This window comes from Clarias gariepinus, chromosome 23 (genome assembly GCF_024256425.1).
Source record: "Clarias gariepinus isolate MV-2021 ecotype Netherlands chromosome 23, CGAR_prim_01v2, whole genome shotgun sequence".
NCBI classification, from domain to species: Eukaryota; Metazoa; Chordata; class Actinopteri; order Siluriformes; family Clariidae; genus Clarias; species Clarias gariepinus.
In genome coordinates, this window is record NC_071122.1 from 17342518 (window position 1) to 17630875 (window position 288358).

A 288358-nucleotide genomic window follows, 5' to 3' on the forward strand; every position below is an offset into this window, starting at 1 on the left:
TACAGGCAGGTTGGAATGGGTGGAGAAAAGTGTCAGATGTGTTGTGCGATAAAAGAGTATCAGCGAGAATGAAAGGAAAGGTTTACAGTGGTAAGCCAACCAGCGATGTTCCACGGCTTAGAGACAGTGGCACTGAAGAAAAGACAGGAGGCAGAGTTGGAGGTAAGGGAGCTGAAGATGTTGAGGTTCTCTTTGGGAGTAACAAGGATGGATCATAGGATCAAGAATAAGTTTATCAGAGGGACAACCCATGTTAGATGTTTTGGAGATAAAGTCTGAGAGGCCAGATTGAGGTGGTTTGGACATGTTCAGAGAAGAGATTGTGAATATGTCGGTAGAAGGATGCTGAGGTTGGAACTGCCAGGAAGGAGATCTAGAAAAAGACCAAAGAGGAGATTTATGGATGCAGTGAGAGAGAACATGAAGTTAGTTGGTGTGAGAGAAGAGGATGGAGAGGATAGGGTTAGATGGAGGCAGATGATTCGCTGTGGCGACCCCGGAAAGGGAACAGCCGAAAGACAAAGAAGTTTCTTTTTAGCTGATTAAAATATAAATGCGTATGAATATTTAAAAAAAAAAAAATCAGGAGATAAGAAGCTCACTCCCTCACTCATTGTCTATACCGCTTTATCCTATATTTAGGGTCGCAGGGACCTGGAGCCTATCCCAGGAGCCTTAGGGCACGAGGCAGGGTACACCCTGGACAGGGTGCCAATCCATTGCAGGGCACTCGCACATACACACAGTACGGGCAATTTGGAATGCCAATTAGCCTAACCTGCATATCTTTGGACTGTGGTAGGAAACCCACCAAGCACGGGGAGAACACGCGAACAGGAATCGAGCCTGGCCTATACCCCGGAGGTGCAAAGCGACAGTGCTAACCACTACACCACCGTGCCGCCCAGATAAGAAGCTGTATTATTAAAAAAAAAAAAAAGGTGATCCTATATGAACCGGTGTACAAGGTCGCAGGGGGCCTGGAGCCTATCCCAGAGTGAGGTACGCCCTGGACGGGGTGTCAATCCATCGCAGAGCACACACACTACATGCAATGTGGGCACAGTCAGCCTAATCTGCATGTGTTTGGACTGTGGGAGGAGACCGCAGTACCAGGAGGAAACCCATCAAGCATGGGGAGAACATGCAAACTGCGTGCAGACAGTCCCGAGGTGGGTATCGAACTCGGGATCTAGAGTTGCAAGATGACTGTGCTAAACACTAAACCACTGTGCCACCGAGAAATACAGGAATACAAAGATAAAAAAAATGGGAAGACTTAAAGTATTAGATTTTTATGTGTTTAAGATAAATTGATTTGTTCAAATAAAAAGAGAGTCTTACACACCTACTTCTTTATGTTTTACCATACAACAAACCAACTGTATGTTCTCATAACTGAAAGAAAATGCAGCAAACCATTCATAACCTTAACAAGAACATTTAAAAAATATATATTTTATTGGGCTTCAATGAAACATGCATTAAAAAAACTTATCTTTTATCTCATACAAATATCCAATTCCTAACAAGGTTAAAGTTTAAAACTTAAAATACCTGTATTTACCCCGTGGTGCTTATGATTTAATTTATGTTTTAATTCCATAATTGCAAAGTATGTAAAAAGCAAGCATTGCGGATCTAGGTACAGTACATTCTGCAACCAGGAATGTGTTCATCTTTTTTTTTTTTTTTTTTTTTGCAATATGTTTGGCGGCAACTTGAAAATTGCATTTTTCATTTTATTCATGAATCTTATAATTTCATCTGAAAAAATATAATTATATTATCTATTATTATATATAATATATATTATCGATAAGATAATATATATAATATATATATTATCGATATATATTATATGATAATATATATTATCATTTCCGGCCATAGTAACAAATCATTTGAATATATAGTCAACTTTTATAAAGGGTGGGACACATTATAAATGTGTTATCCAAGTGACACCTGAATCTTGTTTGTAATAATAAAATTTTTAATATTATAATTGTATTTTATATTTTATTAATATAATAATAATGATAAACATCAATGCAATACTCTATTCCATAATTTATGCCAACTTATTTGGAGCTGTTGTAGAAGCTATTTCTCCTCACACACACACACTCACAAATCAGCTGTGGTGTTTAAAAGTTTGACATTTGTATAACACTTTTCCTAGTATTTATTAAATAAAAGGACCACCTAATGTGCCTTATAACTATACATTTAAGACGCTAGTACAACAAATATACATTCATATGAACATATTCATGCAAACACACACTGTAAAATGACATCTAGTTCTCCTGATGGCATATGTGCATACACAGATATGGAGGCCAAAAATTTATCACAAAACTCAATTACAACTCATGTTACTGTTGATTTATCTTTACATATACTAAAATGTGATTTTATTTAATGATGCAATAATGTGAAAATGTTGTCTATGCAGAAGTTATGTAAAACCCTACAGATTTTTATAACTCATGCAGCATTTACCCATGAACGTTGCAATGGATCTGGTTCTGATCAAAGGAACACTGGGTAGCAATATGAGACTTCACCCTGAATGGGACATCAGTTCATCAGAGCACCACACAAACACACACACATACACACTCGCTTATTCACAGTTTGGTGCAATATAGCATCGCTTATCCACCCACAGGAATGTTTTTGGAGGAAAACTCAGAGCCCAAAGAAAACATGGCAATTCTATGGACTCACTGTCCACCAGTGTAAATATAATCATTGAGGTTCCATTAGGGGAAAATAGTGTGAAAAAGTGGAAATTAATGTTTTTTTTTTTAACTATTATTATATGGAAACTCAAGGTTCTGTTATTCTCAACTACCCAGATAGCACACTGCTGAAGAGCCAACACTGTGCATATTGAGCAATGTTGGCATCGGTGGTTGGCCCAATGTCATTTTGTCCATTGGCCCAACATTGGTTCATTGGTAGGGCCAAAAATAAGCTGGCATTAGAGTAGTTCAATCGATAATAGCAAGGTGGGCCAATGTTGGCACAACGTTGGTTCAGTAGATAATCACAACTTGGCACAACGTTGGTTTAGTAGATAATGGCAAGGTTGGCCCAATGTTGTCACAGTGTTGGTTCAGTAGATAATGGCAAAGTTGGAAACTGAAAATTAAATTACACTCTTTTTATCGCCAATAATAAGACAACACATTTATATCTCCAGAAATGTATTTATTAATTTGATGTGATAAAATGATTACAAACTAAGAAAATATATGTAGCAATTATGATGATAAACTACAAAATAAACACCTACTGTAATACAAGCACTTTTTTTCTCAGCAAATTGGGTAAAAATAAATGCGTACAAACAAAGCACCCATTGCGTCAGACTGTCTGGTATATCAGGTGGCTCTGCATCTTCCTCATCATCATTCACCATCAGCTTGGTCACTGTAGCTCATCTGTTCTTTATCATCATCATCTTCATCATCAACATTACAGCATCTTTAGGGAACTGTGACTCTAGTCTGTGTAAATACATCAATAATTTAAGCATTGTACATTAAAATGTACTTCAATAAATATTCTTCAAAATATTTGTTTTCAACCAAAACAATTATTAAAAGAAAAACAAACATTTTCCACATTTGGCTTAACTCAGTTCAACTACAGGTCCAGTATTACAGTATACATATATTTCTCCAGACTAAACAACGTTATTTAAACAGTAAATAACCTAGCAAAATTGTCAAATGATATGTTTCACACGCCAACTACTTTATATATTCAACAACCGCATAAACATACAAAAATGCAGTGCCCTAAAGCAAAACAATATGTACTGTATATTAGCCTTTTACCATTTCTGGTACCTACTATGGCAGCAATCCCTATGGTTCTAACCTTGCTCCGTATGCTAGCGTATTCACTGACAACAGCTCAATTAGCCTAGCATACAGTAATAGTGCATAGCTAAACATATTTCTTACCACATTACAGCAAAACTGCTAACTGCTACAGTAACTGTTTTCATGTTACCACCACATATTTTTTACACTCTTATGTCTTACTCAAGAGTATTTGGAGGAATATTAATCCACCTGTAGTTAGGAGCAAAGAGGCAAAAAAATTTAGCTTGTGTTTAGCTTGGTTGCAGGACTTAATCAGCAGCACCTGGCCTCTGTGGGCTTTTAGTTTCCTCCTTAGCGATAAGCACCGTCTAGTGACCTGTTTGACAGTGTTCACAGTTCAGCAAGTACAATGAATTTAACACTTATCATTTTAGAAAACATAAGAAAAGAAAAAAATTCCTTGAATAACTACATATTATCACCATTGTTTAGCTGACATTATAGCGAATCTATTTAGATATAATTTATAATAATAGGACATATATAACAATATATCTCCAGTAATATTGTTAAAAGTCTTTTGGCAGCATAAAAATGTTTGTGTTCAACCACGCTAGCGTTCATTACAATTTTCAACCTTGCCGTTATCTACTAAATCAATGTTGGGCCAACCTACAGTATCTTTGGCCCCACCAATAGGCCAACAGATTGCCAACAGACAAAATGACGTTGCATAAACGAATGCATTGCCGTTTGCCCAACTTTGGACAGGATTCAGAACACTGACAAAAGGTCACAAAATTTTCTGACGTTGGGCCAACAAAGCAGTGCTATCTGGGTCTCTTTAAGCCCTGCTCCTTAAAACGTACCATTATATTGTATTATTTCACTTGAGACAGCATTTCTTGTTATATACACTTCTCTGTTGCATTTAGCTGACTGAGATTAATATTGGTAGTGATGCATAGATCTACTTACATTTAAGTTTACATTACTTATCCAGGGGAACTTAAAGAAGTGCTATGTATTAAAAACATAGCACAGATAGGAAAAGGTTGAAGAATACCATAAATATTATTATTATTATCATTATCATCAAGTCAGTATAGCGATTTGTTATTACAGAAAAGTTAATTCACCAGTCACCATAATGCACACTGTTATACCATTTTAATCTGTGCAGTATTACCTACAGTAGTGCAATTAGTTTGCATGTGTAAGTACTGTATTATTTGTTTCTTTTCTTTTAGATTTATACACTGTACTGTATGCATATTTGTACTATGTCTGCTTCATTTTTGCACATTTTTCTTTGCCGTTGTAACATAGAAATTTCCCCACTGTGGGATGAATAAACGTATATCTTATCTTATCTCATCTTATCTTATCCCACCTAATTGTCAGGACAGAGAAAAGTCTTCAGGTATGTCTGTTTTGGTAGTGATACAGTAAATGCCTTAGCTCCTAACATGCCATGAGCATCTAATCGTCATTACTTGGAAGCATACTGCTACAGGAAGTCTGTACTGCTGCCTGGGAGTCAGCGAGCACTTTTGCCAGGCTATCCCCTCCTAGTGGTGTGAGTGTAAAACTCATCTCTGAACACCCTTTTATGGATGTCCTGTTGATTGTGATATTGTAGCCTGGACAGGAGAAACAAAACACTATATGTACAGTATATAGCTGTATTATAGCTGTACTGTACTGTACGGTATACACCAGAAAATTACCATGGTTCCTTCTCACTCAAAACCAACATCAAATTCAAGTAAATATTTCAGAGGAAGATGACTGTACAATGGGAGTACTTATTTAAAATATTGCTTCATATGTCAACTTACATGGGCTCTGGGAGGTATCCAAAATATTCTCATCAACAGTGGTCATTGTCTCAGGTTCCCAAAACCAAATACTGTAAATACGCAAAATATGTACAGTAGACATATTGTATATCTTTGCACAAAAAAAAGAAATTGTGGGTTGGAAAGTTTCTATTATTATTGTTTTTTAACCACACATAGACAAAAACATATGTATGTAACAGCAGTGTGTGTGTGTGTGTGTGTGTGTGTGTGTGAGGCAACGATGTATTCTGAAATGGACAAAGGACACCTTAATATTAAAAGAAGTGTCTCATTTTGTCTCCACACGCTCATATACTCACATGGGTTTTGCGCACACACATACACAAATACCCTGTTACAGTATACATGCGAGAAGCTTGTGTGGTACAGTGCTGATCAGCGAATGGTGAAGAATAAGTCATTGTTTGACAGAAGCAGCTGTCCTCTCGAGTCTTCCTCACGACAGGCCCTGCTCAGCCACCTGCCCTTCATTCTCCAACTATGGTAGCAAACTCTTTCTCTCCAGCCCACCTCACATTACTGCCAAAACACCGCCGCGTCTGTGGCCCGTGTGCTGAAAAATCTCCTTATTCTTGTATTTGACAGAAGATTTCATTGATAAAATACAGTATGTTGAGGCAGCTGTTGCTATTTGTCAGAAAAACGAGTTGCTTGAAATAAATCCAATGTCGTTGCCTTATGGACGCTTGCTAGCTAATTAGCTAAGGATAGTGATGAGATAGCATTTAAAATATTCTGGCAAGAGTCAATGTAGCATGTGTGTGTGTGTGTGTTTGTATTTAAGTGTGTGAGTGTGTGTGTATATATGCACAAAATATGGTGGTGCATTAAAAAAATCTTTGGTGAAAAAAAATATATTAGCTTATCACTATTGGTTTTGTTCTCCAAATTAGGAAAATTAATATCCACATAATTCAACTAAAATGTATATACATTTTTGTAACTGCTTCACTATCTACTCAGCAAAGAGTATGTCACATAAGAGTACTAATAAAAGGAAAAGCAATGGTCTAAGTTGTAACATTTAAGGTGTGTTGATTGATTCATTCACAATGTGAACATTCCACCTTAAAACCCGCCGATAGGTTTTCAGCAGGTTATAGGTTATAGGTATTACCTGGTATTTAAACAAATAACACCATACTGCTTAAACTTAATCACCATCTCGGTGGTAAAGCATGGTGGTGCTGAAATGCTGTGGAGCTCCTAGTGTTCGACTGGACCTGGGCCTTTAGTGAGGTTTGAGAGAATCATTTGAAGCTCCAAATACCAGTCTATAGTATTTTGGCTCAAGCCACAGATAAAGAAAGAAATTCCAGTATGATAAGAACTAAGAGCAAAAGTCAATAGAAGAATGTAGTACTGTAGTAAAGTAACGAGGCACTAGAGAGGCAATGTACAGTACACAATAACCTAGGCACTGTATATCAATGTAAACCTAAATGACTCAGTAAATAAAATAAAATAACCTACACCGTAAAATCCTCAGTGTTGATTTAAGACAGTCATAATTTATTTGAGTCCAACCGGACTTATTTAAACACTGCTGGGTGTTAATTCTACACTGGGAAAGTGGTTTTTCTCGATTCAATGTAAATGGCAAGCAAAGGGATATGGTTGCGTCCAACCCATCCTCTGTATGCAGCAATAGCAAGTGCATGCACAAGGAGAAGAGAAAGAGCATAAGACCAGCCTACAGTTTTAACTTGTTCGATGGTCAACAGATAAAATGTATATGTCTTGTTCTCTTTAAATTAATGTAAATTTAAATAATATATATAAATAAATAAACAAACAAACAAACAAAAAACAACTAGCAGCCCCCCTCCCCCCTCCCAATGTTTTTTGCAGCTAGATTTGTGCACCAAAGGTGGTAGAGGAAAAGTACAGTAACCTGAAGGTACAACTCAGATTTTGTGATTTAATAATATATAACAGAGCTACAGCAGGTGAAACATTCTTTACTCAAAGTTTATTGTGTGAGCATGGTTTACAGTATGAAGAGTCCTTACCGAGCTTGAATGAATTTGCCTATGCTTCTTTTTTTGTTCGCTGGTGCATTAAGTGCATGTGTCTGGTATTGTTATATCTGACTGACCCTTGAAAATACAGTCTTAATTACATTAATGTAACTCTAGGTGTTGCATGGGTGTTACAGTATATAGATTCCTCATGGTCAGCATAGTTGGTTATTTAAATCTTAGTCATCCAGGAGAGTGTGGAAAAAGATTTGTAGGCCAATGGTGACGTAGCGGACGCCAGTGCTGGTATGAACAGACATGTTATTACAGCTACAACATGATTGCCATTCTGTGCCACCCCGGCACTCCCAGCATGCCAGCTGCATACCGCTCTCTCAAGAACCCTACAGCTAGAAATATCTACTTTTGCAAGAAATTCTTGTCTCCACATGTTGCATTCTCACTTTGGTATTCCTGTAGGACATGAACTGAGAACTGAGATATGAGTATCCATCATAAAAAGTGTGAACATTCTCAAACAGTGTTGTCAGGTTATTTGGTCTCTCCGGAAACTGGAGCTCTAAATTTGTCTCCTTACTGACATGGGAGAAGGTCAATGAAAGCTAGGCCACATATAAACACAGAAGAGACAAGGAGAAAACCTCGTAGGCAGTATTTTTGTTCTGTTGCTAAAGCCTACTAGGGAGCTCGGCTTTCATCAGCATCCCAATCTAGACAAAATTCAGATCATAGTTTTGGTAAAACAATGAAATGCTATCCCATTTGTCTCACCCTTATAGTAAAAAATATTCCATGCTCGGGAATATGAGCTCAAGCTAAGGATGTATGAATTCATTACTGTTTCTGAAAATATATCTAACTAAGAATTTAGTAACTGCTAGGAATGAGAAAAGTCCCAGATCAAAATAGGGGCATGTCTTCAAAATGTTGATGAGAAATTCCATACGCTCTACTTTGCTACATGATTTCCATTAGTCATAAACCTATTCGTGGTTTGAATAGAAGAAATTGTGTGGCATTCACACTCAAACCTTTGACTTTAGAATATTCCATAGGTACTGCAGCGGTGTATACAGATAAATGATTAAAGGCTGTAGAGAGATGTCTTAGCTGTCCCTCATCACTGGACTTGTACAAATGGATGCCAACCATTAGGCGAATAATGATGGCTAGTTGTCACTTAATATTAGTCTCCACAAATGAAAAGTCACAGTGACACACTGCATAAGTTTAAATCATGATTTAGATAAAAGAATGGGTTAGACAAGTGCTTGGTTACTTGGTTGTTTTATTGGCATAGCCCTCACCCTGTCCTGCTGGATTTATTTTCATGGTCGTTCCCATTCATTTGTGAAAAAATTGCCAGTTTGTTTGTGGTGGCTTGGATTTTTACTGACAGTAAAGTGAATTCCTATGTCGGGTGAGGCAAGCAGGGCACACGGTCATTCTTGTGACTTAACATGACACCACTTGCACTAAGACACAGACAGCTGCATATGCACATGCCTTCCATTCTGTTTGTTGTAGGGGATTATTGACTAATAAAAGGACCCAGTGACTTTAGTATTGTGTACAGTTTTCTGACTTCTGAAGATTTCTGATTCTTTTCTGAGGGAACCTTGTAGATATTGTAACTAAACAGCTGCCTCTGGTGATCATAAAAGAAGGGGTGAATTCAAAATAGGGCACCGATAGCACATCAAGATACCAGAACACATTGATATTGAAATTGGAACTCCATTTTTTCCACTGCTGCTTAAATGCCATAATCTTATCTGAAAAGATATAATAATCATATTGAAATAATATCCATAATTGTATCATATACATCATTTATCCTATTATCCATAAAAGCTAAAAATACCGGAGGATAAAATCGAATTGAATCTGATGTCAGCGAAGTCAAAGTCTAAGAAATACATCCATGCAAAGCATATTGTAGTAAATGGCCAAAGAATCATTAGCGGTCCAGTGCTGACAGACCAGAATGCAAAGTGGCAGATTAGCTCCTACATTAGCGCAGCTTTTTGGGATGCTTATCCAAAGGATAAGTGATTGCATCACTTGTTTGCAGGTATGGTTCAAGTGAACAGGTAAAACTGTAGCGTTAACAGATTTTTTTTTATAAATAACTATAAGAGTAACTAAATAAATTGAATTATTTGATAATAACTTAACTATCTATTATTCATTTTCAAACAAATTCTGAATGTTCATTTATTAAGAAACTAATCGCTAGTGAAGCAGGTGTTGGATACAAAAACAATTATAAAAAGGCCGAATGTACGTTTTAACATGTATGATGAACTAAATTTTAGTTCATTTTAACTAATTTCCAAAACATGAAAAAGCAAAAAAAAAAAAAAAAAAATCAATAATGGGTCACATGGGCCAAAAATCATGATGAATAGTGTTTTTGGTTACTTCTATGACCAAAAAAAGAAAAAAAATCATATTGAGAGTTCTCCATTATTGCAACATCATTCCTATATTCTGGTAGAAGTGAAATTTACATATACAGTAATATATAGTTATACAGCATAGTTATAAAAGTAGTGATAACCTTTGTTCTACCTGACATATCTGAAAACCTAAATACTGAATTCAGTCTGATGTCTGAAGCCCCTCCATTAACACACACAGGCAAGACTTCCATCTAAGAATTTTTTTTTTAATTATCATAGACCTATGCTGAGGTCAGTGTAGTGCTGTATAGTTTTAAAGGTTTTAACCACTCAATTAACCCTTGTAAAGTGCAGACCCTGGTGCATAAGATCTCTTATTTCAGTGCTGTACAATATATTAAATAAAAATTGATTAATAAATTAAATAGCATTGCTGCCTTACTGGCACAGATGTCTCCAAATGGGTTCTGGATCTTCAGTTTCCATCTATCTTCCAAACGCATGCCTGTGGGTTGGCTACCTTAAATTGTGTGAATGGTAAAAAAAAATGTGTGCTTTGGATTCTCCCCAACTATAGGATAAAGTGGTGAATGGATGAAGATAGGAATCAAAAGTGAATCAAATGCCATTAAAGTAAAAAATAAAATAAAATAATAATAATAATAATAATAATAATAATAATAATAATAATAATAATAATAATAATAAATGAGCATTCTTTCTTGACTAAGAAGACACCCTCTTGTCCCCTTTTCTCCATTACATGCAACATCAGTGCAACAAGCCAATTTGTTCATGTCATAACATAGTTATGCAAGTAGCTGAAGCAGATGAGCTTGAAAAAAGTCCCCATCCAATTAGAAAAAAAAAATAGTGAACCAGCAATGGGTCATCCCAAACCTCTCCAAGCATCTGTTGCAGTCACTACAGTCAATTCTCTCGCTGAAGTAATAATGAAGGCCTTAATCTTTTTTCTTCTAGGGACTCATGAGCCAAGCATAAGAGGAGAGCGCACATTCCATGGCTAATGCAGCCACGTTCTGGGCATTTCTTTACAACAGGCTGGTTTGTCCTCTCCTCCCTGTACCAGCTGTCACGCAATGTGCTGCTGCTTGTCACTGAGGAAGAAGTAGAGTACTGTTTCTCAGAGGCACTGAACATCACCTCACACCCAAGACTCAATCGAACAGACTCTCATCAGCTGTCCATTTGAGGAGTGAGTCAGGCCTCCATGTTGAAGTGGTGCATGACCTGAAGAGGGTGTATAAGTGTTATGTAAGTTTATCTTCAGATGACATGGATGACATTGACATTTATTAGTTATTAAGTAATGACAAACAAGATCAAGTACATTAATGATTGAAATTTGAGGAATTGTATGAAATTTTGAATATTAGGAATTTAGAAAGTTTGCCTTAATCTTGATTTAATATTAAATATTCGTACTAATATGAACGATACCAAATACCTGACTAGGAAATTGACATAAGTACCTACAGGAATTCCATATATTATGAAAAAACATACAATATCCAAAATACACAGGTAATCCAAAAGTGCATTACAGTGACTGAAACGCTGACTCTTTTATTCTACACAACATAAATCTGTTTTGATCAGTTGTTTGATGGATGTAAAGGATGTGCACTCACAGACCAGCAGCACACTACACATTCTTTCTCCAAGAGAGAGAGCACACCTGATTCTCAAATTCCACTTTTGCGTGAGTATAAACACGAGAGCCATCTATCATGTGACTGTGATTTTGTCACTATTTTGTACAGAAACAGAAAATGAACAAATAAGAGAAACTGTGGTTGTCGGTTTCTCTTGGTTGGGAGACATGGGTAGCCAGGTCAGTTCTTTAAAAGGAATCTTTGGTAGTTAGTCAGTGCTAAAATCATGGCCTAAAATAATGAAATTTGCAGTAGGCTTTAGGAAAATCATTCTTCAGGATTCTTTTTTTTCTTCTTCTTTTAAAAAAGCAAGTTTCTTGGGAAAATTCTCTTAAAATGGAAATCGTCTATTGATGCCTCATAGAAACAATAAACCTTCCTGGTATATTACTATTACTATTATTATTACTACTACTATTTGGAGTGTATTTGTGGAATGTAACAGTTTCAAACACACGAATAATTGAGCACGATTCTCTGCTCCAGCAGACAAACAACCTCTCCAAAATTCTGGAAAAGTACTATCCTATTTATGTGAAGCCCTTGTGTGCACAAATTTAGTTTGAAAACCTAAAAGATCCAATGTATTAAAGTATTTGCCTCTGGTTACTGTGGCAATTGGTTTTGGAATTGGCATTGCATTAACTAAATTCAGTAATGTCAGTGGAGGGACCTTATTAAGATCGTGTTGAATATGTGTGTGTGTAAGAGAGAGAGAGCACGTGTGTGTTTGGGTGCGTGCGGCTGCCACCCTGCTTATGCTGACAATGAGGTTAAAGGGAGGCCCTGAGTGAGTGATACAGACACAGTGCTCCCTCCAGCCCAGAGAGCCACAGAGGGCCCTTTGTGCTCCTTTAGCCATCAGTGGCCATCCATCACATTCTAACCTGACACATTTTAACTCAACTGCACAGCCTGTTAATCCTTCCAGGCCTGAAAGCTTGGGTTACGGCAACGAGAGGGCAAGTGCTACGCCCGTGATATGCGTGAAGGTGTGGCTTTGCCTTTATTTTTTTAGATCAAAACGACCAACATTTTTTTAATAAAATGGCATAATTTCTTTTTTTTTTTTTTTTTAAAATACAAGTTCGTAACCCAATTTTTAAAAGACTTTTAAGCAAAATTAAAAAAAAACAATTCGAACACAGAAGTTTTTTTTTTTACCATGTCATTCTCTCAATCAATTATTTGCTGTACGTCTTGTGCAAACATGCACATATGAAAAAATTTTGTTGGTCTAAATTGATAAATATTTCACAATCACTGTCTACTGAGCTGAACATATGCTGGGTATTTTAGGAAATATCAGATAAATATATTTCTATACCAATGAATGGAAATACAAAATAATAAGTTAACCATTGATTATGTCTTAACCATTTGCAGTCATACTCTACTCTACTCTATACTACCTGTATTTTTATTTATTTATGTTTTTTTATAAAAACATGAAAAAAATCATCTGATCAAAGTGGGTCTCAGTATAAGGCAAATACAACCTCAGATTGTTGGGTTCGATGCAGGACATTGACTAGGTCATTCCAAACCCTTAATTATTTAATAAATTCCACTCAATGACTACATGAGTGACCAGATCCTATGACTTCCCAATCAGCCCAAATCAACACCCCTCTACGTACTGTCATGCTTTACAGTGGTTAGGAGGTGACCTCTTTTGTAGATAAATTAACCAAGGGCTGATAATTAAACCCTGTGAACCATATTCTTGCTTGCATATTTGTTACAAAACCATTAATACTGGTTATTGCATATTTACAAGTATAGAATTATATGGGGTGTTCAAGTCAAACTAGGACTTTCTGATGAAATTTCTTGTGAATGAAGGTGTAAAATTTATTGACATTTACAAGACCTAAGGTGGTGAAACTCTTAGCCGCAGTTGAATGGTGAAAACAAATGGGGGGGGGGGGGAATCAACAGATAACTTGTCGGCTCATTGGTCCGTAGAAATTGTACACCTGATCATTCACCAACACCACTTAAACATCACAAGGACTTGGTTGGGAGTCACATGTCCCATACAGTCCTGACCTCGCGATCCAAGCCTTTTCCATATGTTTAGGCCATGCTGGAGCCATGATCGGATTGCCTGCTATGTGTCTAAAACACTGGCCTCCTGGGAACTCCATTAAAGAAGCTCCTGGGAGGCCAGTGTTTTAGACATAAAGCAGGCAATCTGATCATGGCTTCAGTATACTGAGAAATCTTTCTACCTCAATGGTATCCAAGCACTAGTGAACTGGTGGGATAAGTGCATTAGTGTGAAAGAGGATTATATAGAGAACTGAAAATATATACGTGGAACTTAGTATTTACTCTCATAACTGTGTTCAGTTATTCTGCACAAGCAGGGTTGATTTGAACACCCCTTGTAGTAATAAACAACTTTATGACACATGCTCAAGGTTGACTAAAAATTTTTCCTTTTTGCAAATATAAATTTTGTGATACCATTCTTTCTTTCCTGAAGATAAGACCTGCAGAAGTTCAATGTTAAAAACTAATGCTTATGAATTGTATCCTCTCATTTATAAAGTACTGTAATTGAAGAATAAGGAAGATTTTGTATATGGATATTATTTGACCAATTAATATTGTTAAGATCAGACCGGACATATATATATATATATATATATATATATATATATATATATATATATATATATATATATATATGGTTTATATAGGTATATATATGGACCATATATATATATACACATATATATATAGGTTTTATATATATAAATTAAAAAATTGGACCTTCTCCATCGAAGACAAAAAACCTACCACTGAACAACAAATAGCCAACATTAATATTATTTAGTAGTATAAATCTTATATTTCATACATCTGATTTAATTTAGATTAAATCTGAGATATGCTTAGAAGTTCAATATATTTTTGCTCCTCTAGCGGAAATAAAACAATAAAGACTCTTAGTCAAACTTAGCTAGGCAGCTAGGCTGCTAGTTAGCTCGCATTGATTTGTTTATTGATGCTAAATATGTTTCTGCTTAAATTGGATTCCTTTCTTCCATTTCATCTTTATCTGATAAGCTGTTCATAATATATGGTAAAAGTTGTATTCCTGAAAATCTCTCTTCTGTTGAAGTTGCTAACACTACTGTAGCAACTAAAACTAGCAAGTGAACATACAGTAGACAGATGGTATAACTTAGTGACAATTTCTTATTGAAATGCCACTCGATCAATCAATTAATGGCCTGGAATTAACTGATGTACTAAGATATGTACATTATAATAAAATATATAATAAAAAACATACAATTTGAAATTATTATGAAGAAAAAGTAAACAGAAAGCTTAAGAATTGTATATGGTCCCGTTGTTGAGGCAAGAACTAACTAAATAAATAAATAAATACACAAGACAGATTTTAAATAAGTCATGACAAAGCTAATTTGTGGAAAATCCCCTTCGATGTGTGACACATAGCTGCTGCTTCATAAGTAACCATAGATACACCAGTGTGTTAAATTAAGAGCCAAAAGAAAGCTCAACAGAATTAGCATTCAGGATATAAGACCACACATAACACATGAGAGATATTTAGACTCAGGAGATGCTAACTCGCTAATTGAGGTCAAGGACACTGAAGGGCTAATTCACTGTGTAGTACGAGATACCAAGATGGAATAGTCTAGATATGTGTGACTGGACTGGTTATTGTTGTGGCTGAGGGTTCCACATTAAGGTTCTCCTGCAAGGGTGCTTCCAGCCTTATCATTCTTGACATGTTTCATCACACAAAAGATTTAAGACACAAAGATTTGTTACCTTTGCAAGAACAACAAAAAGAACATCTTTAAGCATTTATATAAATCAAATTTTAGATCCTGTGAAATTTGAGACAAACTTATTTGGAGTTGTTGGCTAATTAAAATAGTCACTTTGGACTGCTTCTTCAAATCTCCTGTGATTTGTTAGATTTCCTAGGCACCAAGATCATATTTCACAGACTTCAACAGTGCCCTGCCGCCTGTTCTTTAAACAAAAATGAACCCCAAAAACATCCCAGAGAGACTTGGGGGCAATGGACAGAGATGCAAAGTATAGATGTGTGGCAACAGCTTAACATGGGATCGGGTTTCTCAGGGCCCTGGCTATATTTAACCTAGTGATCTAACACCAGGCAGAAGGTTTAAATGCCACCCCTACAGTTGGTGTGGAGCAGTTGTCGCCCACAGATCTTGTTCGGCACAAGCTTGGGGATACACACGTGCAGTGCACACACACCACGCAGGACCTAGTACGTGAAAAGAGCAAGTGAGAAAAGAAGAGAGCCAGTGGAGTGCACACTTCTCCTGTCTTGTCAGCCTAGATGGAGCTTTTCGAGACCAACCCGTACTTCTTCCCTGAGCAGCGCTTTTATGAAACCGGTGAGAACTTCTTCCCTTCCAGGCTTACAGGGGGATTTGATCAAGGAGGATACCAAGACAGGAGCTCTATGGTGGGAATGTGTGGGGATGGAAGACTGCTTTCTGGCACTGTAGGACTGGAAGACAAGCCATCTCCAACCTCCACACTCTCGCTGTCACTCTCACCCAACCAGGAGCAAGAGCACTGCCCAGGTCAGTGCCTGCCATGGGCCTGCAAGGTGTGTAAGCGCAAGTCAGTAAGCATGGACCGACGTCGAGCAGCCACGCTGCGTGAGAAGCGCAGGCTCAAGAAGGTGAATGAGGCTTTTGAAGCACTCAAGCGCAGCACATTGACCAACCCAAACCAGAGGCTACCCAAGGTTGAGATCCTCAGAAGTGCTATCCAATACATTGAGCGGCTACAGGCACTTGTCAGTTCACTTAATCAGCAGGATCACGAGCAGGCTGGCCTGCATTACAGGGCCTCAGCTGCTCAGAGGGTAAGTGTTTTTAGAGAACAAAGTATATTGTGGGAAAAGAAATGCCTGGGGTTTGGTAGACTGTCATGTCAATTATGTCAAATGCAAAGCAAAATATTTAATCAACATGGGGTCTTGTTTTTAGCTATACATCTCCAAAATAATTGACACTATAACATGTTAAGGACACCTGACTTTAACAAAATCTTAATTTACTTTCTAACAAATGGTGTTATAATAGTATATACAATACTTGTATATACTTACTGTACTCAGGCATGTTTGCTCTCGGCCACACCTAAAATGCTGTTCCCCGTCAAGTAGAGTCAGTTTTACATGAGTGCGTCAGTGTTGTGACTGATGGTTGTTTGTGTGTGTAACAGGTGTCGTCCTCCAGTGACCAGGGTTCAGGCAGCACATGCTGTAGCAGCCCAGAGTGGAGCACTGCATCAGACCACTGCACCCCAGTCTACGGCTCCACCCATGAAGGTAAACTTTCACCAAACCAAACATCACTTAGCTGGTTCATAAGCAATACATCAAATCTATAATTTACTTATATCATTAAAAAAAGTGTTACAGGTTACCAAGAAACAAAGTTCTTACCCCCTTATTTAATTCCACAGATCTGCTGAATGAAGATTCTTCGGAACAAGTCAATCTGAGATCTCTGACGTCAATCGTGGACAGCATCACAGGCACAGAGGGAGCGCCGGTCGTTTACTCAGTGGACATTACGAAGTGAGCAACAGCATGATTAAAGGGTGAAGGAGTGGTGCAAGCAAATATCATTCTAACATCCAGTTCCAGAATGCCTATAAATACAGCACTACCTGTTACACCAAAAGCATGAAAACCCAAAGTAATGGATGAAAAGCCCCCGGGGTACAATTTCCAATCACATTTAGTGGTCCATCACAAATATTTCCATTTTTTTATGTTTGGAAGATGTTAAAGCTAGCAAGTCTAGACTGTTTTGTCCTTTGAAACTTTCCTCAGTCATTTTGTTTTTGCATTGTTTTTTTTTTTTTTTTGCATGTGTGTTATGCCTACCAACAAATATTCATTTATGGGGCCAATGTTTTATGACTGTTTTGACCAATATTTGCTTAATTTAATTAGTTCCATAATACCATGTAAATACGTTCCTATTTTCTACTGAGTGAATCTGTTAGTTTATTTTATATATATTTTTTGTTTGAAATAATTTATTTGGACTTTTTTAAAATAAAGATTGTTGTGTATTTCTACATGTGTTTGGTCAAAACTTGCATTCATAAACTCGCTTGCATCCATAAACATGTCAAGAAACCCCCCCAAAGCTGTTACATAGTTAAATATTTATTTCACATATATATTGTACATATATATGCATATAGATTTACAGTGAAAGAAAAAAAAAACTACAGAACATAATCTCCTTCTGAAAATGAGTCAAGGAGAATTATTCACTTTAATAGACTTCACCCACATGCCTCATGTGGAATCTGATATAACTACTGTATACATATTTCTGTACACAAATAGACTATTTACAAACACTGAAACCTAAGCACATGCACACAGATTGAAATATGAAAAAGAGAGGGATAGATAGAGAGAGCGAGAGAGAGAAAGAGAGAGACTCAAACACAGAAATGCATGTGTTTAAGAAAGAGATTGAAAGATGGGGAAACACAGAGAGAGATAGAGAGAAAAAGCAGAGCTAGACGGAGAGATGTGGATAAAAAGGGAGAGAGAGGTGAGAGTTTAAGGAAGAGAGAGACGGGATAGAAAGAGAGAGAGTGCTGCACCTGTCTTACATTTCACATTACTGTCATGAACTAGAGGAACGGCAGGGTAATAAATGCTACCAACAATCACGGGAGAACACAGTGCAAAAGCAGATGGCTTCACTTACTGTCAGTTCAAAATTTACACACGTCATTTATCTGCTGGATTAAGGAGATGTCATCAGCGGGATGACAATCATGCTGGGGATTGGTCCAGGTCAAGATTCAAAAAGGACAATTCAAAATGTCAAATAAGTTACTGTGAGCGTATGGTCTGGTAAAACGGCAGACAGAGAGACAGACAAAGAGTGAGAAAGGGGAGACCAAAAAAGATACAAAAATACATTTGGGTCATGAATCTGTGATTCTGTGAACTGATCAGGCACACTTGGCAGATACAGAAAAAAATACATTGAATTAAATTAATAAAAATGAAAACCAAACCAAAAATAAAAAAACAGCAGCACACAACAGGGTTTCAAGTTTAAGTGTTCAGCTGATGGATTTTCTCAGCTGGATATAGAGAAACAAAGATAATGAGAAAGAATAAAAGAGAGAGAGAGAGAGAGAGAGAGAGAGAGAGAGAGCGATTGTCAGGTTTGTGGCATGCATGCTCCAACATGTCCCTCTCCTGCCAATAGTGCCCCATAGGAACACAGGAAAATCGATATTCCAGTGTTACTTCATATACACATTATAATACTCGCCATCGAGTGGGAATTTGGATTCAGTTATTTCTCTGTATGCTATTTTTTTTTCAGTAAACAGGCAAAAATGGCTTGATTCATTACTTGGCATAAAATACACAATAAAATACATATACAAATACTTACAGACATATACATAAATTAGCAAAATAGCTGCCTGAGTGGCACATGTGTTTGAAATAGAATCACTGTTACAAATAAAAAGAGAAATAAATTAATAAAACAAAAAGACACCAAAAGGACATTATGCACATAATGCAACATTTCAACATTTTGGTTAATTGGTTAATGCAGTAGGAAATGCTAGGAAATAGTTTGCTCTCAAATCATTTGAGACTCTTGGATTTATAAGGTTCTGTGTGACAGTTCTGTGATACAGTAGATGTATTTATCCGACAAATACACTGATACAGCCTTATCCCTTTACATGCATTGCCTAGCTAAATATTCGCACACAGTGTAGTGGCCAGTTTTTTGAAAATTATTCCTCATGCTCCCAAAACCACTCTTTTACAAATTTAGCATCAGCTGACTTCATTTTATTGCCACCCCAGATCATCACACCTCACCCAGAGGCTTGTACAGTGGGCACTATGCATGATGGGTGCATTGTTTATGTACTTTCCTTCTTACTCTGATGCGCTCATTACTCTGCAATAGGGTCAATCTGGACCACACAGGTGTTTAGTCCTGATCCTGGGAGTTCTTATCACACTGTGTGTGTTGCATATGATCTCACTTTCATTATGAAACATACCTATGGTTTTTACTGTCATTTTTTTTTTTTTTTTTTTACCATTCAACTTTACCAAGTGTTAAAGTGATCTCCATTAAATGTGAAGGACTCTTAACCCAGTTCCACCAATAATTTGACCCTTCTGAATGGGTGCCAGTTTTGGACAGGCAGTGTATTTGCATACTTTTACACTAGGGATGCATGGACACGATGCTGGTATTGGGTACTGGTCTGATGTTGCACTTATTTACTCCTACTTATAAATAATTGTCTAATACCAACACTCACTTCCATGTCACACTATGTGACACAAGCCTAGTGTATGCTGTGATTTCAATGAACATATGACACAGAATGACTAACTGTACTCCTTGATAATATTAAGAGGAAGAACCTCAGCACCTAACATCTGACAATTACAAGGAAGAATGAGACGCTATGATAGCAAAAAAATGTCTAGAAATAAAAATGAAAACAGATGAAAAACAGAAGGTATTAGCTGGTACGCGGTCTTCTCCACTGTAATCCTACATGATCCAAGCTAACCAGTGTGGCTAGATAAGTGCCCTTTTTGGCCACTATACAGTATACAGTCACACTTTTGTAGTGAAATCACACATTGCGATTTTTGCTAAGATTTTTGCTGTGTCATTGATGTGAATGCATAAACTCTAAGGAGTTGTGAGTACTCATTCTACAAGATCATGGCTTGCCTGGGTGACCCGTAGTGATACATAGTTTCCCAGCATGTCCTTATTGAGCAGCCTTCAAAAATTCCTAGTAGGAGTTATGACTATTTATGACTAGCAGGTTTGCCGTAGGTCCACCCAATGTTTCGGTATGCTTACTGACACTGATCATGGCCTTCCGTAGTTAGAGGTGGTAACCCTGGCTTCAGAAAGTAAAAGTCCTGCCATTTATTGGTTCCATCCATTTACTAAACCAACTTAATCTAATTAGCGCAATACTTCAGTCAAATAGGCTCAAACTAATTAGTGAAATTGCCTGTTTTGTGCTGGTTTAGTTAATGGACGAAAGAAACATATACTGTATGTGGCAGGACATTTACTTTCTGAAGCCAGGGTTGCCACATGTGTCCGTGTTCAATAACAGGCAGTCATGGCCAGCCAATGGGCCATTAAGACCTAGGGCAAAGCTATGGCGTAATTAGTGTAGCACCTAAGAGGGGCTTTGGCAGGCTACCATAAGTTACTCTAGCACCTATAGCATACGACGATTAGCTATGACAAGATACAGCAAAAGCTACGGCATGCTACGATTCCTACAGCTGTGCTATGAAGAAGGCCCCTTGTCACATGACAACCAAGAACCAGAATTGGTGCTCCGTATAGGGGATCTGTAGACCCTCGTAGCACATCTGAGAGCAATTCATAATTACTCACTGCTAAGTCATAGCTAATGAAATCAAAGCTTGTTGGAGCCACAGAAAGCCAAGAATTTGAAAACATGATAATTTGTAGCAAAATCGTGAAAGTGGGAACTGAGTGTAATAATGTTTTGTTATCAGTAGTCAATTTTCTTTCAAAAGTTTTTGATTCATGTGCTATTTTGTGTAAAATGTGTCATCTTTGTATGTTATTAATATCTAATAAGTATACCATCTATAATAATATAATAAATATAATATCTCTCATTTTTATGTTACTAATATTTAGTAGAAAGTCAGACAGAACCTTATTTATTACCAGGTCTCCAACTGAGTTTTCAAGTATGTATCAAGTATAAAGTCATGGCTGGCTATTGCTTTTGGTGTTGCCCTGCTAACATTATACATCTAGTTATGCACATTTCTGTCTATGATGAAGAGTTGCTATTTCTTTAATGTCTTGGACGTGGGTTGTTTTGTTATTTTGTTTTGTTCTGTTTTTTTTTTTTTTTTTTTTTTGGGGGGGGGATGAACTGACATATAGATGTGCACTGTTCATGTGACTGCAAAAAAAATTAACTTTCTTAAATAACACCACAGATGCTACTGATATAATAAGCCCCTTTCCTCTGACCTGGAATCAGCTTGGCCCCCCTTCTAGATCCCAGTGTTAACCATTTTATAGCCAAAACTGGTCTCAGATCAACAGAAAAAGGGAAGCCTAATCCAAAAGGTACACTGTCCAAAACAGTAGCTACAAGTTTAACACTGGTCAAAGAGTTTCAAACAAACAGAAACAGTCACAATTAAGACATATTGTCAGTATTCATATCATATTGATATAATATTTTTCATATACAATTCCAATATATGTTATTTATATGCATTTTTTATACATATATAAAAGAAAACAATTATAATCAATTGTATATACAGACACACTGATTAATACCTTGCATAACCAGAGAGGGGGAAGCCTAATAATTTGCCATCAACACACCCTGGGGAATAGACTAAAACTGACACACTAGGGCCAAGTACACCAGCTGAAAATTACCATCACAAGGACTAAATAACTTCTGGCTACTAGAAAGTGACTCACACAACAATATATCTCCTCTAAGAGCAGCTACGCAAAAAAATGCGTTCAAAAGTTCACATTTCAGCTTTTTCTTTAGTTTTTTTTTGTTTGTCTGTTTGTTTGTTCATTTGTTTGTTTGTTTCTGCCGCACCCCCTCCCCCCCCCATTCCCACTTCCACTTGCACGGTGTCCATAAAAGCACTGGTTTCATTTGGCAGGAGGACATCTGCCCCAGAAATTTGGCATATCACTCTCGAAAGGCCGCGAGCGTGTGTCCATACAGGTAGTGAGAATGTACTGGCATGACAAAAGAGAAAACAGAGGAATTAGGAAACAGATTTTATTCAAACAAATCTAACATGATGAGACATATCTGAAAGTTAGAAATATGTTAGCGAAATGTCCTTTGGAAAAATAAAATGATAGGGTCAATGAAGTACCTTAAATATTGAGTTTTTCATCTTTTTTGGCTTAAAATTTAAACTCACTTCCCACTGGATGCAAATACAGTAAGCATCCATTTTTAATCATAATGTTTGTATTCATTCAGGGATGGCTACATGATAAATTAATTAGATTGTCTATGACTAGGCCAGTGAAGGTGTAAGTCCAACATGACTGCAAATCTAACCAACTTTACGAAAAACTAATTAGTTAACAATGTAGAATTAAAGGTAGTTAACAGCTCTGACCCCTCAAGGCATGATTCCACTTACACCTGTGTGGGCTGTGGTATCTGGCACCAGGATATTAGTAGTGGATGCTTTACGTGCTATAACCTGCAAGGTGAGGCGTCCATGAATCAGAATTCTGTTTATCTAGCACATTGAATGGATACTCAACCACATTGAGCTATGAGGAATATGAAGAACAGATCAACAACCTTGAAGTCTTTTTTCTAGATTTCTTGAAATAAGGATGCAATTATTTGTCACATGTACCCTGCAACACAATAAAATTACTACTATTAGTATGATTATATATTATTATTTTGATTTTTTGCATATCCAAGTAAGGAAGCCTGGGTTAAAGCAGCCAGGACACACTGACTCTAGAGCAGAGAAAGTTAAGGGTCTTGTTTAAGGGCTCAACAGTGGCAACCTAGCGGTAGAACTCCCAACCTTATGATCAGTAGCCAATGGTGGTGTTTCAGATATTTAAAGCTGTCAATGTCAATGTCGTGCTATCATGAGAGTTATACACCTTTGACATGCACTTTATTTTTTCCATGCCTTTGTCAGCGTTTGTTTAGCATTAGTTTTCTGGACTGAAATGAAGTACTGTGCTGGACAGGTACATTTTGGAAGCAAGAAAGGGTCAGGAACCTGTAGAAGATCCGAACTTCAATGGTCCTGTACAACAAACACTTTTCTTTGAGATAAGCTTCTAAAAGAAGCTAGAACCACTATTCCTTTGGGAAATACAGGCTTATGTCTCCCCTGACAGGAGCACATATGATTGTGGCAAGGCTTCCCAGCGCCGCTTACCTGATAACATGAGAGTTGTTAGTAAAGCAGAGTTAGCAAGAGTAAGTCCTGATGGCAGAAGGATCAAGTCTCTGAGGAGCTTGGGGTCCAGCTATAGTTACAAAGGGACAGAGGGAATACAACATGCAAAAAGCACGCTTATGAGTGGATGTAGCGTTAGTACTTTCACTTAACTACCTAGAAAAAGACTGGTGATAAGATTAGCTTAATGCATGCTATTTCATTTGCACAAAGTTATAAAAATAGGATCAGCAGCCAAGCCATTATCTTAATTATATTTGCAGGAATACATGTTGTTAGTGATGCTAGCATCGTGAGATGAGTGCAGTAAGCCAGTGAGAAAGATGAACTTGTTTACCCCTGAACCTCCTTTTTTTTACCTTCGGGCTGCAGCTGTTTTTTGGGATTGACACTCATGGAGGAGGGAATGGACATGGTGGAGAGGCGAAAGCCAGCGGGGAGTGTCTCAATGGAGCCGGGCATCATGCCCAGGCCTTGGCCATCCCGTGGTCTGAAACGTTTCCTCCATGATGGGGACCGGCGAAAAGACTTATCATCACACTGTTAGCAAGAAATTGTGCGAAAAACAATGGTATTTATATAACAACCAATAGACATGTCATGGTAAAGATAATAAAGATCTATATGCCTCTATTAAAGGTGTGGTCTATCATGTTAATCACAAACTGGTGCAGTATATTAAACATTCCTGCTAGTGACAGTTACACAAACTTTGCTCTAAACATTCACTGGAATTTCAACCTAATGATTATACCTCCTCTAGACGCCTGTCAGTCCCCAAGGCCAAGACATTGTTAAACTCCCGCTCAAGGATCTGCCTGGCCTGAGATCAGGAACAGATACAAGGTGTTAGAAAAGTAATATATCCAAGTTAACCTGTACTTGATCTTTCCATGTTGAGCTATATAACAGTGTTAGTGTTAGTTTTGCATAGTTTTACCTTTTACTATAGATTGTATAATATGAGCAGCCTTCAAGTCAAACCGGGACTTGTCATCTCATCAACAATCTCATACAATTTACTGCTCACCGCACCATTTGCACATTACAGGAACAGCACTGGAGGTTATTGCCACATCTGCCATACAGACCCGACCTCGCTTTAAGTGATTTTCAAATTTGGGCCATTCAAGGAGTTCCCTCAGAGGCCAGTGTTTCAGACGTAAAGTTTGATCATGGCATACTGAGACATCCTTCTACTTTAATGGTATGCAAGCATTAGTAAAATTCTGGGATAACTGAATTAGTGTAGCAGTGTATTGTACAGAGAAATAAAGGAAGGTTTTACTCTCATAACTGTGCTCTGGTATTCCGCACCATCAAAAGCCCCAGTTTGACTTGAATACCCGACATATATTTACTAGAAGGTGCATAAAGGCAGTTTAAATTGACACACATTCTGTCTTGTACAATATGTATTCATAAGCATTATAAAACTGGCAGAACAACTGGATTGATAACAGAGCTTAAAAGAAAGTTCATAAAACCACAACTAATAATCGGCAAACAGGGGTGTCATTAAAGAGGGAAGATAGTGGTCATTAAAAAAAAAAGAGTTGCAGCAAAACCTGGAAGCATCATCAACATGGAGAACAATAAGAAACAAGAGGTGATTGGTCCCGAATGAACTGCATTATAAACATCTCCATTCCTATACACCATGCAAATCAGTTTCTTACAAAAGCAAGGAAAAAATGTATATACTATTGGGAAGAAGGACTTTTAGTTTCTTTTGTGTATCTTTCGTCTGCCCATGTCTCGTTCATATTTTTTTCTTCTCCCATGTTCTATTGGGACTCAGAATCAGCAATCAATACAATGGAGAGACCCTTCCATTTTGACTTTCAGCTACACTTAACTCCACTACATAATCAGGCGTCCTTTTCTCTAAAAAAGAAGGTTCTTCTCTTACCTTCAGGAGGTTTGGAGCTGATTTTACAAATAACTTTCAGTAATACATGAAAGCATTCTGTGAGTTTTGAGTAAATGCGTTTTCCATTTTTCCTCTCTGGAGGAAAATGTGCCAGTTTCAGTAAACTGAATTACTTGCTGTGACGAGAAACCGAAATGGGATGATGCATTTTTTTCTCCTGTTTCTATTTAAAAGCTACTAGCCAGACAGCTAGACAGACATATGGAGGTCAGAACCAGTAATACAGCCTGCTGGAATTTACTGCAAAAGAAAATCAGAAAGAAGATCAGGATTTATAATATGAGGTGTAATTCACACTTACTTTTTCAGTGGAACTCTCTTTACCATACGTTTAGATTTTTTGATCATAGGTTATGCTTTAAATTCTTTAAGAGATATCCAACATGGCTGCTTTTAATACTGCCTAACGTGTAGGTCAATCCCACAGAAGAGTTACTGTAGCTGAAATAGCTGAAAATGATAACGCGGGTTCTGATAGAAAGGGGTCTGAACACAGTGCATTACTGATTTCATGGCAAAATTGGGCAGCGACTCAATATTAGGTGGGTCATAATGTTTCATAATGAAAAAATCTTCCAAAGGTTCAATTAGACTGTGAAGGTAAATAAGTAGTGGTGGCCATAAGTATTAAGACACAGTAAAATCCAATGTTTTTTAGAAATTAAATGTCCTGCCACTTATTTGGTCCATCAATTAAGCAAATTTTAATTAGCTCACCGCTTCGGCCTTAAACTAAGTAATGATCAACTGTTTTGTGCGCAGAAACTATAATTCATGGCATGAAGTTTGTATTCTTTATACTTTTGGCCACCACTGTATAAATGAACTTTAATTTAGATTTTGCCCTATTTTAATGTAAATGACAACATTATGGCTTTTACTGTATATGAATGTTCATCACCTGTGTGTTCTGCATGGGAATTTGTAGGATGAGGGCCAGGCTGCAGAAGTCGAACGTCTCATCCAAGGCGATGAGGGCACCATGTACTCCGCTCTCCAGAAGGTTATTGCTATACTCCTTTAGTCCGATGGTCTGCACCCAGTTCATTACATGCTCATTTGTCCACACCAGAGTGTCTGTGAAGTGTCAGATAAATACTCTGTTAACTTGTATGTCTACTTCTCGTCTGTGTTTAACTCTTTACGCTTAATTTTATGCCTTTAAAACAGCGATATACAGTACAGTAGAAGTTTTTGGCCTAGGAAATAAAGTTTCCTCCTTGTCTAGAGGGACACATCAAATGATCAACATATTTTTACAGTATCTAGTGCTGTACATGGAAACTCTATTGTCCATTGCCTGGACAGAATGAACTCATAGTAACATCATGCCATTATGTCAACAGATGCATTTTTCTGGTGATCCTTCCACACAGCTGGCCGGTCTACTTTAAAGGACAGCACACGTGTTTGCTCGAGTACGTTTACCAAATCTGCACGCGTTAGTGTGTCTTGTGGACGTTGCTAGTAAAGCACATGAAAGGCTGCAGCAGCTGGATCAAGTTCATGTGTCACGCTCGAGTTCAACAAGGCACGGGGCCTTTAAATGGATTTGACACCGAGTCTCAGCTGTTGACTTTTCCACATAAAGCTACCACTAGATGTTGCTGTTTGTCAGGGAAGTTTATTTCTGCACAAACAGAAACAAAATATTTATTTAAAAAAGGAAACCAGAGTACATGGTTCACTCAGGTTTGTTGATGTCGGAGAGTCTGGCTGCTTTATGTCTCAGGGTGTCCTCATGTCTGTGTTGTTACCTCCTGTCTCTTCCTTTTAGATATACTGTCTTAGCTGTAGTCCCTGCTTGCTTTCGGCACACACTGTACATTTGTACATTTTCTTCAACTATATGACAAGAGCATATCCAATAATATGTATTATGATCCCTTATGATGCCCTACGTCTTTACACAGTTCTTGTCAAAATAACAATCAAAATTGAATTAAAATTGCTTATTTAGTTAACAACTTGGTGTTTGTCAAAAACACTGTATTAGTGCTGATTGAATTTTTTTTTAAGTTATACATATAATACAGAAAATGTGTGTGCCAAAGAAGCTACTTCTAAAGTTTATGCAACATGGACCAATCTTGCTTCCCTACAAATTTCAAGTTGCTAACTTAAGCATTTTTTGGAGATGATTTTATATGTGCACAAAAAATAGGCATTTTTTTAGGCATTCCTTTTTTTCTTTTTTTGGTAAAAGCTTTAAAAGCTGGTGTTCGTAACCATGTCAATTTCATCTTACAATATTTTAACAATATTGCATTTTCGAATGTTAGTACTGTCGCCTTGCACCTCAGGGGTCCGTGTTCGATTCCCGTCCATAGTGTGTGTGTATGCCCTGCGATGGATTGGCACCCTGTCCAGGGTGTACCCCGTCTTGTGCCCTAAGTCTCCTGGGATAGGCGCCAGGCCCCCCATGACCCTGAATATAAAATAAAGCGGTATAAATGATGAGTGAGTGCGTAAGTGAGTGTGTGAGCATTTTAGAATAATATTCAGGTTTATGTCTTTTTTTTTTATGTAAAATCTGAATTGGCCAAGTTTCATCTTAATGTCAATTAAGATAATTGAAAAACTAAAGATAGAAAACTAAACTTAAGATAAAAATATAAATGTGTATGCATATTTATAAAAAAAACAAAGCAATTTTAAGTATTATGATGAATAGTGTTATATGATTCTATCTGAAACTTTACTTTTTCACCCAGATAAGATACTTTTTACCACCTATACCATGTTTTGGCTGTATACTGTGCTACTGTTATGCAGTGTCGGGTATAACGCGTTCGAGTACTTGGATGACTTTTTTGACGTAACGAGTAATCTAACGTGTTAGGGGCGCCATTTAAGTACTCAGATATTTAGTAACATTTTCAAAAAATGAAAATCGTCCTACAAGCCCGGTCCCTGCCCCCGATAACCCGCCCCCCTCTGTTATTCCGGCTGTTAGTAGTTAACAGATTATGAGCCAAACTTTGCTGACTGATGATGGCAGAATAATTATAAAGGTCTTGACTAAAGCAACATGCATGAGGAATCACAAACGAGTTTTCATTTTCTGCAGTGGAAAAGTACTCGAACTAGTTACTTTTATCAGAAGGTAATGCTGTAATGTAACTAATTACTTTTTAATGACAGTAATTTAATAATGTAATTAGTTACTTTTAAAAAAGTAACGTCCCCCAAAACTGCTGTTATGTCACGGAGACTTTACCTTTGAGATCATGGTGACACTGCTCTCTTCTTCGATCCAGCTCCTTCCTGTCATAGTTAAGCCTCTTTAAGCACATGATGCCGTACTGTAAACTGGCCCTGTTCCAATTCAAAACAACAAAAAATAATTAAAGTTTTATTTTAATAATAAAAACCTAAATTATTGGCAGTTCTCAGTTATGCACAGTTCTCACTTTAGACCTTTTTTCTTCTGAAAGATATCACTGGAGGTGAGAATTATAACCATAATCGGTTCATTGCCTTACTGCATAGAAACTGGTGAGTGGAATTAGACTTTTGGAACCAGTAGTGTGACCTACCTGTGAAAGCTATCCACCATTTTTAGGTGCGTGCGCAAATCTTTCTTGGTGAGGTGGTCCAGCATGCGAGCATCCACCAAACACTCCATGAAGTAGCTGCGGTACTGAGGCAGACCCAGACTAGGCAGCCACTCATTTCCTATCCATTCGTGGTTCATGTCTCCATATGCCAGGGTCTGCAAACAACATGATTAGAACTTTGATGGACCGATGTAATAAGGGAAGTTCTTCATGACATTTAGAAACACAATAAGTGATAGTTTTTAATAGATTGTGAAATGTTAAAACATTGGTTATACTTTTTATATTAAAAAACTGTCATCCTACTCTTAGAGCACCGCAAACTGCAAACCAAAGAAAACCACACCAATTATTAAGAAGTTTCTTTTTGCTGTACACCCCACAGATTCATGTGACATGTTGAATTTAATGAGTGGAGGCACTGCAAGCCGTTCACAGCTATTGATCTGCCGTGCCATCCTCGGAGGAAAATACACTTCCATCTCTATCGCTCTTTCTCTGTCTGTCTGTCTCACCTGTGCCCAGCTCCCTTCCTCGTTCTCCTGTCAGCCAAATCCCACAGTAGCAGCATGGTAATGCACAGCAGAGAGCGGGTCAGTTCATTTTCAGGGAAAGCTTAATTAGTACAGTCATGAGATAGACAGGAAGGGTGCAGCTGCAGAAGCAAGCAACAATTTAAGCCATATGAACAGATGACTTAGCTTTATGCTTAGGGTTAAAAGACAACACTAGAAAAGATGATTGCATGCTGCTGATGTGAAAAAAAAGCTGAAATTACAGTAGTACACATTATACTAGTAGTCTGTGAAGATTTTCTAGCACATCGCTACAGTATTCTCCATTCTGATCAGTCTGAAAACGTTCAGATTTTCTTCAGCCGCAATGCTGACAGTGTGTGCGACCACAATCGCAAGTTTATACAGCATTAATGCACTTGTGCCTCATTCTAATATGTTATCATTTTTATAATTGGTTACAACAAAGGCATTTGTGGCAGATTGAACATCAACTTATATTTCTGTATGGAGGTTAATTATCCTCTCTTGTTTTACCCATGCACACAGCACTGTAAACAAAAGAAGAAACAAAAACTAAGAACAAATGGCTGGTTTTCAGATGCAGATTAAGTGTAATTTTAAAGTAAAATCATTCTAAACTGCAAGTCATTCTCAGGTTATTATCAGACTTAACCTTTGTCTGAAAACCCAGCCTGAAGGATATGCAAAGGCAGCGTTGTTGCAGGTTTTGGGGTTTAGGGATGGTGTTAAACGGGCAGCAGGGAGAAAAGGAAATGTAGCATATGCTTGGCACTGCAGGAGCAGAGGTGCGACCCAGATGGACTAACTGCTTTGGACGAGGTTGCCATGTTCTCCATCTCTTCGTGCGTCACCCAGACATTTCCGGAGGACTGCACAGAAAAGAAGAAAAATCACTGTACAAAGAGAGAGGAGAAAGTGTGAGAGGTTCTAAATAAGGAACATAGATACAGTATGTTTTTTTTTTTTACTTATTCATTTATTTGTTCACCCTAGTTAGGGCTACGGTGGCCTGGGAAATACATGCCACATGGGACGCGGAATCAACATATCACTATATTTTACCTAGTTTTGTGCTGATTTTGCATTGTGACTTAAAAAAAAAAAGAGGAAAAGAAAAGAAAATGGGAGTGTTTAGATAAAAACAATGCAACTCAAGGGATAACCAAGCTGTGCAATCATCCTACATATTTGGTCAGAAATCGTGTTTGTTCATGGAAAATGCAGTGGAATCCCCTATTCTGAAACACAATATGATTGGTTAAACCTTGGTCTTCAGATCATAAACTTAAAGTAGGAGGGGTTTTATTTTATTTACTGCGTGGGTTTCCTGGCATTTGGTTTTAAAGAACAATACAAAAAAATATATTTTAATCAGAATTTAGATAATTTAGGACTGTATAAATAGTTTAGTGTAGTCCAGGATTAAAACATATTGCTGCCTTTGCTTGGTCTAAGTCAGTTTTGTCCATTTGCTATTTTCATGACCAGAAATAAACATGCGTGGGTGGTGCAGCAGGGGTCAAGCGATTTGTATTCTATATTCTGCCAGAACTCTGCTATATGAGACTACGCTTTGGTCCAAAATTATGTTAACCTTATGGCCTATTGGGACCCACTCTTAGCTTGATTATAAGTTTGATGATTTTATGCACATTCGTATTTGAAGATGGTCCCTTACTATTAACTTTGGTTAATTTGTTTCATTTCAATTGTATGTCATAGCAAGAATGTCATAGTTCTAATCAACCCTTTTTGAAGTTTATTTGAAGTTGACAGTGCAAACATTTCTAGATACATTTATATCTGCCACACCCACATGTGATGTCCTATTTGATCTACTGTATATTATCATAAACACAGGCTTACTGTAGATATAATTTAGAGTAGTAAGTTGGTTTGAATAAAATCGTGAACCAAATGAAGTGTCACTGGTTTCTAAGACAGCATGTAAGCTAACTGGTAATATCAAATCTACTATTTTTATATCATTTACTGTATATACAGTAAATGATATAAAAATAGTAGATTTGATATTTATCTCAGTTGTCATATTTAATACGGGTGTTTTTTTCCTGAGAAGGTGGAGTTACGGGCAGAGCTCTTACGGTGCGTGAAGTGAGTGGGGCGGAGGGACTGGTGAGTGACACCATCTCCTGGATGGCCAGTCTGAGCTTAAGCCTGTGCAATGGGTTGCTTATGCCGATTTCCCTCTGGATCTCTGTATCGGATAGCGCAGACATGATGGCACCGCTCTTCACATTGGCACGGCAAGCCGCTACGTACCACGCTGGCATTCCAACCCACAGCTGTGGGACGGGAGAGAGAAACACTCTTGTGAATGCCATGATCATTATCATCATCATCATCATCATCCTCACCACCATCGTTATCACAGAGCAGTGAAGTGTTTTCATCATGTCTGTCATCCCCCTCAGAGTGATTACTGTAATTATAATCATCACCACGGTGGCTGCATGGTGTGAGCATGTGCTTGTGTGAAATGCTCTACCTCAAGCCAAGAGACCACCGTCGGGCCATCCCAATGAGCGAACGGAAGGCCCTTCCTCCGTGCATCTTCCAAAAGCTCGTGTCTGACAGGGAGAGGAAGAAAAGAACTTGGGATTTCTGGAATATTAAATTCAACATATGAAAGGCCTAATGTCAACATAATACAGTAGATTCCAAAAGTCTGATTTCATCACTAACAACAGTTTTTACGAAATCATTGATAAAATGCTAATTAAAGATTTATACTATATTATCTTTAATATGCACAAAAGATACTTATTCTCTAAAATCAGGTGCAACAAAACCCATAGTGTAAAATCTACTGCATCCAGAACATCCAAGTCATTTGGTCATCTTTCCAATCTGCTTTAGTTTTTTTTTTTTTTATAAAGAAAGCCTTATGGTGTTTCTTAGTTACAGAATGTTTGCTTTGCTTTTCCTAAAAGTCCATAAACGATTAAAAATGTGGATTCCTGTTTCGGTTGCCAGAGCATGTCTCACAATTTGGTAATCCTAAATGCCACTGGGATGTAAGCCAGGGCTGGCCCGGGGTCTGTTGGCACCGTAGGCAAGTTGTTCCATTTGTGCCTGTTTATTTCATGTTTATGGGCCTATGGCAACACCGTACAAATCAATAATCCATCCATGTGGAAAAATAAATTGTTATGCCTGTACTCTCACAGTCTGACAGGACAATAAAAGTAAATTTTAATGATGATTCTCCAATAACAGCTTTCTTTTGCCATTATTATAATAATGAATTAAGATACCTCACTAATGATGATCCTTATATAAATGTACATGTATATATAGTATATAAATATCCCTATGAATAACAAATGACACCAAATTTAAATCCTATGGCTTTGTTTTATTAGTGCTGATTACTTTGCATAAATATTATATATATTAATAATTGATCACAAACATTTAATAATATTTATCAGAGAGAGAATTTGGCACCCTGAGTGACTGCCTACTGGTCCTACTGTAAGCAAGTGTTTATCTGCTGGTAGATATAACTTTTATGTAGAGTGTAATATACAGAGTGTAATATACATGCAATTTCTCTTTGAGATTAATTAAGTACTATAACTATTAATTTCTGTGATTTTTTTTTATTTTTTTATGTCTGACAGAAAGCTTATCAACAGTGTTTGTCGTACAGCTGAGAACTAATATTTGCCATAGCTCTTTTGTACCGTTTGGACTTTCTCTGTATCACTGTCACATTGGGTTGAAACACAGTATGTTGGTGTGATTTGTTCAGGCTCCCTAAATTCTAAACAAATCTATATTATATCTTGGTTCAATTTAACAGCTCATAATGCACACTTAATATGAGTGGTTAAATCGAACCAATACAATACAATATAGATTGATTTATTGATTGATTTATTAATACATAATTAAAATTAGGTCTTATGTATGATATAATTTGTTTTTTATACACATTAAATCACAATTATGCATGTGTAGGGATAAGAAAGAAAATCGGTTTAGTGGTGACAAACATAAAAGAGGAATAATTATGTACTTCTTCTTCATCCTGCGGTCTCTCTCAGCCTGCTTGCCCAGGGTCATAGTATCTCCAATACTCATCTCAAAATCTGCAATCCATTCACAATGTACAAAGATCAGAATCTAATTTATTTAAGCACAGTGCAATCCACCATAAAATAACTTTCTAAGAAACCATTTTAATGTCCTGACCAGGAATTACGGGTGGTGTCATCTGGCCATCTTTGGTCATTGGTTGAGGCTTATCCTTCTTGCCAAACAAGCGGCCGATGGAGGACTTGATTCCCTTCTTTTTGTTGCCACTGAAGAGAAAGAGAAGGAACAATCTAAGATTTCTTACCAGCTAAGGGATATTTATTACAGGTGCTTTATATTTTTGTATCCTTCTGTCATGTCTTAGGAACTGTCTCTGATGAATAAGAGGGGAAAAACACAATGACAGAACAATCACTGGCCAATATATTTGTGAATGCATGAATAAATGTTCTTTTAGTAAGGAACGAAGAACAAAATCAACAGAAAACATAAGTGAGGGCTTGGTTATTTTTTCTAAACCACAATCTCTCATAACCTTTTCATACTATGATATGCATACAGTGGTGATTGAAGGTTTTCAGACCCTTTAAATTTTTCTACTTTTTTTTTTATTTTGTTGCACCCATCTTTAAATCCTTTCAAATCCTTTTTTTCTTGATCATTTTATACAAAATAATCCATAATGGAAAAGTGAAACACAGGTTTTTTTTTTAGTGTTTTGTTAATTTGTTTTAAAAACACTTGTTTTAATCACTTGGTTAAAGCACCTTTGGAAGCAATGACTGCTTCAAGTCTGCTCGTGAATAATCCTACAAGCTTGGTACATCCTTCTTTTGAAAGAAAAAATGGGAGAAGTTTCTCCCATTTTTCTGGGCAGAATTCTTCAACCAGGTTGGATGGTTTCCGCCATATTCAGATCTAGATATATTTGTTTCAGCTTAAAACATTGGCCAGGACTTTCACAGAGTTGAAGCCACTCCTGTGCAAAAGTTTTTTTTTTTTTTTATATATATATATATAATAAATGCATTTAAATTATGTAGTTTCAATTAAAGAAACTGGAACAAATGTTTTACTGTGTAATGTTTTAAGTTTAGTCAAGTTCTTAATTAATCATTTTCATGCATATTTGCATACAGTACACCCTAGTCATTTTTCTTTATTTAGACTAAAATTACCACATTTTTTATATTCTTCTATATTACACAGGATATTTTATTTTTACAAAAATGTTTTTATTTTATTTTACCTAGCTAAATTTTATTTTCTATTGCATTTCTTTTTTTATTTATATTTATTTCTTCTTCTAAATAAGCTTTTACTTTTAAGGTCACTGAGGGTTGAATTATAATTTTATTCAATTCAATTCAATTTTTAAAAAATGTATAGCACTTTTAACAATGGTCATTGTCTCAAAGCAGCTTTACAAAATAAAATAAAAATTTATGGAATTGTGTACGAGTGAGAAAAAATGTGTTTAGATAGTAATAAGACTGTGAGATTGTCTCTGGTAAGCAAGCCAAGGGCGATAGTGGCAAGGACAAACCTCCTGAGATGGCAATAGTATATATAAAATATAAAATATATATAAAATAAAAAATATATATATAATTATTTTTATATATAAAAATATATTGTTAATGTTACAAACAATAGACCCGTCATCTAAATTTCAACTAAATTAATGTTTTAAAGTCCATTTTTGTAAACTTACATTGGTAATAATTTTCCCTCATTTCCCCTCTCATCCGTTCCAACCACTCAGTATTCAGCGTACCCGTTATACTACAGCGGCCTGATCATCACAATTAGATTGTTTAGAGTACCCACCTTTCACTTCCTGTGAAGTAAGCCATTACGTATTAAACAGGGCACAATAATATAATCCTGTTATACTGTATCTTTTGGCACTGTCAGAGTTATGCTGTTATAGATAATTAATCAACACTTTTGTCTAATTAGATTCAATGATCATTTAGCTTTGTAGTATAATACAGTACCCGCTAATGATCAGTTGTCCAGCTGCATTGTCTCTTACTGGGTATAACAGATGTGAATAACTACTACCTGCTGTGATTATACACGAAATTATAATTGATTAGCATTATTTCATTACTTCAGCCAGGAGGCGACAGTGCGTCTAGACTAACACTATCTTCACTAAATAATTCTGCTATAATTAGTTCATAATTAATTACTAAATAACATGACTCTGAATAAATACAGTACCTGAATAACTGAATAACTGTTGGACTGGAGAGGTGAACATTAAAAAACATTAAAAAACAGTTTTTTTGCTTTCCCTTATACTCATCTTATTTGTCATATTTGCATTTTCCACCATTTTATCAATTTAACATATTTTTGCTCCCTTGTTGCCACACTATTTGTTATTCACAAAATAATTTGTTGCTTCAATCAGATTCAATGTCCATTGAAATTAAATCTTTGAAATCATTTCCCCTTCATGAATATTTATAGATCACTGCCTCCCAAAGAGACACTCTGCTTTCAGAGGAGATTAGGGAATAACTTCATTAGCACTGGGAACTGTGTGTGTGTGTGTGTGTGTGTGTGTGTGTGTGTGTGCGTGTGTGTGTGTGTGTGTGTGTGTGTGCGTGCGTGTGTGTGTGTGTGTGTGCGGCCTAAAAAAAGTTAGGGACTAAAAAGGAGACATCTTTGTCCAGCTATTACATCAGAACATTTATAATAATTGCATGCCATTGAAGCATGTGGGCGAAGAGTGTGAGGGGAATGTTAAGGGTGGGTGCAGCTTAAATACTCAGTAAGTGGTGTGTTACATCTGTGAAAGTCACACATAATTAGCCAGAGGGCAGTTTTATGACAGAGAGTGATTTGTATTCAACAGCTCAGGATTCTCTGTCTAGCAAAGACTAAGGAGGTGATAACATAGTGTTTTATAGCAGTCTTATTTATAGCGGTCTTAATGACCTTGGACAAGCAACAAAACATTGAGCAACAGGTCTTATTTTTTTTTGGTACAATGATGTCTAGGTAAAGATAAAATATTGTGTGTGGACTATCACTGAAAAAGTATATGCAGCCTAAATTTTCTTTCATTTTATGCCAATACAGTATAAGGCAGAGTACGTAATTTAAGTGGGTTTTTTTAATCCAAAAACATTCTTTTTGAATTACATTGCGTGTGTGTGTGTGTGTGTGTGTGTGTGTGTGTGTGTGTGTGTTTGTACCCTCGTCCATCTTCAAGGCTTCCAGTCAGCTGAGCGAAGTTTATCTGATCGAGTTTAAGACTACGTGGGGAGGAAGGGGGCGACATTTCACACTTTATAGTGGCCTTATCCTCACGCGCTTCCACTGGAGACTAGAGCAATGAAACAAACAGACACACACACACATTATGAAACTAAACCTGACATCTACATTATTCTAATTTATAATTCTAATTTATTATAATTAAACTCTTTTTCTAAAGTCCATGCTCTTTTTCATGTTCATCAAGTATTTTACTAATGACTAATACATATGAGATAAAAAGCAACTTTTTTGTGTTGTTCCATTCGAAAGAAACTTACAGTGACTTTTCTGCGGTGTTTCCGTAAATCACTAGGCTGACAGCATTAAAAAAAGGAAAGAGAACAAACATGCGAAGAAACAGGTTAAGTTTATTAAACACACAGCAAGATAAAGGGAAATAAATTAGTTTCTGTCCCACTAAGATCCTGTCACACTTTCTGGCCAAAACCTGAGTATGACTTAAGAGTAAGCAAGTAAGTTTAGTAAGTTCAGCCCTTATTTATCAAATACACATTACTGCACAGAAAAATTCAGTTAGGTTTTTATTTAGGTTTTTTGTTAGCAGGCATGAGTTAGAGCATACGGTCAGCTATTTATACAGCACCCCTGTAGCAGACAGGGTTAAGGGCCTTGCTCAAGGGCCCAACTGTGGCAACCAGGGAAAATGTGGGCTCGAACCGTCAACCTTCTGACCAGTAACTCAGACCTTAACTTAGCCTTAACACACTAAGCAAACAAATGAATAATACATCAGTTCTAATTGCAGGTTAAACGTTTACAAAGGTTAGTGGTTGCATCATTTGGATCTAATTATTAATATTTCTGACCATGAGATTATTATCAGTAATTTAGAATCTTAAATAAGGCACAAACATTTTGAAAAGTAGTCCTTGTCTTCAAGTATGCTTAGGTCAAGATATCTTATTTACCTTCAGGAAAATTAATTGTTAAAAAAAGGAATCTCAAGGATATCAACAGCCAGTGGTTCTCAACTCTGAAGGACAACTGCCCTGCACATTTTAGGGCTTCCTCAGGTTTCCAGCACCAATCACATTTAAGTCAAACCAGGACTTGGCAATGAAATTTCGCATAAATGAAGACGTAAAACTGATTTGACTACAAGCACAGTACAGTGATGAGATTCTTAAAAAGGTAAATATTTAAATAGTGCAAATGTTTTAAAGAAAGCTATATGCCTATGACAATCCCAGTGAAACCCTGGGATAAGTGCATTAGTGTAGCAAGGGATTATATACAGTATATAAAGGTAGTTTATAATTCTTATAAATGTGATGTTATTCTGCACAATCAAAAGTCCCAGTGTGACTTGAACGCCCCTCGTATATTAGACTTGTTAAATTCCTATAAATTTTTTGTAGACAAAGTAACCCATACATAAAAAATTTAAGAGCCTATTAAAGTGTGTAGTAAAGCCTTTATTGCACACTAAATGTGCAAGTGTAGTGCTGTGATTTCTCATTTCTCACCAGGGTCATGACACCCAGCTCATGAGCAGTGGAGCGAGATGCCATCTTTGGAGTGGAGCGTCCACTGACAGGAGGTGAAGAGCTGGCGAGGGAGAGGGCAGTAACCGAAGTGGGGATAGTAGACCTTGGGCGCAGTGTCACATTCAGTCCATCCATGCTACCGCTGTTCACACGGCTCTCGATCTCGTCTGCCCGGAGCTCTGCTGATTCCCGCTCGACCTGGATCATCCTGCAGCAAGTGACAATGAAAAAAGCTTCAGTATGTATACTGGAAACACTTACAGATATTTCACGCCAAGCTATGTAAAACATAAGGTACATGAACATGTACTTTGTCACTGAATATGATTTCTACAGACATTGTCACAAAGCATCTTTAGATAAATTATGTGGAGTTTGGTCCAAATGGTGTGTTCTGTCTCATTCCATTAAAGCGAATAAAGTTTTAACACAATTTTATTCACAGACTGTTATAAGAATCTCCCCATAATAACAGTTTTAACAGTTAGAGAATCAATCTGCTAAATACAATCCAGTGAAATAAATCATGCCAAATATCTGCATGTGGGGCGTAATCTTTTTCAGATTTTTTGGTACTATCAATCTCAAATAATCATTTACTTTTCTTTTTTTTTGCCATTTGTGACAGATGACAGATGCCCTTTTGCAAATAGCTGCATTTACTTGAAAAGAGTTCAAAGATTGTTTATCATGTAGAGAAATTAATGGCTCTAACAGGGAAAAAAGAACAATGTTAATGAGAGCCCAACATGCCCAACCCAAAGTTTGTGGATTTAACTCTTATATCTATTCTTTAACCCTCCGTTCAGCTTACCCAAATATTAACTTAAATATTGTATGTGAACTTTTGTAGCCCATCTGTCCCAAATTCCTGTGTTTTGTGTGTTCTGGCATGCTTTTCTGCTCAGCACGGTTGCAAAGAGTGGTTTGTTGTGAACATTACCTCACACTCTTGACCTGTATTTGCATGTTTTAATGATCATCAGCATGAATATGCAGGTATATATGTGTTTTAATAAAAAAATTTGTTGGGTGTAAATAGTGACATGATAACATACATGAAGTAAAACGTGTAAATTAGTTTCCTTAAACATAAAGCCACTACTTTTTATCAGTGAGTGACATGTTGCTATCCAAAGTAAACACAGACTTCTCATTGCTTCTAATCTGACCTGATTTCCTCATTGATGGCATCCAACTGCTCCTGCAACATCAGGGCAAGTGTCTGTGCGTCCGAGTGGCCACTAGGAGACAGCATATCCCCTGAACTGAACACGGTCTCGCGGTCATCGTCGTCCAGCTCCGAGAGCTCTGTGTCGCTGCCCATCAGGTGTGAGCGGCTGCCTCGAAGGCTAGAAGGCTGTAACCTCTCCCAGTCCTGCTCCACCACCGGTAGGATCTGAAACGAAGATTTTCGTCCTGGTTATATGATTCCTTTATTTGCACCTAAACTATATACCAAGATGTCTGGAAATCATGGGATTTTTGTACTGTATGTTTAGTTATGAATAATTTCCCAAAGAACTACCTTCTAAAGATTTTTAAAAACAGAACTTACAGCAATGCAACGTCCAGTGAAGCAGTAAGGGGAAGGGGGGAAAAAATTATGGCATATTATTATTTATGTTATAATTTTTTGTAGACTCTACAGCAATAGTATAGAGGCAAATTACAGTCAGAGCATTTATGCAAAAGAGCTAGTAAACTAATTCTCCTTTAAATTTAAGGGTGCTGCCTTAAAATGTTAGCCATATATCTTGGAAATGAAAAAGCTGTTTAGGTATAAGTGCTGCATATTATTTTTAACAGCACTGTCCTGATGTGTAATAGCATTATTCATGCAGAGCTGTAAGGTTACAGTCATTTTATTACAACATTACCTCTGATCAACAGCCTGGTACGTACAAAAGAAGGTGCAATTCAGTGGCAGTAGTGACTTAATTCTCGGTGCAACAGCACTGAAAATTCGATGCATACAGTACATATAAAATGATCTTAATTCATCAGCGACAGTTATAATGGGTTGCATCCTTCAAATATGCAAAATAACACATATTGTGCATTTCCCTTAATGAGTATGCAAAAGACAGAGCAGCGTCTATGAAACAGATTAATTTAGCAGTCATTACATGATTCACTAAAGTTGAAACTGCTGTGGAAAATGTTGATTGCCTGTTCAAATGAATACATCCAGAAACATTGTATTAAATTCTTCACAATGAGGTCAGACTATTGTATTCCTAAATGATCAGTGATCAGTTTATTAGATGACACTCTAACAATGGCAGATCTTGTTTAATATTATGTATTGATGCATATTTGAGGCTCCAATGCTAAATAATTAAACATGAGTCCCTATTCTGCTGGCGATTTAAACTTGAAATGGATACTTAAAAAAATAAATACAGTAATGAATAATGAAAATCATCTGACCATAGTGGGTCTCAATATTATTCGTCTATAATACAACTTTAGACAAACAACAACATTGTGTTTTTTTTTCAACTTGCAATTATGTGTTTAGCAAAAATGATGCCATAAACAAAAAGGTTTAGTTTCACTTAACCCCCCTCATAATATATTTCTAATATTATTTAATTTATGTTGTCGATCCTATTGCATCATGATATTTCATTGCTTATCTTGCTAGATGATTCCCTCTAGAACTTAACTTGACTTTGGAGAGAAGTGAATGCATTGTTTGAATCTATATACAAAGTACAGTACCTTTGTGGGCTCGTCCCTGAGTGCTACCATTCTTCCTTTTTGTGTCCGCCGAATGACTCCAGTAGAGGAAAAGTGCTCCCCCTGTCCTTCCACCACAGAAAAACGCAGGTCTGTGGCACTACCCAAATGAGACCTGGTAAGAGTTACACAGATCAGACAACAAAAATAGATATAAATGCACACTCACAAAAATCATTTTAATGTTCTAAATAAGTGTTAGCATTATCCAAAAATCAATCAAAGTGCAATAACTCAAAAGAGCCTTCTTCTTTAATTAGGTTTCTATTTTGTCTTGATTTTCATAAAACCAGAACAATTAACAAGGTTATCAGTAAGACTCTGCTTAGCAACCTTAAAATATGTAAATGATATAGTATAGTATGCATTACCGAGGGTGTGTCCCATCACCAAAAGCTCCGCTCCGTCTCTTTAGATGATCAAGCTCTGTGCGAAGCTTGTCAATTTCTCCTATCAGTCTCTCCTACCAAAGCAAGCGTTGTTATTAAAATAACAGTTTCAAGTTGTGCAAAGGGAAAAAAAATCATTAGCAGTATGTAAAAAAGTTAAATATTGTTAACTTGAACAATCTTAATTTGCTTGTATTTTTAAACTGTATTTATTTTTTAACTCTGGTCTTCTTTTGTGGTATTTTATGAGTTTATTGCGCCATTTCTGGAGTCAAGCAACACTCACAAGTTTTAGCATTTTCAATTTTCCCCATTTTCTTTGATAATACTCTCTGTGGTTCGCTGTGGAATGCAGGTGAGCAGAACTACTGTATATAAAAGCAGACGTTTGAGCAGTTTGCTGGTCTGGAGCATTCAGGTGTGTGATAAGACAATACCCAAGAGGAAAAGACAAAAGCAGTCTTAGAGAAGCTATTGTTGCTGCACATCAATCTGAAAGGGTTATAAAACCCAATTCCAAACAATCTGGAGTTAAATCTTCTACAAAGAGAAAGATTACTCACAAATGGAAAACATTTAAGATAATATACCCAGATTCCCACCTTAGGGTTAGAATATTCACGCTAAGGTCAGACTATGAAATAATTAGAGGAATACAAAATCAAAAATTAAAGAGCTACATCTCAAACCCTGCAGACCTCACTGAGCATGTTAAATGTTAAATGTTAATGTTAAAAACCTTAATGACAGCACAATTAAAAGAAGACTGAGCAAGTACAGTTTGCTTGGAAGGGTTGCCGGGAGAAATCAGCGTTTTCTCCTGCAAAACTGCATCTAGTAGTCAGTAATCTGAGGCAGATCAGAAAATCTACATCAGAAATGAGACATCATCTTTTGAAAAATAAAGAATCAAGGTTTTGGAATGGCCTAGTCAAAGTTCTGACCTCAACCCAATTTAAATGCTGTATAACTTTTACACATGACTGCATACTGTATACCTCTGTTGTTTTATAAATAAACCAAAGAACTTTTGGCACGTCAGTATGTAAGTGTGTGCCAGTCTTAATATTTATAGTTATACTTTCTTGTTTATAGAACTGTTGTATAAATGCAATATCATATTCACTATTGTGCAGTTTTACTGGCGCAGTGGAGGCTCAAGCGGTTAAAGCTCTGGGTTGATGGGTTAGCGGCCCCACCATTGCTGCGTCACCATCAGTGTTGGGTGTTCCCAATCCCTTAGTGTGTGTGTGAAAGTCGTCCTACAAGCCCTGTCTCCGATAATCCGTCTCCGTCTGTTCTTCCTGCTGTTATACCCCTATCTCACCTATGCGGTCTGACTATGCGAGGACCGATGCACTGAAGGATGGAAACCTAATCACAGCACCAAAACTCGTGGTGAATCGTGATGAACCATACTAACGGCCACCGCGTGAAACTGCGTAGGTGAGATAGGGATATTAGTAGTATTAGTATTAGTAACTAACAGATTATGGGCCAAACTTCGCTGAGTGATGATGGTAGAAAAATTATAAAGGTCTTGACTAAAACAACATGCATGAGAAATCACAAAGGAGTTTTAATTTTCTGCAATGGAAAAGTACTCTAATTTTTTACTTTTATCAAAAAGTAATGCTGTAATGTAAGTAATTACTTTTTAAAAACAGTAATTTTGTAATTAAATTTGTTACTTTAAAAAGTAACATCTCCCAACACTGGTCACCACTGGTGTGCCCTTTGGCAAGACCCTTAACCTTACAGAACACCCCATACAAAACCTGTGCCAGACCTTGCAGATCAAGCAATCTGATGTGGCGATCCTTAGGATAAAAGTCCAAGATAAAGTTGTACTAAATACGAGCATGGCTGTGAGTATCTATCTCACTCAACCTACTAGGGTAAAAAATGTGAATCATAACCAGTATAACCACATTCTTGCTCAAGCGATATTTCTTAATTTAAAGCTTTTTAGCTTCACTGCTTAATCATTTTTATTGCGGTGTAAAATCTTTAGAAATAAAAAAAAAGGTTCATTTTATATTCCATCAAGAATTCAGAAAAAAAAAATTCTAGAATCACATACTATCAAATTCCAGAAGAAGAAAAAGAAGAAGAAAAAACAAACTCTAATGCATGCATTTATGTTACCTTGGTATGGTGAAACTCTTCTAACTGTTTTTGTGAATTCTCCAGATCCTGGATGAGGGCATTCTATTAAAAAAAGGAAACAAACAAACAAACAAACAAAAAACAGATAGCAGGTGGAGTATAATTCTTAAATCTTGTGCCAACAATATCAAAACTGCATTGTTACAAAAGTAGAAGTCGTAAAAGCCATATTACATCGAATTCTTTCCACTCAATGTATTTCTTCTGTCGACTCAGCTGAACTCTCACATAAAGACAATTACAGGAAGCTAAGCGCTATGGCTAGCGTGTTCATGTTTCTGCTGTGTGGGTCAGGAATCGGTACTAGCATGCTCTTTATGCTCACAGAGAGATAGTAAATCATAAAGAGCTATGATTCGAAACTTTTCAGTTACGCTCAAATTCTACCCCTGGTGACAACCTTTTATGAGCGATAAAAGATTTTATGGATTAAATGGATCGTTTGGTGTCGGTGCAAAAACAAGCTTTTTTTTTTTTTCAATTGACCTAAGATAAGACTGAGCTGAAGACGTCATGCTCATCGACCCAACTATGGCAAGTGGATGAGATTTGACCACAGGACCTTCTGATTTGCAAATCATAGCCAATTTAACTAACCTGCATAAAGTCAACTACTTCTTCCAATAAATTAATCCATATTACAATAATTCAGTGTAGGCTGGTTGAGATAGTTATAATGGCTCAGTGTTTAGAGCTTCAAGTTCAAGATCAGAAGAGTATGGGTTTTAATCTCAGCAAATTCTAATTGCCATGGTTGACTCATTTCCTTCAACTTCAGCTCAATTCCACCCTGCATTGGTTGTCTCCTTTTTTTCTTTTATTAATCCATTAGCCAAGTCAGCAAATATATTGGATCATATGTTATTCTATACTATGGAAGATATCACTCTACTTAATATATGTTTATTATAAAGTGCACCTTGTTGCCAGTAAATGACTGTAAAATTTACAGCCAATGATTTATAGTGTATTAGGAAACAAAATAAATGTTCACTAAGCAATAAACGTTTAATTATCTGATACTTTGAAATCTAACTAGCTCAGTGCTGACTAATTAGATTTAAAAAAATTGCTGTTCTCACATATTTAATTGCACAGTTTGTTGTATATACAGTATGAGTGAACATACTGTATAGTAAACACCTGCCTGTTTCAATATACAGGACAGAAATAGTGTACAGTATAGGGGAGTGTCTCTACCTTATCCTCCAGGGCAGCCATTCGTTCTTTCAAGTGGAGCTGCAGGCGTTCATTAGATTCAGTGAGCAGGCGGTCCACTGTATCCGACAGACGCCTGTTGTGTTCCTCGTTCATTTTCTCCCTTTGACGAGCCTTACAGAAAAATTCAAGCGAATACAGAGAAGGCATGTTATGAGAAGATAATATATATGTATAATTCAACCAGTAGATGGCAGGCCTTTTCACTCACTCATCGTTTATACCTCTTATCCTGTATACAGGCTCAAACGGGCTTGAAGTCTTACCCAGGAGACTTATGGCACGAGGTGGGGTACACCCTTGATGGGGTGCCAATCTATCACAGGGCCCATATGCACACGCTCATTCACACACTACGGGCAATTTGGGAAACACCAATTAGACTAATCTGCATGTCTTTGGGCTGTGGGGGGAAACCTACCAAGCATGGGGAGACCATGCAAACTCCATGCACACAGACCAGAGGCGATAATCAAATCTGGTACCTGGAGGTATAAGTTAACAGTGCTAACCACTAAGCCACTGTGCTGCCTCCAGCCTTTTCATTTAAGCATATACTGTATAAATCGGAACAAAATTTAAGAGGTGTGCTCCCACTTGGTTTTTGTGTAAATGTATAGAAGTTCCTCCGAAATGGAAACCAGTAATTAGAACTTCCCTGCGAGTATCTTTTTGGCATGAAGTGCAGTAAGTACACAGGTATACTGTAAGAGCACATGCCACTTACCCGGCTCAGCTCCTGGTTCTTCTCTTCCAGCTGTGACTCTAATTGCCGAAGGCGCTCTTCAATGTTCCCGTGTCGTTCCTCTGCCTGCAAAATTGAAGATCACTTGTAAAAACAAGCTTTATTAATGCTAGTAATAGTCATGGTGCATTTTTTTTTAATTGATTTCAGATTTGTATGTTAAAATGAAAAGCTCAATTTAGTAGCAACAACATACTTGCTGTTCCAATCCTTAAAATTACTCAGCAACTGGGAAATATGGCCACAAAAATAAAAAATAATGGCCAAGGCTACCTCACTGTGTCCTTATCTTAGCTAGCATTTATATACAAATACTCACTCAGTCACTCATCAATTACAAGTATATCACTTTATCCTGTAATCAGGGTCGCGGGGGAGCCTGGAGCCTATCCCAGGAGACTTAGGGCACAAGGTGGGGTACACCTGGGGTACATGGATGGAGCACCTATCCATCGCAGGGCACACACATACAGTACACACACTTGCGCGCTCATTCACACACTACAGGCAATTTGAGAACACCAATTAGCCTAATTACTTTTACTGTGGGGCGGAAACAGTGCACCCGGTGGAAACCCATCAAACACAGGGAGAACATGCAAACTCCATGCACATAGACCTAAGGCGGGAATCGAACCCAGAACCTGGATGTGCAAGATGACAGGACTAAGTCACTTTACTGACGTATATACAAATACTCTCATTGACTCACTCATCGTCTATACCGCTTTAACCTGTTTTCAAGGTTGCTGGGCCCTGGAGCCTATCCCAGGAGGCTTAGGGGCACAAGGCGAGGTACACCCTGGACAGGGTGTTAATGCATCGCAGGGCACACACACATACATACATTCATTTACACACTACAGGCAATTTGGGAACACCAATAAGCCTAATCTGCAGGTCTTCGAATTGTGGGAGGAAACCAGAGTACCCAGAGGAAACCCACCAAGTACAGGGAGAACATAAACACTCAATGCACACAGAGAGGGGAATCGAGCCTGGCCGGGAATCAAACCAGGACCCTGGAGGTGCAAGGCAACAGTGCTACCCACTACACCACTGTGCATATACAAATACTTTTCATACAAATAAGCTAGAAAAAAAATGCAAATAAGTGGGAAATCTGTACAAATAAATTGACACTGTACAGTGTACAACCGCAAATCAAAGTGTACAACCGCAAATCAAAGTTCTCTGGTATATAAAAAAATAGCAACATTATGTTCCACCTTCAAAACAGAACTATAGCAAGAGATTAATTGCATCATCATCAACAATGTATGATGCCAGCACAATAATGACATGGTGCATGTTGCATATTACACACAACACCGCTCTAGGAACATCTCAATGAAATCATTTGTTTGTGGTGTGGTTCCTTAGAAAAGGTCAGAGAAATGGAGCTCTTGTACACACATACTCTGCAGAGAGAAAATATTACTTTTTTGTTCTCATCTACGCTTAGCTAAGCACTTGGACTGGGTGTTTGATTAAACTGTCAAAGAACCTTTTTTCCTTTAATTGAGGAACTTATTGTAATAGCGAGACTGAGAGCAAGCAGACTGAGTTTTTTTGGTGACATAGTTCTTCACACTGATTTGCTTAGGGCATTAACTCCAGAAGTTACTTAAGGATTATTGAATTAACGCAAATAAAGACTTGACAGGGGTTTAAAAAAAAATTTGAAAAAAGAAAAACTAATTTTCTTTTATTAAATGCAAACACGACTCCAAGTTACTCTCACTCATCGTCTATACCACTTTATCCAGTTTACGGGGTCGCGAGAGGCCTGGAGCCTACAGTATCCCAGGACATGTAGGGCATGAGTCAAGCTACACCCTGGAAGTACACTTACACACTACAGACAATTTGGGAACGTCAGTTAGCCTAACCTGCATGTCATGGATTGTGGGAGGAAACCGGAGAGCCCGGAGGAAACCCACCAATCACTGGGAGAGCAGATTGCAAATTCAATTTCTGTATTGAAATTAAGTGCACACTTTGAACAGAAATAGAAAACATTGAATTTCATATTGTGCTATTTGATTGTTTGAATTCCTTTGGAAAAATATTGACAAATTACAAAAAAAAGAGAGAGAGAGAGAGGGATGGAGGCTCAGTAAATTAGTTTATGAATATCAGAGCCTGTGTACAAAATTTAGTCAGTCTTGAGATGGTATGTAAAGTTGATCTGATTCTATCCTGGAAGCGTGATGTTGAATAGTGATGTGCAAGCCACAGCTCTAAAAGCACTCTTCCTCACGCGCTCCTTCACCATAGTAAACTCAATTCCAGTTTTATTTAGCTTGAATGTGACTTGCCTTGGTGAGAGCAGCCACTCTCTGAGCCAGTTCAGCCTCCACCTCTGGCAGTGTCTCGGCCTTCCTCATCGTCTGCTGTAGCCTCTGTTCAGCCAGCTCCAGCAACTCCTGCAAATGACGCACCTTCTCCTCGCTCTAAAAAAACACGCAGATTCGGTCCAACAATGATTTTACATACTTACATTCTTGTCTTATATCTAAAACCAGAAAGTACAGAAAGTATATACTGTATATTTATGGTATTAATATATCCAAAATTCAGGATTATATGAAAATCTGTTGGACTGGACCTGTCGATGAAGCGAGTCCTTGGTGGCCAGCTCATTCTCCAGCTTGTCATTTAGGTCATGGATGGAGGTTGTTTCACGTTGGGCAGCCAGGTAGCGCTTCTCCAGCGTTGTGATCCTCTCCTCCATGTCCTCCTTCTGTGCCATCGCCTGTTGAATTGGTCATGTAGCCAGAGCAAAACACAGTCTGATTCGTCAGGTGTTGACTTGTTTACTGTAACAGCAGTTCTGACAGCAAGAAATTTTATTATTTTATTCTTGTACTGTAAGAACGTGAAAGACTGAGCAGTTCTTCTACACCATCTAATACAGCCTAATACAGCATAGTTGAATACAGTAGAGGACATTGTGTTTTTATGTCTCTGCTTCTTTTTTATAGCTTTATAGATTCGCGGGAAAGAAAAATGAAACACTGGTAACAGAATGACCGTTTAGAACTGCTATAACATGAGGATATAATATGTGGATCTACCTTGTCTCTCTGATACTCCACAACATAAAATGAAGGCATAAATAAGGAAAAAGTATGAGATGCTGTTTATTAATACAATACATTAATATAATATATACACACTGCATGGGGAAAAAAATGTTGTTTCCAAAGGGTCAAATTATTGGGCTGCATCAAGCAAAGACAACAACTAAGGAGATTTAAAATGATTGGAAATGGGTTAAAAAATTAAGAACTGTTCAATGCATTATTATTAAAACCTGAAGGTATTATCATTATCATAAAAGAAATGTTATAGATCGCTTTTTGAAGTTCTATCACAAAAATGGACAGAAGAAATCACAATTATGTTTAATAGTGATGCAATGGCAGTACAATGTGTTGATTGAAACAACAGGATTGGGACTAAACAGCTGTGCAGATATAAGAAAACCACTTGTTAGTGAGACTTTGAAAAAGACCTCAGTTTGTTAGTGAGCATAACGATTGGACCTTGGAGCAATGGAAAAAGGTCATGCGGTCTGATGAGTTCAGATTGACCCCATTCCAGTGCGATGGGCGTGTCTGGGTAGGAAGATAAGTGCATGAAGCTATAAACCCATCATGCATAGTATCCAATGTACAAGCACCCGTTGGCAGATGTTCGGGGCAATAAAATGATGTCAGCTGATGACCTGCTTGTCAGAATGACCAGATTACCCCATCTACTGGTCAGACAAGCACAGGCATAGTCCAGGACTCAAAACTGTGGGTCTGAGAGCATGAGGAGTTTTACCACATAAACTGGCCCCCACATTGCACACTGTAATCAAAGTTAAAGGCGGTCAAACAAAATGGGAGGACAGTTTTATAACCTTTGGTAAATAGCTGTTTTAGCTGAAGAGGACACACTTTAGATTTATTATTATTGGAAAATATTCAACTTTGGGTTGCTTACAGTAACATTACATACCCCATAAAGATATTAAAGTGAGCCAAGTGGAAATGAAAAAAAATCCTACATTCTAGGGTATCTTACGTTTCCAGAACCTACAGTATGCTATCTGCAATGTGTGTGTTTGGAAACATGAACATAGTGTACCCTTATGATTTATGGTGCTTTAATGCACCTTTAATAATTTTTTTTTTTTTTACAGCTTCAAATTGCCTAGCAGCAACCTACCATTGCCATTAAATCTAAAGTAGGATATTTTGATTAACACAGTCGGGGTGTGTGTGTGTGTGTGTGTGTTTGTTTGAGTGCGTATCTCACACTAACCTCGCGTATGTCTCGCTGGTGTTTGGCACTGAACTCCTCACTTTTCAGCAGGTCCTTGCGCACATTGGCGAGTTCGCTCTCGAGCTCAGCCACGCGGGTATTCAACGTGTTAGCACGCTCACGACTCGTCGACAGATCTTTATTAGCTTTGTCTAGCAGTTCCTGCAGCTCCACAGCCCGAGTGGAATCATCATGGACATCTATGGAGCCATTTGGCAGCCTCTGGATTAAACGAAAACAAGGACAGAGATAGGAAAGTCACTGCACGGCATGCCATACTATAGTCTTTGTGGATTTCTCTTACAACAGAGAAATGTGAGTGAGCTGAGTCAAAGAAGTGGCTAGTTTCAACTTAAAGCCAGGAGTGTGTAATGGAGGTGTGTTGAGGGTACAGTTATACTGTAGGTACATAGTGCAAATGATAATGTGTCTAAAGTGATTTTGTTGATGGAAGTTGGTTAGGAATTACTGTAGCATGAAACCTGCTAGCAAGTTTTTTAACTTGCTAAGTAGTTAGCAAAGTATGTTCATAATGTTTTGTCAGCCACTCTAGAGTCAATGTGTATTTTAAATGGAGATGGGGAAAAATTGATTCAGTTATGAATCGCAGTTGTGTGGCAATTCACTTTGTGTGGCGCTACATTATCAAAAATCTTGTGCATTAAAAGCCTCCAATTTGTCGTTTTCTCCAAACTCTGTGAGAGATTTAGTCTCAAACCCACTCATTACACACACTTGCCCAAGTCTCAAAAAAACTGAGTGCAAATTAGTCGAAAATTGTGTGTGTTAAAAAGGCCAGCAGGTCTGCGTTAGAAGCAACACATACTCGTGCACTCACTGTCAAGACTTTGGAGGCATTTGAGGCGGTTGCAGTTTCTTTATAATCCTACAGGTGGTACACTCTGAACTGTTTACACATTTTCATCCCTCACGGTACTGTAGGAGTGGAGGATTATTTGCTAAGTTTGTTTAGAAATAACAAGTCTGGTGAATGACAGAGATATGTGCCACTCAGTAAAAATTAGACTTTTTTTGCATAAATTAATTCTAGGTTAAATTTTTTATTCTTTGAATTGTAGTTAGTTTGTATTGTTTCAATGCTACTCTGAGAGAACTGATGTTATAGGGAACGCGCTACATTTAACTACTAATTTACCTTTTTTGAAGGTTTACAATTTTTAAAAACAAATCTAGAAAAAATGTAATATGGATTTGAGATATTTATATAATTATGATACAGAATCGCAATATTAATAAAATCCCATGATCCCGTGATTTCCATGTCTACGTTTAAACCTGTCTGCTCACCTTCTTGGTTCACGTTGCTTTTTATAAGCAAAATTTCCACCCGTGATCCATTGACTTCCACCCGTGAAAAATATGTCTGACTACAATCAGCAAATATTCATTTCTACAGTTATAAAAATCAGTTCATTAACAGTGTTTCAAAACAGCATCATGTCAATTAGCAAACATCTTCACAATTAGCAAACAAGCTGCATGAGACATCGTTAAGACATCATTTGAGCATGTGGGTAAATATGTAGAAATATGGCTAATATTTAGTATTTTTTAATTCTCATTAATCAGTCTAGTTTGTCATTTTTCTCTCCTGAAAGTTTGCCATTTTTCTCTACTAAAAAAAAATGAAATAAAAATAAAATATAAGTTAGCTCAAAATGCACTTTTACATTTTTTTTTCATTTATATGTAAAAAAAAAAGAAAGAAAAGAAAAAAGAAATTACCTGCCGGAACAGTACGAGGTTTTAAAGCCTAGAAGACTTTAAAGACTTTTGTTTTCTACTTTTATGTCTCCAATTAAAACATATCGATTGTTTTCACACAATGTTTCAGGTCATTTGTGGGGGAGAATAAGAACCAGCAAGCCATGCAGTTTGCCTTTCACTGTGATTTCTTTTAAGCAGAAGAATGTTTACCTCCCTAGGCACTTTATTCAGCAGTATAGTTTTAATAAACTTGACCTACAGCTTGGGAGTGTCTGTGAATCACAGTTTCAAGCAGAAACTCAATGCAAGTAGGCGGATGTTTCATCTAAAACTAAATTAATTGCTGGAGATTAATTAAAGAAACCTTCAGGGGGGAACACCAGATGTTGAGCAACCCATCGATTCCCATGTTTTCTCTTGTCGTTAGAAACGCTAATGCCTTATTCTCTATTATGCAGCTGTTAGTTCTGATTGAGTAATGTGATTGGAGGCATTTCATGAGTGTTGATACTAGAAGGTAACGGGATGTTTAACTGTATGTATACATTTTATACAGTGCATAAAATACACCACCGTTCAAAAGTTTAGGGTCACTTTCTAACTCCATGATTGTTCCTGATTTTATTTCTTTTTACATTGTAAAAAAAATGCTGAAGGCGTCCTGGAATGGCCTTCATGAGAGCCAGTTCTATTATGGTGCTTGACGGATTTTGCTAATGCACTTGACAATACTGTTCTTGCAAGAACTATTACAGAAAGGCTGACCCCTGTGTCTTAAAATAACAAGTAACTGTTGTTTTTGTTGTTGTTACATAATTACCTAATTCCATATGTGTTATTTTATAGTTATAGTTATAGAAATCCCCAGTATTGCTGCAGAATGTAGAAAATAAATTACTAAACAAAAACAAAGAAATTTGAAAGTGACCCCAAACTTTTGAGTCTGTGTGCATGCAAACTCCATGCACACAGACCCAAGGCGGGAATCGAACCCAGGACCTGGGGGGACAAGGCGACAGTGTTGACCGCTAAGCCACTGTGCCACCTAGCTCATATGCTAATGTGGAATAAGTGGACATATAATGTAAATCTCATAAGCGCCTCATGACTCTCTACCACCTACATGGTTTATTCTTCTCACCTTTTAGCTACCTAGTATTGGTAAGAATTTGAAGCTACTCTCTACTCTCCTCACAATAACTCTCAGTCGCTTACTGTCGGTCACCAGCTTCGCCAGTTGGGGTTAGTTAGTTCTGCGAGTTGCAGAATGATATGTGTTGGCAGAGCAAAACAACTGGTTAAATAAACAACCAAAATATAATCTGTTTATAATAAGTGGTATTTGTGAAACTGTTGTATGAAAGCAATATTACATCCAGGTCAAATATTCTGCTGAATATCAGCACTCCCTCTGGTGTGATATTGCTTTGTACAGTAAAAAATATTACTAATGCTATTGATATTGATATAAATCATGTACACCCATCAGCCACAACATTAGCACCACTGCCAGGGAACTGAATAACATTGATCATCAATTTAATACCAATAAACAAGTAAAAGGATCATGGGCACTCAAGATTCATCTAATGCCGGTAACCACAGCCTGCTATGTTTATGTAGCTTAGCAGAGCAGGCAAAGAGTGCAAGCTCTGGGCTCCAGTTTTCCCAGAACCTGGATGCTTCGACCAAGCATTCAAGGAATATGACTGACAATTCTGATCATTGGAGACCTCACATCGCAACCCATTGCACCAAAGGATCCCCCGCTAATGTCCTGGTGCCGAAAGCACATCCCCAATAGTCCCATGAAGTCATGCCCTATAGGTCCAGAGCATCCCAGGCAGCACCAGGGCAACCTACACGGCTTGGTTTTGAATGTCATGGCTGATCAGAGTATGTTCCATAAAAATTGGATGTTTCTTACAAAAGATACTAAAATTCCACTTTATAACATGATTTAACAACCTTCCAGGCTGGTTTAGAGCTGTCCATTTTGTTCCCATCTGCCTTTCCATCTCTTCCCTGTCGCACCATGGCAAGCTGTGGAGATAAAGCATGAACATTCTTCAATGCAAAACATGTTTTGTTAGCAAAAACACAAAAAATTATATAAAAAAAAGAACATCTTGGAATTGCTCCAGTAAACGTTTTTTTTTTTCAGGTTTATAATAAAAAATAAAATTGGACTAAAACTAGCAAAGGTTAGTGTTTAATGTGGCTCTCTATGTTAAAATTTTTTTTTCATCAACATATGTAAATTAAGGGGAGAATTTCCACTTAAGATCTGTAAGTTGAACAAAAATAAGTAATAATATATAATGGTATGTTTATGTTAAACTATGAGGGGGGTTGAAACCGGGATTTTGCTCCTGAATAGAAGCCATAAAATCGACTGACACTTACAGAAGACTTTAAGCACAGTACAATAATGAGACTCTGAGCCACAATAAAACCTGAATGGGGCCAAGAATAAATTGGAAGAGATGCATCTGTCTGTGGGACGTGTACACACATACATGAACACCACTTGCACATAACAGGAACTCGGTGGGAGTTATTGCCACATCTCCCAGACAGTCATGACCTCTCTCCAAGCTGTTTCCATATGTTTGGGTCAATAAAGGAGTTCATGGGAGGCCAGCATTTTAGATGTCAAGCAGACAGTCTGATTATAGCTCCAGTGTACTGAGAAAACTTTTTACCTTTTTTAGTATAATGAATTAGCTATTTTTATGCTTTCAAATTGATTAACTATCCACAGGGTGGCACCAGTCTGCTTCTTAGTGCTACTGAACACAGCTAAGCTGAACACCATCAACCCTAAACAGCTTATTAACAACCATCAAGAGCGTTAAGTGCAGTGTAATAAAGTGTGGGGCTTATTTTAATGCCGATGTACTGACTGGATCTTAAATAAGAGAGTGTGTGTGTGTGTGAGAGAGAGAGAGAGAGAGAGAGAGAGAGAGAGAACAGAAGACAGAAAGAAAGGATGAGAGAAGAAGAGGAAAAAAGAGAGTGAGATAAGATATTAAACACAAGGGAGGAGGGTGAAGCAGAAAATAATGAAAGGAAGCAAGAGAAGACAATATTGAGGGCAATATAGATTAAGCGGGCATGTGAAAAAAGAAGAAGAAGAAGGGTAAGAGAGAGAATGAGACAAAAAGAAGATAAAACATGAGACAAAGGATGGTGCACAAAGCACGAAAGAAAAAAGATTAAGGAGAGAAGAAGCAAAAAAAAATTAGAGATGGAGTACAGGAAATAAACGAGCAGAGGGCAATGAGTGACAGCAGACAGAGATCAAGAGGTGAGGATGAAAAGAGTAAGAGGAATCACAGGAGAGGGGTAGAAGAAGGAGAAAATAAAAAGGAAAAAGGAAAATGCTAGTAAAGAAGGAAGGAATGAGAGATAGTGACAAGGAAATGAAAATGAAAAAGAAAAATGCATGGGCGAGGGAGAACAAAGGACAGAGACAGTGTGTAAATAAATATACTGTATATATATATATATATATATATATATATATATATATATATACACACACATACATATATACATATACTGTGTGTATAGTGTAAAATCACTATGTTTAGAATTATTCATACCTTTTAAATTATAATGTTTCAATAATCGATAGAAAAGAGCTTTGGTTCTTAATGATGGCCTGCAAATGCTTCTTGTACCGTAGCTCTCCACAAGATTTCTACACGTCTGCTGCGGAATGTTTCCCCTCTTTTCCTTGGCAAAAGCCTCAAGATGTTGGAGATCGGAAGACTTCCTAGCCCTGACCCGGATTGTCAACTCTTTCCACAAATTCTCAATCGGGTTAAGGTCAGAGCTCTGACTTGGCCACTTCAGAACATTTATGTTGTTGTCTCTGAACCATTGCTTGACCGCTTGCGCCGTATGTTTCGGGGCATTATCCTCTGGCAGGTTTCAACTTTTATGCTGACGCCACCAGGTTTTCATCAAGATTCTTGAAATAGCATTCCTTTTTCATGAAACTGTACTATCTATCTTAATAAGGTACCCTGTACCACTCGCAGAGAAGCATCCCCATAGCATGATGTGACCACCACCATATTTGATCGTTGGGATGGTATTCTTAGGATTGAAGACTTCCTCTTTCTTACGCCAAACATACACAACATCCATATGTCCAAAGAGCTCCAGTATAACCAGAAGTTTGGATCTTTATCTAGGTAACACCTCACAAAGGCCATTATTTCTGGGTAGGGAGTGGTGCCTTTCTAGGGCAATGTCCTTGGAGACCACCTCGATGCAGAATTCAGTGAAACAGTAGATCTTGATACCATCTCCCCTGCATGGTTGAGGGTGTCTATTAGAGCTTTGGTGGTGATACGAGGGTTGTTGTTTGCATCACAGCAGATCTTTTTAGGAACTCTAACTCTAGAGGATACTTTGCACTTCCTGCCACGCCAGACGTCTTAAACTTCTTTTTTTTTTAATTAGATTTTCTTTTTTCCAGATTTTCTACCAAATTTTAGTTGTATCCAATTCCTCTCCATCACTAGGGTCTCCACATTAAGGCTACTACGATCACTCAGTTGGGAGGGCCATAAACCATCACACGTTTCCTCGTGATGACGTGACATCACAAACCGCATCTTTTTAAACTGCTCGCTCATACATCGGTATGGCCAGCGTAACACACTTGGAGGACAGCGCTATCTGCTCCTTCTGCTTAAATGAGCTCACAGATGCCCCTGACTGACGTAGAGCTGTAATTAATGTGAGCTAAGCCAATTTGCACTCTATAGCATCACCAGGTCGAACCAGCGATCTTGAAAGATTCTCTGGCCATATCTATTAGTATACAAATAACTTTTTGCCAAAGTAGTTTTTATAAATAAAAAAAAAAAGGGTTGATTTGTCTAATGGGATGAATGGATGAATAATTTTGAGCACAACTGTGTGTTGTATACAGTATACATATATATATATATATATATAGGTAGAGAGATAGATTGTTTTAGGCATTGCAACCAAGTATGTAAGAAACCTCTACTGAGAGACATAATGATTCATTTTGCAGTTAAAAGTGTCCCTACAGCTTATGAGTCCCAGAAGCCTGGAGCATCAAGAATAGGCGAAAGTGTGAGCGAACTGGTGATGAAATGTTACATAAACTCAATCCAGCTCAAAGAGAAGGGGGGTGGGAGGCCCAGATGTTCTGCTCAGAACGAAGACGTTTTATAGATTTCCTTAAAAGTAGCACACTTCTTAAAATAGCTTGTTTTAATTTTAACCTGAAAGTGAAAGTTACTGGAGTTTCCAAAGACAGACACACACACACACACTCACACTGAATGCTTAATGACTCAGCTGAATTGTGACCCAGATACTCAATCACATGCATACCCGAAGCAATGTCATTCAAAAAAGTTTTTGAAAATTACCTTAAATTCTGTAAGTTTGAGTGTCTTAAGCATTTCAATGATTTAAAAGCACAACTGTCAATCTATTAAAAAATGCCATTAAATAAAAAATCTCACAAGATAATTTCGTCAATAAGCATATAGACATAATAACAATGTTTTCTATATTTAATTTCTTGCATTGCAGACTTGTGCAATAGAATTGTACTAAGAGTAAAGAAAAAAAACTTTGCATAATGCAACTGATTAAAATACATAGTTTCTCTGTGTTCCCAGTTAAGTACTTGTAAAGACAATGGTACGGAAATAAAACCACAAATTAGATGGTAGTACAAGAATGCACCTTCTTAGTATGCCATAGGTTCCCATCAAAGACAGACTGTTCTGTTTTCCACGCCACACTTTATTGCACATACTAGCTGCTATACTAAGCTTTGAGACACAAACTGAGCCAAAGGACAGAGCCGGAGAACGTGTTCTAGAAATCTGGTTCAAAGACTGTGTCCTGTAAAACGCCAGATCCTTAAGAACTGACAAATTCCCTGTTGCCAACTTGCAGAAGAGACACATCTGGTCTGTACACATCATCATTCGCAAACACCACTTGCACATTACAGGAACTCTGCTGGGAGTTATTGCCACATCCCCCGTTCAGTCCTGACCTCACTTTAAGTCATTTCCACATGTTTGAGCCATTAAAGGAGTTCCTGGGAGGCCAGCGTTTTAAATGTGAAGCAGACAGCCTAAGCATGGGGTTCTGGGAAAGCTTTCTACCTTGATGGTATTGAAGCACTAGAGAAACTCTGGGAAAAGTCTATTAGTGTAGAAGGGAATAATATAGAGAAATAAAAGGAGTTTTTCTCTTATTCTGCACAATCAAAAAGATTGACCCAACAAGATAGTTGGACTCATAACCCTAAAAAAAAAAATACATATACATATTTATCAAATATATAGACTAAAAATATTTAGACACTATTTTCATCCGGATTGCACCAGGGGATTGCCTCTTGGTAAGATATTAGAAATCATGGTGAAAAAGTTTCCTAAAATACTCAGACATAACATTCAATTGGAAAACATTTTTGAGAGAAGCCACAGCAAGTTGCCATTTCAAAGAACCTAAAGGTACCTGTCAGTACAATTGTGAATAATAAACGTTCTGTCACATTACACAAAAATTCTGCCTAAATGCACTAATTCTTCCTTTCCTTTCTCATACTGACAAATTACCTGCTACAGCTGAATATATAAATCATTATCAGTAAAGGCTGTTTCCGTTGCCTACTTTAGCAAACATTACACATATCCGTACGATTATGTCTCTTAAAAGAAAACCTTTTTCTTTGGTTGGGTGTGTGTGATTTTGTTATATCCTACATGGTGCTTTGCTAAATTCAGTGAGTGCAATAAGCGCTTAAATGGCAAAGTTAAAATACTTTTCATTAATTCTTTAATAAAACAAGCCCTGTTGATATTTATATAAAATATTAATAATAATAAACACTTTGAACATGTCCCTGAAACCACTGGGGAAGTTTCTCTTCGAGAAACTGGCCGACGTAATCGGTGACATCATCACCATCATTGTGTCATTCTCCAATGGAGGTAGGAACAACTGCTGTAAGAACATTAGTAGTACTGCTACTAATATTTTGCATTACATCACACTCATCTTTGTTGTTTGATGTTGTCAAGCTTAAGATGTCCACCTTGAAATAATTCACAATATATATAATCAATAATACATAAATAGTACAGTACATACTGTAGTATCGTACATAGTAGATCACTTTAACTGATGGTCCACCGTGTGCTCTTTAAATGATAATGTTAGCACACGTCCATGTCATGGTCCACCCCGTCATTAATCCTTCCATGACATGGTGGACATTTGTGCATGTTTTATAGCCAGATTTGACAAATCTGATTTTCAGAATGATTTTATTATTATCAGATATCAGACTTTTTTATTGACTAAATACACTGCTGAGAAGAAGACAATACATCTTTGTTTAAATGTACACTTTATAATGAAATGTGTTTATTTATGTGTTTAAGTGCTGGAGCTTAACCAAAATGCATTTAAGTTCTACTTAATCAAATTAATGTGAGAGTAAATGGGAAATCCCTTTTAATTTAATTCCTTTTTAAATTATGCACTTACAGGTCTCAAAGGCACCGTATATTTTTGCAGCACAATGCATAAAAATACAGATCAAGAGCTCCAATTAACATTTACATAGAACAGCATATAAAAAAGAAGTGTGATCTTTAACCATAACTTGAATCATGGCATGCTTGTTGGTACTGGTTTCAGTTTTTCAGAAACTGATGACTTCTTGGAATTTCACATGAAAGCTCACACCGACAACCTGGATTCAATCCTTATTTCAGGTAAGAGTGAAGAGTTCGGTTTTATTAATGGACTAGTGTACAGTAAGTAACCGTTGTTGTTGACTAAAGAGTTTATAGAAATATCACCAAGATATCGTTGCAAGAGTGAGTTGTGACCAATGTACCAACACTTTTCATTTATACAGATGGTCGAGTTGATCATTGTGTATGAAAACCCGCTGTATAACTCAACTCGTTCCAATGGTGTCTGGTGATGACTCTAGATGTTGGATGTTTATATGATGATTTCAGCAAAGATATACAATATTTACATACGTACCTCCTGACTTGTGGCTGTCAGTTGGCCCTCTAGTGTTGTCACTCTCTCCAGAGCCACACGCAGTCGCTCTCGCACCTACAGCAACACAACATGCCAAGATCACCCAATTCAAAATAGACAGGAACAAAAATCAGCCCAGTATCTTAATGTACAATCACACATTTCATCAACATCCCAGAGAACCTAGGGCATCTGAATGGGGTGCCAACACAATCATACACCCAATCACACACCCAATCACACACTATGGGCAATATGGAAGCACTTCCAATATGGAAGCACCAATCTTTCTACACAGCATGTCTTTCAGCTGTGAGATGAAAGCAGAGTACCTGGAGGAGATCCATCAAGCACAGAAAAAAAAACACGCATACAAAGTGGAGGTGAGATTCAAACCCCTAACCCTTGTACTAAAATCAATTACAGATTCCAAAAGTGAAAACGCACAGCAAGGCACAAAACCCCTTCCAGCTAAATGACTGAAGAAGCGTATGATGTCAGAAGTCTTTTAAAGAGAGCCTGGAACAGAATTTTTGAGCTAGCGAGAGTTGATCTGAATCTAAACTAGCTAGAGTGTGCCTGGACTGAAAATGCTCTGTCACAATGGAATTCAGCATGGTCCATTGGGAGGATTTTATTTAAAGTACAACAAAGGTTCACATTGCATATTGTTCACACATTGTTCAATTTATATATATATATAAATTGAACAATGTGTGATGGGCGTATGTCTGAAACGGCTTGCATACGCCCATCGATACTGTACGTCTTTGCTCACGCCATTTGGGATAAAACACTTCATATTTGTGTGACCACTTATTCATTTCAATAAAAGGATGTGATTTTATCAAAAATGTGCTTGGAAGAAAGCCAGACACCGCAATGCTCAGATAAATTACGATCTGACTAATCCCATTTAAGTGGCTTAACAACATATCGGATATACACTATATTGACGAAAATATTTAACCAAACCTGTTTCTTATTGAATTCAGGTGTTTCTATCAGGCCCCTTATTCTCAGTGAAGGGCAATCTTAAATGCTTCAGCGTAAAAAGAAATCTTGGACAATGCTATGCTTCCAAGTTTGTGGCAATAGTTTGGGGAAGACCCTTTTCTATTCCGACATGACTGAGCCCCAGTGCACAAAGCAAGGACTATAAAGACATGATTTGATGAGTTATTAATAACTCCCATTTCTGTGGGCATAAATTCCCACAGAAACACTCCAAAGCTGTTATAGCTACAAAAGGGGGACCAACTCCATATTAAAGCATGTGTATTTGGATACACTGTCATTGCAGGTTTGGCAAAAAAATACTTTTATCCATATAGTGTAGTGTAACCGATCTAAAACCACATACTAAAGTGACTAAAGATTTAATCTGAAAAAATGTGAAATTAGTGCATGAAATCACTAAAACAGTACATTTAGCTTGCTTTCTTTATTGCCTGTGTCTTTTAACTCTCTAACACTTTTCTACTGCCCCAACCAGCTGACAACTCCCTACCGGGGCAACTAGTTAATCACTAGTGTGAATCAGTCTGACACAATGGTCTTTATAGTTTTCCCATGAGGAGAATGAAACCAAAGCTTTCCTTTTTCCCCAGTCTTCCAATTAGCCCTCTTTACGAAGATGAAAATCCTTAACTATTCAAATAATTCACAAGGGAGGGACTGTAGCGATGTCATACCTTTTCATCCAGAGCTTTGTGGTGCTCAAACAGTGATTTGAGAGCCTTGAGCACCTCCACTTCGCTGGAGACTCCTGAGGGTGGAGGAGCCTGTCGCTTCACCACTGTCATCCTCAAAGAGCGCTCGTGACGTGACACCAAACACTCCAAATGCTCCAGGAGGAGCTACACACACACACACACACACACACACACACACAATTCTATTGAACAGCGTTCCGTATTCATGCATTGTGAATTAAGCTCTGGGGAAACTGTTTATTCATTTATCAGTATTGATTTCATTTCAAAAAATTAAAAGCAGAAGTTCTAGTTTATTACTCTAGTCTAGTCTAATTCTAGTTTAACAAACAGTTGGTTGCCAGATCTACAGACTAATTGTGCCTAAGACAGAGTGTTATTCTGAAGTGCGAAAACCACAGGCATATAATTTTATCGACTTAGACACTGACTGACATATGATGGTTTGGTCTGACTGCTACTTCCAACCAAGGCCTTAATCTTGAGCTCAAGTAGATAAATTATACATTTCATTAAATGTTAAACACACACACACACACACACACCCTGGTGTTGTTCCTTTCTGCTTTAAGCTCAGAGATTTCTTCCTCTTTCTCCAGAAGCTGCTCCCGACATCCACTCAGCTCCTTTGTTAGTGATGTAAACTCCTGCACAGGATGAGAGAGAGAGAGAGATTATGCTCATAAACGCCCATAAAGTACTTATGTGTGATAAACTCTTTTTAAATCCCCATCTGATTACTCTGATTCAACACCAGGCAGTGTTGTTTGCTCATTAAACCATTCTTGACTCTGATAAACAATCTTTGATAGTAATGTTATTTATTTAATTCATAATCATAAAATTTTTCCTCATTAAAACATTATTAATTAAAAAACAAAAACAACTCAGGACGATGCAACTAAGATCTCAGTTTCAGTGTCATTAGACGTTACTGGAAAGTTACCAAACAACAGAGAGTACATTTACAAGCAGACAGTGTTACGGTACATTTATTATCGTATAACTAGGAAATTCAGCATAAATATGTGATGAATATTTTACAACAAAATACATCATCTATTCTGTTATATATATATTATAAATATATTTATTTATTTATTTAATTTTTCTTTTACTAGGAATTACCACTGAGATCAAAACTTTATTTTACAAGGGTGATCTGGTACTGTAGCTGCCATACAAATTTATGTTCACAACATATTCAAATTTGTTATACTCAACATTCACCAAATGTACACATTCTGCTCCTAAAAGCCATGTACAGTAAACCAACAAATCACTCTGCTGTGTCCACAGCATCCTGTATCTGTAATATTGACAGAACCACACAGGCCCTACTGTTTATTCTTCAACCCCATTTGAAATAAAAAAAAAATCCTTTTTATCCTTTTTATAAAAACATTTTTATAACATTTTTATCTGCTAAGCAGAAAAGTCCAAAAGTCCTTCTACACTAATAGACTTACAGTGGAATCTTGGATTACGAGCATAATTTGTTCCGGAAGTGGACTCACATTCCAAACACTCATAAACCAAAGCAAATTTCCTCGTAGAAATTAATAAAAAAAATGTATTTATTCATTACACAGCCCAAAAAAAATAAATACATAAAAATAATTAACACAAAATATAAAGTCAAAATAAAACAAATAAACCTGCACTTTACCTTAAAAAAAAAGGTTTAAATAAATAAATCCCGACAAATAAGTGTTTCCGTTTATGCGCACAGACGCTGTGTGTGTGTGGTTTCTCTCTCTCTCTGCTCTCTCTTGCGCTGCAGGGTGTGTGCGTTATGTGTGTGCGCACGTAATTTGACACCGTGCTGGGTCACACTCTCTTTCTCTCGCCTTTAGTGTGTGCGCCTTCTTTAAAACGAGAAGCGCATGCATGATACATGATACTCAGTACTCGTAAACCAAGACTTGCTTGTTTTTCAAGTCAAAATTTATTAAAAATCATTGCTCATCTTGTGGAACACTCGCAAACACCTGCCAGTAGGATACCTGCCTGCTTCAGGTCTGAAACGCCGGTCTATCAAGAACCCTTTTATGAACCAAACTTGTGGAAATGGCTTGGGGCAAAGTCAGGACTGTACAGGGGATGTGTTGATACCTTCCAGCTAAGTTTATGTAATGTGCAAGTGGTGTTTTTAAATGATTGTGTGTACAGTTCCCATAGATAGATGTGTCTATTCTGCAAATTGACAACAAGTTATCTGTCACACGTTCCACTCGCTGAACGTTCACGGGAACGACTGCAGTGGGCTCTGAACCACCTTGACTGGGATCATCATTCATGAACATACAGCCTTCGAGAAAAGTTTGCAGCACTTAAATATTTTACTTGAGCTAAGAGTCGAGTCTTATCGCTGTAATGAGCTTGAAGACTTCTGTAAATGTCAATCAGTTTTTTGTCTGGTCACCTCCATGCCTAAAACCGGATCACAGCCATGCTGATAGCCATGTGATATTGCTTAATTAACAAGAATATTGAAATATGGTTTTATTAGGTGACATTTACACACATACCATTAATTTCATACTGCATTAACATTCACTGTCCCACATAGGGCAATTACTGTTCTCGCAGCTTAGTAATGGATGTTTCAATGACTGGGGTTATCTCGTTACTTATTTAAACCATTACAGTTGTAAATCTACTTTAAAATAGCTAATATATCTTACAGTAACCTAATCTTAATTCTATGTTTTATTAACATATTGATGAAAACAGGCCCATGCTGTAAAATGGTGTCTAATTCTCCTGATGGCATGTTTGCATACACAAATATGGAAGGAAATAGAAAATGATGAAATGCACACAGAAAAAAACACTCAAAAATTAGTCACTTTTTTAATAAACTCAAAATCAATTACGACAAATGTTCCTGTTAATTAATTTTTGCATATGCTAAAATATGATTACATTTATTGATGCAATCATGTGATAATGTTGCAGTGTCGTGCAGTGTTCATGAAAAAACCTTGCAGGTTGTAATAATGAAGAAATTTCATAACAGATTCACACTGAGAACCTTAAACTGGCAGTGATATTTTTAGAAAGTGTTCAGATCAGTTATTGCTGCAAGCTATTATAAAAAAACAACAATAACAACTGTACCTACCTAAAGTAACGGTATTATGAACATTTGACCTCCCGAGGTGAAAGAAAAGGAAGAAACATACAAGGTACGAGTTGCATCCTGTGTAAACTAAAAACTCAGAGGCCTAGGGGTAAACACGCACGAGTACATTTTGTATGCTTTTATGCGCCTGTCTGGTAATTTTCCATGTAGAAGGCACTCTGTTGTGTCAAAATATATCTGTCCCTCTATAATTAAGTCTGAAGCAACAATCTGAGGTCAACGTTTATGCCACATTAGCGATGGTTCAACACACTCCACAGTTAAAGCAGATAAACAGCTGTGGAATGGATTTTACATTGTGTTGTGTTAGATAGCCGACCTGATGATGGGAGGAAAAGTCAGCGAGGAAGGAGAAAAATAGAAAATAGGTTGGCACATTTGTTTATGCCAAGGGAATGGGGCCTGTTTGAGTACAAGAGCAGATGTTGACACTTATTGTCTTGTTCCAAATGTGCTTTAAAAAATCCTACACTGTGTGCTAAGAGCATTTAGAAATAAATTAGAACTTAAGTTGGAACAACCAACCTGCTAAATTTTGACATGCAAGAAACTGATCAGTTATAACACCACCACCACCGGGTGAACTGAATGACATTGATCACAAACCATGCACCTGTAAACTAGTGGCAGAATTATGGGCACCTGAGGGTCACCCATGCCCGCAGGGAACAAAGTCCAGTGCATCCAGTCCGATGCCACAGAAAAGCCAATGCAGCACAAAATGCAGACAAAAGTCAATGCTCCCCACCAGAACACCCAGTGCACCACAGCCCACCGCATACAGGGTCCAACAGGCAAAGAGCCTAGAACCGCCAACCCAGTCTCCAAACTCCCCAGATCTCCATGTGATCGAGCAACCACACAACCAATTTAGATCCTTAGGAGGCCATACCATGTGACCCACAGCAAGCAAAAAATCCACTGTTCTGGTGCCAGACACCACCTCACAACTTGTGTGGCTAGAGCTGCCCAGGAGGCACAATGGGAACCCAAAACTTAGGGTTTTTTTTGATAATGGCTTTAATTTTAGGGTGGATCGGCGTACATTAAAACTATAAATAAGATAGCTAAAATGAACATATATATTATTAAAGTAAACACCTTGTGGGTGTTGTAATGGGAAAATAATCCATGCAATGCAGCCTAATATCACCAAACTGAAAGCACTTATATTCTAATAAGACATGACGTAATGACAATTAAATTATTATTTATTTTATTTGATTTTTTAACATTCATAGCTAAAAGTACTGTTACATAAATAATTGTCATTATAATGTTGTAAAATCCACAAAAACAAGTCAGTTTCTTGTCTATAAATTGTTGTTCCCTCACTAGATGGTTTTATATTAATTTTTAGAAGTTATTACAAAAAATGCAGTTTGTCATGTTCCCGAGAATCCAGAATGTGCAAACTCTTATGTCCTGAGGACTTTCCTGTGAAGGAAACAGCTGGAAAATGCAGACTAAGACATTACACCTGGGAACTGTTCTACACACACACACACACACACACACGTGCGCATGCGCATATAAAGTATACTGTATATACTGTATACATAAAATCTGTTTATTTTTTAGGTTCAGATTATCTGGCATGTCCACCTTAAAGTCCCTGTTAGTGAACTGTTGCTATAGAAACACTTACAATAAATTTAACAGTACAATGAAACATAACTACCTGTAACTTATTAGCATTATAAATATTTTAAAGTATTATGTCAACTATAATTGATAATGATTATTATTAATGATAATGATATTAATGAATGACTTGTTTCTTGTGTAATGCATTTTAGAGAAGTTTTCTGCTGCTGAGAATTACAAAGGCAAAAAAAAGAATAAAGATTGCTGGATAAAGTAGATTGATAGATAAACTATTATTATTATTATTATTATTTTTAACATTACTCCATGCAAAAGGGAGACTAATGAGGAAGTAATGAGTAAACCATCTGAGATTTAAGCTTGGTATCAGGATGTATCAAAGTATCAAAGATGATTTGACTAATAAATAATTGTTTACATTTTGACTTAAACCACGATCATTGTGCTGGATAATCTGTTACCCATTACAGTCAAGAACTAAAAAAGCATTTATACATATTTAAACAAGTAAAAGTAAAAATAATAATAATAATAATAATAATAAAAATATATATATACTTTTTTCTGAAAGTAAGTAGCCTCTAGCGTAATTTATTTCCCATTCTCCACCATCAGGCTCTCTTATGTCTGAAGATAGCAACACTTTCTCCTTCACAAAGAAAAGTTTCAACACTTATAAGCCAGATATTACTTCAAAGCAACTCAGAAGCATTTCCAGTTTGCTGTGGATTTTATATGCAGCACCTCCAAGAGATAACAATTGGTGACGGGAAATTCTGAGGTGGTATTATGCAGCTTTGCGGCTCAGCCTGAGCTTCAACAACTTGAGGGATTTCTCTCTGTGTGTTCTCTAAAAGCTGTGGGATTAAGGAACGAAGGGAGTATAAATTAACGAAAAAGGAGTGCAGGCTAGGGTTAGGAGATTTGGTCACACTCTGTGTATGCAAAGCCACTCGACATAAAAAAAGGAAACATAAATTATTTTTATAAAATGCACAAAATAAGAATTTTATTCTTGTATTGTCAACTCATTTCATACCATAAAATGGTAATTATAAGTAAAATAAAAACAGTTAATATTACAATTACTGCTTTAAAAATAATAAACATATAACCGTTAAACAAAGAAAATAAAAACAGATTTAAATAAAATAATCATTAAGGTCTCAAAATGTCTCGGTAGCTGTCATATTATCATTTTTTTTTTTTTCCCAGATTATTGGGCCTGTCTAAATTTCTTCCTACTACCATCATCATATAAATATTAACCAACAATATACAGTACACTCAGTTCATTACTCTTCATTGGGTACATCTGTTTAAGCTGATAGAAAGGCAACATTAGCTCAAAAAACATCTCGTTAAGCACGAGGTCTGCTGAAGAGAACCTCAGACCCCTTAAGATGTCAAACCAGAAGCAGAAGGACTACAGCAGCAGAAGACCACACTCAGGTGTCTTTCTATTATCTAAGAACAGTAAACCGAAGCTATAATTCGCATGGGCTCACTAAAATTGGACAACAGATTTTCGGAAAAATGTTTATATACATTTAAGTACAGTTAAACTTTAGGTTGCGAGCACAATTTTTTTTCAGAAGCATGCTTGTATTTTAAAATACAAATTGAATTACCCCATAAAAAATAATGGAAACTTCGCTGATTTGTTCCACAACCCAAAAATATTCATATAAAAAAAATAAATAACCTGCGCTTTACCTTTAAAAAGAGCTGGTGTTAGACGAGGGAAGTAGCAGGAGCAGGGGGGCTACTGTGTAGAACGACTTTTATATGCAAACACACACACTAAATAGATTCTGCTACAATTTTTTTTTCTTCACAGGGGCCGCAGTTACTAAAGAACAGTCACTACACTACACAGGACAGACACAAAAGCATGCGCACATGTGCACACACACATGGTAACAATGTTATGGTAAACAGTACATGCGCGCATGGATGTTGACTATACAAATGACGCACACACACACAAAGACGACTACCCACAATCCCACAGCACAGGAGAGAGAGAAGAATCATTGGCTCAGTTGTGATCATGTGTAGCTCAGCAGGCGAAGTGTATACATACTATACTACAGGACTTCCTGTTTCCTGACCATGTCCTTCCCTTTATGACCACAGGATAACGCACCATGCCACAAAGCAAAATCATCACAAGCTGGGTTCTTGAACATAAAAATGAGTGCACTACACTCAAACGTAAAGATCTCAATCATCCAATAGATCACCCTTTTGGGATGTGGTGGAACAGCTTTGCATCATGGATGTGCAGCCAAAAGATCTGCAGCGACCGAGTCATGATGAATCAGGGGCTAAATCCAGTACTAGCAAGGTGTACCTACTGTAGGTGTACATGGTGAGTGTATATTATGTTTAATGTCTCTATTATTAAACAAGAATGAGTCTGATTCACAAAACGATTCCACTTCATTGATAAATAATATGTGCTTTCATTTCCATTAAACTGACAGTTCTTTTCTATTCTAGAGTTTCAGACAGTGAGAAGGAATCATTAGTCAATAATGCGTCTATGATAATGCCGATAATAATAGGTTCACAGTGATGACTTGATGCTGTTAGAACAGACTAGAATACTCTACACGTTTTGAAAACTCAATTAGATCTACTCACAAACCCATGAAGGGAATAAAACAGCCTGGGGGGTATTTTAATTACATATTTTCTATTATATTTTAAGCACTTTCTTTAGAAATGAGGTGCACTTTGATGCTGAGGGCTACACTCTTGTTTTTATAATGAAAATGTATATGTTTATCATGATGACATAGATCATGGAAAATGCTTTAAATGATTACAGAGCATGGTCAGCATTTTGCTAACAAAGGTTTCTTCCATTGTTCATTTTTAAATAAATATGCATAATGTATGCATTTTTTTCTAAGGCAGCTCAATAGTATTGGACTCGGTTCCTGTGACCAGTGACCGTGATAACTCCAAGTACAAAACAATGAAGTCTACTTACTTACCAGTTATGCAGTCAGCCAATACAACGGGGAAAAATCATGCAGATAACTGTCAAGAGCTTTTAATGCACAACATGGGTTAACATATGTGATCTCAGTGGTTTTAATTGCATGGTTGGTGGTGCCAGACGTTTTGGATTGAGTATTTCAGTAACTGCCCATCTCCTGCGTTTTTCACACCAACCATTCTCTACGGTATACACAGGATTGTAAGACGCAAAAAACAAAATAAAAAAATCCATCAGTTCAATGGCTAGAAAAGCCTTCCTGATGAGATGGGTCAGGGACCTGTGGGACTGGTTTAAACTGAAATACCTAGTGTTCCCAATCGTAAATCGTATAATCCCAATTTAATATTTGATAAAGCTTTTTAATTTTCTCCCAAATGACTATTACATTTTGATTGTTATCCAAGGGCTAGACAGTCAGACAACAAAATTAATATTTATCAGATTCTGAAACCTCTGTGATCATTCCAAATAAAGTAAAATTTCTCTCTATTTAAAAGAAACTCTTCAAAGCTCAGTCAGGTCATTTTAACTTCACATCACATGTTGAAATAAAATACAATTATTAGTGGTGTTGGAAGGAAAATAATCAAACAAACAGGTGGTGTGATGGGTTACGATGCAAAGTGGAGTCACTCACTCGTCATCTATACCACTTCATCCTGTATCGCAGGAGGCCAGGAGCCAATGCCAGGAGACGTAGGAGACAAGGCGGCGTACACCCTGGACAGCGTGCCAATCCATCGCAGGGCTCACACTACAGAGTACCCAGAGGAAACCCACCAAGCTCTGAGAAAACATGCAAACTCCATGCACACAGACCCGAGGTGGGAATCGAACCCGGAACATGGAGGTGCAAGGCGACGGTGCTAACCACTAAGTCACTGCGCCGCCTAGTAGAGTCACTTTTATTACCAAAATGTTGATCCCGAAAAACGTATCTCAAAGCATTTTATTCAACTTCTACCACCATGAAGTGCACCATCATCTGTCCTGATGACCCGCCTGTCGTGGAAAAAAAGCCAATTAAACACCTACTTACAAATTTGAGAATTTAACAGCCCTGTAATACATAGAACATTGTCTATTGCAGATTTATACCAGACATAACCAACAGGAGCAGTGGCGGCTCAGTGTGTTAAAGCTCTGAGTTACTGAACGGAAGGTCGGCAGTTCGAGCCCCTGTGCCACTGTTGGGCTCTTGAGCAAGGCCCTTTACCCTGTTGGCTTTAGGGGTCATATAATGGCTGACCCTGTTCTCCAACCCCTGTTCTGATTTAAAAAAAAAAAAAAAAAAAAAAAGGGGTGAGATAGGGTAGAGGAAGAAGAATTTCACTGTGCAGTAATGTACAGTATAAGTGACAAATTAAAGCTGAACTTAACTTAAATGAACATTAAACTTTTTAAGTACTTGTGCACCCCTGCAGTAAATTGGCAGATAATGGATGGGCCTGTCTGGAAGCTTCTCTCTTGGTACCAGAGGGGATTAGAGTCACATGATCAGATGGGCAGAGAAGGGCAAGCCAGTCTAAGAAAGCTGTGCTCACAAAAATGGAGAGACACAAGGGCATCGATGAACAAGCATAAGGCAGAACCAGAGCCAAAGGTTATCTTAACTTAAAAAAATTTTTAAAAAAACTTTTCCTGCTGTGGAAATGTTCCATTAGTCAAGTTAAAATTAGCAGAATCAACCTTGTGCTGCCCTGAGCATTAACTTAAATAAGTGTGAATATTATTATTATAATAATGGAGCAGTTGTACGTTAAAGCTGTCTGTTTTCTGCAATGCAGTTTCCTCTTTATGTGAAAACACACATATGATTTTGCCTTTCTCTTCAAACAAACACCTTTGTGAAGAGACCCAGTAGTAAAGTTGGTCGCAATCTCTGTCTCAAAGCTCTAGGGTATAAGATTTAAGCCCGAGCTCAGATCAAAGTCTGTGTGCAGTGTCTCATTGTCTGTGGATTTGCTATGATAAATTACCCCTAGTGTGTGTGTGTGTGTGTGTGTGGTGCCCTGCTATGGATTGGCATTCCATCCACCCTTTTTGCATATTTATCACACTTACATGATTGATATCATCAAACAAATTCTAATATTACACAAAGAGAACCCAAGTAAATACAAAATGCAGTTTTTAGATAAGGATTTTATTTATTAAGGGAAAAAAGCTCTTCAAACCTACCTGGCTCTATTTAAATAAGTAATGGCCCCCTCACCTGCCTCGGTTAGGGTCAGCGCTCATGATTTAACCATAAGAAAGAAACTGGACAAAAATGGCATGCATGGGAGAATTCAAAGGCGAAGTCCACTGCTGACCAAAAAAAGAACACAAAGGCTCATTTCACATTTGCCAAAAAAACATTTTGGGCAAATATTCTGATGAGACAAAAGTTGAAATCTTTGGAATGTGTATGTCTACATTTAGGCATTTGGCAGACGCTCTTATCTGAGCAGTTGAGGGTTAAGGGCCTTGCTCAAGGGCCCAACAGTGGCAATTTGGTGGTTGTGGGGTTTGAATCTGGGATCATCCGAACCGTTGTCCAATGCCTTGACCACTACACCCCTGACTCATACAGTACGTCCTGTTACATTTGAGTAAAACACAGCATTTCATAAAAAAGAACATCATACCGACAGTTAAACATACGGGTGGTAGTGTGATGGTCTTGGGCTTTGGAGCTCCAGCACCTGGCAAATTGCCATAATTGCTGGAACCATGAATTCTGTGCTGTGCCAGAAATTTCTAAAGGAAAATGTCCAGCCATCAGTTTGTGACCTCAAGCTTAAGCGCACTTAGGTTATGCAGGGTAAAAAAAAAAAACAGTTTTGGAGTGGCAGACTTAAATCCAGTTGAGATGCTGAGCATAACCTTAAGGCCATTCATGCTCGAAAACCCTCCAATGTGGTTCAATAAAAAATTCTGCAAAGAAGAGTGGGCCAATATTCCTCAACAGCAATATAAAAGATTTATTGGCAGTTATTGCAAACGTTTGAGTGGAGTTGTTGCCACCTTGGGTGGCACAACCAGTTATAGGGTTAAGGGACAATTACTTTTTCACATGAGGATAGGCAGGTTTGGATAGCTTTTTTTCCTTTTATAAATAAAATCATCATCTAAAAACTGCATTATGTTTTTGTATTTTGCATTTTGAATCATTTAAGCGTGACAAATATGTAAAAAAAAAAAAACATTGTTTACATACAGTAATAGATGACAATCATTGCATGTCCTTACATGCAGTGTTACTGTTTTTGCCAAATAGGGAATTATAAGTATTGTAAGAAAAATTCTTCTACCCTGTCACATGTAACCCAGTCACATTTTTATTGCAGTAAGGAAAAACTGTAGTGACAGGGTTAAATGTTGGGCACTTTTAAGTAAAGGACTCAATTGTTAACTCAATATTAAGTATCAGAAATAAGAAGTTGTTCTTTGTCAAAGGTAAAACTGTTAAGCAGGCATTTGAGAGAATGCCGTCAAATCTGACAGCAGTCCCAGCAACCAGGAGGTATTTCTTGCATCAGGAGAGCTATTATTTCATCATGTCAGCTGTATGTGTTCAAGCCAGAAGCAGTCACACTGCAAGTGAATAAACACACAGCATTTCAGCGTTGTCAAGAAGGTACCAGCTGCTGTGTCACAGATGCTGACACAATTCATAGAGAAGACACAGCAGTGCTAGTACAGTTGTGTGTGATCACATATGATAAGAATAACACTTGCATTGGATGAAACCCATGTTCAAGTGTTCTTTTTGGCCTGCTCATGAGAAAGTGCTATGGTTTCCATTTGATAATGTGCTCAAGCTTATGACGCCTTCAAAGTTGGACATCACGACACATAGTAGTTCAGAAAGACATGTGAGCTAGGCTTTCTGGGCATTGGTGACTCACCTGCCATGCAGAGGGCCCGGTTTAATTCCCACCCAATGCCCAAAGCCCAGCCACTGGTGCCGGTCCCAAGCCCAGATAAAATGGGATAGTTCTGTCAGGAAGGGCATCCGGTATAAAACCTCTGCCAAGATGCCCACGATGTGAGGATCAGATGGTCCACTATGGTGACATCGTGGCCATTTTTAGAGTTATGTGCTGAATGCTAGTTTTATTCAAAATAAGATTAGAACAAGGTACTTTTCTTCACAGTACCATATGGTGTACACTTTACAAGTGATTGTTTTTTAACTGATGACCATATGGACAAATCTAATTGTGGCATTTAAGCCCTTAGCGTTTAAAGGACTCTTTTATCCCTTAATTCTCTCTCTATTTTTGAATTTGTACCTTTTTGCTGGTGTCATTCATTGAGAAACCTTTCTGAGAGTAAAAGTGAGTTAGCCTGTATCAAGGGGCTTATATTGGTCCCAAGTCTTTCAACCACTAGCAAAGATTTTTTTTTGCTCCATCTCCGAACTGTTCCACTTGGGTCTCAGTGGTTGTGCATGAAAACAGACTTGCTCTTCCCCTTTATGAGCCCCACGATGATGCCACTAGTTTGGGGCTGTCTAACTTCTTTGCTCCTCTGGCTGATTTACCAACTTCACTTTCCATGCTGCTGAGTGGAAGTTGTGCTGAAGGGACAGGTCTCTGTGCAACAACATTATCTCCCAACCAGTTTCTCTTTTTGGCGAGCACCTTAAATGTGTACTTAATCCCTGCAGGGAGCATCGGCATCCCTCATGCTGGTCTTCATTATCTGCCTGGCCGTGAACCCTTTGGCCAGGGAGCTAAATTGCCAGATATACCAGGCACAACTGATGCTGATTCAGCTAGTCTGGTAAGGACATTGGACCAGCTTCACCTAATTTTTCTGCCACCTACTACTGTATAGGGAAATATTGATAATAGGTGATATTGTTAGGGTATTGACACTCCCAGTTAATATAATCTACGTTTATTGAACTCCATCAAACTCTCATTGACTGACATCCCACTGTTACAACTGTTTCAAGTCACAATGGAATGAGTGACATCATAGCTTGAAATTCCAACAAAGTACTACTGTAAGCAAGGACTAAACCTAATTCAACCCTTTGAGGTCACAAAAATTGTTGTATCACCAACAGCACCTTATAGCACATTTGAAAATTACTGTTCCAATGTCGGAGCTTATACACTCCCCAAGTGTCTCAGATGATATCCTTTACAAACTCTGGTGACTCATCAGTCCTGACTTTTGCATAGGAAAATTGGCAATAAGCGAGGATAGCCTCCCCTTGGGTGGGTCTAGACAGATATACCGGGTTTCTCGCCTAAAACCAATAAACCAATCAGCAAAGCAAACAAGGGTGTTTAAAATCTAATCAGAGATTACAGAGGCACACGAACTCCAGCAATGATCATAGGGACTATAATTTGTTATACCAAAAAAATTTAAAGCTAAACTGGAAACAGATGACATTGTCTGTGTTTGCCAAAATACTTAATCAGGTGGTGGATGAGGGTGTTTAATTTTTTTAAAATAATGAAAAAGCCCATTATAATAGAGATGTACTGACACGACTGCTTGATGCCACTGCATATCTAGACTTACATAACAGTTGGCATTCTGGAGGCATAACAATTCCGTCAACTAGAGCAACTATAAAGAGTTGTCATTTACAAGAGTCTGCAATGTTTACTGGTATGTCAAATCCAATCATCCAAAACCAAAACCATCCAAAATAAAACACGTTTAGCTGAATTAGACTTAATTCAAAGAAACGTCAGCAAGACGTAGATGTACTGTAGCTTCTTACCATGGAGACTAATGAAACCACAGACATAAGCTATTACTAAAAACCATGTGTCATGTCGTAATTCAAGACTGTCATGGCATGATTCAGGAATGTTTTCTCGGCTTTTTCAATGTGTCAAGCAGGCAAGATACGCAAATGTTGTTCGAGTTCTTGCAGAAGAAGGTGTCAGTGTATTATTTTACAGAAAAGCTTATTGCCCAAACACATGACGGTGCTGCAGCAATGACTTAAGATCTTTGGGGTTTAATAATCTAAGTGGCTCCTTGCACAACATTTGTGCACGGCTATGCCCATTGCCTAAATTTTGCTCCGGGTCGGGGCGTCTCGCTCGGCCTTCCAATTCCGAGACCTATTTTAATTAAATTTTTTTTGCAGCACTGGATGGCATTTTTAAATCCAACAAAAGAGTAGCAATGCCTGAGGAAATGGGATGTCGTGAAATGTCTGACTAGGAATTTCTCATCTAGGGCAGTGCAAACAGTCGCCTCTAATAAGTGACAGATTGACACTTTCACTCACATCGTCGAACATCTTTCTACAGATGACTAAGGCCTTGTTCACACGGGCATTAAAATCTAGCATTTTTCTTGTGTTCGTAGCGTCCGGTTAGTGCGGATCAAGCGGCGAGTGTTTTCTACACATAGGGGTCAATGAGAGTGTTCACACAGGCTTTGGTGACTTTTTCTTGCCGTTCAAATTCCAACAAACGCAAGGAAACCGCTTCTAGTGCGTTTTCTTCACTGTCATTTTACGCTTCAGAGGACCGGATATATCCCATAATCCTACTTGCTATACATAGAAAAATGCAAAAAAAAAATAAATTGTTGAAAAACATACGCGGAAATTTTTGCGTTTCTCATGAACCACAAAAAAACTTCCTTTAATCCGACGTTGTGCAGTCAGAGAGTGAACCCAGTAGCAGTGGGCTTTCATATCCAGTTCCCAACACTGCCCCCACAGGTTAACACACAAACTACAGTCTGGGCTGCAGGCTGACGTTAGACAGAGACAAACAAACGCCAGTGGAGAAGTCAATCGATCGCCACTACAAAACGCAACATAAACGTCTAGGACGTTCAGAGCACGTCCGTTATTTAAAAAACTTAACGCTGTGTGTTTAACAAAGGTCTGAGGGCAAAATGTTGTGTTTTTACTTTTCATTTTTGAGGAACTTGTTTTACTGATGTTATCTTTGAAATATTGCAGCACAAATCGATGGATGTTACATCATGCAAATATTAGATGAGCTAAAAATAGAAAGTGCCTCCAATAGCATCTACACTAAAGTTGCCACACTAACAGAAGACCCAGAAGCGGGTCTAGAAGGCATGGTCTTTAAAACACTGGCCTTGGTCAGCTTGTCAGAGACATATGGTCATCTCCTTGACCCAGTTAAATTGAAAGCAGATCTGTGGCATTTCTATAGTGATGCAGAGCTCCATGCATCCTGAAAATTGTGTGATGCAGTCAGCAATGCATGAAACAAACTGGGGTAAAGATTTAAACTGTTTAGTTTTAAAGATATCTGGGCTTGCCACCACTACTTCCAGCCTTACGTTTAAATTCAATCACCTTACACCTCCCCTCCAACTTGACAACCACAATTAACCCCTTTGAAACAGTCTATGTGTCGCCACAACATTGATTTTTTTTTTTTCTTTTAATTACTTTTTACATTTATAATAGAGATGAAGCGGTCGATCAACCTGTGACCGGAATTGGTTGATTTTTCAGCATGATCAGCCTTGGATATAACTGATTCCATGCAGTTATAGAGTGCACAAGCTTCTAAGTGGTGCAACAGAAACTAATTTTTGTTGTTACATTCTCCGAAGTCACTCAGGTTTTTATAGCCTCTGATCAGCCTTTTATCTCCATACTCTGCAGCCAAATTAGACTCAAAACCCACTCATTACACACATTTGCATTAGTTTTAAAACACCACGAATCCAAATTAGTCTCGAGGCTCACATGTGTTAAAAGCCGTACATGACCACGTTAGAAGCTGCCACATGCTCATAACTGCTTAACAGACACTCATTTTCAAGTTGAGTTTTGAGACCTTAGAAATAACATGTCTGATACTGTACGTGCTGATACATGACATGCATGCTGCTCAGTAAAACTGTAGCTTTTTTGTTTCATTTAGTTTTACGTTAAATGGTAAACTGCTGTTGTAAATGGTAACCAACTGCTTGGTTTTTAAGCAAGAAAACTAATGTCATAAGGGATGGGCTATATTTACTTACTCATGATTAATTCACTTGTGGAGTTCTTGTATAAAGCAAAGGATAAAACTTTCCAAATTGAATATTTTTAGGTTTAGTTTTAAGGTCTTAAATTGTAACAAAATTGGAAAGAAGTTTAATATTAAATCTGGATATTTATTTTATTTTATTATTTTTTTGGGGGGGTTGGGGGGGTAACTGGCGAGTCCCATATCCATAGTGATAACATGCAGTTACAAAGAAAATAACTTCAGCAGGTTCAGGTGCGATGTATTACACAAAAAATACCAACATAGTACTTGCTGGCTGTGGCATGTTGCTCTAAAATTCAAGTATTCAAATTCAATTATTATCTTTTGAATAAACCAAAAAAAGTTTTGAGAACTTGGGTAACGTTAGCAGCTGTTGTTTTGCTATACATATAGAGTATTTAAATATCAAATAACCCAACTTGCAAAACCTTATTTTAGTAAGATCCCACTGAGGATCCAACCTGAATTCCACATTTCGGCAACCACAAGTGGGGAGCTAGGGAAAAGGAAGGAGAAGATACAGTACTGTATAAGCCACTTCTTTTCTAAACAGCCTAAAAGATGAGTTTCACAGACAGACTGTCAGCACCCTTTAGAGTGATATGAAGATCACACTGCAATGGCAAATAGGGAAACTGTGATAAAGCAGTAAGGCGGTGATAACTAAAATAGTTTAATCAAGTTACGTACAGTATAGTATACAGTAGTATCCCACATACACATTAATGCACCCCAAAAGCCTTTGCATCAAGTTAGTCTGATGGACATCAGCATATTTCTTTAGCCCTTTCTGCCACATTCTCAGCCTTGTGCACCAACACATGGGCTGAATTTGCATGCCAACTCATTTGTAATACAGTGTGATCCTGAAATCTGGGTGAAAATGCAGCAAAACAGAACAAAAATAAATAAATATATAAATTAAATAAGTAAGCAATGTTCAGTCAACCGACACCAGCACCAGATGGTTCAGCTAAGTGACCGATGTGGTGCAAAGTACTAAAGTAATAGAAAACATTCCTGTTTGTGCTGTTATATGCAGTATGTATAGTGTGACCATATCTCATAAATTGTCACATCATGTATAGCAAGCTTACTGTCTTATACAAAAACTTGTTACATTTATATTCAGAATATGTCATTCTACAAAACTGGTGGAAAGTGCTGTCACTTAGCTCGCTGATGCCAAAACCTTTTAAAATTGATATAACAAACACATTACTTGTCTGATGTCAGAATTATTATAGCTGTCAAAAATTTAACGTAAAACTGATTACATCTAATAATTATTAGATTTTGTACGTAATTTAAAACCATGTGGTCTTACACATTGAAGCCATTTTTGTAAAAAAGTTAAAAAAATTTTCTACATTGTCATTAGTTTTACTGCCATTAATGTTACCAGGAAGATAAATAAAACCAGTTATTAAATGTATTTTTAAAAATGCATACTTTTTAAGCTCTATGTTTTGTGGATTCATAAAGTTCGAAGTAAGTTATAGATAAGAAGTTCTAGTTGTAAAAGAAGAAATAAATTGCAGGGGATTTTTATGACCCAAATTCCACCTTTTCTGTAGAATGACCCATGTACAGTATATTCTTTTATTTACCTTAAGTTACTGTTTTATTCAGGTCACGGTCGTGATGGCTCTAAAGTCTATCCTAGGAACACTGGGTGTAGAGGTGAGTTCATATTATTATACTGAGCTCCATAACTGTAGTGTTACCAGCAATACCCTTAAGGTACACTTAAACACACACTATATATATACATATATACATATACATATACACATATATATATATATATATATATATATATATATATATATATATATATATATATGAAAACAAAACTTAAGTTGCTAATTAGATTAGCAAGCGGGGAAAAAATCTTTAGCCATGGTAGACGGAATAAAAAACATAAAATTCCCAGAAAAGACACCCCTGGCCCCAAATACAAAGCATGTTTCAAAAGAACAGCTTCATATTGCGGTGTCTTCTTTGTCTGCCAAAACGGACAGACTTTTCTTTTAACCCAAGGAAACATGTCGTGGCAAGTTTGGCTGTTTAATTAAATGTTGCAATGTTAGCATATATAATATACTTATACTATAATATACAGTCGTGGCCAAAAGTTTTGAGAATGACACAAATATTAGTTTTCTCAAAGGTTACTGCTAAACTGCTTTTAGATCTTTGTTTCAGTTGTTTCTGTGATGTACTGAAATATAATTACAAGCACTTCATACGTTTTAAAGGCTTTTATCGACAATTACATGACATTTATGCACAGAGTCAGTATTTGTAGTGTTGGCCCTTCTTTTTCAGGACCTCTGCAATTCGACCGGGCATGCTCTCAATCAACTTCTGGGCCAAATCCTGACTAATAGCAACCCATTCTTACATAATCACTTCTTGGAGTTTGTCAGAATTAGTGAGTTTTTGTTTGTCCACCCGCCTCTTGAGGATTGACCACAAGTTCTCAATGAGATTAAGATCTGGGGAGTTTCCAGGCCATGGACCCAACATTTCAACATTTTGGTCCCCGAGCCACTTAGTTATCACTTTTGCCTTATGGCACGGTGCTCCATCAGCTGGAAAATGCATTGTTCTTCTTCAAACTGTTGTTGGATTGTTGGAAGAAGTTGCACTTAGAGTGTGTTTTGGTACCATTCTTTATTCATGGCTGTGTTTTTGGGCAAAATTGTGAGTGAGCCCAAGGGAGTATGAGAAGCAACCCCACACATGAATGGTCTCAGGATGCTTTACTGTTGGCATGACACAGAAATGATGGTAGCGCTCACCTTCTCTTCTCAGGACAAGCCTTTTTCCAGTTGCCCCAAACAATCGGAAAGAGGCTTCATCTGAGAATATGACTTTGCCCCAGTCCTCAGCAGTCCATTCACCATACTTTCTGCAGAAAATCAATCTGTCCCTGATGTTTTTTTTGGAGAGAAGTGGCTTCTTTGCTTCCCTTCTTGACACCAGGCCATCTTCCAAAAGTCTTCGCCTCACTGTGCGTGCAGATGCGCTCACACCTGCCTGCTGCCGTTCCTGAGCAAGCTCTGCACTGGTGGCACTCCAATCCCACAGCTGAATCCTCTTTAGGAGACGGTCCTGGCGCTGGCTGGACTTTCTTGGACGCCCTGAAGCCTTCTTAACAAGAATTGAATCCTTGGAGTTCTTGATGATCCTATAAATTGTTGATTTAGGTGCAATCTTAGTAGACACAATATCCTTGCCTGTGAAGCCATTTTTATGCAATGCAATGATGGCTGCACGCGCTTGCAGGTCACCGTGGTTAACAATGGAAGAACAATGATTTCAAGCATCACCCTGCTTTTAACATGTCAAGTCTGCCCTTCTAACCCAATCAGCCTGACATAATGATCTCCAGCCTTGTGCTTATCAACATTCTCACCTGAGTTAACAAGACGATTACTAAAATGATCTCAGCAGGTCCTTTAATGACAGCAATGAAATGCATTGGAAAGGTTTTTTTTCGGATTAAGTTAATTTTCATGGAAAAAAAGAACTAGAGTATGCAATTCATCTGATCACTCTTCATAACATTCTGGAGTATATGCAAATTGCTATTATCTAAACAATTAAGCAGCAACTTATTAAATTAACAAATTTCCAATATTTATGTAATTTTCAAAACTTTTGGCCACGACTGTACATTTGATATCTCACTCATCGTCATAAATTATCGCTTAATCCTGTATTCAGGTTCGTAAGGTACATTTAATATAATATAATATACTGTTTATACAGTATATTCAGTATACATACACACACATACTTGTGTACTTACTTTTTTTTTTTTGGCTACTCTACCCACTTTCGATGATTTTACAGGGAATTTTATAAATTCATGTTGAATTTTTACAAGATTAGCAAATGAGACAATTCTGCATGAATTGGTAACCCTAGCAAAAGGTAGAATTCATCTTACAATACCTAACTAAATAAATAAGATAAAAGTAAAATTAAATATCTCATCGTAAAATGAAAATGCCAAAACTGACCTGGTAAATTAAGGAAATTCCATTTTGAAATCTATCTAGAATTTAATTCGAATAATATTTAAGTAAAGTACGTGAATGTAATTACTCATTTAGTATTACAGTCAGTATTTTAGACCTCCGAGAATATCTATCTGTAAACCTTGGTAAATTTTTCATTAATTATTTTTTCCTATTAAATTCATCATTCATACATCAAACTTGTTATAAACACCATAGGATACCATTCAGTACACAATCTTATGTACATTACCATCAAAATGCCATTGCAGTAATTAACATTAATTGTTAAAAGTAACTTCAAAAATTTCTACTTTAAGTAGGCCATTACAATAATGAAAATGCTGAATCGTAGCTTACAACACAGACTGGAAAGCTATTTTAATGAATAGGTGATAGAATGTATACTCAGCTAAATAGAGTACTTTCCTCAAGAAGAGGTATATGAAGATTTTAAAGAGACACATAATAATTCATTTTTCCTCAGTTTAGTATGGATCGTTTATCTTAGTAATAGGGCCAAGCCGAGGGACGGTTCATTTTAAGACTCTTCTGGGAGACAAAACAACTTCCATGTAAGTATGAAATTTATGCAACACATGCACACACACTGCTTAGCATCATACCAAGCTCTTACCAGAGAAAGCCTTTGCTTTAATCAGCAATAAACCTACACACATGCTGGATATGCTGAAGAACTGGAGCCATGCCATAGAACTAAATAAGGAAAACATACACCAGGCATCCTGACGATGTGTATCAAACTTGTCAAGAAAACACTATTTGCTTATTATTGTCTTTATTGATTATTAAATGTACAAAGCACATGATTTTACAGATGTCATTATTCGATCATAAAATCTGTATGTGTTTTAAAAGATGTCCTTATCTACAGTATACTGTATTTGTGCTTAAACATTCCAGCACTCTCCAGCCAATCAGAAACAAGAATTTAACATGGCCTTGTTTAAAAAGGGTCAATAACTACACGTCAAAAAGATAATGGATAGTTGAATAGTTGCTTTAGGTTTACTCTGAGGGAAAACCTAACAAAAAAAAGGTTTAAATAAAGAACAACATAGTATATAGGTGTGCACTGATGCTGCGGTAGCAATGCCGTGACTGACAGATGGTGCAATGACAGCCAGAGCCGAGATGATTCACTCGTCAGCATTTAATCAGTACGTTTCTGGAGCAACTGCATCTCTTCACACACTGCCTCTACATCCTGCCTCTCACTCTATGTATCATCCTTTTACGTCACATAGCTGAGGAGGAAAAAAAACGCAGCTGAAAACTTTCTTACATTGACTCCAGACTAGGGCTGTATGATGCAGCGAAAATATCATGTTGCAGCTTTATTGCTGACTATTGATCGTGCACTACAGTTTGAAATATGACAAGCCTGCTGGGTGGAGGTGTTTTATTCCTCTCATACTGTAGCAATTTGCAGAATTCCTTATTTTTATTATTTGTTATTAATAATTACAAATTTATGTTGTTACTTATAAGCAAGTTCATGGTATCATGTTTGTTAGATCAGAATACATGCTGATTCTCTTACTAGCCTTTCTCTTTGTTTTTACAGTTTGTGATCTTGCAGAGAAATCTCAAAGTCCTCCATCTTGAAGATCTTTCCCTGCCTGAAAACTTATAGCTTTAAGTTGGCTGGTACAAAATGCTGACAAATCCTTTCAAAAATGCTATGTAATCATCTCACAAAAACTGACCATATCAACAATTGCACCTTTTTTTATGTCTTCCACCAAAGATGTCCTTGTTTGAGTTCTATAAGAAAGGATGCATTAACGTAACCTGCACACGGAACTATAGTCAGGGCTGCTGTTATAGAAAATGAATCAACTCCTTCTGGCCAATGCGAACAAAAAATTTAAGTGTTCTAAACCATTGGTCTTGCCTGGATGTTTTTGCAGTTCTTTTAAGGTGTGATTCTTTTTTTGCATTGACTTGTTTGCTGACTATTGATGGATTGTTTTTCTATTTTGGAGTAATGATGCATACAATTGTATGGGTTACAATTGATATTTTTTCAGCCACCGATATTTCATTAATGGCCCCAAAGAGTGCCGCCTGCTTCTTAATGAGCTGTACAGTACCCCTATTTATAGTTTTTTAATAAGATGTACTGTATCCCTATTTAATTCTGTAAATCCAATGCACAACGCACTGGTTTTCAGTAGAAAAAATAAAATGAAAGTCCAGATCTCAACCCAACTGAAATGCTCTTGTAGGACCTAAAGAGAGCTCTGCATAAGCGAATGACCAAAAACCTCAAGCTGTGTTTGTATCGATGCGGCTCGCGCGAAAGGCAGAGCCGCTCTTAAACTGTTCAGAACGGGCAGATCCGCAGAGTTTAACCATGCGGAGTTCTGAACAGGCAAAGACACGGCCATTTACGCACACGGCTGCCAGGCAACGCCGCTGTCAGGCAATCAGCCTGAATGAGCCGCACCTGGCAGCGCGTCTATATAAGGGCCCTGATACCTCCGCACTTCGTGCGAATATTAGGTAGCACCGGTAAGGTATCAGGGCCGAAAGAAAGAAAGAAAGAAAAAAAGAAAAGAAGAAAAGAAGAAAAGAAAAGAAAAGAGCGCGCGCGCAGAAAGAAACAGAGACAGAGACAAAGCCCCAGCCTCTGCCTCCTTAAGACGCCGGCGAGAGAGAGAGCGTCACGCAGTCGTGTAGCGTGCGCTCTCGGGTTAAGTATTAGTGTGCATAAAACACAACCCCTCTCTCCTCATAAATCCTCGATAAGGGCGAACTCCCCGAGAGGATATAGTTTTTGTTTTGTTTTCCAGAGCCCCGTCCATTCTTACGTAGATGGCGGAGCTCTGTTTATTTTGTGTTATTTGTTTCCTTTTAAGTTCCCTTAATTAATAATCCCACGCTATCTCCAAACGGGAAGGTCTCTTCGTGCGTATCACAAGCACTCTCACAAGGTCCTATTTCACTTATTCCCTCTAAAGCCCTGCGTCAGGGCTCCTAAAACCCTTATAACATCTCGTGGTGCGGCTCTCCATACCGCACCACGTAACAGAATATTCGCACCATCAGTAGAGCCCGCGGGCTTGGAGAGGATGCAGGAAATAGTTGAGGGTCAAGCGAGAGTGCTTGATGGGCACGAGGAAGCACTAACCACGTTAATTTCGGAGATGCGTGGGATTAATAAGCGCCTCGAGTTAATTTTTGGGCAGCTCGAGGCGCGCGCCACTTCCGGGTTTCCATCTGGCCGCGAGTCGATTCCGGAGTCGACTCGCGCCCCCGGATCAGTGGCTCAACTACCCCACCTGGTGGCCGAGACTCGACTACCTTCACAACAGCCGTACGCGGGCAGGTCAGAGAGGTGTAATGCCTTCATCCTGCAGTGCTCACTCACCGCCAGCTCAGGGTGGAATGACGCAGCCCTTATGGCTGCGTATACTCAGGGGCTCTCCTAGCTGCTAAAGGATGAGCTAGCCTTACGTGATCCTCCACAGGATCTGGAGGAATTTTATAGGCTAGCCATCCGGGTAAATAACCGCCTGCGTGAGCGTCAGGCCGGACGTTCCGGCGGCTCCAGGCGGGGAACATCTCCTCCACCTCACGAAAGCCGCTCTAAGCGCCGAACCGGTCGCTCCTCCGGCTATAGGCACAACGCCTCACCTCCGCTCATGGAGACAGAGCCTGAGGCTTCATATCCCGTCCCTGATTTTGAGCCTGAAGAACTAGAGCTGGAAGATATGGGAGAGCCCATGCAGATAGGCGTTGCCAGGCTTGCGCCTCAGCGTAGCAGCCCATGGGGCTCCCAGATGGCAAGTGACGCCCATGGAGCAGCAAGCCACAGATGGGGTCACCCCGGGGGGGGGGGGGGGGGGGGGTTGGTCAGGTAGGACATAAAAGTCAGGACCCCGTCACGCAGGGCTTTTCCTTCCAGCCACGCTCTCAGGGACCGGGATCCGGAAAGCCCGAACAGAGGCGCTCATTGATTCGGGAGCCACGGGAAATTTTATTGACTGGAGGCTAGCCGCAGCATGGGGCATTCCAGTTTGTTCGCTCCCTTCCGCCATCCCGTTGGTCGCCCTGGCTGGCCAGCCAATTAAGTCGGGGTGCGTGACGCAGAGGACCTCCCCAGTCATACTACGGACGTCACTCCGAGCGAATCTCTTTTCTGGGAATCCGAGTGCCAGAACAGAGTAGTGCTGGGCCTCCCCTGGCTTCAATGTCACAACCCTCGCATTGACTGGTCGACCCGCTCTGTTATGAGCTGGGGATGTCGGTGCGCCCGAAGCTGCCTTAAGGGCGCCCAAACCCCAATTCCATCTCCTCCTGCCCCAGTAGCCCTTACTACTGCCCCTCAGGGCTACTGGGATGTTAAACCGCATCGTAGGCCCGTACCAAACCGGCGTACAGCACACACCATATTCCCCCCCATATACCCACCCAAGGTGACCGAGTGGCGGACCTCCAGACTTGGTGTTAAGAGCCTCGGCGATAGGGTGCTCCGCGCTCAGGATACACTGGACCCCAAACCTACTAAAGAGTTTCGTGGGGTCCAGATTGACCCTCGGACATCGGGAGCCATCCGTAGAGGGGGGGTACTGTAACGATGCGGCTCGCGCAAAAGGCAGAGCCGCTCTTAAAAGTGTTCAGAACGGGCAGATCCGCAGGCTGCTACCATGCGGAGTTCTGAACAGGCAAAGACACCTGGCAGCGCGTCTATATAAGGGTCCTGATACCTCCGCACTTCGTGCGAATATTAGGTAGCACCGGTAAGGTATCAGGGCCAAGACAAAGAAAGAAAGAAAGAAAAGAAAAAGTGCGCAGAAAAAGACAGAGACAGCCTCTGCCTTCTTAAGACGCCAGGGAGGGCGAGAGAGAGAGCGTCACGCAGTCGTGTAGCGTTCGCTCTTGGGTTAAGTATTAGTGTGCATAAAACACAACCCCTCTCCTCATAAATCCTTGATAAGGGCGAACGCCCCGAGAGGATATAGTTTTTGTTTTGTTTTCCAGAGCCCCGTCCATTCTTACGTAGACGGCGGAGCTCTGTTTATTTTGTGTTTATTAGTTTTCATTTGTTTCCTTTTAAGTTCCCTTAATTAATAATCCCACGCTATCTCCAAACAGGAAGGTCTTTCCGTGCGTATCACAAGCACTCTCACAACGTCCTATTTCACTGATTCCCTCTAAAGTCCTGCGTCAGGGCTCTTATAACCCTTATAACCCATATAACATCTCAAAACTCCTCCACAGTGATGTGAGGAGGAAACAATAACTTCAAATTATTGCTGCTGAAGTTAGATTTACAATCTTTCGAATCTTAGGGGGTACTTAGTATTGCCCAAGTTTTATTTTTTATTTTTGCCTCTTTTTGTTAAATAAATAATGGCATTATAAAAAAAAAAGTTATTTGTTGTTCATCTGACGTATTTGCCTAATGCTAAGAGCCGCTACAATCAGATGATTTCTAATATGCTTTTACACAAAAAACATAGATTAAAAGGGGGTGCTAACTTTTGCACACGACTGTAGTTCTTGATACAAAGTCTACTGAAGGCAATGACTTAGCTACTTATTAGTGGGGAATAAATACAATAAATTGACAAGTTTCTGGAAGTTCTGGCTGTACACCAAGTACTAACTATGAAAGTAAGCAGTTCTCAGCCATGTTTAATTACAAAATATACCCGACTTGCAAAACAACACTGGTGATAACATTTATATTTTTTAATTATATTGCATTTCTGAATACTAACATAGGCATATTCTGCATTTAGAAATATCCTACAACATAGCCTGCTTGACAAAAAGGACAACCATCCACTGAGAATCTTATACGTGGTCATTTTGAAACTCTTTCCTATGGGAAAGAGTTAGAAACAACCCTATTGACCTCAACTAAACCTATCAAGCTGTTTCTATGTGACCAACAACAAGACAAAACCTAGGCATAGCTACTTTTGTTTCCCTTTAAATATCATGTTCCTACCTGGTACATGTATGGGTTAACGTTTAATCCATTCTGCAGGTGAACCTTCACAAAAGGATGGGTCATGTCGCAAAAAGCATAGCAGAACCTGGGCTGGACCAGCGAGCAATGTGAACCAAGCAAGAGGGAGAGGAGAAGAGAGTGCAGAGTGAAAGAGAAAGCTTCTCTAAATCTCTAATGGATGACAGTAAGCTGAGGAATAAATGAGCTTCTCTGGCCAGCAGAGCAAAACTCAGCTGACCGGGAGTAGGACTGAAGTGCGGAAGAGCGAGAATGCGAGTGAGGGAGATGGGAGGGGAGGGAAGGAGAGAATATGCAGTGAAGAGAAAGACAGTGGAAGATGAAAAGGCAAACTGAGTGAAGACAGATATGAGAAAAGACAAATAAGAATTAGATGAGAAGCGGAGAAATACTAGTAAAGTGAAATCGCTACCTGCCTCTTAAATAAGTCCTTATTTTTCCACACATTAAACTATTTAGTCTGCGATGATGATTATCATCATGCATGGTCATAAAGGGATAAAGCACACGCTCTCACACACACCTATTCATGAACTATATGCAATTTGAAAACACTAGCATGTCTTTGGTTAATGCTGGACTGTGGGAGGTATCCAGAGGAAACCCACCAAGCACAGGAAGAACACGTGCGCAAAGATCACAGCAATGTTCGAACTCCCAACCATGTAAGTCTAAGGGAACACTCTTACCCACTATGTCAATAATGTGCCAGTGTTACTATATCCAAATAACTGCAAAGGAACCACCAAACAATGTACCAGTAATAAAATACAGAATATGCTATATTTAAAAGATGCAGAAAATGTTTTTTTTTTTTATAAGGTGCATGAGGTCACAAGTGCTACTTTCATTCAAATAGATAGATATATCAATATAATGCTTGTTTTATTCTAGTGTAGAATAACTTACATTATCTAAAGTTTTAAAATATGATGAGAAACACCCTCCTTGCGCTTCCTGACTTCTTAGAGCATGTGGTAACACTTGCTACTGTATAGCCCATGTCCAGACGAATTATCATCCAAACAGCTTGTGTCTGCTGGAAGTCTTTTGTTTAACCAGAAAATGCTAATGAATTTCCTATCATCTGTCTGTCTCCTGGTCTCTATATGACTTACATGTTAATTACTGGTTCTTTTGGTTCATTTGGGCTCAGCTGGTAAGTGTATCAAGGTGTGGTATACACGACAAGGAATAATTCTTATTCTTTTTGTTAATTTTAAAACTTAACAATTCAGAAACTTTACTTCTTAAACATAACACACTATGTCTGGTATCCTTCACTATAACTTAGATTAGTGTGGCTTGCACAGTGTACACTGCCAGTGGCATACAAGTGAACCTATGAAATTCACCTGCATGCCTGGACTGCTATCTGTTTCCCATTTAGGCTGCTTTTTAGACTATGGTAAAAAAACAAAAACAAAAAAAACCTCAAAGTAGAATTGTAAAATAGTAAAGTAAAATTATGCATATTAAGGTATAAGGTGTTCTCTGAAGTGTACAAAATCATGAAAACAAATTTCTAGCATACACTATTGTCAGGCCCCTAAACCAAGGAAGAGAATTGGCTATAAGCATTCATCTTGGAAAACAGCATGCACTGGGCCATGGCACCAAGTCAATGGAGCCTGATAACCTTGTTGCAGGAGCACAAGGAGGTATAATTGCCGAACCACTGCCTCTGAAACATCATGGCTTAAGTTCTCACAATTTTTAAACCACAAATGCATTTTTTACTCTTAAATAGAGGTCTAAATCCAGAAGAACTGGAACCAGCAGTCCAGAACAAAGTGTTCTAGTTAATCATTTTTGGCAACCCCTATCTTATTTACTGTAAGATTTAAAAGAATTGAATTGTCACTTTGCACTTTAAATGACACTTATCCTTTATTGTTCAACAGCTTTTTCTATCCCAAGTGAGATTCTACTCACCTAAAGACAAATCACCACTCAGACTGTCCACATATTCAATTTTATCATTTTTTTTTTCTATTGCCCTAATCACTCGCCTGGCATGCCAAGCCATTTGGATCGTGACGAAAATGTCCATACAGCCTTAGTTGGCCAGAGTGACCAGATAAGCCCTTTTGACCAGCTTGCCAGTCAGATCAAGCTGAGAGATAATCTAGACACCAGCTAGACCAGGCTGGGTGACCAGCTGGTCTATTCAACACCAACAAAAACAATAATTTGTTTTAGTAAGTTTCTAAATCAATTCCCCAAACTAGGACGACCTCATATAAAATAGTTCCGATCTTATTTTAAAAGATTGTGTCCACACTTCCACAAAAAAAAACCAAAGCTATCCTATTGCCATAATATCTGCTACGATATTTCTTTTAATCTACGGAAATACTTTGCTGGGTCTGCACGATTTTCCACTTCATAACCCCCGATATAGATGAAGGATTGCCATCTCCTGTCATACTGGCAAGACCATTAACACATCGCTGTAAAATTCGGTTTGTGATCTTTATTACCATTATGATTGATGATGTAGAAGATCAGATGTACACATTGGAGTTTGTGACACTCCTCATCCTACCACGAATAGTCTTTGGTAATGCTGCTGAAGAGCAAACCAGCTTGCAGAAGGTGTATCAGTTTTGTGCCTCACTTGTCAAACAAGTCAAAGCTTCCTAAGCATCTTCCAGAGGTGACAATAATAACTTATTACATCAGCCAAATTCTACTGGAAAGTCCACCTTTGGTTCTTAATGAAATTCTGAAAACAATCCAAAAACCTATTTTTAAAAGATCAAGTTGCAAAGATCAAAGATGCAAGTCAAGAATGCGGCGCATAATTATATATAAAGAATCACAGAGGTCTATTGTAGAGTTACTAATACTAGCTTCCACAGCAAGGGGGTCTATTTTAAGCTTAATATTCAACTCTTGCGCACCTAAATAACTAAAAGCCTCTTTAATGAGATGGTGACACAGACACTCCTTTCGTAGGTTTTTTTTTTCTCACATTAAACAAAGCAAACTGTAGAAAGCTGAGTCAGTGCCATCTGCACCTAGATATCTAAGCAGCATTCATTAGCAGTTGTTTTGATGGGTTTTATTACAGATCATGTTTTAGCAAAATGTTTCCTTTTCTTATTAAAGTCACTTGATTAATTCCATGTCATTATTTTAGTGCAAACACCAAAGCAGTGTTTTTTTCGTTCCTGTCTTGGATGATCACATGCCTGCTGTATGTTTTATAGGGGAAAAAAGGACTGCAGCACTGGGTTTCGTGATGGTTTAATACTTGCTGCAATGCGTTTACTTTTTGAAGTTCTTCATTAGGCACTTTACACTTTAACTCACTTGATCGATTTTATTTCACACAACAGTCAATGACAGCTTTGATGTCCATATTGTAGAGACTGTGTGTCCTTCTTTTATAGTCATATGTTATGTAATGTAAAAATATGACAGGGGAGCTGTTAAAGCAACAATCAATGACAGGGTGGTAATTATTTTCTAAAAACAACATGTCGCGAAATATGTCATTCCTCTTATACAACAGCAATTTGCCACCACTGACATTTCTTATATACACTACTTTGAGCCACCTCTCATTTCTTTATTTTTTTTCTTGTTTAGGCTTTCTTGTCTCAGTTTAGGCTAATTGGCATTGTGTGTGAATGTCCATGTAAATGTTGACCAGAGGTCCTTCCACGGTCATACATAATGGAAATAAATACAATGGTCACAATTAGTCTTCACAGTCCCTGTTTTTTTTAATAGTTTTTATTATAGTGCTGGAAATTGGTAACAATGAAAATATTTTTGGTTGGCTGGAACAGATCACCTGGATTTACAGTATTTCTTATGCGAAAATTTGTATCACAATACAAATCTTTGCCTTAAGAACTTACCTCCAAAACTAATTAAATTCATATACAGAGGTTTTGCTGTATGTGGTATAGGTGTTACCGGTGTAGCAGTTAATGTTCCCGTCTCACAGCTCCAGGGTGCCTGGTTCAATTCTGAGCTTGGTTTGTAGTACACCACTGTCTGAGTGGAGTTTAGCTTGTTCTCCGCATACTGGGTTTCCTACATAATTGTCTAGTTTTCTCTCATCTCCCAAAAACATGCAAATTGGTGGACATGGTTAATGTGTGCCCTAAAACCAACTGGCATGCGTCCAAAATGCATTTACTACAAAGCTACATGAAAAAAGAAGAAATTTAAAGCAAATATAAAATAAAGTACAAAAACTGGTTCCTTCCCCAATGTTTTCTCCTTTTTTTTCTCATTCTTAAAATGAACGAGACAAATAAATACAGCTTGACATGTTCTATACAACATGCAAAGCCTTATATCCTCGACTTTTTCATGTCAGGAAGCTTAGTTCCACTATGGTGACACTGGAGATTTATTTTTTTAATACGTTGCATCTGCCATACAAGTTGTTGCTATAAAACGCATTACAGCAAGGACAGCAATATAAATCACTGCTTGGGGTATCTTAATGAGGAGAATGCATGAGACCTTCTAAAGCATCTAGAAGGCAAACTGTTGTGCATCTAAAGAGGCAAAGAAAATGGATAGCAAAGCACACTGTTTCTCTCAGCAACTTTATCAAACATCTTAAATACTGTACTGTAACATCTGACACTTTCACACAGGATTAGTGGTTTGAAGTGAACCTCAAATATAGGTGCTGAGATACTGAATATATATAAACGGAATATTTATGGGATTCTTTAAAAGCTGTTCGTTTTATGGTCTAGTCAGGGTAGTTTTACTGCCGTTGGTCTTAGCAGGAAGAAAATTAAAACCAGTTAATAAATGTATTTTTAAAAAATGCATATTTTTTGTGCTCTACTTTTTGTGGATTCATAAAGTTTGTAGTAAGTTATTGCTATTAAAGAAGTTCTAGGTGTGAAAGAAGAAATATCTTGCAGGGGATTTTTATGACTTACATTCCACCTTGTCTGTAGAATGACCCATGTATATTCTTTTATTTACCTTAAGTTACTGTTTTATTCAGGCTACGGTCCTGATGGCTCTGAAGTCTATCCTAGGAACACTGGGTGTAGAGGTGAGTTCATATTATTAACTGTAGTGTTACAAGCAATAGTAAACTTATAGCTTAATTGTCATCTTGGTTAATGCCCTCCAGGTGCACTTAGACATACAGGCGAGGAAACAGCAGAGATAAAACTGACATAAAAGCAGGAGTACTGTTTTAAAATTTTACTTAATTAAAAGCATGGATGAGAAAAGCCACTTAAGTGAACATAAATAAGTCTCTACTACATTTTCACTCAAATTCTCAAAAAAAGTAAAAAGCAAATATTTAAAATTAATTAGATGAACTGACCACAAGTTCATGACCCTGCAGGACTAACTAGTTCTCTTAACATATCAGTAATAAGAAAGTTTTGAGTTAAACACATTAGCAATGAAGACCTAACTTGCTAATTAGTTTAACAAGATAGCTCTTAGATAGATCTTCATAAACAAATTCATAAAAACCTAACTAGCTAGCTAATGTACCAAAGACATTTACAAAATTAACTACAGTAACTAGCTATCTAGCTAGCTAATCTTACAAGCTAATTTAACTAGCTGACAAGTTAACTAGCTAAATTACTAATCTAATTAAAATACTCGCTTACTAAACGTCAAAGAACTTTAAAGCTAACCTGGAAAAATACTTTGATTTTACAGGGAATTTGATTAATGTTTCATTATTACATGATTAGCAAATAACACATAATCCCTGCATGAATTGGCAACTCTAGCAAAAAGGTAAATCCATCTCACTATAACTAACTAAATAAATAAGATAAAAGTAAAAAAACTGTTAGTTTTGTGATGTAGTCAGGGATATCAGACATATTTAGATTTTATAGGCAAAAAACTTTAAATAGAGGTGTTCAAGCCAAAATGGAACTTTTGATTGTGCAGAATGAAAGCACATTTATGAGTAAAACACTAATGCACGTACCCCAGTTTTTAACTAGTGTTTGGATACCATCAAGGTTGAATTTTTTTTCAGTTCGCCTAAGCCATGATCGGACGACTTCTTTAAGTCTGAAACACTGGCCTCCCAAGAACTCCTTTAATGGCCCAAACGTGTGGAAATGGCTTGGAGCGAGGTCAGGACTGTATGGTGGATGTGGCAATACCTCTTAGCCAAGTTTCTGTAAAATGCAAGTGGTGTTCATGAGTTATTACAATTCCCACAGACAGATGCATCTCTTTCAAAAGTTGGCGATGAGTTACAGTATCAGTTGATTTTCAAGGATTAGTTGTTCTACTCGCTTGAAGGTTCCTGGAAGCGACTGCTGTGGGCTCTGAGCCACCTCGGCCAGGATCATCATTCACGGACATATGGTTTTCTTTATAACGTTTGCACCATTTAGATGTTTTACTGCGGCTAAGAGTCTCATGACATTTTGTATCTCCAGACACAATAAATGGCCATAGAAAAAGAATAACATAAAATAAAAACAGCCTTTCAAGAGTGTCAGACTCTCGCAATGCACTACACAATAATTACCCAAAAGACTTCGGCTAATTACACCGTACAGCACAGACCAGTCAGAGCAGAAATGCTGATCAGATAACATAAGCGTGTAAAGCTGTGCAGGCTGACTGTGCAAATTGCATGTAATTATAAACTATCATAAGCTGCAGCATTTGTACAGTAAGTATGGCAGCATGTCATGGCTATTAAGTATAAATAAACGTAACACCTGGGGAAAAACACCTTTGACTGGTGAATTAGGTCTGCATAGAGAGATTATTACGCCTTTAAAAATTGTGTGAGTGATTTGTTCAGATCCTTTTGTGAAGCTGCTTTGAGACAATGATCATTATTAAAAGCGCTATATAAATAAAATAAATTTAATTGAAAATTTTAAATAAGGAAGCATAAGAAATGAAACATGACAGAGCGTGCTGTTACTGTACAGTATATGACGAGAGTATGTTGTGATAAAGAGTTACTGTTAGCAGCCTAAAATTGATTATTTTACAATACACTGAATAAAAACATTGTTTTTAATCTTTTCATCTACAGCGATTTGCAATTAATTACATTTTTATTGGTTTTTTTTTTTTGTTTGTTTTTTTTTCATTATTTGTGGTCTATGTTTTTTTTTTTTAAGTAGAATACACTACTACATTGTCACAGGTTGGCTGTCTTAGCCTCTGTCACAGTCCTGCTGCATAAATATGCTATGATCCAAGTTGTCTTTACGCAAATTTTGTGCTAAACAAACGTAAGTACAGCAACAATTCTATTCTAAACAATTCATTCTTCATGCAATGCTACCTAGTCTAAAACAGTGTTTCTCCAAACATGCTCTAAAGTGCACATCAAGTGCACAGGTATCTATGAATAATTTATCAAAAATCTTGGTAAGATATTGATTACTAATAGTAGTTATGAGCTCTAACGTAAACTGAATGGCTTCAATCCAAACCCTAAACATTAAAAAACGAAGTGTAATGTCAGAAAAAGCCCCATGCATTGATCCATGTTAGTGAAGTACATTCATAAAGCAAATGCAAAATGTCAGAAAACCTCTGATGTACCTTTTTAGACTTTCTGGATATAAGACAAGTGACAATACATGGACATTGTCTGCATTCAAATTCTTTCTTTCTGCTTTGTGTAACTGATATTTTTCAGTTTTTATATTTCCACCAATCACACTGGTGGCTCAGTGGTAGGTGTTTCGCCTGCCATGCGATAGGCCCAGGTTCGATTCCCAGCCAGTACCCAAACCCCAGCCACTGGATGTGGTGCCTGTCCCAAGCCTGGTTAAAACGGGAGGGTTGCGTCAGGAAGAGTATCCGGCGTAAAAAACCTGTGTATAGGCGGACTGGATGGTACGCTGTGGCGACCCCTTGTCAGGAGCAGCTAAAAGACCAACAACATTCCTAATTGTGTAAACAGGTAACAGGATCATGGCCACCCGCACCTCTGACATGCTGTACAACTCTCTGAAAAATGTAAATTCTGGTCACAATAGAAAGGCACCAGAACACAGTACATGTAACAGGCAAAGAACCCAAGCCCGTTTAATGGCCTTCTGAAGTCCCCAGATCAAGCATCCATGAGATGCACTAGACAAACAAGTCTGATCCACGGGGGCTCTATCATCATCATCCACTGACAACATCCTGGTGCCATATACCCCAGCACACCCCAGAGGTCGTATGGAATCATTCTGCAAGGGGCCAGACCTGCCCTGATGACACAAGGGAAATCCAGGACCAAAACCTGGGTATTTTATATGTTAATGGTTTTAATGTTATGCCTTCTATTATATTAAAGGTGTATAAATTGGTATTCTGTATGTCTATGTTTGGCAGCATAGTGGCTCAGTGGTTAGTCACCTTGCACCTCCAGTGTCCAGGTTTAATTCATGCTGGGTTTGTGTGCATGTTATAAAAACTTAAATACTGTAGTGTGACTTATCCACCACTAGCATTACATTAATCTATCTAACTAAAATCTTGCCCCTTATACACAATGTATAATACAGCATACTGTATGCTGTATTTTATTGCTCATACATTGTTTGCATTGGTTCCCATTATATACTGTTACACCGGCACATTGGCTTATTGACATAGTGGTTAACACTGTTTCCTTACTGTACACCTCCAGAAATGGAAGTTCAAATCTTGACTCTAATCTGTGTGCATGGAGTTTGCATGTGCTCCCTGTGATTAGTGGGTTTTCTCCAGGTACTCTGGTTTTCTCCCACAGCCGAAGACATGCAGATTAGGTTAATTGATGTTCCCAAATTGCCTGCATATGTGAAAGCTGACCAGAGATCCCACCATGGTCGTAAAATGGGAGTAAATACAGTGGTCACCGTTAATCTCCACAGTCCCTAGTTGGACTACAGACGTTCCTAGATGGATGGATGGATGGATGTCTATATTTGTTTTTTTTAACTGATGTTAATTTTTATTACTTCTAGTCATCTCTCCACATAATCTAAAGACAATACTAATAACAATAAATTCATTAAAACTGTGTTGTTTAAAAAAAGGAAAATTCTCTGTTTTTGATTTGGTAAAGAAAAATGTCTGTTAGTTTTCTGCCATGCCAGACAGAAAAAGAAGACGAGAGAAAGACAACCATGTACAATATGAGTGTTTTATTGCTTTTGTGTATTTTTGACATGTCCTGTACATGTGCCAAGCAGAAAGGTTTGGATTCTGCTTCTGTTACTCATGTGTACAGTAGGTGTTAGAAACCCTCATGCTGCTGTTGTACATAAGGAGGTTGTCTTTGTATGTGTGTGGGTCTTTAAGCAGGTACAAAAACTAAGCAGCTTAACAGTGTGATATTGGCCATGTTTGGATGCTTAAAATTTCCACAAGTCCAGGTTGTTAACAGCTCAACATCTAAACGACTCGCACCATATCCATGCCAGCCCTCTTCAGATGTTTAATAACTGCCCCGTAAGCTCCGTCTGATCTTGTGCTAAACTTACTCACGCCATCATGTAATGCTATAGTCTGCATTCCCTACATGCTGTTTACGTGTTATGGGTGATCATGTGGACAGTGGGAAATCATCCATGTCATGTTTCTCAGACTGAAATAGTTCACCACTAAATTAAGTTTCCTATTTGCCGTTGGACGATTATACAACCGATTATAAATGGACTATTTAGCTTGTGTTTGTGTGGTTTTTTGTTTGTTTGTTTTTTTTAGAGTCACCTATTATTTACCTTTTCTTTTTTAATTTCACACTTTATTTGTAACATTTTAAATGCACAAATGATCCCCTGTAGGATAACAGACATGCATTATCTGTTCTGCTATTTCCATTTTTTACTCTACAGAAGTGAACACATGACCTCGTGCTGGAACTTTTGATTCTGGGGACTGTTGTGAGGAACATAGTGAGCTTTAAACAACTAAATAACAACTTCCAGGAAAGTTTATACACACACATATATATGTATGTATGTATGTATGTATGTATGTATGTATATATGTATGTGTGTGTGTGCGCATCACACATGCAGCATGCTTTTTTCCTGTTACCTCTGCTGCTACAGTATTAAGTACTCAACAGTGCTCACACTTTTTTACTCCATGCTAAAATGAGCTATGCTATCAGTGCTATTTTACTTAATACAGCTGTCATATTATTAATAACAAAAAATATTGAAGTTCCTGGTTTCAACACTTGGTGTCACTACCAAGCAAAATCAAACCAGAAATATCTTCACCTCCTCTTTCCCATCCGTAGAACAGAAATTATGTGAAACTTACAGGCCATTATTGATTCACTTATTGGTAGTTAAGCACTTAGCATCAAAGAAATAGTAATAAATAATAAATACATTTAAGAAATGATATTTTTTTAGTTATTTTTATATCCTTTCTTAGGCTTATCCTGCGTATGGGCACAGGGGGCCTGGAGCTCAGGGCACAGCGGGGAGGAACCGCCCTGGATCAGGTGCCAACTAATTGCAGATGAAAAATAAATATTTTATAATTTTCCATTTGTTAGTTTGTTTACGCATACAGCAGAACTCATATGCTGCTTACGTCTTAGAATCCATGACTGTGATGTTAATTTATCTAAATAAATAAATAAATGAATAAATAAATAAATAATAATTATAAATATCCACCTGGAATTTTTACTGGCTGACTAAAAGTAAACCAAACAGTTGCCTATATTGTATATGGAAAAAAGTTAGATAAAAGTTAGATAAATATGAATTATTTATCCATAGAACTGTTAAATAAAAGCAAAATTGACTTTTACTTGTGGTAAAAGTCTTAAATCCCATCACTGGGACAGAAGAAAATTTGATTTGTACAAATACATTTAAAAAATATTAGTATATGTAAAAAGTGGATTAAGGATTTAGTGTGAATTCAAATTGGAAATTCCTTGGAAGTTAACTACACCACAATAACTGCACTTATTTATTAGTCTGGATACTCACTCACCATCTATACCGCTTCATCCTGTATACAGAGTCGCGGGGGGCCTGGAGCCTATGCCAGGAGACTTGGGGCACGAGGCAGGAACGCAAATTAACCTAATCTGAATGGCTTTGGACTGTGGGAGGAAACCAGAGTACCCGGAAGAAACCCACAAAAGCACATGGAGAACATGCAACATCACGTGCGCAGAGCCGAGAATCAAACTCGGACCCTGGAGGTGCAAGTCGACAGTGCTAACCAGTAAGTTACTGTGCTGCAGCAGTCAGGATAGAAATAGCTTTATTTGTAACTCTTTTATAGGTGTATTTATATGTGAAATCTGGTATTCAGAAAGCAATGTTCATATACTTCAAGTACATGTGCTCTCTGAATAAGTAATTTACACATAAGGACACTGTAAACTTAACTTCGACCCGATTGACTTCAAGTCATAACTTTCATGTATTATTGCACTTTTTATATCTGAATTGTAAGCTTAAGTTTAAATATCTGGCAGATCCTCGACTTACAGAGGCGGCCTATTGTCTCTATCACAAACACATCCTTACTAGGTCAGGGACTAAGAAAATATATATATATATATATATATATATATATATATATATATATATATATATATATATAATTTTATTATTATTATTATTGTATAGCTATAGAATATGAAGGATAACAAATGTAAACCAAACAACTCCACAACTTATATTTCACTAACTGGTGTTAGTGTGTGAATGAGCATGTGAATGCGTGTGTGTGTGTATGTGCCCTGCTATGGATTGGCACCCCATCCAGGGTGTACCCTAAGTCTCCTGGGACAGGCTCCAGGCCCCATGCAACCCTGTATACATGTAGGATAAAGCGATATAGACAGTGAGTGAGTGATCCTTGACTTTAACTTATGAAGTCTCTATATGACATCTAATAAACATTCCAGATCAATCTGTGATTCAGTGTACCCATGATACCATTTACATAATGGTGGTGTGCCTGGGTAGCACATGTACTGTAATAGAACCAGATCATTTTAAATGGCTTTTTCTTTGCTAGTTAAATTATGTTCCATTCTATTTAATAACATATCATATTTTTTATTTGTTTAGACTAGATTTCTTGAACAATTTGATCTAAAACAAATGAAGAAACTTTGTTAACCCTAAAAAATGCCATGTGACATCTTTCAGAATGTGGTCCATGTGGTCCTTTTGGTCTGTCTCATATCCCACATGATCTCCCTTCAAGAAATCTCTCTCGGCTCTTGTGGGTTACTACTATGCAAGTTCAAAGTATTTTCGCAAATACAAGTAAACCAAGCTTGAAATCTATTTACAGGCTTGAAACCATTTCACAAGTTCGAATAAATTTCCATACCACTCGTCCAGAGCTGTGTAAAAAGCAATCAATCATCTGCAATGGTACAAGGCCCTCTTGTGACTCGGCAGTGGAACTACTGTCTGTGCTGTCCTTTAATATGGCGTGAACAGTTTTAGTCCATAGTGCTATCAAAGATAACAGTACACTTCAGTGATGGTTAAAACAACACAATTCCAAATAAGCAATTTTAAATTAATAACAATTATGGTTCCATTCAGAAATAAAATTTATGTGGTGATATGCGGATTATACAGATAAGAAATTATGTCTGCATAGGCAGGATGTTGGCGCAGCGGGTATTATTTCATCCTCCAGGGCCCCGGTTTAATTCTGATCTTGGGTTAGAGTCTGTATGGATTTCACATAATGGCGATGCTAAAATGCCCCTAGGTGTAAATCAGTTGGACAATCCCTCCGGGGTGTACTCCGACCTCACGCTTAGAGTTTTCTGGGATAGGTTCCGGATCCACCGTGACCCTGAACAGAATTAAACACTTACGGAAGATGAGTGATGAATGAATACGGCACTCAGGAACTGCACAAACTGTAGGGAATTAAAGTTTCTTGTTATAAAAGTTTTATGTAGAAATCACAATTGGGTGATTCCCTGTCAGATAGTGTTCCCCTCTAAGATGCTAAGAACACTTAACTATTCAAAGAACCACTGGGGAACCCTTTTTCTGGTAACAGCGCCAAATGAGATGTTGTGCATAGATTTAAGCGAGTAATAAAACAAAACCATTTACCTTCAAGCCCATTATTAGCATTTATTGGATAAATTTTGCTAGCGGCACGAGCCTGCTCTATTCGATTCGGCTTTAATATTATTATACCAGTAGTGCAGAACGAAAAGCTTTCTCATTGTTCTTTTTGTGCGTTTTTTATCACCTGTGGCAGTTATGATGGTTAATGATGTTGATAGTAATCAGCAGTGGCTCATGGCCATAGATTTTGGTGTGGCAGGATGACATTAATAATGACAACGCTTTAAACTAAATTAACCCGAGAGGCTATCACAGTTGACTTACACTGTAGGCTACTATCTAGTGATATTTTAGAGGCAGCAAGAAGAGCAAAAGGGTAATAACTGGGGCTGCCAGGTTTCTGGTAGAAATATGCCCAACCTTGGCATGGGAAACAAACTCACCATGGGGCACATACATTTCACATCTACACATGAAGCCTCAGACAAAATACTAATACAAGCACAACTTGTAATTTCTCCTTACTGTTTCTGTTAGCTACGACTTAATTACTACTGAACTTAATCAGTGTCTTTAAACAAAAAGTAGTTTTATAGAATACATGATACCCAGTAGCCCTAATATTATATGTTTTTGTTAGCCCTAAAACAAGAAAATACACACAATGAAGTTATGGAAACATCTAAGGACATAAAACAAATTTGCTATAAAACAATAGATAGCAACACAATATATATATATATATAATAAACTATATTTAATGGCTATAGAACTCGTATTATCACTAGAGCATTATCCCCCGACACCCAGTTTGCTCTTAATTGCCTACGTTAAAATTGAAAGATTTACTTTCCTATGAAATAAAGTACATAAAACAAAGTACAATTTGCTTCAATATATTTGTATTAGATTTATGGACTTTATTACTAATAATATTGCCATGAAGCTAAATGGGGCAGGAGGCACACTGCCCCATGAATGCACATCTTCCAGAAAAGGAAATAGATCAATGGAACAATGACTTATAAAATAAATTTCTACTCAAAAGAAGTATGGAATAAGTCAATGGAATTTCAAATGTATGGCGATGTTAATGAGGACTTTTTGCCAAAAGGTCCGGGTTCACTTAAATCCAATTTTTTACTCTAATTTGACATAGATCTGTATAGCTATCTAAACACACATTAGATTTTTTGCAGATCAAATCTGAGTCACTTTTGTATGTGGTCTTAGATCGGATATATATCTGATCCGATTTATATATATTATAAATTACCAAAAACTAAGTAGCTGACTAACTAAGAAACCTAAGTAGCTGACTAGCTGAGACAAAATTGCTGCTGAGAATGTGCTCTGATATAAATATGAATTATAATATTAACATGAAAATAACCCACCTATAAAGTATCTTTATTTGCCACATGGTGAGTACCTTAAGATGAAAAGTGTTTCACATATAAGCACAAAAAACTGACACATTTATAGCAGAACACGTTCTCAGCAGAAGTGTCAGGAGTCAGCAGTAGTTTGGTGCACATCAGTCTGTCTGTCTGTCTGTCTGTCATTCTCTCTCTGCATGTCCCACGCAGTTCATCTTCTGTCATGCCTCACAAAGTGCTTCTTCAGATAAGGCGCTCTCAGAGAAAAAAAAAAAAAAAAAAGCACTAACTGTACAAACAGGGCGCCATTTTACCATTACAGATGGAGTCAACAAGAAAACCCCTACTGTGCACCTGAACTACAAATTCAAATACATCCCACCTGATCCTACTAGCTACCTATCTTCAAACACAATTATAATATTACAAATCCGTCAAAGAAAACGGATTTTTTTTCCCTGTTGCTCAATCTGTATAAAGCTACAGTACAGTCCGCAATGCAACACTGAAGCCACCGTTGTACAGTATTACCCTTGCAGATTGGCCAGGGCACACAGCAGTACGTCTGTGTGGAGGCTAATAACCCTGAAGCAAAGGTGTCATACTATATCAGGCCTTGCTGTGAAGCTGGTGTGGAGGGCTTGTGGCTTTATGGTGGCTTTACAAACACCTTTTCCCATCGAGTTGTCAGAATAGTTTAAAATAGTCGAACAAAACTGGATTTGGGGGTCTCGTTAGAAGTACTCATTTCCAAGGACATCCAACATTATCACAGGTGCCAAAAAAGGCACTGAGAAGGATAGCATGCCAAGACCCCACTAGCTTATAAACCACTAACCTTGCCTCAATTACCCCTGTGCAGCTGGCCTGATCTCAAGTATCATGCTAGGAGTGAGCAGAAGGTATACTCCAACAACTATGGTTGTACTGTAGTAGGTAATGTTGTTCCAAAATAACGCCTGCATTATACATCTGAAAGTATCAAAGAGGACTCTAGTAAGTAGCTCACCTAAAACCCCCCACCCATCTCCAGCTGAGTGCGTGATGAGCATGGCTCACACCATAATTGCTTTCATTGATTCAGTTTGAAAAACAATCTTCTCATTATCATTTCACCAACATGATATTGCATTCGACAGGAACGCTGAACTTACTAACAAAGAAGCTGTTGATTGATTACCTCTGTGTTTTTAATAGAAGGGCACCCCAAGGACTCTATTCTATTATTTTTGGAATCCCTTATATAAAAAAAGCACTTGATTGTTGGTACATTCTTTCCTGAAAGGTAAAGTCTTCTTTTAAAAGCTTGACACAGGATCTGTAAGGGTAAAGCATAAATTTAGAGTACTCTTACTTGAATATGACTTAATATATTACCAAAATATAACTGTAAAGGCAACCAAGTAGAACACATATGGTTATTTTACCAGTTACTTTCATTCTCCAACACATATTTTTCTGTGACTGTTTACGACCGACAGTTACTGTTAAGTAATTAACTTACTGAACATAGTCTTAAATTTCTACCTGTACTGTGTAGCCAAAAGGTGAGGATAAACCATGGAGGTGGTGGACAGTCCTTAGAAACTTGCTTGATTTGATCTATATTTCCACTTATTCCACTTTAGAATATCAGCTAACTTTCAGATTTCTGAGTTTAAACCTATAAAATGAAAAGACAGTGCGCTTGGATATACAATCACTTGATCCACACCCCAAGTAGTGCCCTTGATCCGGAGCTAAAGAGGGATTTGGGATTCAGCCTTGTGCTGGAAGGTTCGGAGGCAATTAAGGATGACTTCAGGATGGAGAACACTTATTAGGCAAACAAAATTATGATGTGAGATGTAAAAAAAAAAGATGTGTTCTCTTCCTGAAAGTACTTTCATGAGTGGTTTTGAATGTAGGTCTTGGCAGGCAGCTGCTCTCCCCTCTTTCCAGTGGGCATCTGACAGTTAGTGTACAGTAAATAACAACTGTTAGAACACTTGTTCTATGACACAGCGTGATACATATAGTACATCCCAATGCGGCTAAGCTCTATATCAGGACCCATGGAATGACACTTGTCCATTCAGATCATCAGGTCGGAAATAACTCTTGTATAATATAATGCATTATACATATTATATAACTGTATTCTTCTTTGTGGACGCGTTTTCTGGTTCTTATCTTATCTTCTTTGGATATCCCATGACTCCTGAAACATATTACACTCTTAATTGTATGAATCCAGCAGAGACTTTACTGAAACTCACTTCCGCCAGTCATATTCCCCACTGACCTATCCTGCAGTAGCCCTATTCTGACTAGACAATAACTTGCATAAAATTCCCAGAGGCCTATTCAAGGGTTTTAATAACACGAACCCTCCAGAAAATCCTAACATCATCCTATGATTGTCCCATCAATCTCTAGGTGCACAGAGTTTTACCACTGAGAGGTATTGTGGTCATGTCCCATTATTTAGGATCCATTTCAATGTTGACACAAATTACCCAAACCAGGTGGTAAACCATAGTGAATAGCATTGGCTGACGAACTACACCAATTTTATTTTAAAAGGCTGCCTTTCAGTCCTAGAATACTGTGTTTGTGTAGAGTAGCGTGGACGGCAGCATGGGCCGATGATGAGCGTAGCAGATTGTCTGAGTTTACATTGTTTCGAGAAGCTAATAAAGGCTATAAACAAATTGAAACATTTTATGAGTCTCCCTTAACATTTAATGCTACAATAATGGTGTCTTATATAATAAAATAATCGCACCCAGCATTCCTTAAGTTTCCTTAATATAGCTCATAGCCCGCTAAATTGGTTCTACTTGGAACCTGCTCTAAAACAGAAAATCTCCAGTTCTACTTTTTTAAAGTTCCTTGAAAGTGACATCACAAAGACCTGTTAAATGGGACATCTTTAACACATGTGAGAGTGGGGGGAAATTCACTTTTTGTCATTTTTCCATTTTAGAAATGGCCAGGATTTAAAGACTCCAATTGAATTTTCCCCTATTGTGACATCATATGAGAAGATATCCCTCCCTCATCTTGTTGCTCTGCTCTAATTTTCTCTGATCGGGCGTGGCTCAGTAATAGCTCACATACAGTACATGAAATTTGCATTTGGAGGTAACATTCTTTTTAACTTATTCTTAAAAAAATATACAGGATCTTAAAAGCTTCTAGATTTTATCTTTTTTCAGTCTAATCATGGTCTAAACCTGTGATGTGTGCCACATACTCATAGTGCTAACTTTCCAAATAAGAGGGTTTTTTTTGTTTTGTTTTTTTGTAGGGATTTAACCAGATCCTTTAAGGGTTCCTTAAGCTCCCATTGGGCACAGATAGGACTCTCTTAAGAAAGCTCTGTTACAGAACTCTAAAAGTTGTTAGGAGTTTTACAGATTTTTGCCCTGATTGGAACATTAGAAGGTTTGTTGGCAGTAGTGCAAATTCTTATATTTATTTTCCATGACTTCTTAGTCTTTAATAAAAAAAGAGTTGTTTATGGATATTATCTTTTTTTAAAAGATCTGCACACAATTTTTTCTAGGTAACCCTTTTCTACCTCAAGGAGCTGGAGGAGACTGGAGCAGTGCACTAATTAACACCATAACACCCTTCCACTAGCTCATTCTGTTCACATCATCTGCTGCGTTAGAGATTCCAGCACTACTGCTATTTACATAATGTCTTTTCATTATGCATTAAGCAAAACATTCATGTGAGCGTTTACATTAAACACACACACACACCATGTCCATGTAACAAGTCAAATCAGCTTAGACAAATGTAGTCGAATCATATACTTAATGCTAACCAAGTCTCAGATACATTTACTGTACAGTACCACAGCAATCAAATCCCATTCTGTCCATCCACTAACCTCAAACCTCCTCTTTTCCCTGAAGTGTCTTTTCTGCATTGCCATGACAATCTTGTTTGTTTCCTTTCTATGCTTCTGCCTGTTTCCCTTTTTATCCTTTTACATTTCGTCTCTTAGACATACAGTAGATATCCAGTTCAGTAAATGTGTATGCCATGTTGGACACTAGGGTTGAGCGTCTCCGGTGTGAGGCTGTTACGATATGCATTTCAATACATTGACAGTGATCAGATACAGTACATTAAAGATTTATATGTAGCAACTACCAGAAATGATAGAATACGATTAAGACTCAATCACGATTTGCGATTCAGCATGATCTGATTCTACATGGTGCAATTTGAAGTGACACAGCGTGACTGGATGTGATGCTTTGCAGTTCAATAAATTTAATTTACTCTAAATTTACAAATCAAATCATCCACTACACATCTTTACATCATCCATAATTTATCATTGCACAACCATATATATTCTATATATACTGTATCATACAGACATTTATATTCAAATGTATGTGTATATGACTTGTCTTTTCCACTGCACAATGATTGCCCAGTAATACTGGTTATTCCATCAATCCATCTAGGAACGTCTTTAGTCCAACCACTGGTGACTATTGTACTGTATTTATTCCCATTTTGTAGGACCACTGACCTACAGGCAATCTGGAAACCTCAGTAAGCCTAATCTGCATGTCTTTGGACTGTGGGAGGAAACCGGAGAACGCGGGGGATACCCACCAACCACATGCAAACTCTATGCATATAGACTCAACACGGAATTCAAACCCAGAACCTGGAGGTGCAAGACAACAGTGGTAACCACTAAGCCACCATACACCTACTGCAACTTCTGTGCATTAATCACCCTCAACCCTTCGCATATGGATCACATTTACTGTATTGTTATTTACTATAAATAGACCATTAATGCACTTTTGGTTACCTCTGGATGCATGTTGTTGGCTTTGCACATGTACTTTGCACAATGACAATAAAGTTGAATCTAATCTAATCAAGTGTTCTTGGTCTGTTTCTGTTTTATCAAGTCCAGTAGGCTTTTTAATGCACCTGGCTTAAAACAATTTAGGATTTTCAAGGTTAACCATTCAGTGCAATATTTAACACTTTTTAACATTTAATATTTTAAGCAGCAGTGAGCAACAGAAAGCAATTTCTATAACATGTACAATAAAATGTGGAGGAGGTTGTGAAGCTGTCATTCTCTATCACACTGTAAGGCTGGATGTCTTTAGAAATAAAGAAGGCGTTAGTTACCATCTTTAAACCAGCAGAGCTGTTAGCCAGCGGCACATAGAACAAACTTACTACTTTGCTCCCGACTCTCGGGGGTTGTATCCGGAGATGAATCTGAACTTGAGGCGGGGGATACCAGGGCACCTTCAGATGCCTCCAGGATCACACCGTGTTGCTGCTTCAGGTGTGTTATAAGGTTAGTTGTAGTAAATGTGTACTTTTTACAGCAGCATGGCACATTTTTACAAAATGCATCTGAATTGTCAAGCTTCCCATTTCTCCTGTTGGATTTATACTATTTATTTCTATACCGCTTTATCCTGTATTCAGTGTCGCAGGGGGCCTGGAGCTTATCCCAGGAGACTTAGGGCATGAGGCGGGGTACACCTTGGACAGGGTGTCAATCTATCGCAGGGCACACACACACTCACACACTTATTTGCACTACGAGCAATTCAGGAACGCAAATTAGACTAATCTACATGTCTTTGGACTGTGGGAGGAAACCGGAGTACCTGGAGGAAACCCACCAAGCATGGGGTGAACATGCAAACATCATGCACACAGAGATGGGAATCGAACCTGGCCGGGAATCGAACCCGGACCCTGGAGGTGAAAATCAGAAATGGCTTCGTACTGACTCAATAAATAAACAAAAAAAACTACTCTTCTGTATCTGTTCTAAAAACACAGGTTGTCTAAGACTTTTAACTGTAGGTCTAATTTATGAGGAATGAAAATAATATCAAATTATAAAATATAAAATAAATGCATAAAACATTTAATAATCAAATAGGTCAGATCTTATCTATGCAAACATATAATAAATTTGTTTCAAAATTTGCATTAATTTACAGCTGCTCTACCGCACTCACATCGAGCCAACACATGTAAACTTCCCACCCAACGCTATTGGACATACATACAGACATACACACAGTCACAGTAATGACAACAGGACTTGCATTAGTCTCATCTGTCAGGGGTCTGCCATCAGGCTCATTAGGCATCCACACAGCCAAATCTGTTCAATCTTCAACCTCCATCACATCTCTCCTGTAATTATCCCAGTCTTCACACAGAGACATCAGTACATGATGCATAATGACACATGGCAGATGTATAAAACAGCGTAATCCATTGAAATCAATGATTTACATCATGAACATCAGGAGGGGTCCTTTATGTACTACAGCTGTATTTTGGTAGCTTCATTTTGAGATCTAATGGTGTAAAATCTATAGCAATTAATCAGCTAACTATAAGTTAAATATTTGTATCTTCTAATAGCAAGAGATTTTAGATTCTACTTCTAGGAAATCCTCACCTATGTTGTTCAATATCTATATTACAGTATATACAGTACAGTGCTGTGAACAAGTATCTTCCTGATTTTGTCACATTTAAATGATTCAGATCATAAAACAAATTTTAATATTACACAAAGATACCCTCTGTGAAAAAGTACTGTAATTGCCCCTAAACCCAACAACTGGTCGTGCTACCCTTGGCAGCAACAACTCTAATAAAGCATTTGCAATAACTGAAAAGGAGTTTTGGCCCACTCTACTTTGCAGAATTGTTATAATTCAGCCACATTGGGGGGTTTTCGATCATGATGATTTTTAGGCCATTTAGGGGTGGACTTGCTGGTGTATTTCAGATCATCATCCTGCTGCATAAGCCAAGTGCTCATGAGCTTGAGGTCAGCAACTGATGGCCAGACATTCTCCTTCAGGAATTACTTGTAGAGCGCAGATTTCATGGTTCGATCGATTATGGCCAGTCATCCAGGTCCTGATGCTGTAAATCAGTCCTAGACCATCACACTACCACCACCATATGATGTTCCCTTTATGAAATGCTAATTTTTACGCCAGATGTAACATTTCACTCATCTGTCCACAGAATATTTGCCCAAAGTCTTATGGATAATCAAGATGTTACTGGTAAAAATGAGATGAGCCTTTGTGTTCCTTTTGGTCAGCAGTGGTATTCGCCTTGGAACTCTCCCATGGATGCTATTTTTGCTTAGTCTCTTTGTTATTGTTGAATCATGAACACTGACCTTAACTGAGGCAAGTGAGGCCAGCGATTTTTAAAATGTTTTTCTGGGTTCTTTTATGAGCTCCAAAATGGGTCGATGATGTGCACTTGGGATTCATTTTGGTAAGCTGGTCACTCCTGGGGAGGTTCACCACTCTTTCATTGTGGTTCGCTGGAGTCCCATAGCCTTAGAAATGGCTTTGTAACCCTATCCAGACTCATCCGTGTAATTTCCTTTGTTTCTCATCTGTTCTTGAATTCCTTTAGATTACAGCATGTGTTGTCTGAGGCACTTTGTTAGACAGGTTATATTTAAGTCAGTTCTTGATTTAACAGGTGTGGAGATAATCAGGCCTCGTGTGGCAAGTAAAATTTCATTCTGACTTTCCAAAAAATGTGTTTAATCAAGGAGGGGGCAATTATTTTTTCACATTTTTCCCTGAAAAAATGAATTTGTCATTTTAAAATGGCATTTTGTATTTATTCGAGTTATCTTTGCATACTATAATTTTTTTTCATAATCTGAATCATTTAAGTTTGACCAATATGCAAAAAAATATATAATAAAAAAATAATAATTCACAGAACTCTTTGTACCAAACGTTATGGTCTTTCAAGTCTTTACCTGATTCTGATTAGCAGAAATTATTCCTAACTTCTAAGACATACACATGACATAAGACCAGTCTTTACTTGTGTTAGCAACATTCAACACTGATAACCTTTAATAAATCTAGCAATAAAAGAATATAATAAGATTAATTGTTGTTTTTAGGTGCAGCTGGTCACGAGGTGACGGAGAAATATTCAATTACACAGACAGTCAGATGCATTTGATACACCTCAGAAATCAGGATCTGATCTCTCAAGGTCAAATCCACTCTAACTGTGTCAGAGCTGCCAAACATGTCTCTTAAATTGTCTCTAAAAGAGAATTTACAGTGGAACCTCGGATTGCGGGGAACGTGGTTTGTGAGTGTTCTGCAGGACGAGCAAAGATTCTTAATAAATTTCGACGTGGAAAATGAACAAGTCTTGGTTTGAGTATCATGCATGCGCTTCTTGTTTTGACACCAAGCGTCACATGATCACAACCGAGCCTACGGTTTTTCTCTCTCCTGCGCTGTGGAATTGTGGGTAATCGTCTCCCCTGCTGGGTCTTAGTGCGCGTCTCTTACTGGTATAATCAACACCTGTGCATGCGTGTACTGTTTGCTATAACACTGACATGTGTGTGCGTAAAACTTATTTTATTCTGTGTTTGTATGCATGTGTGTACAGTGCGCGTGTACTGTTTATATAATAAACAATAAATAATTATTCAAAATATTCAATTTTCTTATTTGAAAAGTTATACTTGTATACAGCATTATGCACCGTTACATACTGAATACAATGCATTATATAATTAATATATATATTTATATAAAAATTTATATTTTATTTATATATATATATATATATATATATATATATATATATATATATATATATGTGTATAAAGAATAATCTGTAAATTACATTTACAGGTCTGGGAATAATATCAAGGTGTTAGTACAATGGTTCTGTGTGTGTGTCACTAACATTCACTTGAAAATGCTGTTTTCCCAAAAATCTCAGACCTGCAATAGACTGTTTCAGCGTTTTTAGTTACTCTTACTCGTAACCTTTAAAGCCAAAATGATGCATCAAGGCAAAGAAAGTCTGACAGCCGGATACATTTTTTTTATAAAAAAAAACAGCATAAAAGGCACTGCACTGTAAATACATTAGTAGTTGTAAGGCAATAGCTTTATTGCTTAACTTCAAAAACTAATACTTTTATATAAAGGTCGTTAACACAGATAATGAAGAATTGTCTGTGCCTCTTTATATAAAAAATTATATAATCTGTTTCTTGTAAATGTACAATATAGATTCATTGCAGATATTCATTCATTTTGTATACTTCCTATCCTGTACATGGTCACAGGAAGCCTGAAGCCTCTCCAAAGAGATTTTATGCATGAGTCAGGATTATACAAGTACACACTCACACACTTCATACATTCATACATTTTAATGACAAAATTACTGTCATTAAAAAGTAATCAGTTACATTACAGTGTTACTTTTTGATAAAAGTAACTAGTACTTTTCTATTGCAGAAAATGTAAACTCTTTTGTGGTTCCTCATGCATGTTGTTTTAAAATTATTCTACTATCATCACTCAGCAAAGTTTGGCCCATAATCAGTTAACTACTAATACCTTTGTCTACTACCAAGTTTTGGCGCTGTGATTATTTTCCATCTTTCCGCGTGTCGGTCCTCATATAGTCAAACCACATAGGTGAGATAGGGGTATAACAGCAGGAATAACAGGGGGGGGGCAGGTTATCGGGGGTGGGGCTTGTAGGACGACTTTCACACACATCACACAGACACGTGCGCACACCAACAGATTGGGAATGACTGCTGTCTGGCTCACAGATTATATGAATTGTATGAATAACGGATTACAGTTTTGAAAAAATAACTACATAACTGAGTGTTTAAATGGCAGACCTAAGATGTTAGATTACTCGTTTTATCAAAAAAGTAATCCAAGTACTCGAACGCGTTACACCCAACACTGGTCACCATGCCACCACATTGCAAAAAAAATAAAATATATACTGTGTATATCCTGTATCTATTTTTTAAAACTGTGCATGACTTTCAGGATTTGTATGAAACAAAAGCATTGCTGATTATTCATTTATGCAATTTTTTGCAAATGACAAGTATGTAAAAATCATGCGATCGGCATCTTTCAAACTGCTGTCCTATGCGAGCTCTGCTCTAATTAAAATGTGTCTGGTACCCCTTTTACATCTCTTCTTTCTTTAGCATATCACTTTTAACGCGGAGAAAGCCCAAGATCCATTAACATTAATTATCGCCAGCCAGGGCTGACCTGGCGGCCTCGCCTCTTCTCGCACCTGCAGAAGAAGGGGACGCCTATGAAATGAAGATGCCGACCAAATTTGTTCAAACTGCTGCTCATGCATCACTAGGTAGTGGTGTAACACACTCGGGGGAGAAAGTGCTGTCTGCTCTTTCCGCTTGCATGAGCTTACAAACGGCCATTCTGGACTAATCGTTTAATCATTCAACCATTAAAATGATTTAAAATGTAATTGTAATTATAGTGAGATAAAATATAAGCCAAAAACATATTTAAAGTATGTAACTGTATTCAATTGACAGAATTAAGACACACAGTGAATCAGTGACTGTGATCTTGGAGTACTGTGAAAACAGTTTGTGTGTGTGTCTGTGTATATCTTAAGCATTTTAGACACAACCAGAGAACACATTTTTTTTATTAATAACATCTATTATTTTATTTAAAGTTTGATTAAGACTATACAATGCATAAAACTTTACACAAAAAAATAATAGAATATTCATAAAAAGAACGAGTGATAGCGTTGTTGTCTTTTACGCCTATCTATAAAAAATTGTTTGGGGAAATTGGTTTGTGTAGCCTGTACTTTTGGTATGCTAATTAGCCCCAACCTCCCTTCCAAGGCATTAAGATCACATGACCTGAGACCTCATTATAATTTTCTTCAAAACAACCATCATGGCTGACACAGAGCAAACTCTCAAAAAAAGATGTAAGCTTTTTACAAGATCCGCCATGGAAAATCTTCACTTGTTTGGGTTTCCGACATCTTGTTTGTTTTGACACCGTGTCACATGACCATTTCATTTGCATACTCATTAATATTTATTAGTGTCTGCCAAAGATGGCCGTGTACACAGGATCAGCCTTGTCTGTATTCATTTTTTTTTTTTTGTTTTTATACAACAAATTGTATTTGCTATAGTGACTTTTTTTTTTTTTTTTTGAAGTGAAGTTTTTTCCTCTTCATTTTAATATACATTTTCAAACAAGTAATATAAATTTTGAGTATCATGTATGGCCTGTGTCAATCTTAACACACACAAAAAATAAAAGCTTTACTGATCAGTCTTTACTGATTCAGTGTACATTATTAATGGGAAGTTGAAAAAAGGTCTTGTAGGTAAATATAGAGACTAAAGAATGAGTGATCATGTAAAAAAGCACCCACATCAATAATGACCAGAAGTAGGCTAGAGAGAGAAAGGGAGAGGGACAGATAAATATAGACAGGAAATACTGTTTCAAGTGCTCCACGAGGGGTAACTGGCTCACTGGGTGTCTTAGTTTACAGTGGCCATGAGGAGACTCAGAGAATCAGCAAGCGAGAGAGAGAGAGAAAGAGAGAGAGATACAGCTACTGAAACTCAATACTGACCAAGGGACAAAAGGATTAGTACAGAAGAAATAGGGGTGAAAGACCCAGGATGGCGCCAGGGCTCAATCCTCACCCTTCTGTTCTCACTCAGTCATTTTTCACACTCTGCCCTAGTGCCTCATTCTAAAAACACGCTTTCTATTACTAAAAATAAAAATACTCTGTATCACTGTCGATCCTTTTTTATATCCACATTAGTGCTACCATCTGTGTGCGTTAACGGTATCCCTGTACTGTATGTTATTTTTAAACTGGTGTTTAAAACAATTCAAACTGAGAATGCATCCCAAACAACATATTAGCAAATGTGATTCGTAGGAAAAATAACCCCACAGAAACATACGTGTCTGGTATTGATATAATTGCCATCCAGACAGGAGATGGTTATCACCCTCAGACACTAACCACAGCTGGATATGGCTAATCTCACATGAATATGATTTCATTCAATTAAATCCGCAAATATATACTGTATGCCATATACTGTAACAGGAGCTACGTTAACTAGCTTTCTATTTTCCTATGCAGATTCCGTGACTAAAATACTCCAGGTACTGTATGACATCATCTTCTCTTTGTATCCACATACTAGAACACTGTACTATTTTATGAGAGGTTAAACTAAGCTTACTATATTGTATCTATTAAAGGAGACCTACTGTTTTATGCAAAATTCTGATTTTTGACATTTTTAGACATTTAGATGAGTCTCCAGTGTTAAAAAGAATGTGACACTAAAAACATTCCTTGCTTTTTGTCCTTTGTCCATCTTTGCGTTATCCAGGGCTTAACCAGGCAAATTAGAATTTTCCTCTTTTGTGACCTCATTCAAGGAAAAAAAACCCTCCCCCAGGGTTGCTGCTCAGCTCTGCTGTTCTCTTGTAGATGTGACTCAGCAGTAGATTATTTCCATAGACACTGAAATGGTGCATTCAGAGGGAGTAGTGAAATAATCGGAGTCCAGTGACTGGGTTTGGCTTTTGGTATTGGCATCTTATAACTAACGTTGCCATCCAGTAGTGGATGCGACCAGACATTGTGACCTCATGTGCAAAAGGTCGATGTCAATGTAATTAGCGATCAAATGTTTAACTGTTAAAAAACATAATTGTAGGCATATTGTACAAAGCATCGCGACACCTTTGGCTGGAATTACAGCTGCTGATTATCTGGCATATAATATATTGCACATCTGGTCCCTGATATTCTTGGCCATTGGTAAAAATCCTGAACTTGCATTGCATGCATTGTCATGGTTTTCTTCATGGGCTGTCATGGACATCTTATGATGCTACCGCTACCATACTTCACTGTGGGGATGGGATTCTCAGGGAGATGACTAATGTTGGATTTATGCCAAACATAGTGCTTGTGCCAAGGTCTAAACATCAGATTTTGGTCTCACCAGGCTAGAGAGCCCATTTCCAAGTTTGCTGAGTCGCCAACATGCCTTCTGGCAAAATTCAAACAACATTTAAAATTGCATGTCACATTTGCTGTACAAAACAAATAAGTAAATGGGGGGGGGGGGAAATGCATCAACGATTAAAAAGAGTGTATAATTATAAATAGGCAGACAAGAGGGCTTCAGTGTGGTGAAACACACTAACCCATTTTTTTGACAGTATGAAAGCCTGCAGTCGCCAGAGTGAGCTTTTTCTCTCCACTCTCTCTCTCTCACACACACATACACATTCCCAGAGACTTAAAACAGCATGAGTCATGTGGTAGAGCTGTTCAGTAAATAGCATTATACCATACACAAGTACACTATAGGCAAAACGCATCATTTTGTTTGAGGTTATGGTGGCTATCTGGAAGCAGTGTGTGTGTGTGCGCGCATGCATGTTCCAGGTTCTGTCTCATCTAACATTATATTTTTATACAACAAAAATAAACAGTTCAGTTTTGTGTGAAGAGACAAGAACTTGATGTATGCTGTGTGACGCCCGTCACGCCCAGCCCAGTCTAACCACAGCACCAACTGCCTGTCGCATCAATAGATCGATATCATTATTTTTTATTAAAAGCACTCGCAAGATAATGCCCGCTCACAATATTAACTACTCATTGTCTAGTAACGAAGGATGAACTAAACGAGGGGTGGACACATTAGTTATCAAGGTCTTCATTTCTGGGTGTCATGGTTTCATAATGTGAGCTCTTTGACTCCGTGGCACGCAGATGGAGCAGTCTTTATAAAACAGCAGGAGAAGCAGCATCAAAGTCAAGAGGAAAAAATAATCATTTGTCATTAATGAGACATGGCTACAGTGGAGAAACAAGTCTTTAAATTTTCTGCAGCCACCATTCAAAGAATATAATTTTATAATCAGATTTTATTGGCAAGATAATTTTTTTTGCTTTTTAATATCATGCGCAAACATGACAAGCTAAAAACGTATACAGTCATTTGGTCATTTGTGCATTCATCCATTCATTCATTTATCCTGAACAAATTATACATCCTTTAAGCCATCTGTCACACCATCCCAATGCAATCATACATCTTTTACAACCAATTCATCCATCCACACATACAAACTATTTGTCTCCATTTACCTATCCATAAAACCTATCCATTCATACAAACTATCCACTATTTTTCCATTTCCAGTCATCCATCCATCCATCTATCCATCCATCCAATCTAAATTATCCACTCAACTATCCATAAAACATCCATCCATCCAACCTTAAGCCTACAGTGACCTATCCATCCAAATTATTCACCCATCTATTCATATCTGTAAATATATCCATAGAACCATGCATCCATCCAAATCCACCTGTTCACCCAAGCATCTATCCATCCAAACTGTCTATCCGACGATTCCTTTCCAATTATCTATCCATAAAACCATCCATTCATCCATCCAAAGTATCTACCCACCGATTTATCTTCATTCATCCATCCATAAACCTATCCGTCCATGTATAATATTTAGTCTAGTCATCTGTATCCATGTATCCATACATACCATCCATCTATCTATTCATTCCTGTTTGTATTTTAATGTCATATCACACATTATTTATTTACTTGCTCACTTGTTTACTTCATTAATTTATTCATTTCTTACACATCTTAAACATCTAAAAGGGTGTCTTATATGTCGTCTTCTATATATCTGTTTGTTTATTCTTGGATAATAGTCCTAGTAAACAACAGATAAACAATAGAAGCACTATTCTCTGTGGTTTAAAATGAAATGTGATTGACTAAAGAAATATTTAATGTATTATTGCCATAATGCCACCAACTGGATATAAGAACACATTATGAAGTGTCACCACATAATCATGCAGAGACTGCAATGAAAAACAGCAGATTTTTTGATTGGGGCAAAATAAATTGGCCATGTCATTAATATATTGACTTCATAGTTCCTCTGAGGTTCTTATTAGTCACTGGTTTTGTCACAATGCCTACAGTGGTGCAGTGATGATTCAGTCAGTCCATTACGATGCTCCTTGTCTGCACAGTCCCATTAAAGAGCTTTCCAATCCTTACTATATTTTTGTGTATGTAAGAATGCCAAATAATAAATAGAAAGTGTGTGTGGCAGTGAGGGTGAAGCACAAAGAGAGGGAGTAGTGCAGGGGGAGTATGCATGAATATGCATGTGTTTGTGTGTTGTGTATGCCGGAGCATGTCTCGGTGTGCGTGGGTGTGTGTGTGCACACTGTAAACCCCACTCTGACTGCTAGCGTTTTGGAGGAAAGCCAAGACAGGAGACGGCGGGATGTGGTGACCTTGAGCCTTAAGCCTACTTAGCAGCCAAAGAGAGAAAGTGCACAACAGGACGTTCAAAGCGAGCACCACACCCCTCACACAACATTTCTCTGCCCTGCAACCGAATCAAAACTTTCTTTAAGTTCTTTCTTTTTCACTAATAATCTAACATCAGAACAGGCGAATAGTGTGATCTCAGTTACCATGGCATGGTAGTTGATGCCAGATGGGCTAGTCTATCTTTCAGTATATCAGAATCTGCTGATGTCCTTGGATTTTCATACCAAACAGTCTCTAGAGTTTTACTGTTCTAAACTAAAAAAAAACAGTGAGTGGCAGATTCTTCCCGTTTATGAGACAGGTCAAAGGAGAATGACCAGATTGGATTGAGATGGTAAGTGAAATCACATCTGTTTACCACCGTGGTAAACAGAAAAGCAGATCGAAATGCACAATACCACATGCACAAGACAGGAATGATATTCTATATATACCATATACTATATATATATAGTGTAATGGATTTGTGTGGGTAGTTGGATGAGTAAGTGTTGCAGCCATGGCACATGCCTCACGTGGCACCACTGCATCTGCACTCTGTCTCTCCATAAATAATATAGAGGCACTGTGCCCGCTCAGAGCTGCGTTACTGTCAGCATGACGTAATGCTCCAACCACGATTCCTAATCAGAGCCGCTGCCCTTTCAGAGCATCAAAGCACTGCTCGCCTTATTACACTGATTTCGGATCAGTGACCCGGAAAGAAATCCAGACAAGGCGTTTTACGGGAAATGCTGTAAAAAAAATTACAGGTACTTCTGTAGGATTTATTTCACAGCAAAGCTAAAATATTTGGGGTAAATGTATACGCAACTGTATGTCAATATCCTGAAACGCATTCATTCATTCATTCATTCATTCAACAATAAATCTGGTGTTATCTATCTATTTTTAAATGGTCAGTATTTGTTTAACTAACACGACTTCCTTTGTGCTTCCTATAGTTAGAGCTACACAGAAGCATATGTCATTATTAGCCCATTTCTTATTACATTCTTTATAAAGTCACACCATGACTATGTTGCTAAAATGTGAAATTTTGCAATGACAACCATACACACACTCACACAGAAAAAGTTGTATATGTGTGAAACTGCATCCTATGGCAATCATCACTTCGGGTTCTGGAGCAGCTCCCACGAGTTTCTGTGATTCACTGGAAATATTTTTTCATTTTGTGAACGTGGGCAGTCTCAAGTTGTTTATACCACAAACAAAAAGAATAGTCTAGTGAATGAATTCATACCATGCAGTACTGAAAAGACCATTTTTCAAAACCCAATCATCAAAAAGAAAATTGACCGTGCTCTGAGATTTGCAATGTACTGTATGCTCAGACTAAAACAACATTATAGAATTTCCTCATTTGGATTGTAGCGGTCTGTGGGTGGGTGATGCTGCTTCAAAATGAAACACTAAAAGTAGCATGCTTTACTAAATACAGTATACTACCTTACAGTATGTATGGGTTCATAGCTTCTGTAGACACAGAAATCCAAGACAAGGTGATACAGTGGTAGCTTAAACGAATTTAATCTTTTCCAGGAGCGAGTTTTCATATTGTGAAACGCATTTTCCCATAGGAAATAATGTAAATGCAGATAATCCGGTTCCTGTCACCCAAAAATTTTCTTCGCAAACAAGCTTTAAACAGCTCCCAGATGTACGTACAACTTAGTCGGTTTAGTTTGTCCATCCATAAGCCGAAAATGTGTCGCACACCGAGGCAAATTTCTTGCATAATTTCAGTTGTTAACGTGAAAATACCTAAAGGCGGAACGTTCTCAAATTTGATGCCAAATGATAATTGACAGTTGACGATTGACTTAAGATTTCTTCTGAAAGGGCTCAGTACAGGGCTTCAGTTGATATTCTAGCCATGCAAAAATATTCTTCCATGGTGTACATTTTAAAAAGTAATCACTGATTAAGGAGAAATTGCAGTAAGTTCGAAGGTGGATTGAAGTAGTTTGTAGGGGGTTCACTTCCTTTTCTAATGAAAAGTAGAGTCTAAAAATATACAGAATTCATTCTTCATAAGTTATTTATAACTTATCAAACTAACATAGTACAAAACTCCGAAAAAGTCCATTCTACTTGTCATTTTAATAGTCATTTTGACTTCTGGAAAAAAATGTCAGAATTTAATTAATATTTTTGAAAGTGGCCCTTTTGTAATTACTGAAGTCTGTGGCAGATTCATAGTTTCCACTGTCACAGGGTCAAAGCAGCTCTTGACACATACTGTGCTATAGTTGGTAGGTAAATTGTGATGGTTCTTGAACAGTTCAGCATGAGTGTGGCCTGGTTTACAGCAGAGTCCTAGATGATTCAAAACGGCATTCACACATTTAGTAGATAATGCATAGTCTGTTTGTAGAGTCGCATGACCAAGAACTGTCATTTGGCTGCAAATAGTTCAGGAATGTGGCCAAATTCTTTAGTTTGTGACGGTTCAGCATGTACAACTTTACATGTATATAATTTTAGGTATGTGATTTATTTATTTATTTATTTATTTTACAACAAATCCTTTTTTAACATATTTTTTAAAAGAAGAGAAACTCGTAATTATTGACATGGTGCAGGTTTGCATAGGGTCTCTTTGTTTAGGTAACACTGCCTGAGACATACAAGACTCATGATTGTCCCATAAGACCACACCCTGTTACAGTATGTTTTATTTCTTACATTTGATCATATATTATAGTTTGCAACAGTGGTTATGCTTTTTGCTTCCAGATCTGTTGTATTTAATGTACTACAGTAAATGCGTAACCATTACATGTCAATGTATGCAATAATTACAGTTTACTTGTTAATTAGCACGAGAATGCCTTTAAGCACTTGGCATAAAAAAATAATAGCACATATCTTAACACGCTACATCGCGCACACGGATGGCGTCAGTACTAAACAGGCTTTAAAAAAAAGACTGGATGCGAGTTTAAATAATTGCCACTTAAATGATTCATGAGCTCCAAAATCCCTGAGTGTATAAGCTCACAAATTTCCGGCGTCTGATGATCAGAAAAATCTTTAACTACACTCACGCGTAGGCTTTATGTTTCTCTGGTGTGTCATTACGGCATTGGTTTAAAAAGGAACCCATAAATTGGCTGATGTTCAAGAGAGCTTTTAAGAGGTGACAGGGGATGATAAAATGAGGATGAGGCAACCGTAGATGCTCCAGATAGTGGTGTAAGACTTCCTGCTATTTTTTTTTATGGAGATACTTTTAAAACTGTATTTAACCTTGCCTATTAAGATGCAAAGCAAAATAATAAAGGGGATTAATCTAATTGGGGATCATGTATTCTAATGTTTCTACTGTATGCCAGATTAAATCACACAGTAATGAAGGAAGATGAAACCCAATGAATTTAGCAGTATAATAAGAATTTTGATTTAGAACATGGTGCCATGCTTAACAGGGCCACGTTAAAGTGCATGTACGTGTGTGTATGCATGACAGAAAAGATGTGTAGCTCTAGACTGTCTGTTTGCAAGCATGAGAGATAGACAGGAGAGAAAGACTCAAAGTCAGCAAGTGCACACTTCTCAGGGCAGATGGGTGGCAGGAAGTCAACTTCAGCTGCCACACCACTCTGTCGTTTCCAAGGAAACAGATTTCTCAAGGCTCCTGGGTACGAGCCACTTGCAAATAGAGAGAAGGGGGGGAATACAAACACAAGGAAAAAGTAACAATGCTTCACATATCATCCCTGGAATGATGTGGATCACACGTCCAACATTAGCTGTGATCTGTAAAGAAGGGATCATCGCGATTACACATGTACTGTATGTCCACAGATTCAATGCATGCATTTGTTTAGCCAAAATAATTCTAGTGTTTAGAAGTGTTTTATAAACACCCATGTGCAGGTACTGTATGTGCTGAAATTTCATTCTCCGTGCAGAAGGTATCATAGCTGTGATGATATTCAGCACGACAGCACAACCTCAAGTGTGATATTCCTTTTATACAACAGTTCCACAAATACTATTCATTAATCAATACATTCTGATTTGCTTGTTTTTTTTTTAACCAGTCATTTTGCTTCACCAACACATCCTTCCGCAACTGCCAGAGATGACGACTGACAATTAGCAACCAACAATTAGTGTAATTAACAGGGGTGAGAGTAGTTTTTAATTCTTGCAGGTACTACTGTATGTCGCCAAAAGGTGTGACGAATTATTATATTGGTGGGAATCCAAATAGCGTAAAATGTAAAGCTAATGTGCTACTATAATGTGTATGAAGGATGCTCAACTTTGTTCTACACACAAGGTAGCTCCCTTAATCAGGGGTTAAAAGGGATTTGGGATTAAGCCTCGTGTCATTTAACGGAAACAGAATGACAGAAGGTTCAGAGGAAATTCAGAAAAACTTTTAACTTTTCAACTTTTTCAATCTATTACTACTTATTTATGCTGGCAACCGGCAGTCAATTGTTAGAACACCAGTCATGTGGAGTAATACATACTGTATAATTAAATGTTATGTTCCATATCGCCGGTCATAGAATGCCGCTCGTCCAATCAGATTACTCAGTCAGAACTCACTGTTGTATAATATAAATGTACAATGTAATGTAAAGCACAAAGGTATCCCCTGGATGGGGTGCCAATACACCACAGTGCACAAGCACATCCAATCATACACTATTGGCCATTTTGGAGACAGCAGTCAGCCTACACTGCATATCTTTGGGAGGAAACCAGAGTACCAGTAAGGAACCTATTAAGCGCCAAACAATCTCCACCCAGAGCTAAAATTCAAACCTCAAACCATGAAGGTACAAGGTGACAGTGCAAACCACTAAGCCACTAGGCCACCCAAATACCAATTAAATAAAGATGATTATTTAAATTAAACAAGTACAGTATGTCCCAATAAAGCTCTTAATCCTCATATTTATAGACAGGCCTCTCCCAGATCCTTGTAGGACTCCGAATTAGTGCCTTATTTAAGTAAGGTGCACTCGGAGGACAAACCAGTTAAGCCTGTAGATTTTAATTAGACTCTCCTTAGATCAGTAAAGAGATACAGTAGATTGCGTCAAATAAAATTTAAACTAACATTTTTCCTTTATTTTGAGCTTAGACAATTTACTTACTTAGAGCTTTTATTTTAGAGGACTTCAGATGAGCTCATCGATCCTCATAGTAAGTCAACATAACAGGCAGGGTATCCCACAAGGGTCTATTTTTATAACGGTTGCTTTCTACTTCAGTTTCATCATTACATGTTGCAAAAAATTGCCAGAAATCTTTACAAGGAAATGAGAAATACTGGAAATCTTGTTGCATGTCTTTGGTAATCCCCATATGGAATTCCAGCCCTGGCAAACCATTGTCTTTTAATTACTACTTGCCCTGTCTGGCACACCAATGCACACATGCCATCAATTATACCCAACAAGAGCCCATTATGGTGACAATGGAGATTACTGTTGCGTGGTTAAAGAACATTTGTCACAGGGATCTGACGAAGAGGACAAAAAAAAAGAGAAAACGAAAGAAGAAAATATGTGCTTAATGTCCCAGACATAGAGGATGCAGCCAAGGGGTGACAAAATCTACAGTATGTATGTGGATCTTTAAGCAGGCACAGTCGGAACTAATTTCCCTCAGGCGAGCTGCCAGAAATAGGGATGTGCTGCGGATGACTGTAGCTCAGTGTGGTGGTGATGAGAAAATCTCCAGTGCTTATCATAGAGGAGGTTTCAAATAGCAAAACATCAGTCTGGGTTGCGTAAACATCTCCAAAAGAAATTGAGATAGAAGAGTATAACCTTTTTTTTTTTCATTTAAATATAGACTAAGACAGTATAACTGCATAATAATAATAATTATTATTATTATTATTATTATTGTTGTTGTTATTATTAGTGTTATTACTAATAGAATTAATGGTAAAAGCTTAACCTAGCCTGATCAGGGCAAGCCATTAAAATAGATATGGGAAAAAAATACATAAAGGTTTGTTAAATATATCTAAAAGTATGCTATCTACAGGAAAACAATACTTAAGAGAATTGTGCCATTTTCACAAAAAGATAAACCTTCTACTCCTATATTTATAACTTTTTTTCACTTTTGTAAAAAATAAATAAATAAATATATATTCGTAATGCATACGTTTTGCAGTTTACCTTTGGTTGCAATTAATCCTTTGGGATTAATAACAATACAGCAAATTTTCTGATTAATTTTGCAAGTAACTTCCGGTTACGCGAGCGGTCGGTCGCGCGTACATCCGGTTGGGCATACTCCGGGCAGACATGAGTCCCAAGAATGTTAGTTAGCAAGGACGGTAGCAAGAAGAGAAGGGACCGCTTTCAGTTTTGTTTTTAATGCAGCCAGTGCCAAGAGGAAATTAGGTTAAAAGGGGTTTAATGTCTACTTATTTAATATTTAACTCCATGTACATTGCAACCTATTGTAAAATGTTTAGACAAAATGTAACTGAGGTTGCTTAATGCAGGAGTGTCCAAGTAAAGTCTGATATTAGGATCTCTTCTGTACTGACTTGGCAGTACATAGACTGTCTTAGTCTTAGGCAATGGTTTTACTGAATATAGTCATGGTCTTAACCCAGATTTTATGGAAGTAATGTAATGGTTAATGTAAAGGATTTGCATTAAAAAAAAATTATGATCTTGTCTCAGTGTCACTTTCATGTCTTGATTTGATTTGGACAAGCCATGGTGTTGGACTTGTCTTGGAATTGCCAATGCTCATCATGACTACAGCACTATCTCAAGTTCCTTCTGTAAAAAACTTTTTATTTTTTTCCAGCATAGCTACAAATGTAAATTGTCCAACAGATTTAATTTTTTTTTAATTGCAAGATTAACCGAGTTGTTGCCAGTTGTTGACTGGTGGCTTAGTGGTTAATCTTTTGGGCAGTGGAGAAAGGACGATTTTCTAGCACTCAAGAACATCTAATGTAATCATTTATTGGAACTCCAACAAACAACTATCTCAATATAATAAGTTTGCAAAGTTTATGCACAGTGTTGTGTTCGAAGTAAGAAAACATGTGGCTTAAAAGAAGGATTTCCTTTTTGAAGCTTTCATTGCACTCAGCTTATAAGCATGTGCTTAATATAAATTTGTTGATTTGTTGGTTTAAAAAATATGTAATAAAATTGGCAATTCTGCATTTTTTTTCATTCATTTATTCATTTATTGATCTTCTATTCTGCTGTAGCCCGTACAAGGCCATGGGGGAGCCTATCCAAGGAGATTTCGGGCATGTACACCCTGGACGGGGTTTCCAATCCATCGCAGGGCACACACAAACACACTACAAGTAATTTGGAGATCAACCTAATCTGCATGTCTTTGGACTGTGAGAGAAAACCAGAGTACCGGGGGAAACCCACCAACCAAGGAGAAAAACATCAAACTCCACACACATAGACCTGTGGCGAGTACTGAAACCTTGACCCTGAAGGAGCGAGGCCACAGTGCTAACAGCAACGCCACCATGCTAAAAAAATATATATATAAAAAAATAATAAATATCTGCCTATTAAAATGCATATTAATAGGAACTAGTTAGTTCTTTCAATAGCGCAAGCAACAGTGACAAATATTCAGGACAGGAGAACGGGGCAGAGTCTGCCACAACCGTAGAGATGGTGAAGAGACAGTGCAGCATGTGCACCTCTCTCCACTGTTAAAAATAGATCGCAGTCTGATCCTTTGCAACACCAAACTGTTTCCATGGTAGCCAGCGGAAGATTAATGTGACTCTGGGCTCACTATAACATTTTTTTTCCTCTTCAAGCATCTGGTGGCCTGTCTGCAAACTGAATGAGGACTCCATATATGTTTGCATGGCATGTGCTTATGTTAAGTGATTGATCGAAGCTTAAAATCAGAAGTGATGAGTATTCGTCAGGGTTTACAGGGGTACCAGTCTTACTTTTATAAAGCATCTTGTAAGCTGAGTAATACTTTATATCTTTATGTTAAAATGCTGTTGTAAAATTGTTCATCCTGGCAACATTAAATATGGATAAATTACAGTATATTAATTACGCTTTAAATTCTAAAGCAATAATAAACTACTCAATTAAATTTTATATTTCAATGCATCAAATTTAGTATTTTTGTTTTATTTATTAAATAAATATTTATCAATATTATCAGGGGGTTCTGTGTGCATGAAGTTTGCATGTTCTCCCAGAGCTTGGTAGGTTTCCTTCAGGTACTCTGGTTTGCCCCCACTGTCCAAAGACATGCAGATTAGGCTAATTACTGATCCCAAATTGCCTGTAATGTATGATTGCGTGTGTGAATGTTGACTGGATGTCTTAAAATGGGAACAAATACGATGGTAATCACCAATGGCCTACATAGTTGGACTACAGAGGTTCCTAGATGGAATAAAATGATTGCATCACTCAATCATCGTCTACAATGGTTTATTCTGTATACAGGGTCACATTGGTCTGGAGCCTATCCCAGAAAACTTATTGGGGTGCCAATCCATCGCAGAAGACACTCATATACACATACTCACACGCTCATTCTCACACAATTCCCAACTAAGGCGCTCTAACTGAGCAGAAAGAAATTACAACAATCACGCACGAATGTCAGTGAACTTCTTTGTCAGGTTACATGCCAATGACCACATCTAGTAAGGACTGATTAAAGCACACAAAGCCCTCTGATTTTGCATATGAGAGAGAGAAAACCAGAGGGACTGTGTGTGTTTGTCTGTGTTTAGGAATGTACTGTAAGCAGGTGCAAAGCTAAACAGCTAAACAGTGTGACTCGACACTTATGTCCGCCCTGAGGATTAAAAAAAACACCTCGCTGTCTCTAAATGTAAGATGCAACATTTTATTAACTGAGACAGAGCGAGAGGGGAAGTGACAAAATGGCACCTCCTAGTTACACAGGCCTTCATCAGCAACCTCACTGCTGCACATCTGATGTGGCTGGAACGACTGAGAGCTGAGAAAGTGTGTGTGTGTGTGTGTTTGTGTTTGTGAGAGAGAGAGAGAGAGAGAGAGAGAGAGAGAGAGAGAGCGAGAGCACTGCTGCACCTTTTTCTGTGATGGAGATTTGCTCGAGCGCTGAGACCTCATGACCTTTATGTAACACCGCTGCAGGCTGCTTTGCTTTAGTCATGTTGCAGAATGTCTAGTTCAGCAACTCAAACTATATTCTGGTTTTTAATAGACGGTACCTTAATAGAATATTTACCTTATCACATTAACATTATAGTATACTTAATAATCACAGGACACTTTAGTTTCTTAAGAGTTTTTACAAGGAATGTTTTCACAAGTGCGGTCACCCAATTAAAGAATTTAATCTAGTTAATCAGTCATTAATCGCGATTAATCACAATTGTAAAATACTCCGATTGATTCGTATTATAAATGTGCACCGTGTTGAGCAAACAGATTATGCAGTTTTATAATATCTCAAACATTAACATTAAACAAATGTTTAATTTAAAATCTCTCGATTGGGATCGGCACTGCGTGCAGTGGCTGATTAGTATGGGGTGTGGAAAACCCACTGACGGCGGAGCTGGAACCGCGATCCTCGGGATCCAAAAATCAACAACCTAGAGCCTTAGCCCCCCGGGCCACCACTCCAATGTGTTACATCTAATCATATATCATCTATTCCTGTAAAAATAGTTTTTCTTGAAGGTCGCCTGAACACACAACTGGTTTCATTCAAACCTCCATCTAGAAGATTTTTATAATGAAACTTGCCGTTCAGTACACCTGGTGATGTTTCCTCAGTCATCTTATTGTCTGCGTTAAACGTGCTATTGTCATAACACCGCTGCGATTATGGGAAGCCATTAGGGTCAAAGTGGGTTACATGATTAAGCTGCAGTTAAAAAATAGTAACACATAAACATTTCTAGATAAATCACATGCGTTAACGTGTTAATATTGACAGCCCTACAGTAGTTTGTTTGTATGTGTGTGTGTGTGTGTGTGTGTGTGTGTGTGTGTGTGTGTATATGTATGTATGTATGTATGTATGTATGTGTATATATATATATATATATATATATATATATATATATATATATATATATATATATAATTTTTGTGACAGTTTGCCATGATTGGTAAAGGCTAATACATGCTTTCTCGGACAGAAATAACTAGGATTGTAACACAAGAAATGACAGAACTGGACTTTAACTGCTACTACAGTACAAGGCCAAGTGTGGACTTTACATGGCTTTCCTGGAAAAGCGGGGGGAAAAAATGAAGTGAGAATAAATATCTGTAAATAGGGCCAACTGGCACAACCGTATTTAAGTGGGCCTGGTATATCCGTGCCATTAGAGAAGGTGTTTCCTGTGCCTGACTCATCCTGAAACAACGGAGAAGGTCACACACACTATTACGCATATAACAGTCCATATTACAATAAAACATAAGCCAGAGTTATGTATTTGCGCAACTACCCTGGTGATGTGGTATGTTTTATAAATACATAAATTAGACTATTATAAAGAGCTTAATACTGACACCCAAGTGACAGATTACAAGTAAGAAAAAAAAGATTTTCCCAAAGTAGTTTAATCTATTTTTAATGGGCTGAATGGAAATACATGGTTTACCACAAGGAAATGTATTGTGATGCCCAGTATCCAAGGTTAAAAGCTGCTGGGGATTCATCAAATCTTCCATCTTCTCATGAGGTAATTGTAATACCAGCAGGCAAATCTGCAGGCAGTTACACCCCAGATTTCCAGACAGGCAGATCCACAGCCAACCTTACACTCGGTCGCTAGGCGACACCGTCATAAAGGCAATCAAGGGTGAAGTGCAACACCTGGGCACACGGCTATACAAGCCCCTAGACTCTGCACTTGGCGTGTGAACATTTGTCCCACACCAGGTATGAGAGCGGATCTATGTCGCCTCAGAACATGAGAAAAGAAATGACAAAAAAAAAGAGAAAAAGCAAAAGAAAAGAGAGAGAAAAGACAAAAGAAAAGATAAAAAAAAGGAGTGTTAAGAAGAAAAGTCAAATGAAAATGTTACTGGGGAGTGCCAGGTGATGGTGGTGTGATATATGTACTGTAAGAGCCTCGATGCGGGAGCTGTGTGAGTTGGGCTGCAGGAGTAAATGGGCACATGTTCGGGGAGAGTTTATTAGTTTGGGGAACACAGCAACTGAACTAAGGTAAGGGCGCTAAATATTGCACGGTTGGTTTTGTCTAACTCAACTTAAATTTCCAGTGTGAACTTAAATTTGCTTTTTAGTGAAAAAATCTTCCCTTTTAAACACAACTGTTCCGCTTTCTTTTCTTTTCAAGAATCTGGACATGCTTTTTTTTTTTTTTTTTTTTGCATGCTGCCTTCACTTTTAAAAAAAAATTATTTTCTTTGTTCTTTATTACAGACTTTTCTCATCTTTGTCTCTGTCTCAAGCTTGGCCTCTGTCTTTATCTTTGTCCTTGAGCCCTATTACCGGAGTGACTACCGGGTGTTAGCTAATGTTCACAAGTCGCGTGCCGGTTTTCAGGGGTTTAAGTAGGCATGCAGCCAGGTGCCGTGTGTTTCACCTGATTGCCATCATGGCGGGGGTGACTAGCAACTACACTTGGCACGTGATCGGCCTGTCTGGAAATCCACAGAGTAGTTGTCTGCGAATTTGCCTCCCGTGCGGGCCGCCGTGTTACAGAAAAGAAGAAAAAGAGAAAAGTCAAAAGTAATGAAGCAGAGAAAATATTAAAGAAAAAAACAATTGTTTAAAAGAAAAAAAGAGAGAAAAGATTAAAAAAGAATTGTTGAAAAAGTAAGACAAAGGAAAAGAAAAAGAATAAAGAAAAAGAAAAAATAAGTGTTGAAAAGAAATTCAAAAGTAAGAGAAAAAAGACAAAATGAAAAAGGTAGTGTTAAAAAGAAAAACAGAAAAGTCAAAAGAAAAAAAAAGAGAAAAGGTGAAATAAAAGAACACAAGAAAAGAGAAAAGAAAAGTTACGTATATTAAAAAGAGAAGAGAATTTATGTTGGAAAGAAAATGTGTTGTTGGGAAAAGAGGATTTATGTTAAGAAATTTTTTATTTTTATTTTTCTATTCTGGTTAGATGAGATCCATCTGCTAGAGGCAGCTTAACTTGTCGACCGGGAATAGTCTTCCTGAAAGTGTACCCGATCACTCCCACAGTCTGTTGCCACGATGCTTCTCTGCATCGAAGCCCTGCATCATCAGGGCTCATACACAACACAGTGGACTTCCTGGTGATTTAACATCAGGCAGCGCTCACACATAATAGTAATGAGGCACAGTGTATGAGTGACTGGTCCAGGATATGTGATGATAGATAAGATAGATCAGAGTAGGATCTCTCTCTCTCTCTCTCTCTCTCTCTCTCTCTCTCTCTCTCTGTCTGAAGACACCAGCCAAATGCTGAATCATATATTGACCCATCAAAGCTGGGGAGTGATTGTATCTCTATTAATCAATAAAAGGGCACAAGGGACAAAATCATACACTAAAAAAAATAAAAAAACAAGAAACTGAAAAAAAAAATATTAAACAGTGTATATTGACTTACACCCACATTTACACAAATAGATACACATCAAGACCTCACTCAGGCAGTCTCTCCGTCAAGGTCGGCTGGATCTCTTTGTCTTCATGGGCTCCACTGGTGCAAGTAAATGGAGCCCATAAATCATCCTCTTTGAACAGATCTTTATTTATATACATTTTTTTTTTCCTAATACATACTGTAGCTCGACAGTAAACTGGATGTAGCTCTCGATCCCTCATGGGAAAACCAGAGATCACAGTGGTTAAGAAAATCTCCTTGAGGAGAGGAACCAGACTCGAACGCGAACCCAGCCTGCGCTGGGTGACACTGGATAGCGAGATCATAAATCATCACTCTTCTATATCAGTATGCTATCAAGCCATAAGGTACAAAGTGTGTTGAAAGGATGTTCAGTATGCAGTCTTTATGAATACAGCAGCAGTAGAAATCTACAGTATCCAGGTGAGGTGATCCAAGAGTGAATGCTGGGGATAAACTGTTTTGGGGAAACGCAAATCTTTAGGGGATCCTGATTTTCCTTTGACGCAACTCTCTTTCTGTTACCCATGCATGGCTTTGCAATGATTAAAGCCAAGCTTATCTTGAGCTGACACATAGCCCGAGTTGCCAAACCTATCCATCTGGGAGAGGGAACGGAGCCTTAAATACTTTAGGCCGAGCAAAGCAGCAGGAGATGAAGTAGCAACTCAACGACTTGTTTAAATTCCAGGCTGTGTTGGTTTTGAGAGATGACATGCGGCTGATGTGAGCAAGGCTGAGGAAAGTCAACAGTGACGCATGATGGTGACGGGAGGCAGCATGAAAATCTGATACAAGCGGATAATGGCTTCATCTGTAAGCATTTCTTAACTGCCTGCTTGGTTTTGTGTATAACCCGTGTCTATTTATGGTTCGATGCATAAAACCAAGTTATTCTCGTACATGACGTAGTGCCTGTATTTATCGACGGAGCATTCGCTGACACTGATGAAATGTAAAGTAATGGTGCAATATTAATATTAGTATATGTCTGCCAACAATTTGTTCTGCTTTTGCAGAGGCCAAAACAAGCACAGCAATAATATTCCAGCGCATACTCAAGTTGTGACTTTCTCCATGGGCACATTTCAGTGAGAAACTGCAGACAAGTCTGGCATTTCCTGAACAGCTATGACCCGAATAATGGCACATCTTACACGCAGTTATATCCCTCACGCCGCAGTAGATCTTCACATATGGCACTTGACAAGACGACAATGATGGAGAATAGTTACAGCTTTCTTGAAATGTAAATGGAGCAATAGTTTGTACACCTGCAGCCATAAAATCAGCCTTTCGACGGAAAGCAGTTTACTATATATAGCAATCTGAAGGTGTTTCTCAGAGTGGTCATGAACAAACAGAGCAATCATAATGTGTAAGGTTTATCAGCATCTGTTGTGTAAAACTGTCATTTCCAATGGACGTTTTCTAGTGTGCATCAAACCCACCACACTTTTAGTGCTTCACTGTTCTACATTTCTACTGAGCTTCTTTACAGAACCTTTTTCCCCCCTGAATGATGGTGAGATTTGAAAGAATTAAACCAGGTCATGCTTAAAACCAAGACATAAGTTCCGTTTACACTGCAGGTCTCAATGCCCAATTCTGATTTGTTGCCTATATCTGATTTTTTTTAACCGTCTGTTTACATGTTCTTTCAACTATAACCCATATCTGATTCACGTGTTTACACTTGCCATACTGTCTGAAACATCATGCAGGTTCTTGCGCTACACACTCGCCAAGATGGACAAAGGCAAAATATGCTTGACGCTAGCTCTGCGATATATGCAAAGTTCGCAAAGCTTTGCATTATAGATATAATCTCACCACATTATCCTTTATTTATTTATACCTGCCTTTTGGCCATTTTTTATATTGTCTAGGTTTTTCATTCTTTCAATCTTTAATCTTCTATACCACTTATCCTGTACAGGGTCGCGGTATAGAAGATAAAAGTCGGGGTACACTCTGGTGCCAATCCATTGCAGGGTGCACACACACACACACACACACACACACACACACTGGTCAATTTGGGAATGCCCAACTGGAAACTGGAGTACTTGGAAGAATCCCAACAAGCATATTGCAAACATGCGAACTCCACACACACAGACACGAGGCAGGAATCGAACCCCACGACCCAGAAGGAAAACTACTATGCCACCGTGCTGCAATGTCTAGGACTTAAACAAGCCAATTAGATTTTTCTCCTATTGTGACCTTATATAATAAAGTCCCCTCCCCTGGCTTGCTGTTCTTCAAAGGTGTGGGGCTCAGCAGTAGCTCATTTACAAAGAAATGAAAAAAAGAAAGTTTGAGGTATGAATAGGAAATACTTCCCCCCCCCCCCCACATTATCTAAGATTTGTGTTAATTTGGTAAAGGCATGGGAAAATATGGGATCTTTAGGTTAAATTATAACCCAGTACAGAAATAATGGTTTTAAAGGAAGCACCCCAAATTAAACTGTGCAACAAATACAGACAGGGCTCATGGCTAATACAAACCCCAGCTTCCCGAAGTGTCCCATAGTACTATAGTACAGTATATAATAGGGAAGGTAAGACACAATGAAAGCAAAAGACAAGCAGCTCATTGAATCTAGCTTACCTTATGAGTACTCTCACTGAATATTTGCAGTTATACTGTACCTGTGGGGCATTCACAAATTGAATGAGTTGACTCAGCAGACAGCATATTTACTATGACTGAGAGGAAATACGTGTCTCTTCTAGAGATATTTTCTACTCTATTGATTTTTGAGTTTAGTGAGTCATCTTTTAGGCAGCACACTGGCCACATGAATACAGATATTAGAGGTGATCTAACATTTAGAGAAAAAAAACATAACTACAAACTGAAGGGGTGCGTTCTTATCTCCTTTTGCACCAAGAAACTACTTATAATCCTTTATCATTCACTGTACTGAATAAATGGTGCACTCGGAAAGAACCATCCTCTGAGTAAATATCAGAATGTTACTGCTGATTGCTTTTCAAGGCTGTAATTTGCCCAGCAGAGCATGCTAAACCTTCACAGCTCAAGAACAGAATGGTGGATGATAATACAAGCTGGAAACCATGGCATACACACACATACACACAAGTACCCAGCAATCAGGGGGAGATTTAAGTGAGTCAGCGCCAATGTCACAGTCAAGAGGTTACATATCTCGGCTAGGATGCCAGCCCTTGATATGATGCACGTTGGTTTTGAATAGATTCAAGCTCTGAGAATCACTTCATCCAAATTGAAGTAAAAAACCACCTGGTCGTATTCTGTTCCTACAAGAGAAAAAAAATACCACAGTCATGCATCAGCTATAAGGAAATTGAGCATGATTCAACCCCCCCCCCCACCCCCAAATATGATGGTGGAAAATTTGCTCGGCTTGTGATGCTGTAATTACAGCCAATTATACAATGGTTAGTCCTGACCGAGTAATCTGATTGGACCAGAGCCATTCCACAAGTGGTGATAAACAATAACAGCACTGGGACATTTAACCATACTGTATGTATCACTCTTTGACACAGGTGCTCTAAAATTTGTTAATTACACTAACTGTCGGTCGCCAACAGGGGCAAAAGTAGGTCAGTACGGTCCGCAGTACTGAGGAGAGAGCAGCCGCCTGCCAAAACCTACATTTAAAACCAGTCACAGAAGCACTTTCAGTAAGAAAACATGTCTGGAAACTTTACATCATCTTAAACAATCATCTGTCTTATTATAAATTGCTTGTAAGTCTTTCCAAATTGTCTCTAAATCGTCCTGGTGGTTTTATTTATGACTAATTGGCAAAGCTAAATAACAGCAGGGGAAGCTCAGTGGTTAAAGTGTTGGCCTACTGATTGAAAGTTCCCAGGTTCAAACCCCACCACCACCAAGTTGGGCCCTCGAGCCAAGCCCTTAACCCTCAACTGCTCAGAAGAATAATAAGATAAAAACCTAAACCGTCTTCCAAATGGCGTAAATGTAAATAGCTTTTAACAGCTTTTAAATAGCTGGGGTCAGGGGTAGCTCAGTGGTTAAGGCACTGGACTACGGTTCGGAAGATCCCAGGCTCAAACCCCACAACCACCGAGTTGCCACTGTTGGGCCCTTGAGCAAGGCCCTTAACCCTCAACTGCTCAGGTGTATAATGACATAAAAATGTAAGTCGCTCTGGATAAGAGTGTCTGCCAAATGCCTAAATGTAAACACAAGGCTGGATCACAAAGTGTTTTCTAAACACTGATCAGGGGCCCTACTTAGTGTGTGAAATAAGTTATTGTACCCGCTACCGCACTAGCTTCCCATTAACCAATGTTTGTAATTTAACCCAGAACCTGGAATTTATAGTAGGTAATGTTTTCAAGAGGAGTTATAGAAAATATGAAGAGAAACTGACAAGATGAGCGGTACTGTCCAGCACCTCCATATTTTATTCCCATCATCTATTGGCTACATAGTACTGGTAAGAATTTAAAGTTAGTTCTGCCAGTCGCGGAGGGATTTGTGTTGGCGGAGCAAAGTACGGTAAATGGTAATTAAAGCAATATCACACTCGAGGTCCTGCTGTTGTGCTGGATATCCGCATGGCTGTGACGTGGCTGCAGGCACGAGGTCGCAGCCCTCACAGTCACACTCCCTCTTGTGTGATATTGCTTAATTAACAAAGCCAGCATTATTGCCTCTGAGATTCATTAAGAGCAGTCTAAAATAAGCTACTTGGTTTAGTTGATGTCTGAATAATTGATTGACAGCCGTTTTAAAAGCTCAGAATGAATAGCTGCAGCAAGCATTACCGTCAGAAGTAGAGTAAGACTCCAGACATATTACGACTGACAAGCATAGCATTGCTTTGAAATTTAAAAACAACAATCACAGTAAGATATTATCTCACTCTCTTTGGAGAATGTAAAACGGAACGTGATCTGGGGAAAAGAGTGATGTGATGTCATGTTTTCCGGATACCTGCATCACTTGAGTTATGAATTATGAATAATGCATCAGATTGGCCTTTTTCTATAGTAAAGCCAAGAAAAGGGCTCATGAGAACGTACTATTTGGCGACTGTATCTGGAGGGCGTAAGAGCCCATTATGAGCTGATCTTAAGGAATGGAACAGATTCCTTCTCTCGCGTTTCCATAACACTGACAGATAAGGCTCCTTTCCGAATAAAGCAGTGTCGACTCGGAAGCGCTGTTCTAAACACCTAAAGCCCAAGGTGTGAATAAATCAAAAAACGGATCGTCTGAGCCTCGATGCTTATCACACAGTAATAAGGCAGTGAATCAAGCGATCTAAAGTGGATAACGTTGTAAAGAGCAGCTGTTAGGAACCGCGACGGGGACTCAGACTTGCCATTTATCTTCTGATTGACCTATTGTTTCCCAGTCCATTTAACAGAACCACTACCGTCATTTAGTCCAAATAAAAAAAGAACGAGAAAAAACTTAAGCAATAAAAAAAACTCATCATTGATCCCATTTTTGCCGCCTTTTGCCTTTCTTTATTAATGGATGGTCAGCTTTGCTTGCTGGTGTAGTAAAAGCATCACTATGACTTTTTCATTAGCACTGAGACCGATACGGCGTAAAAGCTAGAGTTTATATTTAAGGATCGGTTGATGTAGGTCTCCTGTATGCCTAGTGCCACATAAATATTATGAAAGAGTTTGCAGTCAGTCTTAAGAGATCTCTCTAGTGCAGCAGCGAGGTTGACAGCCGAGCCCCGAAGGAAGAGGTTTTGTGTTGTGTTGCTATCTGACAGACAGTTCTGCATTTAAAATATGGCTGCGGGTAGTGAGACTTTCAAAACTGAAAAATCTTGCATTTAAATCTCATTGAAAAGCATATAGTATCAGTGGCAAGCTTTTTGGAAGCCTTGTTAATGATAGGTTACAAAAAAAAAATAGGTAGCTTAATCTCTTAAAGAAATAATATATGAGACATCTAATCGTTAAGTACGTTGGCCCAGAGGCCTCACATCTCCAGAGTCAAGGGTTCGATTACCGCCTTAGGTGTGTGGGAGTTTGCATGTTTTACCTATGCTTGATGGGTTTCCTCTGGGCACTCCAGTTTCCTCCCAAACTCCAAACACATGCAGATTAGGCTAACTTTTGTTCCCAAATTGGCCGTATTGTGTGTGTTTGTTTGTGTGCCCAAAGTCTCCTGGGATAGACTCCAGGCCCTAGCGACCCTGTACAGGATAAGCGGAATAGAAGTTGAATGAATGAATGAATGAACAATCATTAAGTGAAGTACATTTATTCTAGAATCTGAAGAACCATATTAAATATAGTTTAACCGAACCATAAGTCACAAATATTGGCACTCCTGAAAATTCCACTGAACTAAATATAAAATGTCCCTGGTTTTGTGAATTTTGCTCAATATATTCACATTGGTTCCTGACATTTCGGACAACCTGTATTTTTCATCATGATTTTCTCCCTAATTTATTCCTGCCCAATTCCCACCCAGCAGTCAGGTTTCCCTTATCAGACAACAGCTACCAACCCGAGACAGGCAGTGCCAGCAAAACACATCTATTTGAACTGCTGCTCACACCGTGCCACATGTTACCTTAACAACCTCTGAACATGCATGAGCTGACACAACCCTGCAATTGCCTAGTGTTGTTATTTGCTATGATTATTAGTGGAGAGACACCCTTTCCCACCCTGAGAGCTCAGACAATTTGGCTTACTCTCAACCAAGGATGGCTGTGGGGTGTTTTTGGATTCTAACTTTTGATCTATTATCCATTTTCTACCGTTTTATATTTAGAAAAATCTCCCTTTATTTATCTGTATAATCCCCAGTCTCACTATTGTACTTATCTCAGGTATTCTCAGTATGCTGGAGCCATGATCGGACTGCCTGCTTCATGTCTGAAACACTGGCCCCCCAGGAACTCCGTAAATGGCCCAAACATGTCGTATTGGCTTGGAGCAAGGTCAGTGTACATGTAGCAAAAAATCAGAGTCGAGTTCCTGTCTTGCAAGTAAAAAAATCAGAGTCGAGTTCCTGTCTTGCAAGTAATATTTGTAAATGATTGTATGTACAGTTCCCTTAGGCAGATTCAACAAGTTTCAAGGTTCAGAGAATCCACTCGCTTAATGTTCACGGGAACGACTGCAGCGGACCTCAGCTGGGATCAACATTCACAGACATATGGCCTTCTTTACGTTTATACCATTCAAATGTTTTACTGAGGCTAAGAGACTCATCACTATCCTGTGCTAAATGTCAATAGGTTTTTACATTGTTTTACACTCTTATCAAATTCTTTTAGCTATTTATTACCATGAACAAGGTTAGAGGAGCACATAAATCCTTCATAAATTAAGAAACCTGAAAACAACTGAGAAAATTAACGTATTCACTGATATGCCAAAAAGTGATGAGGTTAAAAAAACAGAGCTGTAATGATTCTGCTTGGAAGACGAGACAAATGTGCTGGAGGCAATGATTCCACCAACAATCCGATTTGGAAAATGATTGCACTTTTTACATCCAACTCTCCATTTTTACATTTTAGGGTTTTAAATCTCCAAATGTACCAATCACAAATTGTATCAAAGAAGTAAAACTAGCTAGAATATATGCAAAGTTAGCCATTTGATGAAAAAAAAAAAGGGAAGAAAAACTTAATGCTTTCTGCTAAAATGAGATGTTTTTCCAGCTTAAACACAAACCAGACTTGTTTCAACTGTCTAGTAAATCAATCTGCCACACCGAATGATTTACTAACAACAGAATGTTGCTTTTAATAAACTCTGTTATCTACGGTTCAAGCATAAAAACCCTGCTGTTGTTCTTGACTTAGGAATCAACCTTACATACTGTATAGATCCACATTATTGTGAACTTACTTATTATTGTTCCTTACTCGAATGCTTCAATAAATCAATCGTTTTTTTTACATTAAACACTGGATGGCATGCTGAGGAAAAGCACCAAACTTTTATATTGGATTTTTCTTTGACTTCCTATCGCATGGGGCATCCCGATATCTATACCAGCACGCTAAATAAAAGACTATCTACAATTGCCAGCTGTATCTGAAAATAAATTGCTTCCATCTGCTTTAACACATTGTAGTGCTAGTGATGTGTAAGCCTAGTCTTAACTTAATATATACTGTACTGTGCAAAAGTCCTGAGCCACCCTTTATCTTTTAATATTTTACTTCCAAAGAGCCAAACTTTCTTGCTTTGTTTATAATAATATATTTTTTATAATAAAAAAAAATATAAATAATAATAATAAAATAATAAAAAGTCCTGTTCCTGTACCTAAGCAGTTTAAAAGAAATTATTATTGTTTTTTAAGTCACACAGTGACCTATGAACCATGCAGACAAAAAAAAACAACATTTTTTTAAAAAAAAACATCTAATTTAGGCCATGAACCACAGAGAAACAGGTGCAGATGATGACAGATGATCAGGACGGTGATTACAGTAATATACTGCTGATGCTGAATGCTAAATGGTTGGAACAGACAAGAGGGGAAATGAGGCTGCTGCTGGGGTTGTTACATAAAAAAACAATTTTTAAATGGTATCTTTCAGCACTTTGCAGCATGTTGCGGTAAAGCACCATTTGTTCACTTAATCTACAACATTACATTTAATTTGATATTAAGAAATGTGTTGTGACTCAAGTAATTCTATATATAGCAAAGTATTGTATATCAATTCCAAACCTCACGCCTTGTGGACAACTTTCAAAATCGCTGCACTGCTGGAGCTACACAACATTTATCACTTGAGTTATCCTTTTTCTGGACACTGCACTGTGCAAACTACACAATCTGTCATGTAGTCCATCACTGACTGTCAGGAGCAACTGGGTGTACTGACTGTTTCTGTACTATTTTGTATGGAAACAAGACAAAAATAGAAATAAGGGATATGTGGGCATTGCCAGAGACCCAGTGTTATGCCTGGCTCGCCTATAAATACGCCCCCGCAACCAATCCTTACCATATCACGCTGCAAGAGTCATCACATTTCAACTGGATGTAGCTTCCCAAGCCAAGATAATTTTAGCAAATCAGATAATTTTAGACATTTATCAAATGTTATACTGTTGTTCTGGTTTGTCCAAACAAACTGCAGGTAGGATGGATTCTACAACCAAGTCATAATCCTGTCTGCTACAAAACACCAGAAAGAAACATACCAGACAAACATACTACAGTATTCTACAGAAACACTGTCTGGATTGTGGGAGGAAACTGGACTACCAGGAGGAAACCCACCAAGGACAAGGAGAACAGGCAAACTCCACACACACACACACGCGCGCACACACACACACACGCGCACACATACCTGAAGCAGGAATCGAACCTGGACCTTGGAGGTGCAAGATGACAGCGCTAATCACTAAGCCAAACCTATACTTGTACTATAAAATATAACATAATTACATCTAAAAAGAATGAAATATAAAAAAGTCTAACATGGCGGTTATTTATTAACACATTAGTAACTTTTAAGTGTTCATCATTTAATCTAGTAGTTATTTAATGATAAAAGGCAGCAGAAAAAAAGTGCCTTTTTTTGCTTAGAAATTAAAGCTTTAGTGAAAAGGAAAAAAAATATGAAAGCAATTTCATAATGTATTACACTTAACAAAGTTAAGATTAATCCTAAAAATAAATGTCTTTGTATTCCAATGTATTTATCTTTGGGGGCTGTGTGTGGTATAGGAAAAGAAGTTTTTTTTTTTGTTTTTTTTTTAGTTTATGGTTAAAAACAGCTTAAATAAAATCAGTTATGTGTTTGCACAATAGCAAAAGAGGCCATCTATCAAACCGCACTGTATGTGGTCGGTCATGTGGAAAAAGCAATTTGCTCTGTTGTGTACAAATTTGTTCAAACCAAAAGCCATTTAGAGAAGAGTTTATTATTTGAAAGATAACAAGAAAAATCCTATGAAATTCCAGTGCCTATGAAACATGTTTTGCTTTTCAGCTTGGACAAGTATGGTATGATTGTATGTTCTTAGAACAGATGGATTTAGGTAGATGGATCAAATAATACAATCCAGAAAATGCAAACAATACAGACATCTAGGAGTCTGAAACAATGTGCAGCATGGTGTGTGAATCCCGGCTCTGACAATCCTGCAACCTCAGTCTTCACCCCAAAAGCGTCATTTTCGACTAGTCAAATCCTGCTCAAGCGGAAATTATTTTTGTTTGTACCTGTAACATGAGAGATGCTTATATACAGTATTTATTTGACACTTCTATCCCATTCCAGTGGTACCTCGCCCCTACTTAAGAAATTTCACCTGAAGAAATGAAATTGAGGCTGAACTGAACAGCTCTAAGTAGCACATACTTTTGGAAGCTTTTTAAAACTTGTTTGCATCAGTGGAAAGCCAAGGAAGCAAGTTTACATATTATTTAAGGTTTTTTTTTTGCATTTTGTGCAAGATTCAGTGAAGACATAGCGCTATGTATCCCAAGAATGTTAGCAAGCACCACAGCAAGAAGAAAATGGAGCCACTTTCAGTTTCGTTTTTAAGCAGCCGGTGCCAAGAGGAATCAAAATTTAAGGTTAAGTAAGGTTTAATATCTATTTATTTCATATTTTATTAATTTTATTTGTCTTTTCTAAATGTTTGATTTGTTTTTATATGCATCGATATAATTGCAGTATTGGAAATTGGTATTATTTGTAATATTTTTAGGTGGCTGGAATGGATTATCTGCGTTAACAGTATTTCCTACGGTAAAATGCATTTTGCAATATGAATTGTCACTTTAAGAACCCGTCTCTGAAGGTCTTAAATTGGTACATTTCTAATCGCAACCAATTTGTTCTACAAGATGTCAAAATACCTCATAGCAAACGAATATAGCAAATATTACTGGATGTTACTTTCTTTCAATCTTGCAAATAATACTGGTAGTATATTGAAACAGTTTAGACTCAGATGCATACCTCCATCTAAACTAATTAGACACAACATACAGTTTTATGGGCATGTTAAGTTCTATGGGCCAAAAAAAGAAAATTAAAGTGTAAGGTGAATCAGGGTTTCCTCCCACAGTTCAAAGACATGCAAGTTCGGCTAGTTGGGGTTAATAAAATTCAATTCGTATTGAAATAAAATTGCCCATAGTATGTGAATAAGTGTGTGTTTTTGTGTGTGCCCTGCGCTGGATTGGCACACCTTCCAGGGTGTACCCTGCCTCATGCCCTAAGCCCCATAACGCCCACATGCCCACATGAACAACTGTCCCTCCAGAATAATCCTCTAGACACCACCGTCATTCCTGTGTCATTCTCCCACTCTCTTTCTCATCACCAGCAGAGTTTCTAATCCATCCACTGAATGGCTGGCCAGCAATGCAGTTACACAAACTAATTTAAAAATCTAATCTTCTGAGCAGCTTTTCCTTCTGACAAACATTAGAATGGAAAGCACAACTTCCACTGATCATATTCCTGCAGCACTCACCCTACCCCACCCTCCCAGAACCCATGTTACTTTAATCAGTTGTTCAGGAGATGACCCTTACTAATCACTTACCCCTGTATGGGTGCTTAGTTCTACTGGCTTTTACTTGCAGGAGAGAGAGAAACAGGAGACTCCCACACAGATTGAGACGCTGTATAAGATTAAAAGCAGCTTGAAGAATCTTCCCTAATGTGTTCCTTAATGGGCTTTTTATTTATTGATAAGTATCCAGGCTCAAAAAACTGCACTGAAGATGGGTAAACTTGCTCGAAGCAATAGGTGAAAGCAGGCGGAATCGGGAAATCCAAGTCCTGCCGCCATCTAAAAAGGAGGTTGTAGAGTGATTGGAGGATCTACTGAATATTATTTTTATTCATGGTACTTGAGCCCAATCACCAGCACATACAGTATGACTCCTCGACACAAACTCTAAAGCTTCAAAGCTAAGCTTTCTGAAATTGCATAGAAAAAAAATAGGAGCACCTGGAGTAGAAGGTGCTGTTGGCCACCCAAATTTGGCATATTTACATGTCACTCTGAAAGCTCTATCTTAAAGAAATGTCCATATATCTTACAGAATGACTTGTTCGGATAAGCTATTAAATTTGCCATTTAAATAATGATGCTAAAGTAATATATATTTTTTTTTTAATATTTTTTCCCCCATTCTTCACAAAACCATGGGTAAGCCTCAATTTTTTTCTTGGGTCTACAAAACAATATCAATTAGCATTTTGTATGTCCTGTGCCATTACTATTCATTTGCAAAAGCATGGCAATGTAGCTCCAGATTTAGCCGCTCAATTGAACACCAGACCCATTCTGAATTTTATTTGATAGCTAATGCTAAGAAACATTTTCATTTAAGGTCCCATTTAGGTTTATTAATTTAAAGTAAAACCTTTATGAAGTGTTTACCTTTTAATACTTTGGGGCTGTTCTTCAGTGTATGTTCCCAAAGACATTTTATATACAGTACTGTGGGACATGCAAATGACTGCTGTTGAGCAACTATGTCTTTTTTCATTAATGAACTACCAGGTTTTTCTGACCCCTCCAGCCCTACCAGAGGTCGGCCAAATAGCCCCTTGGTTTTAAACTAACAACTTAATCACCGACAATTGACTCCCATTAACTTAAATAAGTAATTAAGTAACTAATTGCCACATTTACAGAACAAAGGCAACTGTTTACACGTGATTAAGGATATTAGGTAAAAACAACCGGGCCAAATGGCCCCTCTCTGGTAGTCCTAGTGTTAAAAATGCTTAAAAATAAAAGTAAGCAGTAATTAATGAAAAGGACAATAATTGGTGTGACGAGCTGTTGCTTAAAGTATAGTCTCAGGTACATTTTGTGCAGTTGTATAAGGAAATTAGCTGCTTAGTTTTACAAAACCTCTGTAGTCCAACTGGGGACCATGAAGGCCAATGGTGAGCATTGTATTTATTCCCATTTTTACAACTGTGGTAGGACCTCTGGTCAACATCCACACACTATGGGAATTATGGGAACGCCAATTAGCCTAATCTGCATGTCTTTGGACTGTGGGAGGAAAACGGGGAACCCTAAGGAACCTCACCAAGCACAGGGAGAACATGCAAATTCCATACACCCTGAGGTATGTTCATCAATTCTCATCCTTCTTCTACTGGTAGAGTCTGGTGGTTTCTTTTTTTTCAGCCTTTCCTGCTTACTGATTGGCTAGAAAGATGCACTTCTGCAAGGGGCATCAACACTACTTCATTTGCATTTAATGCATGATGGTCGAATTTCAGCTGGAATATTAACATTCTAACACTCTAAGACTTATGTTAGCTAGTTAAAATAGTGTAAATAGTTAAATAGTGTAAACAGTTAAATAGTGTTACTGTATATGGCACTTTAAAGTTCATGGTTTATGTGGGAAAAGGTCTCCGTATTCAGAGCTGTGATTAGCAGGTGCTTATGTTAATTTTTAACGATTGACCCGCGCTGCCTTTTCAAACTGGAATGATGGCTAATCATGTCCAATTGTCTAATTGTGTTTAAACCATATTATAAATAGCTAGTTTGCTCATGCTAAAGCAACATGATATTATATATTATATATATAGTTTTTGGCACACACAATTTAGTTTGTTTTTTTCAGTTACAAAAAATAAATGTTCATACACGTATGCTACTACTCTTGTTTTTCTTAACATTAGCTAGTTGATTTTAAATGAAGGGCATGACCTAGCCACATTAGCTGCCGTGGATCGATTAGGAATGCACTGAAGAGGAGCAGGTTTTGCCGGAAAAGCACTTTAACACAGAGGTAAGTATAGTACGCTTCCATGGTGTGGGAATTCCTTGTTGTCTGTGACTGATAGTGGCTTATTGACCCCAGCTTGGACGCTATCACATTTATTAAAAAAACATCTAGATCACTGTCATTTTTGGTCATGTCTTTATTAGCATGGCAACATGCACTAGGATTTCATACACAGTATTAGATGTTGTTACAAAAGAAAAAGCACAGTTTTGGATCAATACACATTAACAGTATTAATGTATTCCTGCCTATATTACAGGGATTACAGTATGTCATTGTCTCTTAACAGAAGATAAAAAAAAACATAATAATGAAAGTAATTACCATTATTATGAATTGTTCAATGCATATACTAATAAACTAATTCAATGGCTATGCTACATGTTAGATGTTAATGCTATGGCTAATGCTAAAGGTATCATAAGATAACAGAGACAAGAAGCCAGACACATCAGGAAACATAAACGGTGACAGCATTAACAACATTACACAAAACTAAACTGAAACACGTGCTTCTTTCATTCCACAGTGTACCCCTACTTTCCATTCGGACCACCCTACAAGATCACCAATACAGGCACCAATGCAATGCGTTACACTGGTAACGTAAACAACCCAAATACGTGTTTCTGCTATTGTGAGAATAAAATATTAGTTATATATCAAAACAAATGTTACAAAACATATACTATTGAAATGTACCATGATTAAATGACATTTGATCAACATCCAACATCGATGCTGTCATTCATTAGGAGATTAATATTATACAGATAAGAAGCCTATTGTATAATAGCCAATTGTAGTACAGTCCCCTACATACGATCAGTCGAGTTACGAAATGTCGATGATACAAACATGCGATCAGATCACATGTCCCACGTACATTGTCACTTGAGGTCAGCATGTACAAGCCCAGGATGTCCGGAAGCAAGTGTAAAAGCAGCAGCAGTAAAGATGGAGACAAAAGTTTAAAATAATTGAGAGACATTGCTCGTTCTTTAACATAAATCGTTAACCATCCGCACGATTCTAAAGAACAAGATCATGGAACATGTTAGTTTCATACTGTGTTTTATGTCTTAGTATCTTAGTACCTAGACAATGTCTTTTGGACTCATGAACAAAGTGGATTTATGAACGAGCTCTCGGAACAGAAGTGTACATTTTAAACCATGACAGTGACATGAATGTGTGAAATAAATGAGTGTAGAATGAAATTTGTATTATATCATATTGCATTTTAATAAAAAGAATAAATACTGTACTGTAATACCCACCTTCTTTCTTTTTATGAAATCATGACACAACTTTTAGGGCCAAAAGTGTAAGGTCACCTGACCATCACAACCATATCTGCTTTTTGGGGATCCCATTTCAGAATTAGTCCGCCTTTGCTATTACAGCAACCTCATCTCTGGATCTGGGGCATGGCCCTTAGGTGTATTTGTTCCTTTAGCCACAGGAGTATTAGTGAGGTCAGACGAAGAAGCTTGATGCACAGGTAGCATTCCAATTTATCGCCAAGGTGTTGATTGGGGTTGCAGTCTGCGATCTGTGCAGGAGGTTCACATTCTTCCATTCAAAACATGTCTTCATGGAGCTTGTTTTGTGCACGGGGGCATTCCCATCGCGGTGGAACTGCTTCCTAATTCCAATGAAGGAAAACCTTATTTCTCGGATGTTAGGGATTTTCTGACAAATCCCTTTGATGAAGCAAAATTTTCCGAGTGTTATTCTGAAATGCAAACTTTCCCATGCCTCTATCTCTTGCCTACCTTTTTGTTTTCTGTCATATGTCTATAAAACAACCTCCTCCCTTGAGCACTTCCTGGTTCCTCTAACCAAAAAACCCAAAAACGACTGAAGAAAACAGGCTCAGGCTCTATATTCCAGCGTTTTCCAGTTTGGACTGCATTACCCACAAAGCACTGCGTTGTGGGCAATGCTTTGTGGGTAATGCAGTCCAAAGCATTGCCCGCACTGGACTACACTTCCGTGGCTATACCCCACGTGTGTTGTGAAGACACGCCCCACAGAACTGGGGGGCGGGCTCAGCAGAGGTCATGAGCATTTAAATTAGCATGTACTGAAACAGGTTGCTGAGAACAGAGCTAGTTTTTACCAGGTAAAAGTAGTGTTTTTTTTTTTTACACAATCCTTTTGAATTTTTAATTAACGTATAATACAAACTTTTTATTAGGACCCTAAAGATCATATTAACATTTAATAAAAAATGGGATGTGTAGGACCTTTTAAATAGAATATTTTTCAATTATTATAATTCGAGAAATATTAGTTGTGTGGACTATAAAATTCCACCATCAACAATATACCAAATTATCTTTGCTCATTTTCATAGATTTTCCATAAAAACACAAATGTTCCATCTCCAAACCTAAGTGTAACAGAAAATGTGATGTTTTATTATTATTATTATTATTATTATTATTATGATTATTATTTCTATTTAAATAAAAAAAAAACATCAGCATGCTGGTTCAAACAGTCACTTTCCAGGCCAGTGTAAATTTTCAAAGACTCTGCAGAAGCAAAGCATCCTCCAGTGGGAAAGGATAAGAAAATAACAGATATTGATCAGGCTCATTTATCACTGAGAGGGGAACTTACTGAGCTGTGTGTGGTGCTGAGTCTCTACTTGAGAGAAAAGGGAGGACGAAAGTCTTTCACCAGGACGGTACCAATTAACGTATATATGGTGTGTAAATTCCACACACTGCAATCGATTGGCATAATAATTGTCCAAATAATTCCAACTTTGGAATAAACACCACCGTCATATGGCTGTCTTACAGTTTGATGTAAATCCATTGTGTCATGGTGAAATGCATGTTTAATCGCACATATTACACTTTTTATTGTAGTTAATAAGATTATCCATAAAAAGGTAATTGGAATAGATATTACTTATGTCAATCCATCCATCTATCCAGAAACCTCTGTAGTCCTGCTAGGGACTGTTGCGGCCATTAGTGACCATTGTATTTATTCAAATTTTTACGACCATGGTGGGACGTCTGGTCAACATTCACACGCTGGAGAACAGCAGAAACAAAGCTTCCTCCACATTCACACACTACCAGCTATTAGACTAAGTCTTCGGAAACCCACCAAGCACTGTGAGAACATGCAAACTCCATGCACGCAGATCCCAAGGCGGAAATCGAACCCGGTCACTGGAGGTGCAGGCTGACAATGCTAAAAACTAAGCCACTGTCCCGCCATTACCTACACTACTGTGGCAGATATAAGTTTATCCTACAAGCCACAGGCATGTTTTCTATACAGCCAAGCACATCAAATTACATTAGCATCATTTTATTTTTTATTTCATATGTCATGGCCCCATTAAGTTATGCGCATAATTAACTGGCAGCACCTCCAATAAAATAATTAAATAAATAAAATGCAAAACAATAGGTGCTGGATCAAGGACTACTTTATAAATTGTTGAATGATGAAGGCGAAAGGCATATTGATCAATTAAACCAGTGATTTATATAGAGATTACAACTAGGTCTATCTATTCATTCAAGAAATATAATGGCATCATTTAAGATTCAACTCTGTAGTCCATTTTTTTTATATAATGCCATATGACAGGAAATTGAGTTTAAAGGTGTCCTAGAAATGCAAGCACCTCTGAGTTCGAGTAACATTAGCAGTGTAAAATATTGACATAACATTCAGACTGGGAACGCATTCCCCTGCTCATTACTCAAATCTGAATATAGATGCCTGCAATTTTGCTTTGCTTTACTGATTTAAAAATGAGATCTTGTACGGCTAGGAAAAAACAAGAAAGTGACATATGCTTATATATATATATATATATATTTATTTCCAGGAGATTTCATATCTAAAAATATTGAGCATATTGGCAGTGCAGAGTCACAGGCGCATGCACATGCACACACAACAAAAACACACACACATACACACAATCTCTAAATAGCATTGCTCAGCTCTCTTAGACAGGGCGGGACTGGGCGTAAAAGCAATCTCGTGTTTCATACACACACAAACACATACACAGCTGCTCAGCAGGCAAAGCACACAGTACAGTAAGGGCATATCTTTAGTTTTTAATCCCAGTTACAATTCTATTACCCAAAGCAATTTAATAACAAAAAGATCTACTTAATGCAGTCCATTTAGCATGATAATTTCTTGTATGCGTGAAGCATTAGAATCATCACAATTATGCTTTTCCTATCATCAACACCGCTACAAGCCATGAGGCTGCTATTATCCTGTGCCGAAGAATAGCATAAAAATGATTATACATTGCAAGGCTCAGGAGAAGAAAACAGTATTGCACAAATAAAAAGAAATGTCTGGGCTCATAGCTTTTAATTTATAGTTGCCTGGTGGACAAGTAGATACACCTCCAGGGTCCACGCTCAATTTCAGTCTCGTGTGTGTGTGTGTGTGTGTGTGTGTGTGTGTGTGTGTTTGCTCTGTGATGGACTGGTCTCCAAAGTGTACCCTATAGAGCCCAGACTCCCCTGTGATCGGATCCAGGCTTCCTGTGTCCCTGTACAGCACAAGTGGTATAGAGAATGAGTGAGATTGAGTGAGTGTATGGATGACAAATGGACGTTTTAGAATCAGAAAAAACAAATGTACTGTAGGAACACTCTGGAAAAGCTAAGAAAAGGCAGCACCAAACTACTTTTTATAAATCACTTCATCGTTATTGAAACACAAGATCTCGTTTAATAGAAGAAATTAATAATCATATAGAATTTGTTCATTTCTCTTAGTTTACATTAAGGGTTTAACCAAATTTTATTTAATTTTTTAGATTGGACAGGTACAGTAACACTATGTAACAAAAAATTTACATTTTTCTTCTATTTGGGTAGAAACTGTTTCCTAACTCCTTATGGCTTGAGTAAATGGAAAAGACAGAGAAATTTTCTCCTAATAAAATTTTCAAATATACCCATTTTCTAGAACATCCTGGGGCCTTTGATAGCTGTTACTTGTCAATTTTTGCTTACAAAGAATCGGAGCTCTGTATTGTAGTGAAAATGAAACAAGTGTGTGTCCTAGAACTTAAAATACCAGCGAATTAAATTGTCTTGAAGTTAAACTCGTACACATCAGGTATGTCTAAACTGCTACTGTATTCCTTAGTTGTGAAATCGCTCTGTTCTTTCTGCACCGAGAACTCCAGCTCCTCTTCGCAGTCAGCAGTTTTGACTGACAGTACTGCTGAGATGCCCGCTTCCCCTGTTGTGTGCCGACAATGCAGTGTGTAAACCCAGGAGAGCTCTGAACCCACATATATCCATCATGTGCAGCGGTTTTCCGAACGACGTGGCAAAGCAGGATGGTCTTAAACATGTGTGTCTCAGTTAAGCTCCCTGAATAAAATGTGAGACACATGGGTCACTTTCTTTTCCCCTAACACTTAGTTACTCCTTCGCTCAACTTAATAACAAAATCAATGCGGTCATGTAAGGTATTGAGTGGTCAATTATAATGCACTTTAAAGTTTGGGGGCCTGTTTTGGTGTTTTACTTGCTGGTATAAATTTTTCTTTGGAATGGGGATACACTGTCTTTGCCACGATGTGTTTGTCCGCCCAATGAGAATAAAAATACATCATGTAAACACATCAACCTGTCACCTGACATGCCTGACACCTGCCCGATCTGTATGAATTTTTAATAGGAATATTTCTCTCTTGTTGAAATAAATATAGTCCTTCTGCACGTGTAACATTACGTGATGTAATGAGTTTCCTAGAAGTTGAGTTGGTATTTCTAATTAGTATGTTTTTTATTGGGTTTTCTTTCAGCTGCTCCTGTCAAGGGGTAACCACACTGGACCGGTCGAGCCACATACTGTACATCTTGGCACAGGTTTTATACTGGATGCCCTTTCCTGATGCAAGCGTCCCATTCTACCCCGGCACTATGCATGAACTCCATCCAGTAGCTAGGTTTTGGCATCACCTGGGGAATAAACCTAGATTAAACTTGGGAATTAAAGCTTACTACTGAGCCACCAAAGAGTGATTTTAATCATGTTGAAGCAATATTGTAAACATAGAAATTGTCATAACCGTAATCACAGGGAAAAAAAGAGAGTTATTGGTGATATGATGCTAGATTTAATGTTGTTTTGGAAGGAGTCTCCAGTGTCAGTGTTTTGCATCAGGATAAAGGGTGTTGCATTTTCAAGTTGGGATCAACCTAATTGCAATTAGTAAACGTAAAGACAATAGCATTATGGACTACTTACAAACTTACAAGTAATACTATGCGGTTTGACTCACGGTGAGATGCGGAGTTAGGCACCGTGAGACGCCGCTATTGCCCGCCGACGTTCCGCGAAGTTCTGTAAGGACCACAAGCTTCCGCGAGGACCGGCCAAAAAACAAACATGTTTAATGGAAAGATGGAAACGTATTCACAGCGCCAAAAACTCGCGGTAAATCATGATGAACCGTACTTATGGCCACCACGTGAAACCGCGTAGGAGAGAGAGGGGTATTAGCTCACTTAAAAAGCTGCTATTTTATCTTTAATTAAAAAACAAAAGAGGCTGGTGAAAGAACTATTAAGAATATTAAGAACTAACCTGATGGACACCATTACACATAACTATAAATCTATGCAAAAAAAACAATAGGTTATTCTTCAACAGTTGGCCTGGGAAAGAGTCTGTGGTTTAAGCCGAATAGATCACTTGCTCTTATACCAACATAACCCCACCATGTTTTATCCTTTATTTAATATCATGTTATATAGCAGTTCCAGTTTTATGGACGTGACATTTGCTCTCATGCTGGCGAACAAAATGTCTCACAGCAGAGACAAGCTTAGGATCAATGAATCAAATTGCATATGCTGTCACTTACTCACTTGAGAACAGTGCAGACAAAGTCTTGTATACGTATATGTGTATATAGTCTCATATATGTGTTATATATGTTCATGTGTTGAACACGGTATACAGGAGTTATACACATTTGTGATAAACTACACTACACACAAACTACAAAAAAAATATGGCAATCATGGCAAGAACAAAAAAAAACATGAAAAGGGTGGATATAAGCATATTTCTTATTCTGGAAACAAATCATTAAGGAAATAAAATAAATCATTGAGGTTCATAATTGCCATGGGTCCTAAAACTGATGCATATGACTATGGCATATTTCTTTATTTACTTGCATGACTATATCAAATGTAGATGAACAATTTAGTTGAACATGTGACCCAATGTTTATCTATATAAGCAAAAGGAAGGTCTGTACATTGGTCAGAATTTGCTCTTTTACTGATATCTTTACATTTCATACATTGGATTTGGAGACAAAACCAGTCTCCAAAAATGTTCTTTCTCTATGTTTGTCCAACCAGATTTTGTCACAACATCTCGCGAAACTGGCTTGACAGAATTTAATGGAACTTCACCAGTTCTTCTGCATATACCTGAAGTTATACCTATAATGCACTATAAATAAAATCGAAATGTTTAGTCAAAGTGAAATTATGAACAGTTATATGCCAGATTATAACCCCCAAGTTTTGACACCGTACTGCACGTCCGTCAAACTGTGGGCAGGTCTTAAATGTTGTTTTTTTTCCACTTTTCCAGTACTTACAGTACATCTGCCAGAAGTTTAACCTGCACCATAAATCCATGTTGCACCATGAAATCAAAATGTCAAGTAAAGTTATGAACAGTTATGTCAGATTTAAATAATCTACTTTAAAAGAAAATTTTGTATTTCATCATAGAAGCATAAGAGGCTTTAAACATCCCTCTATACACACATACACACACAAACAAGAGAGAGAAAAAAACAAAATAGTTATCCACTTTTACTTTTCCTACTGGACACTGAACTATGAAATAGGTAGTGCAGAAGAATATTGCTCTTCCATGCTCCAGTGCTGCTCCTGACCATTTTTGGGAAGTTTAGTCCCAAAAAAATAATTAAATAGTCTTTCCTCTAACGTCCACATTCCTCTTTTGCACATTACCAGAATGGTCTTAGCTCCATCTTTTTCAGCTCTTACCCAACTGAATGAAGTGTGTAAATTGAGTTGAGGTGATTTAGAGCTGGGAAGTAGTAAAAATGTTTTCAGCACTTAAACACACACACAAGGAAAGCAGAGAGGCTGGGGAGGGTGAGAGAGAGAGAGAGAGAGAGAGAGAGAGAGAGAGAGCATGTACAGTACAGGAAAAGTTTACCATCTTCTATTTTCCATCTGTGGCACAGAATCCACTCGTAATAATGTGAGATTGAAAGTGGACCTAGCTTCTACTTCCTGAAAGGCTATAATTAGAGATTTTATAATTAGATTCCCAGACAACAAAGCCATCAGGCTACATGACCTGCATAGATCAGAGTAAAATGACTTCACAGTTGGCACACTAACATACTGTACTCATACTCATGATAAAATTGAGCATAATAAACATTATATATAGTACATGAATGAAGAAAAGATTAACAAGCTATAAAAAGTGTTGCGCAGTGCATCATAACAAATGGTCAAATTTATGGCATAATAAGTAAGATGTGGTGCAAATTAAACTTAAAAAATTTTTTCACACCCTGAGATTTCATTTAGGTGCCTTTAGTTATGATTACAACACAAAATGTTGGCCAGTTTTTGTGTCAAAATTATTCCTTATGCTCCCAGAACTACTCATTCTCAGTCCTAGTCCTGGAATATGACCTTGCCATCAGGAGAGGAGAAATCAACTGAAGGGATGACCGGGTCTTTCTGTGTATTCAGGTCATCTGCTGTCTTCATTTTATTGCCACATAATATTAAGACTAAACCTGACCAACTTAAGCAACCCCAGATCAGAACACTGCCTCCAGCAGCTTGTACAGTGGGCATGGTACATCATCAAATTTAGGCAATTTCCCTCTGAGATTAATACAGTTCTTTGAATCTTGAATCAGTGCATCGCTTCATGCGCCTCTCATTATACCCTGATGCACCCATCGCTCTGTAATAGGACCAAACTCTCATTAGACCACTTGACCTTTTCCCATTTTTTGGCCATTTCAATGTCCAATATTTATGATCACTTTATATATTTGAGCAATTTAAAGCCTGTTTCGATCCACCAACAAGTGGTGTCTTAAACTTCAGTTTACAGTATCATCAGCTCATCCTCTACCAGGTTCAGGTTCACTTTAAAAATTATAAAATATTACCGTAACATGCATTAAGGCTCCTGAATGCAGAAAAGCCAATGCTAGTCATAGCAGCAGCTAATAGAAAAAAAAAGTATGTTAATTTGGATGAATGGTTACACTAGAGTATCCCACATAGGTTTAAGTATCCAACATAGTATTTGCACAACATCCAAATCACATAATGTACTATTTCACATACTGTATTGCGTACTTTATGCAACACATACTGTACCTGTAATTCATTACTGCTATAGCAGTAACAAAGTACTAAAATCCTTTTATTGCATTTAACATTTTCCAAAAATCCACTGAACACATTTATTTTACTTATGGCACCCAATACGTATATTGCGAGTGCAGTAGTTCTGCTTCACTGATCACTGATAAAAAAAGTGATAAGATTGTCTTTTTCAAGGATCAAGAAGGTGTTTTAGGTAATGTGGCTGTTTTATGTTGCCTAAAAATCTAAAGTTTAAACTTTAGAAAATTTAGCAGTGTTCAAATTAAAAGATTTCTTGAAGACAAACTTCTGGGTCAGAGAATTTCTTTCTTGAAATATATACAATTGATTAATCATAACATTATATAACCCTAACAGGGGAACTGAACAAAATTGCTTACCAACTATACACCAGCAAATTGGTGACAGAAACATGGGAACTCAAGGCTTCTTCATGCCCGCTGGGACCAAAGGCCAGACTGTCCAGTTCAATCCTACATAAAAGCCAAAACTCCAAAACCCCTTGGAGTCATGCCCTGAGGGGTCGGAGCTGCAGCGGTGGCACAAGCGGAACCCAAAACATAGGTTGTTATAGTTTTAATGTTATAGCTGATGTGTATATCATCTTACTGAATAGTTATAATGAAATGACGTCTGTTCACCTTGACCCTCGGCCACAATGATATATGCTTTAATATGTTTTGCAATACGCAATTTCAGTTTGCCTTTTTATTGCATAGGTTATTATTGTGTTTGCATATCCTGATGACAAACCAAATTAGACTTAAACAACAAAACATGCCAACGGCAACCAACTTTGCTCATCATTTACACTTATCTAATATTTTTCTGTCTTTGTTCTATATATTTGGTTAACAATTGTTCTTCCCTAATGTGTTCAGCCTGTTCGACAAAGACAGCGAACATCACACTGATTGTTGCAGACAGAATGTAGTTCTGAGTCCTAGCTGAATCAAATGATTGAACGAATGATGCTGTACGTTTAAGAAGATAATACTAATATTGCAATCAATGCTGTCAAGCTTGTTCAATGTTTAAGATTTAATAGCCAAGCCAATTTTAAGCACTGTGTCACCTATGTGCATTGCATTCTGTAAATCTGAGCCCATCACTTGCACCACTGTAATATTTGAATAGAAAAATATTCAACGTGTTTCAGGATGGAGTTTCTCTTTAGGTGACTAACACAGGTAATGTGTGCCATTTCTCCACAAAGGTCAGTAGAATGAATTAAGTCATTTCCAGCTCAGCTATTTCTGGAAAATCAAACAAATGGATGACCATTTATAGCCGCCGAAGCAGGGGCCTCCCTGGTAATTATACATTCCCAAGCAACACCTCACCATACTGATCTGTTATTAATGTTGACAAATGGATTAGGAAACACATGCTACAGCTTAAATAAAACTTTGTTTTAAACATTGTGATTAAAATTCATTAGGTGATATGTTGTTTTCCCGTAGTTACATAACATATAATTTTGACTTTTAGGGGCATACATTCATCACAATTATATATATATATATATATATATATATATATATATATATATATATATATATATATATATATATATAATCACTGAAATTAATTATTAAATTAATTAATTAAATTAATAATTCATTAATTAAATTGAAATAAATCATTATTTAAAAAAAAAATTATTAACCAGTCATGAAATATGTATTTTATCTCAGCGATAAACTTTATACAAACGTTAGTAAGCTCACCCCTTACTCTCAGGTTCCATGCTTAAGTTGTAAAATCTAATCGGTCATAAGGAGTTAATAAATAGTTTATGACAGCACGGCTTTGAGAGTACTAATAATTCAAAGGATAGGTTTGTATTATTGCGTTGGGTCTGATGCATTACAATTTCTATCGAAATAAAAAATTCAGAGGTTTTGCCTTTAGGATCATTAGGCTCATATAGGATTATAGGAACATGTATTTAGCTAGCTAGGACAGAGGCTTGTATAGCGGTATTAACAATAAAACAATAACAATTAAATAATTGTTATTAACAATAACAATACAATAATCATTGTTGGTAAATTTATGTGGTGTAACAGGAATAAAACAAATGGTGTACTGTTGTAAGACATGAAACCAGTCTCAGGTGGTAGATGAATTTTCTATAGTGTAGTGTACAGTAGCACAGTGTTGTACTTATGTTTACTATTGGATTCACTGACTTTTGTCGAATTGTACCTAGCTGTTCATTCATATTTCATTATCCCACTTCCACTCACAACTTGGGACACATTTTCCCTACCTTTGATGTATTGGGTTCAGTCCGAATGTAGGGGTCAAAACTGTTCTGGAGATCCCGTGGTACTGACCAACAGTTACTAACCCTTCTCTTAGAGATCTATTCATAAATAATCAGGTTCATCTGTTCTCCAGGAGGAGGCATGTGGATCCTGTGATGTTGAGACTGCTTCGTGACTACATGCCTAAGCTGCAAACCCACTCCCTGCCCATGTGCACTGTTTTTACCTGTGGCAGCGCTGAGCTGATCTGTCTCTGGAGAGCATCCCTCTCGTGAAGCGCCTCCTGAAGCTTGGCCTGTGACTGTACAAGAGCATCTCTGGTCTCGCGTAACGACTCCAGCAGCTTGTCTCGCTCGTCCAGCATGTTTACCATCAGCTGCTCGAAATTGGACTCCCCGTCCGAGCCATTCTGAGAACCTCGCTGGGAACTCGTCGAGTCTCCCTCGTTGATGGTGGGCATCACTTCACACATCATTTTTGCCAACCTTTTTTCAAATAAAGCCCGCTTGCGAAGTCTTGGTGGAAGAGTTTCCTCGGTGAGTTAGACAAGGTGATGCTTTGGTTTAGACAATCAGTGCTTGGGATCACTCACTGAAGATGCCTTAACGTTCGCATGAGTCTGCAAAATAAAGGCAACCATACTGATACTGGACTTAGTTTAAAAACCATGCCTTTCTCTAAACTACACTACACTATACTTGACCTTTAGTCATTGCCTGGGTGTAGGCTTTCTCCACTCTGACACTCTCCACCTTGATTCTAGAGCACCGTGGCATTTTTGACGGACAGATCACTTACGTCAGCGCATCTGCCTGCATGCTTTAGCCGGTTCACAATCGTGCTGATTTAACGCCCACCAGTTGCAGTGATTATCGCGGTTATCGTGTCCATCGCATCCTCCAGATCCCTTTGCCATCTGCCATCCGCCACAAGCCAACTCCTCCTTCTTCTTCTTCCTCCTCCTCCTCCTCCAAGCGCGCAGGAACGCAGCTGATCCGCTATCTCCAATATAATAAACACATAGCCTGGATTCATCCGCGATAACGCAGACGCTCTAGGGCAGACAGCCGAGATTTAAACGCCATCGTGTGCATGCCTGAGTGAAGAGCCTGTGCATGTCCGTCCGCGATCGCTCCTAAAAACACCCGGCGTGTTCCTCTCGCATCAGCACCACGCGCGCGCTCTGCCTGTCATGCACACTCTGGCTGTCAGGACTGGGGACTGAAATAGCGCTCCATACAGCGCCCCCTGCCGGAAGCCTTCTGATCCTCAACCGCGCATCATTTCTCCTGTAACCTAAATAACCGTATATTTATATATTTATATATTTATATCAGGGGCGTGGCGTGGCGTGAGACACCAGTGTCTCTATACTGGCTCCTGCGCTCGAAATAAGCATTGCATTCCCATGTCTTACTTCAGGTCACATGACTGACGGATATATTAGTCATGAAACCATGAATCATTTGTTATACGTGATCAAATGCATTGTATGTTTGCAAATTTGATACAGCTGTTTGAAGTCAGGGTAGTAGTTGAGTTATGTGGTAAAAGGAAGTTTGGAAATTTTTCTGCTCTATTAAACTTAGTGAATTAAACATAATACATTTTAAAGTTTAAAAAGTTATTAAACGCACGCTTTGGAATTACATTCATGACTTTATTTATTTAAGATGTCGCGATTTATTTTTTATTATTATTCTTGTTGCAGTTGTATTTATTTTTATTTTATTTATTCAAGGTGCTGCGATATATATTTTCTCCTTAATTATTCTTAATTTCTTTGTTTTATTTTATTGTTCTTTCTTTGTTTTATTTCATTTTAATGTAATTTAATTTAATTACATTATATATGATTTCATTTTTATTTTATTTGATGTTTATTCCAGTACACTTTTATTTTATTTTATTTATTATATATTCTTTTATACATTTCATTTTATTTAAATTAATGTTATTTTATTTAATTTCAATTTATTTTATAATATTATTATTATTATTATTATTATTTTTTTTTTTTATATATATATTTTATTTTATGGCCCATTATCGGCAACTCCTTTGTTTATTCAAGATGTCGCGATTTATATTCTCTTTTTTTTATTATTTCTATAGTTAAAATTTTATTCCTTTTCATTTTATTTTGTTTTTATTATATTTAATTTACTTGTGTTTTATTTTACATAATTTGATTATATTTGTTTCCATTTTATTTCATATTTATTTAATTTAACTTGAGTTTATTTCATTTTATTGTCCTATAATCGGCCACTCCTTTAAGCGGTAGTTTCTTGTACAAACACATCTGAGATGACGTCATCCAAGGGCCATCTTGACCTTGGTTAGAAAGAACTGTCGCAGATTGGTTGCTTCAGCTCGGACGTAGAGCGCGATCCAATCCCCGTTGCGCGAGATTTCCGATGTCTCGCGTGAAAGTACGTGCGCGGAAAGGTTAGTTCCATGATGGCTGAAGATCCCGGAGGAGCTTATTTCAATTTCTCTCTCACTTTTCTCTGTTTTTCGTTACCTCTGCTGGAAACATGGCAGGGCACGCAATCACGGTAGAAAGTCACAGACTCGCGACGTTGCCATGCCCAAGAAAGGGAACAGAAAACGGCTGAAATTTCGAGCCGACGATGTTTGCTCGGAGTCAGGTATTAGAGTTAGCACTCGGTGTTAGCCGGCTGGCTGTTTTCCCGCAAAACTCTTACAAACGCGAATAATAATATATGTTAAACTGGAGCTCATTTAACGATTCCCCTTATAGTTAGTGCGTTAAGGAAGGTTTGATTGATGTTTTGTGAGAGTAACAAAATTATAACCTGGTTAGGCTACATCATTTGAATTGTTTCAGATATGGTAATGTAACTTCCGGTCTGTCTTGTCATGTCGCTTTGATTGCAGTAACGGTGGCTGACTATGCCAACGCCGATCCTGCCATCGTCAAGTCGGGAAGACTAAAAAAAGCCGTTGCTAATGCGTTTGAAAAAAAGGGTAAGCGATAGGCCAGATAAAGAAGTCTGAATATGAGTGTGGGATCAATAAAACTGTGTACAGTGAAGAGCAGAGTGAAGCTTTTCAATGAGTCATTTACTACTGCTCACTGACTCACTGATTCATTCTGTTGAATTCATTTATTAGGTTGCATACTGCAATCTTTCTCTCTCTCTCTCTCTCTCTCTCTCTCTTTCTCTCTCTTTCTCACACATTTACACACACACATAAAATGTTAAGGGGTTTAGGATTCTGTTCCTGCCTCTGGTTTGTGTGTAGTTTATCATCTCCATCTTGCCATAAGCATTGTCTGTGCTTATGGGAAAAAGTGCTAATGAATGACTGTAGCTAGAAGTATGCAACCTCATACTTCAATCAGTATCACTCTGTAGAAATATTTGACTGAATTAGTGATAATAAATGACATGTATATACATTTTATATGAAAAATATATAAAAGTTAAGTTTTTATTCATCACATATACATAACTGCAGAGTAAAATTCGTTACTTTTGGCAGACTCCAAATATGTTAGTAGGTTGGAGTCTATTATATGGTGCCCCTGGAGTAGACAGGGTCAAGGCATAATAACCCAGAAGCAGCAACCTGACAGAGCTGGGACTTAAACCAATAGCTTAGAGCCTTGAACACACTGAGCCACCACCGCCTCAATATATATATTATATATGTTTTTATTTATTTATATATATATATATATATATATATATATATATATAGTGTTATATTGTTTGACTTCCCTGTTTTTTCTGCTTTTTGTTTAATTTATAATATATCGTTTAACATCTCTGCTTCAGTGAAGCTTCTTTGTGGGCTGGAGGCTTCACAAGGTCCTGTACAGGAAGTCCTGTCGTCAACAACTGACGCGGCTAAAGATGACAGCAGTGAAGAGCTGGACTCCGAGGAGGGTGACGAAGAATGCAGAGGGTCACGTAAAAAGAAGAACAAGAGACGCAAAGGTAACGGGGCTCTCATAACTTTGCCACTAGGCATGACTTGCAGTCTATAAACATAAACACTGCATATAAAAACGGGAAGGAACAGTAAACAGGTTCTGTAGAGTAAACAGGATGATTAATGGCATATTGCCTCCGGCTTTAAACAACCCTAAGAGAGCTTGTGTCCTGAAATTGACAACATTCATCAATATCAGCAACCTTTTCAAAAATTCATCAAGTGTTGTAAAACTGATAACCTCCAATGTTTGAAGCTGCTTGTTAAGTTAATGTGCAGATGTAGTTGTAGTTGACTTTTAATCTTTGTGTCTGTGTTGTCTTTAATAGAAAATGGTGAAGGTGTAGATGGGGAAGAGTATCCAATTGACATATGGCATGTTCTTGCTGCCTACATCCGGCCTGAAGACGTCTGCAGGTTTGCACTGATCTGCAAGAATGCCTGGACAGTCACGTGCACTGCAGCGTTTTGGACGAGACTGTATAAGAGGTGGGACAATTAAAGCAGGTTTTCTTTGTCCGTCATATACTGTACATTATACGGCATGATCTTTGAAGACCTTTTTGTGTACCAGCAGTTCTAGTAAAGCTGTTTATAGACAGTATAAGTAGCAAATCATATATTATTTAGAGAATTAATTTGTTTTTAGAATTTCATGTGGAATGTCAATTTAGTTTCTTTAGCAGGTGTGAGTGAAATGTTATTTAACGATCAATAAGTGGAGATATTTTCTCTGATATTTATTTGAGCTGAAATAAAATCCATTATAATTCTTTACATATTTCTTTTTTTAAAAGGGTATAATTTAAGCGAAACACAATTAGGGTTTTTTTTTTTCTCTCCCCGACTTAAAAAGCTCCCTAACAACAAAAAAAAAAAAACAGGGAGCATGTTATGGTATAGGTGTGTTTTTATGAAATGAACAGTTTTGTTCTGACAGTAATTCTTCTACCACCCTCAGCCTAGCATTTCTTTGCTTCTTATTGCTAAACGCTTTTTTTCCCGGCTTTGCATGACTTTAGTCTCGAATTTTACTTACTGTCATCCTACGTTTGAGTGGCATTCAAATGAGTTTGCGGGCATTCCTGTCAGTAGAGATGTGTTTTCATCCTCTGCCAATCTGTAGCTTTGCTGTCCCCAGTGTCAACTGTTTGACTTTGTTCTTGTGTACTACCATCTTTGAAGTTTTATGGATGGAAACAACCTGACGCTCGTTCTATCCTTGTGCCAGTAAAGCCAGGACTGAGCCCTTTTTTTTTTTCTCACTGAACCTTTTGCCAATTCTTGGCATGCTCAAGTGTTAGTTTTCAAATTTTATTTACGTTTAAGATACTACTCAACTGTAATGACAATTCTGTAAATTACATCATGTCATTGTCATCTATAACCAAAGACTGTCAATGGCAAATGGTTGTACATTTTAGACTTTTGGGGAGTGGCCTGACGATGTTGAGTTTGCTCAATTATTTTAAGAGTGTACCATAACTAATGACATTACACTGGACTCTGGACTGCTCAGTGCAGAATCAGTTATATGTTGACAACAAATACTTTAACTGCCTATGTCATGATGAGGAAGAACAATAGAAACTTGGTGGCATCAGCTACCAAAAATATTATCTTGCTGTGTTGTTACATGCTAAAATCAAACAAAGTCATTAACTTCAAGTTTTATCACATACCAGCTTTTACTACCCTTTAACAGCTTTTACAACCTTGGTTAAATATGACAAGACAAAAGGATTGAACTAAGGCGATTAAAAATGCAGGTGTTTGTAGCGCACACTTCATATCAGGTAAGGATAAATATGGTATTGTTTTTTTATAGGCGTGGATTGGCAAGGTCAAACATCTAACGTTAATCGGAAATTAGGGAACTAGGTGGAGTCACATTAGGTGATTCTCTTGTAACTTCCCTGAGAGGCAATGCGTGTTATATTGCTCTGTTGCTGAATTTTGTATCAAGTACTAATAGGTGGGTTAACGCTTCCAACATTGCTGTAACATATGTGCCTTTTGTGCCTTAATTTACCATCTAGATGGAAAGTGCTAAGTAAACTAAACAAGCAGTGGAGATTTGGCTGAAGGAAAGTGTATAAGTGAAGTCTTTAATTCTTTAGCTCCTAAAACTGTGTCCTGAATGGTCATACTTAGGCCGTGGGATACAGTCGATGAGTTGTAGGTTTACAGACGCAGAATTATCAATTATTGGTTTATAGTAGGATAATCATTTTACTCTGTCCATGCACTGAGTTGGTGTGTATGAGTCACAGTTGTTTAGGGGACTGTTTATTTGCACATATTTAGATAATTCATATTTTATTTAAAAAGCATTAAAATACAAACCAGCAAAACATGTGATGCAGCCTAATGTAATGTGCTCAGGGAATTCTGTTCACTCCAGCTAGGCTCCGTCCACGAAAATCGTTAATGCGTTTATTAACGGCAAAAGGATATAATATTTTATTTGGTGCAGTTCAGCCTTCTTGAATGGAGCTAGTTTTAATATATTCTGTTTATTTACAAATGTAACAACTTTTGATTTAAACAAAAATTTAAACTGATGTACAGGATCAAGAGCAATTTTTTTTACTTGTAAATGCAAACCACCATGTATAATAGTACTTTATTGGTAGTATTACAAATAAAAACAGCTTATTTTTATCTTGGCCCCTGGGTTCTTTACAGTGGTCTGTTTCTCTTTAACATGTATACCACTTTGACTTCCTTGGATTGAGAGACTAGTGGATGAAATAAGATACGTTTTCCTTTCTTAATAATCCCCGAGCCATAAATCAGACAGACATCAGTATTAATTAAAATATATTTTATGATAATATATGGATCATAATGGTTCTTTATTTAAATCCTATTCATCCAGTAGTCCTACATGATGTAGCACATTCCTCACAAACTGCATTTCTTGTTTGCACATTGCTCATTTAAACATAAAATGAGGACTGACTTGCACGTCAGGCCATGGAAGATCACCCTGCTGCTTGACATATCATATCATATCTCATATCATTTCATACTCCCTGATTTTTATCATACTGCTGCTGTCATACCCGCACCATATCTTTACACTTGTGCTTTCATATTTTTTTTATACTTGACAGTTTACATTTTGTAAATTCTATTCTTTCGTAATTAAAAAATATATTATATTTTGTAACTTAATTTCCAGCTTAAATTTCTAGCTTTAGCTTATTTTAGGTCAAAGACAGTCCTATAAGCATTTCACTGCATATTATACAGTATGGTTGTGTATGTAACAGAATTAGAATTTGAAAGGTTTAGTCATGTGTGTTTAAGGCATTTTGATGAGGAATATGATTTTCTCATTATTAAGGTTAAGAATCAATTATTTGTAACATGTAATTTACATGCAGGTAAATTGACTCTTTTAAATATCTCAGTCAGTAAGCTGGGGTCATCAATAGATACAGCGCCCCTGGAGCAGATGGGGTTAAGGCTCTTGCTTCAGGGTTCAGCAGTGGCAATTGTGTGCACGCTTGGGCTTGAACCCCCGACCTTCCAACCAGGAAGCCAGAGTCTTAACTGTTTGACTCACCACTCTAATCTAATAATTCTCTTCTATTTTTTTTCTCTCTCTCTCTCTCTCTCTTGCACACACTCTCTTTCAGACACTACAGTCTTGATGCAGACCTTCCTTCTCGCCTTCAGCCTGACTCTCTTTTAAAAATGCGTTTTCTCCGTGCCCGTGTAATCCGCTCCCTTTTTCATCTCTACGAACCGTTCAGCCTCCGAGTGTCTAAGACTCCACAGCTTCCCGATTCGACTCCAAACACACTACTTAATTCCAAGGTTAGTAACATAAATAATCCTCCCCTGATGTCATGCTCTAATAGAAGGTGTTTGTCTGGTGTGTTACCACAATAATTACAGGATGTGATTCCTTTACATTGTATGTCTTAAAGTTATTGTTTTTCTCCGCATGCCTGGAGTCTGTACCCCTGTATTCCTGTTTGACATTACATAGCAAAGATAGCTCATCATGCAGTACAACTGTATTTTGCATAGTTCATGTGTGTACACACATTCATTTTTTTTTTCCTGATTTTTTTTCCCCCTAATTTAGTCGTATCCAATTCCTCCCTGTCACTAGGGGGCTCCCTCATTAAGGCCACTACGACTCAGCCAGGAGGGCCGAAGACCATCACGTGTTCCCTCCGAACCACGTGACGCCAGCCAACCGCATCTTTTCGAACTGCTCGCTCACGCACCGTTGGGGGCGGCGTAACCCACTCTGAGGACATTCGATCTTTAGAGCTCACAACGCTATCATCCTATGAGCTCACAGACGCCCCTGATTGGCTGTAGAGCCGTGATTAATGTGAGAGCACCTTTAAAAGAGAGCTCGGCGAGAGGTTACAGCATCACCCGGGAATCGAACCAGCAATCTCCGGATGATAGGGCGAGCACTTTACAGCTGCGCCACTCGGAAGACCCACACATTCATACTGTGCTATAAGCAACACCATTAACACTTAACAGTAAAGAACAAAAAAAAAAAAAACCAGACCATCAGCTAGGATGACAGCTCAACCTGCCAATCACAGAAGAGCATGGGGGGGAGGGGCATGAATCAGCAATACGGCATGTCTGATCCAGTGCATTGCAAGCTTATATCCACTGCCTTAATAACATGCACATCGTTCAGTTCTTTTGTAAAATCGCTTCGCTTTAACATAAGGACCATAAAAATATTTCACAGACGGAGAATTATAAATTACAAAATATAATTCTCAGGGAATTGTACACAATCGCTAATGTTTTGTTGGCCAGATAGATGGATAGATATTCCATCCATTCATCCCGTATAATGTTTTTTTTTTTTTTTAAGTTAAAAGCACCATGCGTTTACTGGCTGGATCTGAAACCCATGATTGGTTGGAGGTCAAAAAAACAAACAAAAAATAACTTAATATCTTATTCAAAATGCTTTGTAAGGTTGGACGTTTGTTCTATTTCAGCAAACAGCCAAGAGCAGCAAAAAGTTACCTAAGCAGGATACTAAAGGGAAAAAAATATTGCCAGCTGTGGAAAAATACACCCTTTTTCTACACTGCATGCATTACGTTTATACATAATGGTTTCTCCTCTTCTCCCTTATTTGTAGTGTTTGCTGTTTTGGGTCAACAAAGTCTCTGGAACTAGAGCCGAGCCCATGTGGGAATTCAATTTCAAGTTTGAAAAGCAGGTATTTTTATGCCCTTTACTAACATGTCTATGAAAGTCACTAGTCGCCCAGGTTCACGGTCACTGATGATTTATTAAATCAAGGCATTATTAGGACGTAGAGCTTGGTGTTTAGTTGAGTACTCTTGGCTTTGCATCGTTTGCTGCAAACACATTGTCTCAAACAGTATTCACACTTTCTTTGCTGTTTTTTTTTATTTTTCAGCCAGCCAAGGTGAAAAATGGCTCTCCTTGCGGTCTGGTGCTGCCCAGGCATTACAAGGACGTCAACACAAACCCAGACTCAGACTGCTACCTGCTGCGTGTCACCACTCTGAACTTCATCTTCACTTCTGTCGTCATGGGCATGACGCTCTCCCTGGTCAGTGATACTGCAGTTACGTTTGTTTAATGCATAGTTTATGCAGTATGACCTGAAACATGATGCGTTTTAAGGCTTTAATCAGAAGTTATAGCCTGGTGGTACTATAAAGGAATAATCCAGGATGATGTCATGGTTTTATAGCCTATGTCCATACAGTGTTAGTACAGTAATTAGATTATCCGGGGGTGGGGGGGGAATACCTTTATTTATCATCATTTATTCACATGCTTTTAATGAAAAATTTAATAAACCTGCATGTAAACTTTCTACATGTTAACTAAAACAGACCAGCTGGGGGTTACTGTACAACTCTGTGAGTGGATGTATGTATGTGTATGTAGAGTGTACATACAGAGTTATACAGTAACTGTCTAGTTTGGGAGAGCCTGTGTATATAATGGCCTTAGATTCCTCTTCTTAGCGAGGTCGAACCACGAGGTCTTAGCCCAGCCACCTCGTGGTTTGATGTTTTATATGCTCTAAGATGCTTTTCTGCCCACTATAGATTTAAAGAATGATTTTATATACAGTAGGTTAATGGAGACTTCCAAGCAGCATGACTGACTCTGACTGTTTTACCCTTAACCCACTTATCTCTAAGGCATTTCCAATAACAGAACTGTCACTCACTCACTCAGTAGTTTTTGTTGGTTGTTTGTTTTTTCCATTATTCTGTGTAAAACGTTACGGTTGTGTGAAATTCCGAGGAGATCAGCAGCTTTTGAAATATTCAAACTAGCCAATGTGGTACCAACAACTGTGCCACTATAAAAGTCACAACCGTCACAGTTTCTCCTAATTCAGACGTTTGATGTAAACATAAAGTTCATTTTGCATCAGGCTGCTGCCACATGATCGGCTCATTGGACAATTGAATGTGTTCCTAATGAAAAGGTGTGCATGTGTGTATATACACAGTGAAACCTTGGGTTACGAGCATAATTCGTTCCGGAAGTGGGCTTGTATTTTAAAACACTCGTAAACCAAATAAAATAAGAAGAAGTAATGGAAACTCAAATTATTCATTACACAGCCCAAAAAATTAAATACTTAATAATAATTAACACAAAATATAAAGTAAAAATAAAACAAATTAACAAGCACTTTACCTAAAAAAAAAAAAGGTAAAAATTTATTCTGACAGATGTCTGACAGACGTGTTTCCGTTTGTGCGCGCAGGCGCTGTGTGTGTGTGTGTGTGTGTGTGTGTGTGTGTGTGTGTGTGTGTGTGTGTGTGTGTGTGTGTGTAGGTAAAGCCCCTCTCCCCCTTCTTGTCTTACACAGTTACCCTTCCTCCACTCTTTTCACACGCATGTACACAATGGAAACACTGTTTTATCAGAAAAATAAACAAGAAATCTCTGACACTCAATTGAGCGACACGCTAATGGAATCAATGCTGTTAAGTAAAAATAAAACAAGTTAACCTGCACTTTACCTTTGAAAAGCCAAAATTTATGAAAAATCTTTGCTTGTTTTGCGGAACACTTCCAAACCGTGTTACTCATTTACATTTACATTTAGGCATTTGGCTAAATGTAAATGAGTAACACGGTAATTACTCGCAATCCAAGGTTTATAATCCTGGAGATTATATATATATATATATATATATATATATATATATATATATATATATATATATGTGTGTGTGAAATAGAAAAATAAATATAAAACAGAAGGTAAGTTTAACTAAGAAAGAATAAAATAAAATATAGAATTAAAATAACATAACTGTACAGTACAAAATAGGCAATAAAAGAGACATATATGAAAAATATAGAAAATATATATATACACACACAGACAGAGCGAGAGGGAAAGAGAGTTTATGCACTGACCAGGTTTTACCTATGGCGAAGTGAAATGAAGGACCTTTGTAAAGGTCAAGGTCATTAGAATGTCATTTGCACAGTGTTGCAGAGCATTTAAAACAAAGTTATCCAGACCGATGTACATTACGATGTGTTGATCCTAATCTGCAATGATTGTTCGGGTCAAATCGGGACTTTTGATTGTACAGAGCACTCTTTATTCCTCTATATAATCCCTTGCTACCCCAATGCACTCATTCCAGCGTTTCACTAGTGCTTGAATACCATCAAGGTGGAAAGTTTTTTTCAGTACACCTGAACCTTGATTGGATTGTCAAATTCATGTCTGAAACACTGGACTCCCACAAACTCCTTTAATAGCCAAAACATGTGAAAATAGCTTGGAGAAAGTCAGGAGGGTAACTCCCTGCCAAGTTCCTATAACATGCTGTCCTTTAAATTGTTCTTAGAAATAATCTGTTTAGTTTGAGAATATTTGCAGGAAAATAGTAAATGTCTTATGCATTCTGCTTTTATCTAAAACTCCTAAATGATATTCCAGTATAATTCCTAGCTCGACATCCTACCCCTTATTCTAATGGTATATCTGCTTCATCTCACGATACTTTTCATTTAATATTTAGGTGTTTACTGCTGACACACATTATTCTGCTTTTCTTGCATTTATACAAAAACATTAAGTAAACTTACATTATTCTTTCTGCCTCTTTCAGTTTACCATTAACGTGAGCACAGACATGCGGCACCACCGGGTACGCTTGGAGTTCCAGGATTCGCCCATACTCCGGGGGAAAAAGCTCCGAGGGGAGCAAGGCGTCCAGGTGGTGCTCGACCCTGTCCACAGCGTGCGTCTCATGGACTGGTGGCACCCTCAGTTCCCTATGCCGTCTTGCGCCTGACACTTGAAGATTAACACGCGCTTCTGTCATTAGTGATGATTATGGACTTTTTCTTTTCTGACATTTTAGCGTGCTTGTTTTTGTGCATGATCGCAGCTAGGTTTATGGCGTCCATACATGATCTTGTGAGTTTCAGGGTTGACGTTGTTGTTTTTTTTGTTTGTTTTTCTTTATTAGGCCCACAACACGCTTCTCTGCACCATATTATTAGTAGTCAGAGACCTGTTTCAGATTGAAATGAGGACGCAGATGTTATATTTGCTTGCACATCACATTTCTTGTCTGTATAAGCCCACCCTAAATAGACACACACTGTTGTAAATGAAAGATTTTGGAGGAAAATAATACACAAAGGCGTAGACGTTTAAACCAACAATCTTCTAATGCACCTTTTAAATGATCCTCCAAGACTTGCAGATCTGCACCATGCTCAGCAGAGGCGGTATTTCTGCTGGATGACTGATTTGTGTAAACTCAGAAATTAGCTCTTAGCTTACATGTTTAAGATAAGGCCAAGGTGGCAGTGGTGTAACTTCTAGGACTGTGTGTACAGTCGCAATCATGCATGCTTCACCAGTTAAATGATGTGTGGAAGGGTTGTATTGTACACAAGTTTTTCAGTTTGTTTTTACTGGCTTAGATACAGCTTTATATCTCACGGTAGTGTTTTTTTTTTTTTTTCCTTTTTTTTTTTCTTGCAAGCAATGCTTAAGTTCATTTTTGCACAGGTTATAGAATCTTTAGATTTGGCTTTGTTTCGTCGACATAAGAATGCCGGATAATTCATTTAAAATGTCTGTTGTAATAAATATTACAAGTTCCAACCCTTGACATAAATGTTTCATTTTGTTTGAGTAGAGAAGCAGCACTGCTGACATTTTGCATGTGTGTGTGTGCGTGTGTGTTTTAAAGGAGTGTTATATAAACAGAAGGCATTCACAGGAAGTCAGATAAACTACAGTGTTAAGTAATGCTGACATTCACTCACTTATCATCTGTACCACTTTATCCTGTATAAACAGTTGCAGGGGGCCTGGATTCTATCCCAGGAGACTTAGGCCACTCTGGATGGGGTGCCAATCCATCGCAGGGCACACATACACACAGTCATTGACGCACCATGGGGCAATTTGGGAACGCCTATTAGCCTAATCTGCATGTCTTTGGACTGTGGGAGGTACTCCGAGCATGGGGAGAACATGGAAACTCCATGAACACAGACCTGAGGCGGGAATCGAACCCGGTTACTTGCGAACAATGCCACCTACTTTTAAAGTTTTTTTTAATGCCTGTATATTTTTATTCTGATCTTTTTACACTATTAGTATTTTTTTCGGTGGGGCCTTGAACTTACGGCAAAAAGTGGCTTATAACTCCTTAAGGTATATAAAAGCTAGTAACGATACTGCCTACTGTTACTGTTGGTGAAAAATCCCGGAAAACGCTCACGGTGTGACTTACTGATGTCACAACATCACAACTTTGAAATCAACTTTTTGATGATATTCTTTATTTCAATTCAAAAGTCAAACTCGTATTACATATTCATTAGACACACTGATCTATTTCAAATATTTATTTATTTTAATTTTGATGATTATAGGTAACTTACAGCTAATGAAAACCCCAAATTCAGTATCACTAAGATAAGAAAGTTGCATAAGACCAATAAAAAAAAAAGATTTTTAACACAGACATGTACCACCAAAAAGTATGAACATATAGGCCTACAGCATTAAGTACTTGTGTCGCATCATCCTCTTCATAATACCGCATAGATTTCCTAAGGCGTTAAGGTGGGGCGAGTTTGCTGGCCAGTCTTCTTCCTGGTAGATGGCTCTGCTGACCTTGGACCTAATAAAACACTGTGGACCAACACCAGCAGATGACATGGCTCCCTATACCACCACTGACTGTACAAACATTACACTGGAGCTCAAGCAACTTGGATTCTCTGCCTCTCCTCTCTTCCTCCAAACTTTAAGACCTTGATTTCCAAATTTACTTTCATATGGCAACAGTCCAGTCCAGTCCTTTTTGTTCTTAGCCCAGGTAAGCCACCTCTGACGTTGTCTCTGGTTGACATTAGGAATGTGACAGTTGTAGCCCATGTCCTGGGTATGTCTGAGCGTGGTGGCTCTTAAAGCACTGACTCCGGCTGTAGTTCACTCCTTGTGAATCTTTCCCAAATTTTTTAACAGTCTTCGTCTCATAATCCTCTCAAAGCTGTGGTTATTCCTGTTGCTTGTGCACTTTTTTCTACCGCATTTCTTCCTCCCATTCAACTATCCATGCTTGGATACAGCACTTTGTGAACAGCCAGCTATTTTAGCAATGACCTTTTGTGTCTTACCCCCTCCATGTACAGGGTGTCAATGATCGTCTTCTGGACAACTGTTAAGTCAGCAGTGTTCCCCATGATTGTGTAGCCTACTGAATTAGAGTGAGACCATGTAAAGGCTCAGGAAACCTTTGCAGGTCTTTTGAGTTAATTAGACGATTAGAGTGTGACAACATGATGATATATATTGAACTTTTTTTCACAATAGTCAAATTTTCTAAGGTTACTGAATTTGGGGTTTTCATTAGATGTAAGCCATAATCGTAAAAACAAATAAACACTTAAATAAATATACTCTCTCTCTCTCTCTCTCTATATATATATATATATATATATATATATATATATATATATATATATATACTACAGCTCAAAAGTTTGGGGTCACTTTCTAACTCCATGATGGTTCCTGACTTTTATTTCTTTCTACATTGTAAAGGAATGCTGATGCTGTCCAAAAAATGCGTTAATCTCCTTTGAACAGTTAATGGTGAGGTGTGTCTGCTACTTATGCTCTGTAAAGACTTCATAACGCCTCTAATCTGAGGTGCTGTTAATTGGTCATTTTTCAGGCTGATAACTCTAAATGAATTTCTTGTCTGCAGCAGAGGTAGGTTTTGGTCTCCCTCCTAGGATGGCCTTCATGAGAGCCAGTTTCATTATGGTGCTTGACGGATTTTGCAAACGCACTTGACAATACTGTTCTTGCAAGAACTATTCCAGAAAGGCTGACCCCTGTGTCTTAAAATAACAACTGTTGTTTTTGTTGTTGTTACGTAATTACCTAATTCCGTATGTGTTTTTTTATAGTTTTGAAATCCCCAGTATTGTAGAATGTAGAAAATAAATCACTAAACAAAAACAAAGAAATTTGCAAGTGACCCCAAACGGTTTTACACTGACCTAAAGACTTATTAGGAACACCATACTAATACAGTGTTTGACCCCCTTTCGCCTTCAGAACTGCCTTAATTTTACGTGGCATTGATTCAATAAGGTGCTGAAAGCATTCTTTAGAAATTTTGGCCCATATTGATAGGTTAGCATCTTGCAGTTGATGGAGATTTGTGGTATGCACATCCAGGGCACGAAGCTCCCGTTCCACCACATCCCAAAGATGTTCAAGAAACCAATTTGAAATGATTCGAGCTTTGTGACATGGTGCATTATCCTGCTGGAAGTAGCCATCAGAGGATGGGTACATGGTAGTCATAAAGGGATGGACATGGTCAGAAACAATGTTCAGGTAGCCCGTGGCATTTAAACGATGCCCAATTGGCACTAAGAGGCCTAAAGTGTGCCAAGAAAACATCCCCCACACCATTACACCACCATCACCAGCCTGTTTACGCCAAATTTTGACTCTACCATTTGAATGTCTCAAATTGAGACTCATCAGACCAGGCAACATTTTTCCAGTCTATAACTGTTCAATTTTTGTGAGCTTGTGCAAATTGTAGCCTCTTTTTCCTATTTGTAGTGGAGATGACCTCAACTGCCTCAAGGTTGTGCGTGTTGTGGCTTCACAAATGCTTTGCTGCATACCTCGGATGTAACGAGTGGTTATTTCAGTCAAAGTTGCTCTTCTATCAGCTTGAATCAGTCGGCCCATTCTCCTCTGACCTCTAGCATCAACAAGGCATTTTCGCCCACAGGACTGCCGCATACTGGATGTTTTTCCCTTTTCACACCATCTTTGTAAACCATAGAAATGGTTGTGCGTGAAAATCCCAGTAACTGAGCAGATTGTGAAATACTCAGACCGGCACGTCTGGCACCAACAACCATGCCACACTCAAAATTGTTTAAATCACCTTTCTTTCCTATTCTGACATTCAGTTCGGAGTTCAGGAGATTGTCTTGACCAGGACCACACCCCTAAATGCAGTGAAGCAACTGCCATGTAATTGATTGATTGATTAGATAATTGCATTAATAAGAAATTGAATAACCCTTTAGGTGGATGTGTATATATATATATATATATATATATATATATATATATATATATATATATATATAGGCAAAAACATATACACACATTATAATTCTTATATATATATATATATATATATATATATATATATATATATATATATATATATAAAATAATATAAAAAATAATATATAGACTATTACATGTATACAGTCTTATGAAGTGTGTATAAGTTTTTGGTTATATTAATTTATTGCAATAAAGTTTTTATTTTAGTATAAAAATATTTATACAGGTCTTTCTTTTCTTGGCGTGTATATACATTTTTTTTGACGTATACATATATATTTTTTTAAAGAAATCTATTTATTTAATGTGACACGTTATAGGTGGTGAATATTAAAGACAACCCTCGTGACAGTCAGTACTTTAGGAATTCAACAAACCTTTATTCTTGTCCTAGTGTTGGTTATGTAAATTAAACTACTGAACGCGCACTTCACTCGGCTTGAGCGCGTACAAATCCATGTCCCGGCTCGCTCTCTGATTGGTCAGAGCAGCTGCCACTTCCCTGCGCTTGCAGGTGACCGACCTACAGCGAGCCACACCGACATCACGAAAACAAATAGCGGACCGCCGAGGAGTATGACGACTTGAAATAATCTTCAAAGAGAGAGAGAGAGAGCGCGAGAGCGATACGAAAATATAGATATAAAAATATAAGTCACACAGGGGACATTTTTTGCAGCAGTTTCAGTTCCAGGAACCGGAGGAGGAAGCGATACTCCCGTGGCTCTGACACTGCGTTACCGTCACCGAGCTGCGCGTGAAGAACAGCCGGGTGTTCACTTTGTACTTTCTGACCTTCAGCGGGTGAGTCGAGTTATTCCGCGTGCGCGCGCGTGCAGCGCGGATTTCATCAAAACCGCGCAGTGTTTAGACTCGTTTTAGCCTTTTATTTCAATGTCAGTATTTAGAAGTTGTTGGGTTGGGATCGGCTTTAGGTCGCAGTCAAAGTCGGTGTCATATGTCACATCAGCCGTGTAGTGTTAAAGCAGAGGCGGAGGAGAAAAGAGAAGTTGGACTTGTTTTACCAATGAGTGTCACGCACTGTTTATGATCTATTTAAGCAATCAAAAATAAACAAACTTGAAAAAAAAACTTTAGGTTAAATGTTTATTACCACTCTTAGTTTTTTTGTGTTTAACGTTAAAGTTATTAGTTAACAGTTTGCGCGTTTTTTTAAATCTCCTTTTTTAAATGTAAAGAGTGATTCTGTGAATCTTTCTCTCTTTCTCTCTCTCTCTTTCTCTCTCCGAGGCTGTTGGGTCCCTATGTGCGTGTCTCTATGTGCGTGTCCATGTTTAGTTTGTCATGTGCGTTAGTATGCGATGCGCGTTCTGACCAATAGGAGGAGTCCGAGCGCTCGTGCGCGGTCAGGTTAGCCAATCACGACGTAGTGTCAAGCTGAATGTGAAGCGCCAAGTTATTTTTGTCCGCCGGCTCTGCTCAACATATCCTGTGAAGAAGGGGAAAACACACACACACACACACACACACACCAGTGCGAGACACAAGGTTCTTGAGTGTATTTATTTATTCATTAATTTAGGTATGTGTGTTGTAGCAAATGTGTTACAGTATTATATTATCAGGGATGTTCAGGAGATGATGAGGGAATGAAAACTGTCCCATGAGTGTCTTCACATGTCTTAAAGCTGTACTCATTAACGCGTTAATCCATGTGATTTAATCTAGAAATTTTAACGCATTACACAGATTGACCAAGCGCCATATGACCAAGTTTGGTGCTAGTGTGTGATAAGGGCATGTTTAAAACAGATAATTTGATGACGGATAGAACATTATCCGTGTGTTATAAGTTTCACTATAAAAAGTGTCTAGATGGACATTTGGATAAAAAGTCGAGCTAAAGCTGTAGGTTGTTGATTTTTGGATGTAAGGATCTAGGTTCGAGCCCCGCTATCGGTGTTTTGCTAAACCCATACTACCCTGCCAATGCATGCAGGGCCAGTCCCATTCGAGAGATTTTTATTTAACATTAAAATGTTAATGTTTAAGATATTATAAAACTGCATAATCTGTTTCCTTTAACCAGTTTGCCATGCATTTCTTGATTCTGACATTGCAACTTTATAAGACAATTAAACCTGTGGTATTTTATTTTAAACCTTGTGAATTATCATAATTAATCACAAATTATGACAGTAATTAACTGGATAAAAAAATTTAATTGAGTGGAATGAAAATGTTTTTTTGTTTAATTGTTTGGGCATTGGGCAGTGGATGGTGTTTGTGATTACCAGCTTTTATGCTATACTGTGGGCAGGCCATCTTCTTCTTCTTTGTTGTGTAACGGTTTAACAGCCAATTATCTGATTTTATGTCATAAGTGTTACCCTGATTATCAGCGTTTATGTCATACAGGTGTTCCTCACCGCATGTAAAAGCTGGGTCATCATCAAATTTATGTCATACTTTGTCATTTAAATTTACATATAGACTGCACCACTTAGTAATGTCTAAATAATATATTAATAACATAGTAATAATAATAATAATAATAATAACAACAAGTAATATAGAAACGCCAGCTAATAGGAACCGGCCTACACCTCAAATTAGGTATGCAATAATAAAATAATAACGTTAAAAATAAGTGTAATAAATCTAATGTGTTATCTACTTTGTAATAGTTGTAACAGTTACCACAGTTAGGTTTTGCTTATTAATACATTGTTAGATTTGTAGTCTATCTGGAGATTGTTACGTCTTTCCTAGCCAGATAAGCATTTTCCTGTTTGACAACATTGACAGCGGCGAGAGGATGAGAGAGGCTGCAACACGCGGCTATTTAAAAATTAGACCGTAAGCGTTCACGTTCTGTCTTGGGGAAACATAAAAGCAAGACTTCTTCTCGATGTCTTCTGTCAGAGTACATCGTATCCCCAGTGTAGTGAGAATGTCATGACTAAATACGCAAAGAAAAGGTCAGTGTCTTTGTCTAGAGAACACACCTTTTTGTGCCAAGGTTTAGGCAAATAATTAAATGCAGATTGTGCCATTTCTCAGACGAGGCTTATGGGCTGTTCACATGTGTCATCTTTTACGTGTGTTATTTTAATGAAGACGCGTGACAAACGTACTCACAACAGAGAGAGGGAGACAGTCGCGATGCTCTTGTTTTCCATGCGCATCCACGGGGCAGTGGTATATAAAAAAAAAATCCAACTTTTCAGAATGTCTCAGGTGACAAAAATTAATGAAGATATTTATCTTGTGGTTAAAATATCTTTAAAAACACATGTATTCACAGCTTAGGTAGATGCTTAGATTCACAACAATTTGCAGGCAAACAGTGCTATTTCTTTTTTTTTTTTTCACTTGGAAAGCATTTTGAATCTTTCTAACACTTGAATGTCAGTTGGTTCAAAGTTAGAGTTGCTTTGGTTTAAGCATCTGACTGCAGTCACTTTTCCACTAGATTTGACTGTATTGTTTTAGACTACCTTATACATGTGAATGTCTGTTGCTTGCAAAGTAATAAGCAAGGTTTTATAAAAATCATTTGCTAATCATCAATCATCCTGGAGCTTTGACCTTGAGTAGAAATCATATCCGGGCTTTTGAATATTAGGTTTGAAAAACCTTGCCCTAGAGGATAATGAAAATCTGCGATTAAGGACAGAGTGTAGGGAATTGTGTACTGTAGGACAAAGGAAATGCAGTAAAAAAAAAATAGTTTTTCATGTTGAGATGTTTTCATATACACTTCTAGATTTAATTTTCAGGTTTGGTTGTAATAGCCAATCTGTTTATATAACAACCTCTGGTTCTCGGATGATCTGTTTGTTTAATCCCGCATTTCCCCTTAGGAGGATATAGTACGGCTTTAAAGTGAATTCAGTAAGAACAGTGCAAGCTGATACAGTAGCAGAGGAGACATGTACTTAATTTTTTTTTTTAGTTCTTCAGGCTTCCTAATGGAGTTTAAAAAAAAAAAAGTTTTGCAAGATTTTGTTTATTAAGCTACACAGTAGCTTAGCCTATGAATCAATAAACCTAAAAAGCATTTAACGCAAGAACTAGTAAGAAACAGGTGCAGATGATGACAGATGATCAGGCCAGTGATCAGTATACTGGTGATGCTGGATGATGGAGCACTGAGTGGTTGGAACAGACAAGATAGGAGGCACTTTGCAGTCTGTTACAGTAAAGCATTTGTTCTCATTTCTTTAATTAAATCTACAGAATTTTATTCACTATAAAGAAATAAGGGACAGCTTAAGACTGTTGCAAAGTACTAAATATTTTGCTTAATTTAAAAAAATAAATAAATGCTTGAATCAGGGTACTTGCTTTTCATATTCAGGTAATTGAATGAATTAAGGCAATAAAAAAAGAAACTTTTTTATTTTGAGGCTAAATAATGACAACATATTTTTGAGTAGATTTATACTTTTTATTTTGCTTTTTGATTACAACACAGGATTAAATAAAGCGTCAAAAATGCACATACAGATGCACCCATTATTAATTGTGTTGTGCGCCAAGTCGCAAAATGTGTTTTAATTTGTAGAGCCCTAGGCCTCTCACCTTTCTGTTAGTAATGATGATTGACTACAATTCGGTACAATACAGTAGCTTCTCTGTGCCAAAGTCAGAAGTGTTTGACAGCAAAGTGTTTGACACTTATTTAATTGACCAGCACACAGTACAATGGAAAAGTCCAAGGACCCTAGTGCACATCTGAGAAAAGGGATGGTTTGATTTACATAGCTCAATTGGGCCTTGTACAGACAGCCTAGGAAAAACTGATTTTTAGCATATCCAAATTGAAATCAGTTTACAATAAGATTTGCTTTTTTCCTGAGCAGGAAGAAAATGTTGCCAATCTGACTTAAAGCAGAAGTGGTTTGAAATCAGATTGAAATCTGGTGTCTAAAGATATGTCTCATTCTGGTTGCTCTACCCTTTTAAATCAGATTTCAAACTGTCCATTGGGTCATTTACAACATGAAGTGGAAGTTCAAGTTCACACGATCATGTGGCATCGACATGGATTCATGGTTGAAAAACAACCTGGAACGCTGATATTCTCTGGTGCAATGGATAGGTTCTGTACCATGACTAGGCAGTGATGTGCCCTGAAGGGTGAAATGTGGAATCTCCATTCCAAGCCATTCTGTTTGACGTCACACAACACGTGTTCTACAGATTACTCACACCTTCAGTGTCGTTACCACAGCAACCAATGCAGGTAGTTTGACAGTGTGCTGGATGTTGGCTGTCAGTCTGGCCTGATCGCTTTCAGACAACAGTCTGGGCAGTCAGTCTTAAAGATCAGATTTGCAATAGTCTAAACAAGACTTTAAGGCCATTATTAAACAATTTTTAATTTCAAAATCAGTTCAGATTACTGTATTTAAGCACAAGTTATTTAGAGATATAGACACTTTGCCAAGGTCAGGAAGAACTTTCATCCTCTGCTGAAAGAGGATTTTGGTTTATATGATTAGGAACAACACAGGAACCATCAAAGCACAGATCTGTCATGAACTGGAAGTTCCTGGAACACCAATGTCACTGTCTGCACTCTAGTTATACATATCCATGGATTGAAAGCAGCCATATGAGAAAGAAGCCTTTGTTATAAAAAACGACACCTTGCTTGAGTAAGGTTTGCAGCTGACCACATGGACAAAGAAAACCCTTAAAGGAACTTTCTGACCAGAGGTGTGTTTGGAGGTATAAATGAGAGACATTACCCCCAATAACACAGTACCAGCTGTTAAGCCTGGTGGTTGATTATGTCTAGCTCATGGGTTAATAAAAAAAGGACTACCTCACAGATCTTCAGCATAATCTCAAATCATCTGCCAGACAGTTAAAACTTAAAAGCCAAAATTGCGTGTTCCATCCGAACAGTGAAGGTATCAGATTCCGTATCAGTCACACTCATTTATCAGACTCACTCACTGATACACCAGTCAGGCCAGAGATTAGAGAATGATTAAGTCATACGCCTCAATCATTTCTGTCATCGCTCTTCCTCATTTACGACATTCCGCTGTCACTCACGTTACGTTTAACAAGGAAGCAGACCTAAACAGACGAGTCAGTTTACTCAATCGAGTTGGAGTAGTTTGCCGTTATTTTTGTGCCAAAAACCTGAGGGTAAAACTCTGTGTTTTGCGCTCAGATTTTATGGTAATTTACTTAATCTCTCACATGCGCCGCCGCACTTTCAATCATGCACGCTAAAATACTGTCGTTTTTACGCTCACTCAAACTGTATTTCCACCCTCTCTGTCCTGCTCTTGCTCATATCACAACACTGTTCTTTACATTTACATTCCAGGCAATCAGAGGCTAGAAAAGGGAGATTACCAAACAACGAGAATCTCGAGGGGCTACATTCTGACGTTCTGTTTCTGATTGGCGTGTCCCCAATCAGAAACAGACAAACACAAACACACAAACTTTAGCGTGTACAGGTAATGGTTGGAGCATGTGTCAAACCATTACCTTTACACACTAAAAACAAACATACACTAAATTGCCAAAAGTATTTGCCCACCTGCCTTCACATGCATATGAACTTGAGTAAGTCCAATTCTTAATAGGGTTTAACATGATGCCGGCCCACCCTTTGCAGCTATAACCTTCCCAGAGCTTTAACTGTTCTGGGAAGGAATTCCACAAGGTTTAAGAGTGTGTTTATGGGAATGTTTGACCATTCTTCCAGAAGCGCATTTGTGAGGTCAGACACAAGTTCTTTCACACCAAACGCACTCATCCATGTCTTTATGGGCCTTGCTTTGTGCATTGTTGTATAGTCAAGTTAAAACAGGAAGAGGCCATCCCCAAACTGTACCCACAAAGTTGGGAGCATAAATTTGTCCAAAATGTCTTGGTATGCTTAAGCATTAAGAGTTCTTTTTACTGAAACTAAAGGGCCGAGCCCAACTGGCCCAATCTCAACTTAATAGAACACCTTTGTATTTGGGATCTTTGTGCATTTGTGACCCTTTTATGTATAATTTCGAGCCTCTGTTGTAACCAGACAACTCAATCAATTAAAACTAGTATATCAAAATTCTTGTGATTTTCTTTTATTAAATAGTATTTAATACAATCATTCTACCCCAGAGGAAGCCTAGTGCAAAACATTCATTCCTAGCCAAATATAGCATGACATACGCTACCAGTCAAACGTTTTAATTCCATGGTCTTTCCTGATGTATATTTCTTTCTACATTGTAAAGCAATGCTAAAGCCATCCAAAATATGCAATAATCCTTTGAACCGTTAATATTGAGATGTGTCCGCTACTTATGCTCTTTAAATCCTTCATGACGGCTCTAATATGAGGTGCTGTTTGTTAATTGGTGATTTCTGAGGCTGGTAACTCTAAATGAACGTCTCCTCTGCAGCAAAGGTAAGTTTTGGTCTTTTGGCTTTCCAGGCAAGGGATTAGTACACTAAAGCCAGTTTCATCATGGTGCTTGATGACTTTTGCAAATGCACTTGACAGTAGTGCTCTCGCAATAAATATTCCAGAACAGCTGACTGACGTGTCTTAAAATAACAACTGACTGTTGTTGTTCTTCTTCGTACTTAATTACCCAATTCCATATGTGTTATTACATAGTTTTTAAATCTTCAGTATTGTTTTGGAATGTAGAAAATAAATCCAAACTTTGTGTCCGAGCTTTAAACTAATACTGTACATGTTTATGATGAAAGTCAAGTAAAATTCTGACTTTCTCAATCTCCCATGTTGACTGGAATTTCTAATGCATGTATTGAGCTCATGACAGGGTTGATGGGTTCGAACGAAATGTGCAAGACATATGTAATAACGAAAATAGGGTGGTCAGAGACAAGGTAATTACAGGATCATACCTGTGTACTTTCACATGTTTATTTAAGGCATAACGTTTCTTTGCAGTACTGAACTGGCCAGAGTGACTGCAACACCTTTGTGGTTGAACGCAAACCACACAAACTATGTTAATACTAAACACGAAACTTCTCACATCACATAACAGGTAACTTGCTTCCCTTTTTTTTTATAGTCTTAATGCAAAATCACTATCATGATCTTTTTTTTATAGCTTGCTTGATTTTTTTTATTTAGATCAGATTTACCTCTTACAAATATGTCACAAAAATACATAACTGGAAATGATTCTATTTTTATGGCTAGATAATGTTTTCTTTTTTTCTTCCTTTTTTTTTTTTTAGAAATATGCCAGTAGAACAAAACATGTCAAAGTGTTCAAAAATTTATTTTATCATCTTATACTTTATACACAATTGTGTAATATTTAATTTTATAATCTATACAATTGTGAGTGGAATTTTCTCTCTCTCTCTATATTCATAAATTCATAACTGTCTAAAAGTCTTAGACATCTGTGTTTGTTTGTTTTTTGACAAACATTGTTATTCATGTTTATTTTATGACTTCACTGTTAAGTCAGAATAAAAAAACAACACCGATTTCTAAACATTAGTATTCCAGCAAAAACAATTACATTTACAGTAAAAAATTTGTAGGCCAGAAAAAAAAAGAAGTATATTATGTAAAAGATCACTTTGCAAACAAAAACATAAAAAAACAAAGCTTTCGGGTTTTGCATGCATGAAAAAATAAGCAGGTGCAACGAAGTCCTCAGAAGGACTGTGGGTGGTTCTGCAGGATGTTCAGTAAACCTAAGCAGCTAGTTTCCTTATAAAACTGCACAAAACTGCACCTGAGACTGTATTATAAGCAAAGAGTTGTCACATCAGTTATTGACTTTCTATTATTAATTACTGCTTTACTGCTTTTTGTAGTATTTTTTTTTTATGTAGAAACTTTTTATTTAGACAACACTGCTATTATTTGTATGTTCATAAGACCTTTGCACAGAACTGTTTATTTGTCTGGATTTCAGTTTAAATGTTTTAGGTTAGAAAAAAAAATTCTTTTCTTTCAAATGTCTTTAAATGTTTGATTATAATAATAACTTATGACAAAACGTCTAACACAGCCCTGTTGGTAATGAAGCCTTTTCCTGTAAATGTGCAACCTGTTTTTGGTTCCTCTGAGCTCTGAGCTAGTGGAGTGTAAAATGAAAGAGAGAGAGAGAGAGAGAGAGAGAGAGAGAGAGATGCAGGGTATCTAAGCAATCCTCAACAGCTTGTGACTTGTTGACTCTACTGTCAGTAACACCCTGCACATCCTCCGAGCAGCTAAATCCTCATTCCTTCCTCCTTCTCAGTCATGCAATAGACCACATTACACACACCAATCAGTATGTGCGGTTCATTTCCTCCACTTAGACTTTGCTTTAGGTGCTGTAATTATCAATCCTAGCCTAAACCTGCCCTTCTTGTTCCCTGCTGCAGTATCCTGTTTAATTTGTACCCCACATGTACATACTAATGCCAATGACTGAGCCACTTAGTCTAAGCAAACAGATCCTCTCATGGTCCACTGCCAACCTGCTGGCTTTGTTTTGGCGTGGCGTACACCTGTAAAGGAGTCGAAAGGACGCCCCATATATCAATAAACACCAAAAGCTGTTCTTATTGGCTGTTGAAATTGGATTTTTACTGGTTAGTCCTCCTCTGGTGGTGTAAGTTACTCCAATAATGTGCTTGGTTAAAGAGAAACACCGCCGTGTTGCTGTGTGTTTATGCTGGAGAGTTGCTTAAAGTCGATTGCATTATGCCTGACCGTATGACTATGGGGAATTTTGCCTGTACAAGAAATAGGGTGAGGCTTCCTCTGTCACTCATTTCATCACTCTTATTCTTTTCTAAGGAGTGCTATGATTTCGATCTGCTTAACATTCAACTCTAAAAGTATTGGCACCTTTCTAAGCAAAACAACGTTCACAGTGTACATATTGGGATTCGATCCCTTTCGAAAACATCAGACCGTGACACGGTCTGACATCTTCTGCATTGTTCTGCAGTCAGCACTGGTGCCAGCATTCCTCCACAAGTGTCTCCAGTCTTGTTAGATATACAGATACAAAAAGAGGTTGAGTGCTGATGCGTCCCCCAGTGTGCACATTGCCAAATGCAAATTTGTTAGATGGTGCCAAGTCTTAAGAAAAAGTTGGCGCTTAATTTATATACAGTATTAAAAAAAAAAAAAGCTCGCAATATTACTCATCGCATACATATTCATTTAGAGTGCCAATACTGTTGAATAGTGATTGTATTGTATGATGTGCATTCAGTGATATTTTTATTTATAAGCTAGTTTTTGAAATGAGGGTTGCATTAAATATTTCAATCAAATCATCAGTCATTTTCCCCAATCGTAAAAAATACAATAGAATCACAGACTTTGAGAACCAGTGATTCAGGGGAAGTTGCATCTTTGCAGTACGCTAAAGTAGAAGCAATCGCAACAGCATTTACAGTACTGACATACTTTTGTGTGCTTTAACCTCTTTATGTTCTCAGGAGCTCTTCCCTTCTAGGAAATTAACACAGGGCACAGGGGTCACTCATGTCATCCTGAAATGAAGTGTTTATGCTTTAGCATAGTCAGATTTTAGGACCTCTGATATTTTATTGTATATTTTATTTCTTGCGTCTGGAGTCTGAACGCCAGCACAGGCCGTGTTTATGTCTGCTGCAGTTTGTAGACACCACTGGGTTTTGTCTTGTCTGCTGAATCTTCTTCTTTGTCTTTCGGCTGTTCCCTTTCAGGGGTCGCCACAGCGAATCATCTGCCTCCATCTAACCCTATCCTCTGCATCCTCTTCTCTCACACCAACTAACTTCATGTCCTCTCTCACTGCATCCATAAATCTTCTCTTTGGTCTTCCTCTAGACCTCCTGCCTGGCAGTTCCAACCTCCTCCAAGTTCCAATAAGTCTGCAAAGCATCTCTCGCTCTCGCTCTCTTTTTCTCTCTCTCTCTCTCATGCCCAATATTGTGTAGGTTCCCCTTGTGCCACTGGGGCGACTTGTTCGTCCAGTACATCCCATGGGTGCTCAATTGATCAAGGGAGTTTTGACACCGAGTCAGACTTTTGTTGGCAAATTGTGCTACATTGTTTTTTCTGTTATTATAATTTTTTTTAATTATTACTGGTATTATTTTTTTAGATGCATTGTAAAACTACATACATTTTAGGGATGTAACAGTACACACATTCATGTTCATACCATCTGGTAGCAGACGTTCGGTTTAGTTTGTGCTGTGATCTGATTGATTCCAGTGATTTAACGAGTGCTGTGTGATTTTATTTATTAAATTAGTTATTTCAAACAAATTATTTCAAAAAAGTTATTTCAAACAGGCAGGATGTCACTGAGGACACGTAGCAAAAGATTTAAATATTGGAGTTCATACAGGTTTAAAAAGTCAACAATATCAATATCATATCATAAGTGCTAGTTTTTGTTTGAGATTACGTCAGGTCTGAGTGCGGTACATTCAGCAGACGAAGTGGGAAACTGGATGTGTTGTGTTAGAAAGGCAGATAGACATGCTAGGCAGCTGACTCAGGTGAGTTAAGTATATTTGCTTTCTCAAACAGCAAACTATATAGTCACTGTTTTTAAATGTAACCAATAAATGCATAGTATTTCACTTAATTATAAATTGAATGCATGTTAATTGATGTATTTTATTTAATATAAAGGTAATACTTGTATATATGTAGCACTCATTTAAAGGTAAGAAGTTTTACTCTGTTTTTTTCCGATGATGTGCATAGCTGTGTTGATTTGAAGTTGATCTAGATCACTAGATGTTGTAGGTATGTACAGTACCTGTGTATATAGTACTCCTGGATGCTGTACACATATTATATATCATTTTTTTTAATGCTGCTCATCAATAAATGCACCGCTGTCTTAACTTCTTAATCAGAAGTGAATCTTCGCTCTTGTAAGGCTGCTTTCAGGTGATCCAACAGGTGAAAGTCAGATGGAGCAAGATCAGGACTATAGTGTGGATGCATTAACACAGTGTCGACAGTGTGGGCAGAAGTGGTTGGACATGCATTTTCATGCAAGGTCACAACGCCCTTGAGTAGCAGTTCTCTGCGTTTAACCCTAAGTTTACGCTTCGGCTCTTAATAATGCCCAGTAAGCATCTCACTGTAACGAGCGCTGTTGATTGTTGAACCTTTTTCCTGATAATGTTCCAGTTTTCCAGTAGTAGCCCTTGAGAATCCCAGAAAACTGTAAGCATCGAATTTCCAGCTGATGGTTGACTTTTGAACTTTTTCTTGCTCGTTGATTGAGGTTGTTTTAGTTCCACACTATGCCGTTTACATTCAGGCTCATAGTGATGAATCCATGTCTTGTCACCAGTAATGATTCTTTTAAAAAATCTTTCATCTTCCTTAGAATGTCTTCATCCTTAGAGTACATTTTGTTTGCAGACATCCAAACGCTTCTGTTTATGCTTTCTTTGGTGAGTATTTCGCCTCCGGGTACACCCCCAGGCCACAAAATGAATCATTGCTCGCTGCTCTTCTTTCACGTATATCACAAGTGGGCCATCTATTTATGTACCACAGTTACAAATAAACTGATTAACACATTCACACCTGCACAGCAGTGACTGAGGAGACAGCAGCCTTGAACGAAAAGCGCTGATAAGACAACACAAGTTTTAATATAACCAGATTTTTTTACCCCCTCTCGTAATTTTCATTTGCCCAGTGGAGCCCAACTACAGAAAATAAGAAAATAAGATGCTATACCCTTACGATTTGTTTCTTACTTTAAATTTAAAATAAAGCATAAGCTTAATCAGATTATACAATAAACACTACGGCTAAACTGAGTCTCTGTCTCTATGGGAATCTGTACTGTACCCCAGTGCTGTACCTCAGTGCTGTACCCCAGTGCTCTGATTGGCCCTAATGCGTTCTATGCAATGTAATAACAGACTTTTCCCCAAAACACGTTATTGTTGATATGGTGAAGTTTTCTTTGGAAAGGCTGTCCGGTTTCAGCATCTTAGAACAAACCGAGGTTCCTTAAAGTTTTTTAGAGATGGGAAATTTGTCAAGAAAGTGTGCCTTGTGGTTTCTCAGTAACATGACAAGCTGTATTTTGTGTGTGTGTGTGTGTGTGTGTTTGGGGGTGAGTGGGTGAGTGTGTGTGTTATTAACTTAGTTATAGGGGGAAGAGGTTGAAATGGGAATGAAATAACAGGAAGTAACTTGTTTCACCCACTTTGCAGAACATTAAAATTGTTGTTGTGTAACACTTAAATAAAAACTGGTAATTTGCTATGGTTTCCTAGAAGCAAAATAGGTTGCTACTGTATTTCAGGTGGCAATAGTAAAACTCGGTCACATTGGGTTGCACCAGACCACCCCCTCATTGATCATTTTCCTGTAACACTTTTTTTCTTTTTTTTGTCTGTTTACTACAAACTAAGCTACAGTAGGTAGCTTGTCGTTCTTCAGGGTAAAATTTTATTTGGTGTTAGATTACATACTTTTGTTTCATTATCCGAGTCAGTTGCTTGCCTCATGGGCTAGCTTGTGATTCTTTTGAATCTATAGTTGATTTTATTTGTTGATTTGTTCACTCCTTTGTTAAAATAACCTTCATAGTTATCAAGTAATTGTAGTGTGGAATACTTGTACAGAATTCTGCCGCGTAACTCATAATTCGGCACAACTATTTATTTAAGCTACCAGCAAATAACTGGACAAGTGATCTCATTAAGAGGATGTTTGACAACATTTATTTATCACCTTAAAAGTATAAAAAAAAATACTTAAACGAATGATAAATTCAACATAAATTTTTTAACTATTTGTGTATTACCTGTAATAAATTGCTGACTTTTGCATTTAAATAACTGCACATATCCATATTACCATTCATTTTTTTTTTACAATTAAAAATATTTTTTTATTATTTTTAACTAGGAAATTGTTTTAGATTAATTAATCGCAATGGTTTGTCAATAATAAAATTTTTTGTGTTTGCTTTCCTTTTTAGCATTTGAATTGATGAGCAAATTTTGGTAAACATCCTTTTGTTGAGATTGTCGACTTTGCTGTTAATAATGGGGCAGGAGTAGTTTAGGTGTAGTTCACTTTTCAAAAGGTCCCAGGTTCAAACCCCCAGCATCACCAAGTTGCTGCTGTTGGGCCCTTGAGCAAGACCCTTAATCCTCAACAAAGTAAGTCGTCTGGATAAGGGTATCTTATCCAGATGAATCATCTTTCGAAGATGATATTTGTTCGAAAATATTCAAACAAAGAACAATTGCAGAAGTTAGATCACATGTCCGTGTACATTGTCACATGCGTGAAATGTTCATCCTCTGCAAGTTCAGTACGAGCCCAAGATGTTGGGAAGCAAATGTAAAAGCAGCGGCGATGAATGTGGAACTGCTAAAAAGCGCCAAGCAATAGAAATGGAAACAAAAGTGAAAATAATTGAGAGAATGGCTCGTTCTTTTAACACGTATCGTTCAACCATCGGCCTGATTCCAAAGAACATTTTACCCTAGTATATACTGTGTATAGCCAATTGTGTTCCTATTACAATGTTTGTTGGACTTCCAGGCAAATTGGACTCACAAATGAGCTCTTGGAATGGAACTTGGTCGTATGTAGGGGACTTATGGTACTTTGAGTACGAAATGGGACATCTAAATAGCTCCATATTGCAGTTCAAATCGCAATATGTTAAAATACATAATATTTTTGATCAAATTGTACAGCCCTACTTGGAGTTCATTTCACAGAATACTGAACAACAAACGTAGCATTTGTGTGTTTTAAATCTATAACTCTGAATTTTTGGACAATTTTTTTAGGACAATATTCATTACAAATCAAGTTAACTGGCTAGATTATTCCTGGCAGAAGATTAACATGGAGGCATTCCTCCAAGCTTTGTAGCTCAAATGCACAGACATAAAAAATGACACCATTCAAATTTACAACTTTACTTCTCACTTTCAGTGGTAACTCGACTGCAGCACTTATCTCAAGAGGATGAAAAATTCCACCTACCTACACAGCCTCCTCTGAATTTAGAACCTTGTTTACATTTAATACCACAGTTCAGTTGAATGCAAAAGTTTTTACACCTTTCCTACTACAAGTAATAACTCATTTAAAACATTTAAGTTCAAATATTATTAACAAACAAAAAGTTCAACTTACATTTTTGAATGTGGTATAAATATGAAAATTTACCTGGTCTTCTTCATTTCTGTAAAAGAGTAATATTTCTTTTAATTTTTGTTTTTTAGTTTTTGCTTGTTGCTGATTTTAAAACCCATAATTTTCCTTGCATTAACATATCTGTTAATGGCCATATTTTGTGTTTTAGATCATGTGACGATTTTTTTTTTGGTTCCACTGACTGTTAACTTGTTAACTGCGTAAGAGGTTTAAATTTGATTGAACGTTTAATCCCCTTAATAAGACCAAACGTAAATACATTTGGCAGTTTTACATAATTTGACACGAGAGCGGGCCATCAATCTTTTGACGCTGAGCCAATGAAGATAAGTGCTTAGGGAGTGAATTGCTGCATTATTTAGGCCATGCTATGAAGGTATTCAGTAAGATTCTGTTCTGTAAGTAAAAAAATATATAGTTTTTTTTTTTGCAATCAGTTTTTCAGCAAAACAAAAAGGGTAACAAATGCATTTATTTAACTGTATATGGCACGTTATCTTATAATCTCAGACTTCATCTCCAAAGAAAATCTGTCAGCTCGCTCTCCTCTTCCAGCGCTCCGGCTTTCACCCGTGTTAAAACATCATAGCAATGTCGCTCAGCCTGTTTTTGTGGTGGTTTCCTCCCCATCACATACCATTCTTGGTAAATTACAGTGTATAATCTGTCACTCTGATAAGAGTAATGACATGGCAAATATAAAATTAAATATAAAAAAAGAAGCCCATTAATTTTGCATTGGAAATTGGAATGAAACAGAAGCTTAGCGTGCTTGTGTATGCGAGTGGGGACCTGAAATATTCAGTGTGCTTCTCCTTGTCTCCTCTGGCCATTGTTAGGAACACAACAGCCCCTTGGTCATATCCAAGGCCTCCCACACTGAAGCCGACGAGTCTTCCTTTGCATCACAACCGTACTGTAAATACATTGTTGTCTCAATTTAGAGCGTTGAAACGGCCTCGGTGTGTGCAAACACAAGGACCGTTCTGTTCCAGCCGGTAGTGTTGGACCCTTTTTTCTGTGTTGATTTGCATTTACGTAAAACTCTTTCTGTGCATATATGCCTGAGTCAGGTCAAAGGCTGCAGGGAGGTCAGGGGGAATGAATGGAAATGCAAGGTGGCTAGCTTTTAACAGCTTCCCACTCAGCTTCTAAACAAAGGGGTAAACAAAAACAAAGCTTTACCCACAAAACAGCTGCCCACTGAACAGAACCAAAGGGCCAGAGGTACATACAGCATGTAACGAAGGCAAAAGAGCACTCTGCTGTTCCCAAGTTAGCGGGTTAAATGATTCTGCCAAGAAGGATGGAAGAAACTTGCAGAAGAAAGGTGTGCTGAGCTTGTAGCATCATTCACAAGCAGACATTTGTTTGCTTCCAAAGCTGCTTTACTGTAACTGAGTATAAAAGTGATGGGTCTGAATACTTATGAACATGGGATACTTCAGTTTTTAATTTTTAATAAATTAACAAAATACTATAAACACATTTTTTTTTACTTTGTCGCTGTGGAACATTTTGTGTAGAATGATGATGGAAAAAACTATTAGAATACATTTTATGTGTGTAATATAAAATGTAGAAAAAAGGGTCAAGGGTCTGAAAATGTTTTTTTCTGCATTATATGTGTAACCTACTGTCCATCAGTTTTCATCTGTTATCATCGTCTGTTATCAGAGAAATATTCATGCCAACAAAACAATTAGGGATAGGGTTATCCTCCTTTAATGATACACCTGCACTTTGAATGCAATTATTATGTAATAATGTAATTATTATCCCAGGGGACTCTGAGCATAAGGGCTGTGTACACCCTGAACGGCTTGATAATCCATCACAGGGCACACAAGCACACATTTAATCACACACTATGGGGAATTTGGAAATGCCAATCAGCCTAATTAATCTGCATGTCTTTGGACTGTGGGAGGAAACCGGAGTACCTGGAGGAAACCCACCAAGCGTGGAAAGAACATGAAAACTCCACACACACAGAACCAAGACAGAAATCAAACCCTCGGCCCTGCAGGTGCGAGGCCACAGTGATAACCACTACGCCACTGTGTAATTATAAAATTGCAAAGAGTGCCACAAGGTTTAATATTTAAAACAAGATGTACTTCATGCTCACCATATATTTGATGTGAACAGTTACAATATCTCACCCCACTATAGCTGGTTAACCTGGTGACATTATAATTTCCTGTGCAAATTTGTATTATTACCCAGTTGCAAAATGCAAGCTGAAGCTATGTTTCTCTATATTTATTCTATGTATTTAAGCTTTGTAGGCTTTTTTTGCCAGATTGTGGTAGTTTTGTTCTCAGCATTGTATTTTCACTAGCTAGCATGAACTAAGAGGTTAAGCTAGCGCTTGTGTGACCTCTGAGCTGCACCCAACCTCAGGGAAAATGCCTACGCACTAACACCCTGTGGAATTACAACAGAGAAGCAATGAGATTTTGCTCTTTCACCTGGTATTTTCACCTGGCAGTTACACTAATGTGCCTCTTTACTGATCTTTTCTTTTAACAGTAGGATAATGCTTCTGTCGTTTTGAGAGGACATCAGTAGATGTTCTTAAAGTGAACACTTAAGCTGCTTCTCAAGCAACGTACCCTAATGGTATTTAGTGTGAATTATGCAGGCTGTAACGCAGATGTGAAATCTCTCTTAAATGTGCATTTATTTGCGGCTCGCAGTCATAAACTGAAAAAAAATGCAGCACAACCCTATGTTACAAAAATTATTTTCACAAGTATTGCATTTTTTCTAATAAAGATGCCAATATTTTACATCAAGCATATCCTCTTTAATTATTTTCAGACGTTGCATGCAACGTTGACTTCAATCTTCTTTAAAAAAGTCTAATATAAAAGTAAAAAGAAAAGTATCAAATATCAGAAAATGACTTTGGTAGAAGTTAAAGTTACCTTTTACAATTTAACTTTAGTAAAAGTTTTAAAGTATATGATATTTATTGTAGTTAAGTATTAAATGAATTTTATTATTATTTACTATTTTATTATCTTATTATTAAGTAAATGTATTGTATATTGTAAACTATTGGAAGTAAGGGTAAAAAACTGTAAGCAGTTAGAATTTTGATTATGATCTTTATTGTGAGTTCCTTATAAAAAAAAATATATTTATCAGCAGCACTGTTGCCTTGCACCTCCAGGGTCCGGGTTTGATTCCTGTATCTATGTGCATGGAGTTTGCATGTTCTCCCCGTGCTTCGCGGGTTTCCTCCGGGTACTCCGGTTTCCTCCCACAGTTCAAAGATATGTAGGTTAGGTTGATTGGTGTTTCCAAATTGCCCATACTGTATGAGGTGTGTATGTGTGTGTACCCTGCAATGGATTGGCACCCTGTCCTCATGCCCTAAACCTCCGTAGGATAGGCTCCAGGTCCCTGCAACGATGAATACAGGATAAAGCAGTATAGAAGATGAGTGAGTAAGTGAATATATCAGCCTCCTCACAACTTCTTAAACATCAAATTTATTTAAATTTTTTTATTTAAATTTAAAAATGTATTTTAAAAATCAGTGTAATTAAAAATCTGCTTTGTAAGTTAGGCTAATCAGCAACATTACATCTGAACAGGCTTATTACTAAGATACTAAGAATGTTAATCCAAAGCACGTACACATTTCGTGCAAGGCCACGGGTGTACTGTATAACGTTATCTCCATCTCCACCACAGTTCACCAACTTTACCACTATAGTCGGGGTGATCTTAATCTGTTACCAGATTTACGTTAGTAACGTTCCATGATGGTATCAGTCATCATTGATTCTAACTGTGACCACGACATGTGCCTTCCACGCTTGGTGGTTCGCAAAAGACAGCCATTACGTCAGCAACTAAGCAATCTAATAGGTGCAATAACGAATAACTAAAAATGCTTAGAAGAAATGTATCGAAGTTATGGTTACAAGAATTTAGTCTGATTTGTGATTGGTTAGATGGCCAAATGTAAGTGCTCCTGCCTCAGCCAGAGACCCAGTAGATAAAAGTGAACACAGGTTGCAGAATTCTTTTTCACCAGGTACAAAAACTGAGAATATAATAGCTTTCTTAATGATGCTCATCATCAATATCATCTTTGAAGCGTCACATTTGACAATTTATTGTAGACATAACCATAATATTTATTTTTATTTTTTTTCAAAAGGTGAACATAGCAAATAAACTCTCTTTCTTTATTCATTTTTCATTAAAAAAAAATCAAACAACACATTTTCCAATATTTATTGCATTAGTATATTTGAATTGTATATAAAGTAAATTTCATTATAACAAATAATGGAAACTCTGATGTTTTGTTTCACAACCCAAGAATGTTCCTATATATATATATATATATATATATATATATATATATATATATATATATATATATATATATATATATATGTGTGTGTGTGTATATATATATATATATATATATATATATATATATATATATATATAGTATATAAATATACAGTGAAACTTTGGATTACGAGCATAATTTGCATACAAAATTATGCATACAGCCCCGAAAAATAAATACATAAAAATAATTAACACAAAATATAAAGTAAAATAAAAAAATTAACCTGCATTTAACCTTAAAAAAAAAAGGAAAAGTAAATCCCGTTTCCGTTTGTGCGCGCAGGTGCTATTTATGTGTGTGTGTGGCCAAATGTAAGTGCTCCTGCAGTTACACATACAGTGTGAAGCTAAAGTAAGAAGCCCCTCCCCCTTTCCACTTCCTCCACACTTTTCACACACATGCACGCACACAGCGGAAACACTGTTTTATCGGAAAAATAAACAAAAAATCCCTTTAATAACATTTGATTAAGCGACACACTAACGGAATCACTGCTGTAAAGTAAAAATAAAACAAATTAACCTGCACTTTACCTTAAAAAAGAAACGCGACAGTGCTGTGTTTCTGTATAGAGCAGAGAGAAAGAGTGTGTGTGTGTGTGTGTGAGTGTGTCTGTGTGTGTCTGTGTCCAATGAGGCACGCGCATACAGACACAAAGAGCAGGCTGATACAGAGAGAGAAAATGGATCTTTAACCTCTCTAATAAGACTTGCTTTAAACGCGCTGTATACACACACATACAGACACAAAATAAAATGTTTTACGCACACACGTAGTTATACACAGTGTTATAGTAAACAGTACAGCGTGCACAGATGTTTATACCAGTGAGAGACGCGCACTAAGACCCAGCAGGGGAGACGCCACACAATTACCCACAATCCCGCAAGAGAGAGAAAAAACATTGGCTCAGTTGTTTCAACTGAGTTGTTGCTCAACTTTCTCGTTTTCCAGGTCAAATTGTTTTTCAATACTCGCAAATTGCGTTACTCGCAATCCGATTTTTTTTGGTATTTTAACATATTTATCAAACAAACTCTGCATAAATTCCAGACCAGTGTGCATATGTTACCTGTAATAAACTGCAGCCTTTTAGATAATTACACAGGTAAATATTGCCATTTTGATCTTTTTTTCCTAATAACTGTGTCATTTTTTTTTAAAATGTCACATAACGTCAAGCATTAAAAACATGTAGCATGTTCAGTGGGCAGGTGACATTTCTTACCTTTTTGCTTGAAGAACTTTCTTTTTTTATGCTATTTAAGGAAGCCAAAAGAGGTAACCCTCTGATGAACTACAGTTAAACAGCAGCTCTTCAAGAAGCATGGTTTCTTAGCAGCACTAAGGATTTGGGGCGGGCTTTTAAATCTTTAACATTATCTGATTTGAAAGTGGAAAATGTGTTTCCATGGAGCTCTACAACTAACTTGACTTTCTACCAAAACAATAATCCTAGATAAACAAATAACAAAATTTACTATATTTATAATAGTTTAGATATCAGAAATGGCTAAATTGATTAAGTTTAAGGTGTTTGCGTGTGCCTGTGCCATGAGATTGCTTGGGCACCGCATCTAGTGCGTTCTTCACCTTAATGCTCTGAGCTCTATGGGTATGTGCGCATTAACCAGCTTAAAGTAACTCAATTCCAATTGTTTTACCCTAATGCGAGACAGTTCTTATCTTTTTATGTCTGTCTAAATGCACAAAGCGATGTTTTTCAGATTGGATCTAAGACACTTTCATATATGGTCCTAGATTGCATACGTTTCCATTACACTGTCAGGGCTCTTACCTCGGCGCATGTATTGGGTGTTTGCTTACGTCCCTCTTTCTTCTTTCTTCTGGACCTCAACAAATACAGCTGGCTAACTGTTTGCCGTCCTCCAGAGCCAAATTACAAGCTTTTTTTTGGGCCAAAATTAATGCCATTGTTTGAAATGAATGAGTGGTCACACAAATTCATGACATATTAAAGCCCAGATGGCACAAATGCGTGCAGATTCAGAGGACAGACGCATCCACATCAATGCCACTTGTAATTATGAATGTGAATTGTTATGACATGAAAAACCAAACTGATCAAAAAACAAAACAAAACGGAATTAAGCAATGTGGCTTGTAATGTGATCGTAACCTTGGTTACTGTTTGTAATAACCTATTGCTCAATGCCACATTGGTCAGTGCCGATGCAATCAAAATTTTAACAAGATATTTTGGTAGTGCACTAGAATGTAACATAAGCATGAGACATCTCTTGACCTATTTTAATTCCATGATCATTTAAACCTTTACTCAAAATATGCTCATTTTCTATAACAAAATACATACAGCTTATTTGGCATATAAGTATTTTTCTGTAAACTAATCTAAGTGGCTTTGATCATGGATCAGGCATTTAAAATGCCCATAATAATATTAATAATAACAATAATAATAATATTATTATTATTTTAGGATGTTTTGGTTAATTATTTTTAATTTGGCTTAATACTTTTGCATATCTACTGTATTAACCTAATCAATTGTATATTTTTATAGGTATTTTAAAAACAGTTATCTTGTGCACTCATACATAATGTAAATTCATGTGTATTCTTTTGTTACATACAGTACGAATGTATTCGAGAGGGTGATGTAAAAAGTGAAGTTATGCTTGTGTTCAGCTTAAAGAAGATCATTTTCCTCTTTTCCGCTTTTGAAGATATATGTGTAAAAGCCAGACAAAAAAGCCCAGTGCAACTAAATACTGTAAACCCTGCTTTTAGGCTAGTTTAAGTACAGTTCCTCACAGGATTACATACTTGGCTTTCTTAAACGGCATGAAATTCCATGAAAATGTTCTCAGGTAGAAGCAAGTAAAAACCTTTGGGTCAAGCTGCTACACAAAATGTGATGTAAGGGCTAGTTATCAGGTTTTTTTCTCCCAATAATTTTTTAAATTTTTGATTTGTACAAAATTGGAAAATGCACACACCCTTTTATTTTAGACATGGGAAGCACCAGTCACCACCCGTTACGATATTATCACGATACCTAGACGCAGATTAAATTAATATTCTGTAAGATTTATATAATTAAAAAATTTTAAATATCCAGGTCTGGTATTACATTCTTTTCTTATTTTCTTACAATATTAGGGGCTTAAGCCATAAAAATAGACATAACTTAATTTTATTTAACAGTGTCACAACTGAATTGAACAACTGAGTTATTAAATGTAGCCGGTTCCTTATAGCAGTAGTTATACATGGGCAGCATTTAAACAATACAATCTAACTTCAGTACAAGAGTTTAACATTTAACGAAAAAATTTAATTATTATGTCATTCAACATAATTATTACTTTTTTAAAAATCTTAGCTAATAATTCAGTCCTTCCACATCGGATACCAGTGTGTGAATAGTTTAGAGTGCACCACCAGGATTTTAAAGAAACAGTAATGTTGTACCACCTAAGTCCCCCAAACCCGGTTTCTAACACAGGCACGTGCTGCTTCTGATATAAGTGTTTTGAGACCACTGTATTAGTGTGCCAATTTGTGCCATGTTTTATGACCGGTGTAAGAATATGTGATGGGATTCGTTCACATCGTTTGGAGAAACAGGGAGATTGGAGGATTTTAATGTGCCCAACCTTTGGTATTGTATCACCATGAAAATAGGTTTCTGTTGGCACAGGCTTGGTGATAGCAGATCAAGCTGAAATCCAGACAGTTCCAATCACGAGCTGATTGATCAGTGCATCTCTATTATAAATGCAATAAATCGTTTAAAAATCAGTTTTAGAGTCACTGTTGCGTTTCCTGATTCATAACTGAATTGATTTTGTCCCAGCTCTAGTTAATTAATTAATTAATTTCTTTATTAATTAAGTACTTTATTGATTTTTTTAGGGGGCTGGAGAGGCACCTTGATTTTTTTTTTGTTTTTATGTTTAAAAATGAATAAACTATTGATAAACAGATTCGTTTTGCTGTTTATAACCTCAAATCCTCTAAGCCCACAAAAGAATCAACAATTTGAGATGGAGAGGAAGGGATGGGGTTGTCGGAAACAGGTCTCTTAACATTGGGGATTTCATACCATCATTTTAGATGTCAATTCACATCATATTCGACTCTTCACATGGCTTATTGCATTATAAGCATTAATAGTGAATTTGCGGCACTCCTACTTACAATGGTTCGTAATTTGGTTATAGAAAATAGTATGTAAGAAACTTCACTTAATATCATAATATTGTAATTTTAAGTAGTGATGATTATCTCATTATACTACACACGTTTATCTCTGCACAAATTTGTATGGAATATCCTGGTACATCTAATATCTCTGAGATCTTTTTTAAACATGTAAAAAATTTAATTAGTGAATAGAAATATTTTTATGGCATTTTCAGTTCCACCTGTGTACTTGTGCCTTTTGAATACATTTAGTACTATAACTGATTATCATCAAACATTTATTTGATGAATTTATCTGTACGTTATGCAGTACTGAGCAAAAGTCTTGCGCCACCACTCATTTCTTCATATTTTACTTCCAAACAGACAGACTTTCTTGTATTTTTTATATAATCTTGAGGAATAGTTCTCCAGGCTTCCTGAAGGTTTTTTTTTTGTCTTTGATTGTCAGTGCAGTTTTTGTCTTTGATTGTCAGGGCAGAAAGTTTTTTAAAAATGTTTGTTTAGTCTTACAGTGTCCTCTGAATCATTCAAGCATAAAAATCATCAAACGTAAGGCGTGAGAAAAAAGTTGAGATGATGACAGATGATCAGGATGGTGATTAGTATACTGGTGATACTGAATGCGGAATGATTGGATCAGATGAGAAATGAGGATGAGACAGGAAATAAGAAGGGAAATGAGGTTGCTGCTGAGGTGCCAAGCAAATTTTTTATTGTATCCCTAGGCACATATAACAGTAAAACATTTGTACATTTGTTCAAAATGCGGCTCAAGAGTTGCACAGTAATGTGTTTCCTCTGTAATTATGCTTTATCATAATGTATTACGTTATGAATAGAAATAGAAACTACTTGTGTATTTGGTCATTTCGGTATTACTAACATTAATTACTTCTCAAAACGCATGACATAGTCTAATCTGTATAACAGGCTTCTGAATTGCGCTTCCTCATGTTTATTATAGTCCCTCATAAAAACCTCACATATTCTTGATTTTATGAAATTAGTGAGTGATCTAGTGTCTAACCGAAGCTAGAGAGAAGGCTTGTCAAATAGCTTGTTAATATCAGTTAATTACAGTTAAATACATGCTGTAGTGTGTTTGGTTCTCAACCTGGCAACACAGATGCTTCCTGTCTTGCATAATAATTAGGCCTGCTTCACCATCTTTAAAATGTCACCAGGGACAAGAGGCAGCACGACTTCCTTTAGGTTTCAGTATACCACAGAAACACCCAAGTCACCACCGGCTGACAGTGAGTCAGCTTACACAGTCACGAAAATACTTGTTTATTAGAAGTGACCTTTAATGACCCACGTTTTTTTTTTTTTTTTTTCAATGTGGGAGTTCCCAAACTTTTCAGACAGATACCCCAGAACAAGTTTCTTTTACATGCAAACTTAGTAAAAAAAAAGAAAGGTTTGGTAATGCTGATTAGATTTGTGTACAATAAGACCAAATGTCTGTGAACCACTATACAGTATATTACGGTTCTGGGGGATTAAATCTGAAATAGGGTGTTCAAAAGGGACATACGGGTGTGATTGGTTAGAACTCTACAAACGTTTAACACTATAGTGCACATTGACGAATGCCAAAACTCATTTATCTACTAAAACGGCATAAAACTCAAACGGAAAATCTACGCCAAAATGTAGGCAAAGCACTAAAAAGGAAAATTTCCGGACAAAGAAGTAGAAGTTTTTATGACTTATGTCACTGACAATGAAAGGATATCGTTAAGCAATTTAGCAACAAAGGAGAGAACAGGAGTAAAGTTGCTGGAAAAAAAGTGACATAAAAAAATGCTTTTTAATTGACTAATAAAAAAATTCTCAGCCCAAATCTCTGAGACCTACACACTCTTTAAGCTGACACAGTTCGTCCTCCCTCACACCACCGCACTCTCTATGATACCGTGTTTAAAAATTAGGAGTTTAAAGGTCATATGGAAACCTGATGTTTTCAGGCAGAAGCTGATGACGGCATGCAGAGCGCCGGGGGCTGGTATGGCCTGTTATAGATACACGAGACATTCCGTATTAGGTCAGTATTTTATCACTTGGCCAAAGAGTCTTACACAATATTACAACAAGATGCCGTGTCTGCAGAACTGACATATGTGCCAGCTGAGTCATTGCATCTTGTCCTCCTATTCTACATTTCCTTTTTTTGTAAATCAAACAAGAGCTCTTATTTGTTTTCATTTAAATATATTTTTGCTGTCTTTCTTTTTTTCTTTATCTTGTAATTTTTAATCCTATTTAATACGAAGTGACTGGTTTTTACAAGCGTTTGTGGGTGTAATTGTAGCACTAACTACAATTAGTAGTAACTCATTCCCAATGCATTTGATTTGAAGCCAGCTGAGGGTTCGAATAGTTATTCTTTTTATACAAACTCAGGAAGAAAATGTTTGAAATAACAGGGCTTTCATGAATATGAAATGTCATGCTCCGGTGAATAATTTATGAACAAGTTCACCTGAAGCCAGCTTCATTTGTGTTGCTGATCTTTCCCCCTTTATAACCCGAGTTTTATTTAAATTGACATTATTCATGAGCAATACATTATTTATAGGACTGTTATTAAAGGAAGTAGTTTTCACCAAGGTGATTGTTCCTGACCCAAAAACAAGCAGAGCAAAAAAAAAAAATGTTGTGTGTGTTACGTCATGTCCACACGCTGTATCTTTAAAGCTGCTAATGAGTCTCGTCCTGGTTTCCTAAAATATAATAAATCTTGTGTTCTGGAGCAGATTTGTACACGTGACATGCATAGTCTAGATTATTATATATATATATATATATATATATATATATATATATAAAATCATTATTATTAATTTTAATTATCATTATTTTTCCCTCCAAATTAACTGCAGTTGTCTTTCATATAATTATCTTAACCAAGATATCTACACATTAGTTTAAATTAATGTTAGGGTTCACACAGAGGCCCTGAATCAGGAGGAGCAATATGGATGACATTTATATGTATCACCGTGTGTAATTCTGTGGTTGTAGCTTCCTCGTTTTTTTCACACGTTTTGTCTCTTTCCAAGGCAAACAAGGTCACCTCCCCTGCTCTTGATTCACCTATATTCATTAATAAACCGCAGTTATGTATATTAAAAAAAAACATTACTGTAAAATACGCCTGGATGTGATTTATGGGCTGTTACAATAAGTCCGATATGCTAAGTTTGTGTAAACACTCATCCAACGCAAACGAAGTGCTCATCCATTCGGGCCGACTGATTCAGCAGACGCCCACCACAGCCACACTAGTTCCCTAAGACAAGTAGAAGAGAACATCGCTCTAGGAGAGGGAATAGGGACACTAAGGGCCGTTGTTCCTCTCCGAGACTTCCAAACATCTCTTGTGTAATTTAGGGGAAGTGGAGGCGGGGGAAGAAGGGAGTTGTAGACGCTGGACAACAGGGCTTCGTGCATGACTAAGGCTTTTCCTGTAGGTCTTATTCTTCCTCAGTCTCACGAGGAGAGTGGCTGCCGCCACCAGCTCCGGCGCCGTTAAACCGAGCAGTGCCGATATCAATGCTCATTGTGATGTCCATTTAGACAGCGAACTGATCTGAGGTACACGTCTCGGTAGAGAGCTTTCACTGTGACACACGTAGGATTCAATTTGTGACTTTTGTTTTTTAATGCTTTATTTTTGGGAGTTGTTACAAAACTTTGAATCTGATATGAGGCATGGCTGGAACTCTTGAATACACAAGGCCAGGTAGGTTAACCAGGGCATCTTTTATCACTGTTATTTGTGAAAACTGTTATGAGACAAAAGATAAAGAATTAATGTAATGAAGTCATATTACTGTTGCAGTTCATAAATCTTCATAACACGTTATTGATGTACTGTACAGGTTATGGCGCAGGTCATATGTCATCTCATTATATGCGTATGGAAATGTCTAATGCATGTGAAGAAGCAGCCTTTATTTGTTATATATGCGGTACAGCACAGTTGAAGTAATAGTCTTTTTGCCTGTGTTAGAGCCCTTTATGTAGCTAGAGGTAAGACCATTGATCAAGAGCCCATCAATGGCTGGGGCTTGAACCCACAACCTTCGGATCACTAGTCCTAGACCATTCCTTAACTGCTGAGCCTCAGCTGTTATTTGCGCAGTCATACATGTGGAACAAATACATAAAATGTACTCCCCTCCTGAGGACAGCTATATCTTGATAAACTATCTTGACTACTTGTTACCTTGTTTTTTTTTTTCTTCTTTTGTATGAATGATTTATTGAGGACTATTTTAAATATACCCTAATTAAGAATTTTAATCATTTCTGGTTCAAGCCTGTAGGTGTTAAAACGGTGTGTTTATACGATTAATGTCAAGTTACTCTTACATTTTATCCCATGTAACTCTAGCTATCCTCCCTGTGGTAAGTGCACCTCTAAAAATAAGCCACATGCTATTGTTGCCATGCAGCTGTTGCAGGGTTATTAGCCTCTGTCAGGAGCCGTGAGTGTGAAATCGTGCAGGCCTCCGAACACCTACACCGCTACCTTTTCTGAAACCGTCACCTCTCATACCGCGGGTCTCTTTTTTCCCCAGTTGTTAGGCTGTCCCCAGCGTAGCGCAAGGAGACAGAAGGCTCAATGTAGCGTAGTGACACCCGGATCACTTTCAGTAATTTTTTTGCACAAAGAGATAATTGTGGCCTCGGCCTGTGAGACAAATAAATAGCGACACACAAAAGCGGTAGAGAACGCACCATTGAACCAGGCCTCTGTAAGCAATCCAGGACGTTTTCCAAGGGTTTTATGTGTTTTGTTAGGGTTATGCTCGTGTGTTGTTTAGGGATATAATGAAATGTGGATTTAGAGCTCAGTTTTAGACATAACATGAGTTTTAAAAATGGCAGCGATTCATCAGCTAATTTGAGGCACAGTAAACAAAGGCTCTTTGCTTCGAGGCAAGGAATCAAAATTTAATTAGTAAAATGTAGTGTCGCGAGAGGTCAGAAAGCATTGGTGCTCTCTAGCAATGTTCTGTATACTATACAGTAGCAGTGCAGAGACTGAGATTTGGTTTTGAATGCAAGTCTAATTAAAGATGCATGACTGCATTGTTTCTGTACATGGAAATATTCCCTTTTAAGCAAACAAAGGCAGAGAAAGATGTAGTCTCAGAATAGTCACATGTCGGATGGCTTGGTGGTTAGCCCTGTCACCCTTACACAGTTGGGGGTTCTTGTCTGCTGCCTGCGTGCATGGAGTTTGCATGTTCTTCTTGTGCTTGGTGGTTCTCCTCCAGGTACACTAGTTTCCTTACACATTTAAAAGACACTGTGTGCTTTGTACCCTGATTGACATTTCCAAATTGCCTGTAGTGTAAGATTAGGTGTGTGTAAGTGCCTGTGGGCTGCTAGAGGTTGGGGCCTTCAGCAGCATACCTTTCCGTACAGCAATGCCCGCTGGCATGAATTTAAAGGTCATTGCACCAGCCATCGCTCAGAGACGTCAGCTTGAATTATGGATGGACATAAATAATGAAACCATAATCCATCAGTCAATCCATTTTCCAAAATGTTACTGTAACACGCCCCAAATAGTGACGTGATTTCCTTTTTTTTCACGATAGTGTATAAATATCCCAGTGTTGATAACTATGATCGATTTTGATGGATAAGTGATAGGTGTGTCTTCATAAAGAACGGGAGGAAGTTGCAAATAAAATTACACATGCATTACATACACCTCATTTTAATCCAACTTAATCTTTACTGTAAGTGAACATGAGCATGAGCAAGTCCCATGATCACAATAAGTAGGTAGGCCTTAGATGGAACTGGCGAGCCCTTTTATTGTCGTCTTTGTATTATCACTTTGTTGCGTTTTTAACCTCCAAGCCACTAATTGATTTTGGTGATGGACCATAAAAAAGAATGTTTTGTCTTGATCTTGAGGAAAAAGCGCAAAATTAGGGGAAATTTTGCCAAAAGGTATTTCTGATATATAGCAATGTCAATATTTATGTGTATAAAATAGAGTGACATTGAACAAAAAGCATTTAAAAAAGAAGAAAGAATGTAGTAAGTGCATTTGAATTGATTTTTTAAAAATGGTAAATTATGGCAGCACAATAAATAATATAGATGCTAAATCTCTACCATATTCTATAATATTCATAATTCATAATGCATTTGTCTCTGGAAGTTCCTTTTGTAGTGCGTTGTTGAGAACAGACTGGAACTGAAACCTCAGGTTTACCTTGGGAATTTTTTTTGGATTGCCCCAGTAGTATTTTGATCAACACTCAAGTAGAAGTGCTACTCCTGTGGTGTGAACCATGGCTTAATAATGTGCTGTTAATTTTAGATAATTTTAGATTTTACTTCATTATTAGTTAATTTTTTTTTTTTATATTTCTATTAATGAGGCTTTTCTTTAATGAAGTTTGGAGAGATTTCCCATCTGAAGTTTTTACTTAATTTCAATCAGTCTTTTACAGAAAAATGAAACTGGCTGGCTTGCAAAAGTGCACTTCTCTATTTGGTATAATATGAGGACATAACTGACTTGCTTCACATAGTGTAAAAACAGAAGTCGATAAGAATCATATGCAATGTGATGTTTATGTGTTTTTATATGTCTATATATATAAGGAGGTTGAAGCCCGTAGTGGGATCGTCGGTTCTCGGATGGGCGTTTCCAGTGGTATGACTCCACGGCACATGACAGCTACATCATTCGGGGAACTTCTATCATGGGACGTGATGTTAGAAATTGATTAGACGTTGATAACAGAGCTTTGAGCAACTTCTGTTTATCATCAGAAATTGAAAGTAAATTGTATTTTATAGCATTTTGCAGTGCTTAGCTCACCAATTGCAGCAGCCAAATATAGTATAAAATATAACTTTTAACAATAAAACCATGATAAAAAGGCATAATTTATACAGAATATAAATTTTGCTGCCAACAGCCCACTAGCTAAGATAACCTGTATTCAATTTAACTGTAATTTATTTTTTGTCAGTATATTGTTCCAAAAATCAGAATGTACAGTAACTTTAGATCCATAATGAGCAAGCCAGAGGTGACAATGGTGAGGAAAAGCTCTGGAAACTGATACAAGATGAAGAAAAGAAAAAACATGAGAGGAACCAGACTAAAAAAGGAACTTTTTTGGTTTACACTGGATAGGGGGTTATAAATTATTACTATTTTCCTGTAACTGTGTACTGTAAAGTCAGATAGCACTAAGTGTGTTAAAAAGCTGTTATGAGTATACGTATATAAATTCCTGGGATGAGCACTGGACAATCATCATGAGAACAATAGCACAGTAGCCTTTAAAGAAAAAAGTGATTCTTATGCATAAACCTCAGGGTTTAATTTAATTAATTGAAGATGGCTTCCTCCAAGATCTTCATTTTTTCAACACCTTTCTGAGTCAAAGTTTGTCATGTTTGTGCACTTTTGCACTTTGTTTTTCAGCTTCGCGCTAAGCTTCTGGCTTGCGTGACATAAAAGAGGAAGGGAAAAAGCGTGGGGTTGCACAGACAGAATCCAGACAACCAGTCAGGACTCGGGTTAAATTGCTAACATGACTGAATTCGATGACTGTACTCCAAAGGCATATTCGCTAGCTTTTTTCCTTAGACTATAATATTTGTTTCCGAACCATTTGTTTAATCATCTTACAATAAATTCTTAAGTTAGGAGTTGAGTTAGGAGTTGAGTTGAGGCACTTGACAACTCTAACTGGTCTTTGGATCTGTTTATCTGCTTTTCCTGTATAAAAAGGCACCAGAACCGATCGATCTAGCTCTTTGAAAACGTCTCTGGGGGGAGCCCCCAGCACCCCACCCCACTCCTCCAAATCACCTGCTCAGGCTTGTAAAACCCCATACTGTCAAACTGTCAGTGAAAGTTCATTGTACACATTAGACGTGGCTCTGTATTTCACTTAGGCCCTGGTTAGAACTACCCCAGGGGAGAAGGGTGTATCCGAAATGAGGAACAGAAAGCGAAGGAGGCTATTTTGGTCCTTCTTGCCTCACCGCTATGCTAGAGACAGGAGGAGAGGGTGAAACGGGGAGACATTGGGTGGGGAAGGCGAGTGTACCCTAAAGGCTAGGGTCAGGTTGTTCCTGAGCCTGTGGACAACAGCTCGGTGTTGCAACTAAAAATAGGACGAATCAAGGACGCATCCAAGGTGTTCGCATTTGTCTTGAGTGACATTATTTTGTAAATTATATGTCTGATCAAAGGTACGACCAACTCGAGTCTCCGTGTTAGTGGGTGTTAATACGAATTGTATTGTTTTGGAGGAATTTAATGTAGAACTGCAATTATAATCCTTCCTCTTTCCATTGTGTTGGAAATTCTGTATTTGTACTCACTGTGACCATTTGGTTGTTGCCATCAACTAACCAAAAACATATTCTAAGATCAGCATGATTTCCAACATTGCTACAGATTACCCACAATCCAGTTAACTGTAGCCCACAGATTTAGAAGCATTAAGCCTGCCTTGTTAAAAGGCCCTACTTAACATGGAAGTGTCGGCTGCTAAAAAAAGCGTAGCATATTAACACTCTAGGAACACTGTGGAGAGGGTGTGTGTATGTGTCTGTGTGTGTGTGTATCTATAAGACCATTCCTCTACCCCACTTTTCCGTTGCCATGAGATTTCTTCCCTCCCTCTTCTTTGATGTGGACGTACTGTGATATCGTGGCCCGGCTCTGACAATAGGCAACTTGTGCGAGTTTGCACGTTTGCACGTCACAGTCAGTGCATTCAAAAGCTTGGCATTCCACATGGGCGGAGTGGGAGAGATTCGAAGTGAAGGGTTCTGCCATGCTGAAAACTGTGAAAGCTTACCATGCCTGTATGAAGTCAGACCAGCCAGGAAGCAAGCCTTTACACTGTTTACAACAGAGTTGACTGCACTTGTTTGATTTCTATTACAAGTTGTACATCTAATCAGCACCGATCGCAATAACAGTATTCCAGATGACACCAAAACCGTCAGGAGTACCTTCTCTCGCTTTGTGAGAGTTATTTATACATTACTGCGCACCTAATCCTAATCCCTGGTGTTCCACCAGCTGTGAGTCCGGCCAGCTGTGTGTCCGCTGTCCCCGAGCCACTCAGTCCCAAAGCTTGGTTCTGCTGGACAGGAGTCAAACTATGGCCCTGGTGACAAACCCGGAGAGTTTCCGATGACTATCCGTCACCACAAAGCCAGCAGTGTATGTGCGTCTGAGTGTGTGTTTGTGTGTGTGTGTGTGTGTGTCTAAATCAGCCACTGAAATATAAACAGAGGGCTAAATGCAGCTTCAGTGCTATCTCAATAGGAGCTGTCTTGCTTATTGTACCTCGTCCACAATAAGCTTTTCTCCATATCCAGCCTCTATCCCTTTTTTTTTTTTTTTTTTTTTTACGTGGTCAGCGGTAAATGCTAACAACTGGAGCTGGCTTTTGCACCAGCCATGCCATCACACTGCCAAATGCATAAGAATTCACATGAGCCAGCTCATTCCAAACAGCTAGGGATGAAACACAGAAGACACAGGCCTGGACTTGTTGATGTTGTTTTTTTCCTTCATGCAACTTTATTCATCTATCAATCTCACTTTAACGTATTCTTGTTCCTGCTAATGTTTTGATTGTGATTGGACCAGACCAGACAAGCCACCTACCTTTTTACGCTTACTTGGTAGCACGGTACAGCTTTCACTTGTCTAGTAGGCCATGTAATGGATTTGTTATTTGTCCACCCTTGAAACACTGATTTATTATTTTTTGGGGGGGATATCTTTTTAATGGTCTAACAACCAAAAAAGAGCAAAGTCATGGGTGATTTGCATCAGGTCGCAACTGTGAAATAAAAAGGGGAACTCAAACTTGTAGGGACTCCCCAGTCCTCTAGATGAAAAAAGGTTTAGCATGAGAATTTTTGGGGGCGTGCCCCACCAGGACATGCCGCTCACATGATGAAAACAAGTAGGACACATGACCCTCACATGACTTCCTCAATCTAAGACGTGGTAATGCTGCTTGGCTTTAGGCCTTATTTATTTCATTGCACTCAGATACCCGTCCGTACTCCTGCCACATGAAGCGGTGTTCCTGGAATTCTCCCGGCAGTTCCAGCTCAGCTGGTCAGGTTATGCAGGTGTATTGGATGAGATGGGGATTATATCGAGGCAGGTGTCCAGAAAAACAGTTGATGATCATTATGGTACAGGATAGGTTTGAAAAGACGGCTAAATTCATCACCCTGACCTGTTAGAAGCAGGTGCATCGAAGTCAAGTACAACTAATATTCATGTTATGCGTACTACGTAATGTATTCTTACCTCTTTTTTTTCCTTCTTCCCCCAGTGTCCATCCTCATCTTTTTCTGATTTCCATCTTCCTCTGCAGCTATCACACCATCTTTCGTGCTGGACTGTGCGGCAGCTGCCCGGCCCCCACGCCCCCCTGCCATGGTGTCCCGCGTAGGCATGCGCCAGCTGCTCATGCGTGAACAAATGCAGCAGGAGGAGCAGCGGGAGCGCCAACGTCACCTGCACCACGGGCAACAGCGGCCGCCCGGGCCTTCTGCTCCCACACCCGCCATAAATGCACCCGTGCACTACCCGGAGCCGATGCAGGTGCCCGTCGAAGTGCTGAAGGTAAGCAACTGCAACCATATCTTCACTGCCTCTTTGGCTTTAATATTATAATAGGTTGTGTGTGTGTGTGTGTGAGAGAGAAGTTCTGGCAGAGATACTGTACAATAAGCTTTAAAGCTCAGATTCTCAGTAGGATTTACACTCCCGGTCCTCCTGTTCCTTCCAAGAATGTTAAGGGCATGTATGAGGTCCTTCACAAACACCTGATCCTACTTTCTACTTAAAGCTGCAGTACGATGGCCAATCACCGACGTCCGAGCAGTTCATTCGAGAGCAGATTAATAGGAGTTGGCCGCTTGAGTGATCTTTTCACGTGCTTCTCTGGCTTCTAGCGCAGAACTGTACCTTTGAGTGGTTTTGATTCAGCCTAAATTGCACTCATGAAATCTCGACCTGCAGACCTACCAAGGACGAAAGAAAAGGTGAAGATCGAATTATTGTCAAAAGAAGAATGCGGTGGAGCAGCAATCAAGTAAAACAAGAAGTCTATGTGCCTTGATGTGTTCTCGGATATGTCAAGAGATATGTCAGAGATGTGTCATAGAACGCCCTGCAATGGATTGGCACCCTGTCCAGGGGTGTACCCCGCCTCGTGCCCTAAGCCTCCTGGGAGAGGGTCCAGGTCCCCGCGACCCTGAATACAGCGTTATAGAAGATGAGAGAGAGTGAGAGATGTGTCATAGAACCAGATAAGAGGCGCGATCGACTTTGTGGGTTATTCTATAAAAGACTGAACACGATCTTATCAATGAGCCGAGAACAGACAGCCCAGTGCAATGCTGCCGTGCTTGTGTACACTTGGGCTAGCTGTGTACAGTGGGTGTTTGCTAAACTGAAATATTTTCAGTCAAGCATACAGTAGTGTTGTTTTTGCTATGTTCTTTTCAGTGGCGCTGCACCAGAACCTGAACATGCATGCCGAAGTGTGCAACACGCAAAGGTATAAAGTCCTTCTGCGACATTGGTTATAGGATAGTAAGTCAGGGCGTCGTAAGCGACCGGGCTTCTGTCATCACTTTAAAATAGATTTTTTGCAAAAACACATTTTCTCAAAGATATTTTATTCCTTTTATATAATAAACATCTATCTGTACACTCATGTAGTTTCTAATCATGAGTCATCAGTGCAATGGAAAAAAAATCATGCAGGTACAAGGCAAGAGTTTTTGTTGAACTTCATATCAAACATCGGAATGAAGAAAAAGTGTGATGTCTGTGACTTTAACCGTAACAGGGTTTGTTGGTGGCGCATCGACTGGTTTGAGTATTTCAGAAACCGCCTTTTCACAAACAAGAATATATAGGGTTTACACAAAAATAGTAATTGTCTGCAAGATGAAACGCCTTGTTAAAAAGAGAGAACAAAGAAAATGTTGATCGATGCTCTGAGCAGACAGAAAGTATATAGTAACGCAAATAAGTATTGTTTACAACCGTGGTGAGCAGGAAAGTATCTGAAAATGCACAATGTGTTAAATTTTAAGGTGGATGGGCTACAACAGCAGAAAACCACTCCAGGAATAAGAACTTTGGACATATCACGTATCATGGGCACGGGCTTATCTTAAAACCGCAAGAACCGAATCTCTTATCACATGTTGGCTGAATATATAAGTTCCTAATAAAGTAGACTCGTCTCTCCTACTCCTATATCTTTTTAAAATCTTCGATACAAACAATGCAGCCTGGCATGTTAAGACAGGTTAAGTCTTGGTCAAGATTAGAACGTTTGTGTGTTCACTATTTACTGATTTGGTGCGATCCAAGACAGCCAGCATCAAAGTTGTAGGAGTGTCAACATTTTTTTGAATAAATTCTCAGAATGTGAGCGTTGCTTGTTAATAGTCACCAATGAAACAGAGGTAGAGGAGGAGACAAAACTTGCTGTACAGCTACAGAAGCCATAATTGTAAAATGTAAATAACATGTGCTAATGAAAAGGAAAAAAAGAATGTTGCATGAAGCCAGATGGATGCGTGTGGGACTAGAATGTTTGCCTTACAGCCAAACTCTTCACAGTGCTGATGTTATAGTAAGTGATATATAATAGTAATAATATAAAAAATATTTTTCTCGGCGACAAAGCTTCTGTAGTTGTAGTTTCTGTAATTGGAAAACTCTAATATGATTTCATAGAGTCGTTTAAGGACATGGCCTTTTGTGGTTACACCAGGTTTCACCTCAGTCAAGGTCACCGCATTAGATTATAGGTGTAATTTATGTATTGGACATTCCTGAGATGCCTCTGGGTAGGGTACCTCTATGTTGTTAGAAATTATTAGTGGCTGATGTTTAGAAGCTGTTGTTCGGTGCTGGAGTGGAATTTTACATCTGATATTTGGGTCTATAACTAGCTTGAGTCATAAAATTAGTTGAGTTGTATTTCTGTTTTGTGTGCAGATGTTTTTGTGTATACTGTACATGTGATGCACATATTAGTGTTGCCACAATTTAAACAGTTTGGATACTGAAATGTACATTTTTTTATACATTTTGCACCATACTGTACTTCCGTGGTTGAAAAAATGCATTAGGAAAATTCTAGTCATAACTAGTCTGGTCTAAATAGTTTGTGAGATACCATTCTTAGAAAGCATTTTGATGAGACTGATTAGATGCATCATAATCTATAAAGGACTTTATGTCATGTTGTCAGATCATTTTTTAAATCCTGATGTGTCCCTGGTAGGAAGAATAAAAATGAATAAAGTACAAATCATACAATTAGTTGTGTTTTATTTCTATCTGTTTACAGTAAAAAGTAGTAATAAACATTTTTGTTTAACAACAGCTTGGTGTGGTTGCTAATACTGCACTTTGATTTTTTTATAGCACAATAAGTTTATATATGGAATCACTTGTTTAAACATGCGCATTATTAATAATCATTAATATAATATGAATGCAATTAAAAGTAAACAAATCCTGTGTCTATGCTGTATTTTAGTATAAAAGATCATGCACTTTTTAGACACTCCCTAAGTGACTTTATTAGTATCTTTAACTGGAGAAAATAGAAAAATGTTTTTGTTGTGCTCAGTTCATCGTCGACTCCAGAGTAAAAAAAAAAAAAAATCCACTTTATTTATTTATTTAAGAAATAAAAGGCAGGATATCGAATGTATAGTGGATGTTCCAATATAAAAACAACTTCTAGGACCCTGTAAAGCAGTGCAGGCACAGCGGTACAGCTGTGTTTAGGGACTCGTCTTTTTTGCCCACTTTACAGCTGAACTATCTGCATATTTCACTTTGGGCTGCCTCTTTGCTGATGCCATCTGAAAAACGTGTTTAGCCCTCCCTACCATTGCTCGTGAGTCATTTAACTCTTGCAGCTGATATTACGTACAAAAACCTCTGTGAGGTTTTTCCCCTCTATGTCACACACGACACTACATTATGTTTAAAAAGAGATCTTACCCCATTACCCACATTTGCATAGTGAAAACTATAGTACCATTGTACCTGCTTGTTACTAATATGTCATGCACCTTAGTTGACGTTTGTGAGCTAAAATGCTTTGAACAAGGTTCTTTAGGACATGGGAGAAGAGGAGGACTTTCAGGTTAAACTATTGTGGATTCGTTCTTGCACCTCTGTGGCTAGACTGTGTGGTGCCAGTCATAGGGAATGCCTTACTGGAGCTGGGAGTGTTGTGATTCATGCCACTTATGGGAAGTGTTCAGAGTGAGTTATCAGCATTCACCAGCGAGGAGTAACAGCAGCTTCAGTTTCACAGGAGGCTCGGGTGGTTATAGAGCCATTCATCCTGCCATGTCTGGGCAGAGAAATGTGGAAGGAAGCGCCATGGCTAGTAGCCACTAAACCGAACTGCTCTCCTGGAATACTCTTTCCCAGGCCTTGGGCTTGTTAGCTACAGTAAGTAAAAAAATACCCTTGGTGGCATCATTATTACTTTGTCACTTATTTGCTGACGGCAAAGCATTTTCATATGCATTAGTAAGCATTTGTTTATTAAAACTATGTCTATGCAGGCGTGATTAATGCTTAAGGGATAATTCTGGAGTCTTTTTACTTTGTCTTATTATACAGTATATACATATCAGACATCTGAAATGGTTGAGCACTTTTTAATTAGACAGAGTAAAAAGACTCCATCTGACAAAGCATCATGAACCTCTTTGTTGACTGTTTGGATGTTGCTCCAAACCAACCCAAGGAAGACCGAGACCATTAAACAAAAAAAAAGAAAAAAAAAAAGAAAAGTGCATTTTTTTTTCAGAAAGAAAGTTCATTTCTGCTCCACATTTGGTTAAATTTGTGGTGCTGTTTATCAGGCAACTGTGTTAATGGTTGACGAGGACAATGGATCTAGTAGAACTGTAACCCAAGACAAAACCCAAAGAGTCTTGACCAAAACCTGTGAAAAGAAGAGTAATTTAAAAGGAATGAATTGTGTTCGTCTGGTAGTGCAAGGTTATGGAAAAAGCATTCTCTTTTTCTTACCACAGTTTTCCAGGCGTACGAGCTGTTAAACAGGTGCTGGTGGAGACGGGTGAGGCACTAGATTGCTGATTAAAGGGTCGGGGGTTTCGAGCGGCAGCACAGCTGGGTTTCCAATGTTGGGCCCTTGAGCAAGGCCCCTAACCCTAACTGATCAAACAAACATGTATATATAACCCGCTACTGAGATTTAGTGCCAGTCCCAAGCCCGGAAAAATTGGGTGGGTTGTGACAGGAAGGGCATACAACATAAAACCAGTGCCAGATTTCGAGGATCAAATGAACCGATGGGGCGGGCCCTAGAATAAAGGAACAAAGCCCAAGGGGGGAAAACGGTTAAGAGAGTTATATATTTAAAGTAAAGAATGACCTTGTGCTCATGTCTTTTTTAGCACCTGTATTTGAACCTCATTAAAAACAATGAAACCTTTACATGTCCAAAGATTATAATTTTTTAACTAAAACACTGACTTGCTGTGACAATTCAAAATACTGTATATTTTGTACTGTTTTGCTCTTTTCCTCATCCCCATTTTCTTTTTAATTCTTCTCTAATTATTACATATTTATTTGTTTCCTTATTAGGTACAAACACACCTGGAGAACCCTACTGACTACCACATCCGCCAGTCTCAAAGGCAGCAGGTGAAAGAGTACCTGTCCAGTACATTTGCCCCCAAGCAGGCCGTCCATGCTGCAGCTGGTATAGTCCACCCATCTCCACCCAACATGGTGCAGTGCCAGTCAGCCGGTGCCGTGCAACCCCTGCCCTCACCTTGTGCATCACAGCTTGTCCCCTCAGCAGGGAACAGCGCCCCCAACAGTCCTATGGCCATGCTGAACATCTCCTGCAGCCATGAGAAAGAGGTACCGGAACCCTGTGCTTTTTTGCTTGGTTTTAACAATAAGTCTTGTTCAGTGCAATGTTTATATGATTTATTAGAGGGTCTTCTTCTTCTTTTTTTGCTTAAATGATTATAAAGGTACATAGGTCAGACAATTGTAAACCTTGGTTAATAAGTACCAACCACTTAAATTTTGGGCTAATTTGCACAAGATATTAAACCCACTTTTGTGAACTAGCCCTAGGATTTTTGACATTTCTATAAAATTAGGGTTAAATAACTCAAAATAGAACAACCATCAAAGTCCTTAAATTAATTTTCACAAAATCTGATTTAGATGATTTGTGTTAAGTTTGGGGGTGTTAACCATTCTCTCTCACTCATTCTCTCTATACCACTTATCCTGTACAGGACCGCGGGTGGCCTGGAGCCTACCCCAGGGGACTAGGTGCACTAGATGGGGTACGTTCTGGACAGTCCATCACAGGACACAATCATGCACACACTCACACACCCCCTTACACATAACAAGGAATTTGGAAAAGACAATTAGTTAAAACTAGATGTCTTTGGACTGTGGGAGGAAACCGGAGCACCAGCAGTAAACCCATAAAGCATGGAGAGAACATTTTTTTTATTTCTTTTTTTTCCCCCCCAGGCAAAATTAAACTTATTTAAACACACATTAAAACCAAGGTTGCTTGTTTTGGTAATTTGTAAATGTTAACAATTAGTTATTATTAGTTATTACTATTAGTTATTGTTTCCTTTGTTTCATTTTGTCATTAATAGAACGCAGTGTTCAAGAATCAGTTTCTCACAGCTTCATTCAGCGCACCGGGTTTTTCCCTTATCTCCAGGAGCATTGTTATGCCTTACTGGTCCTTTCTATTCCAATGTTCAGTGCACATCATATCCAAATTCATCTCAGGGCTTTCAGTCATTTTCATCTTTCTCTATTTCTTGCCTCGTGTGTGTGTTTTTTATTTTTTATATCACCCAAAGGTCAGAGTGTTAACTAGCCAAACTCAGTTGTCACTGGAGTTTAAGTGGCCAATTATGGTTGCAGTGGTGTAATTAGAGATTAAAGAGTGACAGGGAATGTATAAGACACTGGAGAGAACTTTTGAACTTGGCAGACTTTGGTCTTTTTCCTTCTTCTTCTCCTCACATTTAAGTCCGTAGCATGATGAGTTGAGTATGTGGTCATATACTACAGCGACTCTGAGACAAACAACTGAGAGTAAGTCTATTCAATAAGAGAAAGAGAAGAATGCTCTTTCTAGGAAAATTGTTGTTTGACAGTGCCTTGTAATATATGAGGGCTGAGTATGAGATTGGCAATATATATATATATTACATACAGTTGATTAAAAATGAGCTGAAAGAAACATAATGAAACTCCATGTAGGTCTGTATTGACTGTTATTGCTCTAATACCTGTAAGAACATTTTAATAAGCAGCTTCTTGTGTATATTTCTGAGCAGATGGAGGAAGTGATTGAAGACATCATCAGCATGCAGTCCAGCTATGATGACATACAAAATTATGTTGACCCAGTGATACAGATGCCAAACACTGTAAGTGACGTGACTGATGTTTTTTGCTGCTGTTGTTTTTTTATTTCACATACACACAGTCGGGCACACACACAAGTTTACGTCTGTTTAGCCCTTTTTGCAAAGATGAATAATGCAAATGAGTGAGTCATGCAAGATAAGTGGAAAATGAACTGATTAACCCATACACTGTAAGCATAAATCACCACTGCTCAATAGTGTCTATTTTCAAATCTTTCAAGCCCACGTGGTGACTCAGTCGCTGCAATACTGATGAGCCGTTTGTTGACTACATGTCACCGGGCTTAAAAGAAAAAGAATAGCAGCTTTGTTGGTCATCAAAAATAATTTCTGATTATAGCACAGACCCTAGCCATACAGTCTGTGAACTGTGATGCAACGCTGTTTTGTTGCCGCATGAGCACTTCAAAACAACTTATTTTCAATTCAGACTAGCCGCGTTCTCCCTTAGGCTGTTTTCTATTTCTATTCACAATACAAAAAAATAAATCAGATTCACAGTGATGTTTTTTTTTTTATTATTATTCTTTTGCAATTTATGTAATGCATGATGGAGCTGTCAATTCTTGGGGACTCTTGTACAGAAAGGCAAGACTTTGTATTTAAAATAACTGCATTAACAATTAAGCCACCTCCAGTTAGAGTTCAACTTGTTTACAAGGCATTAGGTCGGGATTGGGGCAGTGGAAGAGAAGGAGGTGAGTAGACTTTGGAGAAAGGAGGGAGGACGGGGGAGAAAACAAGGCTGAAAGTCCAGATAGGGGAAAGTTCACTTTTTTTTTTTTTTGTGGCGAGGAAAAAGTAGAAGAAGGTCAGTTTAGTCACTCAGACAGCCGGCTTAGGCAGCTACAGTATGAGAGACTCAGCAGTTAGCATGAAGGACATGAACAAGACGTACGCCATTGTAGAGGTGATCGACGGCGAGAAACTCCAGCTGGTGAGACAGATCTGGTCTCTGTTTTATCTTCTCTTGTTTTAAGTTTTTAAGCCTGGTGGAAGGGAGGAATTTTTTTTTTTAACTGTACATCACAGAGCTGAAGAGTGTGTGACACAGAACGAGAATGGTGTGTTCTTTATTTATGATGCATATTATGCCAGTATTTCAAAGATTTTAACTGTTAGAAAAAAATTTTAATGCTATAGATGTATAAAATTTGCTTTTGCTAAATATCTGAGTGCAATCACAGTCAGATATTCTCATAACGCTTTCATCAACTCTATGTAACTTTAATTTTACATTTATTTTATGGCAATGTTACATTTAATTACATATCTTTTTTTATTTATTTTCTACACAAAATTCAAGCTTGTGGATCCCAAAACGCATGTAATGGCAAGCAACAAAATACGTGTTGATGTTATGTTCTGCTGTTATCAAGCTTTATTGAGCTTTTGCTATCGTTTGCTCTGGTCTGTCATGACCTCGCTGTGCATTGATTAGCAATTGATTGGCATTTCTCATTCATCAGAGTGCTTAGACTCCATTTCCTGTTGTGAGGATTGATCTTTGCTCTAAGCTGCTCAAGGGAATTCGGTGAAAGCTTGTGTGTGTGCGTGTACTGTAGGCAACTGGAATCCGTTGTATTCCCAGGTTTTCAGTATCTAGAGTAACAGCAGATGTTATAATTAAGTAAGTTATTTGTTTGTGTACATTCAGCAGATATTAAATAAAAAAGACGATAGACAAAGATGAATGGAATGAAAGCCATGAACTGTGGCTTTCTCTGGATAAAGACAGGAACAATAGGGAACATCCATGCATGCATTTTTTCATATGCAAGACGTGCGTTTTTAGGACGGACTGTACATTTTGATCAATGGTTTAAAATGTGGTTGTTGTTTCTTGGAGTGCAGAATTCAAGAACGTGCAGCCCTAATTCTGAGCTGTCAGCGGAATCCGCGGTGGCTCCTTTTTGTCCTTATGGGACATATAACGTTTAGTGTTGATTTTGTTTTTGTTTGCCTTTGTGGCCTCCAGTAGCATGTGTGATAAGTTATCTGAGGCTATTGAAGGCTGACTTTATCAGTCAAGGCTCATTAGAAGCCAAGCGTTCACTCACTAAGAGTTATATTGAGCCATTCAGATGGAAGAAAAGATAGTGTGTATATAAAACAATAAAGCTGATAAGCGATAGCCATGAAAGTCAGTCATTGCTCTCACCTAGAGAGCAAAAAAAAAAAGTTTTTATAAGTTTATCAGCATGGAATCAGCACAGAATCTGTCGATTTTACGACTTGCCACCAAAGATACGCATTTATTGGGCTTCCTGCGATCATGACAATTTAACAAGGTCATCCTGAATATTGCACTATAAAAAACACCTTGAACATCTCTCGCAAAGGGAAGATGGTAACACGCTCATGAAACGGGGCTGGTAAAAATGCATGTGTATAATCTAATAACTCAAGGAAAGGCTTTCGTAACTATAACGGTTGGTGTAATTCTCATAAAAAGCACTTAAACAAACATAGCATTGTGCGGTCAATGATACTTGCATGCAATAGCAAAACTGGACCAGCTGATACCTACCTGAATGTGCTGATTCAACATTAGTTTCCTTCCAAGCCTCTGGCATGGTTCGAACCCACATCCCCAATCCCACAAAGTTTGATAAAGCCATGTGTCACGACATCCCTCTTTCCGTAGCCAATTGAAAACCTACCTCTTTAATAAACACTAATTAAAAAACTTTCCATACTAACATGGTTTTAGATTAACACAATTCCTAGACCTATTTGGACTAGTACATTCTACAATATACTGACTTTCATAGGCATCTGTCAAACTCTTGTATTTTGTGCTTGTCTGTTTTAGCTTCCTCTGTCCAGCAGCCATTTGGACGTCTACACCGGTCCTGGCATGACCGGTCCTAGCATTGCTATGACAAGTAACTCCTGCCCTGCCAATCTACATCACAAGAGAGAGCTATCAGGTAGACTTAACCACAATAAAGACATCCAAATGTGCTCCATTTTAGCTGTTTTTATCTTATGAATTCTGTGTCATTTCTATAACACGTTCGATGTTATTGTTTGACATTGTTGGACAGTCTGTAAAGAGCAGTGATTGTCATTTTAAACACGCGGCAGCAAAAACCGTAGGAGTTTATTAGTCTGTTATTGTCACTTAGGAGAGTTAGAGGTTTTATATATGCTTTAAAATTTAAATGAGTGATGGAATGGGTTATGCAACCTTATAGTTGACCGTTTCCAAACTATTTTATAGTGGCAAGGCGTCATCATTATAAAAAAAAGACACTGTCGTAAACTATGAGGCTCATCTTATGCGTGTAAAGTGCTTAGTTAACAACACTGACTGACTGTCACTTGTTTTTTTTTCATCAAGATGCTGAAGCTCGTGCGTTAGTCAAGGAACGACAGAAGAAAGACAACCACAACCTGAGTGAGTTTTATGCTCTTTGCCTTCCAGGCTCTCCTGGTCAAAAGTACATTGGTCCCATTTTCGCACTTTCAAATACACCCTCCCTTCTCCCCAACCCCCATACCACCTCTGGGCAAATTTAGCTGACACCATACTACACTTTGGTGTATCGTTAACCCAGGCCAATTCTGCTGCTATGGCATTAAAATGTAATTGCCCGCGACAATTTGCAGGTACTAAATGGGTACAATAAGCATCAGGAATGCTGCAGGACTGTTGCTAAGCTCCAACATGATGAGTGTTGGACAGTATAATAGTATTATATTTATTGCTTAGAAAGGCTTCACCGGAATCATAAAATGTGCCCTACAATTAAGGCCAAAAGGTTACATACACCTAGGCCATAGATGTTTAATTCTCTCTGTGTTTTTCACAGCTGCACATGTTTTATCTTATTCTACATTTCATTTGCCAAGTCAGTCAGAACATCTCCTTTGTTCACTTTCAGTGTCAATTTTAAATCAGTTAAGATTAAGATCAGTTAAGAAGTTCTGTCAGGAGAAATGAAGAAACATCCCAGCAAAACAAATCTTGCTGAAGTCTACTTCTAACATTTTATTCAAGTTTAAGCAATGGCACCAACTTATAAAATTTGGACCCAGTGAAATTTGATACTAAATTGAAGTTAAATAAATCTGTCTCTTAGCTTTAATTGATTTTATGAAAATAAATTTGACCATAATTGACATAAGACAAGAAATATATGGTAACATGAAATGTGGAAAATAAAAAAAATTATGCCTTGAGCCTATGCATGTAAAAATTTGTCCTCAACTGTAACACTATTGATGTATTCTAATAATTGTTAAGACATTTTATTTTGAAATTTAAGGTTGGACATGCACTAGGAGGTCTGCATACAACTTAATAAAATCATATTATTAGCACCATATTATCTTTAATATGTATAAACCTTATTATATAGATCTACAGTATCATGTCTGTATTATTACTGTATGTACAACACTATTCATTATTTCTAAACATACATTGAAAATCGCATGAAAATAGAAACCAGCTGTTTTACTTAAAGTAAAGTGCAAAATGTCTTGGAAACATATAAAAATGCAAAAAGAAATATTGTAATATATCTTATATATAAAGAAAATCTGCTTTTGAAATTATTTCCGTATAGAGAAACTTCACTAAATTACTATAAAAGGTAATAAAATACAGTCAATATTTGGTTTGAAAATATTTGCTAGAAATAATCAGTAGTGTTAGATACAGATATGTGCAGTTTATAAGTAAAACAGTGGGCTGGAGAATATTCCAGAATTTTTATGGCAACTTTGTCACACTTGTTCCTTTCTATTTTCATGCAAAACCCAGGAGTCACGTTAATTTTTTGTTTCCATCTAAAAACTGGTTTCAGAAAAGCTTGTAATAGTATGTTACAACTACAGTATGCAAATATTCTTTTGTTATGGTATTTTTTATAAAAAAAACATTGAAAATTATGTTTGGAAATAGTGAATAGTTTCATGCATAATGCAGACATGATAAATGATAAAAACGTATTACAATATTTGGACTATAGATGAAGTGGTGGTGCCTAGGAATTTTATACAGTACTATGCAAAATGTAATTACACACTGTATATATGATTTTGCCTATTCTGCGTTTTTCTCTTTTAGTTGAAAGAAGAAGGAGGTTTAATATAAACGACCGCATCAAGGAGTTGGGCACAATGATCCCCAAAACAAATGACCTGTAAGTCATGATATGGCATATGATATAGTTTTAAACAAGCTCAGAATTATCTTAAGCATTTCAGATATGGAAATATACTGTACCATGCAAAAGTAATATATTTATGTAAGATCATCATCATGTCTTTCCTTAGGGATGTTCGTTGGAACAAGGGCACTATCCTCCGGGCCTCGGTAGAGTACATTAAACGAATGCAAAAGGACATCCAGAGAACCAGGGATGTGGAAAGCAACTTCAAGAGGATGGAGGTAGTCAATAAACAATTGTGGCTCCGTATCCAGGTAAAGTATCAACAAAAATGTTTTAAAAACAAAAAAGAAATCATAGATGCACAGCAAATGGTTATCAGTTTTGCTATTTCAATTATTTGTGTTCCCATGTAAAAAGATGAAATGCCCATAGACAATGCAGAAATTCCACTGGACATTACTGGGAAATTGCAGGATTTTTGTGTTTTTTTGTTTTTATAATACAGGAGCTGGAAATGCAAGCCCGTATGCATGGTCTGCCTAACAACTCACCATCAGGTCTGAACAACATCGAACCCCTCAACCCATTTGTGAAGCAGGAGAACAGCCCTGAGGATCTTCACCACCAGCGAGGCCCTCCCCATCAGCAACCTCAACTTCACTCCCAGCCTCCTCAGCTCCATCCACAACAGCTCCACCCACAACAGCTCCACCCCCAGGCTTCCCAGCTCCACCCCCAGGCACCACTGCAATACTCTGCGGTAGGCAGCACACAGCCCTACGACTTTAGCCACTCACTGGACTTGTGTGATGGCGGAATGCCAGGTTATGCAGATGGCATGGGGTGCCTTGGGGATCTGAGCTCTATAGGGGGCCCTGCTGGTGGCACCATGGTTCATGCGGGCAAGAAAAATGAGATGGCCTGGATGGACGAGGCGTTGTCGCCACTGGGTACTGACCCGCTGCTCTCGGCCATGTCGCCCGAGGCGTCTGTGGACAGCAGCCGCCGGAGCAGCTTCAGCATAGATGACTCAGACATACTGTGAAACGGTTCCAGCACAAATATTAACACATTCACACACCAATTTTGTTAAAAAAACAAACAAACAAAAAAAAAACCTCATAAAGGGCAATGACACATGCAACTTTTTATTTCTTCAAGTACATTTTTATTTCAACAAAACCCATATACTCCCTTAGATATGATTTAATTCATAAACCATGCACTCCTAAAAAACCTGAATGCACTAAATCAGGTACTTAAATATCCAAAACAATATTTTACACACCAGTACTAGCAGAATATTTCAAAGAGGCCATTTCATCCGGAAGAAAGCACCTGTTGGCGAAATAGTAATAAAAATAGCAGGTAATTTTTAGTTCTTTTTAACATTATGCACAGCTTTAATTAGTGTCATACTCTTGGCGTCCAGCATTAAAACCAATGAGAGAAGGAAGGAGAGCATTGCTCAGTATCGAAATGCATGTAGTTAATGCATGTTTTAAAATGAAACCTTATCATCCAAAGGCAGCTTTTACTACATCAGGGAGACCATCCAAAAAACAAACAAACAAAGAATCTAAGGTAACTCTTTATTTGAAGATCCCTTTTTGAAGGCATTAAAAATGTTTATGAATCCTGTATAGATTTTTGTAGTTTTTATTATACAATTATATAACATTAAGGTCTATATATACATATACATGTAAATACTAGAGCTGTGTAAGTAGTAGCTCCGAATTAAATTTCTTACTCACAAAAATGACTGTAGCAGAACAAGTGCCTTATCCTACGCTAATCATCCAGGATTACATTCTGCCTCACTTAGGGTTTTTAATTAAAGTGTTACCAACTCCTGCAGTGGTGTGCTAGAAACTGTACCTAAAGTATTATTACTGTATGGGATCCTTGAAGTAATAAGTAAGACTTAAGCAAATAAAGTAGTGTAATAAATATGCCTGGTTTCATTGTTAATGCCATTAGCATTAGTTGATAAATGTAGCATTGGTGCTAGCCAAAAAAATAAATAAAACTGCAGGTTATATGGAGCATGAAACTAGCCTGGTAATTTATTTAACCAGAATCCTTGCTCACCAAAGCAAATTACTTTGTGATGTGTGAATTGAAAACGGGTTTGGCTTAACCTTCCAGTTCTGTTCATTATAGACTTCGGCCATCTGATTTTAATTTAATAGCAACACAGCCGTTAAATCTATTATAGACCAGCTGCAATCTTTAATGCGTCTTCATTTTAGTTATTAGCAATAGAAACAAAAATCCCACATGGTACTCATTCATACACTCCTTGCGCATGTGTGTGTGTGTGTGTGTGTGTGTGTGTGCATGTGTGTGCAATGTAAATAAATATGGAGAGTGATAGAGTAATGGACTCAATCCTTTTTTTGTTTGTTTGTTTAAAAATAAATAATTTTTTTCATTCTTTTTACCGTTTTTACTCAGGTCAGACTGACCCGAACATAATTTTCTGTATTATAAATATGAATATTCAAATTATTTTATGTTTATAAAAAAAAAAAAAAAGAAATTAAAGCAGGCATAAAGTTTCATGTTGAAAAGATTAGTGTAAACATAATTTGGGTCATTTTACCCCAACAGAACACGAGGTTTAAGCTCCTCACTGCTTCTTCTTTGCCAATTGTAACTTCACATGGGGAAGGATCTAATGTGCAATTCCAGCTATGAAGTTTTATTTAAAAAATTTAAAAAAGAAGGTAAAAAGGAGAATAGATATACAAAGTCATTGTGATGTTTTTTTCCTTCTTTCTTTCAAAGCACTGAAGAAAATATTATGATTTAATGGCGTTATAATAGATGATTTATTAAGATTTTATATTCCACTAAGCCACTTAAGTGTATTTTTATCGTTTGTCACTTTTTTATTTGATCTTCCAGAGATGACCTTTGCTATCTTAGTGCAGAGCCATTTAAATATGAAAATATTTAAACCACTAGCCTTATTGTACATGGTCAGCAATGCCATATAATATATATTTGTTCTTTTTTTAATGTTAGATTTTATCAGGCTTTTAAGAAAGTAAAAGAACATGTATCATGTTTTTATATTGATTTGTTTTTTTTAACATAGTTATTCCAAAAAACAAACCATAGATAATAATGAGTGATGATTCTGCCATTTTATCAGTTTTAATTGAAACTTTGTGAATGTGAATTTTTCCTGTTGTACAGTTTAAAGTGAAACAGCATGATTTCTTTTTATTTCTCTTTTTTTTTTTACCGACCATGGTGCCTTCCCTTGTCCTAAATCTATACCCCCTGTACTGTCATTAAAGACAGCCTGCCTCAGAGTTTAAAATGTTCTGACATCATGTTTCTGGCTCAGAGCCTCCTGATCTCTGTTTCCTCAGGCATTTACAGTAATGCTCAAATTCATCCACAGCCAGCATTCAGAGAGTTGTTCTGTTAGACTATGCAAATCTTTGACTTGGTAAACCTTAAAGACGGGAGCTATCTGAGCTGTTATAGTGATGTGTTTCTTCTAATTTTGCCTACATGTGCTTTTGTTGTTGTTATCTTCCAGGAATGATAAGGTTTGCTGTAAATGAAGGAAAAATATCCTCGGTTTAGATAACAAGGCAGATTGTAATTGAATTGATTGTTACTGTTTCGGCAAACACATCCAAAAGCCTTTTGAATTCTATCTTGTAAAATTTCATGGATGTGAATGACATTTAATCATAAACATATTTAAGATGATTATATAGCAGTGTTGTGTGTTTAATTCTCTTCATCATCTGTTCAGCGTTCCTTGACAGAAAATATGAATCAAACGACTATTTAGACTGGGACTACAGTATATACACAGTTCCAGTCAAACTTTTGGACACAAATTTGGATTTATTTTCTACATTATAGAACAATACTGGATTTGTTTTACTTAGAAATAACACATAGAATTAAATAATTAAATAACAACAACAACAACAGTCAGTTGATATTTTAAGACATGAAGGTCAGCTGTTCTGTAACAGTTTTTGCAAGAACAGTATTGTCAAGTGCATTTGCAAAAACCCATCAAGTACCATGATGAACCTGTCTCTCATAAAGACATTTCCAGGAAAGCAGGACCAAAACGTACCTCTGCTGCAGAGGAGAAGATCATTTAGAGTTACCAGCCTCAGAAATCACCAATTAACAACCAGCACCTCAGATTAGAGCCGTTATGAAGGCTGTACAAAGCATAAGTAGTAGACACATCTTAATATTTCAATATCAACTGTTCAAGGGAAAATATTGCTTCATTTTTTACTTAGACAACATGTAAAGTGCTGCACTACATTTCAATATTTGCAATTTATTCCTCATTTCCCCTTTCGTTTTTTCCACCCACTCAGCATCACCAGTATACTAATCACCGGCCTGATCATCCGCACCTGTTTCTCACTGGCGCATGTCTTGCGTTAGATGTTTTATGTTTAAATGATTAATAGATCACAGTGTGGCATAACAAACGAAAAACATTCCACAGAATCTGGTCATCTTCAGGGATATTTGGGTGTGATGGTATGATGTACAAAAACTTTTAGCCATATAGTGTATGTACAGTTTGGCTATAATCAGCATAAGGCTTAGGCTGCTATATGGAAAGCTTTGTGATTATAAAAAATGTATAAATGTCTATAAATAATGATCTAAGTATGTTTTCATATCAACAATAAAGAACATATTCATCAGATCCATGTTTTAATCTGGAATCAAATGTGACCATGTGACCACAATAAATGAATTCTGTGTTTATGCACCATATTTAAAACCAATAAATCCATTCCACTTAGGCTATTGTTTTGGGCATGAATTATTTTAATCTTTGACCAGTAGTTTAGCAATCAAATAGTCACATGGAATGTGCAAGAATTTTTTCTTGCAAATATTATTAATTATAACCTAAACAAATAAACATTAGATTGTAAAACATAATTTTATAACACTAATAAGCTGCTTTAGGTTGTGCAGTACAGTGTATTTTTATATATATATATATCATGGGTAAGACTGGGTATTAGAGCACAACATGAAGCAAAGCTCCATTCCTGTATTTAGCCCAGGGCCCCAAATTCCCCAAAATCCTCTAAATCCCTAAAACCATGCGTTTACTTTCCTCCTCATTGAAAATGTGAACTTTCAAGCACATGATACAATATCATTTTCCAAAAACCATGACATCGAACTGTAATCTTTTATCAAATCATAATCCTCCAAAGCTGCATTGAAATAAAGAAATAAAGCATGCTTGATGTGAATAGAGGATTTTTTGTCTATGAGAATAAACAGCAGAGGGCGCTGTAAACATGGTGGATAAGCAGAAAATAGTTGGAGTGGTGTGAGAAATCCTTAAATATACTGTAACTGATTTGGTAGGAAAAAAGAAACCTCAGGTTTTTAATATTTCATGTGTTATGCTGTGTCTAGGTGCATTGAAATATTGGCACCCATCAGTTTAAAAAAATGAAACCTGCCACAAATTAAACATTTAATACAATTAGAAGTATTTCAGTTATTAAATATTATTTGGTTTTGAAGTTATTTTATCTTTTTTGTTTGTGTTTGTATACTTAACATAAAAATTAAAAGAATAGGAAAAATATAATATGATGTATATTATTTTAACATAATAGTAATATCATCATATAACATTATTAAACACAATATAATAATGTTATAATATTATATAATATAATGTAATTAATATAATATAATGTAATAAATATAATAATAATAATAATAATAATAATAATAATAATAATAATAATAATAAATCTTTACTTTTTTGGGGGGTTGGGGGTGTAATGCCACAAACTGCCAATCACTTTGAAATCAGTATATTTTCCTCACTCACCCCAAAAAAATAAATCTGAGTCATTGCATATGTGTGTGAAAATATTTTTAACAATATTTTTTTGTGATTGTTTTGTTTTTAATAGTTGCTCATTTGCTTTAACTTTAAGATAATGTCTCAATGGAACATGCGGCACAACCGCAAAGGCTTCCACTACATAATGTTATTTTTTAAATAAGAAGAGACATAAAAGAAAAAAAGAAAAAGAAAAAAAAGAAATTAGGTTTAGAGCTATAATTCAAGCATCAATCATGGTTAATTTGCCATGGCCAATGATTTTCCTTAAGCCCTTGTGATTCAAGTGGAAATCATCTTCAGTAGGAGGAAAACACATGGGTGCTCCTTCCTCATGGTTCCTCTAGGGGACAGTAGAGAACCATGAAATTCCCTATGCTCCCTCTCCCAGCTAAGAGCTTCATCTCACTTATTCCCCGTGTAACAATTACAGAAATAGACCTGCGATGCAATTAACCTATTTTTAAATACCATTTTATTAGGCCGGTTTATCCCGGATAGGGAAAGGTTTAAAATAGGATGGGATGAGGAATAAAGTAGCATGCGGTTCAGTTGTACATGCTCCACCTCACACGTACACAGAACGAACATGGAGGTCTGCAGCTTTATTTAAACAAATCAATCTTAAAACATGACACAGGGAATTCTTCTGAATTAGATATGCTGATTAAAGGCATAATATTTCAGTTCGGAGGAGAAACAAATAAAAACTAAACACGATTCATGTCAAATTAGAGGCAAATCCAGTTATCACCATGTGCAATGTTCAGGCTTTGATGTAGAACAGAAGACGCGGGCAAACAATCGGATGATACACATTCTATCCTTTTTAGTTCAATTAAATTAAAATTGTGAAGTGATTTTAACAAAAGAGTTTGTTGCAAAGCAGATTTACGGAAATCCAGATGTAAATTCTGATCCCTAATGAGCAAGCCAGCGGCATACACAACTCCCTGAGCTGACATGGAGAAGAAACCTTGAGAGGACCCAGACTCAAAAAGGAACCCAGTGACAACGGATGACTCAATTTTAAATCATCACTGTGTACGAATGTAAAGAAGGAAAAGTTAAAGAGGACTAAGTGTAATGTTCACTATGTTTTTCAGCATATTGGGAATAAGGTCCTGGCAATTTCTGAGCGCAGGAGACTCTTTATGATAACAGCAGCCATTACCAGTTGAAGAATGTAACTAGATATTGACTAAAATTCACTCTGTTATGTGATGTGTTCACTTTTTTATTTCATTGCGTTGCTATAAATCACACTTTCTCACTCATCGTCCTCTATATTTAACTGCCTTTCATGGCCTCTCACCTAATTAGGCCTGTCTTAGTTAAAGTGGATGTTTTAGAGTAGCAAAATACTAAAATGCAAATGACAATAAATTATACACTGTTTTAGAAAATCCTGCATCAAGCATAGGTGTTTAAAAAACTAGGTGCAAAAAATTACAGGAATTACAGGAATTGAGGTAAGTACATATTATTAAAAACCAGGAAAGATGGTGATGAAGTGTCAATTATGTGTAAGAAATAAATGTGCATGAAAAAAGAATCAGCGACAACTAGGATCAACAATCACCTCAACACAACAACTTGCATGGTAAAAATGGATGGTAGAAATCTAATAATCAAAGTAAGAGATTTTGACTAAAGATTGGATTGTTATGGAGAGCAATCAAAAAACAGTTTTAATTTGCTAGGGAACATAAAGATTAAACTTTGGTGCAATGAAAAAAAAAAGTCATGTGGTGTGATAAATACAGATTGACCCTATTCCAAAGCGGTGGTTGATTCAGTGCAGGAAGGGAAGTACATTAGGCGATGCACCCAACACACATAGTGGCCACTGTACAAGCCTTTAGAGGCAGTGTTATAACCTGGGGTTGCTATAATCAGTTGGTCAGGACTAGACTCAACAACGTTATGTGGCAATAAAATAAGTCTGCTGATGACTTGAATGTATTGAATGACCAGGTTATCACATCTATGAATTGCCCTAATGTCACAGGTTTATTCCAGGACTTAAATTGTGTAAGAGTGGTTCTGGAGCATGAGGAACCATTTTCTCACATACTGTAAGTTGGCCAGAACGTTTCATGCCACTATTAAAGCTAAAGATAATCAAGCAAAATAATGGAGTTTTTTTTTGTTTTGTTTTTTGATGAAGGAGTGACATGTGTCATCTAGCATACAGTACATGTTACATTGTGGGCAAAATGACTGACTTTAATGCATCTGTTGCCTCTTAGCCATTCAGCAGTAGAAAAGCATACAGTATGTCCTGACAGTTTTAAATGGTAACACTTCAGACACTTCCTGCTGCCGAAAAGTTTACTATCCATCCGATAACCTCAGTAGTCGAACTACAGTTAAGACCGTGGAGGCCAATAGTGACCATTTTATTTATTCCCATTTATACATCTATTGTAGGACCTCCGGCCAACACAGCACAACACACTATGGGCAATTTGGATACGTCAGTTAGCCTCATCTTCATGTTTTTGGACTGTAGGAGGAAACCGGAGAACTCGGCAATCAAACCCAGGACCTGGAGGTGCAAGGCAAAGGTGCTAAACACTAAGCCACCATGCCGCCAAAAAGGTTAGCGGAAGATTATATTTGCACTTGTAAATAAATAAATAAATAAATGAATATCATTTAAATGCTTGTGCTTTGGAAGATGTGCTGCTTATTAAAATTATTTAATGAATACACTCAGTACATTTTTACTTTGCAGTGTACTCATTTAGAACAGTAATGATTTATAAGCCCACGATCGATTATCACCTCAATAGTATCCTATTCATCTGTCTGGATACTACAAGGGTTCAAAAGGTCATGGTCTTTCCTCAGTTTTAACTCCTTCTAAACTCCTGGCTCGCTACAAGGCACCAATGCTTCGACAAATAGATATGTATCTCCAGCACTCTTCATTTAAACAGCCATTTTCAGACATGAGTAAGAAAATCGGCTTATTTTGACTCGCACGTCACTGTGTCTTTAAGCTACGCCAGGTCCCAGACTCGCTGCAGCACCATTCTCCCCTCTTCCTTTATAATGCTAATGGACTTCCGTATCTAATAAATCCCTATAGATTTGAAGTACCGAAATGTTATGGCTCGAATACAACAAACCCCCACCCACCCCCCAGTATATCACTCTCTTTCTCTTCTGCTCATTCTGTGTGTGAGAGAAGTGCCTGTCAAGCATGTACTGCTGAAGGTCTCTAAACTAAAGCTGATGTGAGAATAGGGGAGAAAAAAAAATCTAATACATTTTTTTTTACAACCTCTGAAGTGAGTATGACCCTGAAAGTTGCAATCCTTGCTTAAGATAGTTGATCAAAGTGCAATAAATGTTAAACATTCCACTTAACTTCATGTATAGACTTCCCTTTGACCATGACCATTATGTTAACATAACGTTATAGCAAAACAATTAGACATTTAAAATTTTTACATTTCATACTGTAGCTCAGTCACAGGAAACAGCGTTGTGTTTCACTTTAGATTCTCAGTCACTGCTTTATCCTGGTCAAGGATAGATTTACTGTATAGCAGACCCCGTTATTCAGAAGTGGCTTTCATTCATCTCACTGAACATGGTTGAGTGCCTGACTCAGTGCGAGTGCTGGGATTGGGGCTCACCCCCTTTTGATCTGAAGTTAAAGATCTTTACCACTACAGTACCACTGCTGTGTGGTATCATTGTACTTGGGTTGTGGTCTCTCCTGAGTATCCACACGCACACATATACGTGCACACACACATACTCACTGCGGGATTAAACCTCCGGCTTGAAAACTATATGATATCAGTTAAATCATATAAGGTAACAATTTGATATTTGACAACACTACTGAGTCTGCAATAATTTGGGCAACTTTATTCCAAAATCTAGGTTAGTCCTACCATTAATTAGTTCAACAACGATGATGACCTAGAATCGAACTACAGTGAACAAATTCAATCTGTTCTGAAAGCAAGAATGAAGCTCGAAATTTGATATATCGAAGCACACTTTCCCATAGAAAACAATTTAAATGCGAATAATGCCTTCCAGCTACCCCAAAAAGTTTTTAATATTTTAATGAGTTTTTGCATATGAAAACAATTGAAACATTTAGAAAATACATATTGATGAAGAAAAATACAAAATAAACAGACATTAATCCTCACTTAATCTTTAATTATGATTGCGATTTTTTTTCTTACACAGTACAATAAAACTATGACAGTCTCCAGACAATCAGACATAACACAGGACAGAGTTTTACTAATTATTATATATTTTTTAAATCTCCACTGAAATTTTCACTTTTTTTTTTTTTTTTTGGTACCATACTTGTTAACTTTCTTTGGATGCATGGTGCTATATCTTCCCTGAATCTTGCACAAACACACTTTTCTCCTCTCACGCAAACCAGTTTTGACCGGCTATGGAGATGCGCGAAACCGGAAGTGCGTGCGACCGGGTTGATTGCTTGAATTCCGAAACTGCTTCGTCATGTCAAAGCAAAATCCAGCCAAAATTTTAGTCTTTTAAAAATAATAAAAAAAATATATATTCGTCATTTTTGTCCATTTTGGGCTGTGTGCCTCAAAACAATTTACTTAAGCGTTTTTCATCAGTGCTCAGTGTACAGTACTTGTGGCATGTCAGTCACATGACTGTAATGTTTCCTTAATTCCCATTTTTTTCAGAAGCAAAATAAGGTTTTTTTTTAAGCAAGTCAAACTTAAAAGAACCAAAAAAAACCTATGTACAGTAACTTGGGTAGAATGTCTGCCAACTATTCAGTGATTTTACTTTCAAATCACTCTATAATAACTGAAGCATGAAGGTCCTACATGTAAAGTGCGGCCAATTGTCAACAATTTTCAATTGTTCTATATTCAGAATGAGAACAGTTTAATACATAACAGTTTAATATTCTTGGCCTGAAGCTAAACATTTTATTGTTTAAACGATGAAAAGAATCCAGTAATTTATCACTATGCATCAAATTTGCAACACCTATGTATATTTATTTAACTTCTAATGCATTTTGTGCAATTTAGCCTGCTGCACCATCCTACAGTTTCACTTGTGCCCTTGTCTTCTGCATTTCTTTACAGCAACCTGTCTCTTTACTTTCTACTCTATTCTTCCAGACTTCTACTCTTTCATTCCAGAGAGCTCCCCTGGGAAGGGTATGTCATCGTACCCCCTACCAGCAAGGGATCAAGGGGTCGAAAGGCTGCTGATTGAGGTAATTTAGCTCTTGGACGCGAGAGGCCTCTCATTCTCATTCCTAATAGGCACACATCAAAATGATCAAGAGGGCGGGGTTGGGGATGGGGGTGTTGTAAAACTTGACAGGTCAAGACAGATTTATTTCTTTTCATCCAAGGATGCTAGAAACTTTTATTAACACTAAGTGACATTGTGAAGTTCGTAAAAGTTCGCGCACATCGCCTTGTTTTAAAACTTTAGATATTGCTTATTGATCCTAGCACATCCATTAACAGACCATTTTTTATGATCTCTTCACGGAGAATCGACAGCCAGTATTTCAGGTCTGACACACGCCTCATGGAAATGTGGGGTTTCATGGCGGAATTGAAGGTTATGTATTCGTTATGGTGCTGTCCTCTTCTCACACATCCTCCGTGATCAATAGTAGTCCCTGCCCACCAGTCGTGGCTTATTTTAATGAGGCTGACAGAACCACGGCCCCTGTCTGTGCTCGAGCTCTTTAGAAAGGGAATAATAAAGTTAGAGGATTGACGTGCACCGCATTGTGTCAGGAAGCTAAAAGGAAGTCTTTCATTTTTTCTCTGAAAGGTCAGTGCTTCTCCATGACAGCTCTCTCATAGGTACTTGCTCAGGAACTTCACCTACTTTTCCACTACATATTTAATCCCTCTCTCGAATTCAGCATCACAGGAAAACCCAAATTGGCAGAAAAAGGGTGAATATTATTCTTCACATGGAGACCTTTCGTGTCTTTCAGGCCCGCTGACAGGTTAATGCACTAAGAAGTTTTTCTTCTCTAGTTCCCTTGGGCCCCTTGTTTTTCAAGGACCCTTCGAATCATCTCTACCTTCTTAGTCTTTTATGGAACAGTTGCTTTTAGAATAGAAAGTAAAGGCTCGAAGGCTAAATGGCGTTGTCCAGTCTTTAGAACACGCTCCTCCTTTCATTAGCCGTGGATCAAAACTCGCTCAGGACGAGACGTTTTGACCCATCAGTCCTTTCTTCGTCTTGCGTAGGTCTAATTAAAGCAACACGGATGGAAAATGATGAAATAAGCAGCCAATTCTCCATTCGCAAAATGGGAAGATCAAATCGACTTGCGAGCAATTAATGGGCGAATGGTCGAGAATAAAAGCGTGGATTCTGCCACAATGGGCTCCTTTTAGTACCACACTTGGGTGATTAGCCTTAAGGTCATATGAAACCAGGGGATGACCTTGGAGATTACAGCACCATATCTTCTGCGCATCCGCTCCTTCATTCCCAGTGTTATTAGTAGACTATGTTCAACCCCAAAGGAACAGGATTCCCCTTTGAGTTCCTACTGAGAGACCAGGGATTCTTTTGCCAGAGTGACTACCGTGTCATCATATCATGCCTTGAGGCACTATCAGACGGTGCTGAAACTTTTCAAATAGCCACTTCAAATCAGTTTTTCACACAGAACTGCAAAACCTATTATGCAGAACTATGTCGTTCTGTGTTTTCGCATACCTCAGCTGTGTTTTCCTGGGCCTCTCTCTGGCTGGATGGAGCTCCAAGTTATACAAACCAAGAGCAGGGGCTGATTAAAACCTGAACCCCTGCTGTCTACACAACCACTGCAGCTGCAGTCTGCATGTCTGCTGCTATCTGCTACTGAACCAGTGAGAGTGGTGACCTGCAAGCAGAGATCCAATAGGGGGAAGCAGTGGTCCATGTATGAGCGCACATGTAGTAATGAAGACGGAGAGCCTGGATTTTAGCGGCTACATGAGCGACTGTGTCCGAAATGAGACTTGCTGTTAGAGGAAGATTTCATTAAACCTTGTTATTAAAAGACCAGCACAGGTCATGGAAAAATGAATTGCGTCAGATTGTAGAAATAAAGAAATGTTTAAGTTTTAGTTTTAGCAGTACTGAAGAAAAAGTGATACACCTATAATCTAGAAATAGGCCAGTTTAAAAAATAAAATTGAACCAAGTAAGAAAATATTGTCTAAAAAATATCATATGCTTCTGCAAAGACTTCTCATTTTACACACAGGTCCCGGTCTTTGGAGTATAAAGGGCAAAAGTAAAAAGAGGAGAAAAGAAAAGAAAGAAGTAGACTCATGTTTATTCAACTGGTGCTTGACCCGGAGGGTCTTGTTAAAGATGGTTAAAATGAAAGCATATCAGAGGGCAGGTTAAACACCTTTTGTTCCCCTTGATGCTTCAGAGGGATAAAAATGGTGCATATCCAAAATGCATGTTTTTTTTTAAATACACCTTGAGAATCATAGTAAAATATAGCTAAAACTTTAAGGCAGACAACCTTCCTCATGTTGATGCCAACATGCTGTCAATTATTTTATTCATTCCATGACAAGAAATTCCAAAATACCATTTGTATGTATGGAATATATGAAAAATGTATATTTCAAATTATTGTTTACATTAATATGTCTATCTATATTTATTTATTTCTCTCTATGTAAATATATTGTAACATTTACATTAGGGGTGGTGTTATAAACATAAACAGTTATAAGGTCCTACTGTATAAGGCTTATACGAATTTTCTTATTTATATTTTGACCTCCGATACATCTACAGTACCACCTATGTAAAGTGGGAAATTATTGTCAAATATTAGGTATATTTACATTTTTTAAAAATATTTATATTTATTAGGTATATAAAAATGACATTTTTTAGCCCTAAAAAATACTGTGGTATCCTGCATCAGACCTTTGTAGCAGATCCTTTAAGTTCTGAAAGTTTTGAGTTAAGGCTGTCATAGATCAAACTTCCCACAGATGATCAATTGAATAAAGATCTGCAACAATGTTAAGGTACAATAAGTGGTACATGTCAAAGAAACATCCACATGAATGACAGGACCAAAGGTTTCCCAGCAGAATATTGCCCATAGCATGAGTTTATCTCATAATGCACCCTGGTGCCATTCCCCCCATACACACACACACACACACACGCACACACACACACACACGCGCGCGCACACACATCGAAACATCCACATGATGTAAAAGACCAGGTGATTTATCAGACCAGACCACCTTCTTTGATTGCTCCATTGTGCAATGTTTTTTAAGTGCTTTCAATGGTGGACACAGGAAAATATAATGGGCAAAATGGTTACAAATGCTTACCCTATCCATAACCCTAATTTTACCCTTAATTTCATTAATACTTTTTCTTATGCTTATATTACACATGAGAGCAATATTAAACACAGTATTAGGTACCCGTAAGTTACAGTACACCAATCAGCCTTTAAGATACTGCTGCGAAAATCTTAATCCACTTTTGCATATTCTTCATACATCTTTCACTCGAGTGCTGATCTTAGGTTTTATTAAGTATTATACACTAGGACGTATAATCCTTTTCACCATATCTGCTGATTTAAAAATAAAATTATCACCGAGCCAACCTACTTTGAACACACTCACTGCCTTTGTCTAAAACCTAAAGCTCAGAAACTCACTGAACTTTATTGCATGTGCCCATGCGTTCGATGTCTATGGGACCTGATGTCGAGATACAGCCCAGCTCCAAGACTGAATCTATTTTCAGGCTCCAGGTAATAAGAAAAGTTTTCACTCTTCAGCCTGGCTTGCGGGAGATAAAGCAAGGATGATTGTGTGCCAGCCAGATCTTAACTGCATGCTCCGTCTGGGAGAATATATTCTTCAATATCGTTGTATTATGGCTGGCGGAAAGAAGAAGACAGGGAGAGATACGGCTAAAAAACAAGTTACTCTGCAAATGCAACAGAACCTGGTTACAATTAGGAGGCGATTTCCTAAAAGGTCAATGAATTCAGATAATATCCTTAGAGGGAGGAAATTTAATACCCTTTTTGGCTGAATTAATTAATTATAATATTAGGCTCGCTCAAGGGGGCCCTTTTCTTGAGTGATTAAGTGAGCACGTATCTTTAAAAGACTCCTCAAACCTCATGGGTGTTTGGCCTTTTGAACCTGGGCATGGAACATACATTTGTACAGTATATACTGCATGGATGTGTGGTAATATACATAAACTCACTAATGCATTACACTTATGGCAAGGCAGCGAGGCATGATACATTTTTAATTGGGGATCTTCTGCTTTGCTTTGCATTGCCAGGACAACTAGAAATGTAAGTAAGTTGCTTTTTTTGATTAAAGAAATATAGTGTTACCAGGGGTGGCACAGTCGTTTAGTGGTTAGAACTGTCACCTCTCTCGCCGAATCTCACCTTTGCTCTGCATGCAAGGAGTGTTTGGTGGGTTTCCTTTGAGTAATGCAGTTTCCTTCCATATTCAGATGTTCTTTTAGCTGATCGGTGTACAAATTGCCTGTAGTGTATGATTGGGTGTGTGAGTTTGTGTACTCGTCCCCTGTGATGTGTTGGCACCCCATCCAGTGTGTAGCTTGTGATTTAAGTTCCACAGGATAAGTGGTATAGATAACGTTACCAGGTCATTAGGTCATACAGAGCATGAGTTTTTACTGTATCTTGCTTTTAACATTGATGAAAGCAGGATAAAATCCAATTACATTTTAGTTTCTCATTTGATTAAAATGTTTCTAGAAATGTCAAAATATTGCTCCTTACTTTCTTCTTTTTTTTTAAAAGTATCAATTGGATTATTATAGAAATTCATCTCCATGTGTGTATGCATGTACATACTGTATTTTAGAACAGAGAACATATTCTAAAAATGACCAATATGACTAGTACTGTATGTGCTGTATTTGTTTTTTGTTATTTTACCAGTTATCTGACTGTACTGTACACTGAATCCATGAGGACTGGATCGTGATAAAAAAAAAGGCACACAAGTGAGAATTGTTTTCCTTTTATACTTTTATTTTCACACTTGCTAAAGGTATAAAGGTGTAGGACAGAAACATTGTTAATTTATTAATATTAATGCATTTTTTTTTTTTTTTTTATGCTTTGCTCCAGTAACCTGACCTAAATTCTGCCTTGATGCGCTCTGAAGTAAAACCATATTTATGCTTTTATTTATAGTGCCACCGCTCCATATTGCACATACACGATCTGGGCATGTGCCTGCATATCTCTGCCGAAGAATCCAATTAAATATGTTCACTGTTCAATATGAATAAATATTTATGCTCATTAAAAGAATGATCTTCAGCATTATTAAAGGACAATCTTCCTGGGAAAATAATACAGACATTATAATAAGATTCTGCTTACTTAACCAGAGTTTAACTTCAAACTTAGGCCAAGCTTCATAATATCGTAGATGTACAGTAATATAATACTAATATAATTTCGGCCAACTTTTTATATCTTTTTCGAATGTAACAAGCTGAAAATGCTGAAACAGGAATCGCTGAATACTATTTTTGAAAGATTGTTCCCTAGGATATTCACATTAGATTTGAAAGTTTGAGAGTGAGTGAAACAGGATTCTGAATGCTGATGAACTTTACAAGGACAGAATCCCAAGATGAGACCATACAGTACACTCTTCTGATGTACATTTAAATACAGATATAGACTAAAATAAATCAATCTCCAACAATTTTATATAAATAACATATATAAATAATGACAATGTTTTACACTCTTACACAATCTGTACAATCACAGTGATTCCATACACTAGGCATCCTCTTGATGTCTCTGTCCCATTGCTCTTATCCGTCATCATACAGGCCTCATTAGTCCTGTTTGCCATTCCATAATCAAACCGTGTCAATCAGCACCCTCTTAAGGACAGCGCCTTGAAAGGTTTGCAATATCACAGCCTCCTTAACCTCCACCACCTGTAACAAATACATGTTCCCCAGGAAACTCACTCAGCATTTGCTGGATTTTTAAATTTTATTTTCCTTTATTTTATTTATTTATTTTTTTACCACATTGTCATTCAGAGCTTTTTGGAGATCATTTCAAATTTTGTTAGCAAGCCACTGTAGCCCTCATTTTGTTCCATGATTGATCTCTCAGCGGGGAGTCAGGTGGGATTTGGTAGTATTGGGACGATAATTAAAAAGCGGTCCATGGCCTATAAAGTGGTTAAGCTGACATGCTTAAATTAAAGCGGAATGCGGTAAAGGCCAGACCCATAGGATGCTTCTGTTCGGCTGTCTGTAACATTTACGAGGCTACGACTGTAAGCTTGTGAAGTCCTTGTTGCTGATCGATGGACAGAAATCTACACTGACACATACCTCGAATATGTCTGAGACAAGATCTGACATGTTCATGACAAGAAAGGAAAAGGAAATGTGCTTGATCTGAAATACCTGGTGCTCTAAGAACAGCCTTATGACTTCTTCAATGGTTTCAAATGTATACACTGACCAGCCTTAACAATAAAACCACATGGCCATTACACACCTTTAGGGGCCGTGTAGAGTCATGCCCTGTGCACTCAGAGCTATTTTATCGGTCAGAGCTGCACAATACTGAGCATAATGATTAAAGGTTTTAACATAATGGCTGATCGGTGTGAATGTTAAATTTCCCGCTATTGAGACAATTTGGTATAAGAAGTCTATAAAGAATTTGCAAATGGAACACCACATTAGCCAGATACTTTAAAACCACAGTGACTGTCTCTTTTCTGATTAATCAGAAGAAACAACTTAAACAAGCACTTCTATTATTATTATTATTAGTAGTAGTAGTAGTAAAGGACATTCCAGTAACAGTCATCAGATAAAACTCCGAATTTAGGAAGTTAGTTTCGCGGTAACATGCCAAGCTTAATTTTGTCTTGTTAATTTCAACTGAGGAAAATAGAAAGTTTATTCACAAAAGAAACATTTATACATGCTGTAGCGCAAACGGCAACAGGATTGCAAACAATTTTTTCTGACTATCAACATTATTATTATTATTATTATTATTATTATTATTATTATTATTATCATCATTATTATTATTATTATTATTATTATTATTATTATAAAATAGCACTTGTTGGCATATTGCTTTGGGAAAATAAAATAATTTGCCTTGCAGGAGAATGAATTAAGACAATGCAAGAAAGAAAGAAAGACAATATTTTAATTGAATGATGATAAAAAAAGAAAACTATAATTATTCCCATGATTTTTTTTCTACAGTATTTGTAGGAATAAACATTGTGAAAATCTTTCTATTCCTTCTTTTCTTCCTGCTTTAGATATCCATACATATACGGACTGGCACCTCCAAGTCTCCTGTATACAGGATAAAGCCGTATATCCGTATAGAGTGAGTAAAGTAAAGTAACTGTTTAGGTTCTGATCTAACACAGTGCTTGTTTCTCACACAGGAAGGGTAAAGGCTAAGCAGGATGCCTCCTGCTTCAGTTTCTGAATTCATTTCCATTTTTTTTTTTTTTTTTTTTTGTGATGCTAGAAACACTCCTAACCCCTTGCACCCCTGTGGCATTTCTCCGACCTCGCTAAACATTTAGGTGAATTATTTTGGTGAGATCTAGCAATGGCTTCCAACCACATGAGTCCCCTGACCCCCAAACCCCTACCCCGCCCCCCCAGTGGGACTTTGGACATTATTTTAAAAAACACTTTCTTTTCATGAATTTTAATCAGGCATAATGTATTGATTAATTATTAATCGAGCAACATAAAAATGATGCCAGATGGGAATATTTTCAAAAAGAATAGAGAACATTATTCAGAGGCTGAGGACTTAAAAAGTACATACGCTGCACTGTCTAGATATAAACTGTACGGAGACTTTCATGTTTTCATGTTTAAAATTAGTTTTCTGACTTGTAAACTAGGTCTTTTCGCTTATTTGGACAAAGTTTTCAACCACAAGGGGATTGAAAGTGAATACAGAACTGTTGGGACGGCTAAATAACAGCTTCCTTTGAACTATGGGAAATAGGAAACCTACAATTTAAGTGAAAATTAAAGCAATGTATAGCGTTTATATTTCCTTATAAATGTCCTTTGTAAAAATAGATTTACTATATTATTTTAATAAAACTGTGCCCTCTATTCAGCTACACGATCAGACTCAGAAGTGCACACTGAATATTAAAAAAAAATTAATCATTGAGATAGCTTTTATATTTGTAATATTGTACAGTCTTGCCATCTGTATCACTTAGAAAACAATGAAGGCAAACTAGACATCTCATTGTGAAATATCTGTCCTCATCATGGTTCTTGCTTGCGTTCCCAGATTTTGCAAATCTCAGACTCTTTCTTGTGGACTTCATTTTATCAAAAAATATTGAATCGTGTTCAAACAGCAACTTAAATGAAAACCTGAACATGCAGGTGTCTGACTTTTTCTCTGTAGTAATACTAATGTCAGATCAGCGCAGCGCCAAGAGAACAATCTCACCACCCAAGGACAATCATCTTTATTACCTCTTCATATTCAATAACCATATTGAATATGAATCACAACTCTCTTTTTTTTTTAAGTTTTTTTTTTAATACTTAAAATGTGCAGCTCAAAGGAAGAGATGTGATTCTCCCCAAATTCCCACAACTTTGCCAACAAAATCAATGCATATTAACCTATGCAGCAAGTCCTGAGTGAAAACAGCAAATTACAAATTACCTGCCTGATTACCGCTGACCCCAAATATCCTGCAGGCATGAATATTCATTAGGAATATTCATGCATTCAGTCCAGTCTCTCAAAAAAAAAAAATTCATTTTGCTCTTTCTCTCTCTCTCTCTGACACACACACATTTTTTTCTTTGCATGGACTGTGAATAAAAATGATTAATGAAATTCTCACACATACAAATTCATCATTGAGGGAGCTGGAATGGTAATAAGGATCCAATTAAAGGCCCAGTTGGATAGGAACAGTGGGGGCCTTACACTCCCTCTGCATATCTGCACCGAGGGCCAGTCTCTCTCTTCTCTCTCTCTCTCTCTCTCTCTCACACACACACACCAGCAATGCCACTTACACACTGTCAAAACAAGAAGAGAATTTTTGTACATTAGCATGACTGATTTCACAGCTTTAGTTCATACTTAATTTGTGCTGGTTCATGCCAAAAAGAATTCAACACGGGCTACATTCTGTAAATAACAACAACAACAACAACAACAATAATTATTATTATTATTATTATTATTATGAAACAGTTAAATCAATGATCATTCTTTATATGTTACAGAAACACACGCTCCGTTTATTACCAAAATTTAGGACGACACTAGCAGTGATGATGCAAAAGCAGCAAGAGTCAGGCTACACCCTTTCAGTTTGGCAGCTGCTGGCCAGTGGTTGGGAGTCAGTGACCTAATCAGACTCTGAATCAGGTTTTATTCACTAAGTATGTCGCCAGAAACATGAGGGACGCGATTCTGTCTGTTTGTGAGTCACAAAGTGCAGATCTACTGTACATAATAACACGGTACATTTGTTATAGACAAAACACTACACACAGTGTACACAAGTACACACCATTCGATAAGTATACAGATTAAATATGAAAAAACTGGGGAAAATGGCAGAGAAAATGACTTTTCTCTTCCAGTAACCACATGGCTTTTCTTGTTGTTTTTGAATTCAATTTAATGTTCGTTATAAAGAGGTTTTCACAATGCTCAGTGTCGCTAAGCAGCTTTACAAAATTAAAAGACAATGTGTGAGAAAATATACGCATCATTAAAATAACCACATTGTCCATTTGGTTCTTCAGTTTTCTCCCACCTCCCAAAAACATGCTGGGGTGATGACTCCAAAATGCCCCTGAATGGTAAAACATGGATGTTAAAAGTGTGTGCATGGTGCCGGACCTGTGTGCTATACAGGGTGTCATTTTTTTTAGGACATTGTCTGGATCCAGCTTGATCCTGACTAGGATTAGATACTTACTAAAGATGAATGGATAAAAATACTGATGAATGAAGTGCAGAAGTTACAATTCCAGTCTATGACTCTTTTAACCTCTCTTTCTGTGCTGTTAAGTGAGGCCTGTTTCATGTTTTCGGGGCTCTGCACTCCTGCTTCCCTGATCTCTGGTTAATTTCATGTTCGGTTGGATTCCAAGATGGCCTGTCTGTTGGCCAAATATTTGTGCTGGGTAATCTCTTATCTCACAGTTCTGATTCTGGGAGAGGTGGCTGTGATCATGGTGAAGCAAAGCCACGCCGGATCAGACACACGGCATTAGTGTCACACTTAGTTTGCAGGACAGAATCAGAAATGTGTATTTGCATGAGCTAACAAGTTTGAACTGGTAAAAAGGGACGGAACTAAAGGCCAACTTTATCACAAGTCCTGGAAGTTATTCCATTTTGTTTGAGCAAGTCACGTGAGCGAAACGTTGCTAACTGTGTACTTTGTAGAAATGTTTTATTGGCCATCTGGTGTAGCTACAGCATGTGAAATTCATCTAAACGAGATCTTACTTGTACTGTTTGTTGACATTTAGCCTTTTTAGACAACTTTAACAAATGATATTTGTTCCAGAGTGCTACCACGAGAAGCCGGTAAATAGCTAATGTTATCAGTTTGCATATAGCTATACTGTAGCTAGCCATTAATGGCAATTTGCTAAACCTTAAAGAGGTGTGATTTTCTTGGCTTCATTTTTGTTAAATGAATGATGGCATGGTGAGTTATAACTTTTTTTTTTTTTTACATAAAAAAACATATATGTTGTTGTTTGTGCGAGGTTGAATTTTCCTAATACTGAGAGTTGCAATGATCAGATAATAAATATATTATGTTTTTACACACACACACACGCGCACACACACACACACACACACGCACGCACACACACACACACACACACACACACACACAGAGATTTAAAGGGGTGGGGGGTAGTAATTTTTAAACATAACTGTATTTTGTGCATTTCCCACAGAAACCTAGAAAAGTTTTATTAATCAATATGGACCAATTGCAGGATAGAGATCAGGATGGAGACAGCAGAAAGAGAGAAAGACAAGAAGAACCAGGTGTGAAGACTACTCGGTTATAGACCTAAATGCCCAGCATATTCTTTTTCCTTTTTCTTAAAAAAACATTCAAATTCAATTATTTGTCACATGTATCTTACAGCACAGCGAAATGTTAGGCAGGGTATAGCTCAGTGGTTAGGTTGTTGGACTACTGTATAGTCTAGAAGGTCCCATGTTCAAACCCCACCACCACCACGTTGGGCCCTTAAGCAAGGGCATTAACCCTCAACTGCAGAGATGTATAATGAGATAGAAATGTAAGTCACTCTAAATAAGGGCATCTGCCAATTGCTGAAATGTGATATTTTTTCTGCATATGTGCATCAATCCTTTTTACGCACTCATTTTTACCACCTTAGTGTGAAGTTTATAGTGATATTTACATAAAATAAGTTAACATTTTCTAATACTAATTATCCTGTACAGGGTCACGGGACACCTGGACCTTATCCCAGCAGGCTTTGGGACAGAGTGCAAATCCATTGCATGGCACACATACACACACACACTCACACACTCAATCACACAATACAGACAATATGGACATGCCAATTAGTCTACTCTGCATGTCTTTGGACTGTAAAATAAAATCCACCAAGCTCAGGGACAGCATGTAAACTCTTGGCACACAGACCTGAAGCAGGACTCGCACCCTCTCTCTTTAGGTGCATGTCCACAGTGCGAACTACTACACAAAAGTCCCACCACATAGCAACAGACGTGTAAGTTGGTTAATTCTATAATGGTTGGTTTTTCTTCACTATGTATGGAAAAAAGACATAATTCCAAGTTACAATTTTCTCAGTTCTGAGTTTGTTAAAGTTTTGGAACATTTCCTGGATTGGACACCAGTGACCAAACAAGTAATTACGTAAGTAGATTCTTGTTATGAATATAGCCATAGAAGCTGGCATGGTGCTAAAAAAGAAAGAAAAAAAAAGATGGAAAAACACCATGCTAGTACAACATATTGATTTGGAAGCGGCACAGTGGCTTGGTGGTTGGCACTGTTGCCTTGCACCTCTAGGTTCCTGGTTTGATTCCCACCTCGGGTCTATGTGCATGGAGTTCGCATATTCTCCCCCTGCTTGGTGGGATTCCTCTGGGTACTCTGGTTTCCTCCAACAGTCTAAAGACATGCAGATTAGGCTAATTGATGTTCCCAAATAGTAGTATGTGTGTGCTCTGCAATAGATTGGCACCTTGTCCCCGCCTTGTGTCCTTAGTTTCCTGGGATAGGCTCCAGGCCCCCCATGACCCTGTACACAGGATAAAGCGGTATAGATGGTTAGTAAGTGACTTGGTTTTGGGATCTGGAATGAAACACACACATATATGGGTAACAAAGAAACCCTTTACAAGAGCCCAAGCTCAGACTGAATTGGAGACCTTTGGCGTTATGAGGCAGGAATGCTCCCCTCTGTACCTCCTCAGCAGGTAAATGTTGCGCATTTTAGTGTAGTCATATCCTTTATTTGTTAAAAAATGTCCCAAAAAAAAAATAAAATCATAGAATCAATTTTTCCTCAAACACTACTTGGCTAAATAAATGAGATCTCGCGCATTACAAATCGCTAATCACTCACCTCAGAAATGAACAAGAGAACCAGGAGTTCCTGTATGTGAATGAAATCGGTGCGGGAAAATAGAGTCACGTTTTTACGAGACAGATTAACATTTGTTCTGTTACACGCTTCTCTCTGTCACACACACAGGAACTTTGCTTGTGCTAATTAACAATTAGCAAAGACTCGCCGGCTAATTGTGTTATTCCTTGTAATGAAGGGGCTAATTACTAGAATGTCAATTTAGATTTAATTACTATGAGCTTTGTTAAGTCCCAGTGAGCATAAGTTACAGCTTTCGTAGCCCCTTTTTCCTGGAAAAAAATGGTTTTGCGAGATCTCCTACTCTCTGGTTTAAAAAAAAAAAAAAAAGGAGGGAAGTGTAAATATAAAATAAATGAGAAAGGTGTTTGAGCTTCCTATATCTGTTATGGATATGGGAAGTCTGGAAGGCTTAACGAATAATGAAAGGCTTTACCTCTGGGCTTCCAATTAGTGAGTTTTTTTTTTTCTAGCCACGATGAAAAACTCAGAGTGCCATGTGCTTTTTTCTGTCTCTTAGTAGGGATTCATTTTAATATGGCACTATCCATATCCTGGTATCTGGTTAATTCAAGATGTCCTGGTTTAAAAGATGCTGGAGTATTGTGTATGCATATATACAGTGGATATAATGTAAAGGTTTACCAAAAAAAACACTCTGAATTCTACAGTAGCACTACTCAGCGTACTGGTCTTATACACGGTCCAGTATATGAAGAAAGTATTCAATTTAAAGTGGATTTCTCGCTTCCATCTTCTGTTCTTTCAGTGTAAGATGTCTGATTTTCATCCTAACTGCCTGACTCCTTCAAGCCTCTGCCAAAATACCATAAGACAGGGTATAATATATATAATTACACCCACTTACATTAGCCATTATGCCAGTCGAGCATTCCTTGGAAAATGACACACGACCTGTCAAGACTTCATTCACGCCATTAATAAGCATCATTAGTGTCTAGTTTGAATACCCCTCTTGCACATTGCAGTCATTTCAACATGTCATATATTTTAATTTGAGGCCAAAAATAGCCGAGAGGATATTATGCACTCTCTCAGCCAGTCTTTGTGATCTCTTAATGGTCAGGAAGTTCATTGTGTGACCTTGGGTTTTTTATTTTTTTTTATTTTTTATTTTTTACCCCCACCAAAGAATAAGTGTCTCAGACTACCAAAAGAAAAGAAATGGCACTGTGGTGTACTTGTTTTAACGCACTTTATTATTATTTTTTAAAACTTACATTTATTTAAAATGTCTTGCGTCATCTCCCCTATATATAGTGGAAATTGCTGATAATTATCTGTATGAAAGAATTAAACTGGGACAAACGAACAGGGAGCAAATACGATTGTATTTATTCTTCCTTGAAGTGAATCATTTTGCTTCAGTACTCATGCTTGTTCTTATGTTTCGCTGCCTCTGAGCGTGCTGATGATGTCAATGATGATGTCAGGATGAAAGGAAATCGTTCAGCATTGTTCACGAGGTACTGAACCTCCCACACGTGCGGAAACAGAAACAGAGACAAAAACTCAGCATTTGATAAAAGTCATTAACTTCTCCTTGCCTTGTTTACCGGATTTGACACAAGCAGCTTAAGGGGCTAATTAATTGTAAAAGCTTGGCACAATGGGTAATTAGCGTGAGGCTGGAGTCCCTGATCTAACTTGGCATTTAAAAAAGAAAAATCGAATAATTTATACTTCATGTTATAACACACACACGCACGCACGCGCGCGCACACACACACATACATACATAAATAAACACCTCCTATAAAAGGGATCATTGCTGAGACATGAGTGAATAGTGACTGCTGGCTCATGGGAAGATGCTGAATATGATTCTCTATACAAAATATTTTTTTTATAGAATAAAAAAAGCTGACATGAATTTGGTTAAAGGAGCAAAAAAAGACACTTTTTAATTTTTTTTTGTCTATCATTTCTAAATGAGGAGTTTTAATAAGATTAATCCATTTTATCAGTTATGAGGGGAGAAAAAAGCTAAACTTGAAACTTATAGAAAATACTTTTGCATGTTTCCTATAAGCCACAAGTAGTTTAAAATTCTACATTTTTTAAGTAAGTGAATTTTGTAAAAGTGCACAAAAGATTTCTATTTTTTGTATTCCATGTCTCACAGCGTAGTCACACATGATAAATCAACCTACAGTTGTGTTAGTTGTGTTTAATAATGCAGTATTAGTATGTTGACTGAGTTTTAATTAATATAAAATAGCAAAACTATAATCGATGTATTAAATAAAAACAAAAATAAGTGGCAGCAAATTAAATCACAGGTGACTTTTTAATTAAAAAGACTAGAAAAGATTACATGAAACACTGTGAACAAATAAAAAAAAAATCTGTTTACATCATCAGCTACTTCCTCTACTGGTTTTAGTTTTACTGTACAGGTACAGTATGCACCATAGGACATCTATTTGTGCATTAACCAACATTACTCAACTTCTCATTATTCAACTTCTCAAAAGAAGTCAATGCTGAAGAAGGAAGTAAGAAGTGCTGTAAAAAATATATCTTTTGTAAATGATCTTCAAAAAGCAATCAATCAGGCTTGGATTGAGAAAGGTACACCAGTGTACTTACTGTAGGTGTCTTTTTAAGGAATAAAGGACTTTGTATTTAATATTGATTGCTGTATAGTAATTTCATTGCATTAAGAATTTTCTTATCTTGCTTCTTGGATTATCTCAACTGGACAATCTAATATACAAATGTAGTAAAGTATTAAATTATTATTCCCGCCATTTAGTCTCAATCAGAAGAGAATTAATTTATGATTTTTTTTAATCTTCTTCCTCATATTATCTCAGGAGTTTTTCTTCAAGTCATAAAGTGTCATCCAGTTTTTTTGTAAAGCTGTCTGGTGACCATTTGTGTTTTTTAAAATAAAATTGCATTTAATTGCAAAGGAAATAAATAAAAAGAAAGAAGGAAAAAATCAGAAAGGTCCTCTGATGAATCGTAGTCCGCTGCCGTAGCATGCCATGTATCAATCTTTGACGTTTACACTGCATGCTCTGCAATAATTAATAGCTGATTGTAAAAAAGAAACAGAATCGTGACATTTTGCTAGAAGTCGTTAACTACGTGTCATTCCCTGGCAGTAGTAGCAGTACTAAAGCTGTTGATTGATAGACAGCTATTTTCCCCATGATTTAGCCAAATCTTCAAAACTGTGTACGTGCGAATGGGACTCGTTTTTCTTCAGGGACACAAGAAAGGATGAGAACAATAAAGAAACAGGAATCTTACAGTAATAAGCATGCAGGGTTTTTTTACTCAATTCAAAGACGACCACACAGAGCCTCTCATATGACCTTCAGCACTCACTGCCATGATTCCCAAGATCACTCACCTATTTTACATGTGATGAGGACCAGTTAATCCTGTGCAGTTCACCAGCGGGACAAGGCCTCCCCGCCCACGTGCTGCGTCCTGACCCTGATAGTACCACAGAGATGACATTCTCCAGACTGACCCCAAAAAGCCAAAATCAATTCCCTTATATTACGACATGATGTATGGCTATGACATTTTTCCTAGAAATCTGCCTGTCTGCTTATTGTTCAGGATGTGTAAATGTATATCGACATTGACTTGTTATTATTACTTAAATCTTCAATGTTTATACTATACTGGCAGTTCAGACATATGTCAACAACACATGCATATATATATATATATACATTAACTAGATAAAATGGGTTCAACACCCCATTAGGATAAGATATATGTTGTGCATCTCATTATTAATTGTTTGTCCATGCAGTAATTGATAAAAGTAAATGTGTCACTATGCAAATCACATGTTGTCCCTAGTGTTTCCAGATATCTAGGATGCCATATCTATTTGACTGACTGTCCACAAATCTTTCAAAATTAAAGTCCAAAGAAATATGGCTATATATATTGGCTTAGTCGTACACTTTAATTGATTTCATCCGATCACCTTAAACTGATGGTGCCAGTTCATGTGCGAAAATAATACCTCATGCTACCAAAGTCACTCTTTTACAATCGAAGTCCTAAAATATGGCCATGCCATCAGGGAACAAAACAATCTATCCTTTACATTTAGGTCATCAGTTGACTTCATTTCATTGCCTATCCTTACAGGCTGTGATCATGGGTTAAAGGTTCCCTTACCCAGTTGTTTTCTTGTTCTTATTGTTTGATTCATTCAGCCCAATAATTTGACCCTTGTGAACTGCCAACTTGACAGACATTATATGGGACATTGTGGCTTAGAGGTTAGCATCGTCGCCTTCAGGGTCCATCATGGTCCATTCCCTCCTTTGGTTTGTGTGCATGAAGTTTGCATGTTCTCCCCGTGCTAGGTGGGTTTTCTCCAGGTACTCCAGTTTCCTTCCACAGTCCAAAGACATGCATATTAGGCTCATTGGTGTCCCCAAATTTTGCATAATGTGTGAATGCATGTGTGTTGACATGAGATCCTATCACAGGAATAAATACAATGGTCACCATTGGCCTCCACAGTCCCTAGTTTGACTACAGATGTTCCTAGATAGATAGAGATGGATACATACACACAACACACTCCTGTACAGCACACGTTTTACTTTATGCGTTATTAATCTTGATGTCAATATTTAGATGCTTGTCATCAAAACATAAACCAAAATATGCCCACAATATTTCACAGTAATTCAATTAAAAAATTGAGATTGCACAGATTATTATTATAATTATTATTATACCAGTTAACTTGTCATTGCTTTCATTTAAAGCAGAAACAGAAATAAAGCTAAATCTACAAACAATATGTTGATCGCAGAGAAATAACATTTTAATGTGAAGGATGTAATGCAAGTGGAAGTCTACAGTAAATGTTTAAACAGCAAACCATCTTTCTGTCTCTGCTGATGATGAGCAGGCTCGTCTGCAGAGCATCAGCATCTTGTTCTCTTTAGCAGTCCGGACACTAACAACAAAAACATGTCTCTCTTTCCCAGTCAATAAAATAATTAAAAAACCTGATGCAAAACACACTTTCTGCAAATTTTCCGTGTGTTTCCTTGTCAGTTTGAGGTCAGACATGAGTGAGGAGCCAGACGTCCAGGAAATCACAACAGAAATCCCCTAAGAACACTTCTGCTAAATCTGTTCCAGCGGCGAAATTATTGCGTAAGGAATATTGCAATTTTTTACTAGTTCATTCATGAATGCATCTCGTAGTATCTGCTTTATCCATCACAGACCCACACAGACACGCACTATTTCACAAAAAAAAGGCCATTCAGAATAGTTCATCTATTTGTTAGAATGTTTTTGGGAGGAAACCAGAAGATTTGGCAGGAAAGCCATCTGGACACAAGGTAAATGTAACTATACCCTGGGTTCAGGATCGAAATTGGCAACCCTGAAGCTGTGAGGCAGGAACACTAATCACTGTGCCAGGATGCATCATAGACTTTTTTAAGATTAAACATTAACCTATTGCCTTAAAGTTCACATTACACCATAAATATCAATTATACAATAATATTTTTGTCCACGTCTTCCTTAGCAGAAAAATTTACAAATAGAATTTACAATAAAATAATATGTGGTATACTAAAAATTTTAAATTTAAATGTAAAAAATCCTGTAAATAATTTGATGACCTGTATGTAAAAAAAGATAGATGACTCTAAATAAAAAAAAAATACTCAATACAAAAAAAATTAACAACTCAATTAAAATTAACATTGCTAATTCTAACGTATTTTTTTCAACAGGGTGGGCCATATGTTTTCATAGATTGGAAAAATAAATATTTTTTATAAGAAAAATTTTATTCATATAATGTGCTCTACATGGTAATGTTGAGCATTCCATGTTTTCTGAATACTCACGGTTTGCGAGTGTTCCGCAAGACGAGCAAAGATTTTGAATAAATTTTGACTTGTAGGTAAGCGTCTCGGCTGCTGGGTCTTAGTGCCCTTCTCTTACTGCTAAAATCAACATTCATGTACGTGTGTACAGTTTACTATAACACTGCGACCACGTGTGTGTGTGTGTAAAACATATTTTATTTTGTGTCTGTATGCGTGTGTGTACAGCGCACATGTACTGTTTATTATAATGTGTGTGTGTGCGTGTTAAGCAAAAGAAAGTCTTATTAGAGAGGTTAAAGACAGGAGGCAGAGTTGGAGGTAGCAGAGCTGAAGATGTTGAGGTTCTCTTTGGGAGTGACAAGGATGGATAGGATTAAGAATGAGTTTATCAGAGGGACAACCCACGTTAGATGTTTTGGAGATAAAGTCAGAGAGGCCAGATTGAGGTGGTTTGGACATGTTCAGAGAAGAGATTGTGAATATATCGGTAGAAGGATGCTGAGGTTGGAACTGCCAGGCAGGAGGTCTAGAGGAAGACCAAAGAGGAGATTTATGGATGCAGGGAGAGAGGACATGAAGTTAGTTGGTGTGAGAGAAGAGGATGCAGAGGATAGGGTTAGATGGAGGCAGATGATTCGCTGTGGCGACCCCTGAAAGGGAACAGCCGAAAGACAAAGAAGAAGAAAGATTTCTTTCCTTTCTCTCCCTGGGTCAGCATGCTGTTATGTGTGTGCGCATGTAATCACTTCACACACACACACCCCCCCCCTTGCGCTTTCTCACACATGCACACTCTGCTCTATCACCATTCTTTTTAACAAGAAAATGCAGGTTAATTTGTTTTTTATTTTTACTTTACAGCAGTGATTCCGTTAGCATGCGCTCATGTTAGAGTTGTTAGCGATGTTCCTTGTGTGTGTGTGTGTGTGTGTGTGTGTGTGTTTGAAACTTAAATAAGAGAGAAGGAAGTGTTACTGTGTACGACGAGAAGTGGGAGAGGGGGAGGGGCTGAATCCTCTCCTCCTCTTACTTTAGCTTCACACACATACACAAACACACAATCACACACAAACACACACAGCGTCTGCGCGCATAAACGGAAACACTTATCTGTCTGATTTATTTTTCCTTTTTTTTAAAAGGTGAAGTGCAAAATACTCTTTTTTTTTTACTTTATATTTTGTATTAATTATTTTTATGTATTACTTCCTTTGGGCTGCGGAACGAATAATTTGAGTTTTCAAAACATTTCAGTGTTTTGAAATATGAGCCCGCTTCTGTAACAAATTATGTTTGAAATCCAAGGTTCCACTGTGTGTGTGTACGTGTGTGTGTGTATATATATATATATAAAACTTGATAACATTTATGTATAATAATTTAGATCAAGTAGAGGATAGTTTTTTTTTTATAACTGAAGAAATATGTTTTTATAAATAAATGTTACATTTTGGCACACGAAGAATAGATCTGATTCCTAGTTAAAAAAAAAAAAAATATATATATATATATATATATATATATATATATATATATTATTTATTTTTTTTTTTTTAACTAGGCATCAGATCTATTCTTCGTGTGCCAAAATGTAACATTTATTTATTTACTTGCTGATCTTTTAATGTCTAATGGACTGTGAATCTAAATATATGTAAAAGAGCAGATTTACACTGTTAACTATTTCCCCGCGGTGACATACAGAACTACATCACAATTACAGTGAATTAACTCTCTTCAATTACGCCACTTATCTTTTCCACGTGTTTGTGCTGTTGCACGTTGAATTGGGAAGATTTTTTCCTGTTTCATGATGTTTGCATTTTTTTTCCCAGTGACTTTCATTGCTTCTGTATTTGTCTTCTCATTAACTGACTGTCACCAAGTATAGAAAACGAACAATTTCCTCAAAGCAAATCATAAAATCACATGAAATACACCTCCGCTTGTCAGTAAACACTCTTGACTGAATAGTCTGCAGGTTGCAGTTTGTATACCTGAATGCATCGTCAATAGAGCTGCAGGGAGAATTTGAGTGGATCTGATATATGTACAGTAAGAGAGCAGATCCACGATGATGAGGTCAAGGAGCTGGCACTGATTATCTGAATCAAAGGGTCGTCTACTGTAAAGAAAAAACACGGTGCTTTTACACCTGAGGAGATGTTTGGAAAGAAATTTAATGTGATATTAATCAGGGATGAAATAATAATTCATGCATTTAAAAGTCCCAGGTTTCAGGAAGACTGTTTAAATGATCCGAGTTCAGATTTACCTTTTGATCTGGAACTAAGTTATTTCCGCTGCTACACTCTGAGTACTGAAAGGAGGCATACAGGCATGTAGACTCGTCTTTTCCCACATTCCTGAACTGGAGATAGCTCGTCCGTCTCTTCTCCTTCAGCTCTCCTCTACTCCTGAGCTGATTGGCAGAGATGTTAAGTGCCATTTGACACCTGCGAGGGCGAAAATTTGGACGAGTGGGCTGTAATGAATTGGACACGTCGGCGCAATTAAAATCACTGTTAATTTCTCCAGGGAGATCGGGGCCCAGCCAGAAGTCCATGAATCACTGAATGGAGGGGGATACAAGGAGGAGGAGCGAAGCACTAACTTTTGGATGGGAAGAGGATGGAAAGAGAGCAAAACCAAACACCTATCCGGAACACATACCTTCATAACCAGTATAACTAAAAGGAAAAGACAGAAAGAAGGATGGACGGAGACAGGCCCTGCCAGCTGCTGAGCATGTGCGATTACCTGATCTGAGATGTTGCTTCAGAATTTAGGTATACGCCTCACTTATATCTTTATGATTGTGTTTTATGGACATTAATGGACCCTTTGTGGACATCCTGTCAGAAATCCTGTCTCATCTTGTGAGTTTCTAGATGGTCCATCAGAAGATGACAGTACCGCTTTTTTATCATAACATTTTATCTCAACTGCAAAAAATATATATATTTTTTGAAATGCATTATTCTTGTACAGTACAGCACTTCAGAATAATTTCAAAAGCCCATGTGTGATCCCTCATGCCCAACTCCAGGTCAGCTACTCAGTTATTCATCTACACCCTTTTTTGCTCTGTAGCTAATTATGTCGCTATGGTAACCGGAGTGAAAAATATAAGTCACATGAATCTAGTTCGAGAAAAACAAAAGGCTTTAATATACTGTAGTTTGAATTTACAGTAGACAGTGAAAATGCTAAGCAACAGTGCTAATGTATCAACGTTCATTAACAATACAGTAAATTACCCGAGTTCAAATTAATTTCCTGTGGAAACGTGTACATGCCTTGAACTGAGGTTAGTAACATCAAAAGTGTCACAAAGTCAGAGGAAAACAGTCAAAATGGAACATATATAATAAGAAACAAATATCCTCAGGTTCCACTCATTTTGATTGTGATAGAAACACAATACCAGGTTTATTCATTCATGTTCTACAATATAACATTTATCCTGTACAGGGTCACGGAGGGCTTGGATCCCATCCCAGGAAACTTTGGGAACAAGGCGGAGTACACCATGGACAGGCTGCCAATCCATCTCAGGGTACACACACCCCTCCCCAAGCACAGGGAGAACATGCAAACTCTAAGCACACAGACCCGAGGGAGGATTCGAACCTGGACCCTGGAGGTGCAACTGTGCTAACCATTACGCTTCCATGCCCCCTTATGTCAGGTTTACTATGTACAATTTTTTTAACTGCAGAATTTCAAGTCAAGTCAATTCAGAGGTCAAGTCGGCTTTTCTTGTAATTTTATTCATATACAGTTCAGTACACAGTAAACCGAAACAATGTATCTCCAAGACCAAAGTGCTGCGTACAACATAAATTAACTAGAAACCTATTTGTAATGTAACAATAAACATCTAAAGCAAAAACCTATATTAAAATAAAAAAATAGTTAGAATTATAAAATTGACAAAAATTTGCTGTATGTGTAACATGATTTCACATGGCCCAATTCAAACCAAACCTTACTACAATTAATGATGGTGGCAGGATGGTGGCTTCGCGGTTAGCACTGTTGACCTGTACCTCCAGGGTTAGAGGTTTAGGTATAGTTCCTTACTTACTTACTCTATGTGTGTGTGTGTGTGGAGGTTGCATGTTCTCTTAATGTTTGATAGATTTCCTCCCAGCCTTCTGATTTCCTCCTACAGTTCAAAGATTGCCATTGTGTGAGTATGTGCTTGTCCTGGGCTATGGGTTGGCAATGAGGTGGCACCCCACCCACCTCGTAGCCCCCTGTGACCCAACATGGGAAAAGCGGGATAAACAATGGATGGATATCCTGAAATCACTATAATGCAACCCAAGCTTGTGGCTCAAATTTATTCTCATAAATACAGTACATGCTATTCATTTAGTCATTTCCGGCTGTTTGGCTGTTTCATACCGTATATAAATCCCTCATCTACACTCATTTAAGGTCTCAAGATTAAATGCAGGCATTTTATAGGTAAGCAGTTATTAAGGTTTGGAACACCCTAAGGTTTATGCTTATTAGGCTTTTCAGTCATCTTTAATCATATTATTACTATTCAAAAAATAATAGAAAGCTTACTTCAAGGGGTTAATGTAGTGTATACGGATTAATCTATGCCTCAGCAGTCATCTCGTACTAACAGAAAAATTTCATCGAATTTGTAACAGTTGTGAGAACACCTAAAACCGCTATATCTGTGCTTTGGCTTGACCTTAAGCGTTTGTCACTTTTCATATCTGAATTTTATGAAGTTACACTACTGTACTTACAATCATTGCTTTGCCTAAGAGAGCCATCTTCTGATGAAAAGAGCAGCCTCCTATGGAGAAAGTGGTCCTGGGCACTTCCTGATCAGTGTGTGTGTGTGTGTGTGTGTGTGTGTGTGTGTGTGTGCGTGTCACCCAGCCCTGGTGTTCTCTGTCAGCCGTGTGTTTAAATTACCCCCCACTGGCATTCAAATTACAGCCCCTATCTCATCAGTTGAAGGGTGGCGGCTCTACTGCATGATCACATTAATGCAAGTTCACCAGCCCTCTACCACACACACTCACACACATGCACACACACTCTCTCTCTCTCTCACACACACACCACACACATACTACATAATGAGGCAAAGTCATCTTTCTCTGAATCCCCGCTGGGTGTACCTGCAAAGTACAAAGGCCCAGATGATCTATTTTAGGAGTACCTCTTTTAATTTATTTCCTTGATTTGCTGATAATAATAATAATTGTGCTGCAGGTGCTGCATTGAAATTAGCTGCCACTTTCCCCGGGCGCTATCACCGAGCCATCGCCTCTCCGAAAGAGGCCTCGCTCCTGCTCATGTGCTTTCCGCTTTCTGCATCTCTCCCTCTTTTTCTCTCGGCTGAGACATAAAAGCTGTAGCATCAGTTCCTCTTCTTTTACTCTTCTTCTTTTCCGTCTTATTTTTTTTTCTTCTTCAGCTTATTCAAATCAGGCGTTAGAAAACTAACCGTGTTTGAATTGTAATGCCGTGATGGCACATTCACAATTTACTGATACTGACGCATAATAGGCAGCCGAGCAGACGCGAATCGAAAATGATTTTTTTTTTTTTTTTTTGCTTGTCTGTATTCTAATCACAGTGTTACATGATAGCTTACAAGGGTGTCTTTGAAAGTGCCTCTAACTAAATAAATTTGATTTGAACAGGGTGTGTTTGGCAGATTGGCTTGTGCATATTTTGCCAGCATGCCAGGTGCTGTCAAGGATAAAGTACCTAGTTTGCTGTGTATAATAGGATGCGAGGCTTCCAAAAAAAAAAAAAAAAAAAAAAACTATTCTATTAGATGTGCTAGAGGCGGGGGACAAAAGGATCCCGGTGTGCTTGGAGCCAGGACTCTCAAAGTCATCAGTCGGTATGCTAAAGAGGGAATTGATGTATGTAGTATGACACCACTTCCATTAAAAAAATATAAATAAAGTGTTTTTTTTTAAGAGGAAAAAATGTATCACTTATATTTAATATGTGATCATAGGATTTTTCTACAGGTAAGGAATATGTAATGACATGAAAAAGTCTAATATCAATTTCATCCATGTACTCTACACACGAATACACCTATGTGGCATCATGTAAACAGCGTGATTTCTGTGTGATCACAAAGAAAATGGAAAACCTCTCATTCATGCATTCATTGTCTATACCACCTTATCCTGTATACAGGGTCACGGTGGGCCTGGAGCCTATCCCCTATCCCAGGAGACTTAGGGCACGAGGCGGGGTACACCCTGGATGGGGTGCCAATCCTTCACAGGGCACACACATACAGTACGGTACCGTACACGCACACTTATATACATATTTTTATTTATACATTATAGGCAACGCTAAACAGGATAATCTGGATGTCTTTGGACTGTGGGAGGACATAGAGGAAACACACCATGCAAGGGGAGAACATGCAAACTCATGGATACAAACCCAAGATGGGAAACGAACCCAGACCCCGGAGGTCCGAGGCAAAATGGAAAACATAAGCATTACATTTAATCCTTGTGATGTTTGGGTTTGTGGGACTCATTTTTAATTGAGTTGTACAGGATGACGGGAAAAGGCTATCTGTTCAATAGGATTGATGTGTTGGACAGGGCTGTATACTGTTCAGTCAGGCTCATTCAGCCTAGGCTGGCATGAATGTGATCAATGTCAAATATATATTTGCAAATGTTATATTTGTTCCTTTCCCCACCCAATCCTTAAATAAAATTAACTTTTATTTTATACTTCATCACAAAAATGACCAGCACTTTTATTATTAAATGTGATCTAACAGAGGTAAATAGAAAATATGAACAATTTTATTAGTTTATATTAATAGTAAACATCTGCTAAGTATTTTGAAATAAATTTGTTGCTGTCGCCTTGCACCTCCAGGGTCCGGGTTCGATTCCCAGCCAGGCCCAATTCCCGTCTCTGTGTGCATGGAGTTTGCATGTTCTCCTGTGCTTGGTGGGTTTCCTCCCACAGTCCAAAGACATGCAGACTAGGCTAATTGGTGTACCCAACTTGCCTGTAGTGTGTAAATGGGTGTGTGAGTGTGTGTATGTGTGTGTGCCCTGCGATAGATTGGCATCCTGTCTGGGATGTACATGGGATAGGCTTCAGTGTAAAAGATAAGTAAGTGGGAGATGTGTGTTAAAACTGTATTATACCCCTGAACATGGGCTAAGTAAAAAAAAAAAAAAAAAAAAAAACATGAATGCCACACGAGTTAAAAATGAACATGTAATGACAAATGAATCATGTACTGTAAATCAAATCATGTGGAAATAAAGAACCTACATGTGGAAATAAATTAGGATGTTAAAGAAATCTATAAAATTAACACATGAAACTACAGCAACTGTGTAAACTTAAGAGATAGAAAAATTAATTGCGAAAATGAACCTGTGGAAATAAATAACTAATCAAATTACAAACGGTAATCAAATTACCGCAATAACATGAAGGAATTGTGAAAAAGAATGTGTGAAATTGTTGTGTTAAATGGAAGCAAAAAAAAAAAATGCAAAAACTGTAAGCTGTGTGAGTTGTGTGAAATGTTTAAAACCACTTGCAGTGGGTATAAAGAGTATTCAGACCCCCTTAAATTACTAAAATCCTTTAAGTTCACTTTTTTCTCATTAATGTACACACAACACCCCATATTGACAGAAAAATTGAGAATTGTTGACATTTTGCAGATTTATAAAAAAAAAACAAAACTGAAATATCACCTGGGCTTAAGTACACTCATACAGTATATTTAAACTCAGGTGCTGTCCATTTCTTCTGATCATCCTTGAGATGGTTCTACACCTTCATTTGAGTCCAGCTGTGTTTGAGAATCATGAGGTCAAAGCAACTGCCTGAAGAGCTTAGAGACAGAATTGGGCAAGGCACAGATCTGGCCAAGGTTACAAAAAAAATCTGCTGCACTTAAGGTTCCTCAGAGCACAGTGGCCTCTAGAGAACCAGAACCCTGCTAGAGCTGGCAGTCCGGGAAAACTGAGCTATCTGGGGAGAAGAGCCTTGGTGAGAGAGGTAAAGAAGAACCCAAAGATCACTGTGGCTGAGCTCCAGAGATGCAGTCAGTAGATGGAAGAAAGTTGTAGAAAGTCAACCATCACTGCAGCCCTCCACCAGTTGGGGCTTTACAGCAGAGTGGCTCGACGAAAGCCTCTCCTTAGTGCAAGACACATTAAAAAACACCTGAAAGACTAAAAGATGATAAGAAATAGGATTCTCTGATCTGATGAGCCCAAATTAGAACCTTTTGACTTTTTGGTATGTGTGGAGAAAACCAGGCTCTTCTCATCACCTGTCAATACAGTTCCAACATTGAAGCATGGTGGTGGCAGCAGCATCATGCTGTGGGGGTGTTTTTAAGCTGCAGGGACAGGACGACTGGTTGCAATCAAGGGAAAGATGAATGCGGCCAAGTACAGGGATTTCCTGGACGAAAACCATCTCCAGAGTGTTCAGGATCTCAGAATGGGCCAAAAGTTGCCTTACAACAAGACAATGACCCTAAGCAAACAGCTAAAATAACAAAGGAGTGGCTTCACAACAACTCTGTGACTGTTCCTGAATGGCCCAGCCAGAGCCCTGACTTTAAACAAATTGAGCATCTCTGGAGAGACCTAAAAATGGCTTTCCACCAACATATACCATCCAACCTGACAGAACTGGAGAGGATCTGCAAGGAGGAATGGCAGAGGATCCAGGTCCCAAATCCAGGTGTAAAAAACCTGTTGCATATTTCCCCAAAAGACTCATGGCTGTATTAGATCAAAAGGGTGCTTCTACTAAATACTGAGCAAAGGGTCTGAATACTTACAGTAGGACAATGTGATATTTCAGTTTTTCTTTTTTAACAAATCTGCAAAAATGTCAACAATTCTAAACAAAACTTAAATAATTTAAGCAAATGGCTACAATATAAAAAGTAGCGAAAAATTTAAGGGGATCTGAATACTTTCCCTACCCACTGTATACAGTAATGGGTAAAAGTTAATGCCTCCTCTTTTAATTTTACAAATTATCGCGTAAAAACATAATAAAAATAAATTTAATTGTAGCAGGTGTTAGTATTAGGCAAATAAAACCTTAGACATACAATAACATATATATCTTTTTTTCACCATGTCATTATTTATTTAAGAAAAATGAAGTCAAAAAGAAAAAAAAAAACCTATACTACAGTAAGTACCCCTTACAGCAACAGTATTTAAGAAAGTAAGTTGCTGCCAGGTTCTGCTAATCATCGCCTCTTAATCAGTTGATCATCAGCAGGTGAGCAGACCTCTATAAAAGCAGAAGTTTAAGCAGTTTTCCGGTGTGTCTGTGTGTAACACTATGCCAAGCGGGAAAGACATAAGCAAATGTTTTAGATTGCAGCACATCCATCTGAAAAATGTTATAAAAGCATTTCCAAACAATTTGGAGTTTAATGTTCTACAGTAAAAAAGATTATTCACAAGTTGAAAGACATTTAATATAGCTGCCACTCTTCCTATAAGTAGATGTCCCAGGACATTTACCCTAAAGTCAGACTGTGCAATGATCAGGGAAAAAAAACTAAACCTAAGAGCCACATCTCAGACCATACAGTCCTCACTGTTAAATGTTAATGTTAAATGGTAAAGTCTGTGACAGCACAATTACAAGAAGACTGAACAAGTACAGTTTGCTTGGAAGGGTGGGCAAGAGAAAGCATCCTCTGTCTGGGGAAGACTTCTGGAACTATGTCCTATACTGTTTTTTTTTTTACGAATGGGCCAGAATTAATCCAAAATGGTATGACAAATTGTAAAAATCATACAGGAAATGAACCTCTATTTTTTTATTGCTGCTAAGTTAAATCTACAGTCCATTATGTATTTACACAGAGATTTAAAATACTGTAGACTTTAATGAATGGGCACAAACTTTCACATCTGACTGTATAACAATCCCATAGGAATCCTCTGATTATTTAAATGTGAAGCTCGTGAGATTTTTCCATAAGGTTCAAGGAACATCACAAAGCATCAGGGTGTATACTGTATAATTTACAATATTAATTGGAGAGTTAGAAAATAAGTCCAAACTTGTGGGCAAACTTTTGCCTGGTCATGGATATACAGTATATGGTTTAGGTAATAATTACAGAATAACTCTTAACATCTGCATTATATGATTCCAGATGTGCCCATTTATTCAAATGTAACAAGTTATTCTTAACCTTTATCCATTCCATTTACTTATACTATGATAAAGCTGATACGTTAGCCCCTTGATGACTGGGATCGGCTAGTGGGTAAATATAAATTTAAACCGCACATTTTATATTTGTTTTAGTACAGTTCCTGATTAAGTCATAATGGTTACAAAACTATTATTTATGAAGAATAGTTAGATAAAGAAACTGTAAAAGTTTGGTTGAGGTTTAGGGGTTCTCCTAAGAACCAAGTGGCATTATTAATAGTATAATAGCACAAAAGGGGAGAAAATCCTGCATTTGTAAAATGCTCTATGACGTATCAAGGAAATGAATGAAAGAACATGCATTTGTACATCATTGTTTAAAATCAGTAGATATTTTAAGCAAGTATGCATTAAAAATGTTCTTGCAGCTTCCCAGCCCAAATAATGTGAGATTTGCCCTACACTTAATGTCATCCTCTTGGAATATGTGATATATTGAAAACCGTGCGTACTCTTAACACCGCCATTTTTCATTACAATTCCATCCCTAATCAGAGGCGTGCTGAGCCCCGGCTAAGATTGTCATCATCGTTTAAAAGGCTCACCAGCTCCGGCCTCTTGTTTTTCAGTCCAGCTGAGCTCTTAATTATTTGATGGGTTCATTATGGGCTATAATTGGAGTGGTTCAGCGCAAGCGGCCGCGTCCTCAGAAGGAGGGCAATAAAATCCAGAATGGACCAAGGGGGGCAGCAAAAAAAAAAAAAAAAGGGAAAAAAAAAAGAAGCCCAGGGAGCTCTTTACCCTCACTGTGACCCTGAGCTTTTTATCAACAGGAGACAAACAACCATTTTATAATGCAAATGATATGCACCCGTATTAGCATAGGCCCTTTTCAACTGCTGACCAATTAATGACCCGAGAGTCGTCATGTGATATCTCACCTGGTTAATACCCATGTGACAGGTTCACTGATGCATGCTGGGTGCCCTTATCATTATGGCTAGTGGAGGATTTTGGGAAAGGATGCACGCCTTTAAAGGCATTAGTAGTTTCTGGATGAATAGTAATGAAACAATGGAAATCAGTAAAACATGCGGTCAGATTTTAGGAAGACTTGCAACACAAGTATGTTTTTTGTTGTGGTTTGTGTCCTGTTTCTATAGCTTGTTCAGTTAAAAAAATTAACAAAACATCAGTGCATACAAATGTATTTTTTTTCTTCTTTATTGAGAAAATATGCTCAATAAATCATCATTTGGTTTCTTTCTCTTTCCTTTCGCATCCCCAAATGACTTGGTTGTTATGTAAACTCAAACCTCTTGGCCAACTTGGAAAGAAAGAGAAAAGACTAAGAAAAGAAAGACACCAGTAGACTGTTTCTTTAAGATAAAATATTCTACATCATAATTATCTCCTTAAGGTAGAAATATTAGCATATCCTCCAATCTTATTATCTGAGAAATTGCCTCATTAAGTCGGCAGCTTCCCCTTGTGCCCACCTTGCGCGCCATTGTCCATATTTCATCAGTGAAGCCATAGAGCTTCCAGGCAGCTCTGATTGGCAAGAGGCATATGCCTTCGAACGGGTCTCTGTGGGACAGAATGCCTGATTCTTTCTCTCTCTCTCTCTTTCTCTTTAATGGCAAGAAGATCACCATTAATTTCACATGTCTGTGCTTTCTACAGCCAACCCGCGACCAAGTGGCCTCCCTGCTCCGTTCCTGTCCTCGTCCCGAGTCCCTCCTGCCCTTCATGTATTCAACGGTTTCCTCCTCGTCTGTCCTTCATGTCTGAAAGAGTGTCGCCTGTCATGAGTAAGTGCTCTATTGCAAACGAGGATCGTGTCCCTTAAGGCGATGTGACGCTCGTGAAATCGTGAAATTTCACTCGATCATCACACATCAACACGCAGATATATCTACAATCTGAATAGCTATTTGGACACGCATGTTTTACGAGGTCTTTCAATATCAAAAGTATTTTGCTTGAGTGACGTTCATGTAGGCTATATTAGATATGACATTAGCTTCAGGCTCCTTCCCCCCCCCACACACACTCTTTATTTCACATTGCTCAAACTCTCCATTCTATCTTTGCATACGTTTACCAGAATAATCCAAATGATTACCACCACAAATTACACGTTACTCCGATTAGATATTAATGAGATGCCCCAGAAGATCCCTAACGACTTAATCGGCAAAGATTTAATCCATGAAATGACATCCGACACCCATGAATCCGTAATGAAATCATCTGTTTTAATCCCAGACAATAGCCTACGTAACAGTACAGCACAGAACTGAAGAATCCTGAGCGTGAAGGAAAGAAGGAGGAAGAATACGGTAAATATATAGGAAGTTTTATCCTTTATTTAGCAGAAGGAGCAAGATGCAAGTCCACTCGCTATAACTGAAATCTAATTGGTTCGCAGCAATCTCTCTTATGGCCAACTGGGTTTGTAATTCATACGTTAATTGAATCTATTGCTCAGCTAAATGATTTTGGTGCTCCATCTTAAACAGCTCGCCTGCAGCATGGCTGTGAGCTATAATGTTCTGTTCTGGAGCATGTTGGTAAAAGAGCACTCATTTGGCTCTAGATTGATTAACATAATGATAATTTAGTGCTCTTTTATAATGGAAATTTCTCCACGATTATGCATTGTTTCATCTGTGTTAAAAAAAAAAAAATCTGAATCCTCTGCCTTTACATAATATACAATTTTCCAGGTCTATGAGCTACAATGAGCTAGTGGTGCATGTAATATAATTTAATTTAATATTATAAACCAAAGCAGCTTCATAACGAATGGAATTAAATGACTAGTTTGATAGTTTTACAAGTTAGTGGTCTGTACACAAACATGCAAATGTTATTTGCAATTTCAGGGTTAAAGAGAACCTCAGCAGACACGCAAGACACGTTAAAGTAATTAAAGCATATAATGCCCCGGCTCTCAATTAAACTGAAACACCATGCTATTTGTTTAGAGTAAATTAGAGATGTAACACTTATCACCGACAGCGTCTTGTTTTTTTTGGGCCATGCACGTGTGTGTCTGCAGCATGCGTGGGGCAAGTTGGTCGAGTCCTGATATGCTTAACAGCCAATTCACAAAGGTCAGGTCCTATGGATCAAACCGTTCAGTAAATTGCACCTTCAAACTCATAAATGAGAAACAATCATCTCGTGAAAGGTCACCGAGACAGCAGTGCGGATTATAATAATAAAGTAAGCCAGCCTTGCTCCTCCACTAATTTACTCGAGAGGAAGCCGGCTGAAGAATCCCTCCTCTGTGTCTCTGTGTGATGCCTGCCTGACTTAGCGAGCGTGAGAGAAGCAGAGTACAAATTCTAATGAGAAGATGTTTATTAATTTCCACCTGCATGAGAAAGGTGATCATTTGGACAGTGTAAATAGCACATATTGCATATCACGCACACAATATCCTGCAGCAAATGAAACAATATGACACTGGATTTGCAAAGGAGCTCACATGCTGTGTGTATACTGTACTGTATATATGACTGATTGCATGATTGCGGTGACTTTTTGTGCCCTACTGATATTACATTTATAAATATGTATGTAAATTGAAGGTAAATTACATTTTAAGTGCTGCTGAAGGTTCCTTCACAAGAGCCGATGTGTAAATCTCAGATAAACTTATAACTCCAAAATAAATAAATGAATAAATAAATTGTCCAACATTTTATTTCACATCTGTCTGTCAATTAATTACCCCCAAATTATCATTGTTTATTTATTTTCCATACAGTTTATCCTATGGTCATGGGGAGCCTGGCAATTTGGAAATGCCAATCAACCTACATTGCACGGCTTTGGGCTGTGGAAGGAAACCAAAGTACCCAGAGGAAACATAACCTGCAATCTCCATAGTTATTGTATTTTTCATTTATTTTATGAAGGTATATAATAATCACAAGTCACTGTTGATGTATCTATCTATCTATCTATCTATCTATCTATCTATCTATCTATCTATCTATCTATCTATCGTATGTATACAGTACAGTGTGTGTGTGTGTGTGTGTGTGTATATATATATATACAAGTATATGTTTTCAAGATAACAAGTTAAGTAGATTAGAGCGCATATATATATATATATATATACAGTATATAGTGTGTGTAGTTTAAATATAACCGTAAGTAGTAAAAGTATTCAGTGTAAGTGTTCAATTTCATTAATACTGAATTAAAATATAAGTAAATACAGTATAGCTACAAATCCAAATCATTTGAAATATTTCCAGTTAGTATTTTCCTCTATGTATTTCAGAAATCATATAAAATAGATCATCCAGATTTCCTGAAGATCACGATCAGAAGACAAGCGAGCTCTCTAGACATCTTTTTTTCTTTATTTTTAGTGACATTGTGATATCATCTGCCAAAGTCATTCCAAAACTACAACACTGTCACCCACATTATAGCCTGAAAGTAGGTTGTTAATTAAATTTTAATAAATCATTAGAACGTCCTTAATATCCTCATGCCATTAGCATAAATGATACACATTTTTTTGTATTTGCTAATTCTACTCTATTAATCATTTAGAAACCAATTGCAACCGATGCCATTAAATATTGTTACTTGAGATGGGGCAGCATACTTGGGAATACAGTAGTTAAACAAATAGTTCAGATTATTTGTTTTAAAAAGTAATTGTGGTTCTTTAAGAGGGACAAGGGCTAAAGAGCATCCTGATCATTAAATCACCACGGATAAAACTTAACGAATGTAACTAAAAAATATAGCTGATTGTTGTTTTATTACTCAATGAAAAATGATAATTATTTACTGTACGTTGTATATGTACGTGGAGTTATTGTACTACACATCAAACTCTGATGTGTAAAATGACATGTAAAAAGAAATTTTATGACACCTTCTAGCTCAATTAAAACAGCCTGGCGACATTTATTAAGGCGAACCAGAAGTGTCAATAAGCCAGCCGAGCAGTCCGTGCCAAGAGTCTGATTACTTCCCATCATCAGCCAGTGTCCATAAAAATATGACCTCATCACTACCTGCTCTGATCTCTTACTCTGGACCGCATCCAAGACGTGCACTTTTAATGTTATCCACAAGACTGCTGATTTAGGACCTCATCTTGCAGCAGCCATAATTCCTGTCTCATCACAAACTGCAGTCGTCAAAGACTGATTCAGAAACAACACTGCTTCACCATGACGATTCACACATTATGACCTGCCATTCGCAGCCTGGTGGAGTGAGAAAGGAGGGGAGAAACGGGGACACTTTGCCAACCTAATTAAGCCTTGCGGAAGGATCTATATGTCCAGGGTTAGCCAATTACAGCCTCATCCATATGAGTGTTTTAAAAGGAGTTCTCTTGGGAGAGCTCGGTGCGAGGCCAGAGGAAGCACTGACAGGGTGTGCACATACAACCGACACTGGTGGGGTGTGACGGTGTACTGTTCTGATGGTACTTCGAGAGGAAATATGAAAATGGAAGAAAAAGAAAGATTTAATGCAATCAGGGAAATAGTTTTGTTGGAAAATTTTGCAAGTATAGTAAAAGTAATAAGAAGAGCATGTAGTATGAGAATATGGAAATACTGGCATGTCCTGAAAATTTAAGCAGTTTTATTATAATAATAAATGTTAACATGGACATTGTACAAATAATACTATACTGTCTCTGATTATTGGTTTAAACTGGAAACAGAACGTTCTGAAAAATGTAGAACAAAAACGAAAATCTTGAATATTCTAGTTTCTAATTTCTTGGTCACTGTCATACTGACAGTGTAAACTCTATGTACACCCATATTAATAACTCTTCGTAAGGTTAGATTTTCTTTGGGTGTTAATTTCTCTTAATGATGAGCATGTTTAACTGGCATAACTTGATTTGCTCTAACACGGCAATAAAAATTTTATATTAAAGGTCCCATATTTTACTATTTTTTTAGTAAGTCAACGCAGGTCTCAAAGCTCCCCCAAAGTGCGTGTGTTGATGTTTCAGCTTAAATATCCTTAGATAATGCATTTGTATACCTCAAATTCCCTTTAGTTCCATTTAGTCTCTATGTAAATGAGCTACTGCTGAGCCACTTCCCTTCAGAGAATCTTCTTATATGAGATCACATTAGGGCATTGGTTTGTTTAAGCCATACATGTCCTTTTGCTTGCACACACACACACACACACACACACACACACACACACACACACACACACACACACACACACACACACACATTTAAATGTCTAAAGACGACTAAAAAGTGATTTTTGCACAATGCTTCCCCATTATAAATAAATGAGAGTATTTAGTATAGTACAGTATTTGGAATAATGCTTCTGTATTTTTCTTATCCCTGATTTTGCCTGTCTTCTGTAATTTTTTTTTCTTTTTAATTTATTGGTGCACTTATGTCCTAAAATTTAACTTTTTAGGTTACTAATTGCTTTTCAAGTTCTTTAGCTTTTTAGGAACTATAAGGGGTCTTTAAATCTTACCAGGACTTTTGATTGTGCAGAATAATGGAACTATAATGTGTACTGTAAAGTGGTGTTTGTGTGATCGCGTCTACAGAAGCGTCTTATCTTCCATAAATTAACTATAGGGTATGCTTTGATTTCAAGGATCATGCGTTCCACTTTCTGAATGTTCATGGGGATGACTGCCTCTGAGCCACCTCATTTACAGTTGTACGGCTTTCTTTAAAACATCTGTACCATTTAAATGCTTAACTGCAGCTATAAGTGTCATCAATGTACAGTACTACCTGCTTTAAATGTCAACCGGTTTTATGCATTCATTCACTGGAAATTTCATCACAAGTCCCAGTTTGTCCTGAACGCCCCTTGTACTATGTTTACGAATGATGAATCAAACAACATACAGTAATTATCAGCAACACATTACAATTTGTAAGATGCTTTATATCATCACTGCTGTTCAATAGGGAGATGTTTCATTGAGTATAAAAAGTGAAATTGGTTGTTTCTGCATTTATGTACCTTATGATATGAATATATCATATATCAAAAGAAAAAAAAGAAAGTTTATTCTACACTAACAGTGCATTGTAAGTGCCCATGTGATTGTGTGGGAAGAAGATATAAGACTACTTGGAAGTTGATATCAAACAAATCGCAGCAATTGAAAGCTTTGTCTAAGATTTCCTTTAGAATGGATCCGAATTTTTTTATTTAAAAAAAAAATCTGTGTGTGGGGTTAACGTAGAAAGATTTTCTTCAACCTCAGCTTAAAGTCACACGGGTCTCAGTATGGCGGTAAAGTAGTAAATTTGAACCGAGGGTACTGGTAAATGAAAACGCCAGGTACTCTCCTGAGTCAGGCATTACTGTCAACAATCAAACATGCCACATACAGATTAGAATAATCATACATTTGAAAGATTGAATTCTCCCAAAGCCCATACATTAGCAACGCTTATATTTTGTTTTGCAAGACTGATCCCTGTGATCAAATGTAACTCAAAATGACTCTCCGGGTGTATCTGTTTGCCACTTGCCACTTGCCTGTCAGACGGGGAGGGAAAAAAATAATATTTAATTTCTCTCCCTGTCTCAAATGCTCCTGGAAGCTATTTGTACAAATGTTGAAGGGGAAAAGAAACGATTGCTTAGAGTGCGCAGTCAGCAGGGGGGTGACATGAACACAATAGGTTTGGTCAGGGGGGTAATTGCAGCTCATTGGGGTGTCAGTCTGAGGTGCGTTCACTCGCCACAGGCGTTCTGCGGCATTCAAGGCGAAGGGAGAGAAGTAGATCGCTTTATCCCTCGCATCACAGCCATCCACACGTACTCGCCCATGGACACCGGCAGACAGACAACAGGGGGCAGTGTTGAGTTACAGTCAAAAGAATTTTCATAATCCTTCACTCTTTCTCACCCTTCGGCAAAGTAGCCCACGGCAGCTGTGTGGCATTTCTGCTCCCTCTCTCTCTCTCTCTCTCTCCCTCTCTCTCTCTCTCTCTCTCTCTCACCACAACCAGATGAATCTGGCAGGGGTCCAGGCGGCCAGTGTGGCTGGATTAATTACACTTTTTCAATTAATGCTCTAACAACGAGCTGTTATGTGATGTTCTGATGATAAGCTCGTGCACAGTGCGGCCGATTGGGGAGATAGCGTGCGCTGATGATAGATTATTTGTAAAGAAGAAGAGCCACATGATTGCAAGTCCACAAAGTTCTTCAGATCCATTACATCCGACCAGAACGTGTACAGACATTCCTGTGACTGACTCTATACTATCACTGTCACACTGATTGACCTGTAACAGGTGATGAACTGTTGTTCATTCTTTATTAGCTAACAAGTAGTAGTGGAAACATTTTCTGAATAAGTTAACTTCTGATGGCTTGGGGCCTGTGTGAGCGACATTTACATTTACAGCATTTGGCAGACTATAATAATAATAATAATAATAATAATAATAATAATGATAGTAAAATGATTATATTTATTATTTGTCACATGTCACTTACAGCACAGTGAAATATTTTTTTTATATATCCCAGTTAAAATGCTGGGGTCAGAGCAAAGGGTCCGCCAGGATACAGTACAGCACCCCTGGAGCAGATACGCTTAAGGGCCTTGTTCAAGGGCACAAGAGTGGCAACTTGGTGGTGTTGGGATCCGAACCTTCAATCTTCTGATCAGTAATCCATAGCCTTAATTTTTAAAGCCACTATCTTATTATACATACAAGCATTAGAGGGTTAAAGGCCTTGCTCAGGGGCCCAACAGTGGTAACTTGGTGGTGGGGCTGGAACTGGGGACCTTCTAATCACTGGTTCAATGTCTAAACCACTGATCTCCCCCTACCCGATTATTATTATTATTATTATTATTATTATTATTATTATTATTATTTTAAAAACATAACACAATAAATAAATAAATAAATAAATAATAATAATAATAATAATAATAATAATAATATATTCAATATCAAAATTTGTCTGTAAACTAGATCTGTTGTAAACATATATTTTATAATATTTTTTTTTAATTAAATAAATACTCTAATACTTTGCTGTAAAAACTGTAATGTTTTTGCTATTCACATTCCCTGCCTAAAAAAAACAGTACTAGCGAGCACTTAACATGATTCCTATTTTCACTTGCCCTAATCAGGACAGCCCATTTCATTAGACACTCTTAAAGATAATACGAATTAAAAGTGTGTTAAATTAAAATACGCACTTGGTCCATGTGCTGTACAACATCATCGAGAGAGGATAAAATATTGAGACTTAGGGCTAGGTTTCTGTATGTTATTTCAAATCCATCTAAATAGAGAGAGAGAGAGAGAGAGAGACCCCTACTGCCCTCTATCTATAAGACTGAAAGGCTGAATTCAACCCCCCATCAAAGTGTTAAAAAATTTAAATAATAAAAAAAATGGGACGTTCTTTTTAATTAAAAAGGATCCTAATAATCCACATCATATTATATGGCGCAGATTCATCGGTCAATTTAATAACATGGAGCCTTTTGGATCTTAATATCTTTGGAAACAGGTTTCCTTCATAACTGAGGGGCTTTGTTAATTACACACCGGGCCTAATGATTCTGAATATTCAGTGGCTCTCGATGTTTTGATAAATGGGCTTCCACCAAGATTTATTCCTAATTATCTCATTTGTCTTTCTCCATTACTTTTTATAGCTTAAATTTATGAAGTCATTAAGACGTTAGTGGCCCTGATAATGATTAGGAGAAAGAATTGTATGAAAGTGAATTATACGAAAATGATTATGGCTGAAGGAGTGTTTAAAATGGAGCCACAGAGGAAGTGGCGCAGGCTTTGTGTGAAGGTGCGGGGGCCCTGATGCGGGCGGAAATAACTGGGATTAAAACATCTTTGTCATCGCTTGCTTCTCTCTCTCTCTCTCCTGCTTCTTTCTTCCTTTTTCTCTCTTCTATTCTCTCTTGCACATACAGTATTCATCTCATAATATCAGGAGCTCTATTCTCGTTGGAGCCAAAAACAAGTTCGGTCTTGGACGGAAAAAAAAAAAAAAAAAAAATTAAATTAAAAAAATAAATAAATAAATAAATAAATAATAATAATAATAATAATAATAATAATAATAATAATAAGTAGAGATTCTTTTTAAAAGTGGCCTTTTGTGCCAGCACGTTTGTTTCATTTCAGCCCATCTTTGAAGATGAAATGAAACACATAAATACAGACCATTACATCTGTATTTAGGCTTCTTTTATTATTATTGCATTTTTACAGACTTCAAGCTTCCAGACCCACAAGCACCAGTCTCATTTATTACTTTTCTCTCTCTCTCTCTCTTTCAGCTGCCTTCCCTTCACTTTTATCCCCCCTTTACTTAATTACACAGTGGGCGTGTCCAGGCTTTCCATATGTTGTTTCTGAGTCGCTCTTCGTTTACACATCTGTTTCGGTCAGCAGTTGGATGCACAAGCTCTGGTCAAGGCATGCGTTTTTTATTTTCGAGAAGCTTCAACAAGCGCTTCTCGTATTCACTTGAAACCATAATTGGCAGATGAAGAAGATAATTGCTGGAACACACACTGTAACATACTGTGCACTAGAACACACACAGGATACGAAACGTGCCAAAAAGTAATATAAGTAGCGCTGGCAGGGTCTCGAGGACGCATATAGATGTGTCTGCATGTGCGGGTGTGTTTTTAATTTCTTTGCGGGTAAACCACAAGAGTGGGAATAGTTAAGTTTTAACTGAAAGAGTCAAAATGTTAGCATTAGTTTGCAGCGTTAATAATTATGTCAGTGGAAGGTCCTCAGACGGATAATAAGACAGACATGTGTGTGTGGGTGGGCGTGGATCGGCGTGTGGGCGGAGGGCAACCGGATGAACCCCTGTCCGCTGAGAGACTTTGCATAAGGGAGACCAACTCATGTGCGCTGTCTATTCTCCGCGTCTCCCTCCCTCCCGTCCTCCCGTCCTCCCGTCTCTCCACAGAGAAAGACAGATACGAAGAGGCTACGCAAGGCCCCTGCTTAATTAATTATTTAATTATCTAATCAAGGCAGGATGAAGAGCATCTCCTTACACCAGTGTTAATTATGGAACAGCTGGGGCAGGGTGCTGGAGGAATACTGAAATGAGGCCTGGCGTGCTCTCATTTTTCTTCCTGCTCGCCCCCACACGCTCTCGCTCGTGAGCAAGCCGCTGGCCAGCAGGGAGCGCAGGGCCTCCGCTGGAATAGTTTCAAAAAAAAAAAAAAAAAAAAAAAAGAATGGCACATGTTTTTGCAGCCATTACCCAATAAGCCTGTATTGGCCAGTGCTAGATCAGTGGGTGAGGCTTTGTGCCAGTGACCAGGTATTGAAGTCTGACCCCAGGACTTCCTGAGAGCTTTTGTTTGGCTCTTGAGCAAGCTCTTTTACCCTCAGCTGCTCAGCTCCGTACTTACGTTAGACTCTGTCTGACTTGGTAATCACTTTGGATTAAAAAAAAAAAAGTGAAAAAAAGTATTGAAATAATGTGAGATGAAAATTCATGGAGTCAGTTCAACAATTTACACTCCATATGTTCATATTTAAATTTAAGACTCTTCTTTTTCTTCTGGTTTTTTCAAGCTAGTAAAAGTTTCATCTTTTAATTCTCAGGCCTCTGCTTTTTTGGTTATAATGGACCTTTGATATCTATAAAGTTTATATTCAAAGATTTAATTTTAATTTTCATGTCAGCAAACAGGAGGTACGGTGGCTTAATGGTTAGCACTGTCGCCTTGCACCTCTAGGTTCTGGGTTCTATTCCCACCTCGGTTCTGTGTGCATGTTTTCCCAGTGTTTGGTGGGTTTCCTCCCACAGTCCAAAGACATGAAGATTATCATCAGCAATTTTAAACTTAATGTAAATTAAACACCATCCTGCCATTATAAACTGTTTATGTTCATGAACTGTTCCTTTAGCCACAGTAGCATCTTTTGTAACTACATTTGAAGCTGCTTAGAGAGTATGCTGCATGCACATTACCCTTAGTGTTCCTTACAGGATGTATAGCATACTTATATATAGTTAACACAACAGACTAATAATAACATCAATTAGACAATAGCTAAAAAACATCAATGCAAGTTTAAGTTAATTTTTTTTTTACTATAAAATCTCAAATGGTCTGACTAGCTCACTCAGATGGCTCATAAGTGACCTGTACATGGAACAGATGTAACTCACTGATTAAGGCATTGGCTACGATTCAGCTGGTCCCAGGTTAGAGATAGAAATGTAAGTCACTCTCAATAAGGGTGTCTGCCTAATTCCGTAAATACATGTTTCTGCAGGATGGATGCTGAGCCATGAAATACCAATATCTCCACAGGATGTGGCTACCGTACATTTTTGGATCATTACCATGCCGTTTCCTTTGAAACATTTAAAATAGAAAATACCTGATAAATTGGGCCATAGCAATAATCTCTCTTAGTTGTTTCATTCATTGTTGCTGCAGACTAAAATCATTTAGGACTGAGCTATAAAATTTTGGTTTTAATGGTTGTCAAACTGTTGTGATGTGTAACTTTAATTATTCGTTCACACCAGGGTGTGGTATGGCTTGCTGTGGTTCACAAGAATCGAAACCATCTGCTACTTCGAGGTGGTGTCAAAAAGTTTCAAGATTAGCTCTGTTTACAAGCTGTTTTTTTTCTCTGCTGTATGTCCTTCGTCAGATGCCTTAAAACCTGGCAGTCGAATTCGCTATTGATTGTCTGGCCCTCTGGGACGAATTCTCGATGCATAATGCTGCTGAGATGATGGGCTCTTCCATTGTGAAGACTGTTGCTTCGCCTCCAGGTCGTACCCAGACACCCAAGTTTCGGCATCGGTAACAATCCTCGACTTCGATGTGATGTTCCTTCTGCTCCTGGGTCAGCAGGCTGGGCACGAACATGCCGCATGTTCAAATCACACATGAGAATAGCTTGGAGTGTTCGGTATAACACACGACAATGGCAGCAATGTTGTGGATTGTGCTCCGATGACCATAATGCACAATTTGCCAAATGGTTTTAACATTTTCAAAGGTTGAGCTCGTTGAAGGTCTTCCTGATCTCTTGTTGTTTTCCTGTTATGTTCTTCTGCTCTTGAAGCTCGTGTGCCATTTAAAACACCTCGAACGACTCATTGCAGCATCGGCGTAAACGTGCCGAATCATGTCCAACATCTCTGGGGCAGATTTGCCCAGTTTCATGCAGAATTTCATGTTCACTCTTTGTTCTAACTTGCTGGCCATAATTAAAAAGGCAGACGTGGTAATGCACAGGGTCAGCGTATCACTGGTTGCACAGCTCTCGATGTACACAAGACAATGTCTTTTGGCACACTGACTTATACGGAACGGTGCTCCCTGTGACACCGCGCAGCCTTGTGTTGCCATCTGTTGGCGTGTTACAAAACTAGTCCCCAAACCTTTTGATACCAGCTCATATTTAATTACGAACCTTTACAAACTGTCAAAATTTCAACTCACAATCAGTGAAGAATCCAGTCACGGTTCAACCACTACGTTATTGTTAGAAATATATAAAACAGTTTTAGGGTCTGTTCTTGAAGGTCTTATTTCTTGCTAGTTATGCTGAGAAATCTTTAAAAGCAAACCATATGTGATTTAAGAGTACTTTGTAATCTTTTGTGGCGAACACAATTAGTTAGGCATTAAAGCTTGAGATAGACCAGCAGACCCGAGCAACCCGAAAACTGTCAAGAATTTCAATTCACCTCACAAGATCTTTCACAAGCATTTTGGTAATGTCCGATACGGAGATTACTTAAAATCACAGTCACAGACAGCACACAAACATCTTGAGGTTGGTACTGTAGGAGTTAACAATGTAGCTCAGTTGCCTGTCGGGAAACGTTGCCACATTTCTTACTGTCTGTTCTTTATATTCTACTTTCTCTTGTTTAGACCAATTCACTTGCTGACTTGCGGTCGGTTGTGTTTCTTGGCTAAGCATTAACCTTAAAATAAACAGATTAAATTCACATTGGTCTTTTTAGAAAGAAATCAACTAAAAGCATCTAGAAACTGAGCAGTTATGTTTATTTAAAATACATATAAATAAGGGCAAAGAAAGCAAAAATCTGAAAACTAGAGACAGTGAATGATGCTCTTGGCAGACTTGGAGACTGGACTGCTGAAGGACACTTTTGGGAACTGTGTTAAAAGTTCATTGACAAACACTTTATGATCATGCATAACACACACACACACACACACACACACACACACACACACACACACTGAGTTCATACCAATAGATTACAGTGTAACAACAGGTCCTAAAAGCATTCACTGGAAGTACAGAGTTGGTTAGTGTTTTAGGGAAATGATTTAGATGATCTCGTGACTATAACTGTTTAGTTTTAGTTTGCTGTTCCAGAATTTCTTGCCAGAAATAATTAACCCCCTCCCTATTTTTTTTTTCAACCAGACAACATTGCTGAACAGTGTGTGTTTAAAACTATTCTTTTCTTTACAGTCTCTAGGCTAAATGAGTTTAGGATGATGAAATGGCTAATAAAATATAAAGAAAATTCCTTGCTGTGTTGTGATCAGGTTCACAGTGGCGTAGTAGTTGACAGTGTGGCGCCGACCCTCCAAGTTAGAGTGTTCGAGTCCCGACTTCGGGTCTGTGCACGTGGAGATGCATGTTCTCCTCATTGGGTTGTCGGGTTTCCTCCAGGTACTCTGGTTCTTTCCCACAGTTCAAAGACATGCAGTTAAGGCTTACTGATATTTCCAAATTGCCATGAGTGTACAGTATGTGCTTGTGACCTGCGATATGCTGGCACCTCATCCAGGGTGTATCCTAGTCTAATAAGTCTATAAGTTTACAGGCCTCTTTGCGAACCTATAAGTGGTATAGAAAATGAGTGAGTGTGTGTTACTTTTCATAGTGAATCCATGTCGAAGTGTTTTTTTTATTCTTTATATGTTGTTTATAGGTTATGCCTATAAATAATGTATAGTATGTATACTAACTACTGTAGTTTTACTAAACAGCACATGTAGAACAAGGTGCATAAGCCTGATGGGATTGAATTCCTTCTTTTTAAAAAAAAAAAAAAACACGTTATTTTTTTTTCTTTTACTTTGTTTTATGTTTTAGCCTTTAATTTTTTTTATTTAATATTAAAGTGTTTTCAGGATATTCTGACTGTATTACTGTGTTACTAGTCCTGAGTGTCACTCTCTTTTGACCAATTATTATACGAGGGACGTTCAAGTCAAACCAGGACTTTTGATTGTGCAGAATAACAGAATACAGAGTTAAAACCATCTTTCTATAGACAGTACCTACCTTTATCTTTCTCTACATAGGTCCCTGCTGCACTATTGCACTCACCCTAGCATTTCACCTGCTTGGATTTCATCAAGGTAGAAAGATTTCTCAGTACGTCAGATCGATGATCAGACTGCCTGCTTCACATCTAAAGATCCTTTGAACTCTTTTAGGCTTTATGTCTTTGTTTATGAGAGATTTCATCACAAGTCCTGGCTTGACTTAAGAGCCCCTTCTCTTTATTACTAGTATAAAGTGCCTATTAATACTATAAGGTACCTCAATGCTCATTTTTATTACTTGTAGCATATTGTAATGCAAATTAATAATGCTCATAACATTGATATCTACAATACTTATTAGTTATGTAATAGACTTGTAGTTTATTATTGCCTTGATCTATTAGTGTAGGTTACAGTGTGTATTGAGGTATTGGCTAAAGGTACAAATATATGTTACATAGCTAGACTGAGTAATTTTTTTTCAGCACCACTTTAATGTTTTGATTATTGTCCAGTATGAATAGTTCCCCAGAATTCCTTCTGCATTTTGCCTGCTCCAGGCACTTTGAACATAATGTAATGTACCCTAAAAGATAAAAATACACGAGAGAGATCTTTTTACAGGCGTATCCACGAACACATCTGCGTGCAGGAACACGTCCTGGATGCTCTTTTTGACTCATCACAATCAATCCATTCTTTTTTATCTGCTCCAAACAGGTGGAGTGGGTTTGTGCTGTCAGTCTCTCCTCATCATTTTGGGTATGGCATGGCTTCTTTTTTTCCATTCTTCACAGTCAGGCTTAGTACACAAAGATACAACGAACGAGTCAAGCCTTCTGACAAAACACCAGCAGTCTGCTTACCTTGGAGACAGCATAACCCCTGGCACAATACAAATAATCACTGGATTAACTTATTTTTCAGTTCTTGAGCCCAGAACATCCCAGCTATGCCTCAGTACATGTTCTTAACTAAAACAAGTGTCACTCAATTGTGACCTGCTTCTGGATGCTATTGTCATTGACTGGAAGCAGAGCGGATGGCCGTTTGTAAGGTATAATAATAAATCTGTAGGGACAGTATTGTAATGGGTGTGTCTGTTTGGTGCTCCAAATAATTGTAATCTGTATTTATATATTCAGATTTTGATCAGAAATTAAATATGACCCTACTACTATGCTCCAAGAAACACTGGAAGACCTTCAGGGGAAAAGCCAGTGGTAAAATCCATTGGGCATAGTGTGAGAATTTTACCTTTGACAGTTCTTTAAACGACCTTCATCTTAATGACCTTCATTACTTGCAAATTAAAAATGTGACTTTTGATATGTTTCGCCGTCCTACTAATACATTCATATTCAGTTATGTCACAAATAGACAATGCGAAGCAAAGTATTGGTCTAATTTTACATATTCATTTCATAACCCAAATTACAAAGTTTCACAAAATCGCCTTGGAAAACTGGACTTTGTTAACAAACGGTTATCTTCACAACCTCGAAGTCAAACGCTGCACCCAACTTGATTTCTGCCTCTCGCTGAAACAGTTAGCCATGGACGACCCGGTGAAGCACTCTTGACGCTGCAGAAGTGATTGCTGTATTAATTGCCTCTCTCATTCCTCCGCAAGGTCACCCTCTGTCCACTGGAAGATAAGACAAAGCAATTCTTTTGTCCTACTCTGGAGCACAGCACATCACAAAGTTACTCAGGCTGAACCAATGGGTCTGAAGTGGGGGTTGAGAAGCGGAGGGCATGGAGTGGCTCACCGTTCAAGTGTCTTGACAGTTGCAATAATACAGACCTCATTAAAAAGGTAGGAGATGCCTTTACTGGCCAGTGGGAAGTGTCTGGTTCACCATACTGAAAACTCCACTCTAAAAGGTAATCAGCAGCACTGAAACATTTCATAAGGAGTTTTAAAGCACTGTGAGGATAAAGACATACAGTATATGACTAAGCTAACATTGATTATATAAACTGGGTTGTATTGTGGCATATTGCAGCAACGTATCAAACCAGGTCAAGGCATGCACTTAAAAAGATTAACTGCATTAGATCTGACTGATGTATGAGAAAATGTTTTTTAATACTTGTTGTAGCATAACCTCTATTGGCAACCAATTACTGTACCGTCCATGTATTTACTGTATGTACACAGTGTTGTTCTGTAATAAAGTACAAATACTTTGTTTCTGTACTTAAGTGGAGTTCTGAATCTTTATAATCGTTACTGCACCAATTTAAGCTGGTAACATTCCTTTTTTTGCCTAATGCCAAGTGCAGATGGTCCATGTTGTCATCAACACAGCAGAAGCAACGATGATCAATACCATCATGGAAGCACCTACTGCAGGCTATATTGCTAACTAGTGAAGGGTCGTTTATGAACAATTCATTCTTTTTGAATGGACCTTTAACATGACTCAGATAAACGAGGAGTCTCAGGGAGTATTTTTTTTTTTCTATGGGCGAGCATGTGCAAATTATCGCAAAACCTCCGTATGTTATATACAGGAAACAGGAATGAGTAATTACCTTTGAGTCTTCTCGGTCCCGAGTCGTTTGTTCCTTTGTCACGTGACTCCCATAAACGCTATGCGGTGAAATAGATTAAAAAAAACTAACGATTCAGACTGGAAGATATGAGAGGTGAGCTGCTCATTCTGTTTATTATAGTATGTCCTTAGCTGCACTGTAATATTTTCATTACTGGAACAATAGCCAAAAATTGTGTATGTAGGCGTATTGAAGGTCAGTTTATTGAAAATGCAACATTTGATTTTATTTCTAATTAAAAGAACGACATGAACTAAATGACTCAAAAAAAAAAAAAGATTAGTTCATTTTGATGAACGAGATTCAAAGGACCAAGTCACTAAAATGATTCAAACTTCCCATCACTGTTGCTAACACACTAACTCAGGCTCTATTGCTTACCAGCTATGACCACCTCAATGGTGAACCTGGTGAACTCTGTTGTGAAGATAAAGGTACAGTACCTTTACATACCCATGTCTAACCTGAAAAGGCATATAGAGGTAAATTAAATTAATATTGATTTAGTGGGGACAAAACATCAATGTTATTTAATATTAGTTAGCTAGTTAGTTATTATCATAAGGCTGTTTAGGTATCTGGCTAACATGATGACCAGGCTAACATGTGCAAGCTAGCATTACTGATTAGCCAGCATGCAGATTTTTAACTACTCCACTGTTTTTTTTGTTTTTTTCTTGGAATTAATTCAAAATGTGATGTTTAAAAAGATGTAGGGACCTTTTTATATACAGTATTATGCTTTACAATAAAGAATCCCCAATAAAGTTTACTTTTACTTTCAGTTCAACTGCTTAAGTACAATTAATATTAGACAAGTATACTTTTGATACTTCAATACAGTAAATATCAACATTTAAAGATTTTGCTATATTTTTATTAAGTAATTAACTTAATAACTAAAGAACTTATGTATATAACTAAAGTATTTATTCGCTTCCTGAGTTTTTTTTTTCCTTATCATATTTGTCAGATTTAACATGACTTGGTTCAGATCATCAACAAATTTTTATATTGTACAAAGCTAACCCAAGTAAATACAAAATGCAGTTTTTAAATGATTATTTCATTTATTAAGGGAAAAAATTAATTCTTGTCTAAACCTGCCTGGCCCTGTGTGAAAAAGTAATTGCCCCCTTGCTAAATTATGAATGAACTGTGATTTTTGGAAAGCTGAGTTTAATTTCACGTGCCACACCAAGGCCTGATTACTGCCAGAACTGTTGAATCAAGAAATAATTTTAACAGAACATCAAGAAATTTTAAAACACATTCAAATGAAATTCAAGACCAGATATAAGTAAGTGACATGTATCAATCTGATAAGGGTAACCTAGTCATTTCTAAGGCTTTGAAACTTCAGCCAGAATTTTCCCAAGAATGGCCAGACAACTCCACAAGCACAACAGCGTCTCATCCAGGAGTTCATAAAAGATTCATGATTCAACATTGGGGGCCAAATTTTCTCCACATCAATGTAAAAGACTCCTTGCTGGTTATCGCAAATGCTTAATTTTTTTTATAATATATAAAAAAAAATAATAGGTGAAATCATTTTTAAGACAGTTTTCCGTTCGGAGTAAAATTGCTGTCTTTTATTTAAATCCATAAACAAATCAACATTGTCACCATTCAGGCATGTTAGCTGTTTATCTAGACATTTGTAAGCGAGGAATTTAATGTAGCCAAACCTTCAAAAATTTCACTTGAATAGCGCTGATATTAGCTTATACAGTAAGCTATAAAGTAGAATATTGTGGGATTTGTCTATGTCTTTTGTAATAAAGCATTTCAGCAGACCTAAAAAAAAAAAAAGAGGCAGAAGATCGTTTATGAAATTCCTACCTATTGAAACCCAGCTAAATGTGCAAGACAATCACAAGACCACATTGCTTCTCTTAAGTCATCTGAGTTATCTCCATCTCTCTTGGCACCCTGGAACTCATGTCTGTGGGGAAGTGAGAAAATCCTAATTCCCACCTGACAAAAGAGCATATTAGACATGTTCTTCAGCTTGGTGCAGATAGTGCTGAATAACTTAGAGCACTTATTTCAGAAGTGAAGATGGATAGTGAAGGTCATTACTCTTGAAGCCTTAAAGACTAGAAGTTAAAAAGAGGAACTGCTGCACATTGCTGGTTTTTAGACTTACAGTAATATTGGACAGGTGTTTGAACATTTGTGTGATATTAAACAGATTATAAAATTATGTCATTTAAAAAATCCGTCCTAGGAGGGCATATTAGAATTTATGTCTCATAGTTCATATATGTCTGATAGTTTGTATATTTTGACTAACTTAAAAGTTACTTAAAGAAATTTAATCCTATGAGAAATATGCAGAGCAACACAAGCCAGAACAAGACATACCACCTTTCTGTTTAACAAGGTGTTTCATGTCAGTAGGTTTCTACTGTACTGTATATTAAAATATTATTCAACTCTGAGTTGACACGAAGAAAAAAAAAACATTTCCTGGTCCATGCATTTGTCTTGGCAGCATTATGTGGGGGGATCAAGTAGCTGCTTAATTCTTGGAATGTCCCAAGTCTTTTGCACTTGGTTCCATTTTGAGGCTGAGGATTTTTTTTTTTTTTACCAGTGTGATTATTCCGGGAAGCAGGTTTTGCAGAATGTCGTCTTTATTCCTTAAGTAATTATGTGCATTATTATGATTACCTGGTTCATCAACTTTAGCCAAATTTGCTCCACAGTCCACTTTGCAGTATTTGTACAATCATTCAGCTTATGCTTGTCAGTAGCGTATCCCGGGAACAAGTATGTCTGAGGTGGGAAATGTATAAAAGTGCTAGATTAAATAATGTTTTTAATTACATTATAATAACCAAGAGTGAAATTTCATTTCAAAAATGAATGTTTAAATGCCATGTTTCTTTGCCGACAGATTATGTACTGTAGTATGTTCACACTTCTTAGACCCAGTGAACGTATGCCCAGTAGCCCTGTAGCATTTACTCCAGTAATAAACTGATCTTCCCTAGTGGTATTCCATTCACATTTTGACCAGGCTTTTTATCAGCTCTAGTGGGAGACAGTGATTAACTGGAGGACAACGAAACTAATGCACATTTTGTATGAATTAAAATGCATATATAAATATCCAGGCCAGTGCTCTCAGAATATGGACTCTGGCTCAACCTCAGGATTTACTTAGGACAGGGCACCTACTGAGAATGGATGATCTCACATCAACACTTTAAATCTGCCTGAAATGTGCAGGATTAAGTGAATATTTTGAAAAACCCAAATCCTCACAGCTGTCCTGAGAAACTACTGCCGATCACTTTTGGTTGAATCTTTTTGAAAGCCTGAGGTCACTTTACACAAAACTAAACATATTCCATATTTTTCCACTTTGTCGACGACCATGAAGTTCCCACAGTGTCCTAAAAATATCAAAGAATGCAGTGGAAATGGGGTCAAAATAGAAAAATAGGCATTTATCAAATTCATACCACCTCCCTAGTGTTGTGTCGATCAGGTTGTCACGAATTTCCTATCACGCACTTACCAGGTCCAATAAGTTATTACTACTGTATGTCCGATCAGATCGCACCACGCTACTAAGTGGCTATCGTTGCACCTGGCAGCTTGATGTAAATACCACAACACACACAGTGCTCTTCATCACAAAGTGATTGTGTGAGTATTTGGGTCCAGTATTTACCGTACGTAAATTCTCTGATCATGACAGACTGTAGACGAACTGATAACCTGCTCCATGTGTGTCAGCACCAGAAGAATGTAATATGAATTTACACAGTCTTCTACACTGTGGGATGTGCCTACAGTGGTCATAGCACAAGCCTGAAGAGGTCGTCGAGGAACTCTATTGACATTGTAGTAATGCAGTGACATCCCAGTAAGACCTCTGTCAGAACGCCATTTAGTCTTTCCTGTCTGTGTCAAGCTTGTATTATGGCAACGAATTATACATTACACCATAAACACTAGGTGGCACAGTGTAGGAACAATATAAAAAAGAATAAATAGCCTGCACCACTCAGACAATGATAAAAATATAACTTAAACAATTATAAAAACGAATGAAGCCCAACTAGTGATTGCTATAGTATTGCTAGCATCCTGCCACCCAAACAGCAGTGAGAAAAAAAAAAAAAAGAATTTGTATGGTCCAATACAAAAGCCAATATATAGTACCACATCTATAGCAACAAGCTGTTTGGAAACGCTGCACGTAATAAGTCCTTGCTAAAGGAACCCACAAATTCAGGGCCCGAGTCTCTCCAAGCGTAATTGAAATTACAAAAGTTATTGTGTTTTGTGGTTTAAGAGACTAAAAGCTCTGTTTTGGCATTGCACAATATGTCATGTACAGCAAAACAACTCCCTTTTTGTGGCCAAGGAGCAGAGGGAGTCAATCATTCTGATTCCATAACTGGCCTACTCCTAAGCTTCTTTTTAAAGTAAAGAAAAAAATGCATGAAGACAGAAAGAAGGACTTTTTGTGTATGTATTTTTTCTGTACTCTTCTTGTGGATGCTCGCGTGGATTGTCACACACCTGCAAACATCTCCGTCTGAGCACTGGCACCTTCATACACTGCTGATCTGTGACCTATCTTGACAAAGCTGTACAAACATACAGTATGCTCCATTTGGGGCTGAAGCCTGCTGGATATGAAGTTGCTTTCATGCTTCCAAAATCAATACTCAGACCTCCAGCCAACAGTTCGGCCATGGCTCCGAAACCAGCCAGACGAATGCTAATTTGCCCGAGCAGGTACATTCCCAAGGCGTGCTCGAGCGTTTCTCACAGTGGGACATTTCAAATCAAGCATGTGTAAATATTAGAGAAGACAAAATTCTTTAAATATTTAAGATGCGCTGGAGAAGCAGTTAGCTGTGAGAAAATGTTTACATGTGGCAAGGGGGCGCAGCATATGGTACAAGGCCACAGTGTGTGTTCTGTGTTTGTCCAAGTAGCCGTGAGTCAGCGTCGGGTGAAATGGCAGTCTGTTTTGGCACGGTTTGTTTGACGTTAAGCACAGATACCCAAAATTATGTAGGTCATTTTGCAACTGGATTCTAAGAGCATATATGAAAGGAAGCATCTGAATTCTCAAATTGGAACTTAAACTGTAATTAAAAAAAATACTTTGTGTGCCTCATTTATAAGCAGGGTATTTCCTTGCCCTAAGCAACAAACAAAACACAATATACTGTAGTGTGATGTTTTGGGAAAACAGGTAACAATGCCCAAAGTTACCACTCTGAACTTATTGCAACATATATTTGTCCGAATTACTTAATTGAAGAATGACACATTGTACTATTTAATCATTTTATTTTTAAGTTACATTCAGATGTGGCAGTTATTATTCATTTATTATGGACAGGATGGCAATCCCTTGGTGGGCTACTTTAATAGGAACACTTACTGGGTTAACCCTTTGGCAGTGGCACATCATCCACCCCAATGGGCACAGGTTCACCCAAATGGAAAATTTTAAATAGAATCTGGTCTTTTTCTAAGCTTCTCCTTTGTAGGTTTGGTGAACTTTGTGATCTTCTGTTGTTGGACCTTATCCACCATAAAGGTTTGTTGTTTTGTGCAATCTGAGATCCTTTTTCTCTTTACCATGGTTTTAAATAGTGGTTATTTAAGGATTGTAGACCTATCTAACTATAATTCAGCAGTTTCTGAAGTACAGTACTCAGACCAGCCTGTTTGCCAGCACCAAAAACCATGGCATAGTCACACAGCTCATATTTTGCCCCAGATTATTACTCCTTCCTGAATGGCAGTTATAAAAGATCCACACCATCCGTCTCATCTTATGCCTATGCCATCTCTTAGCATTTCTCTAGAGTTTGTTAAAATGCAACTGTTTTTTCCACCTTTGACTCACTTTTATTATGACACATCTGAAAAAGAAAAAACATTAAAACAGAAACTTATTTAAGTGACAATGAGTTAACATGTAACAAATAACTGTGGGATGATTCCATAATTCAGTGCAATGTAACATAGATTGCCAAGCCTAGTAACCTGCATAAACCAAGCCCAAGGTGCATATATCTGTTCATGCTTTTGCATGGAATTACCATGTGTGCTCAAAAAATAGAGGCACGTGGTTTAATTCCTGGGTGGCATATTAAGGACAGGTGCTTTCCTACACTTAAATGACATAGTTCTACCTCGGGAGTGTGCCAACATAATTAACCCATTTTCCCACAAAGACAACTCTCTGACTCTAAAATAAACTCGTCTAAAAAGAGGGTGTCCCAGAGACATCTAGGATTCAATGTCCTACCTGCTATACAGTGATACATCTTGAGGCATCCCAGTTACAAAAAAGAAGATGACGATATGAAGATACAGCATTTAGGTTGTTAATGTCAAGCCCAGAAAACTTCATTACATTCAAGACAGGAGGGAAATGAGTTAGTAGCTTAGGGTGCTTTCACACATTTTTTTTTCTTTCTGACGCACCATCACAAGTTTTGTCTGGAAAGTGGTCTGAAAGTGAATGGAATGAGGCCAATTTGAAAAAAAAAAAAGTCTCAGTTATACTTTGGAATCCTGCCAGAGAAGTACTTTTGATAATTTCTATACTTATGAACTAAAGAAATGTGGCAAATTTCCTACAAAATGTATTTTATGCAAAAATACCCATCAGCACCAGAAATTCAAAATTCGGACGACGTTGACTAATGATATAGACGTACCACAAGTCCAGCTGTAGCCAAACATCATTGAATAGTCTGACAACTTAACATGTGAAACCCTGGAATACCAACAACAGTTCTGCAGGATTTCCTAAATGGCGCCATCGAATTATTCTGTCTTGTCTTGGCATTTTCCCTCTCGGCCTATAGCAGTGGAACCAGTTGTTCAGAGTTAGAATGGTATTCCTGACAACACTATACCATCGGGTGACATCTGCTCGTGTTAAAGCATTCCGATGGCCCTCTTTCTGTTAGCATTGTTTCATGATAGTGTGAAGATAAAATGCCCAATCAGAATATTTTCCTTACTTTTCTAACCAAGACATGTCAGCTGGAAGTGGCTCATTCTGTATCCCAGCATCCCTGATGTAAGTTAAGTTATTCACGATAAAGTAATGCTTTACTGCGGAAGATGGTAATTGTATAATAACAAGGCAAACAAAATAACGTAATAGATTTCTGGTTTTTATATTTTTTAAAAAATTATAATGCAATCTTTCGTTCATGAGGATATTTGTGCACTTGGCATGGTGAGATTCTTCTAAACTGCATTTTATTATCCATTTTGCTATAACATATACCATATTGTTTTTCTTACACTTCTATTTCTATCTCTAATGACAGAGTTACTTGTAGGAAATGCCAGAAAACCTCATAGTCTTGCAGTAGCGTCTTCCCACCCAGTGAGATAAAAGTTGACTTGAAACCACAGTGAGACTTATTTCATAGTATATTTTATAGATGGTTTTGAGTATCTACAGTCATGTTCAAAAGTTAGCCCAACTAATATTTTTGCGTAAAAAAAAAATCCTATCAAAGTGAGTCTTAGTATTAGTCAAATACAATCTCAGACTTATTTGTTTTTAAAAGAGAGAGAGAGAGAGAGAGAGAGAGAGAGAGAGAAAGTTGCAGCTAGGTGCTGCTAATAATCAGCCCTCGATTAACTGATCATGAGGCATTTAGGTGTGTGTTAACACAATGCCAAGAAGGAAACACTGAGGCGATGGTCTTAAAGAAGCAATTGTTGCTGCACATCAATCTGCTGTTTAGCATTCTATAATGTGAAAAATTATTCACAAGTGGTAAGCATCCAAGATAGTTCCCAAAATTCCCAGGAGTGGACATCCCAGCATATTCACCCCATGGTCAGACCGTGCAATGCTCAGAGAACTACAAAACCCCTAGTGCTACAATTCAGACTTTATAGCCCTCACTGAGCATAGTAAATGTTAAATCACAATTAGAAGAAGACTGAACGAGTACAGTTTGTTTGGAAGGGTTACCATGTAAAACCCTCTTCTGTATAAAAAGAACATGGTAGCATGACTATGGTTTACAAAACTGCATTGAAACAAACTACAAGGCTCCTGGAACAATGTCTTATGGACAGATGAGACCAAAATGGATTTGTTTGGCCTTAATGCCCAGTGCCATTCTATAGCAAAAACACCTCCAACCCCCATATCAAGCACAGTGGTGGAGAGGTGACAATGATTCGAACCAGGAACCAAGAAATCTAATGGACTGTCTTCTGTAATGGACTGGTCCAGACCTCAACCCAAGTGAAATGACGGGGCAGGAAATTAGGAAAGCTGTTTATTTACAAATAAACCTTAAATAACTAAAGCAATGATATAAAGAGGAATGGACCAAGAATGGGGTACTAACTTTTGAACATGACTGTCGTGGAGTGCATGATTGGAATTCTAAATGGTTCTTATAACCTTCGGTAAAGACTGGATTTATGTATTTTTCAAAAGTGTAACGCAAATGATCTCTAAAAAGTACAGAAATGTGGTTGTGTACAGTATGCCACGCAGTTGTATACAGAAGTAGCGGCTCAGCGTTACGAGTACTGTTCACTTTATTTAATGTTGCATTATGCATATACGACAGGTTCATTATAAAAGCCACTCTCTTCTGCAGTATCTCCTTCATCTTTTAATAGTTCCCTTTTTAATTTCTCTCTCTCTCCCTCTCCCATGCTTTCTCTCTCTCTCTCTCTCTCTCTCTCTCACTCTCTAAGACATGTATTTGATTAAATAAGAAGCCATGGGGTGGATGTGGCTGTTAATTGTGCAAGGCTGTGGCTGGAGCTGAATCAACACCGTACAGAGGTCATTAGAGCCTCGTGAGTCCGCTCGGCTCTGTTTGTTAAAATCCCGACTCCCAGCTGCCCCCCACATCTGTTGTGCAAATTCTGCCTTTAATTTAAGTTCGCCCGTGATGCTTGCCACAGTCCACTGGAAATAATCTTCCGCCTTCATCTTCGAACCACCATTATCCTCCCCGCCATCATTGTGCAGTCGCACGTAGCCATTGTCCAACTAGCAAACTTCAATTATAAAAAGAGGAATATATCTGGACATTCATCAATTGATTCATTATTCTGCAATCTGTCTCCCACCCAGGATATTTGGATAGGCTGATTAATCTTTCTGTCATGTATCTATAAAGATGCACCGAGATGATTACATTTAAAAAAATCAGAGTGAAGACGAAAAAAACCTACAGGGGTCCTGAGTTAACACACACACACACACACCTACCTGCCTATATACTGTATATATTCTGTATATATATACTGTATATATAAGGTTGTCCTTTTCAGAAGAGCAGTCTGACATGTGTTTCTCATGAAAGCCTCTGCACCACACGGGACTTGGTGCATAACCACAAACTTAAAAAACAAGAGTGGGGGGGGGGGTGTCGGAAAGGGGTAGCGTTACAAAGGGTACCATTTCTGGTATGTCAGGTCGGAGCCAAGAGTATTGATGAATTACAATGTGGATTGGCACAGCATAGGCTTTTGAGTTTGCCTCAGCGCAACGGGACGGTTTATCTATAAAAACAAGAGCAGTTATTGTCCTCTGCATTGCTCATTAGACAAAAGGCTGAGCTTTCAATATGTACTTATATATATTAAAAAACCTGCACTTTGAGTAATACTGTAACTGAGACTGAGATTCATTCCCGGGGTAATCTTCCACCCCCACGCAGAGTGGTGTCCAGCACGCGTTTGCTTCCGTGAGACAGAAGTAGTAACAAATCAAGAAGGTAGAGCCAATTTTTTTTTTTTTTTTTTAAACCTGTAGGGAGCTTGTGCAAATAAGCGCTGTGGTTCAAATTGTCTGACTGGCAAAGATTTTGCTAACTGGAAATATGCATTCTTGTAATAACTCCAAGCTTGTTGGCTTATAGTGGTTCCTGGAATAGACGCAGGCTTTGAAAAAAAAAATATCACTATCATTACTTGGAAGATGTGTTGGATAAGCTATTTCTTCTGTCCGTCTCTGGCTCATCGTATGCTCTGAACGCTGATCATCTGATTGATTTTCTCATCGTTCATGAGCAATTTGGATTAAATAAAGTGTTTCACGATCATAAAACAGTGACGCCTCATTCTTCAGCCAGTGGGCAATCGGAAGAACAGCTGTTTCTAATAAAAACATTATAATTTTTTTTTTATATATATATATATCATGAGGGTACGATTTAAACAGCTGATCGCTTACAGTTTTGTTTTGCCCTAGCTGGCGACTTTGAACGAGAGAAGAAAAAAAAAAAAGCAAAACAAGCACAAGAAACAGGATTGTGTAAGCTGATATGTGCAAGTCTGAGAAGATTTAAATTCCCACATAAATAACCACAGCAGCATGTTATGAGACAAAATGTGGCACTGTCCTCAACAATAAGCCAGTGTTTTGTATGTTACAAGAAAGATTAATAGCTTCGCCCTAACCAAGTTGGCAAAGCCCTGCGTTCCAGATGACAAAACTGCGTTAACTTTGACCTATTTTCACCCCAGGAAATGTATCGGTGTGGAGAAAACAAAGGCATTTTGTATTTGTTGTTGCGATCTCAATTGCACCGTTAATCTCAAACATATTTATGTGGTCTGGCCTGCCAGTGAGTGCACTGAGGTTGCGTGTGCATGTAGCCTACGTGTTTATGAGGCATGTGTGCGCAGAAAAGACAGACAGAGCGAAAGAGACAGAGAGAGAGAGAGAGAAAGAGAGAGAGACATACGGATGGCTCCGAAACAGGCCTCGGGGCGGCTAACATCTCTTTAATGTGGGAAGCCAAAATGTTCAGCCGTAGTGAGAGACTGGCTCCAATCCCACAGCGCTTGTGTCTCATTAAGCCTCCTCAAAACTGATCTGCAAATGGTGTGTGTGCTATTTAGTGTACAGTACATGTGTAAAGAAGCCACAAAATGACAAAGAAACCACTAGATATGCTGGGTCTGCGTATATTAGTGGGAACTGAGGAAGGTTCCGGGCTATTGACTGCAGTCCTCATTTGCAAAAAAACCAAAGAAATTCACCAAATGTTCTTGTCTTTATTCCTCCCAGATGGTAGAGTCCATTTAGAAGCGACGTGACCTCTATTCCACATACGTGCGGCCCGATGGTAAGATTTCGCTTACGTTCTTTAACACGATTCTACAACGAAATGGCTTTGTAAAACATAAAGGAGCCGGCACTTCATCCACCACCTCGCATCTCGGTTCACATTTCCGAGAGGTCACGGTTCATCCTTTACTTCTAAGACCAGTGGCCCTGTAGTCTGAACTAGATTAGTTGAAAGACAACAGCTCTATGGATGCCATTGCTCTGTGTTGACCCCTACATTAATAAAGTGAAGGCTGTGTTCTGTGTTTGGAATATTTCGACTTCTGGAGAAAAAGGGACCTCGAAATTCTGAGTGCCGAAGGCGAGTTTTATGTCAGGAGTATTAATTTATGATTTTCATCACAGCTGGTGACCCCATCACCTCGATTAAAATGCAGGCTTTGTAATTTCATGGTTAATATTCAATAGCCACTTGTCCTCTCCTCCTGAAGTGTGAGAATATGAGAATATCTTGAGGGGATTGCTGGAAAGTATGCGTGTGAATACCAATGCACTGGCTGTAGGGATACTGGACAGCGCTGAACTACATGCACATGGCCGAAGATGCTTCCTGATGATGCGTTGCGTTAAAGAGAAACGAACGGTCGATCAATGTCTGCATTCGGTCTTCAGGTGAGGAACCTAGAGCTGAACATTTTCACACTAGATGGTTAAAAACTCCTGAAAAAAGAAAAAAAGTAAGAATCTGCTCCTCCCTCAGTGGTGCATTGGCTTGGACAAGCATTTCTCCTCAAACACTTTGGCAGGGTATAAAGAGTGCATTAAAGTTCACTGTTCTATGTTTCACAACAAAGGCTGCTCAGATCAAAGCAAAACAGCTGAAAGGGAGCCATAAGACATGTCCAAGTTTGCTCATCATCTATTTCAATCTCTGGCAAAATGATGAGCTATTGATGACTGATTATACTTCACGTATAATCTAAGTACCGCTAATGATCATTTAAATATCGACCCATCTGGGAACAAATCTAATATTAAAACTCACTAGACATATGGACAAATGTTTGCAGATGCCTCACCATCATATCCATATGTGGAACCTCTTATAACCGTTACCACAAAATTAGAAGCACACAATTGTACAGAATGTCTTGAAATGCTATAGCATTACAATTTCTTGTCGTTAGACCTAAGGGCTCAAACCTGTTCCACCAGGACAACTCCCATGTGCACAAGGG

General features: G+C 37.7%; 4 protein-coding genes across 9 annotated transcripts; 3 read left to right on the top strand and 1 right to left on the bottom strand.

The window, feature by feature from the left end:
• Positions 1–15964: 15964 nt before the first annotated feature.
• myog (myogenin) lies at positions 15965–17864 on the top strand. The gene is made up of 3 exons (XM_053484142.1): positions 15965–16673; positions 17036–17141; positions 17279–17864. The coding sequence occupies exons 1-3, from the start codon at positions 16137–16139 to the stop codon at positions 17395–17397; spliced, it is 762 nt and encodes a 253-aa protein (XP_053340117.1). The 5' UTR covers positions 15965–16136; the 3' UTR covers positions 17398–17864.
• A 4684-nt stretch (positions 17865–22548) lies between these two features.
• Positions 22549–156577, bottom strand: ppfia4 (PTPRF interacting protein alpha 4). Its single transcript, XM_053483810.1, has 30 exons — positions 155631–156577; positions 62375–62476; positions 61809–61973; positions 60115–60189; positions 54004–54078; positions 50308–50529; positions 48602–48748; positions 48308–48446; positions 45973–46052; positions 45228–45359; positions 44007–44069; positions 41841–41932; positions 41452–41584; positions 39897–40102; positions 38704–38932; positions 37495–37530; positions 37153–37283; positions 34097–34206; positions 33921–33993; positions 32385–32466; positions 31981–32181; positions 30682–30744; positions 29852–29878; positions 29316–29491; positions 28997–29094; positions 26678–26853; positions 24598–24666; positions 24203–24383; positions 23823–23913; positions 22549–22632 (listed from the first exon to the last, which is right to left on the bottom strand). Exons 1-29 carry the CDS (start codon positions 155877–155879, stop codon positions 23855–23857), a joined length of 3591 nt encoding a protein of 1196 aa, XP_053339785.1. The 5' UTR covers positions 155880–156577; the 3' UTR covers positions 22549–22632; positions 23823–23854.
• Positions 156578–157851: 1274 nt separating this feature from the next.
• Positions 157852–168528, top strand: tmem183a (transmembrane protein 183A). Its single transcript, XM_053483809.1, has 8 exons — positions 157852–158058; positions 158309–158398; positions 159214–159375; positions 159700–159859; positions 163018–163198; positions 164514–164594; positions 164799–164954; positions 167506–168528. The coding sequence occupies exons 1-8, from the start codon at positions 157995–157997 to the stop codon at positions 167689–167691; spliced, it is 1080 nt and encodes a 359-aa protein (XP_053339784.1). The 5' UTR covers positions 157852–157994; the 3' UTR covers positions 167692–168528.
• A 4023-nt stretch (positions 168529–172551) lies between these two features.
• On the top strand, positions 172552–222171 carry tfeb (transcription factor EB). 6 transcript variants are annotated; one of them, XM_053483885.1, is made up of 10 exons: positions 172552–172841; positions 206128–206420; positions 211470–211751; positions 212141–212191; positions 213218–213310; positions 216126–216243; positions 216657–216713; positions 218391–218466; positions 218600–218747; positions 218942–222171. In XM_053483885.1, the coding sequence occupies exons 2-10, from the start codon at positions 206232–206234 to the stop codon at positions 219479–219481; spliced, it is 1554 nt and encodes a 517-aa protein (XP_053339860.1). In that variant the 5' UTR covers positions 172552–172841; positions 206128–206231; the 3' UTR covers positions 219482–222171. The 6 variants fall into 6 exon arrangements, with proteins under 6 accessions (XP_053339860.1, XP_053339856.1, XP_053339859.1 ...); XM_053483881.1 differs by having other exon boundaries at positions 206170–206420; XM_053483884.1 differs by lacking the exon at positions 172552–172841 and adding an exon at positions 199217–199354 and having other exon boundaries at positions 206170–206420.
• Positions 222172–288358: the final 66187 nt, after the last annotated feature.

Bases quoted from the DNA above. Each gene is read 5' to 3' on its own strand.
- myog (XM_053484142.1), top strand. From the start codon at position 16,137: ATGGAGCTTTTCGAGACCAACCCGTACTTCTTCCCTGAGCAGCGCTTT. The intron at 16,674-17,035 runs GTAAGTGTTTTT...TGTGTGTAACAG, and splicing joins GGGCCTCAGCTGCTCAGAGG to GTGTCGTCCTCCAGTGACCA. The intron at 17,142-17,278 runs GTAAACTTTCAC...TTAATTCCACAG, and splicing joins CTACGGCTCCACCCATGAAG to ATCTGCTGAATGAAGATTCT.
- ppfia4 (XM_053483810.1), bottom strand. From the start codon at position 155,879: ATGATGTGTGAAGTGATGCCCACCATCAACGAGGGAGACTCGACGAGT. The intron at 50,530-54,003 runs GTTGTTAAATCA...CGTTTAATCCAG, and splicing joins GCTCTAAACCAGCCTGGAAG to AGGCTGCCAAATGGCTCCAT. The intron at 32,182-32,384 runs GTAGAGCATTTC...CCCGTCCCACAG, and splicing joins CGGTGGTCTCTTGGCTTGAG to CTGTGGGTTGGAATGCCAGC.
- tmem183a (XM_053483809.1), top strand. From the start codon at position 157,995: ATGCCCAAGAAAGGGAACAGAAAACGGCTGAAATTTCGAGCCGACGAT. The intron at 159,376-159,699 runs GTAACGGGGCTC...TGTCTTTAATAG, and splicing joins GAAGAACAAGAGACGCAAAG to AAAATGGTGAAGGTGTAGAT. The intron at 164,955-167,505 runs GTCAGTGATACT...TGCCTCTTTCAG, and splicing joins TGGGCATGACGCTCTCCCTG to TTTACCATTAACGTGAGCAC.
- tfeb (XM_053483879.1), top strand. From the start codon at position 199,472: ATGGCTGGAACTCTTGAATACACAAGGCCAG. The intron at 216,244-216,656 runs GTAGACTTAACC...TTTTTCATCAAG, and splicing joins TCACAAGAGAGAGCTATCAG to ATGCTGAAGCTCGTGCGTTA. The intron at 218,467-218,599 runs GTAAGTCATGAT...GTCTTTCCTTAG, and splicing joins ATCCCCAAAACAAATGACCT to GGATGTTCGTTGGAACAAGG.